The 244,667-nt window shown below is 35.5% G+C and overlaps 8 protein-coding genes across 10 annotated transcripts; 4 read left to right on the plus strand and 4 right to left on the minus strand.

Annotated features, from left to right (window-relative positions):
- Positions 1-80,851: 80,851 nt before the first annotated feature.
- LOC131848720 (bromodomain-containing protein 4) lies at positions 80,852-153,926 on the minus strand. The gene is made up of 14 exons (XM_059198660.1): positions 153,679-153,926; positions 96,450-96,543; positions 94,510-94,653; positions 93,359-93,438; positions 92,679-92,769; positions 92,061-92,167; positions 89,105-89,731; positions 85,961-86,042; positions 85,331-85,437; positions 84,626-84,685; positions 83,771-83,871; positions 83,260-83,383; positions 82,258-82,321; positions 80,852-80,862 (listed from the first exon to the last, which is right to left on the minus strand). The coding sequence occupies exons 2-14, from the start codon at positions 96,538-96,540 to the stop codon at positions 80,852-80,854; spliced, it is 1,689 nt and encodes a 562-aa protein (XP_059054643.1). The 5' UTR covers positions 96,541-96,543; positions 153,679-153,926.
- A 1,696-nt stretch (positions 153,927-155,622) lies between these two features.
- LOC131848761 (zinc finger protein 180-like) lies at positions 155,623-157,557 on the minus strand. 2 transcript variants are annotated; one of them, XM_059198701.1, is made up of 2 exons: positions 157,438-157,557; positions 155,623-156,914 (listed from the first exon to the last, which is right to left on the minus strand). In XM_059198701.1, the coding sequence occupies exons 1-2, from the start codon at positions 157,540-157,542 to the stop codon at positions 155,676-155,678; spliced, it is 1,344 nt and encodes a 447-aa protein (XP_059054684.1). In that variant the 5' UTR covers positions 157,543-157,557; the 3' UTR covers positions 155,623-155,675. The 2 variants fall into 2 exon arrangements, with proteins under 2 accessions (XP_059054684.1, XP_059054679.1); XM_059198696.1 differs by having other exon boundaries at positions 157,174-157,526.
- Positions 157,558-157,958: 401 nt separating this feature from the next.
- Positions 157,959-159,957, plus strand: LOC131848776 (gastrula zinc finger protein XlCGF57.1-like). Of its 2 annotated transcripts, none has more exons than XM_059198712.1 (2): positions 157,959-158,336; positions 158,421-159,957. In XM_059198712.1, exons 1-2 carry the CDS (start codon positions 158,115-158,117, stop codon positions 159,600-159,602), a joined length of 1,404 nt encoding a protein of 467 aa, XP_059054695.1. In that variant the 5' UTR covers positions 157,959-158,114; the 3' UTR covers positions 159,603-159,957. The 2 variants fall into 2 exon arrangements, with proteins under 2 accessions (XP_059054695.1, XP_059054703.1); XM_059198720.1 differs by having other exon boundaries at positions 158,427-159,957.
- A 333-nt stretch (positions 159,958-160,290) lies between these two features.
- LOC131848749 (zinc finger protein 26-like) lies at positions 160,291-162,372 on the minus strand. Its single transcript, XM_059198687.1, has 2 exons — positions 162,082-162,372; positions 160,291-161,604 (listed from the first exon to the last, which is right to left on the minus strand). The coding sequence occupies exons 1-2, from the start codon at positions 162,265-162,267 to the stop codon at positions 160,375-160,377; spliced, it is 1,416 nt and encodes a 471-aa protein (XP_059054670.1). The 5' UTR covers positions 162,268-162,372; the 3' UTR covers positions 160,291-160,374.
- Positions 162,373-164,410: 2,038 nt separating this feature from the next.
- LOC131848607 (uncharacterized) lies at positions 164,411-168,048 on the plus strand. Its single transcript, XM_059198528.1, has one exon. The coding sequence runs from the start codon at positions 164,411-164,413 to the stop codon at positions 167,936-167,938; it is 3,528 nt and encodes a 1,175-aa protein (XP_059054511.1). The 3' UTR covers positions 167,939-168,048.
- A 2,281-nt stretch (positions 168,049-170,329) lies between these two features.
- Positions 170,330-173,860, plus strand: LOC131848625 (uncharacterized). Its single transcript, XM_059198550.1, has one exon. The coding sequence runs from the start codon at positions 170,330-170,332 to the stop codon at positions 173,837-173,839; it is 3,510 nt and encodes a 1,169-aa protein (XP_059054533.1). The 3' UTR covers positions 173,840-173,860.
- Positions 173,861-177,981: 4,121 nt separating this feature from the next.
- Positions 177,982-199,235, minus strand: LOC131848539 (dynamin-like 120 kDa protein, mitochondrial). The gene is made up of 22 exons (XM_059198441.1): positions 198,943-199,235; positions 198,157-198,370; positions 197,424-197,559; positions 191,280-191,417; positions 190,069-190,155; positions 189,833-189,984; positions 189,275-189,456; positions 189,073-189,183; positions 188,776-188,905; positions 188,102-188,200; positions 187,842-187,973; positions 186,994-187,139; positions 186,633-186,794; positions 186,124-186,175; positions 185,749-185,890; positions 183,654-183,868; positions 182,546-182,687; positions 181,701-181,914; positions 180,616-180,697; positions 179,918-180,052; positions 179,278-179,347; positions 177,982-178,410 (listed from the first exon to the last, which is right to left on the minus strand). Exons 1-22 carry the CDS (start codon positions 198,969-198,971, stop codon positions 178,346-178,348), a joined length of 2,835 nt encoding a protein of 944 aa, XP_059054424.1. The 5' UTR covers positions 198,972-199,235; the 3' UTR covers positions 177,982-178,345.
- Positions 199,236-199,600: 365 nt separating this feature from the next.
- Positions 199,601-240,309, plus strand: LOC131848529 (EH domain-binding protein 1). The gene is made up of 24 exons (XM_059198430.1): positions 199,601-199,761; positions 205,252-205,300; positions 209,001-209,112; positions 209,681-209,776; positions 211,006-211,117; positions 211,663-211,844; positions 212,599-212,716; positions 213,496-214,029; positions 214,452-214,585; positions 216,742-216,877; positions 224,023-224,089; positions 224,595-224,724; positions 225,340-225,541; positions 225,962-226,195; positions 229,392-229,565; positions 230,459-230,541; positions 232,216-232,304; positions 232,874-232,969; positions 233,700-233,827; positions 235,017-235,148; positions 237,519-237,604; positions 237,960-238,083; positions 238,753-238,817; positions 239,223-240,309. The coding sequence occupies exons 3-24, from the start codon at positions 209,009-209,011 to the stop codon at positions 239,299-239,301; spliced, it is 3,105 nt and encodes a 1,034-aa protein (XP_059054413.1). The 5' UTR covers positions 199,601-199,761; positions 205,252-205,300; positions 209,001-209,008; the 3' UTR covers positions 239,302-240,309.
- The last annotated feature ends 4,358 nt before the right edge of the window (positions 240,310-244,667 follow it).

Raw genomic sequence — 244,667 nt, forward strand, 5'->3', positions numbered from 1 at the left:
AATGAATCTAAAACAAAACTCAAAAAGAGCATAGACTTAATGGTCTATGGAAAGCAAAAGCGTAATGTTATAAAAAAAAATTGCCCTTCCGTATATCAAATGGCTGAAGTATAAAAATCTATTAATATTATTTATTAATAATGAGAAATTAAACACAACAGAAGAGAAACAAATAAGATAATAAAAAAAAACTCCTTTTATATTATTAACATACTTAAATCGGTCCTTATGATATTATACAAATTACCCCCTCCGATCGAATCCCCGGCCAATTCAAAGGGGGGGTGTCGAAATAACGACCTGAGCCGAGGACCTAACCTCTAGCAGCCCTCAGGCTAAAGCCGTATTCGTCAGACAGGAGTTTGCCTCCGTAAGTTCTACCAAAGGTTTTGGAGTGCCATTTGCACTCACCCTCTATCTTTAGGTGAAGCTGTAACAGCATTAAAATGTTTCGAGAAAAAACCAATTTATCTTCATGTCAAATTCAATTAAGATACCTTCAGCCGTTAAAAGAGACAATCAAACAGACATACATTTGCATTTATACTATTAATACGGATTAATCACCTTCCCACGCCAAAGACTCTCACAAAACATAATTCCGAGAACAAACCCCCACATCCTCAGATTGTGAGATCAAACCGATTTCACTGGTGCAAATTCTTCGGAGGAAACGGCGGGTTCACGTGAAGACAATGTTTATACTATAGGAACACTGCTTTGCATCATTGAGGCGCCGCGGCGCCGGCCATGTATTGCGGTAAAAAAAATAACCATTCATGAGATGAGTAAACAAACAAATCGGCCAACAGATCGACATTATGTACACAGGTAGTAATATTAATTTATTAAAAAAAAACCTTTAAACTATTTTTATTTATTTCATTTTCTATTATAAGTTTAAGTCAAGCGCCATCTATTATAATTTTAGTTTATATGTCACATATACATATGTATGTACTGAAATACATATATGTAACATTTGTGTTTTTCTTATCTAAAATTCGCTTACAGATAAAAACCGCTTTTGTGTTATCTCTTTTTTCATTTCAAGTTTTAAGTTCATTTGCTATAGCACATTAAGGAAAAGGTTGGAGTCGTGTCGTATTAACAAGTAAAGAGATTGGAAAATCGTGGAAAATGACAAGATCTCCACCGACAAGAGAGTGGCTCTTAAATTATGAAAGAATTAACAAATAAAGATTATTTATATTCCACTTTTCAAAAACGGGCAATTCGTTTGAAAAATAAAAGTTAAAACTCGTATCCGCCATCAAATAAATCACTTCGCATGAAAGCAAGCTCATGCTATATTTGTTTACTATACAATTAATACATCTTTTACCTGTTGTTTTGAGAATACATTATTAGATTTATAAATATTACCTTAACATTTCCAAGTAAGACTGAGGCAAAACCCTAGACCGACCTAGAAATAAATCTACAGTTTTTTTTGTGTAACTGGAATAATAAACAAGCTGATGATAGGCGGAAAGAGGATTCTTAGTAATGAGAACTGATGACGACAGGTCAGGATCATCCCCACGCGGTTAGCTCTGGAAATCATCGTGATAAACTCAAGGTGAATTTGTCAAGATCGGCTAACCTCATGTTCATGTTATCATCCTCAACTGGTATCCCGCCAGAATATACCATTAGCGTGGGCGCACCATTGATCGACTATTTTTGGGATGATAATAGTGCATCATTCAATTATCATCCTTGAAAAAAACCGGCGCCTATATAGATGAAAAGCGTTACAGATATCACGTCAACATATGACGGTCGTGACACCATGCGTTGCCATTCCAGAGGTCATGTCTCTGATTCTGTAATTGCACTACCGCATCAGTACTCTACAAACGTTGATGAAGGTCAGATTAAGATATTATGTCAGATTACTAAATTCCTGGCATTAGAAACAAGTAGAACTTAGCTTTGTATAAATACTCCATTCCTCCACTCCTGATATTTAACTAGTAAACATAATAAATTATTCTTAAACATGCCATCCATGACCGATCCCCCGTCCAATACAAACGGGGATCTAAATTAACAGGGCCTGAGTCAAGATTCGAACCCCTAGCGGTGCCCTCAGATTAAAGTCGTATCCATCAGACAGGAGTTGGCCTTAAGCCGCTCCATAAGTCTTTCCGCAGGTTTGGAGTGCCATTTGCATTCGTCCCCTATCGTCCGTTGAAACTGTAAAGGCCAACTGCGGCCAACAGCATTAGAGTCGTTCGAAAAAATATCTTAAACATTCATAATACTGTAAACACTGACGAATGAGTTCAGGTATAACAGCTGATAAGGATCAATGCAAAAGATAAACACGCCGCCAATCCCAAATCAAAACAAAGGCAAGGTAAGGAGAGAGAACATTGTATTTATGTCTTTAGACAAACTTTACCTCAATACTTCCAAGGAATTAAGTCTACAATAGCCAATAGGTACAACAAACTGTGGGTGTGACGTAATGGACAGATTTACAACTTCCCCGAGGCCTGCACCAACCAGTGATACCATTGGCGATTTAGCCCCCAAATTAAAGGGACATTTTTGGCGATGGCAGTGATAAGGGAGGACGAATGTGTGAGAGGTTTCGTATAAAGAAAAAAACAAATTGGAGGGTCTTGCATGTGATTTCTTGCGGAATGTATACCTAAAAAAAGAGACTAAACAAGTTCTGGCTAAAGCAATAGCTTTCCAAAAAGTCGTCATAGTACAGACTTCATAATTGAGGAATTTTTCTTCAAAACCTACATTTTGGGGAGACTGATTCGATGGGAACTAGACGATTATTTGGCAACACTAAAACAAACTATCAATTACTTCGTTTCTATATTAATATCATTTCCTCGCAATCCATTAAGATCTATGAATTCTTAGAAAGCATAGATCTAACGGACGGATAATTTTCATATCATATAATCATCATGAGATGTTTTATTAGCTGATAGATGACTCGTTTCTATGGAGATACATTTAATAATAATAACCCTGGACACAAAGCGTCCTCCAGTCCTAAGTTAAGCGGAGGTTGTCTTATGGGTACTAGACAACTGATATAAATACATAAATATTTCTTTATAAATACATTTCTGGCGGCCTCTTAAATAGGTTAATCAGTAACCTGTATTTAAGAGTCTCAGCTCCATATATAATAACAATATTTTATTTACGCAATCTTTGTAGGAAATACAAAACCATAGTAAGTTCATTAAATTCCCGTGCACAATTATATTATTAAACTTACAATTTAAAATTACTTTAGATTTTAAATTGAATACACATATAGTCCTAATTAAACATATTTCTTTTGACAACTGGTTAAAAACAATGAGTGAGCAAGTCTTTGATCTCAAAATGACGGGATAATCTGCGCTGCAAAATTTCACAAAACCGAACGAAACAATAATGAAAGAAACCCCAAGTTTCACAACCGTCTGTTTACAGTAATTAAGAAATAATTTCTATAATGCGTTCAACTCACTGTGAAATTATGGATTTGTTTCAAAAAGTTTATCAGTATCATGCCATCTATTACTAAATTTCAAAGCAATTTCAAAAGAAACTATAATTTCGTGGTTTCCATTGTAAAAGAAGATATATAATAACGTTTAATCTATATACTTATACATAATATTTATTTATATAAATGATTTTATGTGTAATCTGTTGAGAAGTAGAAAACTTGGTGTAAACCTTTAAGTTTAAAGAAAAGGAGGTTTTCTTAACGCACTAAATATAAGAAAATTCGTGTACGATATAGGTATTTTAATAAAATTTTATATAAAAATCGTGTCGATATATTTTGCTAATATGCACGTTCTTTTTTTATCAATATCCCTATTTAATTAATAGAATAAATAAATTATTATTAAATAATCTATTTGGAAAACAACTAATTAATATTTTTTCCTCAGACACTTTGAACATTTTTTACAATTTTTGTCTGTCTGTTTGTTCCGCCTAATCTCGGAAATGGCTGGACCGATTTTGACGGGACTTTTATTGGCAGGTAGCTGATGTAATAAGGAGTAACTTTGACAACTTTTATTTTAGAAAAAATCTTTTATTTTTGAAAAACAAAGTTAAATTCCACGCGGACAAAGTCGCGGGAACAGCTAGTCTACAATATAAATGCAACAATTGTTTATGATAATTATTGATAAGAATGACGTAATCAGTACATTGTGATGACAATTCGTCATAAACAGAATCTATTCACGATATGAATAATATCATTGGATGATTTAGTTTTATGTTTGTGTTATTAATTTATAAACATTGGATGTCATTCAAGCTACTTAATTCTTATACTCGTATCCGCCAGTCAAGAATTAGCCTTCAGCCGCTCCATAAGTCCTTCCGCGGGTTTGGAGTGCCATCTGAACCCGCCGTCTACCGTCCGGTGAAGCTGTAAAGGCCAGCTGCAGTCAACAGATCTCTTTTAACAACGACATTGCCTTTAGCATATGACTCGACTGACGGTAGTACTTACTTGTTTAATAATTTGGTAAACAAGACCATTTAGACAGTTTCTGTTTTAATAAATTATACTACTTAATTAAAATATTTTCAGTGTTAAATAGCCCATTTCTCGAGGAAGATTATATGCTACATGGATTTCGCCAAGCAGAAGAGGAAACGCCACTACACATCCTATGTGGTTGTAGCCCTCTCATTCATAAACGAAAAATCTCCTTTGGAAAGTTTACACTATATTCTGAGGAGATAAAAAATATCGCTCCTAAGAATATCCTTCAATTCTTGTACCTGACGGGCCTAAGTAGCGAACCTTGAAAAAGGACGAGCACAATAATCTACGTAGGTCACAGTGCAGGTCTTAACACATCACAATAGCCCAAAACCCTCAGCAAATAATACTCATTTTTAACGCAATACCGACTTGAGAAATGATTGATTCCCCTTACCAACATTTATTTTGTTTCACTCACTTCAATGTTAATTGTATTTTCCTTCCTGTCCGTCCTAAAACCTGGTATATATAATATTAAATGCAAACATAATCTATTCTCCTCGACGACCTCGGTGGTCTAGCGGTCTAGCACAACGCTTTACGACTGATGGTCGCGGATTCGATTCCTCGCACGGCACAAACATTTGTATTCATGAGTATCGATTGTTTGTATCGGTCTGGGTGTTTTATATATATATTATGTATGTATTTACAAAAAAAAATCTATGTATATGTATCAGATATCTAGTATCCATTACACAAGCTTTAGCCAGCGTAACTTGGGTCTAGATGGCGCTGTGTGAATTGTCCTGAGATTATTATTATTCTCAATTTGACCATAGACTTTAATCCAAACCCCTCAATAAAAAAAATTGGCTACATACCATGACGTTACAGCCAAAAGGAGCGGAGCTGCACTGAAAATAGTTGCTGAACAGGGAAAACGTAATGCAGACGTAAAAATCAAACCAAACAATTCTAAATTTCCAGCACAGCTCACAATACAATGATGTCACCGGTAGATACCAAAATGATGATAAACGTGGGCGTAGACACGTCTAGGTCATTGGTATCACCTATGTCAACCTCGTGATGATAACCAGACGTTATATTAAATGGTTTAGTTGTTCAGCACACTGCTTTGCTTTCCCTCGTCGCGGGTTCCGTTCCTCGCACGGCACAAACATTTGTATTAATGCTATAATGTTATGCATGTACTTACAAAAAATATATCTTAAGTATTTATATCAATTGTCGATTACCCATAACCCATAATTCAAAGCCTGGTACTAGATAGCGCTGTGTGAATTATCTTGAGATATTATTATTATTATAACACCTTTACAATTCCAATTTCATACAAAAAAACTGTCCAATCATTAAATTAACACTTAACAATAATAAAAAAATACATAAGTAGTAGTCTTAACGACACAACTTACATCAGAATGTCCTGATGTGTTTTTCAATGAACCTTAAGGTTTAAATAATAATCTATACTCATATTATAAAGCTGAAGAGTTTATTTGTTTGAACGCGTTAATCTCAGGAACTACAGGTTCGAATTGTTTTTTTTTTGTGTTGGATAGTCCATTTGTCGAGGAAGGCTTTAAGCTATACAACATTACGCTAAGACAAATAGAAACAAAGCAAGTGAAAAATTTTGAAACAATAGAGATAATTGTTTTAATTTGTCGAGAAAGGCTTTACCCTATATAAACGAAGCATCAGTGAATATTTAAAAAAGTAAAAGAATTAATTCATATTTGATTGCTTCCATTGCGTAGACTGAGTAAACGGTCCAAGTTACCCCACGCGAACGAAGTCGCGGACACCGCTAGTATTGAATAAATAAACACTTGTAAAATTAAATTAAAATACAATCAATCAGTAGGTATTAATGTATTTATTATACTTATTCAACCCATTACGTACCTCTTAGCGTCACTTAAAAAGCGCAAACATGATGTCATGCAATATAGCAAAGAATTAAAACTTCGAATACACGATTGGCTCATCTGTTTGTTTTTGTAACGAGACATTATAAGAAATTGTATTATTCACTATTGCCATCCCACACTATTGGGAACGAATAGAATTTTATAAATATAACATCATCACGAACAGCACAGTCAGAAGTGTCCCATTTTAGTGACGTGTCCGGTCCTAGAATCCGGACTTATGGATATACTACACCGCCCGAGCACTTTTTTATACAATTAGGATGTCAAAAAGCTGGCAGCTGATGGTCCTGATGAAATGTGATAACTGATAACACCATCGGCGTTACAAAATGCATTATGACCCCATAGTGACTCCTATTCCTGAAGACTTAGGAGTTATCTCAAATAACCTGTAATTTACTTAATTATAATATTACGGACCAAACTACGACCCTCTACCAAATACCACACAGTCAACTTGGAAGTCTCCAACCTATATTCGAACTCTAATCATTGCCTGAAGATGACTCGTTTAGAGATCAAATACGTGTCGCAATATGTGTGTAGATTCAATAACAGTGCGAATTTTATTTCTAATAGAGAATGTCATAACGCTTCCAGTAGCAATGGTCAGGTTTCCGCACGGAATGTTTGTGATCTCACACATGCTAATGGTAACAAAATTAAACAAAATGATATAAATGTATTAAATAATGAAATCTGACTTCCGCTAAAGAACACCTAATTCAAAACTTCCGCTAAAGAACACCTAATTCAAAATATAACCTGTAATTTTTAATTTTAACTACTAAATTTATAGTTTTGAACCTGACATGGTACATTGCTAGCAATAAGATCATCAGTCCACATTACTAACAATCCCCTTCTCCCCGCAGATGGCATTATCACATCAGCTAGCAACTGTTGACATAAATGATTAAATCTTTACGATGACAACATATAAAAATTAAGATAAAAACTCGGCATTATCGAATTTTAACAAGCACATTTTATTGGATGACTTTATTTACCCATTAATAACGTCTTATCTGGTATTTAAATCAGAGGTCATAATATAACGATTTAACAAGATTCTTACTTGAGTAATAAAACAGGGAAACAAAAAACAAGCTTTTCATAATTCTTACTTATAAAAAAAGAACATTACTATTGCTATATCAGACGGCGTAGTCATGGACTTAACTGACGATATTATGGTGAATACAATACTTGACATGCCCACATTTCATTGGGTACATTTGAAGTCAATGTGGCAGGGGGGGCGAGAATATCGCCATATATGATTCTTGATTTTAATAACGGTGTTTTCAAACAAAAAAATATAACACAAAAAAATATTTTTAGTATCAGCCAAATTTTAACTCGCAAAGTTATTGATTTTTTTTTTAATTATTGTCATACTGTTGGCCGCAACTGGCCTTTGCAGCTTCACCGAACGATAATCTAACGACGAGTGCAGGTGGCACTCCAAACCCGCGAAAGAACTTATGCAGAGGCTGAAGGCCAACTCCTGCCAGACGGATACGACTTTATTCTGAGGGCCCCCAGGTAGGCTGGAACTTCGACCCAAGCCGTAATTACTTGGACGGGCGCGGGGACAGGAAGAATTTTCAGTATTGGTCTAAGTCTATTACTGAGAGCATCGTGCGCTCTCTGCAATATGAGATAGCTATGTTAATTAACTGTATTAATTACCGTTAATTCTAATGGACCGCTGCCAAAACAAAGATCACGTAACCAATACTTCCTAGATGACTATAAATAATTCTGTAAATATTTATATAACGCATATCAAATTCTGACATAATTCTACACCGTAATATAACTCACGACCTTCGTGACCTCGCGATCAGGTCGACCTTATCGTAGCTCCACTAAGATTGGTTTTTATAAACGACTTCCTAGATGTAGGATTTTTTTAATACGTGATAATTGAGTGGTGCATGTGGAAGGGGATTGTTAGTGATGCGGACTGTTGACCCAATTGCTAGCCATGTGCTATATCAGGTTGATCTCCACGCAGTTCCCTGTGGAAACCATCATGATAAATTGCTTGTGAATTTGGCACGATGAGCTAACTGAACTGACCTCATGATCATACTATCATCCTCCACTGGTGCCCCGCCAGTGTAAATCATTAGCGCAAACGAGTGCACCACGCTATTTTTTTAATGGTTGATAATGGAATGCTGCACCCGTCTACGTTAACGGTTTACGCTTCACCAAGAATAAACAACGATGGTTTAATGGGAACCTCCGTAGAATTGGAGTTCACATGGTATGTTGGTAGCAATGGTCTCTTCCCATTATGGTCTCTCTCCTGGTACTACTCCCCATTACTAAGAATACCTGATATAGGATATTGTTCTTGGTGTGGAAGGGAACGCACGCTAACGACGCTTCCTATTGTAAACACTTTAAGTTGATGACTAATGCGCCATGTAGGTCAGCGAGCCCGCATCGCATCGTTCTTGTACTGCTTGGGATAAATAATACACTTGAAAGCACAAAGCCAAACCTTTGAAGCAAAATTTTTAACTCAAGAGCATCAACCCGGGAATAAATTTTCATATTTGCCATTATTCATAAAAATGATGACTTCGGTGGTAATTCCATTATAGTACATCGTACTGATCTGCATATTTTATATATATATATATATATATATATATTACGTACGTATTTACAAAAATGAAATCTATTTCAGTATTTCTAATCAGTTAAGTTTCTATAATACAAAGCAGACGATGAATATATTGCCGTTAAACTTGACAAATTAAATAATTAAGACGAAAGAAGCCGCAAACTACTTTGGACAGAATCTCCCACTGGTAAATACCGAATTGTCATCAGCAATTTAATCACGAACAAACATTACTAACAAATAAAGTTGTTCCGCGTTAATCTTGTATTTACGGCTGCATCAGGTGAAGGTCAGGGTCCAGCATTGAGAGTTCACAAAATAAAATAAGGTGCTACCAAATTATTTGCATTCCCTTTTACAATACACAGATTTTTTATACTACTATGGTGGCAAATAAGCTTACGGCCCATCTGATGTTAAACAGTTACCATAGCCTATGGACGCCAGAGACACCAGAGGTCTCACGTGCGCATTGGCAACCCTTAAGAAACATTAAAATACCCTTCTTAAAAAATCCTATGCTGTAGTTTTGCGAGAAAACCTTAGTTACATGTTTGTTACCATAGTAAAGGAATTTCTGGTCATGCCACCATTAAACTATTTAAACAAAATAAAGTCAATTCTTACCAATTTGTTCACTGCATGTATGCATTTATTTAGGTAATAAGGCAGACCACTGATCCTTTGGTCTCTACCAAATCATGTGGCCCAAGGAGCAACAGTTTTAAGCTTTACACCAAGCGGGTATTTTGATTTTTTTAAATGCATACTATATGAAAAATTTAATGAAATTAGTATCACTAGATTCCATCATTATCATATCATCACTATTATGCCCTGTAGTTAGTAATGTATTCTAGACAATTTTGGAGCATCCTATATAAATGGCGACAATGTATTCACACTTCGAAACATCCATGAGGACGTTATCGTGTCTTTAAATAATCTTCAGCGTAAACAGAGTTCAAGTCGAATGTTTTTGCGGAAGCGATGTTTATCAGACGTGTTCTTGTGTTCCTTTATATTTCACGATCTGTATCAGAGATCGCAAAACTATTTATTTCCGGCATGGCGCTTGCGTTTTTCGTTCAGGTTACAACTATTCTGTCTATTTTAATCGCAAGTGAACAGATATCTAAAATGGTAAGTTTTTTAATATGATTTACTACCGACAACCTTGAAACTGTCTCAGCTATTTCAATCGCCTAATTCTTTTTCAATACTTTGTAAATTATGTTTTAGCTTGAAGATTTAAATATGCTGTGAAATTACAGGCTACATGTCACTTGTTGTGAGAATCTGGTTTTGTGGTTTGCTCTTCTACCACAAATATTATCTATAGGCTTATCTGATTAATTATTGAACAATTCAATATTAATTATTGAATTAATCTACATCTCCTTCCTCAAAAGCTTGTACTTATAGATATCTGAATATATTGATATTATCGTTATTAATTTAAAAAACAGTAAAATTACGGAGTACGTGTCACTTGTTATGTAGAATCTGGTTTTCAAGTTTGCTCTTCTATCACAAATATTATCTACAGGGGTTATCTGATTAATTAATCTAGATCTCCTTCCTCCAAAGCTTGTACTTATAGATAACTAAGTATATTGATATTATCATTATTAATCTAAAGAAATCTGGAAGAGTTCTATGGGGTTGATAATTATTCTATTAGATTAGATTCCTTCAAATACTTTTAGGATTAAAATATTTAAAAAATCACATACAAATTAATGGTCATTATATACATCAATTTCCGTGTGAACGTGAATTATTCACGATGATTTGTTGATGTTCAAACGTCAGCATGTCGTTGGCTTTACAGGATTCAAAAACGATGTACATTTTCACATTCCTTTCTTTATGTCGATGTACTGAAGGTATTTTTGTATTTTCGAAATCGGTCCTGTTTTGGAAGTTTATATACCCACAAAGAATAATTTCATAGCATCTAGGTGCTTCTAAATATATTATGTACTAGCTTTTACCAGCGGCTTCGCATCGAATGGTTTCACCATTAAATAAAAAATATTTGACTTTTTAAATAAAAAATCCTATGTTCATTCTAATACCTCCAAGAACATGTGTACAAAATTTTATAATGGTTCAGTAGTTTTTGAAAGCGTAACAAAGATCCCTATTTTGTGTATATATTACTAGAATATATATTTATAATATTAATAAGGATATATTTACAAAAAATCGTGAAAAGATTTTTTAAATTCGTGAGTCTACTCATGAGTGATTGAGGAACCCACGCGGACAGCTGCATTTAAAAATGTATACCTCAGTATAAAACATAGATATTGTTATCATTAAACAGATAAAGCAGTTGTTTACCTTGAACATGTAATGGTTTCATATAATTACCATAGTAAAATCTGGAATGCATGACTTACAATTTAATGACTACATTTTTCTTGTGACTAATGGGTAAAGAAACATGCAACTGAACTGAACTGACCGTCAGTTCAGGCGTCACAGAATATCCTGTGACGCTCTCACACATTGACATATCTGAAGAGTAAATAGATAATACAAATAGAAGTCAATTAATTAAAATAAGTTAATATAAAATATTTGTACGTATGGTAATTAATATTGTGACACAAGAATTTTTCTCAAAAATGTTCCTACGGTCCTCATATATAGTTTGTTTTTTAATCCTGGAAGCTAAAGTGACAAGTGTAAATGTCAAATTTTCAAGTAATATTACCAGCTATAGCGGGGTAATACTGTACCTGCGATACCAATTTGTTTAATCGGAAAAAAAATATTTTAACGTATTACATTTAAAGTGTTACATGTCGTTTCGAGAACAGGTTTTCAAAATTTACGTACATATACTAGTGTTTCTATTACTGTGGTTGTATTATACAATCCAAAAATAAATATTTTGTCGCTTCCGTACATCTTTCAAACAGCTAAATATTTAAATATGTATGTTTTATAATATATGACACCATAAGATCATTGGCTTTATAAAAATGCAATAGATTTTTTATTTTTCACTAAAACAAAGACTTGTGAAAAATAAAAAATCTATTTTTATATAACAATCATATATTTATTAATACCTATACTTCTTTCATTTTGTGTTATAAATAAACACCCACACATTATTTCTGAGTAACCTATAAAAATATGTAATTAATATTAATATCCGATATTGCCATAGCCCTATTTAAATATTTCAAAAACCTGGCAACATTGGTAATGTCAAGTATGTGTCCGGGATAAAAAACAGAGTATAGGTAGTAATTAGTAACAGAATATAGGTAGTATATTATTGAAATCTGTTACAAGAACATATTCGCATCGTTCTCACAAATATAGCAAATGCAGGCCGCTACGGAAGCAGGTGTCGGTGTGTATTTAAATTTAGCAGCAGACAGATGGAACTTTTGTGGGCCCATGGGCAGCTGCGCGCCATGTTACAAATCTGAGATAAGTTTCCGTTTTATTTTAACGTACAACACTTATCAATACTAATACTTATAGTGGTGGATTTAGTACAAATAATAATAATAAATAACCCTGAATAATTATCACAGCGTCATCTAGTCCCGCGGTAAGCAGAGCTTGTGTTATGGACAGTAGAGAACTGATATAAATAGACAGATTACATTTTTTTTTAAATATATACATAATATAGATAGAAAACACCTAGACCAATTCAAAGTCAATTTAATTCAATACTTAGGTACAAACAATGATAATAATAATCTCAGGACAATTCACACAGCGCCATCTACTTCTAAGTTAAGCTAGGTAAAGCTTGTGTTATGGGTACTAGATAACTGATATAAATATATAGTCATTTTTTTCGTAAATAAATACATACTATACATAGAATACACCCAGACCGATACAATCTTACTTATGAATACAAATGATAGTGCCGTGTGAGGAATCGAACCCGCGACCATCGGAAGTAAGGCGGTGCCGAAAATGGCACTGCACATTGACGCTACATGTGCTGCCACTGGTAACCGCGACGATGATGGCTTCGTCGTGGTACAACAGAAGAGGCGCACAAACAGGGTCAATACGAACAATACCGGCTCGGCGAGCGACATAATGATTCCTGCCACACAACGCCCACAGGCGGCTGCTGAGAAGCAGCCGCCCTCCGGCCGGCCGGCAGGTCGGCCGGTAAAAGAACGACGCTGGGGTGGTTCACCCCAGCAGAATGCCCGGGCAAGGAGCGCAAGCTCGGGGCCCGTACCCAGCGGTCCAGTTAGGACCAGCGGACGACCCAATAATAAGAACCATTGCGGCACTGCACTCACTGGGCCCAACTTCCTGCTGCGTGCTGCTACACCGACCATGTACCTGTCACGTCTACATTACGACACTAAGTAACAAGACATTGTCGATTATATCCGTACCAAGAGTAACCTGACATTAAGGGTGCAGCTGGAGTCGAGCCACAACGCGACTTTCAAGGCGTTTTTGGCCCGGGTCCCGACCAACATGCTGCCCACCTTCATGAAAGACGACTACTGGCCGAAGGGTGTGGTGTACCGGCGCTACCGTGGCAGATTGCCGTCGTCAGTGCCGTGATCACACAGACAATTTCAATATCTTAATTTTATACTATTTCATATGTATGTTAGTCTATAATATAGGTCTAGTAGCCGGAAATAAATAAATAAAAGAAAAATGGCAGATATTGAATACTATAGAAAACAGGCGAGGGAAAATGTTAGGGCACTTGATGCGGCACGAAGAATTTACGAAAATTATTATTGAGGGAAAAAAAGAAGGAAAAAAGGGGAGGAGAAGACCAAGACACAGCTACATCAAGCATATTAAAGACAAAGTTGAATTCGTGGCGTCAACATTTAAAGAGGATGATGGAAGATCGTGGAATAAATAATAGCATAAATGAATTTCTGTATGATGAAGATTTGTACGCGCAATTGCAGAAGACAGTGAAACTTCTATCTATTTCTTAAGACCTTTGTAACATGTACTTCACAAATAAAGAATTTGAATTTGAAAGTGGCAAGAGCTCCACCAACAATAGTGGCTCTTAAATTATGAAGAAAGTAAGGAAGTAAGGAAGCATCATTAAAAGAAAAATAATTTTAAAAATATTCGTGTATATGTTTCGGTTGAAGGGTATATAAATAAAATGAATGAATGAATGATATCGACTGAATGAATGAATGGTGTATGTGAATAAAATGAATGACTGAATGAATGATATCGACTCAAGTACCTGATCATCAGACGGACCGACTGCTTTTTTTCCATCCATGAGTAACATAGGCTATATTTATCAACAGAAAAAATTAGGGAATCTACAAAAACTTCAACACTGCAACCCAGGTGTACAAAAAATGTCCACACGTGCGAAGCCGTGACGGAGCGCTAGTATCATAATCTTAACAATATTATAAACGCGAAAGTTTGTTAATATGGATGTTTGTTACTCTTTCACGCAAAAACTACTGTACTAATTTCGATGAAACTTTACAGTAATATAGCTTTATACATCAGAATAACATATAGGCTATATTTTTAATTGAAATTTAACGCGGGTAAAACCGCAGGCACAGTTAGTACATTTATAAATTAAATTAGATCATTAGCTAATAATAACAAGAATATATACAAACAGAAAAACAGAAAGGTCAATAGTTTCCCGTGCGCACGTTGGCTCGCATAAAGTGCAACGGTCCCGGGTTCACATCTGGACAAACAAACATGCAGGTTTATGTATGCATTGTTTGTTACGGTGCATAATTACTTCCGAGTACTATATATTTAATTAACCGACTTCTAATATGTGTCTCTAAAAACAACGGTGTTATGATTTTTACACTAGATTACACTACCTTTATCTATACAGCTATATATATATATAAATAAATAAAAATCTATACATTAAAATTTGAATCTAATAAATTAGTGCTGGTTGGTAGTTTGTATTCACACGTTTCGACTTGTAAAATGTGAACTTACAACGATTATTTAAAAGAGCAAGACACAAGTTTCTTGCTCTTTCTTCTTGTGATGGGACAACTTTCCGAATGAGCGGTAGATTAAAAAAAAATGTTATGACTATTCAAAAGCGCGTAAATTAAGTTTATTTGAATAAATGATTTTCTATTCTATTCTAAAATTGGAGTGTCTGTTTGTAATATTGAAATAACTGTTTTTTACTTCATGCATATGAATATCAATACGGTACATACACCATAATTACATTTTTTACAATTTTTGTCTGTCTGTCTGTTTGTTCTGGCAAATCTCTGAAATGGCTGGACCGATTATGACGGGACTTTTTTTGGCAGGTAGCTAATGTGATAAAGAGTAACTTAGTTAGAAAAATAAAGCTGAATTCCATGCGGACGAAGTCGCTGGTACAGCTAGTAAAATATAAGAGTTATGATTAAATTACCTAATATTCGTGATTTATAATAAGGGTCTCCCCATGCATTGCAGGCACGAAATGTGACGTACTAATGTGATTGTCACACAAAAAAACCGACCGCAACCGTGACCATTCGTGGCAAGATTTCTATAACATCCAATGCCATAAACGGTTGTACCATATAAAATTGTTAATATAGTAATATGTTTTATTTAATGAGTATTAAATGTGTTTTTTATATAACACAGGGGAGAAACAAGCATGCGGCTCACCTGATGGTAAGTGATTACCGCCGCTCATGAGCACCCGCAACACCAGGGGAATTGCAAGTACGTTGTCGGCCTTTTAAAAAGGAATAAGCTCTTTTCTTGAAGGTTTCAATATCGTATCGGTTCGGAAATACCATTGCTGGAAGGTGATTCCACAATGTGGTTGTGCGTGGCAAAAAGTTTCTAGAAAACCGCACTGTGGAAGACCGCCATTCATCTAGATGATCAGGATGGTATTTCAGTTTCTGGCGGGTGGTACGGTGGTGAAACTCAGCAGCTGGTATTAATCCGAACAATTCCTCAGAACACTCCCCGTGGTATATGCGGTAGAAAATGCACAGAGATGCAATATCTCGCCGCAAAGCCAATGGGTCGAGTCTGTCACATAGACGTTGATTACCAATGATTCTGGCTGCTCGGTTCTGAATGCGGTCAAATGGAAGTAGCTGGTATTGTGGTGCTCCCGCCCAGAGGTGAGAACAGTATTCCATATATATATGCGGCCGGATCTGCCTTGTATAATTGCAAGCGATGGGCCGCTGTGAAATACCGTCTCACTCTACTGAGCACACCAAGCTTTTTTGAGGCAATTTTTTGCCATGTCCTCCAAATGACCGCAAAACTGAACGTCACTGGATATATCAACGCCAAGGACCTCGAGATTTGGCTTCACATCAAGGAGAGTGTCTTGAAACTGAGGAGATACGATAAATGGATTATTATGTATCGGTCTGGGTGTTTTCTATGTATATTATGTACTACCTGCGCCCGCGACTTCGTCCGCTAAAATGACGATACTTCCATATAATCTTTCATCTCCCTTTTAACACCTTGCAACCCTTTTTTCGCATTAAACAGCCTATGTCCTTTGTCAGGGTCTAGACTATCTGGGTACCAAATTTCATTTAAATCGGTTCAGTGGTTTCGGCGTGAAAGCCAGCCAGACAGACAGAGTTACCTTCACACTTATAATATTAGTAAGGATGTATTTACATCAAATGGTATTATCGAAATCTGTATAGATACAGATAATAATAATAATAGCAAAGCTTCTGTTATGAGTTCAAGACATACGTTAAAAGAACATATAAATACGTTATTCTTTTTATGTAAATACATGCATAATATACATAGAAAAGACTCCTACCAATATAATGATTGTCCAAACTCATGAATACAAATGTTTGTACCGTGAGAGCAATCGAACCCGCGACCATCGGAAGTAAGGCAATGTGCTGAACCGCTATACCACCAGGGCCGTCAAGATTATCATAAATATAAAAAAAAAAGCAACATATAGTACCGAGTCACCAATTATGTTCGATGCCACTTAAATGACTTAAAAAAAAATCGACTGGTGAAACCGTACTTATTTCATAAAATAAATTGCGGTTATATTTTATCGTAGTGACGCAAACGTGTGTATATATGTCATACAAAAAGGCAGGAACAGTCACAGTGCCAAGTGGAACGAAACAGACGTTAGTTACTGAAATTGTATCTGTCAATGAACAAATTAAACGGACAGTAAATAGTTACATATATATGCGACACTATTTGGACCCGTGACTTTGTTCGTATTCGGAATAGTAACACTTTGTAAACATTTCTGCTTGTAAATTTAATCAATTTAACTCAAATTAAAAATCATTTATTCATTTAGGACATTTTAGCCGCTTATGAACGTCAAGTTTTTTATATTAATCTCTCTCTGTAATCTCTCTCACACCAAATGTTAGGTGAACCTTGCTGTAATACAAAAGTAAAAACCGCATTCAAATCGATTAAGCCAATTATGAGATCAGCGGACACAGACAAACATTTCTTAACACATTTTTATGGTATATCGGTAACGTGGTTAATGATGGAGAGACTATATAGCATAAACAGCAAGCAAAGTATGGAGTGTACTTCATACTTTACTCCATACGTTCGTTCGAGTCTCTCTCTTACTACTGTAAGTGAGTAGCAAGAGAGAGGGATCATCTTGGAAACGTATCATATCATTAGTATATTTTATGGTTCAAGAGTCTCTACTAAAAGTTCCTCTACCAAGAATTTATACCTCTAAATAGCAAGAGAGATAAACTGTTGGAAACGTTCGGAAGTAACAGGACTCCCTCTCTCTCTCTCTCGGAAATGTATGATTTATATTGTGGTTCATGAATCTCTACTACTATAAGTAACAAGAGAGAGAGAGAGACTCTTGAAAACGTATGGAGAAGGCTTTTGCTAATTTCTAGTGTTTAAAATTTATTTATTAGATTATTTCAAGAAATAGAGAAGAAAATATATTTTTTAAGTTAGAATTATGATTTGTAACATTTTTTGTTTTGTTGACGAAATAAAACAAAAGTATAAATAAATAATATGGATAATTAAAAAACATGACATAAGTTAAAGGGAAAATAAACGTCTACATATATCACTAATTTAAATATCACTTTCTATGTATTTGTAAATAACATTTCCAAATAATTAAAATGCCTAAATTCGCACAATTAACGCCATCTAGTGGCAGATTACAGTACTACTTGCAAATAGCAAAGCAGAACTTTATAATACAGTTTGATTAGTCATAATGCTTGTCAATTATTGTAGATGGCGTTGATCATAAAAATAAATATAAAGTTAAAAACAGCAAATGAGTTACCTCTTTATTTGCCAATCAGCAACTTTTATAGACCTTATAAAAAACATATTTAAAATAACTGAAGATATAATACTTAAATTTAAATTCTCGATTGACAACAAATATTAATATATCTAAATGAAAAATAACCAAATATATGAAACGTAATTCATATACGTAACAACTATTAAATTACAAATATTATACATTTATATTAGAAAAAGTATTTATCAAAACACCGCCATCTAGCGGCAAGAAGTATTAACAATAAATTACTATTGAGAAGCAAATCAAAACTTCACGTAGTACGAAGTTGCTATAAAATTTCTCTTAAAGATAAGAGATGGAAAATGAACATTAATCTTTTTTCTCTTTCTTAATAATATGATAACGTATAAACAAGTCTTTAATAAAGGACGGAAGCTTAAAAATAAAGTACCCAGTAACAGGTACGAACATCAGCCTCTGTAACTAAAAGAGAGTTACAGAGATATTCGATAATACAGACAATCGGACAGACATTAGAGGCGCTACGCTTTTAGACTTACCAAGCTGCAGCCGACTTACCAAAATATATGGTAACCGATTTCGTATAACTGAATCAACATACCTGCAACAAAAGAATAAACTTTATATAAAAACACATCTATACTAATATTATAAAACTGAAGAGTTTGTTTGTATGTTTGAACGCGCTAATCTAAGGAATTACTTGTTCGAATGAAAAAAATATTGTGTTGGATAGTCTTTTGTCAAGGAAGGCTTGAAGATATAACATTACGCTACGGCCAAAAGAAGCGAAGCATCAGTGAAAAATGTTGTAAAAACGGGGGAAAAAAATCGTCATAGTGTATTTGATAACCATGCGAACGAAGTCGCGAGCACAGCTAGTATAGCCATACAAATTACATAGACTTATTTGCATACGTCTAAGGGGTGCTGCATGTCATGTACTTTTATTAGTTAATAAGATCCGAAACTACCATGTAGCAAGCAAATAAATAAATCTTTTCTTTTCTCTCAGCTTTTGCTTTTTTTTATTATTATTATTATCAGTTATATTCAGAGACCTTACGTCTCGCCTCAACCAATTTCTATATTGTTTTGTATCGTTTATGCAAATGAGCTAAACATACGCCCTTTTAGTTAGTTACGTATGATTCTAAAAAAGTATTTAATGAAACTCTGACTAGTCTTTTTTTTTTTATTGGATTGTTTGGGCTATTGTCAGATGTGTAGCACCTGTAGCACTGCGACCTATATAGATCTATTGTGCTCGCCCTTTTCAGAGTTCGCTACCTAGACCGAAAAATATTTTAACGTCAGGGACAAGAATAAAAATATAGGATATTCTTAGGAGCGATCGTTTTTATCTCCTCGGGAAAATTTAAAACTTTCCAAAGGAGATATATTATATATTAATGCATGAGTGGGCTACAATAAAAATATAAATTGGATGTTATTTTTAGTTTATACATTTTTATTTGGTAATATTATTTTTCCTCTTCAGTTTGGCAGAATCTACAGATACTTGTCGTGCATAGGCCGTCGTGACTAGTCATATAAATAAAATTGGAGTGTTTGTTAATGTAATATTTTGCTAGTAATATTTTACGAAAGTTTGTAAGTATGGATGTTTGTTACATGCAAACTTTGATATTAGATGCGTTATCCTATTGACAAAATCTTAGTGAGTTTAATTAGATTAAGTAGTTATTGCAGAGCAATTTCGTAGGAGCATGTTTTGTACAGAGAGGGTTAATGGGCATGCCTTAAACCCTTAAAACCCGGTATCAACAAACTGCAAATTAATTCACTACCACCATTATTGAATAACAAAAAACATACAAATACGGAAATAGTCAAAACTATTGCAAACAACAGCCGAATCGCTCGGGAATCGAATCTGCAATCCATCAATAACACTCCATATCCCATAAACAGAGCAAGGTTTACGACATTATAACATCGTCTATTTACGGCGAAATCTGTTCGAAACTTCGCACTGTTTACATACAAATACACTCTTTTGTGTACAGCATTCAGGGATGTCGAACATACGAGGATTCAGGGATAGATACGAGAATTTTATACATATAAATAAAATTGGAGTGTTTGTTTGTAATATCGAAATAACCGTTTTTTCCAGATCTGTGAGTAAAATAATACCGCTATTTAAATCTGGTGACGACAATATATCAAATTTTAGACTACATGCATATGAATATAAATACGGCACATACACCAAACTATCATTTTTTTACACTTTTTGTATGTCTGTCTGTCTGTTTGTTTGTTCCGGCTAATCTCTAAAATGGCTGGACCGACTTTGACGGCACTTTTTTGGAAGGTAGCTGATGTAATAAGGAGTAACTTAGGTTACTTTTATTTTAGAAAAATAAAGTTAAATTCCACGCGGACGAAGTCGCGGGAGCAACTAGTAATATTGTAAATGCGAAAGTTTGTAAGTATGGATGTTTGTTATTCTTTCACGCAAAAACTACTGAACGGATTTTGATGACACTTTACAGTAATATAGTTTATGCATCAGAATAACACAACGGCTATACATTATATTTAAATTTTAACACGGGTGAACCCGCGGGTTCACCATGCCATAAAAAAAATCGACCACTGGACTACCACTAGTTATATAAATTTCATTGAAATGAAATGAAATGTATTTATTTGCATGAAATATGGTATAAATATTAAAAGAATGTCAGTATTAATAAAATTGTCCACATATTTCGCCATTGTTTTGGCATGCAAACATTTTAGTAATATACAAATTATACAATAGAATTAATGAATTAACATATAAAAATTGTATTATATGTCAAATATAGATAGATACGTGACATTTATTTTATATATTTTTTATTACATTATAAAAAAACAGAATATCGTAGAGGTATATTTATCTATTTCATACATACTATTGGTACACCGCCACTCAATCGAGTACTGCCGCGGAGTTACGGAAATCAAAACAATTTTCATGGACTAATAACGAAAACTTTGGACATCGGCCAATTATTAACAAAATTGCGGATCGACACAGCGAAAACAAGCAAAGTGTCAAGGCCGTTCTGATATCGTTATGTGCGAATCGAAATGTGTATGTACCCTTATGATAAATATTTATTCAGATTGTTTGGATTCACTCCGTCGAATTATTCTAAAATATTATTATATTAATAATATTAGCTGTGACCACGACTTTGTCCGCGTGGAATAGTGAGCTTGACTAATAAAGAAAAGATAATTTAATAAACTAACTCAAAACTCGCGATTGTGAAAAAGATTTATCGTTCTAGCTTCAAAAACGACGAATTTCCATATACAAAATTCTATAAACTTTTATTTCCTAATTAAAGGTAACAATTTGTTCTAACTTTGGATGTCATATTTAACCAATTACGTCTTAAATGATCAGTATTTGGCATTCAAGCGAGAACTGTCGCCGTAGAATGAGTGCAGCCAGAAAAAAATCTGGCCATAGTCCTTTATGTTTTCGACGGTGCTCTTTCGAATGGTGAATTGTCTAAAATGTATTTAATCCTGAAACTCTTATGATTCAAAATCTTATGAAGAATAAAATCAGTTTGAATAAAGCTAGAAATTTATGCACAAAAATCTCATCTAAATATATATAACTCAAAGGTATAGACATAGTGATCTATCAACGCACAGTCAAAACCACTGGACAGATCGGGCTGAAATTTAGCATGCAGGTAGATGTTATGACGTAGGCATCCGCTAAGAAAGGATTTTGATTAATTCTACCGCCAAGGGGATAAAATAGGGGATGAAAGTTTGAATGAAACTTTGTCAATTTTAAACCGATCGGGCTGAGACTTTGCATGCACAAAGCTACTATGACGTTAGGCACCTAAGAAAGCATTTTCATAAATTCCACCCCTAAGCAGATAAATTAACGCAAAGTCGCGGGCAAAAGCTAGTGAAGAATAAAATCAGTTTGAATAAAGCTGGAACTTTATACATAAAAATCTCACCAAGTCCGAGTCTTTTTTTATTACCTCTCTAAGAATGAAATTCGTTCGAAAACCGTTTGATGCATAAAAATGTTACCAAGTCTAAACTTACAGTGGCCATTCGTTCAGCTGTCGTAATTTTCCGTAGATAATTCGAAACAGTAGATACTCCTACTTGTAGATTTCAAATAGACCAAGTCTTACGTATTCAATTGGATTTAAAAGCGATCAAGGTTATTAGGAAATACATCTAAAAATAACGTAATATTCCCACAGAAGGCAATGTGCTATGCCAAATACATCTAAGCCTCGGTAGTCTAGCGGTTTAGCGCACCGTTTTACAACCGATGGTCGTGGGTTCAATTCATCGCACGGTACAAATATTTGTATTAACGAGTATGATTGTTCGTATCGGTTGGGTTTGAAAATACCAAATTAGCTGAACAATTTACACAGCGTCATCTACTCCGAAGCTAAGCTGGGGTTTGATTATAATTAATAGACAACAGATGGGTACTAAACAAACTATGTACTAAAAGTGTTTTTTTTTTTTTTTGTAAATACACACAATAGAAAACACCCAGATCAATACAATCATACCGAATACAAATGTTTTCATTGTTTAATGTGTTTCTCTGGATGAATACTATGTTTGTACCATGCGAGGAATGAACCCGCGACCATCGGAAGCAAATTGGAAGAATGTAGGTCTCGAACATAGGGGGTCGTACCATTACAGTTCGCACCTGTCTGCAACTTGTCCGCTGTGAGGCTGCGCAGGAGTCGCTTGATACTTCGACGCCGGCGTACGCCGCCCGACTCATCTGTTGTTGCACTCATAGCACACACATTGCTGTCTCTTTCTCACTGATTTCCACTGTTCTCTATCGTTGCACACATAGCGCACACATTGCTATCTCTTTCTCACTGATTTCCACTATCCTTATCGTTCACAGTCATAGTATTTATCACTAGTGTCATTTGTAAAAAAAAGCCGTATATAGTCATTTCTTATACATATTAATTATATTGATTTATTGATGAACAGTTTGTTAAAAGTACGAAATCTAATGGAAATTAAAACACTGCTTATTACAGTTTTAAAAATAATTTAATAAGAGTAATAAGTCGTACATAACTGATCTAGTTGGTTGGTACTTTGTCATATCTGATTTTCTTTTCTTAATGATTTTTTATTTGATTTGATATCATTGCCTTATCGCGCTGGTTCGGTTTGAAGAGCGCGATAAGGTATATAGAATAATAGAAGCAATATTAGTTTTAGAAATAATTTTTATTACCTATTCGTAGTGGTAGTATTGAATGGTATTTAAATTTCTATTTACATATATTACATGCCTAAACACGTAATATGAATTCACGTCTAAAATAAGTAAAACGGTGGTATTTATGCAGTTAAGTCTTTTATATTCGAAATATTCTAATGCTATATACTGTGTTAAACTTGACGCGGTCATTATTTATACGTATAATTAGTAAAAATCACGGGATCTTACCACGTTTTATATTTATTTGCTGAGTTCCCGATATTTCGGCAGTGTTTCAACCACCATGATCACGGGTAAACTGTCACCATGGTCAGTTTACCCGTGATCATGGTGGTTGAAACAGCAAACAGCAAATAAATATAAAACGTGGTAAGATCCCGTGATTTTTACTAATTATACGTATATTCTAATGCTATTGACCGCAGCTGGCCTCTACAGCGTGCTCGAATGATGACGAGTGCAGATGGCACTCCAAACCGTGGAAGGACTTACAGAGTGGCTGAATACAAACTCCTGCCTGACGGTTACAGCTTTAACTTGAGAGCAGCGCTAGAGGATCGAACTAAGGCTCAGGCAGTGGTAATTTCGATCCCCGCTAAAACCGAAAGGGGATCAGATGCCGGGTTAGTTAATTACATATATTACTAGCTGATCCCGCAAACGTTGTTACTATTATAAAAAAACAACATTTTTATCCAAAAAATAATGTTAGGGGTCCACAACCTCTTAGGGGTATGAAAAATATATAATAGCCAATTCTTAAACCTACTAAATATGCTTATAAAAATTGGTCAAGCCCCTTCGGAGGAGTATGGTAACTAACATTGTGACACGAGAATTTTATATATATATAAGCTGTCTATTAAGCATGAAAGTTTAAAAATGAGTATCTATACTAATAAAAAATAACTACAATTGCTGTTTCTTTCTGTAATAATTAGATTTTGTTTGGTCCCATAAAAATTATTTCGTTGTGAAACAAAATATACTTGCAATCTGGTAGAAGGAAAATGAACACTAAGTACGTCAACTGAAATAACAAAATAGATATATCCCTACTGCCACAGTTCCATCATAAATGTACAGATTGATGGTAATAGGGTTACCAACCTTAATACACTTAGTGTAAGGGGCGATTCGATTCACAAATTACCTCACACCAACTTGTCATTTTGACCCCCCCTACCTCTATCACAGCTGGTCACATTCTAATAGTTAAAATTCTGTGTTACAAAACTTAAATTGAAATGTGATGCAACAAAAAACTTGATTTTCTTACATGAAGTTTTTGACTCATCTACCACATTGTTATACAATATCGCAGTTTATCGCCTAAGTCCCCATTCTCCCCACACTAAAGTGTCACGTAATTTATAGTTCGCTACCTAGACCCGACAGGGACAAGAATTGAAGAATTATTAGGAGCGATGGTTTTATCTCCTCAGGATATAGTATAAACTTTCCAAAGGAGATATTACGTTTACGCATGGGCTAAAACGACATAGGATGTGTAGTGGCGTTTCCTCTTCAGTTTAGTAAAATCTGCAGATTTTTGTTGTGCACTGGCCCAGGTTTGCATATGTTCGTTCTACTGATTGTCGTAAGTCGGCGTCTCGTACAGGAGGGTGAAAATATTTTCCCTCGTACACATGATCAAAAATCTCGTATCTGTACTAGGACCGTATTGTAAACAAGTACAACATTTATTTGAAAAGAATACGAACTGAGTTTCTTGTCCGTTATATTCATATAGAAATCATTCCGAACTGATGGTAGATTTGACATATCATAAGAGTCTGTTCATTCATTCATAATTTAAGAGCTACGCTCTAGTCGGTGGAGCTCTGTAATAGGCCTAAATGAATAAAAATATTTTGAATTTGTATTTTTGAAATTGACCCTGGTACGGTAGACATCCCTGCCTGGTAATTAAGTCACCGTCGACCCGTATATCAATCACTGCGGATTAGAGTTCGGTCGGGCTGTCATGGACACGCTACCACCACGTAAATAGCTAGCTTAGAGTCTGCACCATTTGAAACGATGGTGGATTCCTCAGAGAATATAGAAATATCTTATTACTTAATAATAATAATATCTGAAGACAGATACAGAAATTTATACTAGAAAAGCCGCTAAATTGTGGACCGTTGTGGATAAATAAATAAAAACGGGATGTCATATTACTAACAGCAATAAGAGCGCCTTTTATTATAATACCTTCTAAAATACTGTTCTTTCTAATCGCAATTAATCAGTTATTATTAAAATAACAATAATATTAGAGGAAAAAAAATTAGGAATACTTGTTATGAAACCTTGTCCAGATCACATGAATAAATATAATAATACAATTGGCACAAACATAATGTGGCCTAACAAAACATTCAAAATCCAAAACAATCGTGGACCAGACTGAACTGAATAATTTTGTAGGTAAATAACAAAGATATCACAGTACCGACCCGTTCCAACCACATCATCATCATCATCAACAGCCCACTGCAGTCCACTGCTGGACATAAGCCTCTCCCATAACACGCTACTGCTGTCGACTACATATGAGCACAATTATAACAGGAATCTGTTTTGTACTCATAGAAACAATTTTTTTGTACTCATTTTACGATAATTACGCGGATGGTGGAGTATAAAATTTAGCAAATTTATAGTTGATATAGAGAAGTGTAAAATTCTTATATTCTTTTTTAAATTAAGATTTATATAAAGACCCGAAGACGAAGACGAACTCGTCAGTGGAACAATATTAAGAAACAAATGGACCAGGATAACCCAGAACAGACTTCTCTGGCGCAGATGTACATAGAGACCCGACCCCTGATAAACTGGGAACACGGATTGGACAGAGAGAGAAATCATGATTAAAAAAAAACATTACACACACTACCATGTATATGACACACGCACGCATATATACTCTTTGGTTCATTGTTAAACCCACGTTCAACTCTTTGGTTCATTGTTAAATCAACGTTTGAGTGTAGATTAGCATTGCTTGTCCTTAATATAATTTTTCTACAGTCCAAATAAACTAAATGTTAAATTAATTATGATCGAATTTCGACCGCTAGGAGACCATTCTTTCGAAATGTGGGTTTACAGGAGATTGGTAAAGATATCGTGGAGGGATAAAGTGCGAAACGAGACTGTTCTCCAAAGAGTACAAAAAAATACAGAAGTACCAAACATCACCAAACGCCGTAAACTGCTGTACCTGGCTCACATAATGCGTAATGAAAAATACAGTCTTCTGCAACTAATAATACAAGAAAAATCCACGGTTGCCGAAGACCAGGCAGACGCCGTACTTCCTGGTTAAAAAACCTTAGGCAGTGGTTTGGGTTGAGCACCAGGTCCCTTTTCAGGACCGCCGCGGACAAAGTAAAGATCGCCGTAATGATCGCCAACCTCCGATAGGAAGAAGAACTTCCACGTAAAGAAGCAGAAGGCGAACATTAGTAAAATAAAATATTCATTCAAAAGATTGAAACAACATTTCTAAATTATTAATCTCGTTCATTTCCACAATTTCTCCAATGTAGAAACAATTGAGAAAATTGTTACAATGATTAAGAAAATTGGTATAGAATAAAGTTTAAAGTTTAAATTGCCCGAAGTAGACTGGGTACAAGTTGTTTACTTAAAGAAATCGAGATTAATTATTCAACATCAATTTGAACATTAAATATATAATAGGGCAAAGAACAATCCAATAGGTCATCTAAAATTAACAATGAAATCACTCTAAAATGTCAGGATCTATTATTATTACCTGAAATAATACTAATAATAACCCTGTGTCGGGTACAAGCAGCAACAAAACGCAACACAAAAGGAGCGTTCTGATTGGAGCGCACACCCATCCAATTTAAATACGCAACGTAACGTACAGACTTCAATATTTAATTCGATCGACGTAACGTACAATTTGTTCACTCATCCATAATTTGTAATTAATAGTATATTTTCAATTAAATTTAAGATAGCAACACAAAATCATAAGTTGTTATTATTATTGAATTTATGTGTCTATTACCGTTTTACATCTGACCAATTTTGACCAAACCAAGTTTAGGCAGATTTTAGGAAGAACAATTTTCAGTAATGAGAATATAATTAACTTTGAATGTAGTTAAATAGAGTAACAAAAATTGGTCCGGGGAATCAATTATTTCTCAGGTAAGTAAGTTAGCGCTAAAAATAGTTCTTTTTTACTGAGGGTTTTGGCTATAGTCTAGTGCTAAGACTTGTAGCACTACGACCTGCATAGATCTATTGTGCTTGCTCTTTTTCAAAGTCCGCTACCTAGACCCGTAAGGGACAAGAATTGATGAATATTCTTAGGAGCGATGATTTTTGTCTCCTCAGGATAGAGGGTATACTTTCCAAAGGAGATATTACGTTTATGCCTTTGAGTGCGCCCAAAAATGTGTATCAGAGAAGTCGCAATTAGCAGTAGAAATCGTACACAAACTAGTTTAATATAATTGGGTCGAAAGTCTGGCCGAAGCTCGAATTGGGAAACGATATAATTCATCATTATCCCTGATGAATTTTGGAGTTGGAGCATGAATATTCTAACAAAGTGGACTTTAACGCTTCCTGACACTTCAACATTTTCGGGGAATTAATGAATGCAATACTCCAATAAAGGGAAGGGAAGTTCTGAAGATTAATTTTAACAGATAAGCGGAGAAATCATCGACGCAGTGCCTATTATCCCTTGGAAATTTATAATGGAAGCGGAATTGAAAATAATATAACTGATGGACCGAAACTCAAACTTAGTATAATTTATTCATATAGGACCTTTCAGAGTCTTCACGTCTGCACGTCATATTTTTTATCAATATCCCTTCAGTATAGTTCGGCTAGCTATATCAGCTGAGCAGAAGTGGCAAAAAATCAACTGGTTATTTTTTTTATGTTATTAATAATGACAATAATTGTAACGCTAAGCAGAGAGCTTGTGATATGACTACTAAAAAACTGATTTTAATACTATATTATACATACATTTTTAGGTAAATATACATAATATAAAAAAAAGTCGCCGCCGCTGTCTGTTTATATATTTTAAATTATGCAGAGGATTTTAATGCAGTTTACAGCAATAAATAGAGTGATTCAAGAGGATGATTTATATATATATAATACATGCGTGTTATAGTATAGAACAAGCCGATAAATTCAAAGATTCTTTGAAAGATATGTAATGCATCTGTGCCAAACTGGAACGGGCATCGCTAGTAATCACATAACAATAATAATAATAATCAGAGGACAATTCACACAGCGCCATCTAGACCCAAGTTAAGCTAGTTAAAGCTTGTGTTACGGGTACTAAGTACGGGTATTGTTAGATTATTATTATATTAATTCTTCTTTTAACCATAGATTAAATAGGCACTAGAACGGGCACCAACAATACATATGTATAACATATAATCACCTCACAAGTTATATCACATTCTGTAAATACATAGTAGCCACGATATATAGAGAATACTATTGTAATAACATTTCTAACTGACATTTCCAGACTGTCATAGTGGTTAACACAATAGTAGCGTTGCCTACACTATATTGTGCGAATGCCACGTTGGAAATGATAATAATCTTACACCTTCCATAACACTGTTCTATGTATTGAATCAATAAGTTGCAAGTAACTATGACATTGTTTTCGTTCTTCATTTGCAATATTGACAGTGGTATATTATATTACTATTGTGACAAACAAGCATACGGCCCATCTGATGGTAAATGGTTACCGTAGCCTGTCTATGCACGAGACACCAGGGGTGTTACGTGACCCTTGCCGACCTTTAAGAAACCTTACTATATCCTTTCGGAAAAAGCACATCCTGTAGTCTCATGAGAAAACAAAAAAAAAAGAAATATATATATATATATATATATGAGTTCGTTATGACGGTTTTAACACACCAGGGTTTCAGTCCGAGCGGAAGAGAGAGCGTACTAGAGCCGAGTGTGTTATATACGTACGGTCGTTTCAACACATTTGAAATAAAAAATTATGATATAACATTTACAAAACAACATTTTGTTCATTTTGACCCTTTCCCGTCGTTTTACTTTTTTAAATCAATGTGCTGCCTACTGGATAGCGCCGTACAGCGGTCATATCTCATAATTAATTGTTAATTATGATCGAATCGATCGAAATTCGATCATAATTAATAGTTATTATAATTCAGAAAGAAAGAATTTCAAACAACAATATTCCTCCACCGAACACAATTACTGATCTTTTACAATATAATGTACATTTATCGTTATACGAAGCCCTATTACGATAATTGTTACTTCCCACACAGACCCAATAAATTTATATTGACAGCAAATTTCGGAACACAAAAGCTGGAAGAACACACTTCCAGCTTTTGTGTTCCCGGAGAAATACAACCCCAGATTCTTCAAGTCTATGGTGAATAGATATCTTCTGGGTAAGCGCGCTACATCCTAGATCTTGCCATTATTTACCATCAGATGAGGTAAGACCAAGCGCAATCCCATTATAAATAAGAAAAAAAAATAATTAAAAGACGAATCATGGAAAAACACAATTTATTTTAGTCGCTTTATTTTTAGATAGTCTAGTTCATATTTTAAATTACTCCATCATGATATAATTAAAATAACCCACCGGAAGATAATAAAATCTAGGCAACACTTTAATCGGCACACGTTGGGCGCCAAAATAAACTATCGGTTCCTGCCATATGTTCATGATTGAAACAATGATAATAGTAATCTCAGGACAATTCACACAGCGCCATCTAGTCCCAAGTTAAGCTAGCTAAAGCTTGTGTTATGGGTACTATGGTACCACACACCATTAGCACTAGATTGATCATCAGCTTATTTGCCATTTCAATTAAGTAATAAAAAAAAGTCAGTCATTTCTTATTCCATCTTATTCAAATCTTATTCCGAACGCTAAATCATGAACTAGATTCAAAGAGTCACTCGAGTCTCATTTCCTTTCTCTTTTCTCTACATACCTTTCCGTTTCTCATAGCTCCTTTCTTTCCTTAATTCTCTCTTTCCATATAGTTTATATGTGTTACATAGACATAGGTTTATACATATATACTATTATTTTTATTAATGTATTATCTGTATTGATATATACACCACCTATTCTTCTTCTCATATCTTTATCTTCTACACAAAAGTTGTGTGGTAGGAATTACTATATTTTACATTAGTATATATATATTTTTATATAAATAAAATGTACAAATAAAAATAAAATAAAACATTAACAGATATAATTTACATTTAAGATTTAACCGTGTAGGTCAAATCTTAAATCTTCCCAGATATTCCGCTTCGGTGTTTCGTAAAGCTTTGCAAAAAAAACATGAAATATTACATAGAGACATAACCCGTTAGTGGGGGGTCAAAGGACACTGTACGCTGTGGGAGGGGTCACAAGCGCAGCATCCCGTGAGATCAAAGAGTTACTTGTAGCGTGCAACCGATGAGTGTAAACATACTCCCTCATATTGGGGATGCCATCAATACACTTTATTTAATCTCATTGAAATATGGAAGACAGACTTTTACCAGCGACTTCCTTCGCTCCATTTCAACGTAAATTAAAAAAAAATATTTTATGTGACTGGAAGGGTTATCCAATTAGTTGCAAAATGAAACCAAGCTTAAGTTTTAGTTTGTTCTTGCTAATCTGTGAAACGGCTGGACCAATTTCCGTCAGAAAGACCCGTCAAGGACTTTCGTTAACAACAAAACAACAAGTAACTTAGGTTAGGCTTTCATTTTAGAAATTTTATTTATATTAATAAAAGAAGTCACCACTTGGACGAAAGGGTGGCTGTTCTATATATGTATATATAAAACAATATGACAAGTAGAGCATATATAAATTTATTAAAATTAATGTACTTTTACCAGTATTAACCTCAAAATATTAAATACTGAAACGTAAGTGACTTTTTAAACCCACATTTACGTTAAGTGGTTTTCTGTACGGACTTTCAAGATTTACGTTTATTTAAAGCAAATATACAAAAAGGTAGGTAAGGCAGTATTTAGAATATAATGTATTTAACACACATTAGAATCACCATGTATAACATAATTGAAACATACAGAAAAATCATCGTTGCCGTGCCTTTACTGACGGCCTCGGTGATCTAGCGGTTTCACACCTCTTTACTTCCGACGCTCGCGGGTTCGGTACCTTGCATGTTACAAACATTTGTATTCATAAATATGATTGTTTGTATCGGTCTGGGTGTTTTCTATACATATATTGTATGTATTAAAAAAAATATGCATATAAATTATGTAGTCATACATGTGCAAAATATCTATTACCATACTTGTAATATTTCCTATCTAATCACTTTTTGTTTCTTATATTTTTGAGGGTACAATCGTTTATATATTGAAATCGTTAAATAGTATTGCATTCTACTATTAAGAATAAAGTAACATGTACGGGACCAACATCGGGGTAAATTCTAACGATTAAAAAAAATTAAATTAAAAAAAGAATCTACTCATGGAATAAATTAAAAAAATAATAAAAAATCAATTTTATCTACAGTTTTCACAAAAGTATCGCAGAAAATACGAATAAAAAAATTATACACTACTGTTTTTAATAGTCAGTTAAAATTTGAATTTGTAAGTATAAAATACATTATGAACCCAAACAACTTGAGTAACGCTTGTGTACTCTACCAAATGTAGGTAAGTCCTGAAGGCCTGCGCACACGAGACAAAATGGACCGCGTACTTTTTTGTCACTTAAAATATAATTTATAGTACCCAAAACTATACAACAGAATAAACAAATATTTCATTTGTAAAAGTCCTTCCTTAAAGTTCATAACCCTTCCGATCGATCCTCCGTCCAATTCAAACAGGGAAAAAGTATTAAAGGAATTTGGCGACGTGATTCTCTCTAAAAATCATTGTGATTTCGCGAAGATGAGATGACCTTACTTCGTACTCATTCATCGTCCTTTACCGGTGCCCAGTCAACGTACTTGATTTCTTACTTATTTCCATCCTCCAATTTACCCCGCCAACATGATATATGTTTAACACAGGCGGGTGTACCATTACATATAAAAAATACAGTTACTTACTATAATAACACAAACACAAACACAAATTTTTGAATATCAGCCGTGGAAAAAAAAAGAAAAAAAAAAAAATTCTGTTACGTTTAACAGCCATGAAAAAGACTTATTTCTTTTCACGGCTGTTTACACGTTTGTTTGGTGGAAATATCAGGGGCTCACAAAATGTTAAATATCCTGTTTATAGTGTACAATGGGAAATTTGGTCATTCGCGGACAAACGCGTTCCCAAATTCCATCGTCTGTGCGACCCTTTATTCTGCTGGTAGGTTCGCTACCAACAAACTATTTTTGCGAATCACCAGCGGTCGTACGCCACTGTCAAAGTCCAACATCTTTTGAGCTTTGAACGTTCATAACCCCTTCCGATCGATCCTCCGTCCAATTCAAACGGGGATCGATGTTACGACGACCTGAGCCGAGGTTCGAACCCCTAGCTGTGACCTCAGACTAAAGTCGTATCCGTCAGGCGGGAGTTGGCCTTCAGCCGCTCCATTAGTCGTTCCGCGGGTTTGGAGTGCCATCTGCACTCACCCCGTCCGGTGAAGCTGTAAAGACCAGCTGCGGCCAACAGAATTAGAGTAGTCCGAAAAAAAACAAGCATCGTCTGTGCGACCCTTTATTCTGCTGGTAGGTTCGCTACCAACAAACTATTTTTGCGAATCACCGGCGGCCGTACGCCACTGTCAAAGTCAAACATCTTTTGAGCTTTGAACGTTTATAAAATATTTACACACCGAACACGAGTTGTGAGTCGTAAAGCCGTACGATTATACGATTTTATGCTCTTGAATAATATTAACGAACCGTCGTTTCGGGGAAAAAATATAATAGGATATAAATAATCTTTATTCTATATACTCTAATATTAGAAATACAAAAGGTCTGAATGTTTATTAGTTTACATTAAATAGGCTCCGAAACTATATGACTGATTTGAAAAAAATCTTTTACAATTAGAATCCGGGACGGGCCGTAGTGCAATATAATTTTACTGTAGAATTAAATTAATTTAATTAGAAACATAGTGATATCTTATTCATCGTTTCATTTTGAAAAGAGATTTTTTTATTATAGAATGTAGGTTCAGCCAAGAATCTGCAAAAACCTAGGCCGGTGCATTTTCTAAACAAATCAAACTCATTCATTTCATTTCAGTAAATATAGCATGCGTACTTTGTACTTTAAAACTTAACTTGCAATAATTACAAAATGGGAATTCAACTTTAAAGAGCAATTATTAAAGTTGATTTTACAATACTTTTTTTTTAATCCTATACACGTACCAAATGTAAAATTTAAAGATTTTGTATGAATACAATAGACCAAATAACCCTAATTAGACTAACTAAATATTTCTTTTGCCCAGAGTAGACCAGTCTCTACCAGACAAACAGCACGCGTCCACGAGTATTACGAACGACTGTGACTCATTTAACAAGCTTAGTTATAGGTTTGGCAGTTGTTCTCAAACTTTTAATTTAACCCCATAACCGTGAGTACGAACAATAACAATTTTGCGAGTAGGTATCACCATTATCTTCCCGTGGTCCAATTTGTACCGAAAAGATTTGACCTATTTAAATTTTATAAAAAATTCAATATCTGAAAATGTTTTTTTATTTAATTAATAATAATTAAACAAACACATTTGTAGATACATGGATTTTTTTTTAGTGTTAGGTATCTGCAATCAGTACTGGTACTATAAGCAGGTTAGTTGTTGGTAGTAGGCGTGAGGGGAACTCTATCCTTTGACAAGGTCCCCATGTTTCAGCTAGCTAGAAATCTTTCATCCAGCACAAAGATATTTGGTCTTTTTAATCTTTTTGCTGGGTTGTTGACTAGAAGCTTCTGAGCTAATTCGTTTGGGTGAATAGCAAGGCGGGCCTTATATTCACCCAATGCTTGGGTGAATATATGGTGCTTGATTTCCCAATTTCTTCCCTGATTGTGGTGATGTTGGCAAAGTGGTGAACCTCAGAGTTGGTGATGAACCATGGAGCTTTTAAGATGCACTTTAGGATGCAGTTTTGACATCTTTGGAGAATTTCGATATTCGAGTGACAGGCGCTTCCCCATTACTGAATGCCGTATGTCCGTCCGTACGTCGTGGTTTGAGTGCAACTTTGTATATAAGAAGTTTGTTCTCCATGGAAAATGTATCTATAATTCTGTCTGTTGTCATTTATAATGTTAGTAGGGATTAAGAAGTTCTAGAAAAATGAATTACAATTTTGATAGTGTGTTAGTGTCACGGGTACGATTTCTTGCTCGGTACAAACATTTGTATTCAAGATAAGTATGATTGTTTGTGTCGGTCTGGATGTTTTCTATGTATAACATGTATATATTTAGGAAAAAAATCTATGTATTTGTACCAGTTATCTAGTACCCATAATACAAGCTTTAGCTTAACTTGGCACTAAATGGCGCTGTGTGAATCGCCCTGATATCACTATTATTATTAATTCTAATATCTTTAATTAATCTATACATATAGTTTTTTACTACATGTATATGAACTAAACAACTAAACACATACACAAAAATATTTTTTTTACAATTCCTGTCCATCTGTCTGTTTGTTCCGGCTAATCTCTGAAATGGCTGGACCGATTTTGACGGGATTTATTTTGGCAGGTAGCTGATGTAATAAGGAGTAACTTAGGCTACTTTTATTTTAGAAATATAAAGTTAAATTCCACGCGGACAGCTAGTTATTAATTATAATTCAATTTCGGTACTAAAATTATATTTCGGTCGGACACAATTTTTTTCCCCGAGCATCCATGTATGTGTATGGTACAACAGCAGTATCTACCTCTGGCTGGGCGCCAGGCAATCAAATCGTTTCCACCGTGCTATTATATTGTACTATGCTGAAAATTGCTAACTAGACGACTGTATAGGTACATGAAATATAGGACTGTTGCGACCAAACCATAATAACACAGAGTATTAAATATACAGAGTGAAAGCTTTATAGCTAGTGCTCATTCTGGAAGTTTTTTTTTTTGTGGATGATAATGGAATGGTGAACCCGCCTGCGCTAACGTTTTACGCTGGCGGGGCACCAGTGGAGGATGATAAGATGAGAATGAGGTCAGGTCAGTTAGCCCATCGTGACAAATTCACTAGGAATTCAACACGATGGTGTGGACGGTGGGACGGCGTGGAGGTCGACCTGACATGGTACATTTCTAGCAATGGGGTTATCAATCCACATTACTAACAATCCCCATCCACCTCATTATGGAAGTTATGGAAGAGGAAATGCTCATTATGGAAGAATGAGTAGTGACGTCGATAATTAATACATTCAGGGAAGACACTGTAATTTGGGGTTATAGTTTTTATTTTGAGGAATTGAACCACTGTATTGTTCATAATAGTTTTGTTTCACTGAAACCTCTAATTACAGTACACAATGTTTTTTTTTGATGACTGGGTGTTAGCCACAACTTCCTCTGCTTTTTCTTTTGTTTTTTGACAACTAATGTCATGTTTTTCATAAAACTCCGTTTAATCATTTACTATCGTGAAATTATAACAGGCTGACATACACATATTTCTATAATATTGGTATAGATGATGGAATTGTAGTCCCTTTACTCACGCTGGCTGGCAGCACTGAAAAATGACGGCGAAACTGAGGATGCCTATATGTTATTCTGATGAATAAGCTATATTACTGTAGTTTCATTCAAAATCCGTTCAGTAGTTTTTGCGTGAAAGAGTAATATACATGCATCCACACTTACAAACTTTCGGGTTTATAATATTAACTAGCTTTTGCCCACGGCTTCGCTCGCGTTAATTTATCCCCGTAGGGGTAGAATTAATCAAAATCCTTTCTTAGGGGATGCCAACGTCATAGTAGCTTTATGCATGCAAAATCTCTTCCCGATTGGTTTAAAATTGACAAAGTTTCATACAAACTTTCATCCCCTATTATATCCCCTTGGGGGTATAATTAATCAAAATCCTTTCTTAGCGGATGCCTACGTCATAACATCTACCTGCATGCCAAATTTCAGCCCGATCCGTCCAGTGGTTTGGGCTGTGCGTTGATAGACTCTATGTCAGTCAGTTACCTTTGAGTTATATATATTTAGATAAGATATTCCTCACGCTCCCAAAGAAATTTCACATCAAAGATGAAAATATTAACTATGCCATTTCAAAGAGCCTTTATAACACCGTCTAGACATGTAACGCTTCACAAAGTTGCGTTCTAACAACATAATGATGTTGTAATACTCATCTAAATGTCATATTCACAAAATATCACTCTCACTGAATTTCTCTTTGACAACAAAAATTCGAAATATCTTTCAACTTTTTCACATATACTTTTATGTAATATTATCTGTGCCTGCAACTCCGTGCGCGTGGAATAACCTTGACCAAATAAAGAAAAAATATTGTATAAATTAGCCCAAAAAACAAAAAAAAAAACAGATTCATTGTTCTAGATCCAAAAATACTGCCGTACAACGTTCCATTTCGGTAAAAATGTATGTATGTATGTATTTTTAATGACACTTCACAGTAAATTTAAATTACGAGGAATTGAATCCGCGCCGCTATGTTAGGCGGTAGTCAAATTATATGAAAATAAATTAATAATGCAATCCAGAATGCATGTTATCAATGCATTCATCAGCATTTGAAGGAGCTGGCGCATCGCCAAGTGGTCAAGGTCTCATTCCCCTCAATACCTTTGTTTGAACATAACTGAAGTTTCAAGTCGTATTGGACCTTCGTAAACGTGTAATAATATTGCCAGATTGCGCAATTCCAGTGTTCTGTATTGCGAGTGTTTGTTTATATGTCACTTCAAAACTCACATTAAAATTTATTTTAGCTTAGGTACAATTGTATCGTGGAGATCTTTGGGGGAATCTTTGGGCCTATGTCCAGTAGTGGACGTCTTCCGGGCTGCGATGATGATGATGATGATGATGACGATTGAATACGCCTCGTGAATAGAATTGTATCAAATCTATCATTTATTCATGTAGGATATTTTAGCCGCTAATGAACGTCAAATTTTTTATTATTAATATATTTTCCCTACCGTCCAGTTCAATACCATATCAGCTAAAATATTGATAGAAGATCGTGGAACGTAGTGGGAGCTCCACCGACTATAGAACAGCTCTTAAATAATGAATGAAAAACAGAACAGTTCAGTATTCAGATTCAATTGACTGAACTGAACTTTTTTTAAAGTCAGTTTATTTACTATTTTAAAAGGTTTACTCAGTGCTTTGCATATGCACTTTAAATAGCCTCCGTAATGGAACACTTGTAATTCTAATCCAAAGGCCAGTTTAAAATGTAACTAACTATTCACAATGTTAGTCTGCAAATAATTCATTCATTCAAATACAACACAATTACTATATCTGACGCAATTAGATATTTTAGATGTATGCTTACATCAACTTCGAACCTTTGGTAACTTGTGAAACTTTTCAAACGCCTACAAAACATAACGGGGCGCGTCAATCTGACAGTGGTGTCAAAGCACTCCCAACTTGTCGCTACAGTGTACAGTGTGAGACAGTTGTAAAGATACCCTTGTGTTTGCATTTGTGTCACGCCTGCCAAACTTCCCCGTCACTTTCTCTGACGAATTGTCAAGTAATTTCCTCAAGTTATCTTTACTTTACGTATAAGTACTTTTAAAGGTTACACTCGGCTTTATAAGATACTAGCTACGCGGCCGGGTGTGCCTGTATTATATATATAAACCTTCCTCTAAAATCACTCTATCTATTTAAAAAAAATCGCTTCAAAATCCGTTGCGTAGTTTTAAAGATGTCTGTCCATCCCTATGTATGCTAATTTAAGCATACATAAGGACAGACAGCGGCAGCGACTTTGTTTTATACTATGTAATGCTATATGTATGGTCTAGTCTAATTTCCCAACATGGGGTTCACGCCCCTTATGTGGGTGCAAATTGATTGCTAATGGGACAATTCGAAAATAGATGTTTATTAAAAAGAAGAAATTATAGGATATATAGATAGAAATTATAGGGCATGTGAATTTCCTAGCGGGCATAAGAATTTTAGAAAGATTAAGGTGGGCATGGAATTATTAATTTTGAATTAGCAGGTAACAATTAGCATAATATAATATTAGTATGGTACCTAACTATAGCCCAGGCTACATACATACATCTAAATTCATCATTAGCACTGCTTAAATATACCATTTGCTATCAACAGCGACTCTAGAATCTGTAGCTTTGGGCTAATCATCAGCATATAGTATAAAACAAAGTCGCTGCCGCTGTCTGTCCTTATGTATGCTTAAATCTTTAAAACTACGCAACAGATTTTGAAGCTGTTTTTTTACTAGGTAGAGTGATTCAAGAGGAATGTTTATATATATAATACACACATATAACAAGTAAGACATAGACAAAATCTGTAGTAACATCGTGTTGCCGCCAAAAGCTACTTCATAACTTGTAACGGCATAACAACGTTGCTTCACATATTGTCTATGTCTTGTACGTAAATACATGTTTATGGAGGGACCAGCTTCGGTCTAGACGGGGGTGAACATTTATACAATAACAACAGCCCTTGTACATATCCTTGCGAAAAGCTGTCTTTACACGTATAGTCTATCACGCGGGAAGCGGTTTTGACGCGGGATACAAAGAGAACGAGAAAGGCCGCGCGCGCCGCCAGTGAGCCCATTCCCGCGTACAACAATCGGGAGTGTATAATTAATTATATCATTGCAAAAGACAAAACAAAGGCATAATTATAGACTTACTAACCGTAGCCGGTTTCACCCGCATGAAATTTATAGCCTATATGTTATTGTGATGGATAAGCTATGTTACTGTAAAGTTTCATCAAAATCCGTTGAGTAGATTTGCGTGAAAGAGTAACAAACATCAATCTACACTCAGAAACTTACACATTTATAGTATTAACTAGCTGTCAAAAAATAAAAAATAATAATTTGGGGTGGACTAACATTTAGGGGGATGAAAAATAGATGTTGGCCGATTCTCAGACCTACTCCATACGCTCACAAAATTCCATGAGAATCGGTCAAGCCGTTTTGGAGGAGTATGGGAACGAAAACTGTGACACGAGAATTTGATATATAAGATAATCTAGAAACCGTTAACCGTGTATTAAGAAAATAATGTCTGTGAAATAAACGATGGAATTTTAAAACAAAGTGAAATGACTTTAGCAATACGCGCTATTGCGCGGGTAAGAGAAATGTGCGCTTTTTCACGCGCTAAAACGCGCGCGTTCCTGATCGCTCATAAAAGTACGTGTCGTGTAAAGACAGAGCTTGATAGATAGTCCTTAGTGAAAACATTCTTAATTTAAAAATAATATCTGTGTAATAAAAGATGAAATCTTAAAACAAATTGAAATGACTTTACAGATACGCGCTATTACGCGCGAAAATATGTACGCTCTTTTCCGCGCTAAATCGCGCGCGTTCCTGATCGCTCGTAAAAGAACGTGTCGTGTAAAGACAGCTTAATAGATGATAGTCCTCAGTGAAAACATTCTTAATTTAAAAATAATATCTGTGGTATAAAAGATTAAATTTTAAAACAAATTGAAATGACTTTACAGATACGCGCTATTACACGCGAAAATATGTACGCTCTTTCCCGCGCTAAATCGCGCGCGTTCCTGATCGCTCGTAAAAGAACGTGTCGTGTAAAGACAGCTTAATAGATGATAGATCTCAGTGAAAACATTCTTAATTTAAAAATAATATCTGTGTAATAAAAGATTAAATTTTAAAACAAATTGAAATGACTTTACAGATACGCGCTATTACGCGCGAAAATATGTACGCTCTTTCCCGCGCTAAATCGCGCGCGTTCCTGATCGCTCGTAAAATAATGTGTCGTGTAAAGACAGCTTAATAGATGATAGTCCTCAGTGAAAACATTCTTAATTTAAAAATAATATCTGTGGTATAAAAGATGAAATTTTAAAACAAAGTGAAATGACTTTACAGATACGCGCTATTACGCGCGAAAATGTGTACGCTCTTTCCCGCGCTAAATCGCGCGCTTTCCTGATCGCTCGTAAAAGAACGTGTCGTGTAAAGACAGCTTAATAGATGATAGATCTCAGTGAAAACATTCTTAATTTAAAAATAATATCTGTGTAATAAAAGATGAAATCTTAAAACAAATTGAAATGACTTTACAAATACGCGCTATTACGCGCGAAAATGTGTACGCTCTTTCCCGCGCTAAATCGCGCGCGTTCCTGATCGCTCGTAAAATAACGTGTCGTGTAAAGACAGCTTAATAGATGATAGTCCTCAGTGAAAACATTCTTAATTTAAAAATAATATCTGTGTAATAAAAGATAAAATGTTAAAACAAATTGAAATGACTTTACAGATACGCGCTATTACGCGCGAAAATGTGTACGCTCTTTCCTGTGCTAAATCGCGCGCGTTCCTGATCGCTCGTAAAATAATGTGTCGTGTAAATGTAGCTCATACGATACACTCATAGGCTTCAGTGCAAAACATACTTAATTGAAAGAACCAGCCGAGTGGCGATGTAGGACAACGTATCGACCACTTATTTTGTTTAGCACCGAACGCAAAAAGAAGGGTGTTATAATTATGACGTGTCTCTGTGGCATACTAACTCCTGAACGAATGAATCGTTTATGAAGCGGCTTATTTTATTCGGGACTAACTTAAGGTTTTTAATTTTGTATTTATTTGCTCAAGTGACGAAACGTGTATGTAATGTACATATATATATATATATATATATATATATATATATATATATATATTTCTATTGGAACAAAATCTTATAAATTCAAACTGTAACAACATTTGTTTTACTTAATGGATTTATATTCCTTTGTTTAATTCCGCTACTATTAGCACGTGTGAGACCACAAACATTCAGTGCGGATACCTGACCACTACCGGAAGCATGAAATGACTCCGCAAAATAACACCTAACTCGATAAATAAATCATTATTCTTAAGAGCAACTCGGCGGTTTCTCACCCCTACGTTTTGCCTGAAACTGTATTCCGAGTGAGCCGTATAGAAAATTATAATTCAAAAGTGTTTATATTAAGTTTCTGACATGTACAAACAAAGCTATGCTGGGCGGTATTTGGGAAACTTCGTCAAGTCTTCTCGTCGTCGCTACCACAAAGTCTTAAGACCAAGGTTTATAACCAGTGCGTCCTACCCGTTATGACTTACGGTGCCGAAACGTGGACACTGACGATACGACTGGTCCACTAAGTCTCTCAACGAGCTATGGTAAGAGCTATGCTTGGAGTTTCTCTGAGGAATCAAATCCGAAACGAAGTAATTCGCCACAAAACTAAGGTCACTGACAGACGGTAGATTTGACATATCATAAGAGTCTGTAATAGACCTACATGAATAAAGATATTTTTGAATTTGAATTTGACATAACTCTTCGCATCTGTAAGTTGAAGTGGCGGTGGGCTGGTCATATCTGTCGCAGATCCAATGCTAGCTGGAGTAGGCGTGTTCTAGAATGGAGACCGCAAATTGGCAAACGTAGTGTAGGACGCCCCGCAGCTAGGTGGAGCGACGACATACGTAGGATTGCGGGTAGTAACTGGATGAGAAGGGCTGAAGATCGTGCCAAGTACCTACCTCCCAGGCGTGCCTTGGGAGAGGCCTATGTCCAGAAGTGGACTGCAGTGGGCTGATGATTATGATGATGATGACGAACAAAGACAACGTAAAATGTTGTCTATTGTATGTCCGAAAAGACTACTGTGTTAAACAAATATATGTTAATTATGTTAAACCATCACTGCAAAATCACATTTAAAAAATAAATTTCATTTCATTTCCAAAGACTATAAAAAAACGTCTCCTCTAAACACTTCAAATTTCCTTCGCTGCAAAACAATAACGCTGTTGAGATTTTCTCGTCGTTCCAAACAATTCTAATGTCACAAACAGAATAAATTAAACAAAGAATTCTTTTCAGAGCGGGCATTCGTTTCGCGTCCATACAGCTTCTGATTACATTCATTCACATTCTTCTTCAATATTATTTTTTAATTTAATATTTCGTCGGTTAAATAGAAAAATGCCAGTATTCAAAATGTACTTTTTTTTACAAGACAAGCATTTAAAGTTTTTGTTTTTTTTTTTAATTTATGTACATTATTTTTCCTTTAAAGTTTTAAATTTACACAGAAGTATCATATATCATTTTAAAAGTTTTTAGATAGTGATTAAGACGGCGTAGTTAATTTAATTGACTTATATAAAAGTAGGCAATTCTAGCTTCTAATTTTGAAAAATGTCATTTCTCTATTTAATCAACGATTTATTCTTATAATCGGAACGGTAAATATACTGACAGTCCACCTGTGGTATACAGTGGGATGTGGACACTAACTTAAAAACAAAGTGGAAGCTTTTGAAATATGGTGTTGGAGAAGAATGGAGAGAATTATCGACGGCCTCTACTTTAATTTTTTTTTTAAATAACATAATAATAATCTCAAGACAATTCACACAGCGCCATCTAGACCTAAGTTAAGTTAGCTTGTGTTATGGGTATTAGACAACTGATACAAATACTTATATATATATTTTGTTGTAAATACATACATAATATACACATCAAACACCCAAACCGATACAAACAATCATATTCATGAGTATAAAAGTTTGTAGCGTGCGAAGAAACGAACCCGCGACCAGCAAAAGTAGTGCTATGCTTAAACACTAGACTATCAAAACCGTTTAATTATATAAAAGTGTACAAATATCGGATACAATATATGTAGATTGTATTATACAAACAATAATATACTATTAGACCTGATTGGATTGAACCCACCGGAAAATTCAATACTTCATTATTAGATCACGAAAGTAGCTCATTCATTCATAATTTAAGAGCTACGCTCTTGTCGATGAAACTCATACCACTTTCCACGATCTTCCACCATGCTCTTTAAATGTTGATAGGATATGACTCCAATTTAGTCTTTAATCTGCTTGATGTAGCTGTGCCTTGGTCTTCCCCTTCATTCATTCTATTTTCCCCTTAATAATAATATAATTTGCTGATGACCTTCAAATGGCCTGAATCAATCAAATTGGCTAATTTAAATGCGGCTCAAAGTCAATAAGATTTATTGACGTCATATATATGACGTATACGTTACAATTAGTGTGGAAGTCATAAACTAGCAAGGTCCACTTGTTACTATATATATGAAGACTATTCAGAATGTATTTATACAAATTAACTAGTTTCTACCTCAGCTGTACTGCGAAACATTACTATAAAATAACTTTCAAGCTTCTAATATTAAAAAGGACTATACTTCCACATAGTACTTTCTTCTCTTCCAACCCTTTCCAACTTTCTTAGTCCTTAGGGTTTAAACTATCAGTGTACCAAATTTCATTTAAATCGATACAGTAATTTTGGTGAAAGCGAGACAGACAGACAGAGATACTTTCGCATTTATAATGTTGGTAAGGATTTCTAAGCACAATACATTTAATAACAATATACAAGCACATTTTTTGCTATAAATATTTATTTTTCTCTCTCTCTTTCAAATCTATCTATCTATGGCCAGGAATCCGTCACTATTTCCTGTCACCATACACTTGCAGAGACAGGACACAATTATATCACGTGAGTCACCCGCGGGGAAGCCGGCGGCCACTGACTCAGTTGGCACCCATCCATTATTGTATGTAGTTCAAGTTTGAGCTGCATGTACGCTTCAGAAATATACATATTTTCATGGAATGGCAATAATCTGACGGCCCACCTGGTGGTATGTTCCATCCGACTATGAACTTTATTAATGTAGTTAAACGGGTTTTAACACTATGAATTTTATAATAAACCTGTTCCCGCGACTACGTCCGCGTGAAATTTAACTTTATTTTTCTAAAAAAAAGCCTAAGTTACTCCTAATTACATCAGATACCTGCCAAAAAATGTCCAGTCAAAATCGGTGCAGCCATTTCAGAGATTAGCCGGAACAAACAGACAGACAGACAAAAGTAGTAAAAAATATTATTCTGGTGTATGTACCGTATTTATATTCATATGCATGTTGTAAAAAATGTTTATTTCAATATTATAAACAGTCACTCCAATTATTAATTTGAATTTGAATTTTTTCAGAAAAGGATATCAGTTTGGGACTTGATGGAGCTCTTTATAATAATAACAATAAACCAGTGAAAATGTGAGAATAATAATAATAAAAAGCTGTAATACTAAACACATGTTCTCATAAACTTCGTTTCTTTTATAGTTAGCATTGACTTATTATTACTTGAATGACGAGTGTGCATGGCAATAGTTGTTCATGCACTGAATTTTCATTTAATGTTAGACATAGACACCTATATAAAAATACATTGTAAATAAACTGGCTTTAAAAAAAAAAGTTATTCAATTGAGTTTCTTGCCAGTTCTTCTCAATTGGATCTATATACCGAACTGGACGGTAGGGAAAAAATAAAATTATAATGTAAAAATTTGACGTTCATAAGCGGCTAAAATGTCCTACATGAATAAATGATTTTTGAATTTTGAATTTTTGAATTGTGTGTGGTGATTTGCAGCTGCAAATGTCGAACACACCACATCAAAGGGAGATATATAAAATATATATAAAGAATAATAAGAATAGAATAGAACAGAGAATCATTTAGTCAAACACACTTATATAGAAGCACTTTTGAATAGTCATCACATTTTTTTCAATCTACCGCTCATTCGGAAAGCTGTCTCATCACAAGAAGAACGAGCAAGAAACTTGCGTGTTGCTCTTTTAAATAATTTTATTGTTACTTTACATTTTTAAGTTGAAGTGTGTGAATACAATCTACCAACTAGCCCTAATTTATTAAGATCAAATATAAAAACACAATAAGATTAAAGTCGTAATAAGAGTAAATAAGTCGTAGTGATAAGAGCAGACCAGTGATGGATAGTAATTATTAGAGCAGAGGAAGGCCGAAAGAGGGATAAACTGAAAAAATTAAATTTCAAAATTCTACAACTAAATTTATTTATTTGTCAGAATATGATATTTATTATTAATATGTAATTTAACTACGGTTATCATAGCAGGAGACTTATCAAATCTGTTTATAGCCAAACAAAGTTTATTGAAGCCTGACAATTTCACAGGTCGGCGAATTTTTGGCTTATGCTTGGATACGTACCAAACGGTCACTTTACAAAGCGCAGCATTCGATCCACAATTTTTTTATCGTATAAATATTATGAACTAACTTCTACCCACGACATCGTCTGCAACCAGTATAAAAAATTAAGCATAAAAGTTAGTACAAAAAATTCTGTATATTAAAAATAATTACTTGTATGTTATCAAAATGACAAACAGACTTACGGCCTACCTTATAGTAAATAGTAACAGTTGGCTATATACAAAACAGCTTATAAACAGCATGTTAGTTCTGAATAAACATGGGTAGATTGTTTTTTGTCGTAACAATCAAACAATAATTTTAAGTTAAAAAAAAATCAAAATTTGGCAATTTAAATAAATATTGGGAACCATAAAAAAATATGAACAATAACAATGAAATGGTAACTGCCGCCTATATACCGAACAAGCCTATGGAAAACACCAATCAGTTATGTTAATCCAAAGTTAATAAACCAAATATTAATAAAAATATTGGAACCCACAACAAAAATACTCAATGAAAACATTGAAATAGTAACTCTCGCGTATATACAGAACAAGCCTACGGAAAAACCTTTAAAGGTCTCTAAAAAATCATTTAAGTTAATCCAAAGTTAATAGATAAAAATCATTGGTTTCCACAAATCCGACGGACAAATGCACTCTTAATTGATCAATTCTTTTAAACAAGATAAAAGAAAAGAAAAGATAAAAATAATAATAATAAATGGACAGACAGAGATATAAGTATACAATGTAAAAAACTGGCTTTTAAAAAACAATTCTTACAATTTTTTCTCAATTGAATCTATACATTAAACTGGACGGCAGAGAAAAAAAGCTACTGATGTTAATAAGCTGCTAAAATGTCCTACATAAATAATTTTTTGATTAGATTTCATTTGTAACACTTTGGGTGTTACTAATCAAAAATTTACTCCAATCTACTTCGTAAACCCGCTTCAATATTCACAATATCACGGTCCAACGTTCGAAACAAAAAGTGAAACTGGCATTCTGATTAAACACAGAGGCATACCCGTGTATAGATACGATAGTCTTGAAATAGTCATGTTTGTGGATCGATGTCCGTCCACAGCTAGCAGCTTCTATTCCCGGGACGGTTGTTTCACAACATTCAATGATCCCTCGGTAAAGTACGAACGACATAAAAGTGTATTATTTATACATTTAAAAGTTCAATATAATTAAACCTTTAGAATAGAAAATGATTTATTCAAATAAACTTATATTGAAGCACTTTTGAACAATCATCACATTTTATGATACTAATATTATAAACACGTTGTTGGTTACTCTTTCACGCTATAACTACTGAATGGATTTTAATTAAACTTTTCAGTAATATAGCTTATTCATCAGAATAATAACACATAGGTTATAAATTTCAGGCAGGTGAAATCGTGGACACAGGTAGTGTTTGTAGATTTATAACTATACAACGGATTTTAATGTAATATATAGAGGAATTAAAGAGTTCCATTTATATGTATATTACATGTATACCCGTGCGAGCCGGGCCGGTAGTAACATATATAAATATATTTACTAACCAAAATATATCTATTAAAAAAATGTAACTAACTAACGAGCACCTACCATCTTTTTTTATTATGTATTTAACATACATAATATAAATATAAAACACCCAGACCTATTCAAACAACGTGCGAGGAATCGAACCTGCGAATGGGCGGTGTGCTAAACCGCTAGACCACCGAGGCCGTCGAGTTTGTGTGCAGACTGTACCGATATGCACACCGGACAACGAGCGCCACGTGTCGTTATTTATTTTCAATATAATAGCCCCATTTATATTAATATACATGAGTGTTATTACCCACATTACAAAATATAATAGGTTAATATATATAATATTACACAAATACACACATACACAATACATAAATTTATTACCTTCTACACCCTTGTGACTGGAGCGGGATCACTACAGAATTATTTAAAACTAGATGAAAACCCGGCTTCGCTCGGATGAAATGTGGATAGATATTTCTGTAATCATCGGTTCTCATGGAATATCAAAAGTAAGCAAGGTATAGATTTGAAAATCTTCGTTCATTGTGTTTAATAAATATAATAAATAAAAAGTGCAAAAGTTTTTATACAAATAATTTTTATTTTTTTGTAAAACTTTAAGTTGGGCTAAAAAGAACTTGTATCCAGAGCCGTAAAACAAATTAATAAAAAAAAATTGCCAAATTTGTATCGCAATCGGCCAATTTCAGGTTTAAAGAAAAAACACATACTCTTTTACCATAAAAAAGTGTCAAAAACAATATTTTCGCGAAACGTCAACGACCTAAGAAAATGCTAGTGAAATTAAAAGATGGCGACTGCAGTTTGTTTGTCAGTGTCATTAGAATTTAACGAAATACTTCATAATCCGAATTTTGCGGATATATTATGTTGTCGATTCGAAATCAATATTTTTTTATGTTTTGTTATTCACATAAGATTTCGTTCGAGTCTACCGTACCAGATTAGCTGTGCCCACAGTTTCATCCGCGTAAAAGTTATATATAGTATTATAGCCAAAAGTGATATATACCTAAGTGATATAGCTTATACCTAAGTGATATAGCTTAGAAAATCGTTTATTCAAAAACTTAATTTCAGAATAGATATATCTATTATACCTCAGAATGACTCATCATTCTGAGGTATAAGCTATATCACTGTAAACTTTCAACAAAAATAAAGTGACGACGGATCGGTAGCTTTCCCTGTAAATTTAAGGGAATTTTACGGGGATATGGGGAAATTTAAAGAGAACTAATATTCCAGTGGAATTTGTGTTATGATGTGTTTTATACGTAGCAAGTTACTACATTAACTTGCTAGGTATAACTTATAAAAACACTAAAGTGAGCAAAAAAAAACAATAAGCTCAAGTGTTCTAACAAACGTCATCAGTCAAAGGCCCTAAAAACCGTCAGGAGTTAGTCAAACAATCGGAATATAAAATACAAAAAAAAAACAAGAACTATGGTAGATACGTTGCTTAAAATAAAGCTAATCGGGTTTCATAAAAAAATAGTATTAATGGCTATGTTTTATAAAGACTGGTTTATAGAAACTTGTATATTGTAGGAGTTCACTTCAAATTCTTAACTTTTGGGTGATTTTGGACACAATTTGAGAGGAAGTCATAATTTGGAAACACTAATCTACATCGTAGAACTTTACTTCAAACTTTCAATATTTGGGCTAAATTTCCACAAGAATTGGTAAAAACGCCAAACAATCGTATGGCAACACTGACCAACATTTGCCACGTGAAATATAGTAGGATGTAAACGTAACGTGACAAGGCCCATCCAATAACGGACCTTAATTCGCGGACAAATTTCATTTTGCGTAATTCGGGTCAAATAGGACTCCGTACTATGGAAGTGTTGTGAAATCCAGGATGTTTAGCGTTAGTAATGTAACTATTTTATTAATACAGCTATCTCTAAAGGAATACGAATGGCATGACAAATATACTTAAGTAGTTTTAAAATTCAGAAACATACTTCGATTGTTATGTCGATATATGTCAATAAATGTTTTTCTTTCTGGTGACACTTATGGTGTAGAGTTGTTTCGCCATTATTGTTACTGTTTACTTATTCTATTGTATTATACGTTTTACTAGCTGTTCCCGCGACTTCGTTCGCGTGGAATAAATAAAAGATTTTTCTGAAATTAAAGTAGTTACTCCTTATTACATCAGCTACCTGCCAAAAAGAGTCTCGTCAAAATCGGTCCACCAATTTCAGAGATTAGCCGGAACAAATAGACAGACAGACGAAAATTTAAAATATGTTATTTTGGTGTATGTACCGTATTTATATTCATACCGTATTCATATGGAAACGAAATAAATATAATAAACAGTTTTATTAAATAATATCGGGAACTCAGTAAATAAATATAAAACGTGGTAAGATCCCGTGACTTTTACTAATTATACGTATAAATAATGACCGCGTCAAGTTTAAAACAGTTTTATTAAAGTTCAAATTACCAGATTTATCTATACTAGTGGTCGCCCAGGGGTCGAAATCAGACCATAATTAATTTAACATTCAGTAAAACTACATTCAAATAATATTAAATACCAACAATATCATTCTAATCTCAATTTGACCACAGAATTGAAGAATACACAAAAAATATTTATGCATGTGTGTGTCAAATACACGGTAGTGTGTGTTATGGATTTTATTTTATTATACACTAGCGACTCGCCCCGCCTTCGCCCGGGTGTACATGTATTATCCGCCCGCATGTATCTCGTAAAAAAGGGTACAAAGTTTTTGATTTACGCATTAATATATACATATATACATAAATATATATATTTACATATATAATACATATATCACCGGTACAATGATTAATAATCCAGTCTAGTTAGAAGCTGAGTAACGGAATACATTTCACAAATGAATTTTCGTCGCCGCACACGGCTTTTCAATGAGCGACAAACATGAATAATGCACCAGTATTGGCATATCCCTCTTGTATAAAAAGATAAATGTATTTAAATATACATAAATACAATACATACGGCCGCGGTAGTCTAGCGGTTAACTACACCGTCTTACTACCTGTGGGCGCGGGTTCGATTCCTCGGACGGTGCAAAGATTTGTATTCATGAGTATGATTGTGTGGTCTGGGTGTTTTTCTATTATATATTTACAAAAAAAATCTAGGTATTTATATATTACAATATGTAGGTATTTATGAAAAAATATTTATGTATTTGTATCAGTTGTCTAGTAACCATAACACCAGCTTTTGGCTAGCTTAACTCGGGTCTAGTTGGCGCTGTGTCAATTGTCCTGAGATTAATAATACCAGTCAACTGTAGCTCAGGCCAGAGACAATAAGGTAATGCATTTCAATAGATATTAAGATATAAATACAAACAAATAAAGATTATATATGCTCATAGATTATATATCATGTCCTTTTATATTTCTCAGTCAGATGTGCTAAATTTCATCTTAATGAGCCTCATTTAACCATGAAAATCTAAATATATATAACTCAAAGGTGACTGACATAGTGATCTATCAACGCACAGCCCAAACCAAAGGACGGATCGGGCTGAAATTTGGCATGCAGGTAGATGTTATGACGTAGGCAACCACTAAGAAAGGATTTTGATTAATTCTACCCCCAAAGGGATAAAATAGGGGATGAAAGTTTGTATGAAACTTTGTCAATTTTAAACCGATCGGGCTGAGACTTTGCATGCATAAAGCTACTATGACGTAGGCATCCCCTAAGAAAGGATTTTGATAAATTCCTCCCCTAAGGGGATAAATTAACGCGAGCGAAGGTGCGGGCAAAAGATAGTTTAAATAAAATTCATTACCGTCTATATTATTAGTCAACATATAATATCACTGAAGCTCATGGGAACTGGCATAAATATACAAGAATATGACATGAAAAAGGAAGAATAAGTAAGAAAAATCCGTTCCATCTTTGTATTAGGTAAAATATATTTTCTTCTCATCAAATATCTGGGGTTCATATCACTGGGTAGTATTATATGTTATTACGTTTTATCTATACATATCAATAAAATTGGACTGTCTGTTTGTAATATTGAAATAACCGTTTTTTACTACGTGCACATGAATACAAATACGATACAAACACCAAAATAACATTTCTTACAATTTTTGACTGTCTGTCTGTTTGTTCCGGTTAATCTCTGAAATGGCAGGACCGATTTTGACGGGACTTTTTTTGGCAGGTACCTGATGTAAAAAAGAGTAACTTAGGCAACTTTAATTTTCGAAAAAATATTTTATTTTAAAAACTTATAAATTCCACGCGGACGAAGTCGCGTCTGCAGCTAGTCTCATATAAGATTAGTTTTAACGCATGAAGAATTGTATGTATATTACATGTATAGTAATAAGAATGAAGATAATATTCTAAGGAAGATGTTATATATTAATGTGGATATATATGAATGACTGTGTGAAAGATGATATGGTAAGAAAGGGAGTCAATAACGAAATGACTATAGCGATTACAATAGCGTACAGCTATATTACAATACGTCAATAGCGAACACGGATGAATGGAAGAGAAAGACATATTACGCCGACCACAAATAAATGGAATAAGAGAAGAAGCAGATGATGATAAATATTCCCGGGTCATTGTACAATGTGATCGAGTGCAGTGATGGCTGGCTCATACGTCATACTCGTGAACGAGTGCTACTTGTAGTGACTGGTCTGCTCTAATCACTAGGACTGATTTAATCTTATTGTGTATTTAATATTTGATTCTAATAAATTAGTTCTAGTTGGTAGTTGAATGGAAGGGAAAGATATATTACGCCGATCCCAAATAAATGGGATATCCTCATCAGCAGATCATGTACATCTGTAGTATATAATGGTCGCATACACTTCAACTTAACAATGTAACAACAAAATTATTTAAAAGAGCAACACGCAAGTGTCTTTTTCATTCTTCTTGTGGTGAGACAGTTTTCCGAATGAGCAAGAGATTGAAAAAAAATTTTTGATGACTTTTCGAAACTGCTTCAATGTCATTTGAATGACGGCCTCGGTGGTCTAGTGGTTTAGCACACCGACTTACTTCCGATGCGGGTTCGATTCCTCGCACGGCACAAACATTTGTATTTATGACTATGATTGTTTGTGTCGGTTTTCTATGCATAATATGTATGTATTTACGAAAAAAAAATCTATGTATTTGAATCAGTTACTAGATAACGCTGTGTGAATTGTTCTAATATTATTATTATTATTTGAATAAAATGATTTTCTATTCTATGCATGAGTAAGCTACAACCATGTACTGTGGGCCCAACTGAAAATCAGCGCTGGAAACTATTTCCAGCATTATGCTGAGTTGTGGTCCACATTGACTCCGTTTTTTAATGTGTAAATTATTCTTGTACTTCTATGTTATTACTGTAAAAACGAGTTAATAAAATCCTATTCATATTCACATAGGATGTGTAGTGAAGTTACGTCTTCTGCTTGACAAAACTGCAGATTGATTAAGGTAAACCGATATTACCTTGACAACTCTTCAAACTGAGAGACATCTGTCAAAGCATTGTTAGAATTACGTGAACAAAGATACCGGCCAAACTTTGCACAAAGTTTCTGTCGTAAATAAGCCAGTGATAAGATAAGCCTACGGATTACAAATTGTACATCGAGACGACAGCGCCCGTACCTTAGGGATAATGAAATTGATACGTGCTATTAATCTTTCCTGTCTCCAGGACCTTTCTGTACCCTAAAGAATTTAATTTCGATATGACGATGGAATGGGCTTTTCCAATAATTAAACCAATGGTCCAATTAGGGTTCCCAGTTCGTAGGGCGTCCTGGATTTGTTAGGGAGAGGTTTTAAAAACAAAATAATGTTCTAAGTTATTCAACCCTATTATAAATTGGTTTTTTAATATATTTAACTAGCTACCCACCCTGGCTTCCCACAGGTGTACAAGTATTATACATATAACCCTTCCTCTTGAATCACTCTATCTATTAAAAAAATCGCTTCAAAATCCGTTGCGTAGTTTTAAAGATTTAAGAATACATAGGGACGGACTGACAGCGACAGCGACTTTGTTTTATACTATGTAATGTTAATGATATAAAAAATATCCTTTAAAATCAACCATCAAACTCAAAAATAATTCATCGCTATGGGATACTTTCGGCCCATTATGTACGCCTCATTTTTTATTTTTATACTATAGTCCATTTGGGCTATACAGCCAAGAAAATACATATTAATTATAATTATAAAAAGGAAAATTATATTAAAAATATTAAAAACCAATTGAATAACTGTTTTTTAATCTTTGTAATTTTTTTAATGACTTTCAATCTTTATAAAAACATAAGTGTTCAAAGACTGTACATGTTAAATATACATACTTAAAACATCGAAAAACCCTTATCTGAACAAATTAACGCTAGACAAGGTCTCTCATATAATTATTTACAGAGCTTAGTTAATAGACATTATTCATTATTTTTAGTATAAAAACTCAACTGTTTGTTTTATTTTTAATTCCATATTTCGTCGGAAATTTATATTCTGACAACCCTAGACGGTTAGAGATATCGTACATGAATAGGGCGGTAGGGACGGTTAATTACCAGGGGTTGTTCTATCAATACGTCCATAAAATTCAATATGATTTCACTCACGAGTACTTATTACATCCCCTATTTAAAAAAAAATATTGCTAAACCATAATCGAATACTAATTTGAAATTCATGTTATTTTCAATAACGAAAGACAAACAGCCGGCTCACCTGATTGAAAGTGGTAACCCTGGCTCATAGAAATATACAATGTATAGCACTATTGACATCACGTCATCATGCGATACCCGTGATGAGTTCGCATCCTTGAGGACTGTGAAGTCATAATAATAATAATAATAATAATAATCTCAGGACAATTCACACAGCGCCATTTAGACCCAAGTTAAGCTAACTAAAGCTTGTGTTAGAGGTACTATATGTACATATTATACACAGAAAACATCCAGATCGATACAAACAATCATACTCACGAATACAAATGTTTGTGCTGTGCGAGGAATCGAACCCGCGACCATCGGAAGTAAGGCGGTGCTAAACATGTCATGCCATGTACCCTGTAATTTCACTGTCATACCTCATACTTCAAACAAAACTGCCTACAAAGCAAGGTGATAAATGGCAGGAATAGGCGTGGCACAGATACCCACACAGACTACTTCGTACAAAGTCTATTTAAATAATAATAATAATAATCTCAGGAAAATTCACACAGCGCCATCTAGTCCCAAGCTAAGCTACCTAAAGCTTGTGTTATAGATACCAGACAGCTGATAAATACATAGTTTTTTTTTTGTTAATAAATACATAATATGTATAGAAAACACCCAGACCGACACAAACAATCATACTCACGAATACAAATGTTTGTGCTGTGCGAGGAATCGAACCCGCGACCATCGGAAGTAAGGCGGTGCTAAACATGTCATGCCATGTACCCTGTAATTTCACTGCCATACCATACTTCAAACAAAACTGCCTACAAAGCAAGGCGATAAATGGCAGGAATAGGCGAGGCACAAACTACTTTGTACAAAGTCTCTATAAACGAACAAACACACAGGTTGACAATAATAATGACGATAGTGTTGTAAGAGTAAAGACAGAACGAATTATAGTAATACCGGTCGTTTAGTCTAAATCCACCTTTATGAGGCAATTTCAGAAAGAAACGATATCACGTCGTTGCGTCATTGGAATTGCGAATCACATCCCTCTGTAGGGTTGTCGACGCTCAGTAATTATATAACCTACAAAAACCTTACAAGTACTTATTTCTATCTCTTTCCATTTTTAGAGAAGTAAGGTAACATGCCACTTAATCACATGTAATTTAATGAAATTATGCCTTATTTCATCTGTAATACGATACACATTACAATGCAAGTTGCTTGGCGGCTGAAATAGTTGGTATCGGGAATCACATGATAACGTGATGTACGTGGGGGGAAAGGTGATTGTTAGTAGCATAAACTGATGACCCCATTGCCAGCAATATAAGGTTGACCATGTAAGGTTGACCTCCATACGATATGGTAGTCAACCTAACATGACATGAGATTTCCCGCTGGAAACCATCATAATATATTTCTGGTGAATTTGTCATGATGGGCTAACTGACCTGGCTTCATATTCATCTTATCATGCTCTACTGGCATCCTCCGCCAGCGAAAACCGTTAGCACAGGCACCATTCCACTGTCATCCATAAAAATAACGAGATATATGTGGTATACATATATATAGACTAACTTTTGCTCGCTGCTTCGCTCGCGTTAATTTAATCCTTTAGGGGTGGAATTTATCAAAATCTTTTCAAAGTTTCATACAAACTTTCATCCCCTATTTTTATAGAAAATCCTTTCTTAAGGGATGCCTACGTCATAACATCTACCTGCATGCCAACTTTCGGCCCGATCCGTCCAGTGGTTTGTGCTGTGCGTTGATAGATCACTATGTCAGTCGGTCAGTCACCTTTGAGTTATATATATTTAGATGACGGTCATCACTTATGATTAATAGGGCTGTATATTTATTTGTCAATTTAATAATATAAAAGAACAACCACAACAACAAGTTAGCGACAACCCTACACTTCCATTTACAGACAGCCAATTAAATTCGTCCTTGACCACAGATGCATCTCGAATCACAATAGCGGGGCACGCTCCGTTGACGTACACATAACACATTACCCCACATTTCTTCCGCAGTCAAGTAGAAATAACAAGACCATTGTCAATTTCTCATTACCTATTCTTGCCTAATATTGCTTACTGAGGAGCTTATTTATACTAATATTATGAAGCTGAAGAGTTTATTTGTTTGTTTGTTTGAATGCGCTAATCTCAGGAATTACTAGTTCGAATTGAAAAAATCTTATTCTTTTGGATAGTCCATTTGTCGAGGAAGGCTTTAAGTTATATAATATTACGCTACGATTAATAGAATATATATAGATAGTAATAATATTAATAGCTAATGAACCAGAAAAAGCTGTGAAAATGTATCAAATAATACACCCTCTCATTCCGCAAACTCTCCTACACCTGGCTACGGCCCCTGTGGATGAGTATTATCTTCTTTAAGACCAAAAAAAGAAGATAAAAAGAGAATGAATAATAATAATATTTTTACACACAAAATTTACATTTTACATTGTTCCCTGGCACCCAAAACTAAGTAGGAACATTATAGTCCTTCACTGACAACTTTTTTTTAATGGCAGTCGATCCAGATAGCCGATATAAATTCCGAGGTAATACCAAGGTAAATTCGTGAATTTACGACATTTTGAAGTTTGTAAAAAATGTATTCGCTGAAAAAGAAATGCCTAAGAAAGATCCATCATAAAGTAACTCTGCAGATGAAAAGCGTACTTGGCTCGGGGTAAAGTTACCAATTACAATGGCTTACACCGCCAGATGTGCGCTGTAACAATGATAAATGAAGAACTTGGAACAATTACTAGATATCTTTGCTTCAGTCTCAAATTTTTTGCAGCAAATTACATCATTCATGTTCTTTTGGAAGATTTACCGGTGAAAACCTAAAGGTTCATTCATATACCGGTGAAAAACCAAAAAGGTTCATTGATTTGTTCGAAAATTGGAATGGATGTCAATTTTCCAATTTTCGCCAAGCAGTTTTTTGGTTTTAAGGCTAGGCGACCGACCGCAGTAAAAACTCTTTTGACATTTTTATGATTTTCAAATTTATATTTCTAGAACTATTCTTTTTTATATGTCATATTCTTTGATATTTGTCTTTTGTGTTAGCGTAATTCGCAGTTGAATTGTAATATATGCAAATCTACGTATTTTCAGCATTTAAAAACCAATACAGTTCACCAATACGATTTTATTTGTATATATTTTGTATGTACCTTTTAGAACTGTTGCCGGTAGTTTGTCTACTATTCTTTTTATGAACTTTGTATTTTTAATATCTGTTTTTTATGTGTCATTTTTGACTTCATTATATGTTGTTACTTTTCGCTGTGAACCCTCTTGGGAAATATACACATTTCTTACTACTATACTGTTTATCATTAACATAGTCGTTGTGTTCCCGCTCGTCGCAATGACATTTGTGATTATTAGTATTTATTAGGAAATCAATAGCTTCGTTAATTAATCTTTAATTTATCTAAATTCTAGGATAAGAGGGTGTCAATTCTGGCCTCCGTTTTGGCGATGCATGAGTGGTATAACGGGCGTCATTTTATAACGTGATGTACATGTATATAGGCGGTAGCTACCTTTTACCATTCCGTGGGCCAGTGTTTGTCATTGGAATTACCTAAAAATATTACATTGTAATATAAACACTCGTAACAAGCTGTTGGTGCATTTGTAAATATATTCATTAGAACAGGATGCTGGGTTTGTCGACTTCGATAATATTTCATTGATTAAATAACTAGGTATACAGTAATGAAATGTGTTTGCCCAGAACTGTTATTTTTGATTGAAGAAACACAACTAAATAACAATTTTATATAGCCCTGCTATTTTAAACTTATACGTTTATCGTATATTTTATTAACGGTTGTTAATTAAGTTATTTTTAAAATTTCGTGTTTAATATACATTATTTATATTATTAATTGGGTCTTAACACAAATAATTTTATGGTAATGAAATAATAAAGATTTACCTCTCTCGACGTTTCGACTAGTATGCACTCGCCGTGCTCACGTGACTAGGTAAACTTTTATTTACCATAAATTGTTTATGGTAAGACCAGTTAATAATATAAATAAGGTTGTTAATGAAATGTTTACGTGATTAGATAAATACCTTTATTTAGCATAAATTGTTTGTGTTAAGACCCAGTTAATAATATAAAAAAGGTTGTTAAAGAAATTTGTTACGTTGTGCATCTTTTATCTCAAAAAGTAATATGCATGAGGGTGAATAAAGTCTGTATGTTTGTGCAAACGTATTTGCAGTTAGCAGTAAATAAATACCAGCAAGTTTCGTAAACGAAATGAAATCCGAACAATTGTTTTTATTAATAAGATACTTCTAAATATGTATAACACAAAGGTGACTGACTGACATAGTGATCTATCAACGCACAGCCCAAACCACTGGACGGATCGGGCTGAAATTTGGCATGCAGGTAGATGTTATGACGTAGGCATCCGCTATGAAAGGATTTTGATTAAATCTACCCCCAAGGGGATAAAATAGGGGATGAAAGTTTGTATGAAACTTTGTCAATTTTAAACCGATCGGGCTGAGACTTTGCATGCATAAAGCTACTATGATGTAGGCATCCCCTAAGAAAGGATTTTGATATATTCCACCCCTAAGGAGATAAATTAACGCGAGCGAAGCCGCGGGCTAAAGCTAGTGTTTCATAAGGGGCCTTTTCATAGGGGCCCGTGGTTTAAAAAGATTATAAGACGCTATTATACAGGATCGGGAAACTAGTTTTAAAATTGGTAATCGTATTGGACGGTCACTATATGATATCAATGGCTTGTTTGATAAAGTAGTTTTTTAATGGATAGCTGATCGACTTTTAAGTACATTAGCACTACATCATGTGAAATTGATAAATATATGGGAATTTTGCTATATTTTTTTACATATCGCTCTACTCAGCTTAATCTATTATTACAGTAGAAAAAGTATATTTTACATTATTCCAAAACATCATTATAATTCCAATATCTTGCAGATTTTTTCAAATTCTTATACTGTCTTGGATAGTTCATACAAATAGCGTTAAGATTGGTGTTTTTTTTTTATTCAATTTTTTCCAGTGACTTGTAATTTTACAACAAACTTGTTTAAAGAAAATTCGTTAATCAGAAAATAAATAAGTAACTCTGGACAATTACCACAGCGTCATCTAGTCCCGGTAAGCAGAGCTTGTGTTATGGGTACTAGACAACTGATATAAATACTTATGACTTTTTTTTGTAAATACATAACATACATAGAAAACACCCAGATCCATACAAACAATCATATTCACGAATACAAATGTTTGTACCGTGCGAAGAATCGAACCCGCGACCATCGGAAGTAAAGCGGTGTGCTAAACCCCTAGACCACCGAGGCCGTCGTTAAAATACATTTTTTCTTTGTAAACATCTACAGAATATATATAGAAAACACCCAGACAAGTATAAACAATCATACTCATCAATGAAAAACAAACGTTACTATCAAGCGAGGAATCAAACGTGCGACTATCGAAGGTAGAGCAGTGAAAAAAAATATTATGGGCAAAATTATAGTAAGATATATCGCGTTCTTAATACACTACTGCATAAATCAAAAATGTTTTTTAAAGAATCCCTTAAAATTAAAACAAAGTGAATTTTTTCTGAAAATATATAGAAAACAACAGTCATTCAAAGGTTGACTGGAAGAAATCCCTCATTTGGGATAAGTCCGCCTTTGTACATCTTATATATATATATATTTTTTAAGATCGTGTATCTTTAGTCAATTTAAACGTATTTATTGTGCAATAAAGTGTTACAAACAAAACAACCAACAATTATTTTAACTAGATTGAATTAAAACATAATTTTTTTGAAACTAGACGTTAGGGTTAAAACATTAAAGTAAATTTTTCTATAATTATAATTTTTGTTTATTGTGTTAAGGATAGGAACCCTAGTCACATATGCTAACTATCGTACATACCTGCAGGGGCATGGATTACAGAGAACTATAATAAATTCGCCCTCATGTCGTAGGTAGTACGGTGTTGTTTTATCACGCCCTGCGACCTTGATGCCTTCAAAAATCCGAGACACCATCGCCCTCACAACGTAAACAGTTTCGTGTAGTGGGTGTAAACAGATCAACGAAAAAGCCTGTGCTACTGCGTTGTAAAATAAATTGCGAAGTTTCTAATGTAATTGTTAAAACCACAAGGTCCTAAGGGTACTATAAACCAAAACACTCGTGTATATAAGGTTTATTGGTCGGTTTCAAACACAGGTACAAAAAATGTTTTTTTTTTTTTCGGACTACTCTAAGGCCGTAGCCGGCCTTTACAGCTTCACCGGACGTTATGGGGCGAGTGTGGCATAAGGACTTATTGAAGGCTAACGGATACGACTTTAGTCTGAGGGCACCACTAGGGGTTTGAACCTCGGCTCAGGCCGTCGTAATATCGATCTCCGTTTGAATTGGACGGGGGATCGATCGGAGGGGACAAAAAAAATGCTATAAAGTAAAATACATATGGATTTTCTACAAAACGAAAAGTTAGCGAGTTTCAATTATGTTACAGCGCCATCTATTGGCGCAGCATGCAAACAATACTATTTTATGGATTATAATCTACTTTAACAGTAATGAAAGTTTTATTTTTAACATTCGACGCAAAATAACGGTGTTATATCTCTGACAGGGGTAGTTTAGTGTTAGGGACTGATTTCACATTGCTAGCAATGTATCATTTCAAGACTTCCACGCGATTCCCTCTGGAAACCATGGTGATAAATTCCTGGTAAATTTACCAGGATGGGCATGCTCTAACCGACCTGACCTCATGCTCATCTTATCATCCACGGGCGCGCCGCCAGCGTAAACAGTTATCGCAAGTGGGTGAACCATACCATTATCATCTATTTTACTTTTGACATCATCTCTATATCCATCTGTTGCAATGTAACATCAAAACGGATGGACCAATTTTAATAGATTTTTTGCTGACGTGATCGATATTAACTTAACGATTTCATACTAGAATACATCTTGCAACGCTAGTGGCTTATTGGCAGAAATAAATGAAATAGCAGTACTAATGCAGACGACTTTGTGGAAAGTATACCTTCGAAAATATATCAATAGCTATATTTGTTAGACTGAGTACATATACGTACATACGTATAGAATGTGTAGGAATAAAGATAATATATTTAACGCATGAATAATTGTAGGTACTATGTATATCTATAGTAATAGGAATGAAAATGAAGGTGTTACATATGAATGTAGATGGTTATAAGGGCAGAGGAAGGCCGAAAAAATGAATGAAAAAATGAGATGACTGCGAACAGGGACGAATGGCAGAGAAAACATATTACGATCCCAAATAAATGGGACAAGGAAGAAGCAAATGATGAAGACTCGTTAGACTCATTTCGATTAGCGGTATAAATTATACCTTTGAAGTTGGTTACGAATGAAATAAAAATTACTACAAGTACTATCTATTAAAAGATTTGTAAATAGCATCAGCCTTGAAATAGTCAGTCAATTGACATGTTTTAGTTCCTGAAATAAGTCTGTAATAGACAGACACTATTGTTTATGTAATTTTCCATCGATCATAAGAATGAGCTGTAACTATGAATAATACAATATGACTACAATCCATGACGCCAAAATCCTGTCTAATCAACCTTTTTTTTATAGTAAGTGACGATAAGTGGTAGCCATCGCCTATAGCCGTGACCGTAGGCCATCATCCTGTGATACCACTCATGCGTTACCGTTTCAAACGACCAATGATTACGTTTATACTCATGCTTTTTGTCCTGTAATTTTATTGTCTAATCTGCACCCTACGAGTGCAATCGAAACACCGCTAACAAATCAAGCTGCAGAAATACGTAAGAATGATGTACCTACAGGAGAAGTAATGTGGACTGTTGACCACATTGCTAGCAATATACAATGTACCATGTCAGGTTGACCACTTAGTGGTTCTACCTGAAATCTGTCATGATAAATTCCTGGTGAATTAGTCACCATGGGCTAACTGACCTGACCTCATGTTCATCTTATAATCCTTCACTGGAGCCCCACCAGCGAAGACGTGCACCCGTCTTTACCAACGGTATTCGCAGGCGGTATTCCACTATCAACCATTAAAAAAGTGAAGTACCTAAGTAGACGACACTTTTACAATCTACCACGGTGTAAAAAAATATCTTTCTTCATTGGTGACCCACCAGCATATACCGTTACCGCACTTGCAGAGTTCCATCATCATCCAAAAAAAACTAAACAGTAGCTACATTATAGATTGCCACTTGTTGAATCATTGACAATCAGATCGTAAATACTAAGTAATAATATACGCATATACATATATTCCTATTAAGAAGTTCAACGGTATTGAATAGATCAATTGTCTATTTAGAGCTAGTATTCGTCTAACAACGAATCCAAAACCTTCGGAATATAGTCAAAGGAAGGAATGCTTTTTTAGTGAGGGTTTTGGGCTATTGTCAGGTGTAACACTGCGACCTGTATAGAACTATTGTGCTCGCCTTTATCAAAGATCGCTACCTAGACCCGTGAGGAACAAGAATTGAAGGATATTCTTAGGAGCGATGCTTTTTATCTCCTCAGGATAGTGTATACTTTCTAAAGGAGATATTTCGTTTATGCATGGGTGGGCTACAACCACATAAGATGTGTAGTGGCGTTTCCTCTTCTGCAGGAATATACAGAGAAGGAAGGAATGAAGGAACGAATATACAGGGAGATATTGTTAGAAATGGGGAGCAGAGACCATAGGAATGTACCCTATCAGGTTTACCATGACTCCTCTTGATAAACCTGATCGTGTACATTCCTACGGAGAAGCGTCCTGAAAACCATTATGGTTAATTCCTGGCGAACTTATCAGGATATACTAACGGAATTGACTTCATGGTTATTTTATTATCCTCCACGAGTCCACTGGTGATTTGCAAGCGAACATCGCTGGTACAAACGGATATACCCATATATATCACGTGGGGGATGGGGATGATAGTAACGAAAATTAATTACTATCTCGGATTGATCTCCACGCGGTTCCCCCTCTGGATAACATTCTTATAAATTCCTAGTGAATTTGCCACAGACAGACATAGACAACGGAAGTGGCTATTTGTTTATGGATTATATATGGATATAAGATGAACATGAGGTCAGATCAGTTATGGGCTAACTGGTCTGACCTCATGTTCATCCTATCATCCTCCACTGGTGCCCCGCCAGAGTAAACCGTTAGCGCAAGAGCACTATTCCATTATCTTCCATAAAAAATAGCCACTTGTTGTCTATGTCTGTCTGTGAAACGCATGTCTAATAAACAATTGATCAACTGAAATGTTTTGCTACTATTTCAATCGCTTCTTTTAGTACGTCTGAGGTGCATTACGAATTTCTAAATTCTGCTCATGAAATATGTAAGTACATTATTGTTTTCGCGAGTCGATATTCATTCTATACGAGAATTGGATGTTTTTTACAACTGATGTTATTTTGAACTCATTACAAAAAAAGAATAGAATAGAATTCATTTATTCAAATAAACTTACATTGCAGCACTTTTGAATGGTCATCATATACTTTTTTACCGCTCATTCGGAAAGTTGTGTCATCATAAGAACGAGCAAGAAACTTGCGAATGAGAACGAAAATAATAATAACAATAATATTTTACAACATATCACACAGCGTCATCTAGTCCCAAAGTAAGCAGAGCTTGTGTTATGGGTAACTGATATAAATACTTAGTCATTTTTTTGTAAATACATACATAATATACATAGAAAACATCCATACTGATATAAACAATCATACTCATGAATACAAATGTTTGTACCGTGCTTTTGTAATTTTTAAACCCCACAAATAGTCACTCTATTTCGTGAAGGTTAAAAACAGCATCACAACACAGCATATTAGAAGTTTGACATGTCTGTGTGACTATCTGCGGCATTGTAGCTCGTAAACAAATTAATTGTTAATTGTTATTTTTCTTTTTGTTTGCAAGGAGACATGATTGAGTTGTTAGCAACAAGAGTTTTTTTTTATTGTGTGTTACTTAATATTTTTATGCTACGGCATATACATATAGGTACGTCACTCTAAACTGTGTATATCCGTTTGTTCATATTCTGGACATGTATGGTTGATAGAGTTTACGTAATAGTATATATATATAACTAGTTGACCGCCCCGGATTTGAACGGGTGTACTAATTAATCAATGAACTGGTAACAATAAATATATATATTTATTATATAACAACTAAAATGATGCATAATACATTCCTATACATATATAAACCACCGTTTTACTATATTATTACTTTATACTATAAAAAATAATTTTGTATTTATGACGCGAAATTCAGAATCGAATCCGTTAACGGTACGTTTATTAATATACTGAACCACAGTGACACGATTAAAATATTTTTAATTTATATACTTCCTTAGTTATGTCATACATATATTAAGGATTCGTTCATACAATTAAGAACTTTATAACTCAGGAAATAAAATTCAAAATAGAATCCAAATATATTAAATAGGACTTGGTCATCCAATTAAGAATTTTATACCTCAGTAATTAATATTCAAAAGCGAATTCCAAAACGACGTTACCTCGAAATACCTTACTAAGATCGAAAAATTATAATTAATCGCTTATTGAACTCAATCTATATAACTTAATAACACAAAAAGTTAATATTCATATAAAAGAAATAACAACAAACTTTCACAAAACCAATCCACTGTATATATAACACTAAAACAAAAAAAAATACAATCTCAATTTACGATTAGCAATATTTTCGTAACTATTCGTTTACTCGATTGTCCGATTAATATTCGATATCCACTCGATATCCGCATTTAATCGAGTGCGGACGCGAGTGACGAGCGCGCGGTGCGGACCGGCGCGTCCAACTGAAAGCTGAAAGCTGAAATCGGGGTTTGCTGTTTGTTTTGAAACGATTGGAGTTTTGTAAGGGCGAGTTTTGCTAGCTTTATATATATAGTTTAGTGTAGTTAGTTATCTTAATAAATTGATGAATCGCGTGATGGATGCGTTTAAGAAGATATTCTTTTTGTTATATATAGTAGTAATAATATTGTATTCATAATATTTGGTTCTATGTATTGATCAATGTTCCCTACATTGAAGTTAAGGAAATAAATATTATCTACGACATATAAATAAAATTGGAGTGTCTGTTTGTAATACTGAAATAACCGTTTTTTACTACATGCATATGAATATAGATACGGTACATACACCAAAATTATTTTTTTCTAATTTTTGTCTGTCTGTCTGTTTGATCTTTTATTGGCAAGTAGCTGATGTAATAAGGAGTAACTTAGGCTACTTTTATTTTAGAAAAATGAAGTTAAATTCCACGCGAAGTCGCGAGTGCAGCTAGTAAAAAATAAATTTGCTGTTCATAAACGGCTAAAATGTTCTAAATGAATAAAAGATTCTTGAATTTGATAAAATTGTGTGAGTAATATTTATATATTAACTAGATGTCCCGGCAAACATTGTTTTGCCTTAAAATAAAAAAAAATTAGACTACCCCTAACATATAGGGGGATGAAAAATAGATGTTGGCTGATTGCCAGACCTACTCAATACGCTCACAAAATTTCATGAGAATCGGTCAAGCCGTTTCGGAGGAGTATGGGAACGAAAACTGTGACACGAGAATTTTATATATAAGATAGATGAAGGAAATACTTTGTCCGTCTGTTACGAAAATTGCGCGGACGGTGGGGTATGAATTTTTTTACTTTCGGACTACTCTAATGCTGTTGGAGTGTAGATGTCACTCCGAACCAAAGGAAGGAGGCAGGAGGCGGCTGAAGGCCAACTCCCGCCTTACGGATACGACTTTAGTCTGAGGGCACCGTTAGAGGTTCGAACCTAGGCTCAGGCCGTCGTAACATCGGTCCCCGTTTGAATTGGACGGGGGATCGATCGGAGGAGTATGAAATTTCAAACACTTATAGTTTATATGTTATATAGAGGAGTGCAGGAAGTTAATATTTTTTTTAGATTATGCATTAAAAATACATCTTTTGTTTATAAAGAGATAAAAATATATATATATATATATATATATATATACTACTCTGTTTTATAAGATTGGTAGATTCTTCTATAAATTGACTCACAGAAGGTAGAATAATTTTTCTTACAAATTCAGAAATATATTAAGGAAATAAAATAGATGTTTCAGTGAGGTATATAAAAAAAGGGTTCCTGAAAACTTGTTAGTTCTTAAAATTCAAATAATACTAAATCGAATTAAATAATACACAGAAAAAATAATGTATTTATCATAAATATACGAAAATATACTTCCTTATGAATAATCAAATTTAAACACTGCTTCTTTAAAAGGCATATAAACATTATTAATAAAAACTCCGGTGACTTATTTAAAACTAAAATAATACGGCGTCGCATAAAATAATCTAAGTAAAAATGAACTAAAAACATAAAATTATCCAAGGAAAAATGAGCTATAAATATTCGATAAATTGCAGTCTACAATTGATTGACGCGGAATTCCACGCTGCATCTAATGGTTGTGCTCGTTGAAACGCAATTGTACGCTATTTATAAATGCTAGCATTGTACATGACGTCAGTGATAACCATTATATTTAGAACTACGATATACTCTGCAATACCACCGGTGATAAGCTCACTTTATACTGGCATAATCAGTGAGGTATTAAAAACTAAATAAAGAATAAGAAAAATATAATGGTTATTACATTTAGAACTACGATATGCTCTGTATGGGACACAGTTACCTACACACATCAAAATAATAATTACATTTAATAATGTCTATTAAGACAAATTCAATATTGTCTTCTAAGAACTGCTGTGTCTAAACAGTGTCACCCCACCTTACATTTTCCTATTGTTATTTAGTATATAAAATCCTTATTTCTATGTACATATTGTCAGTTTATTACCATCTGTAATATACATCGTCTCGACCAACAACATCGTATCATTCACCCGCAACACTCTGCAAAACTACCCGTGATAAGCTCACTTTATACGGGCGTAATCAATAAGAAATTAAAAACAAAATAAAGAATTATTAAATTTCAGTTGTAATTACTAAGGAATTAACTTTCTTTTCGGATGTACTTTTTAACGAGTTTAAAGAAAATGCGACTATAGTATTTATTAATAAGAGCATAAAATGACACACTTGTGGAAATTATAAAAAAAAAATAAGCTAATGGAAAGCTAAATTTTGACGAATGTTACCTATAGTTTATTAGTTTATATATTGGTATATTTATAATGATTTACCTTGTGCGTTCTTTGTATTAAATGCCGATATCGAATATTAATCAGACAATTGTAGTTACGAAAAAATATTAACTGTATTTTTTTGTGTTAGTGTTAAAAGTTACACTGGACTGTGAAAGTTTGTTGTTTCTTTAATTTCTTTTATATGAATATTATTTTTTTGTTTTATCCAGTTTTTAAATAGTTTAAAGAAAATGCGACTATAGTATTTATTACACACAGCATAAAATGACCAATGATTTATTCTTTGTATTATTTGGACGCTTGTGAAAATTATAAAAAAAAAATAAACTAATAGAAAGCTAAATTTTGACGAGAGTTGGTAGCTACTTCTATAGTTTATTAGTTTATATATTGGTTTATTTATATTACAATGTGTTCTATAACTTATAACTACACGTACCTTGTGCGTTCGTAGGTGTCAGCGTCTGGTCCCAATTCGATTAAATGCCGATATCGAATATTAATCGGACAATCGAGTAGCCGAGTAGTTACGAAAAAATATTACGATTCGTAAATTAAAATTTTTTTGTGTTGTACTGGATTTTTTTGAAAATTTGTTAGTGAAAATCATTTATTCAAATAAACTTAATTTAAGCACTTTTGAATAGTCATAACAATTTGTTTTTTATCTACCACTCGTTCGGAAAGCTGTCTCATCACAAGAAGAACGAGCAAGAAACTTGTGTTTTGCTCTTTTAAATAATCCTTGTAAGTTTACATTTACAAGTCGAAACGTGTGAATACAAACTACCAACAAGCACTAATTTTTTTGGTCAAATATAACCTTGCAATAAGATTAAATCAGTCGTAGTGATAAGAGCAGACCAGTCCCTACGACCTGTTGTTTCTTTCATTTCTTTTATATGAATATTATTTTTTTGTTTTATCAAGTTTTTAAATAGTTTAAAGCAAATGCGACTATAGTATTTATTCAACACAATAACCAACGATTTATTCTTTGTCTTTTTCGGAAGCTTGTGGAAATTATGAAAAAAAATATATTTTAAAAAACAATAGGGTAATGTTAAGCTAAATGTTGATCCGAGAGCTGGTAGCTACTTCTATACGTTTATTAGTTTATATATTGGTTTATTTATATTATAATGTATTCTATAACTTATAACTACACGTACCTTGTGCATTCGTAGGTGTCAGCGTCTGGTCCCAGTTCGGTTCGTCTTCCATCTTGCGAAAACTCCTCTCCACTGTACAAGAAATAATAATAATATAGTTTTTATTTTTTTCGGACTACTCTAATGCTGTTGGCCGTAGCTGGCCTTTACAGCTTCACCGGACGTTAGCGGCGAGTGCAGATGGCACTCCAAACCAGCGGAAGGACTTATAGAGCGGCTGAAGGCCAACTCCTGCCTGACGGATACGACTTTAGTCTGAGGGCACCACTAGGGGATCGAACCTCGGTTGAGGCCGTCGTAATTTCGATCGCCGTTTGAATTGGATGGGGGATAGATCGGGGGGGGCGCCCGGGGGCGCCGGTGTGGAGCGCCCGGGCGCGCGCATGCGCCCGTTTGAATGCGCGATATTGCGTGTTTGAGGTCGTCGTCTTCGCCGACGAGGACGGTGTCGTGTGTGTGTGTAAAAGTGTGGTCGGGGTGGAACGCGTGGGCCCGTGGAGAGGTTACCTGTCGTCGGGGTCAATGAGAACGTGCCTCGGGCGACGGTGTCGCGTATGTCGAATAATAATATAGTATAATAATAATAATCATCTCAGGACAATTCACACAGCGTCATCTATACCTAAGTTAGGCTAGCTAAAGCTTGTGTTATGTGTACTAGACAAATACATAGTTTTTTCATAAGTATATAAATATTATACACAGAAAACACACAAACCGATACAAACAATCAAGTGCGTTATGATGGATATAACACACTAGGCATAATTTTAGCACGAGAAGAAGAAGAAGTCGTAATAGAGCCGAGTGTGTTTAATACGCACGTATACGTATAACGTTTTTTAACACACTTGCGAGCAAACAGGAAAAAAAATCTTTATTATCATTGTTAATTTTTAATCATTGAAACAATTGGTGAAAGTACTAAAAATGGCATACGTGAATAAATTATTTTTGATTTGATTGGATTTGTCTTAAGAAGGTTGTACTGGTATTATACTTTTTATATTATGATGAAATTGTTGTTGGCCAATAACCGCGTTCTGAGCAAGAGATGATTTAATTAATACAATTTCAGACAGAGTTACGTTAAAAAAGTAAAAGACTGTAACGTCTTACTATTACTTTTTTTAAACTACAAATTACTATAAACAAATGATATACAAATATATTTATAGAAAACTAGCTGTGTGTAAAATGACATTATTTCCATATAATCTTTCATCTCCCCTTTCAACCCCCTACAACCCTTTTTTCGCATTCAAAAGTACTCTATGGCCTTTCTGAGGATCTAGACTATCTGTGTACCAAATTTCATTTAAATCGGTTTAGTAGTTTTGAACTGACAGTGAGACAGACAGACAGACAGAGTTACTTTCACATTTATAATATTATTAAGGATTAGACTCACTGTTGATGAAGTGCGCAGCGCCCGACGCCTTCCGAAATTTCTTCTCGTTCGAGTCTTGATCTGTGGAAGAAATAATAATTATTATAGCAAATCCTTTCAATTTTTTTTTATACCACTTAGGTAGCAAACAAGCATACGGTCCATCTGATGGTAAACGGTTACCGTAGCCTATGGACGCCTGAAACACCAGGGGTGTCACATACGCGTTGCCGACCCTTAAGAAACCTTAATATACCCTTCTTGAAAAACCCCATGCTGTAGTCTCTCTAGAAAACCTCGGCAGGTAGTTCATTCCACAATCTAAGTGTACGCGGGAGGAAGCTCCTCAGAAACTGCACTGTCCGAGACCACTTAGGTTCCAGCGTGTGGGGATGAATTCCCTGTCGATGGCGAGCGGTGCGATGGTAAAAGGTAGCCGTAGGCATCATGTCAAACAATTCATCAGAACACAGTCCGTTGTATATTCGGTTCAAATACCTCCGATACTACAAGACACCAATTCTATTTTAATGATGTAAACAACGCTATATTTATTTCTTACTAGCTGTGGCCGCAGCTTCACCCGTGTGAAAATTATACACCGTATGTTAATCTGATATATAAATTATATTAGTGTATGGTTTAATAAAAATCCGTTCAATAGTTTTTGCGTGAAAAAGTAACAAACATCCTTACAAACCTTCGCGTTTATAATATTAATAAGATTGAGATTTAATAAAAATACTACTACTTACTAGCGTAGGATTATAAAAAACTTACTACTTATATATTTCATTGTTAGGGAGTAGTATCATGAAAAAACATCATGGGGCCAATTGCTAGGGAGTATGATCATAAAAACTTACTATTAGTCTAATTGTTATGGAGAAGGATCATAAAAACTTACTATTAGGCTAATTGTTATGGAGAAGGATCATAAAAAACTTACTATTAGTCTAATTGTTATGGAGAAGGATCATAAAAACTTACTATTAGGCTAATTGTTATGGAGAAGGATCATAAAAAACTTACTATTGGGCTAATTGTTATGGAGAAGGATCGTAAAAGACTTACTATTGGGCTAATTGTTAGGGAGTACGATCATAAACAACTTACTATTGGGTTGATTGTTAGGGTGTATCCGCTCCATGAACCGTGAGATCCTGTTATTGTGATGCTCCCCGTCCAGACAGCAGCCTTCCTCCACAGACTTCGCGCATGCGCGGTGAACACGCAGCTCGCAGTCTTCATGTAACAAAAACATTGTTATCAAAAAAAATATATGCAAGAATTACTACTGTATCCGTCATGAAGGTGGAATTGGAACAATTGGTCCAATAATTCCAATTTCTGAAACACAATCATGTCACATCTACGGTTCCCACGTACCACTAGATTGACCGTCAATTCGTTTGTCATTCAAGTTACACAAAAAGCTGCTACACAGGCCACGGCAATGTACCTGCCTCGTCTACATTATGCCACTAAGGAGCAGGACATTGTCGATTATATACGAACCAAGAGTAACCTGACATTGAGGGTGACGCAGCTGGAGTCGAGTCACAACGCGAGTTGCAAGGCGTTTGTGGCCCGGGTACAACAACATACTGACCACCTTCATGAAGGAGGACTACTGGCGGAAGGGTGTGGTGTATCGGCGCTACCGTGGTAGATTGCCGTCATCAGTGTCGTGACCACACAGACAAATTTTATAATATTAATACATATACTGTTTTAAATTTGACGCGATCAATATTTATTCGTATAATTAGTAAAAATCACGAGATCTTACTACGTTGTATATTTATTTGCTGAGTTCCCGATATTTCGGCAGAGTTTCAGAAATATAAAAATTTAAATCGAGTAGACGGTTATAGGCCTAATGCCTGGAATCCAGTGACTGGCTTAATTAAACAAAAACAAAAAATGCGATCGAAAAGTGTATTAAATGTATGTAAGATACTGTGAGTACAGATTGCCAAGATGAATATCCAGCGAGTTCTAGTAGTAGCAACAAACGAAGACATGTGAAGGTAGACGCATATATCTGCCCATAAAAAGATTTCAATTTCCATCTACCCGTTGCTCTTCAGTTTACCCGTGATCATGGTAGTTGAAACACTGCCGAAATATCGGGAACTCAGCAAATAAATATAAAACGTGGTAAGATCCCGTGATTTTTACTAATCATACGTATTAATACATATGTATAGACTATAAGGTATTTATATATGGACATAGTTGCCTGAAATAAATAAAAAAAAGAGTTACATACAAGTGCAAACGTATGCCTGCGGCGCCAGTCCCCAGATGACGTTGTCGCAGTGGTGGCAGTGCGCCACAGACGTCAACGCGTGCAGCTGCAGGTGGTGACCGCGGACGACCAGCTGGAACAACACAACGCATTCAGTACAGGCTGGTGGCTGGTGGTGGAGTGGAGAGGATGATAATGGAATGGTGATGGAATATGACATAGTACTTTGCGAGAAATTGGTTCACAAGTACTAATTAATTATTCTTCTTCTTTATTTATTTAGGAGCTTCGGGTCTTATGGATGATATTGGAATGGTGCACCTGCCTGCGCTAACGGTTTACGCTGACAAATTGGTACTCCACTAATGGAGGATGATATAAGGTGAGCATGTGATCAGGTCAGCACGCCCATTGTGGCAAATTGTCGAGGATTTTATAATGATGCTTACCAGGGGGAACCGCGTGGACATCAATCTGATATGGTACATTGCTAGCAATGGGGTTTGGTTGGTGAGGGTATTGGCAATAAGGAACTGTCGCCCCATTGCTATCTGATAGAATTATCAGAGTGATGTTCACATGGGCGCCAGGAAACCATCGTGGATACATCCAAGTGAATGTCACAACAACAGACTATATGCTCGTCCTATTGAACTGGTAGATCATGTATACTCCGATCTAATAGAACTTAAACAATCTGTGAGTGACAGTCCGGTCAAAATCGATTCAACCGATTCAAAGATTAGCAAGGACCAAATTTTTATTTTTAAAGTGCCATATAAGCCTTCATGCATTTATTGAAAAACTGTTTAATTTGAAATTACAGACAGACACTACAGATTTTATTTACTTGCACATTTTTTTTTTATTGGGTTTATTGGGTTATTGTCAGGTGCATGGACCTGTAGCACTGCGACCTACATAGATCTATTGTGCTCGCCCTTTTCAAAGTTCGCTACCTAGACCCGTCAGGGACAAGAATTGAAGGATATTCTTAGGAGCGATGGTTTTTATCTCCTCAGGAAAGGGTGTAAACTTTCCAAGCGAGATATTTCGTTTATGCATGAGGCTACAACCACATAGGATGTGTAGTGGCGTTTTCTGTTTAGTTTGGCAAAATCTGCAGATCAGGTAAAATTAATAGGGGAATGTACATTTAGTTGCCATTGAAACGTAAGAAGAAAACAGTATGCATTTATATAAAAACTTACAGGGTTGAGGTGTTGTTTGGACAGCTGCTTCACTTTCTGCTTATACACCTTGTCCCGCTGGAGGAAGGAAGACCTTGACCCGCCGACTGCTGCAGCAACGGCTGTGGGACTGAAGAAAAAAAAAATTAATATTATGGTAGAAAATAAATTTTATTTATGTACTTTTGATACCTTCTGGTCATTTAATCGGTGTTCTAGCTGTTTTGCACATCGCCTTACTTGTGATATTGGTATTAGATAGCGTTGCATATTATTAATAATAACATATTAATTATTGGGCATAGACACACATGCAACTGTTTGTACCAAGCTAGGAATCGAACCCGCGAACACCGGAAGTAAGGGGGTATGTTAAACTGCTAGAGCACTGAGGCCATCACCAGCAGATGAGTAAACAAATGACGTTGTAAAGTCAACCTCTTTAACGCAGCTTGTGATTCAACAACTCACTTGGTCGATTTAACTTTTGGGGTCTTGACTTTTGGTTTCTTTTTACTCTTCGGCGACTGCCACCATTTCAGTCTGACTTCCCTCGCTTCGTCTTCTGTTATTGTCACTATTTTCTCAGTTTTCATCATCAAATATTATTCGCACATGTAGAATTTAACATACGTATACACCTATATATACACTGCTACAAAGTTATATGACAAATTGTTATATATATATATACATTTATTTAATTATTTAATATAATAAATAAATGTTATAGTAGGTATATAAATACAATAGAATGACAAAACATATCATGATTAGTTGTAGTTACTTATATTCCACCAAAAATTTTTTATTTTTTTATATGGAATGAAATAATTTATCATTTATTCATTTAGGACATTTTAGTCGCTTATGAACGTTAAATTATTATATATAAAACTTGTATTAATATTTTTTCTTTTTTACTTTTTATAAGAAACGGTTTAACTCAAAAAATGCTTGATCCAATTATAAAATTCACCTATAGATTACGACTTGAATATGGTAGTGACTAGGCAATATTTTTTTTATGTAGAGATTCCTTGCATTCAGTTTCATAACTCATCTCATTCAATGTACATACATACATGTAGGTTGTATTAAATTTTCATACAACAAATCCCATTTACAAAACAAATTTACACTCATTCTGGCATTTACGAATGAAAGAATATTAAACATCACAACACCTACAGGTGCTGTGATGTTTAATATTCTTCTTCTATCCAATATATATAAAAAAAATCAATACTTAGATCCAAGAGAAACATTAACGTTAAATCATCAAAAGAACATATCAATCGATCGACTTATATAATCGATAACTTTACTAAAATTAAAACAAGCCAATTACGACACTACACCAACGCGTTAAAGATAACAATTGCATGTCAATAACAAGGTCATTTCCTTGTAACACTCAGAAACATTAGCACGGCGTCAATTCAATATGAATACGATAAGAATTTCAATATATTGTTTTTTAAATTAATTGAACACTTTTTTAGGTAATTGGAATCAGACACAAACGGCCCATATTATAATAATTTGTAACAGTAGACAATACATGAACAAGGTTAACATGTGACGCCCGTGATATCAAATAAATGTTGCCATTTTGAAGGTCTAAGATTGGACAAATATTGTTCGCGCCATCATTAAGACATCCATCATGTTGCATATCTACTCCTTGTAATAGACAATGATAGACATATCACGATCAACGGCCGAACGAAGCCGAATAGACACGAATCGAAGCTAGGAAGAAATATGCTGAAAAATTACTAACAATTCTCACTACTACTATTACTAATATACAGTGATTTCACAAGTTTCTTGCTCGTTCTTCTGGTGATGAGACAGCTTTCGGAATAAGTGGTAGATTAAAAAAAATGTGATGACTATTCAAAAGTGCTTCAATGTAAGTTTATTTGAATAAATCATTCTCTATTCTATTCTATTCTATTCTATTGATTTAATTATTATCAGTATTCTCCGATCGATCCAGTACCATTCAAAAGCAAATCAAAGTTACGACAACGTCAGCTAAAATCGAAACCCTAATGGTGCCTTCAAATTTGTATATATCACACGACGAGTATAGTATACCATTTATTTCAAATATAACAAAAATATATATATATAACAATAAAAAAGTGAAATAGATAAAAAAGTTTGTATGCTAAATTAATAATTTCTCAATTGAGAGATATAATACCGATCTGGCATGAAAATTAAGCTGAATGATGAAGCTGATATTAGCTAAAAAATCAGTTCAGTTCACGTAGCGCCATCTAGTTCTAAACTAAGCAAGGCTTCTGATGTAAGCACTAAACTACAGACATAAATACTTAACAAAGTTTTCTATAAATACATACATAATGTACATAGCAAATACAAGCAATCATACTCATGAGGAATACATTGAGATAATCGAACCTGCGACCATCGGAAGTTAGACTGTGTGATAAACCGCTAGACCAGCGAGGTATGTAACGATCAGAACTATTTTTGACATTCACTATGTACCTACAATGTGTATAACCACAAAATAACTACACTTTTGTATTTATATGAAATACTATCTTCAAGAAATCACAAACATTGTCACAAACTAACAAAATTTTACGTGGATTATAAAATAACAAATATATAATTTTTTTTTAGTCTAGACAATATTAATACCATATAATAAACATATAATTAGCACAAAACGATTAACACACTGCAATCCAATGTTAAATAACAGTACATTACTGACAAACAGCAATGAACATCGCTCTTTAGTTTTCCTCCAATGAGTTAGTCATTTCCTTTCCAACCGTTTTGATAAGCGCTGTAAATGTATTTTTTTAAATATATTACTACATTTCGGCAATGAAACATATGTTTATCTGTGTTTTATTATGTAGAGAAATTTATTTTAGTACCGTCCCGCCGCGGTACTCCCCGGTTACAAAGAAAGAATTTTAATCGAACTAGGTGTTATGTTGCAGAAGTCCATTGCGCTATTTATGGATTTATATTTTTTTTATATCCGCTACTGTAATGTAATGTACGTGGACCGACGATCTGGTTAAGATCGCTGGAAGGCATTGGATGCGAGCAGCGCAGGACCGATCGTCTTGGAGATCTTTGGGGTGACCTGTGTCCAGCAGTGGACGTCTTCCGGGCTGCGATGATGAATGTAATGTAATATAAACGTAAACTGCAACTGGGGCGGGGAGGGGGCTGCACGTACCTACACAGCAGCGCGGAGGGGGCGGGGAGGGGTCTGCACGTACCTGCACAGCAGCGCGGAGGGAGGCGGGGGCGGGGAGGGGGGCTGCACGGACCTACACAGCAGCGCGGAGGGGGGCGGAGAGGGGTCTGCACGTACCTGCACAGCAGCGCGGAGGGGGCACAGCAGCGCGGAGGGGGGGCGGGGGGCGGGGGCTCTGCACGTACCTGCACAGCAGCGCGGAGGGGGGCGGGGGGCGGGGGGCTGCACGGCACAGCAGCGCGGAGGGGGCGGGGGGGGGGGGTCTGCACGTATCTGCACAGCGCGGAGGGGGGCGGGGGGCGCTGCACGGGCACAGCAGCGCGGGGGCGGGGGGCGGGGGCTGCACGGACCTGCACAGCAGCGGAGGGGGGCGGGGGGGGGGCGGACCTGCACAGGCGGAGGGGTCTTCACGTACCTGCACAGCAGCGCGGAGGGGGGCGGGGGGCGGGGGGCTGCACGTACCTGCACAGCGGAGGGGGGCGGGGGGCGGGGGCTGGCGCACAGCAGCGCGGAGGGGGGCGGGGGGGTCTGCACGCCTGGCAGCGCGGCGGGAGGGGTCTGCCGGCACAGCAGCGCGGCGGCGGCGGCGGCGGCGGCGAGAAGCGCGGCGGGGGCGCCGGGCGCGGCGGGGGGGGAGGCGAGGCTGCGCAGGCGGGGACACAGTAGCCTCTCCACCACCACGGCTTCCTGCACGACCGACACCCAATATAATATATACAATAATTTCAAGGAGGGGGAAATGTAAAGTCATTTTCCTGAATATACAAAACACGTGAACGCTGTGTATAAAATAAGCGTTTTATAAAGAGCATGTTGCATAAGCATGCTTTAAGCAAGAAGTCTAATCATTAATGTTATTTATTTATTTAAACTGTACAAATACACGTGGTTCTCTTTTCTTTTTAATACAGAATAATATAATCTTACAAGCACGCCTATATATAACCGTATAATATAAGCGTGCTTTATTCTCACTAGCTTCTAGGTTATATTAACTAGTATCGTTATTTAATAGGAAACTTTTGGTTAGAAATCTTAAGATATACTTTTTGTAATTTAACGTCGAAAAGCAGTTATTTTCATTTAAAGCATTTAAAAAAAAACAGTCGTAATGACTAGATTCGATGATTAGATTTTTGTAAAATTTACATATTATAACATATTTTTAAATAGTGTATCGATAACTACAATATCATATTATACAATAGTGATTAATATAAGAATCATAAATATCACGTATTAATTTTTTCAACGTCACATTTACAATTTAAGTTTACCGAAATGTTATATACGCAATTGATTACAAAACACTATTAAAATAAATAAGCATTATGTAAGCATGCTTTTTATAATAAATTGACGTTCTTATATACCAATATTTACTTAAGGCGATTTTCTCTCGCTAATCTCTAAACGACAGGAAGCCTGATTTTACTAAATTACACTAAACTCTATACTCACTTGCGCCTTATCCACGTCGCACTTCTCTATGACCGAGTCTTCGGGCCCGTACAGAGTTCCGAGTCCAACCTGCCGCTTCACCTGGAACTCCGTGAGCTGTTGAGTCATTTCTTCTTTCGCCTTCTGGCGCGCCTTGCGGAACACGTTACGTAGAATCTCGTCCTTGTCGTATTCTATAGGCAATTAAATTAAAACAAATCAAGATTAAACCAGAATTTGTTACTTTACTTTTACTAGCTAACTCGCGCAACTTCGCCTTAATCACACTTACTTACCGTTTATTTATATTGTCAATGACGTTACATATTGTTATTTATAACTGTATGCAATCTCTTTGCTACATTGTATATTATTACTTTTAAGAAGAGATCATAGAACTCTCGAATTTTAAATATGTCATTCAATTCTTAAGTGAATCATTGGAGGGAAAATACAAATCCATTACAATAGTAGAAAGTCGTTTTATTCTCATAAGAACAAAAGGATAGTACAAACATTTATATTTCATCCAATTTATATATATTTTTTTAATTATAGCCTGTGTTATTCTGATGTATAAGCTATATTATTGAAGTTTCATCAAAATCCGTTCAGTAATTTTATGCGTGAAAGAGTAACAATCCATACTCACAAACTTTCGCGTTTATATTACTAGTCAGATTTTTTTTTTCAGGACAATTCAAACAGCGCCATAAAATCCCAAAGTAGAGCTTGTGTTATGGGTACTAATAATTGTAATAATGGCCTATAGATACGTCTGTTTAAACGATTTATGGTGTGATGATCCGTATCAAGAATTAAAGAGCATGATGGAAGATCGCGGAAAGTGGCAAGAGCTCCACCGACAAGAGCGTAGCTCTTAAATTATGAATGAATGCGATCCGTGAACAACTCTTTTCGTGGCTGTATAAACCGATACGAGAGCGGCATGGCCTACCACAGGCTCGAAGAGAGAAATTATTGTAAGTAGTCGGTACAGAGCCGCTTAGATGACGTTTCCATCTCTTGTTACTAGACAAGTAGTTAGCAAGTCTTTGAAGCCAGGCATCATAGCTCCATTACACGTTTGCGCCTATATATACATATAAATACATAGAAACATTTTTTTTTGTAAATACATTAGTATGGGTGTTATTTACGTATATTTAGTAATATACGTAAATAACACCCAGACAAACAGGCAACAAACAATCATAGACATGTATAAAAATGTTTGAACCGACAACCGGAATTGAAGTGGTGTACTAAGGTCGGTATGCTAAACCGGTAGACTACCAGGGCCGTTAAATGCATATCAAATCAAAATATCTTTATACATGTAGGTCTAAAACAGACTTATGATATTACTACTTGATAGATTTCTATTATTTTGTTTAATTCCGCTACAATTAACATGTGTGAGACTACGAATATTGGGTGTGGAAACCTGACCAGCGCTACGACCTTCTCCAGTGGCGATCAAATTCCGACCGTTATTGAGTCTACACCCATATCGCGACACGTGTTTCGCTTCTGAACGAGGCATCATCAGGCGTTAATTAAGAGTTCGGGTACAGCTCGGAATCCTAGTGTTGACTCATCGGCGACCAAACCGCGATCTATCTTATGATATATCAAATCTACTGTCAGTTCGGAGTGCTTTCGAGCTAAGAACTGACAGGTAACTCATTTCTTATTCTTTTAAAATCAACTTGTACATGATTACAATAATACAGATTCACTTCCAAACTCAATTCATAGAAATTCTAATGTATAAGCTATATTATTGTAAAGTTGCATTAAAATTCGTCCGTCCTACTCTGCTGCTTGTAGGGACTGGTCTGCTCTTATCACTACGACTGATTTAATCTTATTGTGTATTTATATTTGACCCTAATAAATTAGTGCTGGTTGGTAGTTTGTATTCACACGTTTCGACTTGTAAAATGTGAACTTACAAGGATTATTTAAAAGTGCAACACACGAGTTTCTTGCTCGTTCTTCTTGTGATGAGACAGCTTTCCGAACGAGCGGTAGATTAAAAAAAACTGTTATGACTATTGAAAAGTGCTTAAATTAAGTTTATTCGAATAAATGATTTTCTGTTCTATTCTATTCTATTCTATTCTATTCAATCAGTAGTTTTTACGCGACAGAGTAACAAATATTCATCCATCCATCCAGACTGACAAACCTCCACGTATATAAGTGACATTTTCCTTTAACATTCGTAATTCTTAACTTTATATACATTTATTAGTTATTTAAATAATATATATCATAATTATTTGAATAAATAACAACCGACCCCACAAGAATACACCTATATTTTAGGCATAACAGTTATTTATGGAATGTATCACACTTTTCCTTAAACATAGGACAACAATATCAATAAATATTGTCACAGTTTCAGGACAATTCATTCTCAGCTTCATTATATAGTATAAAACAAAGTCGCTGTCGCTGTCTGTCCGTCCCAATGTATGCTTAAATCTTTAAAAGTACGCAACGGAGTTTGACGCGGTTTTTTTTTTTATTCAAGAGACAGGTTTATATATATAATACATGTACAACCGTGCGAAGCCCGCGCGAGTAGCTAGTATAAGTATAAAGTTGCAATATTTATTTAAACATGTCAGGGTCACCCTGACATGTTGTACAACACTAAAACAATCCCTTATTTTACTGATAAGAGATTGTTTATTTTCGTATCTTTTGTTTTTCATATAATGGATTTATATTTAGATTGTAAATAAAACCCTGGAAGAAAAATTAAAAATCGATTCCTTAAGCCTCAATTATATGTGAATCAATTCATTAGGTTACAATTCAAATCAATTTGAAAGAAAGAAAGAAAGAAAGAAAGAAAATATTTTATTCAGTGCAATGTAAAAAATTTAAAATAAATCTTTCTCGGAAAGAATCGCCATCACTGCCATCACTATTTAAGACTCAAGACTGAACTCTACTAAACCTAGCGACATCACTATTTAGGATCTGAACTGTACTATATCTAGATATATCCTATAGGTAAGTAAAACTCAAGGATATTATTACTGGTAGAATAGAATAGAAAATCATTTATTCAAATAAACTTAATTTAAGCACTGGTATATGCATGTTTCCGTAATAAGAATAAGCTCACATGTCTGTCAAACTTTACCGGAAGATAGGGACGAGTTGTAGATGGCACTCCAAACCAAAGGAAGGACTTATGTTGCGGCTGAGGCCCAAATCCTGCCTGACGATTACGACTTTAGTCTGAAGGTACCGCTAGAGGTTCGAACCTCAGCTCAGACCGTCGTAATTTTGATCCCTATTTGAATTGGACGGGGGATCGATCGGAGGAAATATATGACAAAATGTTCTATGTGATATGATGTAATGCAAAAACATATTGCCATCGTGTTTTAGAATTTAGACACAAATGAAGCAACGCCATCTAGTTTCATTTGTGGAAGTATTAAATGCTACAATGATGACCTCGATGCACGAGCCATTTAGCACACCGCTTTACTTCCGATGGTCGCGGGTTTGATTCCTCGTACGGCACAAACATTTGTATTGATGAGTGTGATTGTTTGTATCGGTCTGAATGTTTTCTATGTATAATATGCATATTTACGAAAAATATGTATTTGTATCAGTTATCTAGTATACATAACACAGGCTCTCTCTTACCGTGGTACTATATGACGCCGTAGTAATTGTCCAGGGCTATTTATTTATTTATTATAATGAAACATGAACGTAAACACTTACCGTTAACTAAAACCTGTTCTATTTCATTAGCCATGTTCTCGTCCACGCCATTTAGTTGTAACACCTGCAATAAAATGTATAAATTTTGGGTAATCCAAATCTCTATATAAATGATTTCTACTAAATTAGTTAATAAATACAGATAACTTTGATGATACTGTGTATCACAGTGGTGGGAGCCCAGTTTCAATGAAGTTCTCATATTTTATAACCAAGCATAGCGCGCCGCCAGTGAGCGTACTCCCGCGTCCTTCTATCGAGCCGTGATTTAGCGCCATTTTATAATAACTATCACTGCAAAATGGCAACCATCAGACTATGCAAAGACATAATTAGATAGATAAATAGATAAATGATTCATCATTTACAATATATAATAGTTCTTAGTGCATTTTGGTATTGGTAAATTGGCAGTTTTTCTCACGAGGCTACAGCCTGGAGATTTTCAAGATGTGTATATTAAAGTTTCTTAAAGGTCGGCAATGCGCAGTAACACCCCTCGTGTCTGCGTCCATAGGCTACGGTAACTATTTACCATCAGATAGACCGTATGCTTGTTTACCACAATAGTAGTATAAAATACATAGCATACATTTTTTAATTTGTAAAATTTTTATTTTTGTATAATATAAATATCACAAATTAAAAAATGGAGGTGGCTTCACGTGTCGCAATATGAAGAGGCAACAAACTCAGCATGAAGCTACAGATAAATCTGCAGCGCTGATATTCTGTTAACTCCTATAATCCAATATATACACATATTATAAAGCTGAAGAGTTTGTTTGTTTAAATGGTAATAATAATCTCAGGAACTACTGGCTCGAATTGGAAAATTCTTATCCAACGATAGTCCATTTGTCGAGGAAGGCTTTAAGTTATATAACATCACGCTACGACCAATAGGAGCGGAGCTGCAATGAAAAATGTTACTCAAGAAGGAAACTCAAAAGGAACTCAGGCGAAGTTTTATGGTTCTAGAAGTATATAAGGAACACTTACCGCATTGGGCATGATGAAAGTGGAGTGTATCTCGTATGCCCAGCGTCTTAGTGTAGCATTGTTAACTGCGGTGGCGGCTCGGAACCCATCGGTTAGGACCAGAACTAGCGCCGCGTGTGCACTCCTGGAAACATATACCAATTTTAAATATCACTACTTGAATACTACTAACATCTATTGGGTTTATATATTACGTTTATTCATCCGTCATACTAATGAACAGGTGGCATTACATGCAACATATGCTGGTGGTCATATGCGCTGGATTCTACCTATTTGAATTTAAAAATAAATTAATTTATATTTTTGTAATCATGTAAACCTTATTTAAAAAAAAATAAGAGCTGAATTTCTTATCTGCCCTTCTTAGCTCGAAAGCACTCTGAATATATCATAAGAGTCTGTAATAGACCTACATAAATAAAATATTCGTAAGGACTCGTAATCGAAATACTTTAACTATTAAACAAAAAAAAAACATTAGAATTGTAATAAATACAGTAGAACTTGCCTCCTCTCTCCTAATAGCCAGTTGAGCAAAACAGCTGTTCTAGCTTTGGATTCTCGCACGGAGCGAAGATTCGAGAACAGCCCGGAGTATGTCGAATTATCCTGGACACAAAACAACAATAAGCTTACACTGACTATGTAGAATTGTCATATTACATACTAGTACTGTTCAGCAGGTACGCAAGTCGTTTAATTTAAAAGAAATGGCGGCCACCTCATCCCCATTAATCGGATTACACGACCCGCCTGTACCAATGCTTTGTTTTCATCCAGCTTTGATTCTGACCTTTTCTTTTTGTCGCTCTTAAGGGTCGTGAATTGCCTAAAAGCGGTGGGGAAGGGTATTGTTAGTAATGTGATAATCCTATTGCTATACCCCATTGCTAGCAATGTACCTGACACGAGTTTCCTCTAGAAACCATCGTGCTAAATTACCATTTTCCAAGTTGGCTAAGTGACCTGACTTCATTCTCAGTTTATCATCCTCCACTGGTGCCTTGCCAACGTAAACCGTTAGCGCAGGCGGATGCACCATACCATTATCATCCGTAAAAAATAGGCTAGAAGCTTCTTTAAAAATTGTGCAGAACAGAAGAATTTGTTCCTTTCATTTGAACTTCCAAATGAAACAAACAAATTCTATTCTATATATTAGTATACAGAATTCTAAATACATGGAATAATATGATTTATCTAGAGAGCAATTACTAGCAATGGCGACTATAGGCTATTATTATTATTAACATGCAATCAGGTGAGATTGCGGTCAAACGCGCTCAAATTATGATATAAAAAAAAATTCCGCAGGTATCCCACGTAGCTTAAATATAAGATGAAAAATATAGGTGATACTCACAGAAGCTGGCGAGTCATCTTCTTCCATCGAGATGATTGCCCTCTGAGGATCGGCGCAAGGCTGCGTGAAACATGATATGAATACGATGTAACTTAATATATGCATGAGATGACTTCTATAAATTATGCATAATACTTGTACTATGTATGAACAGACCCTTATATGACATGACTTCTATTACGTATGCATAAGATAACTTCCTTAACTTACGCATCATATGAGTTCTATAGTTTAAGCATAATATGAGTTCTATAATTTAAGAATAATATGAGTTTTACAATTTAAGCATCATATGAGTTCTATAATTTAAGTATCATATGAGTTCCATAATTTAAGCATAATATGAGTTCTATAATTTAAGCATCATATGAGTTCCATAATTTAAGCATCATATGAGTTCCATAATTTAAGCATAATATTACTTCTATAATTTACGCATAATAAGACTCCTATACTTTTAGATAAGCATCATATATTAAATAGTATCGTACTAATAATTATACGTCGGGATTTAATAATAATCTATTACCTAAACTGACATTCTTTGTAACGTATGTTTTAGACACATATTAATTTTAAAACAGCTATAATTATTGTTGTATATTTATGATCTTTTCCTGTTAATTATGGTCTGTAGTATAACAAATCGATAAAAACATAATGCGTGGTAATACCGAGGTATACAAGGCATGCATGTAGGCGTACCTGCGTGTTGGTGGCGTAGGGCGGCGGCGGCGTCCCGGGCGGCGGCGGGGCCGGCGCGGCGGGCGCTCCGCCCCACGACACCGCCTCCGCCGGCAGCGGAGCCGCCGCTGCGGGACCACACATCATACATTTAACTACTATTCTAAGTATATAATCACTTGTATTCACAGAAATCCTATACCATCTTATTACTGTTTCTTTTTTAATTTTATTTATGAAAAGCTTAATCTATTTATCCAATATATAAAATTCTCGTGTCACAGTGTTTGTAACAAAACTCCGCCAGGTCAACCATTTTCTTGATCGACTTTTATAATTTTTTTATGAGTATATTCAGTAGGTAGGAGAATAGGATGTTAACTATATGTCATACCCCTAAGTGATATATGTATTTATATCAGTTGTCTAGTACACAAGGTTTCCTTAGCTTAACACTAGATGGTGCTGTATGAATTATACTGGGTTAGTATTATTATTATTATTATAATACTGAATTAACTTAACAAAAGTACATATTTATGAAAATCCACCTTACAGTTTTAACTTTAAAATATAATTTCTTTTTTTTTTATGCTTTGTTTATACCCATTATTGTACTAGGTGTGCTATATATTCAATTTATACACTTACGTCGTTGTAATTCATGATCCAACTGTTCAGGAGACGACCTACTTCTCACGTGCAACACTGGCACGCCGGTCCTGTTATCCGTCTGTATATAAACACACATTTTATGAGCACATTCCTATATATATTGTAAAGTAAAATATACAACAAAAACGAAATCCAGCAGTATACAATGAAATTGTTACAACTAAAAAAAAGACATGGAAATAACATTTTTTTTTTGTAATCACAAATTTGATTACGTCATTGGATCGTTGTTAATTGGCCCACCAATGATGAATGATCAACTTTCTGCGTCTGAATGTTTCTTGATGGATTTCGAAATGTTATATACGTTCTGTTAAAACATCTAAGAAAATAAAGTCATCCGCACATTGCATGATATTATAAAAAATAATTGTTGTATTGTATTAATTTTTACTATACATCGTTTATTATTTTTAATGTACTATGCGAAACAATCACATTAATTTTATTATACCATTTATCTACACGTATGTTACCTTTTCACGACTAAATGTCCGTGCGGATCCTATTAAAATTTTCATGAAGATAACTATAAATCACTAGAACGGACATAGGCATCTTTCGTCTCAAAATAAACAGACGAAATCACGGGTAACTACTAGTATCGTTCTGTTACAATACAAGTTAAATGTTGACTTGTCGCTACTAAATCGCATAACATGCGGATGACCTATACAGAAATGTTAGTCACATATTGAAATGTTAACACATTTATGTTCAATTTTGAAACATATAAATAAATGTATGCAAGATTAGTTGTACTGGGTATACCAAACTAGAAGCTACTAAACTATTGGTAACTTATTATTAATACTAAATATTTGTTGGCAGTTTATAATCATATAAAATCTTAAATACGCTGAACAGCATTTATTTAAAAGGGTAACACGCAAGTTTCTTGCATGTTCCTCTTTGCTCTCCGAACGAGAGATAGCCTCGAAACATATTTATATGACTATATACACATTACATAACTATAACATATAACAGATTATATGACTATTCAAAAATGCTAATATTAAGTTTACTGGAATTATTTCTATTTCAAATGACACTTGAGAACTTCCTCTTTAAGCACTGATTATGAAGAATCTTACAGATAGGTTTTTTAGTCTAACAGAAGGTTACTAATCAGAACTAGACTTGGAGAATTAAAAAAATTCGTGCACCCAACAATAACCCGTGGTAAGCCGGGGCGTATGTCTAGTCCGACAATAATTTCAAAAACATACTAACTAGATCACGTAAGAGATTAAAAAAAAACATGAATTCAAATTACGTATTTGTTTTTAGGAGGGGGGAGTTGTAACATCAACTTTAAATTATAACTTTCACTGGCTTAGTACACCCACTACAACTAAACGTACTTATATGCGTATGAAATGGTAAATGTAAGATTTATTGTAACAATTGTATATATACTGGATGAAATTTTAGTAATTTAGTAAATTTAACTCACTGTTAACGCCTAATTAGGACTACTAAAGTAATTATCTAGTAATAGATAATTGTTAGACATTCTTAAATCAAGAAATATTCTGCTGTTTGTATTTATTCAGCTTCATAGTTAGTCTGTAACATAACAACTCAATTTAATCCCATTAAGACACAAGTCAGTCACGTATAATCCTCTTAGACCACTGACATATGATCAATCCGGCCTCAGAAGGACCAAATTCGATCAATGTTCCAACTTGGCTCTAATTGGCGGATTCAGTTGCTACGCCCCGCCCTCCCCAGAGACCAACCAATTGGAACGTTAGTCGCACTTGAGCAATCTGACGACAGATCGACTTTATATTGAGAGAATCTGTATAGCTAATAAGCCAATATATTCGTTTAACTTGAGGTAATTATACGCTACATATAGGACCAGCTTACAAAATCTCATCAAGGAAAAATTGCCCGTCCCGACAACCTAGGATATATTGTACTGACGTCGCATATTTAGAGAGCAGACCTCATACAAAGTAGGATCCAAAAAAGAAGAAGAAGATACGCAACATACCTATACAAGAATACAGTAAAATCATTACAGTTGTCAAGCCATTCGACATATAGAAAGAAAGAAAGAAAGAAAGAAAGAAAGAAAGAAAGAAAAAAATATATATATATATATAAACATACTTTCCAAACTTATCTATACTAAATGAAATTACTTGGTAGTCTGAAGTAGGCGTTATGAATATTTATATAGAGTAGTATCGTTTTGAAGAATCTTAAACACAAATCAATCTATACTGAAATGTTGATAATAAAAATCTTTTCAACAAGCCATCTTTTAGAAGACAAGTTTCAATTATGATAAAAGAAATTTCTGTCTTTGTTACATACAAAAAAAAAAACATCATCTAAATGTAGCCCTTTATTGATTAAAATTGAACAGTAGAAGCGAAGCTATTTGAGTGTTTTGTCCCTTTCTTTCCTGAAAGAAAAGGGCAAAACAATTCATTAAATAAAAATAGATTCCTTATACGTTTTGTGCTTTTATAAATAAAGGAATTGCTCCATAATAGTAGTGTGGTTTATGGGAGTACCATGGATTAAGTGTTTTGTTGAAGGAATGGCATTAGTTGTTTCCGAAGTTAAGTCAAGTAATGTGTATGTAATAGAATAAATTACTGTGTAAATGAAAGCTGTAACTTAGTTAAGTTATGACGGTAGCGTGAATTGAGATTTGCATAAAAATATTTGGTAACTTTACAGTTCTAGAATTATTGTGTTAACGTGCTTAGTAAGTTGTGTGAATGTGTTCATTTATACATGTAGTAAAATATAACTTATACAATACAGCATAAAGTCCAAATTAAATGTATATATGTAAATGTATTGAAGTAAATATACTGGTATATTTACTTCAATACATTTATACAATTGTACATATTGAATAAAAAAGAAGCTCGGGTCTAACAAAAGATAATTAACCCAAATAACATAACAGACAAAAGCGTAATTAAACAAACGAACCACCACCAAATAATATAGAATTTAGAATTCTATTTACGTCTTTGTCTTATAAATATCTAATTATAAAAAAACGACAGAGACAACAACATTACTCATCTCTTTCTATCTGCGTGTAAGAGTAAGGGACAGCGCTATATATTGAAACAACTTTACCTGTAACGGCGGCGGCGGGACATTCACCAACGGATAACTCATTTGCAATGCGATCGAATTAGGTTGGGGCCCATCCAAGTCGCCGTCTAAGGAATGTGACGACCTCCTGAATTGTTTCTGGTGTTCATCATTGTACGCAGGCATGGACTGGTGCATTGGGTACTGCGGTTTCTCTGGATAATACCGTCCTTTGTAATACTGTTTGTGCATTGGAGATATCGAACTGGAAGGCTTTGGTTTCGCTAACGGGTTTATTGGGGGACTTAACGGGGTTCTTTTGGGTCGTTCGATGGATCTTGGGGGTAGAGGTGGGGGCGTGACGTTATCTAAACACGTCGTCGGCACCATCGGTACGGTATTGTTGTGTACATGCCTCCGTTTGTTATTTGACTCGTCCGAGTTCTGCCTCACAAGTGGCGGTTGATTTTCTTGCTGTATCTTGTTATTCTGCTTCGCTTGCCGCAGATTGCGTAAGCTCTGGCCCGTCAAATTGCTGAGTGAGCGTGGTAGGCCGCTTAGGAAGCCGGTGTTTTGTACTGGAGATGTTTTATCGTTGTTCTTGATGCGCGTGGCTAGGCGGGGTGTTGCTGGCATGAACGCCGGATGTGACGTAGTCGTCTCCATAGGCTACCGGTAGAGGTTATTTGTAAGCGGTGACGTCATTGCAGTATTATGCGTGCGTTCATTGTGGAGGTTTGCATGTGTTGAAAGTGTGCGTGTGAAGTATATACAAAGATTTTTTTTAAGTAAACAGTAAATTACATTTATTCACATAGGACCTTATAGCCACTTAAGCTCGTAATATTTTTTACTAACATTAACTTTGTTACCTTTTAAGAAACTCAATGGTACATTATTATTGTACATGTTTTTCATCAGGCTCTTTTAAATCATTGTACATCATTAATACCTACAGATTGTGAAGTGAGATGCCCATATATTCGTTTATAGTAAAATTTTACGAAGGTATTAGGGACTTGTAATAGGTCATTATTGTCCCTATACATACAATAATAAAGCACTAACCTGTCAAATACATTATAGGTTTTAGGACCTTGTCCCGAACCTTAAACCCAGTAAGTTAATATATTTGTATATTATAACTATTGAAAATCTCTATTCCACATGGTATCCAAGATTTATGGTCCTTCGAGTCGGATTCTTCTATGACTCGTGCAGAACTATAGCTTATATGTACTTTATAATTTTGTGCACACATTTACTTTCACAAATTTTATGGTCGAACCGGATAATCACATGTATTATGTTTGTTTGAATGTTCAAACCCCCACAACCTACATTGTACTGTGTGAGACTGTAATATTGCAATGTTTTGTACATAGTTACAACCACACCCATGGTGAGGCGAAAGTTCATTACTGAATGTTGGACTGTTTCCTTGCATGTTGTCTCTCTGTTCCGTTGAATTTTCAGCTTATAATTTTTATTACCCAATTAAAAATAAAACAAATTTTCGACTCCATTGCTTTAGAACGCCGATATAAATATCTTTAGTCGCTTGTTTAATTTCCGGCACTAGTTTATTACTATAATATTTGGAAATATTTGGAATTTAATCATCCAATGTATTTCTTTATGCACTAAAACACAAACCTTACTGTGTTTCTTCCGTATTGTGTAGGTAGTAGTTTTGCTCTGCCTACCCGGTAAAGGGCCTGGCATGAAGATAGACTAGAAACCTTCAAATGTCCATTATATACTTAACATGCTAATATAAAAAGGTACATATTATAAAAAAAATGAGACAAAACCAAAATGTACTGAATAATTAACGTCACAGATAAAACAAACAAGCGTAGAAGCAGACACGTTAAGAAACATGTATGTTGAGGTTATTGACCCGTGATCAGCCCCGTTAGGGTTGTTAGTTTCAAATTATCACCATGAACTTATGGAATGTAACAAAATTCACTTTCGCCTCTTTACACTTGTGGCACAAAAAACTACACTATTTTTATTTTAATAATAAATTAATAATAAAACCAATCAATTACTGTCTCGACAATTAATTATAAACTATTAAGGTTTATTTATTATTTAAATTTACATATACATACATATTATTATTTTAACGAAATAGAATACATATTATATTAACAATATTTTACAAAGTAAACATGTATTATTAAAAAAATATAAATGAAAATGTTGCAAAAAGAATATATTTTATTTTTGAACTTTCAAATAGTAAAACATCATTTATCAGTGCTGTAAGATATTCAGGTAGGAGTTTCTATAACCTTATTTTATTTTATTTATGTACTTATTAGTACAGTAAACTACATATTTTATTCCAGTCCTCTTTTTATGAGATTCATAATCACGAATTGTCAAAACATAACCTACAATATAATAATTAAACACAGACAATTATTGAACAGTTTTTGTGCCGCAGATGTAAATATATGATATTAAATAAATAGTGAGATAGACAAGAAATAAAAAAAACTGCAAAATATTAATAACTGCAGTTGCAAAATATAACGACGTGAAATAATTCAAAATAAAAATGTATTCACTATTGTTGCAATTAAGTGTAATCGACTTTGAGTTCTATCTACGTATGAATTTCACTGGCTACTGTTTTTAGACATTTTATATTACACTTAAGCATATTGAAATTGTAATTAATTTAAGTGTAATAAAAAAAAGACAATAAGCCAGTGTATTTTTGCTACTTTTAAATGTAATATCAGATTTATACTTTTTGCACCTCAAGTGTATGAAAAATGGATAGAAAATGACAAGTTCCAAATTTAAATTTATTATACATACAAAGGTATAGATCTAATATCCACACAACCAATTCGAAATGGACTTTATAAATATGACGTTAAGATGCAATTTTCACCTGTCCACAAATGTATAAATCTAATATCCACACAATTAATTTTATATGGACCTTATACATATGAGAATAAGATGCAATTTTCACCTGTCCAGCTTTGATGACGTCGATTTCATGTTTCACCTTGATGCACCTCTGCTCAGCCAAATCCAACTGTGCTTGTTTTCTTACATCTGGCACTTTTGATAGTTCTACTGAAATGTGAGATAAAAAACAATTTATACTAATATTATAAAGCTAAAAATAATGGTTGTCTGTAAGAGATTGCTTTCAGCGATAAGGCCGCCTTCTGTTTAACATAATAAAGCACAACAAAGAGTTATATAATTATTATGAAGTTTGTCAGTTTGAATGCACTACACACATACACACACAATATTATGAACTCACTGGTAGTAATGGAAAAATTATTAGACTGTTGGATTGCCCAAAAATTTAGAGAGGCTATATAACATTACGCTACGACCAATAGGAGAGAAGCATCAATGAAAAATGTTAAAAAATTGAGAAAATTAAATTATTATTTCTAATAAGATTCTCTCTCTTCTCTCTCTATCTACATACAAAAAGTATCATATTTAATTAATTATGAAAACATATTATATAGTAGCATAATTATATCCGAGAAATCGAACCCTCGTCCGTCGGAAGCAAGGCGATGTGCTAAATCACAAGACCATGGGAGAAAATTAAGTGAGTACTTACGCCGCAACTGCTTTATGTACACTTGATCCTCATCAAGCATCCGCTGCATGGTCTCCACTTTAGACACCTCCAGTTCGCGTTGCTTTTCAGGCTGAAATTCGAGATAATCAGAAATTATTATTTTTATAATTAAACAACCGCTCAAATACGTGAGATAGAGTACCCATCCAATTTATACAGTATCACTCTGGTAAATACATACATATATAAAGAATTTGTATCTTTTTATATGCTACAACGGCCCATCTGATGGTAAACATTACAGTTACCGTAGCCTATGAACGCCTGAAACACCAGAGATGTCACTTGCACTTTGGTGATACCAACCCTTAAGAAACCTTAATATACCCTTCTCGATAACCCGATGCTATAATCACTAGAAACCTCGACAAAACATCACCTTTTTTGTCGTTACATTAATAAAAAATAAACTATAACGCCAGAGAACTAAGATGTCATACCTTTGTACCCTTTAATTCCACTGCCACAACTCATAATTCATCACGTGGATCCCCTAGAAACCATCCTGATGAATTCCTGGTGAATTCGTCACTATGAACCAACTTACCCGACCTCATACTCATTTTGCAGACGGGTACACCATTCCTTTATCATACATAAAAAAATATATATTTTAATGAATTTGTGCCTTAAATATAGATAATGAAGATTAAACTTACATTGACAGGAAACGGTGCGGTAATAGGTCTTTTATGGCGGGACGTATTCTGTTGAACAGTTAGGACGGTTTTCTTATTAGCTGAAAGAAGAAACAGATCTATTAAAATTATTCAAATCATGTTTTGATGTAATAAAAAAATATATATTTTAATAATAATAATAATAATCTAGTGAAGATTCAAACAGACATCTAGACAAGGAAACGCTAGCTAGAGCTTGTGTTATGGACGTATAGATAACTGATATATATACATAGACGGTTTTTTTTTTTTTTGTAAATACATACACATTATACATAGAATTAAAATTATATACAGATCAAGTACATTTTTTTAAGTAACTGGAAAGCTCCAGTAGTAACAATGGTAGATGAACAGTCCATATAATCTGTGTAACAAACAAAGATTTCTTTTTTATTATTTTATATACCTTTAATATGTAAAATCATAAAAAAGAAATCTTCAAAATCACACTACAAATAATAATTATTTTAAAGTTTTTTTAAATTTACTACAACAACTAATTAAACTCGATAAAATTTTGTCTATAGGATAAGACAACTAATATCAACATTTCTCACTAATCAAATTTTTTTAACAAATTTCTTTATTTATGATATATATCTTATATATAGATGGCCTTGAATAGCTAACATTGTCAATTATATATAACAATCTTAATTTAGTATTATAACTGAAAAACACGATATTCAACAAAAATGACCTATCTTTAGCTCATTCGCCTTAAGAATCCAAAACAATAGTCGACGGCCTCGGTGGTCTAGCGGTCTAGCACACCGCTTTACGTCCGATCGTCGCGGGTTCGATTCCTCGCACGACACAAATTCTGTATTCATGAGTATGGTTGTTTGTATCGGTCTAGGTATTTTCTATGTATAATATATATATACGAAAAAAAATTATCTATGTATTTGTATCAGTTATGTAGTACCCATAACACAAGCTTTAGTTAGCTTAACTTGAGTCTAGATGGCGCTGTGTGAATTGTCAAAAAAAAAATATAAGAATTAAAAAAAATGCGCTAGGCTTTGGAATGTAAACATGGCGAATACTAAAGAATACGTACACCGTAATTTCATAGCGCACACACTCTCCCCTAAACATTGGTTTTCCATCTGCAGTATACTAACCTCGTATCATCTGCACGACTTGCTGGTGTGTGTGATTGTGGACGGCCACCGTGTCAACACAGAGGATGCGGTCGCCGGCTCGCAGACCAGCTCGCCAGGCCGCGCCATTCTCCTTCACCGACTGGACATACACGGGGTTGTCACCTGGAATTTAAATAGACAATACATCAATCAACAAGCGTGAACAACTCACTCCTTCTCCTCAAGTCATTTTCCTCATTCCTGTCCCGAAGAACACGTGGTGAGCGAATTTTGTCCATCCATCTTTTGACATCAGGGGCTAGTCAATAAAACAACCAACAAACCTGAACAACACACTCCTCCTCAAGTCGTTACCCTCATTCCTGAGGATCGTGACAGCCGGGCAGAATTACTTTTTCTCTGATAAGTCCATTCTCCCCTCCATCTGTGTCGGTCTTTTGCATAATGGAGAAGATCATGGAACGTGGTGTCCATTGATGAGCGAATTTTGTCCGACTGTCTTCCGATAGAAATAGAAAATCATTTATTCAAATAAACTTACATTGAAGCACTTTTGAATAGTCATTACATTTTTTTTATCTACCGCTCGTTCGGAAAGCTGTCTCATCACAAGAAGAACGAGCAAGAAACTTGCGTGTTGATATCATGGGCTACGGTCCTCTTCCTGCTTCTCAAGTTGTTTTCCTCATTCTTGAAGCCGTGACAACCCCCGCAGAAGTGTTATTTTACGGAAGTCTATTTCATTATTTAAATGCATTATATTATTTTGTTAATCCCACTACCGTTACCCTTTTTGAGATAACAAATATTCAGTGTGAAAACCTGACCATCGCTACAGGGAGAGTTGCCTTCTACATTGGTGATCAAATTCCGACCGTTCTTGAGTTTACGTCCATATTACGATACGTGTTTCGTCTCTGAATAAAACATCATCAGACATTGGTATGTGATCGGATATAGATTGGAAATCTATTGTTGACTGTTCGTCGACCAAACTGCGACTCTTGTGTTTAATGTTGTAGTTTGGTCAATTCGCAATAATAATATAATCCCATTAATTAAAATATCAATCGTCTCAAAATGTATTAAAATACTAACATATCCTTTCTTAGAAATGAACGTGAGAATATGTCTGTATATCTACACCTACCACCGTTACTACGAAACTGGCCAAATGTACTGAGGAATTCCGCACATCTAAATTTAAATGTAACTATGTATTAAACTATTTTCACTATATTGTATTGAAATGTATGTGTACAAACTACTGTATGTGTACAAAATAGTACTTTATCATATTCGTTAGTGTATTTTGAGGACATTTCTCCATTACCAACGAGTTCATCCGCGTGGAATTAAAACAAATAAAATTTCTAAAATAAAAGTAGCTTAAGTTACTCTTTATAATATTAGCTATCTGCGAGTGAAAGTCCTATCAAAATAGATTTTGGCCGTTTCAGAGAGATTAGCGGAACAAACAGACAGACAATTTTTTTTTTTATAAACTTTATATTGATGTAAGAACCGTATTTACGTTCATATGCATTTAGTTAAAAACTATTAATTTTAAATTAGATATATTATATATTATATTTATAAATTAGACATCGTGTCATGTCATCATCTGGTCAGCTGGTCATGCTGGTATCATTGAATTCTCCTCACTGTCCTCCTTGGTGACAAAACTCCTCTCAATTTGTCTCTATCTGGTACGGTTTTTGGCTGTACAAGAACATTGCACAATGAACTAGACAATGGAGTATTACCCAAACAAACTCATCTTTACTTTGCATAGACGCAAATGAGTTTACTGGTCACCTGATGGTAAGTGTTTATCACCATAAACACCCGCAACACCAGCAGAATTGCAAGTGCGTTACCGGCCTTTTAAGAAGGAATACGCTCTTTTCTTGAAGATTTCAATATCTTATAATAAGATTATGACATTCAAATCTTACCGGACACTTTCATTCCGTAGCCATGTTCGTCGGCCACTACGGTCACGCAGAGAACATCGTCGCCACCAGGCGACGTCGCCCCGCTCAACATCACCTGCAACAACAGAAACCAGAGGTCAGAGCTTTATTCTCATCTATCTATCATCCGTCATACTCGTGAACGGGTGCTGCTTGTGGAGACTGGTTTGTTTGGGTTACGAATACTCATTAGACTATTTGCTTTTGTTTTTGCATACGCTGATGGTTACTCTATTCTCCCAAATTTGAATTAAAAAAAAAATTGTATTATTGTAAAAATTTCAAACATTTATTTGAAAAGGATACGAGCTGAATTTCTTGGCAGTTCTTCTCATCTCGAAATAATTCCGAAATAACGGTAGATTTGACATATCATAAGAGTCTGTAATAGACGTACATGAATAAAGATATTTTGAATTTGAATTTATTGAGGTACTGTTTAAAAGGGCATCTTCAATTGAAACTATAAAATGTATAATATATAAAAAATATTATACATTTGCTGATGATATGCGGTTTCACCCGCGTTAAATTTCAATATAAAATATAGCATGTGTTATTCTGATGCATGAACTATATTACTGTAAAGATTCATCAAAATCCGTTAAGTCGTTTTTGCATGAACGAGTAACAAACATCCATCCATACTCACAAACATTCGCGTTTATAATATTAGGAACATATTTGACGACCTCGGTGGTCTAGCGGTCAAGCACACCGCTTTAGACCGATGGAAGCGGGTTCGATTCCTCGCACGGCACAAACATTTGTATTGATGAGTATTATTGTTTGTATCGGTCTGGGTGTTTTCTATGTATAATATGTATGTATTTACAAAAAAAAATCTATGTATATGTATCAGTTATCTAGTACCCATAACAAGCTTTAGCTAGCTTAACTTGGGTCTAGATGGCGCTGTGTGAATTGTCCTGAGATTATTATTATTATTTATTATACTTGTTATACGGTATTATGTTTTAGTATTGGTAATGAACAATATTCTATGATCGAAGGCACAGCCTGTTTATAATCAGTTACCAGAACTTACGTGACATACATACACTTGCCAAATTTTATACATATAATTGTTCTTGCATTAAAGACATGTGCAATTAATTATCGCGCATCAGTTTCACGTATTTCGATGTTATCGTAGCCTCAAACAAAATTAAGTACTTGATGATTTATTAAATCTATGCTAGGTATTAGAGATTTGTCTGTTATTATACAAGCCCGAGGATTTTCTTGGTAGAAACATTTTCGATTCAGGTATATTTATATATGTTCACTATGATGTAAGTATGAACTATAATACACAAATTTCTTTTAACCTATAAGGCACCGCGTTCTAATGGTTCAATAGCAACCATTAGAAGTAAGGCGGTGCCTTATTGATTGATGACGGTATACCAAACCGAAAGACCATGCAGTCCGTCAAAAAATCCCATAATATAATATAAACCTATACACCGTCTAAGTTTATATTTAAAGCTTACAAAATAGCAAACAGTGTCATCTCACACAGCTCCCGCATTACATACATATATATAATAATATACATAGAAAACACCCAGACTAATACAAATAATTGTGTATATTCGACCTGAACCCGCGACCATCGGAAGAAAGACTGTGTGCCAAATCGCTAGACCACCAAGGGCGCCAAAATACGTTTTTTTTTAAACACTGGACAATTAACACAGCCCCATCTAGTCCCACATATATTTTTTTTAAATACATACATAATATAAATTTAAAACACCCAGACCAATATAAACAATCATAATCATTAATACCAATGTTTGCACCATTCGAGCAATCGAATCCGCGAACAGAAGTAAAGCGGTGTAAATCCGCTACACCACCGAGGCCGTCTTCATTATCATTACCACAGATAACATAATATTACATACAGATACCCCATCCCATACAAGAAAATGGTTCCTTCCTAACTCGGGCTATTCTTCGGGCTATTTTATTTCGCCACCGTAGCCGCTAGATGTCGCTAGATCTGAAGCAGTTCGGATTACTAGTGGGTGCTTAGTAACAAAGCATGAAAATAGATGGCAGTCAATTCAGTCTACATGACATCTGTTTTGCAAAGATATTTATATAATAGATATGTAGGTAACTGTATCGTGTACCTCATTAGGGACGATTCAAGATTCAATGTAAATGTGTAGGTATAATATCGTTAGCCGACACTCTGCAGATATGGCTTATGTGCCAATGTTTTGTGTTATGGTTTATTTTACATTCCATGCCTATTTTTTTTGATATGTTGTAACGCGTCTGCGCTATACGTATAGCCTGATTTTGATACGTTTATACTCGTACGTATCAAAATCGGGCTATACGATTTTTTTATTTCAATCGTTATATGTATGAGACTGATTTTAGCTACAATTAATTTACTGGTATATACCTCATGTATTCTACGATGTACCCCTCTTTTACCTAATGAGAATTCCGCTATATCTTATATATAAATTTTGTATCACAGTGTTAGTTGCCATATTTCTCCCACATTTTGATGAAATTTGATATGTATACTTCCCAGGTCTGAGGTAGGGTTGTTATCTATTTTTTATACCCCTAAGTCATAGGGGTGGCCTACCCCGAAAAAATATTTTTTTGTATTATGGACAATTTTTTATGTATTTTCAATGTAACATTATTGTTACATTGAAAATACATACACGCCTAAATTTTCACCCGTCTTTCACCAACCCCTATTTTTAATAGCGATATTCTTACAAATATTATAAATGCTAAAGTAACTCAGTCTGTCTGTTTGTCTCGCTTTCACGCCAAAACTACTGAACTGATTTAAATGAAATTTGGTAGACAGATAATGTAGACCCTGAGAAAGGCTACTTTTTAATGCGAAAAAGTATTGAAAGGGGAAATGAAAGGCTATATGAGGATATCGTAATTTTTAAAGTCAGATCTTGTAAGATTAAGTGAACAGGGTCGGTCTAGGTTTTTCATTATTAGAAATGTGTAACGGGGTAACACGTTATTTAGTGCGAAATTGTGTATATTACAATAAAATTTAACGAGAAAATATTATAATGATATCACTGGGACACTCATTGCCTTACTACTATATCGTCCGTTAGTCGCGAACTTTCGTGTTTCCAACACGAGAGGCGCTATCCTATTGGTCGGTCGGCGCGGTTACCGCGCGTAGATGAGTAGATGAAGTCTCACGGCGCCGCAGCGTAAGTACTTACTATACATACATACGTAGTATACATATGGGTATTACAAATGTTTTTATTACTAGTAATATTACTCTGTTATCTAAGCAAGTAATGTGTGCTTATTTTGAACTTGATAACATTCTGAATTACTCGTATATCTTTCAATATCTTTAGCGGTATAAACCAGGTTATGTACTACTACTAGTATTGTTAGTGAGGGATAAAGTTGATGAACAAAAATAAAACAATATTCGTATTAAAAATATATTCATCTAATATTTTTGGCATTATTTTTAAGTTTCTTCCAAATATAAGGGGTCTGACATGGGGTGTTATGTACCTACATTAAAAAATACTTTTTGAAATGTATGAAAGAAACGTATTGTATGAAATTTTTGAAATGTGTGAAATGTATGCACCTACATTAAAAGATAATTTTTGAAATGTATGAAAGAAATGTATTGTATGAAATTTTTGAAATGTATGAAATGTAAGGACCTACATTAAAAGATAATTTTTGACATGTATGAAATGTATGAAAGAAATGTATGTACCTACATAAAAAGTTCATTTTTGAAATGTATGAAATGTATGAAAGAAATGTATGTACCTACATTAAAATATAATTTTTGAAATGTATGAGATGTATGAAAACAATGTATGTACCTACATAAAAAGTTCATTTTTGAAATGTATGAAATGTATGAAAGAAATGTATGTACCTACATTAAAAGATAATTTTTGACATGTATGAAATGTATGAAAGAAATGTATGTACCTACATTAAAAGATAATTTTTGACATGTATGAAATGTATGAAAGAAATGTATGTACCTACATTAAAATATAATTTTTGAAATGTATGAGATGTATGAAAGAAATGTATGTACCTACATAAAAAGTTCATTTTTGAAATGTATGAAATGTATGAAAGAAATGTATGTACATTAAAATATAATTTTTGAAATGTATGAGATGTATGAAATACAATGTATGTACCTACATTAAAAGATATTTTTGACATGTATGAAATGTATGAAAGAAATGTATGTACCTACATTAAAAGATAATTTTTGACATGTATGAAATGTATGAAAGAAATGTTTGTACCTACATTAAAATATAGTTTTTGAAATGTATGCACCGTACAATAACAATACACGTTAAACATCATACCACAGAGTCATACGCAAGTTAAAAACAAACTGCTATGATATTAATGAGAAAGGAAAATAAACTTTATGGTATTCGAGTTAGGGTCGATTTCTCTCTTTTTTTAAAACTATTTTAATCTTACCAGTTGCCAGTATTCGAAGACAGCTACGATTCGTACTCGATATTTTAAATTATTATGTAATCGATTTTTCAGTACAAATGTAAATAACCAACGACACTAATAATGTACTACTATATTCCGTTCTTTGAAACGGAATACTGCTATACTTAATACAAAATAATGAAAATTTACTGTTCACAACGACTCATTAAAAGCATCATCGAATAATGCGCTGTAATAAAATCCTGTTATCGATTATTAAAAAAAATCGATAATACATGTATTTATTTTTAATATGACAACACTTCATACATAAGTATTATTGGAAATAGTATTATTTGCTTGTTCGGCTATTTTTAATTTACTTAAACTTTTTTTATATGTTTAATTTACAATAATAATATATTAAGTGCTTATTATTGGAAAATATAAAAAAGACATTTAATTAGGCCGATACAAATGACAACAATGCCATCTATGAAAGCATTTTGAAAACATTGAGCCCCGTATTAGCACTGATTAAAGTGTAATTAAGTACTGGAAAATAACAAAATGAGTAAATATATGAAAATTACTTTTCTAAACGCATTATTTCATTTTAACATGTATATATATTTTTTATAAATGGATTAAACTATTTTGAAAACACAGTTTTGTTTTTTAAAACGTTTGCAAAACTATGAAGAATTCCATCGATACCAATCACGCCATCTATATGCAACTTTTAGCAATAATAATGGCTATTTCCTCATTGAGTGCCACTGTCATTACATAGTATAAAACAAAGTCACTGACCTCCCTATGTATGCTTAAATCTTTAAAACTACGCAACGGATTTTGAAGGGGTTTTTTCAATAAATAGAGTGATTCAAGAGGTAGTTTTATATATATGTCGTAGCAGATGTAGTTTACGTAGGATTTTAGATATGGTTATGTTAGGTACTCTAACGTCACTTTCGTTATTCTCGACCAACATGGTCAAGAATATCTCCATTGTTTAACTCGTAGGTTATTATAATGAAACAAACTTAATGTAAGCACGTTTGAATAGTAACTGTATTTGTGATTCTACCACTCATTCGGAATTCAGATACATCACAAGAAGAATGAGCAAGAAACTTGTATGTTGCTCTTTTAATTAACTATTATTATTATTTCTAAGCAGAAATGACTTACAAAGTCATGTGAGCCAGGTACAAACCTGACTCCACGGTAACTCAGTAACTCCGTAACTGTGTAACTCTGCAAGATGGTAACTCAGTAGCTGACCACCTCAACCTTGTTCTAGTACAAGAAGACTTTGCTTATCCCCTCCTAGAGGGCGCTAGTGTGCTGACCAATCAGAGCGAATGCTCATGTACTCGCTCACAGTTTAACAACTCTTTATGATTATAGATTTCGTAGTTACCTAATTGCTTGAGAATTATAACAAGCTGAGCTTGTTATAATTCTCTAAAATACTATTAAGAATGATAGTTATAAAATTGCATGTTTTTGTTACAATAATTAGCATTTATTGTAACATTGTTGTCAGTCAATTGACTGCCCTAATTTCTGTAATAAATTATGGCAGACAATTGAGTGCTTTATTATTCGATCTAAAATTATTAATTCAAGTTAATCATAATGGTTTCTATAAATATTAATTCCACAATTACATCTCACAGTAATAGCAAATATTACAATTATAATTAAAACTATAAACTTATTTTCAAAGATTTTGTGACAGTACAATCCCCGAATCATGTCAGCGCCGATATATATAATACATGTACACCCGTGTGAAGCCGGGGCATAATATAAACCTGTTTAGACTCCCTAAGATTATATTTAAAGTTTACAACATTGAGGACAGTGTCATCTCAAACAGTTGCCGCATTCTTACCTGTCTCGCCTACGTCTCTGCTGTAACGTATTATAATATAATATGTACCATAAATCCATTATACGCTGTCGCTTGCGGACGACGGAAATTATATAAATACGCGAACATCAACGCGCATAAAGATTTGGCTTCCGTATTCTTAATATTAAAATTTGCGTGAATAATATTATATACTAGCTTTTGCCCGCGGCTTCGCTCGCGTTAATTTTTCGCCTTAGGGGTGGAATTTATCAAAATACTTTCTTAAGGGATGCCTACGTCATAGTAGCTTTATGCATGCAAAGTCTCAGCCCGATCGGTTTAAAATTGACAAAGTTTCTATTATTCCCTTGGAGGTAGAATTAATCTAAATCCTTTCTTAGCCCATGCCTACGTCATAACATTTACCTGCATGCCAAATTTCAGCCCGATCCGTCTAGTGGTTTGGGCTATGCGTCGATAGATCACTATGTCAGTCACCTTTGAGTTATATATATTTAGATGTGAACAATACTGTAACACAATAATAATTGATTTATTTGTGAACGATTTTGGGTACCACACAAGATGTTAATGAAGATCTGGCCATTGTAAAATCTGCTTATATGGCGAAGGCTAGTCGGTAACTTAAACCTACTATAATTAAGTAGGAATATAAATAAGTTATAACACCTATATATAATCTAATTAATAAATTGATGAACTGTGGGAAGCCACAAAACATATCGTGAAGCAAGAAAAGCGAGGTACAAAAGAAACCAATGGACAAAATAAATAACGCAAAAAAGGGCATGGACCTTCGGTGTATGGACAAAAACTGCGTAACTTTAAACAAAAATACAATGTACTCGCACAAAATAATCGTTAGAATACTCCTGAATACTTAAGAGAAAATAGTAGAAAGGTACAATATAAAAATATGTGTCCTTTTTTTAAGGGGAATATTTACATTTCCGAAGTTAGCAATACTTAAGTTACTCAAACGAGGAAAACCAAAGATTGAATGTATTGTGTTAATTATCTAGTTATATTTTAAATTATAACTATCATGCGTAATAATATAATTAATTGTAATATACAATAAAATGAACGGTATAAGAATTACTAATAATTAATAAGAATAATAATAATAGAATAATTAATAATAAAATAATTAATAAGAATTACATCCTCTCGTAATTCTTTGACGAAACTGAATACATTCAGTTCCATCTTCTTAGTGATCCGTGTAGGTACAATAGCAGACAGACAATAATTCTAAAAACTTATATTAGCTTCTGATGCACTAACAAAGCCTGTTTTTATATTTATAACTAACTACCTGCCCAAGCTCCGCATACTAGAGCACACTTGTATTGCTAAAAACTGCATTAAAAAGCGTTGCGTGGTTTAGAAGACCTAAGCGAACAGACAGGGCAAGCGAATTCATTTTATACTATGTACATATGTACTAATACCAGCCTATTGCAGTTTTTTTACATGTATTTTATTAGGTACGGCATAATATAGAGCGAGAGAGCAACCATCGTTAGTGGAAACTATCAATAGATTCGAATGCTCAGTCTAGGGCATCCAATCATGAAGATATATGGGACTGTTGACGACAGGACAAGGAGAAAAACAACCCTGAACTACTCCAAATATTACATAATAATAAACCGTTCCAGTGGAGCGAATTTGGCACGAATTTTGCGGTGACGCGTTAGCCGTTTCGTCCCCAATGACAGTGTGTGTGGGCATGTGATAGGGTTGACATCTGTTTACATTTTTAGATCTACAAAAGTCAAATCAAATCAAATCAAAATATCTTTATTCATGTAGCTCTATTATAGACCCTTATCTTCTTTATCATCGCCTCTTCCCATTACGCGGGGTCGGCTTTCCTAATCTTGAGGCGCCATACATTTCGCTGGAAAGCATCGTCATTTTACAGGCCTAACTCCTTCATGTCCCTATGGTTAGTCAACCTGGTAGTGGGTGGCCTGCCTCGTCCTCTTTTTATTGCTATATATTTTATACAACGTGGTTTTCAGTTTTACGCAGAATAGGCCCATACCAACTAAGTCTATATTCTTTAAGCTTTTTGGTAATAGGTATCACTCCGAAGCTGCCGCTTACATGCTCGTTTCGGAGTTTATCCTTAAGCGTAACTCCACCTGCCTAACGAAGCATAAGCAATTCAGTAGCGTGTAGTGGTTGCTCATGCCTTTGCTCACATTTCACTATTACAGACTCTTATGATAAGTAGTTTTTGACATAAAAACCGTCAGTCCGGAGAGCATTCGAGGTAAGGACTGGTAAGTAACTCAGCTCTTATTCTTTTCAAATGTTCCTGTGCGTGTTTATAAAAATATAGATTCATTTAAAATTTATGTTATATATACAATTCTCGTGTCACAGTTTTCGTTCCCGTACTCCTCCGAAACGGCTTGACCGATTCTCATGAATTTTTGTGAGCGTATTGAGTAGGTCTGATAATCGGCCAACATCTATTTTTCATCCCCCTAAATATTAGGGGTAGTTAATATTTTTTTTTATTTTAAGACAAAACAACGTTTGCGTGAAGCTAGTAAATATATAAAAATTTGGCAGGATAGAGTGAGATTTTATCAAAAGGATTTTATTTATTGCGTCGTTTGGGCTATCGACAGGTGCCTGTAGCACCTATACCACTGCGACCTATAGAGATCTATTGCGCTCAGCCTTTTTCAGAGTTCGCTACCTAGACCCGTCAGGGACAAGAATTGAAAGATCTTCTTAGGAGCGATGGTTTTGATCTCCACGGGAAAGAGTGTAAACTTTCCAAAGGAGATATTTCGTTTATGCATGAGTGGGCTACAACCACATAGGATGTGTCAAAAGGAAATAGTCTAATCTGTGGCCGTAACCAGAATAGACCAGTCAAAATATAAACCATGATATAGATATATATATATATATAGAACAATTTATAACATATAGAAAATTTTTTGCTACTAAAAATATATGAAATGAAATATGTGAAATTGAAAATATATGAAACTGTTTGAAAAATATATGAAACTAACACTCATATCACAAAAAAAATTGCGACTCTCTCACTTTGATTTTATTTGACCTCACCTCAACTAAAAGTCGCTATAAATTCTAATATTTTTTTTATTAAAATATTAGGCAGTCTCATTCAATAAAAAAAAAACGTTTTTAATACTGTACTCTGTACAATTAAGTTTATTTTAAATATAGAACATTTTTAAAATACACATTTTTCTAGAGACTATGGAGAAAAATTCAAGTTTTTGATCAATTAAAAATGTTTATAATGGCAACCCTATAATGAGGCACTAACGACGCCACATTTCAGACATATTGAAATCTAAAATCTGTTTTCAGTCACTGTTGTTTGTCATTTTATTACGGATGCAAAGACGTCATAGTCGGCGAGTACTAAATGGATTGCGGTTATATCCAAATACGCATTTATTGCGTATAATAACAATATCAGAACAATTCACACAGCGACCTAGACCTAAGTTAAGCTAGCTAAAGCCTGTGTTATGGGTACTAGATAACTAATATTTAGATATACATTTTTTTCGTAAACACATATTATACATCATAAACACCCAGACCGATACAATCAATCATACTCATGAATTCAAAAGTTTGTGCCGTGCGAGGAATTGAAGCCGTGACCATCAGAAGTAAGGCGGTGTGCTAAACCGCTAAACCACAGAGACCGTCAATATTTACATAAATATATACACATATATCATTACATAGTATAAAACAAAGTGGCAGTCGCTGTCTGTCCCCTATGTATGCTTAAATCTTTAAAACTACGCACCGAATCTTGAAGCGGTTTTTTTTAATAGATAGAGTGATTCAAGAGGAATGTTTATATGTATAATACATATATACCAGTGCGAAGCCGGGGTGTGTAGCTAGTTATATATATAATATACCTATATGTACACGACACGATATCTATGCTTCTTTGTTGACTCCATCGTCCACGATCTCGGTGGTCCAGCGATTTAGCACATCGCTTTACTTCTAATGGCGGTACGATCGATTACATGAGCGTGATGGAAGATCGTAGAAAGTGGCATGAGCTCCACCGACAAGAGCGTGGCTGTTAAATTAGGAATCACTCAATGCTCACACTCGTCTTAATCTTTTTTCCAGACAAATCTAATTCTGTTGGCCTTTACAGCTTAACCGGACGATAGACGGCGAGTGCAGATGGCATTCCAAACCCGCGGAAGGACTTACAGAGCGGCTGAAGGCCAACTTGACAGATACGACTTTAGTCTGAGGGCACCGCTAGGGTTTCGAACCTTATCTCAGTCCGTCGTAATTTCGATCCCCATTTGAATTGAACGACGGATCGAATGGACTCGTCTTAATAGACTTTTTACAATGACACTATTCTGTTAATTTCTATCCTTACGCTTCACCGGACGATAGGGGGCGAGTGCAGACGGCATTCCAAACCCGCGGAAGGACTTCTGGATCGGCTGAAGGCCAACTCCCGCCTGACAGATACGGCGGATGGAAGGGACTCGTCTTAATAGACTTTTTACAATGTAATGTAATACAACAATACAACTTCTATCCTTACACATAGTCATTTATTTTCATAAAACCACTTCTAAGTACCTATACATTACTTATGATAACAATACGATATTAACATTCTACCAACGAATATGATTGACTGAGTTGACTGACACAGTGGCACCAATTGTGTCGAGGAATTTGGGACAATACAATATCTAGTACTGATATATATTGCAAGTCGCAATTTTACTACAACAGTAATTACTGATAAATGTTAGATACGTATTACATGGTCAATTATGGTACAGAGGAAAAGTACTTAAGTAATAGTATAGAATAATGAATAATTCCGAGGTTGATGGGAATAAAAATACTTTAATTTAACAATAAAATTTCTGTGTATTTTCCACTATATTTAAATCTGGAATAAACATATTTTCTTTTTATAACTACATGGCAACAGAATAATCATATACAGCCTAAACAAATAGAATAAAAAGAAAATTATTTATTCAAACTTTAATTTATTTGGAGACGGTTCAAAATATTCAACGTACAAACGGTGCTACAAAACAGCATTGATTCACAGCACAGCAGACGCCGCGACGCCGCCGTCCACTGCCATAAATAAAGATTTTATCTTACACGCGAACCGAATGAAACACTTTAGTAATGTTATATAGATGCAAGTTTGCAAGCAACAACAATAGTATACATTTTTAACCAAAAAAGAATAATCACAAAATAAAAAAATCTAATAGATTAAAAGTCTTGACGGCCTCGGTGGTCTAGCGACTAGCGACTAGATGACGCTGTATTAATTGTCTAGGGTTATTTATTTATTATTATACATTTTTAATCTAAGATGAATAATCACAAAATTAAAAAAAAAGCAGTCCCAAATAAAAAAAAAATGTAGTCTCGAACCTTTCGAATACGTTAGCTTTCAAACAAAACAAAATATAATATTTTTTTCTGTTAACGTAACTTTCATGAAACAATGTAGGTACTCTAATAATGTCTTTATTATTATTATTATTACTCCCCTCCGATTGATCTCCCGTCCAATTCAAACGGTTACGACGGCCTGAACCGAGGTTCGAACCTCTAGAAGGTGCCCTCAGACTAAACTCGTATCCGTCAGGCGGGAGTTGGCCTTCAGCCGATCCAGAAGTCCTTCCGCGGGTTTGGAATGCCATACGCACTCGCTATCATACGGTGAAGCTGTAAAGGCCAGCTGCGGCCAACAGTATTTGAGTAGCCCGAAAATAAAAGAGATGAAATAATAAAATAACCAGCTCTACACCATATCTTCATGTCCGTCCGTTCAAATACTACGTTCCTTCAATCACAACTAGGCTGAACGGATCGTCGTTCAGCATAGTTGTGATGTATCTAATAGTCAGTTAGACAGACTTTTCATTTATAATATTAGTACCAGTAATCATAATAATAAACTTACAAACATACTGCACTGCACCGCGAACATCTCAATGTACCGGGATCTTCATTAATGTATGGTCATCGACCCCACAAGATGATGGCCAATGCATCGTTCGTGGTCATTAACACCACCAAAACATGGTCGATCAGTATGGGACTTGTACTGTCCTTACTTGTAATTAACAGAATACGCTGTCGATTTTATTTTTAAGTAACTATCCGCCTCGGATCTTTAAAACTAGCCAATCTTTAAAACTACATAACGGATTTTGAAGCTGTTTTTTTTTAATATATAGAGTGATTCAAGAGGAAGGTTTATATGTATAATACATGTACAGTGTATTATACATATAAACCTTCCTCTTATTGCTAAAAACTGCTTTAAATTCCGTTGCATAGCTTAAAATATCTAATCGAACAGACTGCGGAAGCGACATTTTAAACTATATAAAGATATTTTACGTCCAAATGGCTAGACAAATTGCGGTGAATTTTCAATAGAATATATTATTAGATATGGTTCACCATATAGCATACAGAAAGCAAAAGAAAAAATATACACAGTGTAAACAAACTAGCATTTAGTTAACATAAATGCAGTTGAGTATTAAGCTAGTTCTAAAGTTGTTCTTATTTTTCCCCTATCGTCCCATATCTGAATCCGAAATTCAGTATACAATTTCAGTTATGGATATGGTATGGATGAAACGGTAAGGAAAAAAAATATTAATATAAAAAACAAATGTTCATAAACGGCTAAAATAGCCTACATGATTAAATGATTTGTAATTTGATTTACATCTAATCATCATTATCATCATCATCATCATCTCAGTCCGGAAGACGTCCACTGCTGAACAAAGGCCTCCCCCCCAAAGATCTCCACGACGCCTTCTGATACGCTACCTATAATTTTATTAATCCATTAAGTAATAAAATAATAAAATGTATAGACTATCTATTTATTAAATACATGAAGTTATATTAATGCTTTATTTAGACCGCGGTTTCACCCGCATTGATTTTTAATATATAAATTTCAATCAAAATATAGACGTTATTCTGATGCATAAGATATATTACTGTAAAGTTACATTAAAATTCGTTCAGTAGTTTTTACGTGAAATAGTAACAAACATCCATCCATAGTCTTAAACTTTCGCGTTTATGTTATTAATGAGATTTTCGTTTGATTTTTTATTTATTAGGTCTACAAAACTGGATGTCTTACATACCTAGTACATAACTTAATACACATAAAACAAACTTTAAGTAACACATCCTTCTAGATGTAGATACAGCATGCATAACTTAATTTTTACACACACAAAATTACACTATACAATAATAATTTGCATTAATAGAGAATTATGTTATAAAGCTTCTTGTATTTCAAGAAAATTAGATTGGTTATTATTAATAGATGGCGCTTTACTTTAACTGCGTACGAATCTTTAATAAGAGCAACAAATTCAATATATAAATCCAAGATTGAACCCAATGACCGCCACAAATTAGTAATCAAGACAGCATTCCAGTTGGCTGCGTAACACGCTTCACCCGTCACAATATTTTCGCCACTGGGTCATGCAAATAGTATAAATACTAGGATTATGAAGTCGTGGGTACAGCTAGTTAGTAGCTGTACCCGCGACTTCATCCGCGTGGAAATTAACTTTAATTTTCTAATATAAAAGTAGCCTAAGTTACTCCTTATTACATCTGTCAAAATAGTCCCGTCAACATCGGTACAGCCATTTCAGAGGTTAGCCGGAATAAACTGACAGACAGACAGATAAAAATTCTAAAAAATGTTATTTTCGTGTATGTACCTTATTATATATGTTACTTCTTATTATATCAGCTACTTGCCAATAAAAATTCCATCAAAATTGGTCCAACCATTTCAGAGATTAGCCGGAACAAACAAACAGACAGACAAAAATTGTAAAAAAAAGTTATTTTGGTGTATTTATATTCATATGCATGTAGTAAAAAACGGTTATTTCAATATTACAAACAGACACTCAAATTTTATTTATATGTACAGATAATGAATGGTACAGTTAAGTTTTCGTTCCATTTCCTTGCTAAGTGACACACTATTCAATCACTTATAAGAGCTTATTATTGTAAACGCTATACAATTTACATAGAGTCATCTAGTGCCAACCAAAGTATTGCTGACGTACTTTTTTTTTTTTTTTATTTCGGAATAACAACAGTTTATATTACTAACTAGCTTTTGCCCGCGGCTTCTCTCGCGTTAATTTATCCCCTTAGGGGTGGAATTTATCAAAATCCTTTAGTAGGGGATGCCTACGTCATAATAGCTTTATGCACGCAAAGTCTCAGCCCGATCGGTTTAAAATTACAAAGTTTCATACAAACTTTCATCCCCTATTTTATCCCTTGGGAGGTTGAATGAATCAAAATCCTTTCTTAGCGGATGCCTACGTCGTAACATCTACCTGCATGCCAAATTTCAGTTCGATCCGTCTAGTGGTTTGGGCTGTGCGTTGATAGATCACTATGTCAGTCACCTTTGAGTTATATATATTTAGAAATATTTTTTGGACTTGACGGCCTCGGTCTAGCGGTTTAGCTCACCGCCTTACTTCTGATAGTTGCGAGTTCGATTCCTCACAGTTGGAAATATTTGTGTTCATAAGTATGATTGTTTATCTCTCTCTCTATTTGTCTTCGGTCTCGGTGTTCTCTACATTGTGTATGTATTTACAAAAAAAATTACAATTTTTGTCTGACTGTTTGTCTGTTTTTACCGGCTAATCTCTGAAATGGCTGGACCGATTTTGACGCGACTTTTTTTGGCAGGTAGCTGATGTAATAAGGTCGCGAGTACAGAGTAAAATATCCATCCATACATCCAAACTCACAAACTTCCGCGTTTATAATATTACTAACATTGCCCGAGTAACGGAAAATCCGAATTGAATCGGCGAACACACTGTCTGAATGATAACATTCTCTTTCAAAGTCGGTACAAAATAGGGCGCATAAGACGTTAACTGCATTAAGTAATTATGATAATTAAGATTCATCAATGCCATTGTTAATTTGAGACAGTTAGATTACACCGTTGTGTTGTACGCTACTATGCGTATACTACTGGCCTACAAACAAAATTTTAATACACGACAATCCTCTATTGTCGTGTATTAAAATATTGTTTGTAGGAAGTTTAGTAAGGAATTAAAATTTTGGAAGTAGTGGGAGGGAGAAGAGGGGGGGGGGCGGGAGGGGGCGGGATGAAGAGGGGGAGGATGGGGTGGAGGGAGTACGGGGTAGGCTATTGTCAGGTGCTAAGATTATTTGCAGATTTTGCCAAGCCCAAGAGGAAACGCCACTACACATCCTATGTGGTTGTAGCCCTCTCATGCATAAACGAAATATCTCCTTTGGAAAGTAGACACTATACCCTGAGAATATACAAACCATCGGTGCTCTTAAGAATATCCTTCAATTCTTGTCCCTGACGATTCTAGGTAGCGAACTTTGAATATGGGCGAGCATAATAGATCTATACAGGTTGCAGTGTTACAGGTCTTAGCACCCGATATTAGCCTAAACTTCCCCTTTAAAAAAAATGTGTATACGACTGGCCTACAAAGAAAATTTTAATTCACAATGGAATGGAGACCGATCAATAAGTAGAATCACCTAGTGGTCGAAATTCGCAATTAATTTAAATTATAATTTGAACATTATTCACGTTCTATTGTTAACGACAATATTTCTATGAACGTGTGTCAAATACATAGTATATTATATAGTGTTTTTTATCGACTTAATTTAAATGCATAATTAAAAAAAAAGCATTCTGCACTACTCTACTATAAGTATGCAAAAAATCATACTCCTTGGTCCAATTTTCGAAAAAAAGGGTACAAAGTTTTAGCTTCACGTATTAATTTCATTATACGTCAAGCAAAAACTTTGTATATATAATATAATGATAAATAAAACTCACGTATTAAATAAAACCGATTCAATTTGTATATTAAATTCAATCGGTTGAGGTTGAAGAAAAAAAAAACAAAAAAATGGCACGCTTTTTGTTAAGTTTCTTGCCAATTCGTCTGAAATTAAGTAGCTAACCGAATAGCCTATAGTCCAGCTGTAGAAAAAAATATAACGTCTATAAGAAGCCAAAATGTTCCATATGAATAAATGATTATGAGTTTACTAAAAGTAGGTTCTTTTGTGAATAACACTTATAAAATAAATCCCTCCATCTCTTTGTAGGAATCAGAATATTCTGTTCAAAAAACGGTCTAAAACAGCTTCGCTTGAAGAGTATTCGTCAGCAGGAACATTCCAGAAAACAGAACCCCAGAAAAACAGAATCAGCAATACCTTCCGTATACCCCGCTGATCTAACTGTACTAGTCTGCCAATATTACACCCATAGCGCAAGAAGCCTTTTAAACCGGCGAATTGTATAAAAAACAGCTACGATTCGTGTACAGCGGCCTTTAATTATACAGTGAAAACGGATTTAATTGACCATCAAAAGAAATCACATATAAAACAAAATTCAAGAAGAATTACAATACATGAACACGTGTGTGAGTCACGAAATGCACTTCTAAAACTAAAACTAGAACATTATAACAACACGTTCCCACGGCTTATGTAGGGTTGTCAATTTTGCATAAAACTGCACAAACTTGAACTCTATTCCGTCACAATAAGGGGCCGATATGACATAACAAATCCATTACTGACTGTACTATAAAGTATTGGAGGTTATTCACTCGCTGTGATATTTGCAACTTATTAAACATACATACCAATATGTACCGTTCGAATAACGAATACAAATACGTGCCCCTGTCAAGCAATACGGCAAACATACATAATTGATTATTAAAGAAAATCTTATACATATAAAAATATAATACGTTTATATATCACTAACTGATCCTGCAAAGGTTGTTTTGGAAAATAAATTAAAATCGCTATTAAAATATAGAGAAAATTTAGATTTATATGTATTTTTTAATGCTACATTACTTACTTATAATAAAATTAACAATATTGTCCAAAAAAAAATGCCAGGGGTAGACATCATTGTCATTTAGGAGTATGAAAAATAGACAGCCGATTCTCAGACCTACTGAATACGCATATAAAATTGCATAAAAATCGGTCAAATCCTTTAGGAGGATAATGGCAACTTCGTAGCGGTGACAACTACATATAAGACATCAAATCTTTATCAATACCTTTAATTACCTCTAGTTCCAATAAAATATCATCATCGTCTGCTTCTTCCTTATCTCATTTATTTGTGGTCGACGTAATATGTTTTTCTCTTCCATTCATCCCTGTTCGCAGTCATCGCGTTATTTACTTCCTTTCTTACCATATCATCTTTCACACAGTCCATCCATCTCTTTTTCGGCCTTCCTCTGCCCTTATAACCATCCACATTCATATGTAACACCTTCCTTAAAATATTATCTTCATTCCTACGCATTACACGTCAATACGATGATAGACGATTACTCTTCAACCTCTCCGACACCGGCGTCACTTTAAAGTTGCAATAAAATATATTACAATAAAATTAACTCTACGATGTCGCATGCAAGTGACAACCCTAAAGCAAACCTGTTACAAGACAGACCCTACGCACCGCGTCGTAATAAAATTAACATTGAGTCAGCCCTTTTCTCAAATCTCAATCTGTGATATCATCTCGGGATAACTTACGGATGCGTCACTGTTAATTGAAATGGTGGACAGAAATTGATTATTTATAAAATTTATAAATAAAGTAAAAAGTATGTACTTGACCTTTTTACAAAAATTACGTATACGCAGGAAATAAACTTATGTCGCACTTATATCAAAGGAATACATATTTGGGCGATAGCATATACTGGTGATCACTCTATTCTCCCAAATTTGAATTTAAAAATGAATCTGTATTATTGCAAACATATACAACATTTATTTGAAAAGAATACGAGCTGAGTTTCTTATAAGTTCTTCTCATCTCGAATCTTTCCGAAATGACGGTAGATTTGACATATCATAAGAGTCTATAATAGACTTACATGAATAAAGATATTTTGAATTTGAATTTCTCTTATTTTGTTTAATTCCTCTACTATTAGCATGTGTAAGATCACAAATATTCAGTGCGTAAACCGGACCACAGCTAGTGGAAGCGTTACGATCTTATCTATTGGTGATCAAATTCCAAGTATATTTATTCATGTACATCTATTACAGACTATCAATTTTACCGTCAGCTCTTCTTTTCAAACAAGCTTGTACATGATTAGAGAAATACAGATTCATAAAACAAACAACAAAACTACTCGTGTGAAAAGTAGTCAGCAATTCTGAGTCCATCCATTATTATGAACATAATGAGCTTGAAAAAACATATTGTTTGGCAAACTCTCAAACATAATATTTGGATACTACTCGAAGTAACACACGACATATTTATACACTATATTTCAACTGGTCTGCAGTAATTGTCGGAACTTACATATAATAAAATCGTAAACGAGTCACGTCAGTTATCTAAATATATATAGGTAACTCAAAGGTGACTGACGTAGTGATCTATCAACGCACAGCCCAAACCACTGGACGGATCGGACTGAAATTTGGCATACAGGTTTATGTTACGACGTAGGCGTCCGCTAAGAAAAGATTTTGATTAATTCTACCCCCAAAGGGATGAAACTTTGTATGAAACTTTGTCAATTTTAAACCGATCGGACTGAGACTGTGCATGCATAAAGCTACTATGACGTAGTTTTTCCCTAAAAAGGATTTTGATAAATTCTACCCCCAAAGGGATAAAATAGGGGATGAAAGTTTGTATGAAACTTTGTCTGAGAAAATAACGCGAGCGAAGCCGCGAGCAAAAGCTAGTTTAAGTAAAAAAATATTTCGTATGCCTTTCTATAGTATGCTGAATATGAAGCATACAAATTCACGGGCATAGATATAGATTTTTTTCTCGACAATTTACACAGCGCCTTCTAGTTCCAAGCTTGTATTCTGAGTACTAGAGGATTGGTATACAGATACTTTTTAGGATTTGTATACCAGTCCTTTAGTACTTTAGTACAGATACTTTTTATTTGAAAATACATGTATATACTTAAATAGAATGGGGGAAGGGAATAATTAGTATTGTGGAATAATAAACACATTGCATAATGTACCATGTCAGGTAGACCTCCACACAGATCATGTTAAATTCCTGGTGAATCTCCTAATTTGGCTAACTGACCAGACATACTCATCTTATCCTCTACTGGTGCCCCGCCCGCGTAAACCGTTAGCGCAGATGGGTGCACTACTCCATTATCATCCATAAATAATACATAGAAACACCCAGACCGGGGGGGAAAGGGATTGTTAGTAATGTGGATTGATAACCCCATTGCTAGCAATGTACCTTGTCAGGTCGACCTCCACGCGGTTCCCCCTGGAAACCATCGTGTTAAATTCCTGGTGAATTTGTCACGACGGGCTAACTGACCTGACCTCATGCTCATCTTATCATCCTCCACTGGTGCCCCACCAGCGTAAACCGTTAGCGCAGGCGGGTGCACCATTCCATTATCATCCACAAAAAAAAAACACCCAGACCGATATAAACAATCATACTCATGAATACAAATGATTGTATGCGCGGAATCAAACACGCGACCATCGAATGTAAAGCGGTGTGCTAAATATGATTGTGTTTACAAAAATAAACTATTTATATTAGTTATATGTTATAGTTTATCATTATAGTTACCCATAACACAATTTTTGATTAGCTTGAAACTAGATGACGCTGTGTGAATTGTCCTGGATTATTGTTATTACGTCAGTTTTGTTATTGTAAACAAACATATAGGTATCCATGCTGCAGATAACATCTGTGATCTATGTATTACAATCATTTAATTAGTCCAAACAACTAGGAAGATGCCGACCATAAAATTTAATAACTATAATTAATTATAATTGTCACTAAAATACAATACAATGCGCTAAACAAACAAATTATAGTGATAACCTGATTACATATTTCGGCCTCGATGGTCTAACGGTTTAGCACACCGCTTTATTTCTGATGGTCGCAGGTTCGATTCTTAGCACGGCACAAACATTTGTATTCATGAATATGATTGTGACGGTCTGGGTATTTTCTATCTATAATATGTATGTAAAATAATGTATCTATGTATTTGTACCAGTTATTTAGTACCTACAAGTCAAGTTTTAGCTAGCTTACCTAGATGGGTCTAGATGGCGCTGTGTGAATTGTTCTGACATTATTATTATTACATTAGAACGGGGCAGAAGTACGGAAACTCTGACTGACCGCAAAAATGCCTTTTTTTCTTAAATTCGAATAGTAAACAGACTTAAGTCTTGTTTGTTTGTTTGATTCATTGTATGTTTTGGCTGAGGTAGACTTTTGATAAAATCTTCAGTCTCGCATATTTCGACCAAGCAGCTGGCTTTTTGGCATATATTTTGAGTGAAGGAGATAAGGCAGTTATGTACATACAGGATAAGAGGTATAACATCTTAGTTCTCTGGAATGGAGAGAAGTGGATTGTTAGTAATATGGATACAAATCAAATCAAATCAAAACAAAAATTATTTATTCATGTGTCCTACATGAATAAATGATTTCAGTCGATTATGAACGTCAAATTCCATATTCAATCACCCCATTGCTAGCAATGTACCATGTCAGATTGTGCTCCACGCGAATCATCCTTGAAACCATAGCGATAAAATACTGGTAAATTTGCTACGTTGGGCCAACTGATCTGACGTCATTCTGTCATCCTCTGGTGCCCCGCCAGTGTAAACTGTTAACGCAGGCGAGTGCACCATTTATTATAATACATAAAAAATGTCTTCTAGAATGACAACATGGATGTCTCATGATAACGAAATGTCCCTAGTTGTGTTCATGTATATAGGCGACGGTTACCGCTTACAATCCGATGGGCCGTCAGCTTGTTTACCATTACAATTAAAAAAATATTGATAACCTGATAATGTATCTAGAACGGGGCAGACGTCCGCGAACTCTGACTCACCGCGCAAGAATGACACCGCGATGAGTTTTTGTTTATTTTTTTCGCCGCCGGGTGGCTTCGACAACAAGGCCATACAGCCAACACAATTTTGACGTAACACCTCATAAAGGGAACTGTGTAATCTACGTAACCCCAACAAGGTTACTGGTTGATAATGTTTGTTTATATAAATTGCGTTTTAATTAATATTACGATAAGGTTGAGGAGTTGTGACTAAGTTGTTTTCTATCCCGTCTTAAACTCCAAACATTGGGATTACAAAAAGATAAATCTGGTTTAGCACTAGTAATAAACCATTCACTAATGTATTCCTTATTACAAAATGAAGTTTATCTCTAAATCGTGATCGTCTATATCTAAAGTTAGACTTGCGATGCCCCTAGTTTAACAGTGGTCTAAATGCAAAAAGTCAAACTCCATTTTAAAAATTCTATTGTAAGTTGTAGTTTTTGGAAAAATATTTTAACTAAAATTAAAAATATATTAAATAAAATTTTTTAAAGCAAATTTTACGACAATAAAAATATATCGTTATTTGTTATTTTTTCACTCATTTGTTGTTCTTGTGATAATGATCAATAAAAATATCTCGCCGTTCCTTTACTCCGTCCGGACTCCTACTTGTAATTTAAAACTGATTTTCTAATAGTACATTAACAACTATTATATATTAATGAAATAGTTATAATGAAGACCTAGATAAATAGAAATAAATTTATTTTTAGACTTTTCTTTGAACTAATATTATTTTTATATAAACGTAATTTATCATGAGTGATTGTTTTATAATGAGATTTAAAAAAGGACTGTGTATTAACTTTAGGAATGGTTTAAACCACGACCATTTAGACCACGTTTCGTCCGAGTTTTAACAGATTTTTTGTAATAAGACCGTGTGAGTTCGAATCTAGGTTCAAAAAATATATGTATTCACAAAAATAAAGTTTCTTCCTCGTTGTTCTTGTGATAAGTCTGGGTTCCGAATGAGTGGTAGAACAAAAAAATATGACTATTCAAAAGTTCTTATATAAAGTTTATCTGTTTTATTGAGAAAAAGGACTGTGTGTTATAAAAAAACAGTATTAATCTGAGAGAATACTTTATAATTAAAATATATATATACTGAAACATGGGTATATCAAGTGGCAAAGCCTATGACGTCGTCAACAGTCTACTATACATACGTACTTGTCTATTGTACAATAGTCGTTTTATTCTATTTTACGGTCGTCGACAGTAAAACAGAATAAAATAGAAGAATAGAATATAAATAATCTATATTCAAATAAATTAAAATAAGCACTTTCGTTCAAAAGTCATATTCTTTTTATTCTACCACTCATTCAGAACGCAAACTTCACAAGAAGAATGAGCAAACTTGCGTGTTGCTTTTTTAAATAAATGTTGATAGTGCGTCTGTCTTCTCCCTCTGGTATTATAGCCGTGAAGGTATATTATAATATTATCACCCTAAGGTCAAAAGGGGTACTACGTCTTATATATTAAATATAGGAAAGTGCACGCTTGAGTTGTGATTTGCATAAACTACCTCAACGCATTTGATCTTTAACATTAATGTTGCAATTTTGTATGAGTGTTCGAATATTAAACCTTCTAGAAACAAAGTCCTCGGTGGTATAGATGTTTAGCATACCGTTCCACTACTGATGGTCGTGGATTCAATTTTCTTACATTTTTATATAATACATATCGGATTCAATTTGTATTCATAAAACATACAATCATACACTTTATTAACTGCGGCCTCGGTGGTCACACAGTCCTATTTCTAATGGTCGCGGATTCGATTCTCGCACAATATTAATATTTGTATTCATTAATGATTGTTTGAATTTTTTATGTGTATATTATGTATATATTCACAAAAAAACATGTATTTAAATGTATACTAGTGTACCCATTATACAAAATCTACTTTTTGACTATATATAATACTAGTTGTAACCGAGACTTCGTCTGCGTGAAACTTAAATATATTTTACTAAAATAAAAGATTTTTCTAAAATGAAAGCAGCCTAAGTTATACCTTATTACATCAGCTACCTGCCAATAAAAGAAATGGCTGAAACAAACAGACAGACCAATTATAAAAAATGTTATTTTAGTGTATATAATATATATATATATTCATATGCATGTAGTAAAATACGGTTATTTCAATATTACAAACAGACACCAATTTATATCTATATGTATACAGCGGCGTATGCGTTGTTTTCTGTCATTATTATTATTACATTATAATTTAAATATATTGCAATAAGTGATTATATATTGATTATGTTTAACATTCAGTAGGACTATAGACAAATAATATAAAAGACAAACAATATTAATCTATTCTCAATTTAACCACAGACTTTAACAATAACCAAAAAAGTATGCCTGTGGTAGTATGTGTAATGTTTTTTTTATTAATTTAATGTATTTTAACATAAAAAATATTAGCATTTGGCACTCTTCTCTATATCTTAATAATATTACAAACGCGAAACTTTGTAAGTATGGATGTTTGTTACTAAACCGAAAAGCTACGCAACGGATTTTGATGCAACTTTACTTTAGTAATAGCTTATGCATCAGAATAACATATAGGCTATAAATTTCATGCGGGTATCACTCGGGCACAGCTAGCAATAAATAAACCTGGACAATTTTACATGCCATTACAGTCATCTAGGCATATTTTTTATTGATATTTTCTTAAAAAGGAGTACAAAGTTTTTGCTTCGCGTATTAATAATATATAAATAGATATTATCCTCTACTTACAATAACTTTAACAAAGTATAATATATTCATAAAAACCTAATTCATTAATACAATAAACTTAGATAATTCAATTACGCAACCGCATATGACTCACTTTTCTAATAAAGTAGTAAATAAAATATTGTCATTGTTCATATTATTAAATAATAATATGAACAATGACAATATAGAATGCACCACCAGCGTAAATCGTTAACGCAGTCGGGTGCACCATTTCTTATTCATCCCAAAAAAAAAACAATCAATAAAAGAAAATAAGTTAATGCGCAGTAACGACTCTTACTAATATTATAAACGCGAAAGTTTGTGAGTATGGATGGTTGGATGTTTGTTACTCTTTCACACAAAACCTACGGAACGGATTTTGATGAAACTTTGCAGTAATGTAGCTTATACATTTAAATGACATAAAGGCTACAAATAACACGGTGCAACCGCGGGGACAGCTAGTAAATAATAAAATTAAATTAAAAAATGTAAATCGGATGGACCGAGAATAATAAAATTATGTATGTATCAGGATTTAAAACATAAACAAGTCCCACCGGATAAAAAATGGCAATCTATATTACAAAGTCTTCCATGCATTATCGCATGCCTCTTACTTGTTATACTGCAATTATTTATATCAAAAAAACAAGTATTCAAAAGAGCAACACACAAGTTTCTTGCTCGTTCTTCTTGTGAAGAATATGCATTCCGAATGAGTGGTAGAATCAAAATATGACTTTGAATAGTCATATTTTGATTCTACCACTGTTGCTCTTTGGAATACATTATTTTTTGTGTTTGTAATGAGTTTATTTGAATGAAAATTATTTCTATTTCTAATAAGGCAACTAATAAGTTTTAATTGTATATCATACACATAACTGTAAATAAACTTATATAGAAACATTACATGTTGGCAATATAAACTGAACTAGCCAGAAACTAGGTTACAACGTCAATTAATACTGCAAATTCCATTACACTGGGACACTATCGATCCGGCTGCAAATAAAGAAACACACAACGGCATTTAATGCATGCAATATGCACTAGAAACACAAATTGCGTGTTGTTTATATGGCCAGCCGTATCAAATATAAGTACATCGTTTTATATATAGTTAGTTTGCCATATAAATAAAAGTATAGAAAAATAGGGGTTGATGGTAAAAGATTGAAAATTTAGGGTTGCATGTATTATTAATGCAACATTATAAAAAAAATAGGAATAATTGTCCATAAAATAAAAAAAAATTAGGGACAACCCTAACCCTAATCACTTAGGGGTATGAAAACTAAATAATACCCAATTCTCAGACCTACTGAATATGCATATAAAATTTCATAGAAATCGGTTCAATTTTATTTATTCTTAGAGATAAACGCCTCCAGGTGTTAAGTCCACCAGTGCATATATATTTGTGTATTGAAGTTTTAATAAATAAACAACACATTCATAAGATAAGAACATTAGCAATGGGAAAGAGGCAGACATGCTTTCTGAATAAACGTAGTAATTTCTCCTATAATAATAATAATAATGCTTCTGCCGGGGGTATGTTGCCATCTCCTCTCCTTAAGAGGGGAGATGAGAAATTTGGTAAAAAAAAAATAATAGGTATGGAGAAAAGTAGAAAAAGCAGAGAAAAAAAAAAGAATAATAATAATAATAAAAAGCTAAGAACGCACTCATACACACACGCACGTACACACACACACTGCAGTTATTTGGTTTTGGCCGGTAAATATATACCCGCCGCATATATTTACGGGCCATAATAATAATAAGTGTGGAGAAAACCAGCAAAAGCTAAAAAAAAAAGAATAATAAGAATAATAAAGAGCTGAGAACGCACTCATACACACACGCACGTACAGACACACTGCAGTTATTTGGTTTTGGCCGGTAAGTGTGGTAAATATATACGCCGCAAAACGTAAAAACTCCGCAAAATAAAGCTGAGAAAAAACATAATAATATATTATAACGACTATAATATTAGATAGGGTACTCACTTAGATTATTTGCTCTGAAGCCTTCAAAGCACAACACTTGGCATATCAACACATCGCTTAGTATATAGAAATATCGTGAACGCAATGTGCCAAAAACTATAATGTCCTTTCTCAGAAGTCTTTATATTGTTATCGGTGTTTACCATCACTAAAAATTTACAGTGACCCACAAAGTTTTTAGGCCAGATTTGATCGCACTACCTCTCGTATGAGTCAGAGTAGTAATCCACTAGTCTACTACACAATACCCCCAAATATATCACTTTCTATATATATATATAGTCATAATTATGAGACTGGTGCTCTACGGTCACATGTTCTTTTTCTTAATAAGATCTATCATGGTACATGATAGATACCATGTCGATAACAAATAAATATAAAATTAACATCTTTAGATTTTTCTGAAAAAAAAAAGAACCTAACTAATCTCCTTATTATTATAAAGTAAAAAAATACAACTTATTAATATTCTGATGCGATAGTTCTCAGATCGATCCCCCGTCCTATTCAAAGGGAAATTGTAATTACGACGATCAGAGCGAGGTTCGAACCCCTAGCGGTGCCCTCAGACTAAAGTCGTATCCGTCAGTCGGGAGTTGGCTTTCAGCCGCTCCATTAGTCCTTCCGCAGATTTGGAGTGTCATCTGCACTCGCCGCTATCGTCCGGTGAAGGTGTAAAGGCCAGCTGCGACCGACCAGCATTAGAATAGTCCGAAAACGAAATCAACCTTCAAATGAAACATCTATGAAGTTATTTATATTATTAACCGGGTCTTAACATGAACTAATTTTATGTCAAACTAAGTGGTGGAATTTATCAAAATACTTTTTGGCCGTCGGCTTGCAAAGTCTCGCGTTAATTTATCTTTCCTCAATTTTAGTGGTGGAATTGATCAAAATCCTTTCTTAGCGGATGCCTACGTCATAACATCTACCTGCATGCCAAATTTCAGCCCGATCCATCCAGTGGTGTGGGCTGTGCGTTGATAGATCACTATGTCGGTCACCTTTCATATTATGTCAATTAAGGTATTTACCTCTCTCTAAATAAAAAAATAAGTATTTATAAAGTTGCTCAGTGACAAAAATAGGTGAGATCGAGGTGCCCACGCAGACATCTTCGTATGAACTCTACTGCCGTAGACCATGACCACGTCACACAGTCATCACTGTTTGTTTCTTTTGTCTGCGTATCTGTTAGTCTGTCTACATGTAATACCGTCTGCGCGATACTCCTACTCAAGTTCTCTAACACAGTACAGTCATTACATAATATAAAACAAAGTCGCTATCGCTTTCTGTCCCTAAGTATGCCTAAATCTTTAAAACTACGCAACGGATTTTAAAGCGGTTTTTTTTAATAGATAGAGTGATTCAAGAGGAAGGTTTATATATATAATACATGTACACCCGGGCGAAGCCGGGGCGAGTAGCTAGTTACGTATAAACCATCTTATTAATATTATAAACGCGAAAGTTTGTAAGTAATGGAAGGATGTTTGTTACTCTTTCACGCAAAAACTACTAAACGGATTTTGGTGAAACTTACAGTAATATAGCTTATGCAACAGAATAACATATAGGCTATATTTTTTATTGAACCGCCTTATTCCGATAACGCGGGTTGAAACCGCAGGCACAAACACTTGTATTCATATATGATTTTTCGTATCGATCTAAGTCTTTTCTATATATAATATGATTATCTTATATTATTAGTTAGTTTAACTTGGGTCTAGATGGCGCTGTGTGAATTGTCCATTATATACGCCCTTTCGATGGAAGCATCATTCCATCATCACCAATTAAAAAAGTCTACCTGTCGGCAGGTTTATTGTCCTGTTAAGTAATCACACTGCATGTTTTTTTTTAATAATAGCAAGATCAAAGTGTGCCACGCTCGCATCCGGCTATTTCGAGCGGCATATAAAAATAGAATTTTCGAAAAATATCTTTGGCGCACTACTTTCATATGCATGAAATGTTTTCATTTGCTTCTGTGCTGTAGGGTTGCCAGACTCACTGTTTGATTAACACGTGACCTGAACTTGTTTTTTAAAGTTTTTTGTAACGGGATTGGCAAACATGATAAAGGCCCACCAGATCAAAAATTCCATATCTATATTGGAATATATCATAAAAATCCAAAAGATATATGAATAGCACCCGTTTTTTTTTTTAACTGGAATGGCAAGCATTCTATCGGCGCAGGTACATCACATCATCATGTAACAATCGAAGTACTCCTCGACCGTTGCCATTACAGGACAATCACGTTAAGTCTTCGTAACATGGAATTTCACTACCTTATCTCACCCTTACTGAAATAGGCGATACAGAAGTACCTACGCAGAGGACTTTGTGTCTTGAAAGACGATCTTGATGGTCTAGCGGTTTAGCAAGTAAAGTACCGCGACCATCAAAAGTAAACTTACTTCCAATGGTCGCGGGATCAATTGCTTACACACACTTGTATTTATGAGTATGACTTTCTGTACCGTTCTGTGTCTTTTTTATGTATATTACGCATGAAATTCCAAATAAATAATTAAGTATATCAGTTGTCTAGTAGGTACCCATAACACAAGCTCTACTTCCCTTGGAACTAGAAGGCGTTGTGTGGATAGGGATATTATTTTATTATCATTGTTTGTTTATTAAAATTGATTGTGGCAACCCTATCGTTCCGAGAATTGTACAAATAAACGTGCATTCGTGGACGTCAATTAGCCGCCTAGTCGGATACCTATTTCTGTTTCCACTATCTTACTTCAATACTTTCGAAAAATACTTTGGCGCTGTTTAGTACTTGCAATAACTTTTCAAGTCCTCGAGTGGTGACCACTTGGGAAGGCCTGTAGGTGGCCGATGATCTGGTCAAGATCGTTTGATTAACACAGTGAGGACCGATCGTCTGGAGATGTTTTTTGGGGAGTTTTATGTCCAGCGGTGGACGTCTTCCGGGCTGCGATGATGATGAAACAATGCTACTAAGCAGATGATAAAAATACTTAATGGGTGGTAAATTAAAAAATGATATACAAAAGTAGTCAAAATTGAGGTTTACTTGAACTAAAATTCTATTATATTCTACACCCCGCTTCCCACATGCATTACAAATCTTTGAATGTGTTTACATAATTCCCAAATTGGTAGATTGGACGGTAATCAGAAACTAAATCGTCTGGAATGAATATACCTAGCTATGGTTGACTGGTAGAAAATACCGCATGGTGTTAAGTCTGTCAAATGTACTGTTACTTTTTCTACTGTGTGCATTAAAGTTGAATAAATAAATAAATATGGGCTGGAAACTTACTATTGAAATTTGTCCCAACCTATTTTTCAACAAAATTAAAAATATAATATGTTAAATCGATAGATAGTCATAATATAAATGATGAACATTAAACCTTGTAATTTTCTTATTTTTCGAATTATAGGCAACTTTGTAAAAAAATGCGGCAGAGGACTGTTTTGCCACCCAGAGTACTGTTTTTTCCATCGACAGTTTATATCAATGTTTATTTGAATGAAAAACACAATATTAATTATTAATTGCAATCACACACATTTGTATTTATAATACTGTATCACATATAGAAATTTTCGTTGTCATCGCCTCTGAATGTGTGTCCTTTAGCATTTCAGTAACAATTTTTATGTATATTATGTATGAAATTCTTCAAATAAATAATTAAGCATATTCAGTGTTTCTTACTAGAAATTTAACCACGATGTAATCACCAAATGCAATCTAATTCTGTTGGTTGATTGAACTAGTCCAAGTACAACGTCGTTGTGTGGTCTCCATTGTGGAATCCTGTGAATTGTCCATGTTTTCACTTTCAGAGTCTGTGTAAATATCATCATTGTTTTGTCTTGTTTTTGTTTATTAAAATTGAAATCACTCGTCTTCACAAGTGCAACTTAAACTTTTCATTATGAGTTTCGCGGTACTTGGAACTAATTCCAAACTTCTTAATATTTGTTAACTTGATGTATTTTTATAGAGCCATTAAAGTTTTTTAAATTAACGGTTTCATTTTGAATGTCGTCTGTCAATTCTTGGATGGCTTTATCGTCGATCGTGAACAAGTTAATTGCGGAACATCTTCGTTGAATAGCCTCTATACTAACAATAACTGTAGTGACGACGACATCAAGTTCTCTTGCAGGTCTCCCCAATGCCAAGTTTTTGACTTCTATGCGACTTCTGGCGAATCACGCATATGGGTAAGTTTAGTGTTAGGTGTGTCTACATTTTCCTTTGTCTTAGCTTTTTCCAAACGTTCTAATCTCTTCCTATACTGACGGATTTTTTTTGTAATACTCAACTTTTTGTCTTTATCCTTTACAATTTTGTCACGTTTCTTTCTAAAGATACACTTTCTCGCATTACTTGCATCAAATAATAATAATTTTATCAACAAAATATTTTGTTTCTTTCAAAGCCTTTTTTTGCCTGCGCGATAGATAGCACAGTGCTTTCACTATTCTTTAGTCACAGCTATGTGTTTACGTCGACTCATATCATGAACTGACTTTCTTGTACCTTTTTCCCTCTTTCATTGGTAGTTTCGACGTACTTTTTCCTTCAATGGCTCTCTTTTTACTGGGTCATTTTTTAGCCGTTGATGTCTTAATATATGCAATTCGTTTCTGCTCTTCTATTTCTTCTTTGGTTTTAGGTTTCTTCTTTGGTGACATTGCGGCAATTCTTAAACAATAAAACATACTTTCAATATATAAAAAAACCGTAATGGTTTTGTTACTAGGTACATATTTCATTTTGTATTCTAAAATCCATAATAATAGAAAAAAAAGACCTGAATTAGCGGAACAGGCTAATGTAACAAAGAAAGACGCTATTGGCAAGCAGTAGTTTAGTGCAGACTATAAAGACTATTAATAAATTACACGGACGTCAAATAAAACAGTCCTCTGTCCCATTAAACATCTGTATTATAAACAGAGGACTGTTGTACAGAGGACTGTTATTTTTACGTAAAAATGTCATACCACGTATCAGTTTAAATATTACTTCACAACACAGAAACAGGTCTAAATTATCGTTGAGCAATTTTTTTATTAAATAAATATAATTATAACACATACAACACTGTAAAATAGACTTACGAGAGGACTGTTCACTCAACATTACAGAGAGGTGGCTCCCACACAGACGCGAAGTTGTCACTGCGCAAAATCTTGGAGACTTGTTCAGCATGACGATGAAACACACTGTTAACGTTCCATTTCACGCGAAATATACCCATAATAGTGTTTAATATTTTTGTGGCGCGATATTCAAATTGTGACAGTGGACTGTTCACAAATGTATCGGACAAAATTCGAACACTACCTTTTAGTAAAAAAAAAATCTCTAAAATTATAATTGTTTTTTGTTCACATGCATTCAATATTCTTTATGTTCATAGACTTATAAGATTTTACATTTTTAATAACAACTAATAAAAACCGAACCCAATCATACTCGATAGAATTAGGACATAACAGAGGACTGTTTTTAGTGACTTTCAGACCAATTTTATGAAATAATTATGATTCTAAATATTGATTATGCTATGGTCCTTAAATAACAGGTTATATATTATGTGCTTTAATAAATATAACTATGCATTAATATGTAAAAAAAAATGCTTGGACCATGATTTTCCTGTTAGTGAGTGCATATATATTGAATAAATACCTAACCGTAAATATATATTCCCTTATTTAAAACTAGCGACCATTCTTGGCTTTACTCTTATGCATGAGTATGATTGTTCGTATCGATTTAGGTCTTTTCTATGTATAATATGATTAGCTTAGCTTATTAGTTAGCTTAACTTGGGTCTAGATGGCGCTGTGTGAATTGTCCAGAGATTATTATTAATATTATATACGGCTATAATAGATGGAAGCATCATTCCATCGTCACCAATTAAAAAAGTCATTACAAATATTTGTATTTCTCGACTTGTTTAATATTAAAACTCGTATATATTATACATATAAACCTTCCTCTTGAATCACTCTATTGCTGCGAGTACGAGTAAGGTTGGCCTCCACGCGGATCTCCTTGATAAATTCCTAGTAATTGTGTCATGATGGGCTAACTGACCTGATCTACTGTTCATGATGATCTACTGGTGCCCCGCCAGCGTAAACCGTTAGCGCAGGCGGGGGCACCATTTCAGTATCAGTAATAACAAAAAATTGTCCTAAGTTATTTTTCTATTCTATTCTATTCTATTCTATTATTTCTATAACTTAACTTTATCTTGTTTAACAAGTTTTTAAACAAACAAACATACTTAAGGTCAACGCCCGAGCTTGTAGCTATCTAATACCTATTGATGATATTTTTAGCAGCACTGACGCGAAGTTATGAACTCGTAAAAATCACACTCCACTAACATAAGTTCACACCCAAATAGCCATTTAGCACACGGCTTCACCTAGCCATAGTCTCAAGTTCGAGCCTCGCACAGTCGAGGAGAGTATTGTGAATAATGTGGACTAGTAGATCATTATTAGCAATGTACTATGTCAAATCTACAGCCACATCCTTCCTTGAGACCTTGGTGAATTCGCCATGGGCTGAATAAACCCTGACTTTCTCGCCCTATCATCCTCTATACGTTGGTGGGGCACCAACGTATATTTATTTTATTAAGTAATATTATCCGTCTGAGTGTCAAGGGTATTTGATTTTGATGTCATATACCCTTTCCTGCAAAAGAAAATATGTATCTCTTCATAAATTGTCCAATTATAATCATATCTTCCCTGCGGAACGCTAGACGGTAACTGATTTTGGACGCGCTATAGCACTACTGGCAGTTTTGGGACGCACAGGAGCTCCTCAGTATTCTAATAGTTATAATCCCAAAATGTGTGTGTTTTTATTAACAATTATAATATAAAAAAAAGAACTAAACCTCTAACGCATTTCAATATATCACATGCCATAAAGATAACATTGTATTAAGAGTACGAAAAAAGAATAGCTTTCATCGCGTTTTATCTCAAAGAAAGCAGACGAAATCTCGGCTAACGTATATGTATAAATACTACTCGACTTCACAATCCATATACAATCACGGGCGATTTGTTGAAAAACTCACGAAACTCGTGTACAAACAAGGTTGTAAGATCAATCAGCTGACCGCATTACCGTATAAACAACACGACATACAGTATCGGTGGACCGAAAACATACCTACAAGTATATAAACGCGAAAATTTGTGAGTTGTTACTCTTTCACGCAACCAATCGAATCGAACCCGCGACCACGGAAAGTAAAGCGGTGTACCACCGAGGCCGTCACATATTATATCATCATTTCAACCGCAAAGACGTCCACTGCTGAACAAAGGTCTCCCCCAAACATCTCCACGACGATCAGTCCTGCGCTGCTTGCATCCATCGCTTCCAGCGATCTTGACCAGATCGACGGTCCACCTTTGCTGGTGGCCTTCCCATTCGTATTCTTCCGCGTTTTTGCCATTTGCCGCGGAGACGTTGGGCCAATGGCACATCGAAGTTAAGTATGGCCATGTCTATCTGGAACCTTTTCACGACTAAATGGCTGAACAAATCTCAATGAAATTTGACATAAAAGATATATTGCAGATTATGCCAAACTGAAGAGGAAACGCCACTATACATCCTATGTAGTTGTAGTTCACTCATATATAAACGATTCTAGAGGAGATAAAAACCCTCGCTCTAAGAATGTCCTTCAATTCTTGTTAATGACGGTTCTAGGTAACAAACTCTGGAAAAGGGCGAGCACACTAGATTGCAGCACCTGACAATAGCCCAAACAAACCAATAAACAAAATATATTGTTGATATTATTATTATTATTTATGTATATTCAAATTCAAATATCTTTATTCATGTAGGTCATTTACAGACTCTTATAATGTGTCAAATCTACCATCAGTTCGGAATGATTTCGAGATGAGAAGAACTGACAAGAAACTCAGCTCGTGTCCTTTTCAAATAAAATTCATGTAGGTCTATTACAAATATTATGGTATGTCAAATCTACCGTCAGTCCGGAATAATTTCGATATGAGAAGAACTGACAAGAAACTCAGCTCGTATCCTTTTCAAATCAATGCTGTACATGTTTACAATATTACAGATTCACTTAATTTCAAATTTGGGAGAAATTTGGGTTCCAAATTTGGGTGACCCCCAGCAAATGGTATTGCAAAAGCAAAAAGTCTAATCAGCGTTCGTAACCTGATATAAGTGATTCTGCGCGGTAATCGTGACAAACTATACATCTAACTGAATCTATCATCGGCCTTGGTTGTCTGTCGCAACTGGCGCAACCACTTAGAATGGAATTCGACGGTTTTCTAACATTCTTGGTGAATACCAATGACAACTTTAATATCTTGAGATATGTATCCAGATTTTTAAGTTGCATTCTATACAGTTTTATCGAAATTCTTTGAATTTTTTCTCATAATTAATTAAAAACTTGTGTTTGCTATTATTAATAATTATAACACCGGCCTCGGTGGTCCAGCGGTTTAGCACACCTTCTTACTTCCGATAGTCGTGGGTTCGATTCCTCGCACGGCACAAACATTTGTATTCAGGAGTATGATTGTTTGTATCGGTCTAGGTGTTTTCTATGTATTTATGAAAATCTATTTATATTTATGTACTTGTTATCAGTTATCTAGTACCCATAACACAAGCTTTAGCTAACTTAACTTGGATCTAGATGGCGCTATGTGAATAGTTCTGAGATGATTTATTTATTTATTTATAATTATTTTTTGTGCATAGTACATCGTGGAAAATATAAAAGAACTTATAAACTAATATTGCGCTGTAAGCTGAAAGATCCTTCGTTCAGCTGATTATCCGCTTAACTAAATTATTATTTATTATTATATATTACATAGTATAAAACAAAGTTGCGGTCGCTGTCTGTCCGTCCCTCTGTATGCCTAAATCTTTAAAACTACGCAACTATTGAATCCCTTATAGATAGATATCGTATTAATAGATAGAGTGATTCTAGAGGAAGGTTTATAAGTATAATACATATACACCCGGCCGAAGCCGGGGCAAGTGGCTAGTAACCTAATATATAATGCGTAAATTACATACATATTAATTAATATTTATGCGCCAAGTAGGCGCAGCACGGAACTGAATTTTGTTTACATTACCCCGTTATCAGGATCTGTGTCAAGGGCCAATCTCTTAATCATACTACTTAGTAATGGATACAAAATAAGTTTTATATAACTAAAGCAACTAATTAAAGATTTCCATTATCCAGGCGTCCAAACGTTTAATATATTAAGTAGTTACATCTATTTCATTTACATAAGCGTATGTATGACAATATTAATTTTATATTATATTATATTACTTTCCCCAAGTATCATTTAGAAATAGTCAATAAGTCTTTTATGGGAAGAGGTATAAGAATTTACAACGAGTAAATTTATTGCAAGTACTTCTCATTTGGATCTATATAAGTACTGAATTTTTTATATAATATAAAAAAAAATTACGTTCATACATGACTGAAATGTCCTACATAAATAAATGATTTGTTAATTAGAATTAGAATTTCTTTACTGAGTGGTATAGACATATTCTGCGTAAACCAGAAAACCACGTTGTGAAAAAGTGCCTTTCGATGGCTATAATAAAAAGAGGACGAGACAGGCCGTCTCGTCAACTACCTGGTTGACTAATGTCTATAGGGATATCCCTATGGATATCCCTATGGACATGCTTATGGATGTCATAATAATTGTTGACTAATATTAGTCAACAATTATATTTAGTCAACAATTATTATGCTCATATACCACTGGGCATATTTGTAACCAAAGCGTTGATGGCCATCATGTACCATTAGGCGGAGTTATATATTTTTATTCTAAATGTTTTAGTACAAAAACTTAAAATTCATAGCGCTGACAATATTATCTGATCGCACAAGAATGAGTGCGTAACGTTTCTATGTTGATTATCGTATGCTTTTTACTTGTTATTGTTTAATTATTTATATATAAAAAAACATCTATTCACAAGAGCAACACAAAAAATATAACTTTTCACAAGTGCTTGTATTGAGTTTATTTGAATAAAGATTATGTCTATTTCTATTTCATATATAAAAAACATGATATGGTATAAATATAAATAAAAAATAAAAAAAAATCCTTAAGATCATTAAGAAGACAGACGACGGAGTTGCAGACGAGAGAGATCTTATATTACTAGAGCAACATACGTAATGACTCGTGTCAATGAATATGACCTTACTTGGAACCGCGGCTGTCCTCACTAGCGTGGCAATTGCGTCCAACTATACTAAATAGGAAACCGTGAATACTAATTAATGGTTTGTTTTGGGAAATTGCTAATTTTAAAACACCGTTTGTATATCTGGATAACGTGGAATGTAGAACAACGTTAGTCTTCACTATTCAACTGTCACGGGATTGATTCCCTACAGTACAAATATTTGTCGTCTATTAGTTATTTATATCAAATCAAATTAAAATACCTGTACTCAGGTAGGTCTATTATAATAATAATAATCTCAGCACAATTCACACAGCGCCATCTAGATCCAAGTTAGGCTAGTTAAAGCTTGTATTATGGGTACTAGACAACAGATACAAATACTTTTTTTCGTAAATACATACATAATATACATAGTAAACACCCAGACCGATACAAACAATCATACTCATGAATACAAATGTTTGTTCTGTGCAAGGAATCGAACCCGCGACCATTGGAAGTAAGGCGGTGTGCTAAACTGCTAGACCACACGAGGCCATTTATCAACTTGGGTCTTGATGACGCTGTTCGAATTGTGCTGGGATTATTATTGTCCATTTGCTGGATGGTCTAAAAATATAAAGATATTTTTAAACCATCCAGCAATTGGACAATCCAAGCTCTGTTTTGACTGCAGGCTCTGCAGAGTGCATATTATTGACCAGCCATTCTACTAAGGTTATATTTTTTCGGACTACTCTAATGTTTTTAGCCGCAGCTGGCCATTACAGCTTCACCGGACGATAGAGGGCGAGTGCAGATGGCACTCCAAACCCGCGGAAGCGGACTCATGGAGCGGCTGAAGGCCAACTCCCGCCTGACGGATACGACTTTAGTCTGAGGACACCGCTAGGGGTTCGAACCTCGACTCAGGCCGTCGTAATTTCGATTTCCGTTTGAATTGAACGGAGGATCAATCGGAGGGCACATAGTCCATTAGATTACACGCGCTGTAGCACTGGACCCAAGGATATACAAACATATTGATGTTGATAAATTATAATGTCAATAATTGATACATCTAAAGATAATTCATTCTTTGAAAACTCATAACAGTGTGAGAACTGCGGACGAAGTCCATTTTGTATGACGAAACCTTCATAACGATTGAAGCTTAGACATCTGATGTACCTGATGAATGAGAGGCATCAATTTTTTAATGGATGATACTAGACTGTTGCACACGCCTGCGCTAATGGTTTACGCTAGCGGGGACCGGTGGAGGATGATAACATGAACATAAGGCCAGGTAAGTTACCTCATCGTGACTTCATGGTGAATTTACCACGATTGGCTAACTGACCTGACCTCATGCTCATCTTATCATCCTCCACTGGTGCCCTGCAAGTTAAACCGTTAGCGCAGGCGGGTGAACTATTCCAATATCATCCAAATAAACAAAATAGCTTATAACCAATCTCAAATATAAGAAATGACAAATTATTAAATGCAAAATCATTTGCGACGAAACTTTTCATCTTTGTATGTTAGTCATTTTACTAGCAGTGCCCGGTTTTAATCTGCATGAAATTTATAGCCTACATGTTATTCTGATGTATAAGCTATACTACTGCACGGTTTCATCAAAATCCCTTCAGTCGTTTTTGCGTGAAATAGTAACAAACATCCATCCATACTGACAAACTTTCGTTTATAATATTAATAACATATATACACTAACATATAAATATACTCTCATATAATCCCTTTATATTATAGTATATATATGTATATATATACTAAACATACAAATACGAAGGGTTTATTGTGTTTACCAATGGAATATCTATTCCATTGGTAAACACAACAAGCTCCTTGTGTTATTACTCGGAAATCTATATTCAATCCATATATGATAATGTTTACGATCATTTCATATTCTCTACTTGGAACACAATCATAAATACATGTCTGGTATATATGTACACACAATGTTTCACAGTTTACAGGAAACTGATAGGATTTCTTGGCTCATGATGACGAAATGATTTTTCGCCTACGCTGTTAGTGTAATTTAAATTAAAAAATCATTTGGTGAATGACATTTTAGCTTAATGTAATAATATTAATAAACCTGAACAATTCACACAGCGCCAACTAGTCCTAAGATGCTTATCTTAGGAATTATGGACTAGAGCTTGTGTTATGAGTACTATACAACTGATAAAATACATACAAAGCACCCAGACCAATAAAAACACTAGGGGGAAGGGGCATTGTTAGTAATGTGGACTCTTGACCCCATTGCTAGCAATCTACTATGTCAGGTTCACCTCCACGCGTTTCCCCCTGGAAACCATCGTGATAAATTACAGGTGAATTTATCACGAGGTCAGTTAACCTGACCTCATGCTCGTCTTATCATCCTCCACTGGTGACCCGCCAGCGCAAACCGTTAGCGCAGAAGGGTGCACCATTTCATTATCAAATAAAAAAAAAATTACAAACACAAAAAGAAAATTCAGTAAATTTTGCGTGAGAGTAACAAACATCCATACAAACTTTCGCGTTTATAATATTAATAAGATAGATATAAGCGACAGATAGGGTTACTACTCTATTTTATACTATGCAAAGATACTTACTAATATCTATAAGAAATCAGGTGGCAATAATAAAAACAGTGAATCGATACGCAAGCCGTTTATTCAAAGTTCCTCCTTGTTCTAACTCCAGCGCGTAACTAACTAACTTTCTGAACCGATTACCCCTTTTTAAGAAAAAGGGTAGTCGTTTCATTCCTTTCCTCTATCTATCATTACACTACAATTATACAAAATAGTGGAACATATAATACTTAAAATGGTTTTAGAAAATACCATAATTAATTAGCATTTCCTTGTAGATATTGTATCATTATTACATTTTTATAATATAAATAAGTTATGAAATAAACACGAATGTCTCTAATCTAACTAATTGTAAGATGGCGCTGTATAGTCAGTACAATACTTGATAGTTTCCTATTTAATCATTTCATAAAGATATTATACGGACACATAAATTATGTCTTACATATCGAAATAACAAACCTGTAGCCCATATATTATTCACAGATTAACCAAGACTTATTACAGTTTTAGAATAACCTACATGTTGCTACAATTAACGTAAAACTAGATATAATTATAATAAAAAAAGAAAACTATACATATTATAATAATAAGGAAAATAGAATATGGTACTAATTAAAAAACTAGTTTTAAAGCTTGAAAAACGTGTTTTTTTAATTAAGGTGCCGTCATGCTAAAAACCTATCTAAGTAATATAAAAAATATATCTAACTTAATAAAATTAGACTATATTTAGCATGAGAGGGCGGAGAAAGCTAATTGTTAGTAAAACTGGCTAGTAATGTACTAGATCAAGTTGACCCCCTACTCGTTCCTTAAAATAGAATAGAATAGAAAATCATTTATTCAAATACATTTATTTTTATTATTCAATCTTACATTGAAGTACTTTTGAATAATCATCACATTTTTTTAATCTACCGCTCATTCGGAAAGCTCCCTCATCACAAGAAGAACGAGCAAGAAACTTGTGTGTTGCTCTTTTAAATAATTTTATTCTTACTTTACAATTTAAGTTTAAGTGTGTGAATACAAACTACCGATTAGCACTAATTCAATTAAATAATCAAACAGAAAAAATATTGAATACACAACAACTGGTTAAACAATTAATAAGAAATCAGTCATAGTAATTAGAGCAGTCCAGTCCCTGCAAGCAGTACCCGTTCACGAGTATGACGGATGAGCCAGCCATCACTGAGCTCGACCATATTTTAGGGAGCCCAATGACCCGGCCCACCACGCCGCCACAAGTCAGACATTTTAGTGAGCATGACTACTCAAAACACCAGACCACGTCACAGCTACCTACTCACAATTGCCATCTGATAGTTATAGTATTCACATTTTACATAAGAATGCATGCGGCAATCAATAAAAAACCGTTACGCTTTCATATTTCTAAAATAATTAAATCAAGAAAGCAATTCTTCCTCCTGGAAACCATCTTCATAAATTCCTGGTGATTTGGCCACGATGGCGTAACTGACCTTATTCTTCTTTCCATCACCTTCTGTTGCCGTGCCACCATATACCGTTATCGTATGTGGTACACATCTTCATTAAAAAAAAACAGTCACGGATAAAAATAAATTGTTATTTTCGGGGACTGATCTACTCTAATTATTACAACGGATTTATTTTTATATAGTTACTCAACCGATTAGTTGTGTATTTAATATTTTGACTTTAATTAATATTATGTTATTCAGCTTGTATTCAGACATTTTGACTTAAAATGTAAAGTTACAAGTATTTTATATATATGCAACACGCAAGTTTCTTGTTGATTCTCCTTGTGATGAGACAGCTTCCTTGGCGAGCCTACCTTTCCTCTAAATAAATAGGCCTAGTCAAAAATGCTTAAATTGAAGTTTATTTAAAAAAATATTTTTCATTTCCATTCTTTTTGTGAATAACGAGGATAATCAGTTAATATTCAATTCTAAGTAATAATTTAAAGACTTGTAAAAAAATATCATATTCAGATAAACCTGAACTTGCTTATTTTACTAATGCTATGTTTACATTCAGCCGCTTCCCCTGGCACTCGCGCTGCCGGAAATATTGCCGGGCGACAACTGAGCGAGAGGGCTGAATGTGAAAACAAGCTGCCACTCGCTGCCAGTTCTTTGACTCGCGCACGAAAAACCGACAATCGAGGGAGCGCCAGGCAGCGCGAGTGGCAGCGCCAATGGTATGAGAAGTGTTTCCACTCTCGCGCTGCTCACTTCCCTGCCCACTCGGGCTGAGTGTAAATTGGGCATAATATTACAAACGCAAAAGATTGTGAGTATGGATCTATGCAAGATGGATGGATGTATATTTGTTACTCTTTCACGCAAAAACTACTCAATAGATTTTATTGATCCTTCACAGTAATATACCATATACATCATAATAACACACAGACTATAAACACGCGACTGAAACCGCGGGCACAGCTAGTATGTGTATATTTATAAACTCCAGCCAAATCATAATATCACCTGCTAACTCGAGCGTGACAAAACTAATGTCAAAGCCGCTGTAGACCGGTGCCGGCGATGAGCTCAGTCGAATATACGAGTATGACGCAATGTTATGACGCTGCCGTTGTAATGCATTGATACGTTTAACAACTATTAACAAATCCTTGTATTTTCAAATATGTTTTACTAGCTGAACCGCACTACTTCGTCTGTATCACACTTACTTGACATTTCTCATTGTATTTCGTCCATATTACATAATCCTTACTAATGTTATAAATGTAAAAGCGTAAAAAATACTGAACCGATCATCATGAAATTTTATACACATGTGCTTGGAGGTATTAGAATGAACATGACTCTTTTTATTAAAAAAATATATATATTAATAAAAAAATCAACACTTAATTAGGCTTTTTGCCACTTAATTAGACGCCATCTAGAAGCCAGTAATGAAGTTATAAATCCTATATTTATTGTTATTTTTTTCTGTCACTCAGAGAATACGATGCAATGCGAGCGAAGCCGCGGTTAAAAGCTAATAACAAATAAACTTTCGGGTTCATCTTACATTAGTAAGATAAACGCGAGTTTGTGAGTATAGATGGATGTTTGCTACTTTTTCACGCAAAAACTACTGAATTAATTTTGATGAAACTTTACAGTAATGTAGCTTATATATAAGAATAACGAATAAGCTATAATCTAAAAAGTTACTATGTAAATAGGGCGAAATATAATGCAAAAGGCTAAAACACTTTGTATGTTACCAACATCGAATATATTCATTTTATACTCTGACGTTATATGCTCTTGTTTCTAAAGATTTATGACTAACAAAGCCCGCGGTTTCACCCGCGTTAAATGTCTATAAAGAATATAGCCTATATGTTATTCTGATGCATAAGCTATATTACTGTAAAGGTTCATCACAATCCGTTCAGAAGTTTTTATGTGAAACAGTAACAAACATCCATACTTATAAATTTTATTTTATTTAATAATATTATTACTTAAAACCCGCCGCACGCTACTATATCAGAATCATAACTCAGTCTATGTACTTGAACAGAGCGTTGTAGTGTTGAAAAACAAATTTTAAAGCCGTGGTTTGTGATGCAAGTTGTAATGTGTTGGCAACACCGATAGATCGCTAATGTTGATGGCAACTATTAATAAGTGTAATACGGACTATTGTTACACCGTTTTGTAACTTTTTATTGCGTACGTTAGAGTATTATAGTTATACAATACAAAATAATAGCCTAATTATCCTATATGTTACCAGCTGTCACTGTCACATTTAGGGGGATGAAAATTAGATGTTGGCCGATTCTCAGACCTACTCATACGCTCACAAAATTTCATGAGAATCAGTCAAGCCGTTTCGGGGGAGTATGGGAATGAAAACTGTGACAAGAGAATTTTATATATAAGATATGTATCTTATCAGTATTAACGATATATTAAGATTACATAAGGGTCGGCAACGCGCACGTAACAACCCTAGGTGTTTCAGGCGTCTTTCGTTTCAGTTAGGCCGTATGCTTATTTGGCACCTACGTACTATAATTGGCTTTTTTTTCGGACTACTCTAATGCTGTTGGCCGCAGCTGGCCTTTACAGCTTCACCGGTCGATAGGGAGATGGCACTCCAAACCCGCGGAAGGACTTATGGAGCGGCCAACTCCCGCCTGACGGATACGACTTTAGTTTGAGGGCACCGCTAGGGGTTCGGACCTCGGCTCAGGCCGTCGTAACATCGCTCCCCGTTTGAATTGGACGGGGGATCGATCGGAGGGGACTATAATTAGCATTGGTGTTTTAATGTATAATATGTGAGCATTTTGAAAAAAAAAACATTGAAGTATCTCTATCAGTTATCTAGTACCCATAACAAAAACTCTGCTTAGCTCAGCATATTGCTGCAGCCGCGTTACAGCGCTGATTTTCAGAGACCTTACCCACAAAACAAATTGTACAAAAAAAATATTATAGGTACTTACTATTTCGTAAATACCACACTAATTACGATTCTTTTATAATTTCAAATAGATAACGATGTTTTGTCAATATTAACAATAATCTGTGGATTGCGTCACTGCAATCAGTTTTATTGAATACAATTTGATACGATGTAAGCAAATATTCTTACTTACTATGCTTGTTATCTGTGCATTTCACGTGACAGATAAATGTCCGATTAATGTCCACTATGGAATATTGCAACGTCAAAATTATCTGACAATCCTCTAAGACAATTACTATGCAATATTTCGTACACAATCAGTTCTCCAAATGAAATTCCTAACATTTTGCGCCAAGACCACATCTCGAAAGCATCAAAATTCGGAATGATTTCGAGATGAGAAGGACTGACAAAATACTCAGCTCAGCTTCTTTCCAAATAAATGTTGTACATGTTTACAGATTCAGTTTTAAATTCAATTTTGGGAGAATAGAGTGACCACCAGCTGATACTATTGCAAAAGCAAATAGTCTAATCAGTGTTCGTAACCCAAACAGACCAGCCCCCACAAGCAGCACCCGTAGATGAGTATGACGGATGAAACAGCCATCATTGCACTCAACCATATTAGAGGGAGCACATTGTTGCGGCCCACCACGCCGCCACAAGTTTGAAATTATAGCATGTTTTGGATTTTACGTGAGATTTCCAGGTACATACAAAAGAAGTCTCAGACTCGTAGAAAAATATGGAGAAGGATCCCAGTCAGCATTAGCTGATAAATTATGACCGCATCAAATTCAAAACCCGTTGCAATGTTCATGTATATAGGCGTACAAACATTCGTTACCGTGTGACCATCAGCCAACTAACAGAGGTAAACCGGGCTGCTAAAAAGCAGTAAACCAGATTGGTCCCGGCAGTTAATCGACGTGTGCAATGCTTTATCGCCAACCACAAAGGCACCGTTTGCGTAGGAACATCAAATTTAACAATCGATGTCTATTGAAATGCCGTGTTTTGCAGTGAAACCATTATTACGTACAACTGTTTTGTTTGTACATATGGATTGGTACGTAATATCCGAAAGTATGCGATCTAAAGAATTATTCGGATTAATACCAGCTGACAAATTTCACCATCGTACTACTCTGTAGAAACTAAAATACCATCCTGATCATCTGGATGAATGGGGGCCTTCCACTGTGCGTTTTTCCAGAAACTTTTTACCACATTGTGGAATCACCTTCCAGGAATCCAATTTCCGAACCGTTATTGAAACCTACAAAAAAGAACTTATTCCTTCCTATAAAGCCGGCAACGCACTTGCAATTTCATGGGAGACAGTAGTCACTTACCATCAGGCGAGCGGTAACCCCGTTGCCACCTATGTTATAAAAATTTGAGAAAATTACGTTTATTGTCCGACTGCCATGCAAAGGATTTTATTTCGCAGACGACTATCGCCATAATCCTCTACTGTATTAATAATTTATTTCATTTATTCACGTAGGACATTTTACATATATACAAGTAAAGTTTTTTATATTAATATATTTTCTCCCTACCATACAGTTCCATATCATAATAATGACATCACCTATTCACCATCATCACCTAAATACAACGGGTATATAGTCAAAAACGTGTTTCTGAATTTTGTAGCATCAAGTTTTAAAATTTATTATCTTTGCATAGTAAATATAAAACAAAGTCACAGCCGTTGTCTGTTCGCTTATATATTTCAAATTACGCAACGGATGTTAATGCACTTTTCAGAAATGGAAAAGAGTAATTCAAGAGAAAGGGTTATATGTGTAATAAATGCCTGTTATAGTAAGGAACAAGTCGATAAATTGAAAGATTTGTAATGATGCATTGTAGTTTAATATAAAATGAACTTTGGGAACAGCGAAGCAAAAATTGTTGTAGGCGTCATCGAATGTAGGTGGCACGAACCAGTTCGTTTGTTGTTAGGACGTTCTACTTCATATTTATTTTTATAAATAGATAGATAGATAGATAGACGTACTACATTTTAATCCTTACTAATATTATAAATACATGCGAAAGTAACACTGTCTGTCTCGACTTTGCGCAGAAAACTACTGAACCGATTTAAATGATATTTGGTGTACGGATAGTCTATACCCCCAGAAAGGACATATGTTTTTTAATGCGAAAAATATAAAAAAATTGTATGGAAGTATAGTCATTTTTAAAGCTAGAAAGAAGCTTGAAACTTTTTCTTTTTGGGTTAGATTATGAATATTTTTTCTTCATTTAGTCAAGGCCATTATAAGACGTGGACGATAAGACTAGATGATAAGATAAACATGGGGTCAGGTCAGTTAGCCCATCTTGGTAAATTCACCTTGAATTTATAACGGTTTCCAGGGGGGACCACATAGAGGGCAACCTGACATTGTACATTGCTAATAATGGGGTTATTAGTCCACATTACTAACAACACCCTCCCCCTCGCCAGTCTAAAAGTCCTACAGAGGGTTTGAAGTACAGAGAGCACTTCGTACTCACATCTGTTTCTTTCGATGAAACTTTTGTGCCCACACTTGTAATATTTCTGTCAACACTTCAGAACCTTTCTTCTTCCCTTACTTTACGTCTCCACTCACATAGATTCAAGTTCAATAACGGTCTCGGTGACCTAGTGGTTTAACACATCGCCTTATTTTCGATGGTCGATTGAGTACACGATTCGATTCCTCGCATTGCACAAATATTTGTATTCATGAATATGATTGTTTACATCTGTCTGGGTGTTTTCTATGTATAATATGTATGTATTTACGAAAAAAAATTATCTATGTATTTGTATCAATTATCTAGCACCCATAACACAAGCTTTAGCTAGGTTAACTTGATCTAGATGGCGCTGTGTGAATTATTCTGAGATTATTATATTATTTCTAATGTAAAACAGTCCACGCTAAGACCGCGCGTCGAATGTACGCGTTACTAATAAGCCATGTAGCACACTATCAAATAAACTCAGTAATGTACAACATACAGTACAATTATTTCACTTATATACTCACTACCTATAAACTACACTAAACAAATATATTATGCAGCGACACCTGATCACATCATATATAATGCTACAGAGGTAAGGTGATACCACCGCGCTGTACTTTTAAGGCCAACAGCATTAGAAAAGCTAGTTAATCCCAAAAAATAGATTATCAGAATTGTACAGTTAAATATTCAATTACTCGTGAGTAGTCGAAGTCAGTTATTGATTAACAGTGGGCATCCAAAAGCCCGTAGGGTAAATAAATAATACTTCGTAAACACAATGTCATACGGCATAACAATGTGTATTCAAAGCCCTTGTTATGCGTGAATCGTATCCTGTTACTGCGTCGCTTTACTATCGACTAGTACCCCGGGACCTCTCTTATAGAATCTCTATTTTTTTTTAATTAGTTTCAGAGGCACAAGTCCTCTCTTATTTAACGATTTCTATTTATTTTTTAATTAAGTACAGACGGTGTTAGTCGTTTACACTGTAGTTGTAGGTGATTAAATATTATTATTTTTAGTTTTATATAGTAGAACCAATTCGTGACGTTTTATAAAATATCTAGTTTAAATTTAATATTATTGCCTACTAGCTATGACCGCGGTTTCACCTGCATGAAATGTATAGCCTATGTGTTATTTTGGAGTATAAGCTATATTACTGTAAAGTTCCATCAAATTCTGTTCAGTAGTTTTTGGGTGGAAGAGTAACAAACAACCATCTAACCATCCATACTTTTAACTTTCGCGTTTTTAATATATTAGTAAGATTAAGTGAATAGAATAGAATAGAATAGAAAATCATTTATTCAAACAAACTTACATTGAAGCACTTTTGAATAGTAATTACATTTTTTTTTATGAATTTCTTACACAATTGTAAAATTGTTAGTATAAATATTATATTAGAATAGAAATATAATAATGTATATTATAGGATATGGAAGTGTATTTGAAAAAATCTTAAAAGCATAATCCACAGTTGAACAAAAAAATCTACAGTCCAATTGAAGAACATCTCTTTTGAAGTTAATTAAGAAGAAATACAAGACCTACTTGTTTATAGAGTATGGTAAGCTACGTACATTTTATTGAACAAGTGGCTCATACAGATCACAATGTGTTCAGGGCCCTTTATTCCGTCCACACGAGTGCGGGTGTCAGATTTCATTCACCGCTCGACAGACTTACGTACACACAATGTATAAATATGTATGTATATATCATTTCACTTTGTAAGCTGTGTTTTGATCAATGAGAAGGATACAGGTACAGACTTAAGGGTTACTCTTAATAGAACTGCAATAATCGGCAAAGTGCTGACACCACTAGTGTTTCTGACGTGCACAGGTTACAGTAATGTTTCCATCATTTGATCAGAATGCTTGTTTTTCACCAAGATATTTCCTTTCAGACTACTCTAATGCTGTTGGCCGCAACTGGCATTTACAGCTTCACCGGACGATAGGGGGCGAGTGCAGATGGCACTCCAAACCCGTGGAAGGACTAATGGAGCGGCTGAAGACCAACTCCTGCCTGACGGATGCGGCTTTAGTCTGAGGAGTCTCGTAATTTCGATCCCCGTTTAAATTCGTCCAATTTAGGATTTATTTAGGAGATCGAACAGAGGGGCTTAAAAAATATAAAAAGACCTATAGGACACATCTCCGTCCTTCGGAACAATTCACAGTACAAAAACCTGATTAAAGTGTGTAGTTTGGTACAAAACTGGATGGTAATCCAGCACTATATATGCCTTAAAAGCTAAATTATATAGACGCATGCAATATAAGCTAGATAAGGCTATATAAAGCTATGTAAATATCTCAATTATGATTCGTTCGTCATTCCACTTATCTGCGCAAACTCGTGCAGCTCATGTAGGTAAATCCCCGAATGAAATGGAGGTTTTATATACTTCGAATGGCAAACAAGCTCACTGATCGCCTGATAGTAAATGGTAGCCGTCACCTCGATAAATATACATGTATATGTATATTTATCGAAGGGTTAGTAATATTCATCTATACATATAAATAAAATTGCGAGTGTCTGTTTGTAATAACCGTTTTTTACTACATGCATATGAATATAAATACGGTACTTACACCAAAATATCATCTTTTATTATTTTTGTCTGTCAGTCTGTCTATCTGTTTGTTCCAGCTAATCTTTGAAATAGCTGGACCGATTTGACGGGACTTTTATTGGCAGGTAGCTGATGGAATGAGGAGTAACTTAGGCTACTTTTATTTTAGTAAGTTAAATTCCATGCTCAAATAAAATTCCATTTCAGTCTTAAATAAAATACTGAAATGAAAATAAACCTATGAATTTTCATCACAAATGCTAGATTTATTCGAAATTGATTGGTCAAGTAGTTCATGAAGCAGAATTTTATGTATTTTTTTATTTGTTTCCCTTCTGTTGTGTTTAATTTCCCACTACAGATATATTTATAGTTTTTTATACTTCCGCCGCGATTAGATACGGCATAACTTTTGATTGTTTAAACTTTTATATGTTTCTCTGGAAAAAATGTTAGTCATTCCATTCCTCCTATAATGATTTATTAAATTAATGATCAACGATAGCAATAGGGATTGTTTTCCCATATTTCCCAAAGTAAATTCAATTCAAATTCAAATTAAAAAATCATTTATTCATGTAGGACATTTTAGCCGTTTATGAACGTCAAGTTTTACATTATAATTTTTTTCCCTACCGTCCAGTTCGGTATATAGATCCAATTGAGAGGAACTGGCAAGAAATTCAATTGAATTAAAACAAGAGTTTATTTTTAATGGATAATAATGGAATTGTCTCCCGCCTGCGCTAACAGTTTTGGCAGAGCACACGTGGAGGATCATAAGAGGAGCATGAATAGAATAGAATAGAATAGAAAATCATTTATTCAAATAAACTTACATTGAAGCACTTTTGAATAGTCATAACATTTTTTTTAATCTACCGCTCATTCGGAATGCTGTCTCATCACAAGAAGAACAAGCAAGAAACTTGTGTATTGAATGTTTTTTCTATTTTATTATTTCATTGAATTAGTGCTAATCGGTGGTTTGTATTCACACACTTAAACTTAAATTGTAAGTAAGAATAAAATAGAAAAAACATTCAATATACAACAACTGGTTAAACAATTAATAAGAGAAAATAAGTCATAGTGATTAGAGGTCAGGTCAGCTAGCCCACTGTGACAAATTCACTAGGAATATATCGCGATGGTTTCTAGGGGAAACTGCGCGGCCGTCAACCTGACATGGTACATTCCCCCTGTAAATAAGAGTAGTAAATACCACACTGGTAAAGTATAATACAGTATGTCCATCATACTAAACAAGTACCGTTTAATATTAACTCTTTATTATTACGTATGTAAATACACTTTCAAATAGAAAGTGTTTAATTTGCATTTCTTTTTATTAATGTTTATTACAATAGAATTTAGTGATGGGTCATGTTTTGAATACTACTCACGTTTGAATGTCGGCGTAAATTGTAAACAAGGTACATTTAGAACACCCTATACGTAAAAACAAAAAATGACACAAATTATAAAAAAAATACAATATACAATATTGACCTGTACTAATCACTTATTCTTGGGGGATTGGGATTTTTAGTAACCCCTTTACTAAAAATCCCAACCCCCCCAAGGTACATTTAGATCAGCCTATACGTAAAAACAAAAAATGATACAAATTATAAAAAAAAATACAATATAAAATATTGACTTGTACTAATCACTTATTCTTGGGGGGGTTGGGATTTTGAGTAAAGGGGAATTGTAATCCCATTTCTAACAATTTACCATGTTAGGTGGATCTCGACAGAAACCATAGTGATTTTTTTTAAGAGATGATAATGGAATGGTGCACCCGCTTGCGTTAACGAACGGTTTACACTGGCGGGGAACCAGAGGATGATACGATGAACATGAGGTCAAGTCAGTCAGCCCATTGTGATAAATTCACCAGGAATTTATTACGATGGTTTCCAGGGGGAACCGCGTGGAGGTCAACCTGACATGGTACATTGCTAGTAATGGGGTCGTGGATAATTGGAGTGTCTGTTTGTAATATTCAAATAACCGTTTTTCGCTACGTGCATATGAATATAAACACGGTATCAAAATAACATTTTTGCTAATTTTTGTCTATCTGTCTGTTTGTTCCGGCTAATATCTGAAATGGCTAGCCCAATTTTGATGGGACTTTTATTGGCAGTTTGCTGATGTAATAACGAAAAACTTAGGCTAATTTAATTTTAGAAAAATAAAGGTAAATTCCACTCGGACGAGGCCGCGTGCGCAGTTAGTACAAAATAAAAGCTCAATGTAGGTACTAGTTGTGTTACGAGATACTTCCACTGCGAATAATAACAAACACACCGGATTGTGCCCAAACCTTTTTCTCTGTTTGTTTAATTTTTGATCTGGGGCAACCATATGTTGGATATAATGTGAGATGAACCAAGTCTGTGAAAACAAAGTCATTATATGATTGATTAGCGCTCGCAGTTTCCCCCCTACTAAAATTTATAGCCCATGCTTTATTCTGACGTATCTTATTTAATACTAACTGTAGCCGCGACTTCATCCGCGTGGAATTTAAATTTATTTTTCTAAAATAAAAGTAGCCTAAGTTACACACCTTACTTTTTGAAAAGATTGGTCCAGCCATTTCAGAGATTAGCCGGAACAAATAGACAGTCAGACAAAATTGTAAAAAATGTTATTTTGGTATATGTACCGTATTTATATTCATATGCATGTAGTAAAAAACGTTTATTTCAATAAAACAAACAGATACTCCAACTTTATTCATATGTATAGATTATAAACGCGAAAGTTTGCGTGAAAGAGTAACAAACATACATCCATCCATCCATCCATCCATACTCGCAAACTAACATGATTTACAATCAAGCCATACATATACGGAGATATTCTATTACTAAATTAACCAAACTAAATAAAAAAAAGTCTTATTCCGTATCAGTATAAACGGCCCAGTCTACAGTACCGTTTTACTTTTGATAACCACGGGTTCGATTCCCCGCATAATGTAAACATTCGTGTTTATGAGTATGATTGTTTGTATTGGTCTGGGTGCTTTCTATTTATGTATTTTTAATGGATGTTAATGGAATAGTGCCCCTTCAGCATAAACCATTAGCGAGGGGGGCTCGCTAATGGTTTATGCTGAAGGGGCACCAGTGGATAAGATAAGCATGAGGTCAGGTCAGTTAGCCTATCGTGGCAAATTCACTAGGATTTGTTTTTATGGATGATAATGGCATGGTGCACCCGTCTGCGCTATCCGTTTACGCTGACGGGGCACCAGTGGGTAAGATGAGCATGACCTTAGGTTAGTGAGCCCATCGTGGTAAATTCACCATGAATTTATCACGATAGTTTCCAGGGGGAATGGCGTGGGTGTTAATCTGATATGGTACATTTATAGCAGTTAGTACACCTTACTAACAATCCCCCTCCCCCCTCACTGGTAATTTATCACGATAATTTGTATGTATATTATTATTATTATTCCATTTATTTCGGATATATATCCATCCATATTATGTTAGTAAACAAGTTATAAACTATGTTAGTAAATTACAATTTTATACATTTAATTCATATAGTTATATTTATGTCTTTGTCCACGTCCAGAAGCCCTCGGTCCGCAGCAATGCAGCGATATCCAGTGCCCCTGAAGTGGACAATCCGACATATTAGATATGGTGTTTAGGAGGCTGTTTGCGCTCCCCGAATTCTACACATCAGTGATGCAGTTCTATTTCGCATTATGGCTTCAAAGCCATCTATACGCGTTGCTGCAAACATCTCTAAAAAGCATCTAAATATATCTAAGTATTTATATCAGATGTCTAGCACCCATAACACAAGCTCTGCTTTGCTTAGGACTAGATGACGCTGTGTGAATTGTCTTAGGTTATTCATGGTATCTTTGTACATGCAATGAGCTGTCACCTTCATTACCACTCCAATTATTTACCATTTAAAGTACTTACGCTAACATTACACAGATTTCTTAGCTCATTCCCATCGCAGATCATTGTTCAGACAATTAACTATTACTGGTATTTAATTACACAAATGTAAGTAACACCACAATAAACAAAGACTATATTTTTTGCAGTTCAATAAATCGAGAGTTATGACAATTATGGGGAGGGGATTATTAGTAATGTGAAGTAATGACCCCATTGCTAGATATGACATGATTGACCTCCACGCGATACCCTTAGAAAACATCATGATATTTTTCCCGACCTACGTTGACGTTTTTTTTGGCACGTAGGGAAATCATCCTCCACTGGTGCCCCGCCAGCGTAAATGCGGGTATACAATTTCATAATCTTATTAATATCTGACGACCTCGGTGGTATAGTCGTTTAGCACACCGCTTTACGTCCAATGGTCGCGGGTTCGATTCCTCGCACGGCATAAACATTTGTATTCATGAGTATGATTGTTTGTATTGGTCTGGGTGTTTTGAAAAAAATATATATGTATGTATTTGTATCAGTTGTTTAGTACCCATAACACAAGCTTTAGCTACCTTAACTTGGGACTAGATGGCGCTGTGTAAGGAAAGAAAAATGAATAAAAAAAATGTATATTATAAACGCGAAGATTTGTGATTATGGATGTAAATTTGTTATTCTTTCACGCAAAAACTACTGAACGGATGATGAAACTTAACCTAACCTAAACTACAGTAATATAGTTTATACATCAGAACAACATATAGGCTATAAATTTCACGCGATTGAAACCGCATACACGACTAGTATGGATTAATTAATATAACAAAATATTGAAGTGTTTACAAGTTTACATAGAATACTAATGCAATACCATGTAGTCTTGTAACTAACTACACAATAGTAATGTTAACATTATAGCATGTAATTGTTGCGAATTACGTAAGCGATCCGCCTTATGCCTATGTCTAATTGGCCTCATCAGTTTTCACATCCTTAACTACTCACTAACCAGACATTCACAGCACATAGAAATCATTGTAACAAAGAACGTACTCCGTACTACGTATTGTACTGTATCCAAAGTGGAAGATTATTAATAATATTAGTCTTGGTGGTCTAGCGGTTTAGCACACCGCTTTACTTCTGTTGGGCGTGGGTTCAAATTCAAATTCAAAAATCATTTATTCATGTAGGACATTTTAGCCGCTTATGAACGTCAAATTTTTACATTCTAATTTCATTTTTTTTCCCTACCGTCCAGTTCGGTATATAGATCCAATTGAGAAGAACTGGTAAGAAATTCAAAACTTTTTTTTTAAAGTCAGTTTATTTAGAATGTACTATATATTTATATAGGTGTCTATGTCATATGGTTAATTTCCTCACACGGTACAAACATTTGTATTCATGAGTATGATTGTTTGTATTGGGTGTTTTCTATGTATATTTTATAGCATGTTAAAGTTTATACCAGTTGTCTTGTACCCATAACACAAGCTCTGCTTATATCGGGACAAGATGACGCTGAGTTATTTGTCTTGAGATATTATTTACCCGTACTAATGTACGGGTAAAAACATTGCTATCAATATAACATTAGGTTTATAACATATTAGGTCGAGTTCCAGAAAATCCTCTTGGTCCGCTAGCTAGTAACAGGTTGAGATGACCAATTCCGCCCGATCCAAAACCTTAGAAAGTTGTGTTAAGCTTATAACCATTTTGGAAATTACGACTGGCAGTAAATAATAGATGAAAAATCCCTTGGCAGAGAAATATCCTATGAAAGTGTCATGGTTAATTCAACAAAGTTTCAACTTTCTATAGATGGTGGTAGAATTTAAAATCCGTCATGCAATTTCTAATTTATTCATTACAAACCAAAGAATCAGATCTTTCCTCTTTGTAATATAAATTTAGATAGACAAGCTCATAAGACAATAGAAATCTTCATCAAATAGACTTAATACAAACACTTGAATAATCATTTTTGTGATTGTAGGTCTTCATTCAGTATGCAAATTTAGCTCTAAAGAATGGATTAGAAACTCTGCTAGTGCAGTCAAACAAACATTAGATGATATAGATGTGTCTGAGAATACAATGCATGATAAAAACTTCAAACTATTAAAGGTCAAGAGTTTAAATAGACAAAAAATAGAGGTTTTCTATAATTTTACTAACATTATAAAAATGAAAAATTTTTGAGTATAGAAGAATAGATAATTGATGATTTACTCTTTCATGCAAAAACTAATGAATAGATTTTGATGAAACTTTACAGTAATATAGTTCATATATTAGAATAACACATCTTAATATTAAAAACGTGAAAGTTTGTTAGTATGGATGGATGTTTGTTGCTCTTTCACACAAAACATATTGAACGGATTTTGATGAAACTTTACAGTTATATAGCTTATACATTAGAATAACACATACGCTAAAAATTTTTATGACGGTGGAACCACAGGCACAGCTAGTAATTTGATATCTAAGCGAAAACTTAACTAATGTTTATTTTACTACAATCAGTGGATTCACACATTCTTCTACCTTCATACTATCTCTTAAATGATTTAATAATACATACATACACACATACCCCGCAATTTAGATAAGATATGTACTAATCACAACTTGCTAGTATTATTTATAAGAACACTATGATTCATGAAATAAAGTATGTCAGGAAGTGTCATATGATAATATTTTAGTTAAAACACTGATTAAACAATTATAACCGTACCATACAAAAATGTTCCAGTTGATTTTCTTGCCAGAAGACTGGCAGTAGCTTTAGAATGCACAGTGATACTAGACAGCCTCAATGGTGTAGTGGTTTAGCAGACAACCTTACTTCCAATGGTCGCGGGTTTGATACATTGCACAGCACAAACATTTATATTCATGATTGTTTGTATTGGTCTAGGTGTTTTCTACGTATTTACGAAAAAAATATATCTATGTACTTGTATCAGTTATCTAGTACTTATAACACAAGCTTTAAGCTACCTAGCTTAAATAACTCTGTATATTGTCTCGAGATAAAAAAAAGCACATGAGTAGACATTTTAGATGGGAAGCCACTCTACATGACTGCATCACAGAATGGATTTCCTTATAATATTGGAACTGCTTACAAATATCCTTGAAAAAATTTACTTCTTCTCAACTAACTGGATATTCAGCTAGCAACAACAGTGGTATAATAATAAAGCCTTTTTCCCCAAGGTAGAAGAACATTCAATGGTTTACATAATCGCCTGCAATTCTGAGTCTTGGCATATGCTTCCTCTAGCTCTCTCCATTCAGCTCTGTCTTCCGCAATCCTATTCCAATCATAGAAGACTTCTAGGTCATCAATAGAATTACTAGAAATTATTAATATAGTTAATCAGGTTTGAATAAGGCTACTAAATAAGATATTTAGATCTCTTTGAACTAAACTTGTGTAAAGTTTAAAAGTATCTAGAACTATTAATTGTTACACAACAACAGATAGATAGATAGAAGATAACAGAATGTATAAGAAACAACTTCAACAATGTCAGAAATTGTAAAATTATTACACACCAACAGCCAATTCTATATAATCATGTCTGATAATAATTACAGAATAATATACAATAAAACTCATTCTATAACCCTTATCTAATTTAATTTGTAACATGTTCATGTTAAGTTGTAGCAATGAATTAAAGATTTCATTTAATTACTTTTATTACAAAAAAAATCTAATTCCATATGGACTAAGTTAGGGGCAACAGCTACTAACTAATAAAACTAATCAATTACTAGGAAATTGATAAACAAAAACATAAACGATTGGTAAAATGATAAAAAAATGTTGATGTTTCTAAGTGTTCTAAAATAAATTATGTATTTAAAACTTTGAAATAAAATTCAACCAACCTATTTAACTTGGCAAATATGACTGTACCAGGACATCATAGTCAGAATAACAGTCGTGGATTCATACAAGATTTATCGTAATCCAGCATGTAGAAAAAGACTGGATTAAAGTGCTAAAAGTTGACGCAAGACGTTACCTCTCCGTACGCATGATTCTCGTTCTATTTACAAATCACACAAGACACCTAGAAAACGTATAATCGTGAATATATTGTACAAATTTATTCTTAAAATAAGCAAAAATGATGTCACTATAGCAGCTGTGGTTGTGAGCGGCCTACACTTCTTATGTCACGCTTAATCTTATAGGGTCAACTTTAATTGCTTCCAGTGATCAGCCGAACTCAGACTAAACGGCTGCCGCATGAATCTAACATTTCGTAATAGGTCGCGGCCAAAACAATAATACACGGCACACTTTCCATTATGCATAGGGAGCGACAACTTTGCCATACCGTTCGCAATCTCTCTCTATCGTTCTTGCAACTAACCCTCTGATTAGAACGAGATACAAAATTGTCAAAACTTTATGAAATAAAAAGTATTTACACGCAACACAAAACTAATTAAAAGTAAATATTTTGTAATGAATGTATAAAAACTTAACTAGCCCTTACCGTGATTAGGTAAACATAAATCCAAAATAAATGTCACGACGAGATATGGACAAAAACAAGGCACAAAACACTCACTAACACCTTTCTAGTTAAAACTTGTGGTTAACACGTGGATATATGCAAAAACACAGGCAGAATAATCACAAACACTAAAAACGAAACAGCAACTTCACTAAAATGTTTATTTACAAAGACTGGAACACGACATCACGGATAGTAAACTGAGACGTCTGTAGCACTGGCATAAACTTCGGCCATTTTGCTTGCTGTCGTAAAAGAAAGAGATACCTTGTTTTTATCAGCCAATGACCGACGAGCAACAATAAACCATAAGTCGTCATAAACAAACAACTGTCAAAAGTGTTCATTGACAAAAATAATTGTTTTTATTCTTTATGGAGTTTTATAAAATACGTAACTGGAAGATCGTCATTGTACTCACTTATAAAAGAAATATAATATGACACAAGTTCAATATTGAACCAAAACTTATCTATAAAGAGACATGCCACTAACACTATTTTCTCTTTGCGTACTTAGTATATATTTGAGAAAATAATCCTCACCTTTTAATTACTCTATGGTGTAGGTAGACATTTTTTTTATTCGGTTTATTATGAACTCTCTAATCTATTGCCAATGGCGCCAAATTTGATTAGTTTTAAATCTTTATTTTATAGTTTGCATCCGTTTTTATGAAAATCATAAATATTTATATTGTCTCATTTCTTCAGTAAAGTTGTACACATAAAATGATATTTTCTTATTGTGGAACTTGTGTGATTTTCTTGGTACATTCTATTTCGCATAAAATCAATGTATGAACCACATTGATATATAATAAACATAATACAGCATTTAAATGAAATATGACTTTTCAGATGTTAATAGCAAGTAGTAGTGGCAAAAATGTTACCACTCGAGTAACCAATGATGTGAAAAGTGCGTATTTTATTTTATTTGATAAAATTATAGTTTTAATTTAAACATGATTTCCCAAGAAAAGAATATTAATTCGAGTGTCACGAGTAGTACTCCTTATGTATTCCAATACAGAAGGGCAATTTTTTGTATATTGTTACGGTTTACGCTGGCGGGCCACCAGTGGAGTACAATAAAATGAACATGAGGTCAGGTCAGTTAGACAAATTCACTAGTAGGGCAAATATTATGCCACACTGCACTGCCCTTTAATTACACTGATATATCTGACTTTCCAATTAAAACATAACTTAGACACCGCTTTGCGGCTGGCATATAAATGGAACAAAAAAAAGTTAAAATATTATCATAATAATGATATGTTTTAACTCATACAGAATAAAGATATTAAGTTCCATTGTAACATGATGTATATGAAAACTGTTTAAAACAGTACCACAAAAGGTACATAAATAAAGGTATTTATATATGGTTATTTTATTATATTTATAATATAATATTTATTTATTATATGTATTGTATTTTATATATTTAGTGTGTGTATGCTTTTTTTTTTTTGTTTGTTCTTTAAGTATACATTGGAATATCTATGGTTATGTATTACAACCACTTAAAAACTCAAGCACTATCGTTGCCCGCTAATTACCACCTCTGTCACAGCGTTAGGTTGGCTGAAAGAAATCTCTTGCAGAGATAAGCCCGCCCTTGCTCACAATTTAGTATAAATGTCTTTGTCTATTAATGTAATAAGTGCAATAAAGTATATATATAAATATGTTTTACTTATTTCTCAGTTTTAGAAGAATTTCCATTGGATATCAGACAAATTTTCAGTGAAGCCAGTGATATTTTTCGAAAGGTGGTTGGAAAAATGATTAACAAGAAAAAAATATTAGGTATTCACAGAATGGTATTGGTAAAGGGAACATTGTAATTGATTGTTATGATTAAACTTATTACAACATGTAAAAATAAAACAGACATGTTTAATGAACATAATCCTTGTGTATACCAGTTGTACTTAATGTATCCATGATTTATTCTTAGTTGCACTCTCAATTATGTAATTTCAAATAGAACCTACTATTTGGGTTAATATGCCTCTTTCTATGCTGTAAGAGGCAAGCCCGTGTCTTAAATTTACTATTGCAAATATCACACTCCTGCATTGATTCCGTGTGTTCCCTTCTTACATGTTCTGCTCTTCTAGATGATGTTATAAACCTTTGCTTACATTTCTCACATTCATATGGTTTCTCCCCAGTATGTGTTCTTGTGTGAATTAATAAAGATTCTTTTGTTACAAACCTTCTGTGACATAAATCACAACTGTAATTTTTCTCTCCAGTATGTGTTACAGTATGGGCCTTCAATCTACTTTCTGCAGAAAATCTTTTATCACACCAGGAGCACACATGTGCCTTTCCTTTTTCATGTTCAATTTTTATATGAACCACCAATGTCTGTTTGTTACTATATTTTTTACTGCAAAAGTCACATATTAGTTTTGGTTCTGTTAGTTTCCTGTTTAGCTTTTTGCACACTTTTAATTTCATGTGATTTTTAAAAGTATGCATACTCTTATAGCATTTGCCACAATTATGACATTCAAACTTTAATGTGTGGCTCACTTCATGAACTTTTAATGAGGTTATATTATTAAATGTTTTACCACATTGAGTACATATTCTATTATAGTGACTTTCATTCATATGCTGATTTAAAATTGTTACTGAACCAAAATATTTGTGGCAGTTGTTACATTTGTATGTTTTAGGGGCATGTGCCCTCATATAATGTTGCTTCAAATTATGAGACCTTAAAAAAGTTTTGGAACATTCTTTACATTTATATATTGATGCATTATTTTCACACATCATGCCTTTTATTGATATAGGATGACTTTTATTACTTCCCTCGCTTTTACTTGTATAATTTATATCTTCAATTATGTTTTCTACATAATTCTCTATTTCGGTTTCATTATTAGAAAAACATTTTAATTTACTACTGGTATGGTTGGAAACAGTCTGCATATGTTGGAATACTAACAATTTATCTTTAATCTCCCGATCATAATACTGCTTTGTTGTAAAATCATTCAAATTCAAAACTGCAATCATGTCTTTATCCATCTGTAATACTGTTTTTACCGCAAAACACTCATTCAGGCTGTTTATGGCACTTTCAATATGGTGTATGTTATTTTGGCAGGTTTTTATGAATTTATAACAGATAATTGCCGATTCTGTGCATTTTTCACAAATAAAATCTGATGCTATGCTTTCCACAAACTGAAACAAACACAAACAAATATTGATGAGGTACTGCCTATCTAAATCTCTATACAACAAAACTATTTAAAAAAAGAATGTTTTCTAGAGAAATAGGTATATACTATAGACTGTATTGGTACAGTGTCACCTTTTTACAAAGTCTATCTAGAATATACGGGAAAATGTATACAGGATCAATATAATGAGTATTGATAATAGTTTTATATATTAGATTTTATTGGAGTGTTCAATGTTTCTAGTTGTATCAATAACTTACCCTATCACCCACAACATCATTTAGTATTTGTAATACATCTGTTACATTGTCACTCAAATATACTTGATCGCTAATAAAATAGACTTGTGTTATGTCTACAGTGTTAGTACATAAACAACAATAGTTGTTTTCATTTGATATTAATTTAAATAAAACACTTTTTACACTATTCATGATGATTTACAATTTGTATTTCCTTAGTGTACTTATTGCAGCTATTAGCTGCTCGCTTCTGCTGCTAATAAATGCTTAAAATGTTGATACCTTAAACAAGCAGAAATCATATATTGTTTTGATGAATATTGTGATTTTCAAATATTTATTTACAATATTATCAAATCTTTTATCTGTACAATGAGATAAACACATCTGTAGTCTTTTTGATCTATGGATGTGGACAGAATTCACGTTTTTTTCCTATTACGTAAGGCAAAGGCATACAGATACAAAACCGAAATGCGTAGTTGTACATTATTTATAAAATAATGTAATATATTGACTACAATGCTTAACATAATTAATAGCAAAGCAACATCATAATAAATAGTACCTAGGTAGGTACTATTTATTTCTTGTTTAAGCATCAATTGCCATTTATAAGTTTATTATGATAGAATCTCTATAATTATGTATTAAATTAAATTATTTCCATATAAATGTAACCGCACTTTATTTTAGATATATAAAATTTATTTACGCTTTAAGGTACGGTGTCATTATACCTAATATTAGTTTTAAAACCATTTAGATTCAGAAGCCGCCATTTTGTTTCATGGCGGCTCTGCGGTATAGTAGAATTGCGGTTCTTGAACGTATAATTTACAAAGCGCGCGCTTAATCTGACGTATTTTGATTGTATGGAACAAAATACTCGAGAAACTTGAAGAATTCACTATTTAATTTAAAATATATTATTAATTACTTGAACAGTGGCAATCAATATGGATTCTAAAAACCAGTGCGAAAACTTAGAACCAGACTTCAATATGAACCTTCTATTGTCTAATATAGTTAGTCAGAAACCCTTCAGTAATTGCAGACTATGTCTAAAGGAAATTCGTGAAGAGTATGTACGTTTCCATGATAGTGTTAGTGTACTACAAAACGGTGAATTCCAGCCTTTATCTGAGGTACTGGATATATTATTAAAAGACGATGAAAAGGTGAGTAAAGTGCAATATTTAAAATGTCTTACAAAGAGGTGGCGATTTCTATAATAGAAATTTATTAATGAAATATTTATAAAGTTACAGGTTACTGAAGAAATACCAGGAATAGATGCCATCTGCACAAATTGTATGACCAAAACAGTTGATGCAGTTAAATTTATTTTAAAATGTAAGCAGTCTACAGAATTGCTTAACAGAATATTCGACAACATTATAGAAGCATTACAAGATGATTCTGAATTAACCAATAATAGAAGTTTGTACATTGCTTTAAATGACAGCGACATTAGTACTATATTGATTTTAAGAAATGAGAATGATGATGAAAAACTTGAAGCATGGAATGATAACGGTAATAAAAAACAAAGGCAGTTCCAGTGCTTACACTGCAATATAATATTAGATAATATTGATAATCTTAAAGATCATAATGAAACATGCCATGATATTTTAACATGTACACTATGTTATGAAACATTTTTTGATCACAGTGAATTAGAAATCCATGTAAGCACGACCCACAGATTCCAATGCTCCAAATGCAAAATGTATAAAAATAGCGAAGAGGATCTTGTAAAACATATGGATAGGATGCATAAAAAATATTTATGCAAGGAGTGTGGTAAATGCTGCCAAGGTTTAGATAAATTACGCAGTCACGAACAGAAACATGTGACAAGAAATGAATGCCCCAAATGTGGCAAATCATATGCAACTAAAGACTTCTTTATTAAACATGTCAAATTGTGCCTAGAAGACCTTATAGATCCACATCCCATTAGGAGCAATATAAAGAAAACTTTCATTTGTAGTACTTGTAATAAAGGTTACAGCACAGTAGGTGGGCTACGAGTCCATATGAGATTTGTGCACGGCAATGCTAAGCCACATATATGCAATTACTGTGGGAAAAAGTTTACTGCACCAAGCTATTTGAAAACACACTTAATAAAACATACTGGGGAAAAGAACTTCAAATGTGATATTTGTTCCAACAGATTCGTTTCTAAAGAAGCCTTACTATACCATACAAGAAGACATACTGGAGAGAAGCCTTACTCTTGTACAATGTGTAATGAGAGATTTGTAAACGCGTCAGCTAGAGCTGATCATATTAGATTTAGGCATGTGGGTCCTACATTAAGCTGTCACATTTGCTCACGTAAATTTGTAACGTCTCATTTCTTGAAGCAGCATTTGAGCAGGCATCATGATCCTGCAAGTAGATTGTATAAAGTGCAACAGGATTATTGCAACTAATATAAAGTCCAAACTTTGACAAATTATTCATAAATTCCTAGCAAAAATTACATTAAACAGTTCAAAAGAGTTTATGTAACTTTATCTTCAAATTTTTCTCTACAAGTCAAATATCTATTTAAAAGTCTAGTAATTCAAATAACATCATAATTAAAGTAATCCTGGATCACTTTGTGAATACCCACAAATATACTAGAGTAACTAGAGGAAACAAATAAGAGCAGAGTTGAAGAGGATGGGGAATTTATTTAAGTATGAATTGATAAGTAAAATGTATATTGTATATACATAATGATTGAAATGTAAAATAGAATCCTTATATTTATATAGTATATAGCAATAAATCAATAAAATAAACTAGAGATGATCTCAAAAGTAATAGGTTTTTTATTACGTAGACTAGATGACATAAGTATTTGTATTTGTACAGAGTAAATTACAGTGTATAAGATATAATATATATATATAAGTTATAAATTAGACATACATAAACTAGATCAATTTAGCATTTTGGATTTTTCCTGAAAAAAAAAGTAAGAAGACCATGAATGTGTTCCATATTAAGAAGCAATGTTTATAAAGTGGTGTAACTATGCCACTTTATAAACATTGCTTCAGTGTTTTATTATTGCTAGCAGAGAGACTAATTTTTTTTAAAGATGATCTACATATAGATTACAATGCAAGCCTATAAAGCTTGTACTGTAAAGCATAGGCATCTTGGGTGACTTCCCCCTTATATATCATAATTTGTGCAATCTGGATTGCACATCTATTGTTCATAATTACAGTTTTCTTTCTGTTCTTTGTTAACATCAAAAACATAAAGTTTACTATGTGGATTATAATGTTTTTGGACATGTTTTCTCAATCTACTCCCAGTAACAAACATCACATGACAGACTGGGCACTCCTTTGTTGGACCAAAATGTACTCGGCGCTTGTGGTCCATTCTTCTGGAAGCTGACAAAAAGCGTTCATCACATAAGTTGCAAGGAAATGGTCTTTCCCCTGTATGAAGCCTTATATGATACACCAAAGCAGCTTGTGTTACAAATTTCCCACCACACTGATCACAATGGAAGTTTTTCTCTTTGGTATGTTTTACAATATGATTCCTCAATCGACTTACAGCATCATATTTCTTACCACACCAATTGCATGATAGCACATTCCCAAATCCATGGTCGGTCTTCAAATGAGTTTTTAAACCATTTTTACGAACATATCCCTTCTTACAAATGTCACAGAAGAAACTGGGTTGCTTCTCTTCAGTGTTGCCACATATTTTCAGATGAAATCTAAATGTATATTTATTTAGAAATGTCTTACTGCACTTTGGGCATTTATTCACATCATGCTTGTATAAATGAGCTCTTAAATCCTTTTTAGAGGGAAACTGAACAAAACATAATTTACAAATAGCAGCTATGTGATGTAGTTTGTCATGATATTTTAACATCCTTTCTGTGCTGAACATTTTATTACATTTTGAACATTGTATTTTCTTTGGATAATGAACTCTTTCCGCATGCTCCTCTAATTGGAGTGGTGTTGCAAAAACTTTTGAGCATTGGAGACAAAGATTCTTATTTTTGTGATGTACTTTCATGTTATGTTTTGATAGAAGACAGTTTGATGCAAATGTCTCACCACAATCTTCACATATTATAGCATTATTTACCTTTTTTTTACCTTTAACATAGGACTGCCTGCTTTTTAATATATTTTTTATTTTTGTTAACACTGTTTTTCTGTTTCTTGTTAAGTGATTTTTTCTGCTTGTAAGTATCATATTGTCATCTTGATTTACAAGAATGTAGACAGTCATAACATTCTGCCCAACAATATCAGCTTTATTTAAACTCTCTTCAAGTCTACCTATGACTTCATTCCACTTATTGTTGGAGTATTCACAAAGCTTCTTAAATAAATATGAATTGATAACTATCTTTGCACAATCACTACAAAGTACATTTGGCAATTCTGATTCTCTGGAGCCCTAAAATAGATTATAATAATTTCATTACAATACATTTGATCTTTATTTACCAAAAGTTACTCTGGCATGGGCACCTCCGACCCACCTATTTACACCTGTCATGAAACTTGTTTTATAAGTTGTATTTCAGTGACAGAATGAGATATGGCAGTGAAATTACAGGATATTCAGGTATAACATGTTAGCTCTGAATCGTAATTCATGATCAACTCAGGGTAATTCACACAATAACATGATACTGTTCATGTATAATACAAATATATAAATAAATTATGTTATAATGTACTACTTGTATAGGCTATGGTTTGCCACGTATTATCAGGTGACCCGTTAAGCTGTTTGCTATTCTAAGTTCTTAATAATTCACATGTACTGACACAAGTCTGTAATAGATGGTTAAAATCTTATAAGATCGTTGCCAGTACTTGGGACGAAAGTTGGACATAATGATATCTAATTTTCGTGATGAATACTTACACCAAGGCTATCAAATATTTCTCCTAATGTCACGGTTTCGTCGATATAACTCTTTTGTAGCCTCACAGCGTCTTCGAACGACATTTCTTGGCGTTTTGTTGTACCTAAACATAACCTACAAAGCTGTTCATTGTCACCAGTCAAATACTTGAATCCTGATAAAATTGTACGTGTTTCTGAAGTCATTTTACTGTAAAATATTGCTTAGTTTTTTCTTATTTAACTATATTCTTTAAGCTAATAATAAAAAAGATTACAGCTAAAAAGCTGTAATGTTTTCAATTTTCTACAATAAATTTGGCAATTGACAAATAATGACAACCAATTCACAAGACAGTGACATCTCTTTTTTCATATTTTGTTGTTGTTTTTAATATTCGGTATCTACGCAGGCAAAGTTTTCTAAAACGTACAGCCAGTTCTTTAGTGTATTTGAAAATCCTTAATATTTTTTTTTAATAAGGCCTTAATTATGTTAGGATTTATATGTTTTCCATTCTAAATATATACATTTAAGATTATTTTGTCGGGACGACACTCAGATCGGCATGCTGATTAAAATAAGTAATTATTAATCAACTATATATAAATGCATATGAACACCATATTTTCTCTTTTTTTTTATATCATTATTATTTAGATACAAGCCTATTGCCATTTACCTACTTGTCAACCTAGTGTGGACGACACTATAATTTCTTGTCTTATGTGTTATCATTCCGGACAACTAAAATACCTGCGGACAATGACGGTAATAATGGGACTAGAGTTTGATTACTTTTTGCTATAAGGTTTCTCCCACGCGATCATCTCTAGTCCATTCAATGTACCAGTACCAGTCATCAACAATCAACTATTGTGGTGTCAGATCTATTGACTATTAAGATCTACGATAATCATTCTAACATAATCATTTTTCACTGGTGCGCCATAAGGTAGTACCGTTAATTTTTTTTATTTAAGCTTCATTTTTCATACATGTAATTATATATTTTTTTAATTACAATCCTTACCAATATTATAAATGTAAAAATAGGGATGTTAGTTACGCTTTCACGCAAAAACTACTGAACCGATCATCATGAAATTTTGTACACATGTTCTTGAAGGTATTAGATTGAACGTAGGATATATTTTATTAAAAAGAACAGATATTTTTTATTAAATAAACTCAATGCTTTGCGAAGCTGCGGTAGTAAAAGCTTAAATGGCGTAAATTTATATTTCAAGTTTAATTAATTTAGTTTCTTTATATTTGGTTTATTATTATAGTTATTATATACTTATAGTTCCCACATGAGACTCCACCGAAAAAGCCGGCTCCAACTTGTACCATGATCTTCTGTTTGTTTCAAACAAATAGCAGGAAAAACTGGGTGAAGAACTTCATACAGTTTTTCCTGCTATTTGTTTGATGTAGTACGGTTACCGTAGACGAAGGCGGCATTCCATCACCGTTTCATAGATAAAAACATGTCCGTAGACATTTGCATGTAGTGTGTAGATACATACCTAGGTACATTATATGTGGTCACGAATGTCTATTTTGAATGCTTAGCGGAACCAAGGCCGCTGTTATTTTAGCAAACTGCAGTGTCTCATTTTTTTATATAGTGAAATTGTGAAGGTAACATGCGGTTCGTATTTGCTAAATACAATTAATAAAGTTATTATTTACATGAGTGAAGTTAATATTTACATAAATATTGATAAAGGTGAGTATATACGTTAATAGGTACTTTCTGCGTATTGCCTAGGTACGATATAAATGTATACTGTATTAAAATTGTATGACTATGAAAGTTAAAATAATGTATCTTCACGGTTCTTACCCCAGATGGAGTAGTAGAGTTAACTATGGACTATACATCACTAGGTAGGTCTATTTGAATCAAGTGTCAATGTCTCTCGTGTTTAATTTGTTTTGTATTTGGCGTTTATATCATTGGAGAGTCAGTCAGATCAGACACTTTTGTGATTTTTGTTGCGTTCACTACAACATCGTTAGTTGACAAAATTGGGTTAATCATTGTCCATTATTTTGTAAGATTTTTGGGGTCATTCAGAATAAAATGTATGTAAGCCTTGAGTACCTAACTAGGGGGACTAAAACACAATGGTTACGTTTTAGTCTTACTTATTTTTGTAGACGAGGGAGTAAATAGGGATAGTTACTCCCTCGTCTACAAAAATAAATGAAACGAAAGTACCGGCATAAATGACTTTTTCATGCGTAATATATGTTATTTCATTTATTTACGCATTATCTGGTACAAAGTTTAAATAACACTAGTCGGTATTATTAAGCAAATGTGTTTATTTATTCCAGATGGCGACTCCAATCCCAATTACTTTATGCGGCAATAATTTGGGTGAACGTCATCATCACCTTAACAGTTTGGTGAACGATTCTTACCAGCAGGGGCTACCGTTCGAATCTGTAGAGAATCTTCCAGAACATACAGTTATAGATCGCCTTTATAAGATAGACCTTGCATCCAAGTATCGTCATGTACAATACATTGTAAACAATTTAAAAGATGACAACATTTTGTACGTGAGCAGAGCTCTTAGATGTACCTGGTTGTTGGAGTCTCAATATCGGAATATCATAAATCCAGGATATTTAGAGGACAGACTGTACCCAGACATGTTAACAACTGCTGTTAACAAAATGAAACATTGGATTTATATAAAATTGCGTGACGTTGAGAGATGTCAAGAGATTTACCTTTATTACTCATCTAATATCGATGTAGCTGTTAAATTTCTTTGGAACTGTAGCACTGACTTCATCTCCAAAGCAGCTGTGAACATTTTAGATAAGATAACTCCTCACCATATGAAACTACTTTGTGAAAACTGTCCACAAGTCATCAGGATATACTTTGAAATATTACCAACGAATCAAAAATTGTTGTCTATTTACTTATCCCATGAATATAAATATTACCATAGTCTCAGGTCTTTGTTAAAAGCAGAAGCAGAATTATTTTTAGATATAACAGAAAAATATTATAATAATAACAAATTTAAAAGATTCAGTCCTACAGCAACGCTATATATCATGAATAATCACAGATGTAGATTCTATGATAAACCAGAACTTTATACAGCTATGTTACTGGATATGAAAACGTTAGCTAAATGCTTGTCCGTCCCAGAAGTGAAAAACATAGTGCTTAAACTTGCTCGAGCGAAATACCTTGATTCGTGGTTTTCATATAAAAATTTAGAACCATTAATTATTCGTTTGCCGAAAGATGAGAGAAGTTCCTTCAAAAATCTGGTGTTTGTAGACAAATCTGTTGGCCAATTAATAAATGAGTGGCCGTATTCACCTCCTTACCCACCTAAAGTGCAAATTTCTCAAAACGATGATCATATATTCGAAGACGTAGGTAGCTATGAATATTTGGAAAAAATATGCTTTAAATCACTTTTAAAGAAAAGAAAATTAATAAAGTGGGAAGATAAACATCGAATGACTACTTTAGATGAACTATTCGATGTCTATCGATTTTCTTCTTTTAAGAAAACTTTTATAAAGCTTAGCAAAAAAATGCAAGCAGAAAGTTCTTCACAGATTCGCGAGTACATGATGTTAGTCTTAGTTAGCAAAAGTGGTGGTCACACAGAAAATATTGGAGAGTTACTTGAACTACTATTAAGATGCCATGCAAACGAACCCCCGCATGTTCGTTCCGCTGTAGTGCGTAGCATGGTGAAACGTGCAAACGTTTGGCAAATGCCAATAACTATATGGCAAATGTTCCTCAAATTTGCACAAGGCCTTGGCTTAGATGGTACAAAGTCTGACGTAAACTGTGACGAGGGTTTACACGCTGTTGTACTGCGCCATATTTTGTCGAGTAGCAACTGTCCTCCTGAAGTTTTTACTAAGTTTCTAGAAAAATTCTCGACTTTCACTGAGTACAAACTAAATTCAACAGAGAAAAAATGTCTCGCAGAAATATTACCAGAAATGCTACTACCCTCTTCAGATGTGGAACCCACGCAGGCAGTTACACAATTGCAAAAGTTACTCGATGTATTGAACGACTATCATATACGTCCTGATAAATATCCTGGTGTATTACCAATGATTGTTTCACTTGCACATCAAAATCTTCCAATTTGCCGTGAGCTCTTAAACCGTTTATTTCTTTCACGTATAGCTCGTAAGGAACTATTTCAGGAAAATTTCAGTTACATTAAAAATAATGCATCATACCTAAATGCTTTACGCCATGACACTTCAATATTAATCAATAATAATATTTTTTGTGACTTAGTAAAAAGTAAAATTCATCATGATGGCTTCCTACGTAAGTTGAGTGTTTACTTCTCAGAACAGGGAGGCATAGCAGAAAATTATTTAGCAGTAATTGAGAGTCAATGTGCTACTAGATTTCGTGCAGATCTAGCTCGCTCTGTAGCACTATTAGCAGGACCTTCGATATACACACGACTAAAGAAATTGGAACGTAACACAATTATTCAAAAGCAATATGCAACTGCGTTATGGGCCAATGTTCATTTAGCAATTCCAAAATTTAATTTAGACGATATTGCTTGGAATGAAGCCGATGCCAAAGCCATTGCTAATAGAATATTAATTTGTAGAACTAATAAGATTGGTGAATACATAGATAAACTAATGATGGAAGGTCGCACGGTTAAATTAGGGCTTATGCTTGCTTCTAGAAGTGGTCAGGAGGGAGTAATATTTTCTAAAGCAATAACTATTAGACCCATACTTTCAATAAAATATGCGTTGAAATATATGCGACATCAGGGTAATGTTTTTGACCAACGTGTTTGGGAGATTGTTAAACCAGTCATAACGGAACTTGATTTACAAAAACATAAAAAACTACAAGATACACTCCTTAAAGTACAAATGATACCACTCATAATAAGAGTTGAATACTGCGCTATATTGTATAGGGTTATACGAAAGGTCCATAAAAATACAGCAATAAGAGTAATTCGAGGTCTCAAGTCACTATTAGGTGAAATACATGAAGAAATTATAATAGAAATCGTTGAAGATTTCATCAACAACCAATTGGCGATAGATAATATTTCGAATGAAGAAATATTTGATATGATGATAATCGAAATATATCTATGGGTAATTGTAAAATATTTGCTCCTTTGTCGCAATGAAGAATTGCAGAAACGACGAATGACTTTGATTGGGGAACCGCTTTTAAACAAATTAAAACATCTTTGGCAATCGCCAGAGAGCGTCAACCGACATACCATTTTGAGAGTGTTGGATTATATTTTGCTTTCATTGAAATATAGTAAAGTATTTTTAGACAGTGCTTATGTTACGAGTTTACCTGTCTTTAAGAGAGTTGCAGAATGGATGCAAGAAATGTTACCAACGATGAAGTACTTCAACAAATATGTGAAGTTGCATCTAACGATGTTGTATTGTAAATCTATAAGACAGTGTATTAAACATAAGCCTGATATATTCTCAGATCCGGAACGAACGTTAAATGAGGGAGTTGTTATAGTGGGGTCAACATTCGGTAAATATTTGGCTTATGAAATCAAAGATCTTACGAAACGGTATTTCGATTCCATTGTAGAAATCTATTCTAGTTTAATGTCAGATTATTTTAGGCAATATTTCAACTACGACGAAAGTAGAGATGTTTTCATTTGGTCATTATTAAAAGGATTTTTAAGTGAATGTAGACACAACGAAAGTAAATTATTAGCTCTATATATTTATGAAGAATTTAAAACTAATAAAGAATCAGGACGAAACGAACTTTATAAAATATTGAAGGAAACTGATGACATAGAAATGAGGTGTTTTTTTAATGCAATACTATGAAATGATGCAATGACACGTAATCATAGAGTTTCGAAACAAATGTTTGAAGAAACTAATAATAAACTTAACACAATTACAGAAGTAATATCTCAATGAAATATAGTCCGATATGATATTAATGTTATACTTACTAGAGCTTCTACTATCAGTAGTAAATAACTGATTTATATTGTATGAGAACCGGACCCACGACCATCAGAAGTAAGGCAGTGTTTCACACACTTAGAATAAATAGACATTGTAGCTATTCTTAATAAGAGTACTCTCATAAGCAAAAATTATCTTACAAATATTACAATTTATACAAAGTTTTAGTTACGAATAAAGCATATAATCACGTTGATTCAATATACCATTTACATACTTAAAGGATTTGTATTTTTTTGTTTAATTCCGTTACCATTATCAAATTATTTTTGCCGCCAAAAACAACAATTTTATGGTTATTCCGTTTTAAACCTCACTAGTTAACTAATTTTACACCAAACATTTATGTTTTATATTTTACAGCAATTATACTAAGTAAATAGGTTAGGATTTTAATAAAAACAAATCGAATAGTAACAAAATTTGCACACAATTATAAAATTGGACCAGATATGGTGGACATATACACATATATATAAATACTTAAGTCAAATACTTGAATCCTGATAAATTTTTAAGTTTTTCTGAAGTAATTTTACACTGTATATATTCTTTAGTTTTTTTTTTCTTATTTATTTATATTCTTTAATCCAATAATACATAAGAATTTTTGGTTGTAATGCTTTAGTTTTCTGTAATAAATTTGACAATCTACAAATATTGACAACAAACTCACATGACAGTGATAGATTTTTTTTAATGTTTTTTTTATATTTCAAGTTTAATTAATTTTGTTTCTTTATATATGGTTCCCCACATGAGACTCCACGAAAAAGCCTGCTCCAACTCGTTCCATGATCTTCTATTTGTAGCTACCCTTCATCCAGTTTTCCCCTGCTATTTCTTTGATGCAGTACCGTTACCGTAGGCGAAGGCTGTATTCTATCATCATCTATATGTACATATAAACAAAATTGGAGTGTCTGTTTGTTATATTGAAATAACCGTTTTTTACTACATGCATACGTACATGAATACAGATACGGTATATACACCAAAATGTCATTTTTTACTATTTTTGTCTGTCTGTTTGTTCCGGTTAATCTGAAATGGCTAGACCGATTTTGACGAGACTTTTATTGGCAGATAGCTGATGAAATAAGAAGTAGCTTAGGCTTCTTTTATTTAGAAAAATAAAGTTAAATTCCACACGGACGAAGTCGCAGGTACAGCTAGGTTCATAAATAAAAACGTGTCCGTAGATCCATGTAGTGTGTAGACATACATATATCTAGATACAAATTTGTATGTGTTTACGAATGTCTATTTTGAATGCTTAGCGGAACCAAGGCCGCTGTTATTTTAGCAAATTGCAGTGTCTCATTTTTTTAAATAGTGGAATTGTGAATGTAACATGCGGTTCGTGTTTGCTAAATACAATTAATAAAGCTATTGCATTGAGTGAAGTTAATATTTACGTAACTATTGAATAAGGTAAGCACATATCCTGATACTTTAGACTATTTGGTAGTTATGTATTATATTTTTTTTTTTCTATTAAAATTTGTGACTATGAATGTTATAATAATATATCTTCTCGATTCTTACCCCAGATGGAGTAGTAGAGTCAACTCTGGTCACTAGGTAGGTATATTTGAATCCAGTGTCAATTTTTTTTTGGATGATAATGGAATGTTGCAACCGCCTGCGCTAACCATTTACCCTGGCGGGGCACCAGTGGGGGACGATAAGATGAACATGAGGTCAGGTCAGTTTCCCCATCGTGACAAATTCACCAGGAATTTATCACGATGGTTTCCAGGGGGAACCAAGGGAAGGTCGACCTGACATGGTACATTGCTAGCAATGGGAGTTACTAGTTCCCATTACTAACAATCCCCTTTCCCCCCCCTCAGTGTCAATTACATTTGTCGTTTTCATCTATTATTGTATGTGATGTTTGTTGCATATACTAACTACGACATCGACAGTTGACAAAATTGGGTTAATCATTGTATATTATTTTGTAAGATTTTTGGGGTCATTCAGATTAAAATGTATGTATGTATGTGTATAATGTATTGAGGCTTGAGTATTTAAGTAAGGGCACTAAAACACAACGGTTGCGCTCAGCGTGTTGTAGTCTTCCTACTTAGTCGCTCGTCGACTTTTTTCATGCGTAATATATGTTATTTAATTTATTTATTGTATATTTATATCATTTAATTTTTTAATTTATATACTGGTACAAACGTTATTTGACACTAGTCGGTATTATTAAGCAAATGTGTTTATTTATTCCAGATGGCGACTCCAATCCCAATTACTTTATGCGGCAATAATTTGGGTGAACGTCATCATCACCTTAACAGTTTGGTGAACGATTCTTACCAGCAGGGGCTACCGTTCGAATCTGTAGAGAATCTTCCAGAACATACAGTTATAGATCGCCTTTATAAGATAGACCTTGCATCCAAGTATCGTCATGTACAATACATTGTAAACAATTTAAAAGATGACAACATTTTGTACGTGAGCAGAGCTCTTAGATGTACCTGGTTGTTGGAGTCTCAATATCGGAATATCATAAATCCAGGATATTTAGAGGACAGACTGTACCCAGACATGTTAACAACTGCTGTCAACAAAATGAAACATTGGATTTATATAAAATTGCGTGACGTTGAGAGATGTCACGAGTTTTACCTTTATTACTCTTCTAATATCGATGTGGCTCTTAAATTTCTTTGGAACTGTAGCACTGACTTTATCTCCAAAGCGGCTGTGAACATTTTAGATAAGATAACTCCTCACCATATGAAACTGCTTTGTGAAAAGTGTCCACAAGTCATCAGGATATACTTTGAAATGTTGCCAACGAATCAAAAATTGTTGTCTATTTACTTATCCAATGAACATAAATATTACCATAGTCTCAAATCTTTGTTAAAAGCAGAGGCAGAGTTATTTTTAGATATAACAGAAAAATATTATAATAATAACAAATTTAAAAGATTCAGTCCTACAGCAACGCTATATATCATGAATAATCACAGATGTAGATTCTATGATAAACCAGAACTTTATACAGCTATGTTACTGGATATGAAAACGTTAGCTAAATGCTTGTCCGCCCCAGAAGTGAAAAACATAGTGCTTAAACTTGCTCGAGCGAAATACCTTGATTCGTGGTTTTCATATAAAAATCTAGAACCATTAATTACTCGTTTGCCGCAAGACGAGAGAAGTTCCTTCAAAAATCTAGTGTTTGTGGACAAATCTGTTGGCGAATTAATAAATGAGTGGCCGTATTCACCTCCTTGCCCACCTGAAATGCAAATTTCTCAAAACCATAATCATATGTTCATAGATAACGATGAAGAACGTTCCTTAAAATCAGTAAAGAAAAGAAAACTTATAAAGAGGAAAGGTAAACATCAAATGATTACTTTAGATGAACTATTCGATGTCTATCGATTTTCTTCTTTTAAGAAAACTTTTATAAAGCTTAGCAAAAAAATGCAAGCAGAAAGTTCTTCACAGATTCGCGAGTACATGATGTTAGTCTTAGTTAGCAAAAGTGGTGGTAACCCAGAAAATATTGGAGAGTTACTTGAACTACTGTTAAAATGCCATGCAAACGAACCCCCGCATGTTCGTTCCGCTGTAGTGCGTAGCATGGTGAAACGTGCAAACGTTTGGCAAATGCCAATAACTATATGGCAAATGTTCCTCAAATTTGCACAAGGCCTTGGCTTAGATGGTACAAAGTCTGACGTAAACTGTGACGAGGGTTTACACGCTGTTGTACTGCGCCATATATTGTCGAGTAGCAACTGTCCTCCTGAAGTTTTTACTAAGTTTCTAGAAAAATTCTCGACTTTCACTGAGTATAAACTGAATTCAACAGAGAAAAAATGTGTCGCAGAAAAATTACCAGAAATGCTACTACCCTCTTCGGATGTGGAACCTACGCAGGCAGTTACACAATTGCAAAAGTTGCTCGATGTGTTGAACGACTATCATATACGTCCTGATAAATATCCTGGTGTATTACCAATGATTGTTTCACTTACACATCAAAATCTTCCAATTTGCCGTGAGCTCTTAAACCGTTTATTTCTTTCACGTATAGCTCGTAAGGAACTATTTCAGGAAAATTTTAGTTACATTAAAAATAATGCATCATACCTAAATGCTTTACGCCATGACACTTCAATATTAATGAAAAATAATATTTTTTGTGAATTAGTAAAAAGTAAAATTCATCATGATAGCTTCCTACGTAAGTTGAGTGTTTACTTCTCAGAACAGGGAGGCATAGCAGAAAATTATTTAGCAGTCATTGAGAGTCAATGTGCTACTAGATTTCATGCAGATCTAGCTCGCTCTGTAGCACTATTAGCAGGACCTTCGATATACACACGACTAAAGAAATTGGAACGTAACACAATTATTCAAAAGCAATATGCAACTGCGTTATGGACCAATGTTCATTTAGCAATTCCAAAATTTAATTTAGACGATATTGCTTGGAATGAAGCCGATGTCAAAGCCATTGCTAATAAAATATTAATTTGTAGAACTAATAAGATTGGTGAATACATAGATAAACTAATGATGGAAGGTCGCACGGTTAAATTAGGGCTTATGCTTGCTTCTAGAAGTGGTCAGGAGGGAGTAATATTTTCTAAAGCAATAACTATGAGACCCATACTTTCAATCAAATATGCGTTGAAATATATGCGACATCAGGGGGATGTTTTTGACCGACGTATTTGGGAGACTGTTAAACCAGTCATAGCAGAACTTGATCTACAAAAACATAAAAAACTACAAGATTCACTTCTTCAAGTACAAATGATACCACTCATAATAAGAGTTGAATACTGCGCTATACTGTATAGAGTTGTTCGAAAGGTTGGAAAAAATACAGCAATAAGAGTAATTCGTAGTCTCAAATCACTATTGGGTGATGTAGATGAAGAAATTATAATAGAAATTGTTGAAGATTTCATCAACAATGAATTGGCGATAGATAATATTTCGAATGAAGAAACATTTGATATGACGATAACTAAAATATATCTATGGGTAATTGTAAAGTATTTGCTCCTTTGTCGCAATGAAGAATTGCAGAAACGACGAATGACTTTGATTGGGGAACCGCTTTTAAACAAATTAAAACATCTTTGGCAATCGCCAGAGAGCGTCAACCGACATACCATTTTGAGAGTGTTGGATTATATTTTGCTTTCATTGAAATATAGTAAAGTATTTTTAGACAGAGCTTATGTTACGAGTTTACCTGTCTTTAAGAGAGTTGCAGAATGGATGCAAGAAATGTTACCAACGATGAAGTACTTTAACAAATATACGAAGTTGCATCTAACAATGTTGTATTGTAAATCTATAAGACAGTGTATTAAACATAAGCCTGATATATTCTCAGATCCGGAACGAACGTTAAATGAGGGTGTTGTTATAGTGGGGTCAACATTCGGTAAATATTTGGCTTATGAAATCAAAGATCTTACGAAACGGTATTTCGATTCCATTGTAGAAATCTATTCTCATTTAATGTCAGATTATTTTAGGCAATATTTCAACTACCACAAAAGTAGAGATGTTTTCATTTGGTCATTATTAAAAGGATTTTTAAGTGAATGTAGACACAACGAAAGTAAATTATTAGCTCTCTATATTTATGAAGAATTTAAAACTAATAAAGATTCAGGAGAAAGCAAGGTTTACGACATGTTGAAACAAATCGATGACATTGAAATGAGGTATTGTTTGAATGCAATACTATGAATTGAATTAATGTGACATAAGTTATGGGGTGGAGTCCGCGTATAGGTTAAGGGAGAGTAAAGTACCGACGATATCATTAAAGTGGAAGTTCGCACATGGTGGAAAGTAATGGGAAAGGCCTATATCCAACAGTGAATAGATATAGGCTGAATTGAATGAAATAGTAAACCTAATACGATTACAAACGCAAGATCTCAAAACGGCCCGAACATCAAACCGCTAGACCACCAAGGCATGTGTGTACCCGGCTTCCAGTTCAGAGGAGGTGGGAGAGAGATTAGTATTTTTTAGTTTGGGACGCGGTGTTATTTATTTATTTATAAACTCTTTATTGCACGAATCATTTTACATAAGAATTATATAGAAAAGAGATATAGATGTACAAAAGGCGGTCTTATCACAAGAAGCAATCCTTTCCAGACAACCTTTGTAGGTAGAGAAAATACTACAATAGTAGTAGGTAGCGCATCAGTAGAATGGAAGAATATATATATAAAGGTAATAATAGGGATAGGATAATAATACATATAAATGTTAGAAAATAACACACATTATACTATAAATAAAATATATACATACATATATAAATACACAAAAATGCAAGTACAAAACAATAATATATGCAAAGGAACAAGAAACAAAGCAAGAGGAGACAGGAAAATTAAAGTGGAGAGATAATGGGATTTAACAGAATTCTTAAAAATAGTGAATGGAGTAAGGTAGAGAATTCCAAAGGCGAACAGCATGGTGATAGTTAATGCATGTTTAATTAAAAGGCAAAAAAATCCTCAGCTGTCCTTCTCTTTTCGAGTACAGACCAAATATTGTATAACACACTCGTTGTCATTATAAATGTCGTTTGGCTAAACTGTATGTTTTAGTTCTTATATTAGATCACATATATTTTAAAAAGAAAACAACACAATTTTCTGCAACATTTTATTACAAGATAACTTATATCAAGCAGTTAAAGTAATAACAAAATAATACAACATAAGTACGGGCACACAGCCATACCAATATTAAATCGTGATCTTTAACAATGTACATACATCATAGTTTGAGATTTAATAACATATTTTAGAGATTTCCTTACAGAATACACTACCCAATTTACTATTTTCAAATATGGAAGAAAATATTGGATAATAAATTTTTATATTTAAGTTAAAGGGCTGCCTGATAGAAGTATCATCAAGTATCTACATGAACGGGTCTAGGTAGCGAACTTTTAAAAAGGGCGAGCAAAATAGATCTATATAGGCGAGCTACATTGTATGCTGTAGTTAAAGATGTGCGCAGTGCTACAGGTCTAATGCAGCTGGCAAGGACTCGAAAAGCCTCAATAAAAAAATTACATGAACAGGCTACGGACCTTACACCATCATGTGACCACCCATTGTACCATGTGTTGCTATTTTAATTTAAATTGCATATCTACTAGCCGCCATAGATAAAGAATGTGTATAGCATTATGTTTAATTTTGTACCATATTTCATGGGCAATCTTAGAAAAGCAAAGCTTAGAATAAATAGGCATTGTAGATATTCTCAACAAGAGTCTCTCATAAGCAAAAATTATCCTAAAATTAGGTACAATTTATATAAAATTGTAGTTACAAGAATAGTATATAATCACGTTGATTCAAATAATATACCATTCACATACTTAATGGATTTGTATTATTTTGTTTAATTCTATTACCATTAGCATGTGTGAGACCACAAATATTCAGTGTGGAAACCTGACCACAGCTACTGGAAGCGTTACGATTCTATCTCTATTGATGATCAATTTCCGACTGTTATTGGATCTACACCAGTGGCGTAGCTACCTATGGGCTAGTGCCCCGGGGCCCTTAATCCCTCGAACCCTTACTAGAAAATCTCGATCTAAATGAACTTTAATCGTGGCAACTGAGTTGAGAGTAATTCGAAAGTTATACCTTCGGAATTCCCCTAAATTCTTTCCTAATTGTCAATTTGACGGATAGCGATATGTGCGTTTTAATAAAATTGTAATGTAGGGCCCCACTGCTCAGCAGTGGCCCTATTTTTGATTTGCCCCAGGGCCCTTGGTTACCTAACTACGCCACTGATCTACACCCATATTCCGATATGTGTTTCGCCTCTGAACGAGGCATCATCAGGCAATGAATAGAGTTTGGATATAGTGTGGAAAACTCATGTTGGCGACCAAACCAATTAAGAAGAGAATGAGATGGACTTCCGCAAAATACATAATTCGATAAAATACATACACATGTTCATATGTTAGTTTTTAACAATACTTTTATAATTAAAGGGAATTTAATGGACTTACTTCTTAATGATTTCAATACATCCGAAATTCACAAAACTTGTCGAAGAGGCGAGTAACATAGCTCTCTGAATTCCCATTATATAATAATTAATATAAAATACAGACAAACAAATAGAGAGCAATAATTTATCAATAACTGATGCAGTATTAAGGCCATCTATTAGGAAATTATGTGTCCGTATTGTTATGAAACAAAAACTTTACAATATTTATAAATCGGTTTCAATAACACCAAGTTTCCCAGATCGCGAATAATATATATACATATTATTAATATAGCATTTTATATATCGTAACTAAGTCAATATGTAAATAAAAAAAAAAGGTAAGATGTAGGGTTCTATGTATTTAACTTTAATTGAAGATTATAATGATAAATCTTTAGTTTCACATAAATATATGTATGCATTATGGTTGTTTGTTTTTTTTAATTTCATTAACAATACACTTCTTGCCAGAATAAAAAAATAAAAAGAAATACATAACGCCATCTATCTCGACTTGTGTGCCAACTATAATTTACAATATATTTAAAGTAACAATCCATAAAAATATATAAAAATTGTTTTCAACTGAAATTTAAATGATAATTACAAGTATATTATTAAATGCATTGATATTGTTTGTTTTCTATATCGAAATATGTCGCAAATATAATCTAGACCCCATTATATACGTAGATACCTAATTTAATGACCATTAATTTAAAATAGTTCATAACAACCAACAAGTTAGTGTATTTCAGTTTTTGTACATATGTAAAAACAATTTTATAAATGCATATTGTTATTAATAAAATAAAATACTAAAAAAAAGAGTCAATTTTTGTTTTATTTTAATCAATGAACCATTCCTAAACTTCGTAGTGAGTATTAGAAAAATGGCGCGCAAAAACCTAACCTAACATTAAATTACTTATTTGCCGCCAAAATTGGCTGCACTATGATTATTCCGGTGTTTGAAACCTAAGTAACAACAATTTTATAGTTATTCCGTTTTAAACCTCACTGGTTAACTAGTTTTACACAAAACATTTACGTTTTATGTTTTACAGCATTCAGACTAAGTAAATAGGTTAAGATTTTAATAAAAACAAATCCAATAGTGACAAAATTTGCAAAATTGTCAGAATCGGACCAGATTTGGTGGACATATACACATATATATAAATATATAGTACAAATACATAGTTTAAATTACTTTTATGAAAAAATTCACTTCACAAAATATCTCATAAATTTTAATCTTTCATTCCTACATTTCGCTACAATTAAAAAGTCTAACTTTAAAATGTAACTATATTTGGTATGACTGTCGTGCTGTACATTGTCTATCTATACACAGCGTGTTTATTGTATAGTTATATATATAAATAGTTCCGTACATGAGATATCTATATGGCAATTCATTTACAACTATTATATATAATCAAAAACCAACCAATATGCATATAATAACAGTAGAGGTCGAATAATAATAGAACATAGGAAAAACGCCAAAAACCGAGTCAGAGGATGTTAGAAATAAAATAGAAATCACTTAGACTTCTTTCAAATTTATAATAAATAAATAACTATGAATAATTAACGCAGCACCATCAAGTCCCATGATAACCGGGTCTGAACACAAGTAATTTAATTGTAAAAAGGCTCTCTCCTGCTGTTTTTACACTTAATGGAAACGTCAAAACAGGTATGGGCAAGAGAATTGTTAGTAATGTGACGACCTCATTGCTAGCACTGTACCATGTCAGGGTGACTCCACGCGGTTCTCCCTGGAAACCATCATTATAAATTCTTAGTGAATTAGTCACGATGGGCTAACTGACCTGACCTCATGCTCATCTTATCATCCTTTACTGGTGCCCCGCCAGCGTAATCCGTTAGCGCAGGATGAGAACCATACCATTATCATCCATTAAAAAAAAGTCAACAGAGGTAAATACCTTCATAAACAAAATAGGGGATGAAAGTTTCTATAAATAAATTTGTAATTTTTGAAAGTAGTGCGATGAAAAATTTTTCTTTAGATTTTTGGACTAGATTTTTTTTTTTTTATAGTTGGTAAAGATCAAGCGAAGTCGCGGATACAGTTATTCAATAAATAAAAATAAAATATAGTTGACATTATACCTCACGTACGGAACTCGTTTGACTCTTGTTACACTACAATATACAATAAAACTATTTCTCTTTGTTGAGTGCATCTATAAACTCCTCCAGCTTCTCTTGCACTTGTCGTACTCGTTCTAGAAAAAAAAAAACATTTGTGAGAACTGTACTGTTCGGGTTGTACCGAAACTATAAAGATTCTGATAGTTAAAACTGATAAATGATACTGATAGAAACTTGATTAAAACTGTGTATTGAAACTTAAAGTATAACTGATTAATGATTGAAATGAGTACGCGGCGTCCTTGATGACCGAATGCGAACTGATTTTAATTCATAATTTGTTTATAAAGTAAACAATATATAATAATAACTATCATACTAATATTATAAACGCGAAAGTTTGTGAGTATGGATGTTTGTTACCATTTTATGCAAAAATTGTGAAGGAATTTTGATAAAACTTTACAGTAATATAGCTCATACATCAGGATAGGCTATAATTATAATAATAATAATATTTCAGGACAATTCACACAGCGCCATCTAGTCCCAAGCTAAGCAGAACTTGTGTTATGGGTACTAGATAACTGATATAAATACATGGATACATTTTTTTTTTTTAAATAAATACATATGATACATAGAAAATACCCAGACCGATACAAACAATCATGCTCATGAATACAAATGTTTGTACCGTGCGAGGAATCGAACCCACGACCATCGGACAGTGCCACAGCGCCATCTAGACCTAAGTTAAGCTAGTTAAAGCTTGTGTTATGGGTACTATACAACTGATATAAATACTTAGATACTTTTTTTTTGTAAATACATACATAACATACGTAAAAAACAGCCAGACCGATACAAACAATCATACTCATGAATACAAATTATGGTACCGTGCGAGGAATCGAATCCACTACCATTGTAAGTAAAGCTGTGTGCTAAACCGAAAGATCACAGAGGCTATCAAAGATAAAAATATGTTGTTAACTTACTTAATTCCTCGGCGAGTTCAACTCGTCTTCCAGATAATAATTTCTTTTTAATTTCCGGGTCGGATGCCATCTTTTAAAAAAAACATTAAACATTTATATTAATACATAAAAATATTTTTTATGTGGTACACAATATCTTATAAATATTATAAACGCGAAAGTTTATGAGTATGGATGGAGGTTACTCTTTCACGGAAAAGCTACTGAACGGATTTTGATGAAACTTTACAGTAATATACCTAATCAGGATAACACATATTATTATTATTCATTCCCACACGCTGGAAACTAAGTAGTTTCGGACAGTGCGGTTTCAGAGGAGCTTCCTCCCGCGTACACTTAGATTGTGGAATGAACTACCTGCCGAGGTTTTCTCACGAGAATACAGGATGGGGTTTTTCAAGAAGGGTATATTAAGGTTTCTTATGGGTCGGCAACGCGCATGTAACACCACTAGTGTTTCAGGCGTCCATGCTCTACGGTAACCGTTTATCATCAGGTAGGCCGTATGCATGATTGCTACCTACATAGTATATAGAGAAAAATGGTACATGTTGCTTATTGTATGTCAGAAATGACTAATATAATTATGTAAAATCACATCTAAGTAATTTAATTTCATGACATATATTAAACATACCTCGTCTAAGACCTCCCTGAGTTCTCTATCTAGCCTTGCAGCCTCCCTGTTGCCGATCTGCTGCCGTAGCGCAGCCGCTGTGGTCCTCAGGGTCTGCTGTACTCTCCAGAACATCACAACTTCGCAACACTCTTTCTACAAAAAAAAAACACACACACTTTTAGACAGACGAGGAAAGTAATGCATTCCGGGAGTAACAATCATACTTAGGAATATAAATGTTTTGCATCATACGTGGAATCTAACCCGAGACCATCTGCAATAAGGTGGTGTGCTAAACCACTATACTACCGAGGTTATGTGAAGAGTTTGAGGTTGAATTTTTTTTTTATTGAGGCGTTAGTGCTATTGTCAGGTGTTTTAGACCTGTAGCAATGCGATCTACATAGATCTATTATGTTCGTCCTTTTTCAGAGTTCACTACGTAGACCTGTCAGGGACAAGAATTGAAGGATATTCTTAAGAGCGATGATTTTTATCTCCTCAGGATAGAGTGTAAACTTTCTAAAGGCGATATTTCGTTTGCACATAAGGTTTCCTTTAACGCTAATAGTTAACAATGGCTCTGCCTATCCTATTTGAGATTCTAGTCGTGGAGTTTATATACACGATAAGTTATCGTCATATACATCTTTCTCTTCTTTATATAGAAGAGATATGAGTGGGGAATCAGAGATAGAGAAATGTAATCGACTCACTTCCTCTCCATTCTGTTGACTGTACAAATAGAAACTCTTCTTGCAATCACGTGCTCTCGTCTGTGCTTGCTGAAGGAAATTTCTGGAACACAAAATTAATAAATAATATTATTAATTCATCATCATCTGCTTTTTCCTTATCCCATTTATTTGTGGTCGACGTAATATATTTTTTGTTGTTGTTGATGTGTAGCTACCTACCTACCACTATTATTATAACTACCTCCTGGGGGAAAGGGATTGTTAGTAATGTGGACTCATGACCCCGTTGAACAATGTACCATGTCAGGTTGACCTCCACGCGGTTCCCCCTAGAAACCATCGTGATAAATTCCTGGCGAATTTGTCACGATGGGCTAACTGACCTGACCTCATGCTCATTTCATCATCCTCCACCGCTGCCTTACCAGCGCAAACCGTTAGGGCAGGCAGGAACACCATCCCATTATCACCCATAAAAAAACTACCTCCTAATAATGTAAGAGAGCCTGTAACTCAATGACAGCCAGTAATAAACCAGTACTTGTGCATAACAGTTGTTTCCATTACTAGCCTGTTACTTTATATATATCACTCTTCCATTCATCCCAGATCACAGTCATCTCGTTATTTACTTCCTTTCTCACCATATCATCTTTTACACAGTCCATCCATCTCTTTTTCGGCCTTCCTCTGCCCTTATAACCATCCACATTCATATGTAACACCTTCCTTAAAATATTATCTTCATTTATTAATTATGTTCATAAAATAATTTATTCAGCAGATACTAAATTAGTTTCCAGAAGTACAGTATTAAAAGTAATCTTTATGAAGATTACTTTAGTCTCGTTCATTTTGTTTAAGCCAAATTAAAATTTAATACAAATAAAAGGCATGACGTCTTAGACGAAAAGAAACTTCACAAAATGAATAAGCTGTTTTTTTTTTCTTGTTATTTAGTATTGTTACGATGGGATCATCGTCATATGGTGTATTTTAGTTTTGTAATTTTATTTACAAAAAAAAAATTACGAAACGAAAAGTCCATTTGCGAGGAATGTGATTTGAACAGTGATTCAGAACCTGTAGACTGGTAGACTTACTTCAAGTACACCGGCTTCCATATGTCCCGCACGAGGTCGTTGTCGACCTCGATGCCCTTCCTGCGGAGGTTGTCCCTGACGGCCGCGACCTGGTCGTAGGTGAGTGCGGGGCGGTCGCAGCCGAGCCTCTCCAGCTCGCGGCGGACCTCCCCGTGCCGGACCTGCTCCTCCGAGCTGGAGCGCCAGTACAGCCAGCGCTCCTTGAACCCTGGACCTGGACGCAGTATCATTCGAAATATTTGTTTTATAATGAAGTAGCATACGAGTACTTTGTACGAGAGTGTGCAAGCGATTGCAAATCAAATGGAGAATAATCTTTATTTAAATAAACTTAACATATTGACAGCTTCGGTGGTCTAGGGGTTTATCACGCCGCTTTACTATTCGATGGTCGTGGGTTCGATTCCTCGGACGGTGCAAACATTTGTATTTATGAGTATGTACCGGTCTGGGTGTTTTCTATGTATGTTTTACTAAAAATAATCTATGTATTTATATCAGTTGCCATAACATAAGCTCTGCTTAGCTTGGGCCTAGATGGCGCTGTGTGAATTGTCCTAAAATATTATTATTATATAAGCACTTTTGAAGAGTCATACTGATTTAATTCTACCATACATTCGGAAGGCAAGCCAATCACAAGAAATTTTGCTCGCCGCTCATTAAATGCCGTAATAATATAAATAGCGATCGCCGTAGATCAATACAAAGAATTATACTCATGAATACAAATGTTTGTAGCGTGCGAGAAATCGACAATCGACATCGGAAGTGAGGTGACGTGCTAAACCTTCAGATGATCGAGACCTCGTCATTAAGATACAGTTATGGGGCCACAGCGGTACCAGTGAGTTGGTTGAGCTGTTTGTCCGTGTCCGCGAGCCGGTCCCGCAGCGCGGAGTCCATGAGTGCGACGGCGTCGTCCCAGTCGGCCCGCGAGCCCACGCACCGGTCCTGCAGCGCGTTCAGCTGCAGCACGCGCAGCACCTGCCGGACAACGGCACCGTCACACCACCGCACCGCGGGACGAAACCACACCACGGGTCGAAAGTACACTATGCAATTAAACTACACCGTGGAAAGAAAGTACACTGTGGGGTGAAACTACACTGTGGGACCAAACTACACTGTGGGACCAAACTACACCGTGGGATGATAGTACCCTGTTGGGACGAAACTACACCGTGGGACCAAACTACACCTAGGGCTCAAAGTACCCAAATTGTGGGACCAAACTACACCGTGGGATGATAGTACCCTGTTGGGACGAAACTACACCGTGGGACCAAACTACACCTAGGGCTCAAAGTACCCCATTGGGATGAATATATACTATGGGACCAACCTACACGGTAGCACAAAAATACACCATGGGCCGAAAGTACACCATAGTAGGACAGGCAAACGACCTGACGACACACGTCTATAGTTATAAAAATGCCGTTAGCTACCATTATGCGTAAGGAAATTTATGGTTAACTACTAATAAAATCCAGTTATTAACGGTTAGTTATTCGACTACGATAAAAAACTACACAATAAAAAGACAAATGAAAAATCTGTTTTATTTTTTCTAATAAAGGAAGTTATCTGGCAAGGATAATTAAACACCTACATCCTCTGGGATTTTATAATAATTTTTATACGTATCTATTAAAATAGTCCACTATGCTGTAATATCCAGAACAGACATGAGCTTGTTTTTGAAGTATCTAGTTGAGCATTTTATAAAACTAATTTGTGTTTTGCTCATGGTCAATCCTTTTTGGGCTTTAGCTACTGAAACTGAACTTACAATGCAGTTAATTAACCGTTAACCGAAAATAGGCTAAAGAACGGACGATAGAAAAAAGCGGAACTTCACGACACACGTCTTTCTTGTTTTCTTTCTCAACATTTACGTGCACATTTCTTCTGAGCTCATTCACACGTGAAAGAGCAGCTAATACTAACATCTTGTGCTCTTTCTTCCCACTGATGCCTCCGCAGCGCCTCCTCGACCGCTTCCCTCTTGACGGGCTCGTAGATGGGGTCCGAGTCTGTGGTGCTGGCCATCAGCTCTGTGAACTCCACCTTGAGGGCTTCCCTGCCGGCCATGATGGACTGCAGCGGCAGCTCACCCTCGGCCCACTCGCGTAGTTTTATGTCCACGGATGTGTTGAATTTCTCTGTTTATACATAATAATAATATATAAATAAACAACTCTGAACAATTAACGTAATTAAAGTAAGCAGAGCTTGTGTTATGGGTACTAGACAACGAATATAAATACATAGATTTTTTTTATAAATACATACATAATATACATAGAAAACACTCAGACTGATACATACAATCTTACTCATGAATACAAATGTTTGCACCGTGCGAGGATTCGAACCCGCGACCATCGGAAGTAAAGCGGCGTGCTAAACCGCTAGATCACCGAGGCCGTCAATAAATTGTTTTTAAAACCAATATTCGGATGGAAAATTGTGTTTTTCAATTAAAATATTTAACTGTAATTAAATAAGAAATACTAATTATACCTATAACATAATATACAGCCTTTTTAATCTCGAGACTAAAATGACAGATGTCAATGTCAAGAAATTGACAGGTTTAAATGTCAAAATTTCAAATATTGTTACCAGCTGTAGCGGAGAAGTGCTGTACCTACGATACTGATTTCTTGAATCGCATTTTTAGACGATTAGATTTAAGCTTTCTAAGAAGTTTCCACAACATATTTTCAATATTTAAGTAACACATACAGTTATGTGGTTTCCGTACATATAGTAATGTTTAGAGTATTACAAACTATAGACTGACTATTTTGTTCTTTTATATAGCTAAATAATTTTAAGTAGTTGTATGTTTTAAGAAATATGAAATCATAGAAAGGTCATTTGTTTTATAAAAAAGCAGTTAGTCTTCATTCTAGTGAAATATATTAATAAAACAAATTATAAACGTGAAAGTTTGTAAGGATGGATGTTCATTACTTTTTTATGTAAAAACTACTGAATTAAACTTACAATAATATAGCTTACTATGGGACACAGTCACCTAGATACAAAATAATAATTGCATTTAATAATGTCTAGTAAGACAAATTCAATTGTCTACTAGGCACTGCTGTGTCTAAATTGTGTCACACCTTACATTTTCCTATTGTTATTTAGTATATAAGATCATTATTTTTATGTACACATTGTCAGTCTATTATCATCTGTAATATACATCGTCTCGACCAACAACATCGTATCATTCAATATATACACTTACAAATCAGAATAACACTAACAGAATAGGTTTTTATAGCCTACGAGCTGTTCTGTTTGACTGATGGGCTAATTTTACGCGAGTGAAATCGCGGACGCAGGTAGTACTACATATAAATGTATATCTCACTAAAGTCTAAATCCATGGAATCCAGTAATATCGTGGTACTCTTCGTAGGATGTTGATACTTGATCTGACGAGGAACATTGGCTGGTGAAGAGAGGAGATAGATTAGGATAGGAGTTATAGGATCAGATGGGATACAAGGGCTAATTTACAGTAGCACTACAAAGTGGAAATAATTTAGTTATGAAATCAAATATATATATTCAATCAAAATTGAAATCTGCTCACTTTTGTTGGCTGGTTGCTTTTTTAAGGTGGATTGTCAGCTTATAATGAAATGTATGTACGTGTTGTCGTGCTTTACCCGATAGCTTGGCAGACGGGTCCGGCGGCCGGTCGTTTGTATGTATCGACATGGTGGGCGACAGCTTAGCCGACAGTTCGGCTTACTGGTCGGCCGACCGGTTGTATGTACATAATGACTCGGTGGGCAGCGCCGACAGCTCGGCCGACCGGTCCGGCGGCCGGTCGTCCGTACGTACCGACGTGGTGGTGGGCGGCGGCGGCGGCCGGCAGGTACACGGCGTGGAGGACCCGGTCGGCGGCGGCGGCCCACAGCGCGCGCTGCAGCCGCAGCTGCCAGGCGGCGGGCGGGAGGGCCGACAGCTCGGCCGACCGGTCCGCCGACCGGTCCGGCGGCCGGTCGTCCGTACGTACCGACGTGGTGGTGGGCGGCGGCGGCGGCCGGCAGGTACACGGCGTGGAGGACCCGGTCGGCGGCGGCGGCCCACAGCGCGCGCTGCAGCCGCAGCTGCCAGGCGGCGGGCGGGAGGGCCGACAGCTCGGCCGACCGGTCCGCCGACCGGTCCGGCGGCCGGTCGTCCGTACGTACCGACGTGGTGGTGGGCGGCGGCGGCGGCCGGCAGGTACACGGCGTGGAGGACCCGGTCGGCGGCGGCGGCCCACAGCGCGCGCTGCAGCCGCAGCTGCCAGGCGGCGGGCGACAGCTCGGCCGACCGGTCCGCCGACCGGTCCCGACAGCTCGGCCGACTGGTCCAACGGCGTGGAGGACCCGGTCGGCGGCGGCGGCCCACAGCGCGCGCGCGCGCGCTCGAACAGCTCGTCGCGGTCCAGCTCGCGCTGTCTGCGGACGCGACGCGTTCATATCAATTTTATTAACTAGTGTTTTTTTTTGTAATGGTGCTCCCGATTGACCGACTCTGACTGGTTACGCTGACGGAGCACCAGAGAAGAATGGTAAGATGAGCGTGAACTTAAATCAGCCCGTCTTAGCGAATGGCAATTTACCACAATGGTGGAAACCGTAGAGGTTCTCTAATGACCTCTCTCTCACGTGTAAATCAACCTCATATAGGGATGACAAGGGAGTTAGTCTATATTACTAACAATCCTCTTACCACCCATCACTACTCAATATTATGCGAGTATAATAGGTCTATGTAGATCCTACAGGTCTAAAGCACCTGAAAATAGCCCAAACCCCGACAAAAAAAAACAAAAGCGAAATTTAAAAAAATAATAATCCATTGAATAAATCTATGAAATTAAATGTTAACAAGAAAATCCGACGTGTTGCTTACCTTGGGAAGGTGTTCTTCCACTCTGTCTCCAGGTTAAACCTCATGGCCTTGAAGGAGTCTGCCTGCTGCTCCACAGAGGCTCTTACCATCCGCCAGAAGCAGTCCGCCACCGCCAGCGATAGGTTGCGTGTGGTCACCTGCGATGGGGTCACCAGCCCGTCTCTGAAGACAGGACAACAAAAAACATGAAAATCTGACCTAAACACTTGTGCCTGTGCTAAAAATTTGTTTGATTCCAAGGTACCAAGACCAACACAAAGAATCAAAAGTTTGTATCCTGCGAAAATCGAACCAGCAAACAAGTTAACCGGTGCGCTAACCCGCTACACCGCTAAGTCCATCTATACATATGACTACTTACTTGAACAGCTTTGAGGATCGGAAGAACCTCTCCTCGTATTCTCGAATGCTCTGTATGGAGTCGTCCTTTCGACTTCGGCCAGTCACCACCGCGTAGTAACCCAGGGCCTTCATGGGGAACAGCTTGCCTTCTAGGATTCGGCGAATCTGGTAAACAAATACATAATAGTATATATATAACCCTGGACAATTCACACAGCTCTATCTAGTACCAAGCTAAGCAGAGCTTGTGTTATGGGTACTAGACAACTGATAGAAAAAGTGAAATATATTTTTTTTCCGTAAATTTATAACATGTTTAATAAATATACTGTTGGACCAACTCAAAATCAGCGCTTAAAACTATATTTTCCACGCTCTCTCTGTCCAACCCATGTTCCTAGTTTATCTTGGGTCGGATTTCCCCCATCTGCGCCAGAGAAATCTGTTCTGGGATGTCTATATAGTAAGGTTGTCCTGGTCCATCTGCTTCTTAATATTGTTCCACTAAGTGGCGCCTGGCCTACCTCTAACTCTGGTCGGGTCTGGTTAAAAAAGTGCTCAAGATGAGCACTTTTTTAACCACGTAGTCGTTTTCGCGTTTTTGGATATAGCCATACCAGCGTAAGCGACTTTCTTTCGCTTTTTCAACGATAGGAACCTCTAATGTGAAACTATAGTTTTCACCAATAGTTCAAATTTTGTTTTTCTTATTAGATATTGAAATCGACGTCATGAAATTTGAGACTGAGTTTGACTGGAGCCTGTATAAATTTTCTGTACTAAAAGATTTCTGATGATTTTTATGATTGTTAAAACATTTTATGTACATTCATTGAGGTATCTAAAAAGTTCAAACATTTTTTTTACCCTGTTTGGGTTGGCGAGATTCTCTTCAGCGAGGTCGACCTTCGTCAGCACGAAGATGGTCCTCTTACCCTGAGGGTCGCACGAGGACACCAGATCGGTCACGTTGCTGCGTTCTGCGTCCACTGAACCATCCTGTATCCGAATAAAAATGGTATATTTAATGGAATTAGGTATTATTTTGCGGAAATCTATTTCACTACTGCTACAAAATGTTTCATTCCGATATTTTGTTTTGTTTAAAAGACCTCTATGATCCGTACCTGTATACATAGAATAATGGCATTCGGATTCTCCATGTACTGCCTGCTCATCTGCTTGATAGAGTCGCGCGTGTCGCTCGCCATATCCACAGTTTGTGTCTGAAATATTCAGATAAATTCATACACTGATTTATTAATAAGGATTTAGAATAGATCATTATCATAATCATTTATTATAATGCATATACATTAATTATCTTTGATAATGAATTATAACCAAAAGACGTTAAAACACGCATGACTGATGAACGCGCGTATGCGTTCACGGTCCGGCTCGTTCTCTTTGTCACATTTACATGTATATTCATTACTGCCTGACGTGCGTACGTGTACGGGTAGCTACTTCGTTTTTTATGAACCAGAGACTTGTTAGTTTTTGTATATATTTTATAGATATAAATACTTCTTTATGAATCACGGAGATGACGCCGGGCAGGTCGACGAGCACCATGCGGTGCAGGCCGGGGTTTGACGGACAATGTTAAAGGGTGCGTATTGGAGATTATAGATACGAACCATGCGGTGCAGGCCGGGGACGCGCAATGTATGAGTAACGGAGGGTGCGGAGGGTACTCACGGAGATGACGCCGGGCAGGTCGACGAGCACCATGCGGTGCAGGCCGGGGCCCTTGACGGACAATGTATGAGTAACGGAGGGAGCGGAGGGTACTCACGGAGATGACGCCGGGCAGGTCGACGAGCACCATGCGGTGCAGGCCGGGGCCCTTGACGGACATCGAGATCACATCCGCCGACACCGTGCGTCCACCGCGCACGCTGCTGCGCATGCGCATTTCCACCTCCCTGAGGACGAAACACGAACGAGTGAAGTTCATTATTATTCTGTGTACGATATCTAGTGTTATTCAAAATATGGGATACCAGTACGGGCTCTGCCTTCGCGCGGGTGCAAAATAAAAATCAACAAATGTTCCTCGCACATAATAATGTAGCTTTCAACCGATACTCACTTGCGCAGATCCGCGAGATCCGACTCCTTGTTGAGGTCAAACTCCCGGGCGGAGTCCCTGAACTGTGCCACGTGGTACGGACCCTCCGATAGCGTCACCTTGACCGGAGCCCTGCGTCACATCCACACATGAATTTTCCTATCAGTTATTAATAATATCTATCAAATGTCAAGTGCATAATGAGTGGATATGGGCATCGTACCTGGTGCACATCTCTCCGGCGCCGCGCGGGAAGATGCGCGCCTGCGCGATCATCTCCAGCACGGAGGTCTTCCCGGCGGACTGGTCGCCCACCACCACCACGCGCGGCAGGCGGTCGGCGTCGCCCGCCTCCCACCCCGACAGCTCGTCCAGCACCGACGAGTACATGTCGATCAGCGACCGCTGCCACAATCGTGCACTTTTACCACTCGAACACTTCAGAAATGGTGGTGGTGTTAATACACCATCATCGCCGGTCATCTCGCGGTGTGAGACTTTTATACATGATGTAAAATTTATTCAAAAGTTGATATGTACTTATTTCTCTTACACGGAAGTATCTTTTCTCAGAAAACGTCCACAAGTCGAGTGCGCCCGACTGCATTCCTGCTATTGTGCTTAGGACGTGTACACCTGAATTGTCTTTGGTACTAACGCGCCTTTTCCTATACAGCTATTCTACAGGTATAGTCCCAAAACTTTTAAAGAAAGCTTTGCTTCATCCGATCCCTAAATAAACAGATTTTCTGTGAACCATAAAATAAAAGTAAAAATCTACCTTCATTTTCCTTGCCGAAGGTTGACGACCCTGTCTCAGCAGCATATTCTGCTGTCTCAGCTCTCTGTTCTCCTGCTCGAGACGCTGCAACTCCCTCTGGTAGCGAGCTTGTAAGGACAACACTTCTTCTTGTAAAGCGTGTACACGTTTCTCTGTTAAGAACGAAATATTATCGATTATTACCGTAGACTTTGTTACAAAGTAATAGTTTCTTAAACATCTGTATTCATACTAACCATATGTGCTGGCATCCTCGCTTGATGAACGACTAGGCGTCGGCTGCGGCTTGCTCTGTAAGTTGTTCACAATCTTTGGTGATGATTCTGTAAAAAATAATGTTTGTTTCAAATAGCAACTTCAATAATAAAACTACACTAACCAGAGGTTGGTCCGTATACCGTGACCAACTAGGTGTAAAAATACATAAAACTGCCAAAAAAATATAGAAAGTTTCTGGAGAAAATCTTTGTTTTTAGATTAGAGAGCGCCCCACGATGCTTCATCCTATCGTTCAATTAGCCTTACTTCTGTTCTGTCGAAAATCTGGAAGAGGATGTTTGTTCTTCGGTTAAGAGCTTATGGAACATGATAACAATGATATTATTTCTAAACATCAGTTCGGTTTTCGAAATTCACACTCTACAATTGAACTATGTATATAGGGACATTAGAAATTACTTTGAAGAAAAGAAAGCTCAACCATTTGACTGAGGAAAAGATGGCACAAAGGTCATTTGTGTAAGGTAAAAGAGTCCCGCACTTACAGTACTGCATCACTGACTGTCAGATAGATTCTTTAAGGCTAAATACGATAAAGCAAGATCTACACAACACGAAATTAAAACAGGGGTACCACAGGGTTCGGCACTGGGTCCATTTCTATACGATCTATTTACGTCAGACCCATCTCAAAAAAAAAAATTGTCTCAATGGTTATTTACAATGATTAAAAAAAAACTGCTTCCGGTTCTAAATTGCATAAGGTTGCTAGTATATTTACTGCAGAGGCATATGCAGTTTTATTGGATCTGGAATATATTGAAACAAATAATCCCCACAAATATTATAAAAGCGAAATTAACTGTTTTTGTCGCACTGTTATGACAAAACTACTTAAACCGATTTAAATGAAATTTGGTACACTGATAGTCTAGACCCTAAGTAAGGATAGACTACGTTTTAACGCAAAAAAGAGTTGTAAGGGATTAAAAGGGGAATTGGAAGGTTGTACATGTAGAAACATAAAACTTATTTTTTAGGCTGTTGATTAAATATAAATAAATATGACATTAAATGTTTGTAAAATTTTACCCTCAAGGGGGTAAAATAAAATTGGTGATAAAAGTTTATATAGAAATTAGTCATTCGTCATACTATCTCCACACGGATGAAGTGGCGGGCACAGCTAGTATTAACATATAGTAGTTCCTCCTATACTGTTACGTACCGACGGCGCTGTTAGCTGCGGCTGCAGCCACGGCGTCCTCGTAGCGCTGCGCGAGCCATTCCCGGAGCTCGGCCGCTCGAATCGCGCCAGCTTCTCGCAGACGAGGATCTGCGGGCACCAGCAGCATCAGTCTCGAGCCTAGCGGGACACCTCATGTTACCGCTACCACTTATTAATAGTAACAATAATAATCCTGGACTATCAACATAGCACCATCTACTTTTTTTTTTCTCATTATTTTATTTTTGGGATAATTGTGCACAAAATGTGACGATCACAATCCTATCGTACCTATACTAAATAACAAAAATACACTAAAAAACAACTAAAAAACTTAAACTAATGTGATACCATCCAGAACAATAACTTGGCTGCATCGGAAGCACAGCACCATCTAGTCCCATGGTAAGCAGAGCTTGTTATAGGTACTAGACAAGTGACATGAATACTTAGATATATTTAAGTAAAAATACTGTAAAGATAAAAATAAATTACCCATCTATAATTATAGTAGATTAAATTCAAACCGAGTATTGTAACTAATTGGTACTGACTTCAACCCCAAAGGTTGAAGTCTATTGAATTGCGTGTGATTAGTAACAATCAAATAAATGATATATCTATCTATCTAAGTTGGGAGTTGAAATTTAACAGACACCAAATTGACTTTGCATGTATCTTTATATTTCTGTCAATATTCACCATGATAACAGCCAGAAAATCCCCGATGCAAAAAAAACTTTTGTCGCATTTAAAAAAATAATTCTTTATCTGTGTCCATCTTTCTGGGAACAGATATGGTAAAAATAATGTCACAGATAGTGTGATTCTCAATAGAACCATCGTCTTTTTTTATGGTCTTGATTAGTAAATCATCCCCGACTAGTAAGTGTATTGTATTTGGAACAGAAATGTTTTTTCTTTTCGGCTACTGTGTTAGTATTGAGATACTCATCAAGATATTATTTTGAGTTCATCTTATGTTGGAGTTTGCAGTTAAACCCCATAATTGAATAGCATAGGTTCAAATTGGATTAAAATATATACATAGACATTGTGATGTCAAACATTGAATTCACCATGATAAATAAGATGTATATATATGGCAACACCAACCAAAGTAGTAATTGTGATGTCGTGTTTATTCAATAAATAAAATAGATTTATAAGTATTAATGCCAATAAGTGATGATCAACATATGATACTTGCAGTGAATTATCATTTGAAGATAAAGAATTCAGCTAAAATTGGACTCTGTATGGAGTCGCCTTTCGACTTTGCTGCATAGTAGCAGATGCTTCTTTGTCCACAATCTACGCATTTTCACTAAGTGTGTTGCATCGAAGTCTTTGTGTGTAGTATAACTGGAATATATTTGGATTGCACAGTGCTCCATCTAGAAAGTGATAGCTTGTGTTATATATAACCTACAAAAGTGGCAATTATTTTTTAATGAATTTATCATTATTGATTGATATACATGTTGGACCATCTAGCTAAAATTTGAACTATATTTTCAACGCTTAGCTCTCTCTGCATAACATCAACATGTTCCTATAGTTACGCGCATTGTTGGATATCTGCGGCGTTATAAACATAAAAGCACATATTTGTCTTGTAAATACAAGATAAATATAATATAATAAACCAACTTTAAAAACTAATTGTTCCAAAGAAGTGGCACCAAACCTCCTACTTCTGGTCATATCTTGAGTACCTAATCTAAAAGACATGTCTGACTGTCGTTAGTGATGTTAGTCATGGATTACATAAACATCCAAAGATCAAACGTCCAAGAACTGATGACTCTAATGTGGAAACCAATTTATTATATTTCAAGAGTCTATTATTTCGATGTTGAATATTGAAATCGACGATCGGAAGTTCAAGACTGAGGCTGACTGGATCGCAAACTGATAAAAACTGATAATATTACACAGGTTATGTCACAAAATGTTAAAAATTTATGACTATCATGAAATAGAAAAATCAATCGATTTTTTGTCAAAAAAATATGATGATGTTGAGTTCTAGAATGTCTTCACATATGAGCACAGAAAAAGAGGTCGCAGTTGTTAGGTCACGGAAAACCAATGTAATAACGTTCTGCAACACAGAATTGATGATATACGAATGAAAAATGGAAAGAACAGTTAGGTATTTTGCGAATTGAATTTACCAAAAAATGAAAAATCTTCCGACATTTTGTTTTGAAAGAAAATAAATTGATCCTACTATACGAACAACCAGCTGACTTTGTAACTAGAGTACAGACCAGAGAGCAAAATCAACCTAAACCAATTATTGCTTGTTTTACTAATAAATATTGAAGGAAAATTCATAGCTGCTGCAAGATTGTTTATAAAGACTAGTCCAATATTACCAATTATCATTGTAATAATCATCATAGAATATTTATTAATGTATATCACCAACACCAACAATAATGTTATTACAAGAAAGTAGCTAAAGATGATTGGGGTTGCAATTTGTATGGGCTCGTTCTCTTTGTGTATTAACATGCAAAAATATTACTTTACCCGTGATACAAATAACCTATTTGCAGAAAAGACATATCAAAAATAGTTATGAATCATGTAAATAAAGTGTGATGATCCTAGTTTTTATATTGTTGATTATGTTGTTGTTATCTGTTTTGTTTTATAGGGTATAGATGTGTGGGCTGGTACTTATGTGTGGTGGTATGATTGCCCAAAATTCATTTTTCAATAATTTTAATTACTGTACGTGCTGGGGGAACACTGCTGCGTATATTTTAAACGTTAAGGTCATAAATACTAAAATGAGTTCATTAAAAATATTATATAAACATTCAAAATATTGGAACCAGTACGGCTCTCCGTTGATGGTAAATATCAACAAATGTTCTCCACATTGTGGGATTGTTTCCCGTTGAGACTTTATAATTATAATCAGCGTATTAAAGTAAAAACATTACACATTGCGATATATTTAAAATTACATTATAAAAATGGCTTCTCTTAACCTATACTATCAAAACCACACATGGTTTGCGTTCAAAAATGATGATCTATACAAATGGTTAGTCTATAATGAGTATGACGTCATAGCATTGACCGAAACCTGGCTCCTTGCAGTATATCTGATGCGGAACTTTTTGATCACCGCTACTTGGTTTGGAGGACGTGATCGAGACTACCACCACGCGCGAGTATGGGTGGTGGGGTTCGCCCGCAGTTAAACGAAATCTCACTGTTACTAATAGAATTAATTGGATTAGTTCAGCTGAAGATTTGTGGGTTACCATTACTTTAGTAATAAGCGCCCATCGGGCTCATGTAATATACATATTTCTGTACTGTTTATATTAAGTGAAGAGCAAGGCAACAGCTACAAAATGCAGTTGGACAACTTTATGGGCCGCCCGACCTTAACTTGGTCTTATCGCATACCCTTGACAAATTCATCGGTGTCAATCTCCCAAATACAATTAGATGGGCAGAAAATGATGAATTTGATTTAAAAGTTGATATATCAACATCTAATCAAGGTCATTTAGTAAATTTTATTGATATTCTAACCATGTGCAATCTCACACACAATATATTAACAACTATAATCATAATGATCGATTGCTACGACCTGGTATTGTCCAATGACAGACGGTTGTACAGGCATCTGATAATCCCAATTTTTGGAAGATAGCTTCATAAGTCCTTAAATAAACAGTTAATTTTCAAGTTCACATGCTTGTACAAGAACGTAGAACTAAGTACATGTACCGTTGACGACCCTATATCAACTGCACTTGACTGCGTTGACTCTCTGTTCTCTGTATAGCATTCCATTTCAAGATGCTGTGGATCTGTTTTATAGTCATCTTTTGAATCTCGTGATAAATTTTCTCTGTCAAAAAACCATTACATCTAGACCTACCCGACCATGGTACAACAACGCACTTAAAAAATCTTAAAAGAGAAATCTAAATTTCATAAAAAATATCGTACATATGGTAATTTATCTGACTATAACTCTTTTGCACTTTTACGTCTTTGGGCTATACAAATTGAAAGAGACTGTTTCAACTCATACATGAGAAGAATAGAAGACTATAACAAAGGATCCCAAGTGTTTCTGGTCCAACCTAAAAATAATAATAACTGGAACCAACCCCAACATAATGTCGTATAAGAATGTTTTAGATTAGAGAGCTGGCCAGAGTGTAAGCGATTTGTTTTAGCCTTAAATATTTCCAGTCAACGTTTAATAGGTATGTTTGTTCTTCAGGCAACGTGGATGTGATGGATGGACCATACCCCAAATTATCTCTAATATCTCATCGATTATCGAGACCCAAAAAATTGAAGTATATACAGACATTGAAGTCTCTTGACTCCTCCAAATCGAAAGCCTGACCATATACCTCCAAATATCATTATCAACTGTGCAGAGAGCCTTTAAGTACCACTTTGTATTCTGTATAATCGTTCTCTCCGAGGGTATAATTCCAATAGCAAGATGCTACACAACGCCCATTTTTAAAAAGGGAGATAACAGTGATATCGAGTGTTATAGACCTATCTCAATACTGATTTATTTGCTAAGATATCTCTAAAAAAAATAGTCTATGGCCAGGTATATGACACATTGAAAAGCTCTTTTGGTGAGGAAATTGCATAAGGTTGCTCAACGGTATCGAATCTCTCAGTCGCTAATGATTTTATAACTTCGGGTATGGAACAGCGAATTCAGGTGATGTGATATATAATGACTACAGTATGTTTTGATCTTTTCGACCATTCATTACTTCTGAATAAGCTAACCTGTGCAGGAATCATGGGGACTTACATAGGTGGTTCAAGTCGTACATTGACAATCGCAGTCAGGCAGTGTGAGTGGATTATCGACCTGGGCACCAAGTTTACTCCGGAGTACCGCATGGTTCCATTTTTTAGGGCCATTGCTTTTTATAAATCCGATATCAATAAATATTCAAAATTCAAAAATAATTCTATTTGCTGACGATATGAAAATTCTAAAAGTAATTCGCAGTAGTCAAGATATAAAAGATCTACAATCAGACCTTGTTAACTTCGAGTCTTATTGCAATAGTAACAAATTAGATCTCAACTATCGAAATGTTTTTACATGTCATTTACTCGATGTCATAAAACATTAAACATGGCTATACTTTAAAAAATCAGAATCTAGCACAAATATCGGAATTTAGAGACCTCGGTGTAATTCACGACAGCAAGCTCTTATTTGATAAACATGTAAATTATATTGTTAGCAGGGCCTCTAAGGCTCTTGGGTTTATCATTCGTAGATCAATAAACTTTAGCAACATTAAAACCTTAAAAGTATTGTATTGCGCATATGTTCGAAGTCACTTAGAGTACGCATCCCAAATATGGAACCCGCACTACGAGGTTTATAAACGTATAGAAGCCATCCAGAAAAGATTTTGGATTTTAAATGTAAACGACGCTCTGTAGATTACTACGATAGATGTAGAAAGTATCACTTTCTACCCCTGTATATGAGACGCAATATTAACGATATCTGTTATCTTATGGATATAGCGAACGGAAGAATTGATTGCTCGGAGCTGCTATCAAAAATAAACTTGAGAACTAATACCCTAAGACTTAGACAAAGAGCCATATTAAGTGTGTACAGTCAGGACCAGATACAGAGAGAACACTTTCGTTTTACGAGCATGTAAATCTTTAACCATGTACCACATGATATTGACCTGTTTTGTTCCAGCACAGCCTCAGTTAGGAAACTCAAGAGATATGTAACCAATTCAATTTAACGGTACATATACTTTATTTGTGTATTCTGTGGATACATCGCTACTTGTGGGTATGTTGATCTATTTACTTGTACTGTATAACTACAACTGAAACACTGTCACGTGATTACTTCAATATGTTAAATTTGGCTAATGAAAAATTTAATCTGGTAATACTATTGGCGAAGATTATTAATTGGCATAGGACAACTTGATATGATAAGTAACATGTAAAATTATACCGTTAATCTTCCTAAATAAATAAATAAATAAATAAATAAATAAATAAATTATATCTCTGAATACCCTACTACTGATTACAATCCTGAAATTTAAAATATCTGAGTTCTCAATATCTTACCAATTTGAAATTGATCTCCAATTTTGTCCTTAGCACTAATGAGTGTAGTGGTAAATCTATCCCATTGTTCATTATCAGGGAGTAAGTCATTCAGCCAGCCCATATCTGGCAGGCCATCTTTCCATTCTGCATATTTCTAGAAATGATATCCTTTCAATTATATTTTAACATATTACATACAATGTTAGATGACAAACTTTGGCAGTCAGTGATGAGTCGATATCAAATCTATTTCGATTTTCAATATTTAGTTTAATTTCACAAACAATGAGAGATTACTTTTTAACGTTACATGTTGACATGGTAGAAGAATAATTGAATATGATAGAATAATATATGAATGAAACAAGGCAAGAAACCATTCTAAACTGGTTGTTTGAATAAAATTTCTTTATATTTTAAAAGGCAAAATTAGCATTCATAATTTGAAATGTAGTAGACTAAAATATTGTATGAATGTAACCATAGAGCATCTTTATATAGTTAAGAATTATAAAAAAAAATTTAAGCTCTTTGAGATTGTTTGGAGAAATTCATCTGGATTCTATAACCAATAGTGCCAATACTTTTGATATCTCTATTATTACAACATTTTGAGAGATAATGTTACACAATTTAAAAAACACCGAATATAAATTAATAATTTTATACAATTTAAAAGATACTAAACAAAAATATATATGAATAAATTACAGTAGAAACTGTACAAAAATTTTGCAGTAATAAAATTCACCTTATTCAAAGTCATGCCTCCTCCAACGGCCCCTCCCAGTAACAAGTATCTGATTTTCAGCATGCCCCGCACAGCTCGTGCGACAAGCATGCCATATCTCCGTCTGTGTATATGACTTGTGTCGATCGGTCTCTGCAGTAGCATGCTGCGGCCTGTCCATACAGAGAATGCTACAGCTCGTTTGTCTACACAAGCCCATGATGTTGATTTCGATCTAAAAAAATATTGTTTTTTTTAAGTATTATTTTGCTGCGAAAGGCTAAAGAATTCTGCCCATACAGACATTGTTTGAGTAATATATTCATATTCTTAAGATTAATATTAAATATATATTAATATGTTAATTTAAACAAAAATTGTATACAAACATTACTGAAGAAATACAGTTGCATTTATAAGGTCTATTTTAATTTAGTTGAAAATGATATTATTATTATTATTATTTCAACTAGTGATAGATAGAGGATGTATTATACTAAAATGTAAGTATACACTGTCAATAATATCTTGTGTCTACATTTACAAAAAAAAATGTATTTAAGTATTATTATTTTAATGTTGAGTATCACTCACAGTACATAATTTGCATAGTTTGGGAGTTGATGGTGTGTGAGTTGTAATGGGTTATTATTATTATTACATTGCCTGAAATCTCGGAAAATAAGGAAATAAAAAAATAAAAAATATATTAATTTTTAAACATTTTCAAGGGTATATTGGAAATGGTGAGTAGTGAATAAAATCATAAATCGTCATCGAAATATAAATAAAAATATACTTAATCACCTCAAACGATTGTGCAGTATTCTTGACATTGTTTACGTAATTTTTGTAGTTCCTCCGCAAAGACTATTTTACAAACATAACCAATAGGTCTCTGGAGATCCTTATTTCATAACCTCTACCGGTGCAACCAGCAGAATAACCAGGTTCAGACAATCTCCTGATGTACACAAATTTATATTAGTATGTAAACATTACGCAATGAATGTGTAAATCATTATAAATCAGTATATTTTCAAATTATTCCAAGAAAATATTAAAAACTAAAAAAGATTTCCAATTTCATTTGACATTGACATTTGAATATGATCGAACGAAAGACAGTATTCGACATTTTCAACGTTTTTGACAAGGAGAATTACTAGACAGCTGTTTTTTGTGCTGGTTCTGGGTACGGTAAATTGTGCCTAAAAGATCGTTTTCTAAAAAGTAAGGATGTGTAATATATAAAAGGAGGCATAATTATTTAATTTCGCATAATGATGATTTGACAATGTGTTTTAAATTTCTGTCACGTTTTACGTTTACTGGCATTAAGAACATCATCAATAATAAACACCGCGGCAAAATAACTTTTCTCCAAAGTCATAAAAACAGGGCAATAAAAAAGTAAATGTCAAGTCATAGAAATGTATTGAAATTTTCTGCTTAGTATACCGATTTTACGTAAAAAATTAAACAGTCATAAAAAATATCTGAACGCTTCGTTAGTCAGAACCTTTTGTGTTAAGAAAGAAAATTGTGTTCAGTGATAAATAGTGAAAGAAAACAGTTCAAGTGACTATGTTTCGTTGATGTCCTAGTCGTCTGTATTAGTCCTACGTAAGTGTTCATTTAATTTTTCGGACTTCTACCAAGGCTAACTCGATGTTTACAGTGCGTTAATTAATTCATGAACGAGGCTTTTGAGGAGGAAGCGATGATATCAGAGCCAGTTAAAGTTCCTTACAACAATCTTGCATTCTTTAAATGTAGTTTGATGTCTTAAATAGGGTTTCTTTTGGATTGGTTTGTGTTATTTTTAGACATCAAGTACTACGACGCTCACTGCAGCTGGGAATGTATATTTAATTTGTTCATTTTTATATTTGTACACATGTAGCCTGGTGATACAGTAAATTTGTAGAGACTGGCTTGAATTACTGTAGAAATAGTTCAAATTGTGTTATAACTTTGTTTATAAAACAATCACATAGAAATATAAGACAATTTTATTAATGAATAACTTACATTTATTTGATAACATACTTTTTTCTCTATACTGTATATATATACACAGTATTACTTTATTTTAGAATTCATGATTAAAAATTAATTTTCAAGAACATTCAGCTTTATTAATAATTAAATATTTAATTAATTGTAGTCTACATCCTAATGAATTTTATGTGTTTAATATTAATTGAAAGGAGGGGATTATTAGTTATGATAATTATTGACCCCATTGCTGGCAATGTATGTTTGTAATAATGTACATGGCAAGTTGACCTTGTTGCAAGTCCCACTGGGAACCATTGTGGTTAATTGCTTTAAATATTCAATGATGGGCTAATAGCAATATCATTCATTTTAAAAACAGGTTTACTGCTATTTTTAATACTCCCAACTTAATATCAAGACTATAAAACATAATTGCCTTAAAAATATATGTATTTTTTCTGAAATAGTAATAATAATCTCAGGACACTTCACACAGTGTTGTGCAGTTCCAAGTTAAGCTAGTTAAAGGTTGTGTTATAGGTACTAGATAACTGATAGAAATACATAGTTATTTTTTCATAGTTACATACATATTATAACCCATAAAAAAACACCCATATAGATATAAACAATCAAACTCATGAATACAAATGTTTCTGTGAGGAATCTAAACAATATCAATACAAATTATCATAATCATGAATACAAATGTTTGTGCCATGTGTGGAATTGAACCCATAACCATCAGAAGTAAGGTGGTGTTCTAAACCACTAGACTACTGAGCTGTCAAAATAAGTAATCACTGTATACAATTTAGTAGTAGTATTCTGTACTATGTGATATTTAAATTTAAAATATCATACTTACTTAGTAACTGTACTTCATTATGCAATAATATTAATTTGTTATCTATTATATTTAACTTATTAATAAGATAGTGTCGTCCAGATTATTTGTTATGGTTATCAGATCTCAATTGATTACAGGTTCTATATTATTAATAATGAAAACCAGCTGTTTACTCTATAAAGTTATAAATTTATGAATAAAGAGAAACCTAGATATCTTACACAACCCACACTAGTTCTAATTCAGATAAAAAAAATAGTTAAATGACTGGGGATGTTAGATAGTTGAGAAATATACTCAAATAAGTTTTTTATAATTATTTTATTGACTGATTTACTTATGTAATTACTTGACTAGTTGGTTGTGTAATTAATATTTTGACCCTAGTTAATTAGTGCTAGTTGGTAGATTGTATTCACACATTTGAACTTAAAAATGTAAAGTTACAACAAAATTATTTACTACAGCAACACAAAAGTTTCCTGCTAGTTTTTCTTGTGATGAACAGCTTTCCAAATGAACAGTACTTATATACAAAAAAAAGTGATAACTATCTAAAAAACTTCAATGTGAATTTTTACTTAATAATGAATTTTATATTCTATTCTACAACAAGACTAAAGCTAAAGTAAAAAAATAACAAAAATGACTGAGACACCTCCTACTAGACTGAGACGTCTTTGCCAAAACCACTCCAAAATGTTAAAACTTCCACTTCAATTGCAAGTCTCAATTCTTAGGAAATTTCTTTTCACACTATTTATCGACCTTAGTATGATTAGTTTCATCATGTATTTTATTATTTGTATTTTGTGTAATATATGTTATCTACATATATTACACAAAATACTATAGTATTTTTATGTCTATAGTAATTGTATATGTATGTATATAAGTAACTTTTATTAATGTTTATTTTATTTATTATTGTATATTTTATTATAATTATAATATAATTAGAACTTTATTTAATTTGTTGAATTTTAAATGTTTTATTTTTCTCAACTTTTGGACATTTCAACATAATAGTGTTAATTGCACAGGTGTTACCTACTCACTGCTAGCTATGCCACATTGTTGGGTTGACTGGTAGAGATCTCTCTTAGAGATAAGTCCACCTTTGCTCACTTTGTATATGTTTAAGTTTAGAACTGTATTTAAAAGTGCAATACAGAATATATATAATATGTGGTCTTAATATTCTACCAATATGATGATTTTGTAGTCACTCAGCTATGATATACGAATAATTTATATAGCCCAATTAATTATAGAAGATAACAGTCATAAAACCATGATATGAAATACTAGCTGTTCCCGCGACTTCATCCGCATGGAATTTAACTTTACTGTTTTAAAATAAAAGTAGCCTTAGTTACTCTTTATTACATCAGCTACCTGTCAAAAAAGTCCCGTCAAAATCGGTCCAGGCATTTCAGAGATTAGCCGGAGCAAACAGACAGACTGACAGACAAAAATTGTAAAAACTGTTATTTTGGTGTACCATATTTATATTCATATGCATGTAGTAAAAAACAGTTTTTTCAATATCACAAACAGACACTCCAATTTTATTTATATGTATAGATGTATAGATTACCTAAAGATCTAAGTTCATATTATTATTTTTTATTAGAGGATGATAAGATGAGCATGAGGTCAGGTTAGTTACACTGTCATGACAAATTCAACAGGAATTTATAACAGCGATTTTCAGGGGAACCATATTGAGGTCAACCTGACTTGTTGCATGGCTAGCAATTGGTTGGGGTCATTAGTCCACATTACTAACAATCCACATTTAAGTTTATGCTATACATTTACACTGATAAAGTTAATATCTACATCATTTTTACACATTTCAGTTGGTTGAAACTCTTGTATTGAATACCATTGTAATACTAAGATAAATATTATATTTTGTTCATCCTACTATCCTATTAACATTATAAATGTTAGTTTGTGATAATAAATGGATGTTTGTTACTCTTTCATACAAAGACGGATTCAAATTAAATTTGGTATGTAGATAAGTCAAATTATATATATGAATGTAACTGAAAAAGACGGAGGGAGTGGATAACGAGATGACTAAATACAGAAAAACCAGAAGAGAAAAACATATTACACCAACGACACATCTATGGGATAAGGAAGAAGCAGATGATGATAATGTACATGTTAAAATGATTAAGAACTGTTTACCCTGAATTACGCCCAAAAGGTAGTGATGTTAAATCTCAGAGACACCAAAAAAATGTGTGTCAACTAATATTAATGACTCACCAAGATGAGTAGGCTCGCCTCTCTACATCCTATGTTGAATTCAAAATATATCGAGCGAAATGTGGTCAAGTGTTGCATTCACCACGAAGTCAACACAACGACAGTAGCTCTGACTATATAGTGTAGTTTGACCTGATGAGGTCATCAAGGTTAACAGTCATGATGGCAAGTTTTGTTTATAAAATGCAGCATCTATTATACAAAAAACAAGTCTGCATAGCTTCTACACACAATGAACATTTCAATAAAGAAACCAGATGTTTAAGTGAATAGAGGAGCCACTTATGCAAGTATGAAACATTTCAAATACTATTGTTTGCACAATATTACTCATAGTAGTTAATATATAAGCAGAAGAATAAAATAATTCTGAGAAAGTGAAAAGGAGATAAAAATGAATGTAGAGAAAATCTGTTGGGAACATATCTGTTTGTGACTATGATTGTTTGTACCGATCTGGGTGTTTCCTATGTACATATATGTATTGACATCAGTTGTCTAGTATCCATAACATACGCTCTGCTTACTCTGGGACTAGATGACATTATGTGAATTAAACAAGGGTATTATTATTATTATTTTGATTTGATTTTCTTGGGACATAATCTCATACAAAATTGTACAAGGATGTAAATGTCCACATACCGGCCCAAAGTGCTGTTTTTGTATGAAGTTCCTGGTATTCGTCGGCATCCCCGCTGGAGAGTTAGTCATTTATGACCATCCACAGAAAATAAACTATGTGTGGGTGATGTAAATTCTATATTTAAAGAGATGATGTCATTGATGCATATTCAATGTGGGCGATCAGATGTTTGGAGACAATGCTATTATCACTGATCTCTGAATTGTATAATATGCAAAATTAATACGTATCTCGAATCCATTCTTATAATGTTATAAGCGGAGTCAGTGGTTCAGCAGTTTAGCACTCCGTTTAATTTCCGATGGACACGTGCTCGATTCCTCGCACGGTACAGACATTTGTATTCATGAGTATGATTGTTTTGAGTGTGTTCTATGTCTATTATATATGTATTTACAAAAAAATATATCTAAGTATTTGTACCCATAACACAAGCTCTACATAGCTTGGGACTAGAGGTGTTTTATGTGTATATTTTTTTACAATAGATGATAATGATACGGTGCACTCGTCTGCGCGTTGTAGTGTAAATCGTTATTACACTGGCGAAGCACCAGTGGAGGATGATAAGATGATAATGAAGTCAGATAAGTTAGCTCATCATGACACCAGGAATTTATCATGATGATTTCCAGGGGAACCGCGTGGAGGTCAATCTGCCATGGTACATTTCTAGTAATGACGTGATTAGCCCACGTTGTTAGTAACAACTCCTTTCCCCTATCTGTGTATATTATGTATACGTATTTCTATCAGTTGTCTAGTACTCATAAAAACCATCACTGCTAAGAATATCCTTCAATTCTTATTCCTCACGGGTCTAGTTAGCGAACTTTGAATAAGGGCAAGCACTATAGATCTATACAGGTCTTAGTACCTGACAATAGCCCAAAACCTCCGAATGCAGGCGGATCTACCTAAGAGCTTTTTGGGCTGCCCAGTCCCCACTGAAACGATATTTAGAATATAAAAATATCTAGAATGTTAAAAACCTATCATAAGGTTGGCAACCCTGAGAGCAATCAACCCATGTAAGTGCGCGTCTATCGAAAGGAATGGAGAATTTTTGGTCGCTTGTTTTTTGATGGTCTATTTTTTTAGTTGAGTAATATAATTAGGTAAGGTAGGTAGGCCCCTAAGTAGATTTAGCCCAGGGCCCCACAAATTCACGATCCGCCCCTGCTCCAATAAAACAAAATACCCATATATACAAGCTCTACTTACGTTATGGCTAGATAGAGCTGTGTAAGTTGTAAAGAAAATAATGCTACTGATCATAGCATCGAGAATAGTAACAATATTTTTATTATCATGTTTGCTTCCGTTACAGGAGCTGTACGATACAAGTATGGTGTAGATAAATCGGCGCCTGCGCATTGGTAAGTCTATTCCAGTATTAATATCCGTTTTGCGATAACTGACGTATAGTATATCGATTGTAAACAATTAAAATTAATTTAATTAGTACTTAACGGTTTATTATAAATTGTTATTTGTAATTAATTGTAATAATAATAGTGTTTTGATGTCGTCTCGCCATGGGGAAATGTTTGTATACAAAATATACCTATTTGTTATTTGCATGCAACTCAGTTATGCGGTTATAAGGATAAATTTATTGTTTTCATGCTCTTTTGTTAATGTTTATTTTTGCAAATCAATAATAACGTTATAACTGGCTTCTAATTGCAACTTTCTTCATTCCAAATGATACCTATATGTCGTTGTAATTAGGTAATAAATTTATAAGCACATTTAAATGCATTTTCCATTATATTTCTGTCTATGTTGTAATTAAGTTACTGATATTTTTTTTTACGTTTAAATTCTTATTTCTATTCTATCTCTCTGTTTTATATCTTTTTTTATTAAATATATTAAACGCCTGAACGGATCACAATGAAGTTTTATATGACGATGGATTGATGTGATTGATTGATAAATATTGTGTTTATTAAATAACTAAATAAAAATAAAAAAAATAGATTGGGTACATGAAATGTAAAAGGAAAGCAGATAAAATCACCGTAAATAGCTAGTATCAGTTCATATATACTTTCATACTATGTTATATATGTTTCTCTGTTTATTACCTCTTTACTACCAAACGATTATACGGATCTAAATGAAATTTGATATTATTATTCAAATTCAAATTCAAAATATCTTTATTCATGTAGGTCTATTACAGACTCTTATGATATGTCAAATCTACCGTCAGTTCGGAATGATATCGAGATGAGAAGAACTGACAAGAAACTCAGCTCGTATTTTTTTCAAATAATAGTGGAACATGTTTATAATAAATATAGTTTTTAAAATTCAAATTTGGGAGAATAGAGTGACCACCAGCATATGCTATCGCAAAGAACAAAAAATTTAATCAGTGTTCACAACCTAAACAGACCAGTCCCCACAAGTAGCACCCGTTCACGAGTATGACGTATGAGCCAGCCATCATTGTACTCAACCATATTTGAGGGAGCACATCGACCCGGCCCACCACGCCGCCACAAGTTTGAACTTTATAGCGAGCATGACTGTTTCAGGTTACTCCACTACGTCAATTATATTATTTACAGCATAGGCTGTACCGATCACAGTTTTCACCCATTACAATATTAAATTTACATTATTTAATTTACAATATGTCATTACAAATTATAAAAAATCATTTATAATAAGTTTCTTTAATGTTATTACATTATCCATGTCAATGGGAAAAATTATATGGCTCATAACAAAAGTTAAAATTGTAATTAAGTCCACACATTGTAGTCATTTAAGTAGTCGTTTATTTTATAATAAGCTTTAGAGCAAAGTGTTTTTTTTACATGTATCTTAAATTTGCCTTCACTTAAATTTAAAACACTATCTGGCAATTTATTATAAAAACGTATACAATGTCCCATGAAAGATGTACTTACTTTTTTGAGACGATAACTAGGCATATTTAATTTATTTTTATTCCTTGTATTATAAGCGTGTAAGTGACTATTTTTTGGAAATAAATTTAAGTTTTTGCGTACGTACATAATATTTTCATATATATATTGAGAGGGAACAGTAAGGATACCTGTTTCTTTGAAGCGTTCTCTAAGAGATTCGCGACACGGTAAATTATATATTGAACGAATTGCTCTTTTTTGTAATATAAAAATTGATTCTACATCAGCCGCTCTTCCCCACAATATAATACCATACGACATTATACTATGGAAGTAACTAAAATACACTAGTTTCGCTGTTGCAGTATCAGTCAACTGTCTAATTTTTCTGATAGCAAAAGCAGCCGAGCTTAGTCTTTTGGCTAATGTGAATATATGTGGACCCCACTGCAATTTATTATCTATTACAATACCAAGAAACAAAGTCTCATCAACAAAGTCCAAAACATGATGATTCAGACTAACAGTTGTCGTTACTTGTTTTACATTTGGTAAAGAGAATTTAACACATTTTGTTTTCATTGAATTAAGCGCTAGATTATTTGATGTAAACCAGTTTAGAACATCCTCAAGAGCAATATTTATATTATTAAAATCCTTTGTATTTCTTTTCACTTTGAAAATAAGTGATGTGTCATCAGCAAACAATACTATGTCAAGTATGTTTTGAAACTGGTATGGTAAGTCGTTTATGTAAACAAGAAAAAGAAATGGGCCAAGTATAGAACCCTGGGGTACACCCATTTTTATAAATGACCCCTTGGACTTACTTCCTTTAATGTCTACCACTTGAATTCTATCGCGCAAATATGATCCAATGAGTTCTGAGGACTTTTCTCTAATTCCATAATGTTCTAGTTTGCGTAATAATATCCTATGGTCAACGCAATCAAACGCTTTAGAGAGATCACAGAAGACACCAATGGCATCCTGTGAATCTTCCCAGGCACCGAAAATACTTTGTATTAAGTTAATGCCTGCATCAGTAGTAGACCGTCCACTCATAAATCCGAATTGCTGTTTATGAAATAAATCATGTGTATTAAAATGAGCTAACATTTGTGTAAGTAGTATCTTTTCAAAAATCTTACTAAATACTGGTAAAATTGAGATAGGTCTAAAATTTGATATATTGTCTTTGTCACCGGATTTAAATAGCGGTATTATTTTACTCACTTTCATTAGATCTGGAAAAATACCTTGATCAATGCTCATATTAAATATTTCAGTCAAATGTGAAGCAACTTCAATAAGATAGATTATATCACTAGGTATACACACGCATTGGGGATTTTTTTACAACAAAAATCATCAGATGAGTCGTATGGTGACAAACAAGCATACGACTCATCTGATGGTAGACAGTTACGTTTTATTGTGGTATTTTATATGTCAAAACGAGATGACTGCGAACAGAGATGAATGGAAGAGAAAAACATAGGAATAGGACAAGGAAGAAGCAGATGATAATTTTATATGTCAGAAAAAACAGACTTAGCCGCGCGTATACATCACAATCATCATCATCATCATCGTCATCATCGTCATCATTACTGCCAGTACGGTATACATATCATAATTCCTTATCCCATTTATTTGGGGTCGGTGTAGTATGTTTTTCTCTTCACGGTACACATATATAGTAACATACATATATATATATATATATATAGGGGCCGTTCAAGTATTGCTCCGTAAGCACTATGAGGGGGGTTATTTTGGATGACATGGGGGGTGGGGAAGTCTAGATGATGATTACGTCATCAGAAGTTATTTACTTTTTTATACGAATGGCAACCCTCACATTGTCTTTGCTAAAAAACAATATATTAATTGAAAAATATTTCCGTAAGCATGGGGGGGGGGGGGTAAGAGTTTTGCTTACTTTTGCTGACAACGAGGATGGGGGGGGGGTAAATAATTGTAATAAATCTGCTTACATAATACTTGAACGGCCCCATATACCTATATAATCTGAGATGTAGTATAATCTATACTAGTTCAGATGGCACAATTACACTTGTATGTTCAAATTGTATTGACTCTTATGTACAACTTAATTATGTAACACGACCTATAACTGCAATATTGTTATTATTATTATTTTAAATACATTTTTTTTATATTCCAGTGAAGATTATGGCGTCCGTATGGAAGCGACTGCAGCGCGTCAACAAGCGTGCCGCAAAATTTCAGTATACGGCCTCATATCACAGAGTGGACTTGGACACGTCGCCTAAATGGTAAACATTTATATATATATAAAATGGTTGTGTCTGTTTGTAATTTAAAATTAACAGTTTTTCAGTCAATGTTGCGGAATCTCTGCATTGATTTGATATACAGTATTATAAGATCAAACAAATAATATAATAATACTCATAAATAATAGTAATGTATATTAGCATTAATATTAACAGTTTATCTATACAAATAAATAAAACTTAAGTGCCTGTTTTTAACTTCAAATAGATAGCTTTTTACTAAGTGCATATGAAACTATGTACGGTACTTACATCAATAAATTTATTTTATAACTGGAATGGGTGGACCGATGTTAACGGGACTTTCATTACATGAAAAAAAATGTAATATTAAAATTTATATGAACCTATACTGTACTGGTGAATATTTTTTACAAGCGACATGTCCTGGCTTCATACGGGAATTCCGCCATAGAAATTACTCTGTTGATGAATCAAAACCGCATTATAATCCGTTCAGTACTTTGTGAGATTGTCGTCAACATACAGACAGACACGGCGGGCGACGTTTATAATCTTATACACAATTTATTAATGTATTTTGCAGGAAACCCAACAAGCTGAGTTTGGTGTGGACGCGGCGATCTCGTCGGGTCATCACAGAACCAAGGGAATGGGAACCGTCGTTAAAAGATCCCCTAAAGTGAGTAGATTTGTACCTCATTATGTTTAATGTTGATTAGTCATAACATTTTTGTTTTTTAAATCTACCGCTCATTCAGAAATCTGTCTCACCACAAGAAGAATGAGCAAGAAACCTGTGTGTTGCTCTTTTAAATAATATTGGAAGATTGATTGTTTGATGAGACTTTCACTCACTGAAAGCTAATGCTAGAAGGAGTGACTTAGGCTATTTTTATTTTAAAAATATTATTTATTTTGTTAAAAGCTATTTTATTACAATTTTTCATATATCCACATAAGTTATCTTTACTCTTTAGTCATCACTTCCCTATCATCCTTACTAATACTAATATTATAAATGTGAAAGTAGGGATGTAGGGATATTTGTTACGTTTTCACGCAAAAACTACTAAACCGATCATAATGAAATTTTGTACACATATTCTTGGAGAATGAACATAGAATACTTTTTATTGAAAAAAAAAAATGTTTTTTATACGAAATAAAAAAATAAAATATCAACATTATGCTACTTCAGCGCCATCTAGCAGCCAGTAAAAAGTTATGCGAGCGAAGCCACGGGTAAAAGCTCTATCTATATAAAGATAATACAATAAATATTACTAGATTGAATGTGTAACCTTTTTAATTAAAATATCGACATATTTGTCCTTACACGGTTACTCATCACTTAACCACTAGATAATAATAAAATTATATTTGCCTAACTCTCCGTTACGGTTATTAGTACGGGTTATTGACATGAACTTTGTATGTTTGTATGTATGTATGTATGTATGTTACAGATATATTCTGATTAATGGGTTAATTGTGGTTATCAATTTCGTTTTTTTGAGTTATTTTTTAACCTTAGCTACTGATATTATAAATGCTAAAGTAAATCTGTCTGTCTGTCTGTCGTGCATTCACGCGAAAACCACGGAATTGATTTAAATGAAATTTGGTACATTATTTGAGTAGACCATAAAAATGGGTATAGACTACATTTTAATGCGAAAAAAGGGTTGTAAGAGGTTGACATTAAAAGTTTGTAAAAAATACCCTTAAAAAAATAAAATGGAATGGAATGGAAATTTGCATTTTTGAAGCTAGAATGATGAAACTTTTTTATGTGTATTTCTTGGGTTCAACGCGGACGAAGTCGCGGGTATAGTTTATATATACATATTTATACATACATACATACATGTACATTCATATATAACATGATATGTCACTGTGTTCCAGAGGGTCTGTAATCTACACGATGCCTGAGAATCACACGGTTGCAGTGACCTTGTTCAAGGACTCCCGCACCAACGAGCTGGAAGATAAAGACTGGACCTTCGTATTAGAAGATGTAAGCATAAATCTATTTAGTAGTTATATCTTATTTATTGAGCAAAACCTATTACACACAAAACGATTAATTATTTATTAAATAGCAAACGTACATGGCAATAGTAGTTTATGCACGGGATTTTCACTTAATGTTAGACATACACACATACATAAGGACACAATGTAAATAAACTGGCTTTTTTTTTAAATAAAGAATTTCAATTGGGTTTCTCACCAGTTCTTCTCAATTGAATCTGTATACTGAACTGGACAGTAGTAAAAAAAAATTAACGTTCATAAGCGGTTAAAATGTCCGAAAAGTTTTAACAAATATTTTGAATTTATTTAAAGGTAATTCTAGCATATGCTTCTGTATTGTATTGTAAATTGTAGGCATGTATTTAAGGTATGTATTTTTATACCCATTCCCATAAAAGACCCATTGACTTTTTCTAAACAAATCTTAGTAACAGCAAGTTTGTCTATAAATCTATATATATATATATATATATTATATATTTTTTTTAAATAAATGAATATATAATTATTCTTACTATTCTACAGGTTTCAGCAACAGGCAAACGTAGAAGACTGGCCGTATGCGCAATCAACATGCGTAAATATGCAAGTTTGGAACCGTCACAGCGGCCTCTGGTGCTGACTTTAGACCCAACCACGCAGAAGATCACCGCAGCATCTATTCATCTCACGTTACATTGTGTATTGTTGAGAGAGGGACAGGCTACGTAAGTTATATTATTATTTGTTTAGTTTTTCTTTTGAAGATCTTGGCCTGCTTAAGAATTTTGTATTATTTTATTTCATTCCGCAGGAATTAGCATGTGTGAGACCACAAATATTTAGTGTGGAAATTTGCAATATAGGTGTCAAACATGATAATTGTAGCGGAATTAAATAAAATAATATTATCATTAAGTAGTGAAATGGACGTCCGCAAATTAACATTCGAGTTCTGTAAAATGTCCGTACTAATATTATAAATACGAAAGTAAGTGTCTGTCTCGCTTTTACGCCAAAATTACTGAACCTATTTGAATGAAAATTGGTACATAGATAGTCTAGACCCTGAAAGGATATAGGCTATTTTTTAATGCGTAAAATGGTTGTAAGGGGTTGAAAGGGTAGATGGAAGTTTGTATGGAAGAATTGTCATTTTTAAAGCGAGAAGCTTGAAACTTATTTTTTAAGCTGTTAATTAAATATAAATAAATATGTCATACAAAGTTTGTAAAAATGTTACCCTTAAGGATGTAAAATAAAATAGGGAATGAAAGTTTGTATGTATAATCGTCGTCATTTTAGAAGCTAGAACGATGAAACTTCTATTTATTTGGTCAAGGTCACTATAACACGCAGATTAAGTCGCGTGCACAGCTAATATAATATATATTTATTTTTCTCCACAAAAGCATATACATAATATAAAACAGAGCCTTTGAAGAAGAAACAGTTTTGTAAAAAAGACGTTGTTGTTTCTAGGGATGAGGATATGCAGTCATTGGCATCACTATTATCAGTTAACAATAACTCGGACATTGCAGTGTTGGAAGATCTCGACGAAGATGACTACACGTTATCAGATAACTCTACAAGACAGGTTTGTACACGATTAAATATACAGAATAATAAATATATTTGATCTCGTATTGAATACTAGTTTTATGAGATAAACTAACTGTCGCGGCAAACGTTGTTATGCCATGTAAATTTAAGTTCTAATATCGCTATTAAAAATAGGGCAACTGGACATCTTACAAGGAACATAAATTTACACAGATAAAATAAACTATTTAAGTAATACATCCTACATTAAGTAAGTAGTAATTGCATGCTGTGTGTACATCTAGTACACATAGCATGCAATTACCTGCAATGCCCTTCAGGGCAGGTATATTAGTCAGGTATATTATTTCTAGAATATCATTATAGAAATAATATATATAGTGTGATGACAGGACCGGTGGTGAGAGTAAACACACACAGTAGGGTGTAACTTGTATATTAACTGTTACATCTTGAATTACTCTAGCTTACACTAATTACATAAACTATATATATGATCAACTGCGTGACATACGTGTCGTTATATAAAACGTACAATGGCACAATCTACTATCGAACGTGCTGATTTGCATCACTATATCACAATAGCAATATACTAAGTACTATTTCTAAAATATCAGGGCAATCGACTATCCTCTTTAGTTGTTGTACATATAATGATTTCCTTTCTAATTTCTTTATTGAAAATATATAAAATATTAATAAAATGTCCCTGTTTTAGTTTCCGTGAATTGATGCTTATTAAGGCTTCATTTATACTAATATAGTTATTAAGGTATAGATTTATAGTAACTAAATTATTATTGTCCACAGATGTTTGATCTTCGACAACAAATGGAAGAAATGACGCAGAGTCTAACCAATAGCGATATAGCGGCCACACCCAACAGCGTTCAAAGCCTAAACTTTGACAACTCCCGAACCCCAACTGCACCCATCACCCCCGAGACAGACGACCCTATCACCCCCGTGCCTAGAGACATGACTCCCCTCGAAACGGAACTAAACTTCGAATCGCATACATCTAAATCCAGACCTGAATTCCTTAGTAATTTAACGAAATTGGCGATGAAAACCGAACAGCCTAAATTTACATCGACTCCCAATAAAAATACTAATCATATAGTGACAGATAGTAAAATAGATAATATGAAAGGTCCGCCAGTGTTTAAAGCTAAAACGATAGCAAAAACCAGCCTTAAGCCGTTGGAGTTTAAGACTAATTTGAATAATATAACTTTGGACAAGAACGACAATGAGAATGAAGATAGCGATAAAACGCCGACTGCAGAGGTTGAAAATGTAGATAAAGCTTTCCCGGAGAAGTTAGATAAGGACAAAACCCCAGTAAGTAGTAATATGGTTTTTGTGATATGCTAATAACATCCGATGTAGACTAAAAATTATCTGCTTGGGTACCTCAATGTCATTGTATTTTGATTGTCAAGCAGCTTGCTTTTTTGGTTGTACGATCAGATAAGACAGAAAAATTATAGGACAAGGGCTATGACGTCTTTATTACGTCCTCCGGAAGACTACAGATAAGCGGTTGTTACCTGATAACGTGATGTCCTACGGACATACTGTTCCTGTCTTAAGACAATAGTTATCATTTACCATCAGGTGAGCCATCACTTAAGAAAAATCTGTTTCTAATGCCACATCTTTCAAGTCAACAAAGAGAACTGAGTGTGAAAGGTTTTTCAGATCGCATTTGTTGCTTTGACCACTGTTTCTCAGTCATTTTAGAACCTTAAATGTTTGTCAAGGTACAAGATCTGCTGGAGTGGTGCCAGAGTGTGACGCGGGAATACAAATCGTGTCGGATCACCAATCTGACCACCAGTTTTCGATCAGGACTTGCATTCTGCGCAATCATACATCGATTCCGGCCTGACCTTATGTAAGTTGCATTATTCAATGTTCTGTAATTAGTATACACATCGAGACCTTACTAAGTGCTGTATGAAACAGGAGAGGACCTAATACTTTGCCTTGTGAAACTCCGGAAAGAAACTAGTTTGAGGATGTTGCGGGTGAATATTACGATGTTGCTGGTCGAGACGATGTGTATTACATATGATGATAAACTGACAATGTGTACATAAAAATAATGATCTTATATACTAAATAAAAGTAGGAAAATGTAAGGTGGGGTGACACAGTTTAGATACAGCAGTGCCTAGTAGACAATATTGAATTTGTCTTACTAGACATTATTAAATGCAATTATTATTTTATATATCTAGGTGACTGTGTCCCATAGAAATTCCCCCTTGAGAGAAAAAAAAAAAATATATATATTAAACAAAAAAATTATAAAAGTTAACTGTAAAATTTAAGATATTATGCACTTTAGTAACAATAAAAATTCATTATACTCAAATAACGACGTAAATCTTCGACTGTCGTGGGTTTAGGGTACACGTCGATTGCTTGCCATTTTTCTTGCGTTGGTTTCATCCCTTGGCTCGTTATATGATAACCAAGAAAATCTAACCTTTGTGAAGAACTCGCATTTGCTCATTTTAATTGTTTGCGGCGAATAATTTGATTTCGCTAGCGCTCTTTGGTCTGTGCTTGTTTTTTATTCACCGAGATTTTTGCTCCGGTGTCCACCAACATTCTATAGCCACTGTTAGAGTCGGTTATAGCTAGGCGGTTAGACGGATGAACAGCACAGCGTTCCGTCTTATTCTGCATCGAATCTAGTTTTCCGACGGTTGTCTATAGGAGCGCGGCATGTCACATTTGTATGCCTTTTCTTTATATTTGCGATGATATAATATAAATAATAGTCATTTTTCTGACTATGCAATGACCGTAGGTGCGAATTTGACCTAGATCGGTAGTTGCTGCGTCTGTTTGTGTGTGGCGAGCGCTTTTCGCGTATATCAGCAATTTCTGATCGCAGTGTTGCAATTAGTGACGACAGGTGTGCAATGACGTCGGCGGTGACTGTTGGCTGTACTTTTGTAGACAGCATTTTTGCTTTATTTTTCCTGTTTCAATTTTTCGTCCAGTGATTATATCCAGCAGGCAGTTGTGTTTACTGGGGGTCAGTAGCACGGCAGGATCCTTGTTGCGCAGTATTGCCAACGACTTTTATGCCTCTTGAATTTCCGAGCCGGTGAGACCCGCTTCTGGGAAGCCGGTGGAAATGTGCAATCGTTGGTGGTGCGCAGGATGCCGTCAGACAGAGATCTCTTGTTTGATCTCGTCGTTTTCCCAGGTATCGTCTCGACCACGTCGGCCAGATCACGTCGGGGTCACCACTGTTGCGGGTGAATATTACGATGTTGCTGGTCGAGACGATGTATATTACTGATGATGATAAACTGACAATGTGTACATAAAAATAATGATCTTATATACTAAATAAAAGTAGGAAAATGTAAGGTGGGGTGACACAGTTTAGATACAGCAGTGCCTAGTAGACAATATTGAATTTGTCTTACTAGACATTATTAAATGCAATTATTATTTTATATATCTAGGTGACTGTGTCCCATAGAGGATACTTAGGCGATCGTTTCTTTCTATACATTATTGTATCAGTTACAAAAAATTTACTTGAATAAATAAAGAAACGATATTTTTACTGAGAATATGGACGCTGTCAAATTTTAAAATTATTGGACGCTTTTGATAGATTAAGGAAGTCAAAAGCAAACGCGCAATTGTGATTGGTTGAATTAGTCTATTTTTTGTACATTCTATTTCAGAGACCACGCGCGCCTCTAGTTCGCGCTTTCACGCGTCTTTTAATCGTGTGTGCTTTAAAAATCAACCACTACATTTTCTGGTCCCTCCAGCTGGATAACTAATGAATACAAAAGGACACTTTAGTTATCCGGCTCGAGGGACCAAAAATGTAGTGGTTGATTTTTAAAGCACACACGATTAAAAGACGCGTGAAAGCGCGAACTAGAGGCGCGCGTGGTCTTCCTCGTTCTCATTTTTTATCTGTTCTATCTTTTTCTTTAATTCCTTCACAATCTTTTCTGTGGAAACCGAATCGCGTGCACGCTCCTTTACTATGTGTACGTCTGTCTGCAGCGACTTCTCGGGTCTGCAGCCGGACGACGCGGAGCAGTGCGTGCGAGCGGCGCTGGAGGCCGGCGCGAGGCTCGGGGTGCCGCAGGTGTTGTGTGCGGCAGACGTGCTCGCGCGGCCCGCGCCCGACAGACTCGCGGTCAGTACACTCGCGGCCGACACACTCGCGGTCAGTACACTCGCGGCCGACACACTCGCGGTCAGTACACTCGCGGCCGACAGACTCGCGGTCAGTACACTCGCGGCCGACACACTCGCGGTCAGTACACTCGCGGCCGACAGACTCGCGGTCAGTACACTCGCGGCCGACAGACTCGCGGTCAGTACACTCGCGGCCGACAGACTCGCGGTCAGTACACTCGCGGCCGACAGACTCGCGGTCAGTACACTCGCGGCCGACAGACTCGCGGTCAGTACACTCGCGGCCGACACACTCGCGGTCAGTACACTCGCGGCCGACAGACTCGCGGTCAGTACACTCGCGCCCGACAGACTCGCGGTCAGTACACTCGCGGCCGACACACTCGCGGTCAGTACACTCGCGGCCGACAGACTCGCGGTCAGTACACTCGCGCCCGACAGACTCGCGGTCAGTACACTCGCGGCCGACACACTCGCGGTCAGTACACTCGCGGCCGACAGACTCGCGGTCAGTACACTCGCGGCCGACAGACTCGCGGTCAGTACACTCGCGGCCGACACACTCGCGGTCAGTACACTCGCGGCCGACAGACTCGCGGTCAGTACACTCGCGCCCGACAGACTCGCGGTCAGTACACTCGCGGCCGACAGACTCGCGGTCAGTACACTCGCGGCCGACAGACTCGCGGTCAGTACACTCGCGGCCGACAGACTCGCGGTCAGTACACTCGCGGCCGACAGACTCGCGGTCAGTACACTCGCGCCCGACAGACTCGCGGTCAGTACACTCGCGCCCGACAGACTCGCGGTCAGTACACTCGCGGCCGACACACTCGCGGTCAGTACACTCGCGGCCGACAGACTCGCGGTCAGTACACTCGCGGCCGACAGACTCGCGGTCAGTACACTCGCGGCCGACACACTCGCGGTCAGTACACTCGCGCCCGACACACTCGCGGTCAGTACACTCGCGGCCGACAGACTCGCGGTCAGTACACTCGCGGCCGACACACTCGCGGTCAGTACACTCGCGCCCGACACACTCGCGGTCAGTACACTCGCGGCCGACAGACTCGCGGTCAGTACACTCGCGCCCGACAGACTCGCGGTCAGTACACTCGCGGCCGACAGACTCGCGGTCAGTACACTCGCGGCCGACAGACTCGCGGTCAGTACACTCGCGGCCGACACACTCGCGGTCAGTACACTCGCGGCCGACAGACTCGCGGTCAGTACACTCGCGGCCGACAGACTCGCGGTCAGTACACTCGCGGCCGACACACTCGCGGTCAGTACACTCGCGGCCGACAGACTCGCGGTCAGTACACTCGCGCCCGACAGACTCGCGGTCAGTACACTCGCGGCCGACACACTCGCGGTCAGTACACTCGCGGCCGACAGACTCGCGGTCAGTACACTCGCGGCCGACAGACTCGCGGTCAGTACACTCGCGCCCGACAGACTCGCGGTCAGTACACTCGCGGCCGACACACTCGCGGTCAGTACACTCGCGGCCGACAGACTCGCGGTCAGTACACTCGCGGCCGACAGACTCGCGGTCAGTACACTCGCGGCCGACAGACTCGCGGTCAGTACACTCGCGGCCGACAGACTCGCGGTCAGTACACTCGCGGCCGACACACTCGCGGTCAGTACACTCGCGGCCGACAGACTCGCGGTCAGTACACTCGCGGCCGACAGACTCGCGGTCAGTACACTCGCGGCCGACACACTCGCGGTCAGTACACTCGCGGCCCGACAGACTCGCGGTCAGTACACTCGCGCCCGACAGACTCGCGGTCAGTACACTCGCGGCCGACACACTCGCGGTCAGTACACTCGCGGCCGACAGACTCGCGGTCAGTACACTCGCGGCCGACAGACTCGCGGTCAGTACACTCGCGCCCGACAGACTCGCGGTCAGTACACTCGCGGCCGACACACTCGCGGTCAGTACACTCGCGGCCGACAGACTCGCGGTCAGTACACTCGCGGCCGACAGACTCGCGGTCAGTACACTCGCGGCCGACACACTCGCGGTCAGTACACTCGCGGCCGACAGACTCGCGGTCAGTACACTCGCGCCCGACAGACTCGCGGTCAGTACACTCGCGGCCGACAGACTCGCGGTCAGTACACTCGCGGCCGACAGACTCGCGGTCAGTACACTCGCGGCCGACACACTCGCGGTCAGTACACTCGCGGCCGACAGACTCGCGGTCAGTACACTCGCGCCCGACAGACTCGCGGTCAGTACACTCGCGCCCGACAGACTCGCGGTCAGTACACTCGCGGCCGACACACTCGCGGTCAGTACACTCGCGGCCGACAGACTCGCGGTCAGTACACTCGCGGCCGACAGACTCGCGGTCAGTACACTCGCGGCCGACACACTCGCGGTCAGTACACTCGCGCCCGACACACTCGCGGTCAGTACACTCGCGGCCGACAGACTCGCGGTCAGTACACTCGCGGCCGACAGACTCGCGGTCAGTACACTCGCGCCCGACACACTCGCGGTCAGTACACTCGCGCCCGACACACTCGCGGTCAGTACACTCGCGGCCGACAGACTCGCGGTCAGTACACTCGCGGCCGACAGACTCGCGGTCAGTACACTCGCGGCCGACAGACTCGCGGTCAGTACACTCGCGGCCGACAGACTCGCGGTCAGTACACTCGCGGCCGACAGACTCGCGGTCAGTACACTCGCGGCCGACACACTCGCGGTCAGTACACTCGCGGCCGACAGACTCGCGGTCAGTACACTCGCGGCCGACAGACTCGCGGTCAGTACACTCGCGGCCGACACACTCGCGGTCAGTACACTCGCGGCCGACACACTCGCGGTCAGTACACTCGCGGCCGACACACTCGCGGTCAGTACACTCGCGCCCGACAGACTCGCGGTCAGTACACTCGCGGCCGACAGACTCGCGGTCGGTACACTCGCACTCGACCGACTCGCGGTCGGTACACTCGCACTCGACCGACTCGCGGTCGGTACACTCGCACCCGACCGACTCGCGGTCGGTACACTCGCACTCGACCGACTCGCGGTGGGTACACTCGCACTCGACCGACTCGCGGTCGGTACACTCGCGGCCGACAGACTCGCGGCCGACAGACTCGCGGCCGACAGACTCGCGGCCGACAGACTTGCGGCCGACAGACTCGCGGTCGGTACACTCGCACTCGACCAACTCGCGGTCGGTACACTCGCACCCGACCGACTCGCGGTGGGTACACTCGCACTCGACCGACTCGCGGTCGGTACACTCGCGGCCGACACACTCGCGGTCAGTACACTCGCGCCCGACACACTCGCGGTCAGTACACTCGCGGCCGACAGACTCGCGGTCAGTACACTCGCGCCCGACAGACTCGCGGTCAGTACACTCGCGGCCGACAGACTCGCGGTCAGTACACTCGCGGCCGACAGACTCGCGGTCAGTACACTCGCGGCCGACAGACTCGCGGTCAGTACACTCGCGGCCGACACACTCGCGGTCAGTACACTCGCGGCCGACAGACTCGCGGTCAGTACACTCGCGGCCGACACACTCGCGGTCAGTACACTCGCGGCCGACAGACTCGCGGTCAGTACACTCGCGGCCGACAGACTCGCGGTCAGTACACTCGCGGCCGACAGACTCGCGGTCAGTACACTCGCGGCCGACAGACTCGCGGTCAGTACACTCGCGGCCGACAGACTCGCGGTCAGTACACTCGCGGCCGACAGACTCGCGGTCAGTACACTCGCGGCCGACAGACTCGCGGTCAGTACACTCGCGGCCGACAGACTCGCGGTCAGTACACTCGCGGCCGACAGACTCGCGGTCAGTACACTCGCGGCCGACAGACTCGCGGTCAGTACACTCGCGGCCGACAGACTCGCGGTCAGTACACTCGCGGCCGACAGACTCGCGGTCAGTACACTCGCGGCCGACAGACTCGCGGTCAGTACACTCGCGGCCGACAGACTCGCGGTCAGTACACTCGCGGCCGACAGACTCGCGGTCAGTACACTCGCGGCCGACACACTCGCGGTCAGTACACTCGCGGCCGACACACTCGCGGTCAGTACACTCGCGGCCGACACACTCGCGGTCAGTACACTCGCGCCCGACAGACTCGCGGTCAGTACACTCGCGGCCGACAGACTCGCGGTCGGTACACTCGCACTCGACCGACTCGCGGTCGGTACACTCGCACTCGACCGACTCGCGGTCGGTACACTCGCACTCGACCGACTCGCGGTCGGTACACTCGCACTCGACCGACTCGCGGTGGGTACACTCGCACTCGACCGACTCGCGGTCGGTACACTCGCGGCCGACAGACTCGCGGCCGACAGACTCGCGGCCGACAGACTTGCGGCCGACAGACTCGCGGTCGGTACACTCGCACACGACCGACTCGCGGTCTGTACACTCGCTCTCGACCGACTCGCGGTCGGTACACTCGCGGCCGACAGACTCGCGGCCGACAGACTCGCGGCCGACAGACTCGCGGCCGACAGACTCGCGGCCGACAGACTCGCGGTCGGTACACTCGCACTCGACCGACTCGCGGTCGGTACACTCGCACTCGACCGACTCGCGGTGGGTACACTCGCACTCGACCGACTCGCGGTCGGTACACTCGCGGCCGACAGACTCGCGGCCGACAGACTCGCGGTCAGTACACACGCGGCCTACACACACGCGGGCAGTACACACCCGCCCGACAGACTCGCGGTCGGTACACTCGCGGCCGACAGACTCGCGGTCGGTACACTCGCACTCGACCGACTCGCGGTCGGTACACTCGCACTCGACCGACTCGCGGTCGGTACACTCGCACACGACCGACTCGCGGTCGGTACACTCGCACTCGACCGACTCGCGGTCGGTACACTCGCGGCCGACAGACTCGCGGCCGACAGACTCGCGGCCGACAGACTCGCGGTCGGTACACTCGCACTCGACCGACTCGCGGTCGGTACACTCGCACTCGACCGACTCGCGGTCGGTACACTCGCACTCGACCGACTCGCGGTGGGTACACTCGCACTCGACCGACTCGCGGTCAGTACACTCGCGGCCGACAGACTCGCGGTCAGTACACTCGCGGCCGACAGACTCGCGGTCAGTACACTCGCGGCCGACAGACTCGCGGTCAGTACACTCGCGGCCGACAGACTCGCGGTCAGTACACTCGCGGCCGACAGACTCGCGGTCAGTACACTCGCGGCCGACACACTCGCGGTCAGTTCTCTCGCGGCCGACACACTCGCGGTCAGTACACTCGCGCCCGACAGACTCGCGGTCAGTACACTCGCGGCCGACAGACTCGCGGTCGGTACACTCGCACTCGACCGACTCGCGGTCGGTACACTCGCACTCGACCGACTCGCGGTCGGTACACTCGCACCCGACCGACTCGCGGTCGGTACACTCGCACTCGACCGACTCGCGGTGGGTACACTCGCACTCGACCGACTCGCGGTCGGTACACTCGCGGCCGACAGACTCGCGGCCGACAGACTCGCGGCCGACAGACTCGCGGCCGACAGACTCGCGGCCGACAGACTCGCGGCCGACAGACTCGTGGTCGGTACACTCGCACTCGACCGACTCGCGGTCGGTACACTCGCGGCCGACAGACTCGCGGCCGACAGACTCGCGGCCGACAGACTCGCGGCCGACAGACTCGCGGCCGACAGACTCGCGGTCGGTACACTCGCACTCGACCGACTCGCGGTCGGTACACTCGCACCCGACCGACTCGCGGTGGGTACACTCGCACTCGACCGACTCGCGGTCGGTACACTCGCACTCGACCGACTCGCGGTCGGTACACTCGCACTCGACCGACTCGCGGTCGGTACACTCGCACTCGACCGACTCGCGGTCGGTACACTCGCGGCCGACAGACTCGCGGCCGACAGACTCGCGGCCGACAGACTCGCGGTCGGTACACTCGCACTCGACCGACTCGCGGTCGGTACACTCGCACTCGACCGACTCGCGGTGGGTACACTTGCACTCGACCGACTCGCGGTCGGTACACTCGCGGCCGACAGACTCGCGGCCGACAGACTCGCGGTCGGTACACTCGCACTCGACCGACTCGCGGTCGGTACACTCGCACTCGACCGACTCGCGGTCGGTACCCTCGCACTCGACCGACTCGCGGTCGGTACACTCGCGGCCGACAGACTCGCGGTCGGTACACTCGCACTCGACCGACTCGCGGTCGGTACACTCGCACTCGACCGACTCGCGGTGGGTACACTTGCACTCGACCGACTCGCGGTCGGTACACTCGCGGCCGACAGACTCGCGGCCGACAGACTCGCGGTCGGTACACTCGCACTCGACCGACTCGCGGTCGGTACACTCGCGGCCGACAGACTCGCGGTCGGTACACTCGCACTCGACCGACTCGCGGTCGGTACACTCGCGGCCGACAGACTCGCGGTCGGTACACTCGCACTCGACCGACTCGCGGTCGGTACACTCGCACTCGACCGACTCGCGGTCGGTACACTCGCACTCGACCGACTCGCGGTCGGTACACTCGCGGCCGACAGACTCGCGGCCGACAGACTCGCGGCCGACAGACTCGCGGCCGACGAACTCGCGGCCGACAGACTCGCGGTCAGTACACAAGCGGCCGACACACTCGCGCGGCCGACAGACTCGCGGTCAGTACACGCGCGGCCGACACACTCGCGGTCGGTACACTCGCGGCCGACAGACTCGCGGCCGACAGACTCGCGGCCGACAGACTCGCGGCCGACAGACTCGCGGCCGACAGACTCGCGGTCGGTACACTCGCACTCGACCGACTCGCGGTCGGTACACTCGCACTCGACAGACTCGCGGTCAGTACACTCGCGGCCGACAGACTCGCGGTCGGTACACTCGCACTCGACCGACTCGCGGTCGGTACACTCGCACTCGACCGACTCGCGGTCGGTACACTCGCACCAAGGCAAGGAGGAAAATAAGCATACGGCGTACCTGATAGTAATCGGTTACCATACCCTATGAACGCCTAAAACACCAGGGCTGTCACGTGCGTATTGTCAACTTTTAAGAAACACAATTTATCGCATTTAATTTCTTTTTCTCATATATTTTCGTTTACTTCCAGATAATGACGTATCTATTCCAACTGCGTACGCACTTCACTGGGAAAGAATTGCAAGTAGAACAATTAGGTGAGTGTGTGGTCTTTATGGAAATATGTCGATATATGAATATCGTATTAGGATGTATGCAATAAACACTTATGTTACTTCTTTCTTGGCATTACACAAGCATCGTGTCAGTTTTGGAAACAATTTATTTATTGCGAGAGTTGGAGCTTACCTAAATTTATGAACTAATATAAATTTAGCAAACCATTATATGTATGACTTGGAAATGCATTCAATTCATATATGTAATGGTTTGCTAAATTCATACAATAAAGAAATTCATACATATAATTCCAATATTTGGTGGAATTTAGGAGTATGCTATCAAATCTATTATTATTATTTATATGTTATATTATTATTAATATCTATAATTCGTCATCTTTCCGAGTTTACAACAATCCTAACTTAGCTTTTAATCAATGACCGAATTCATTAAGTTGAATTCACAATATAAACATAATATAAATCCATGAAGTAGTAGTTGGATAGCGAGTGGTAGAGTGTAATAATATGTGGGTGGTAGGTAACGAGGAGACGGAGTCGTCGTACCTGGTGGGTCGTCACGACACGGACGGGTCGGTGCCGGCCGAGCTGTTCACCCGGGAGGTGGCCGCGCGCCGCTCCAGGACCCTCCTCGCCCGGCCCCGCCCCCAGTGAGTCGCCGCCTCACATATTTCACTGACTCCGTTGACGGCCTCGCTGGCCCGGCGGTTTCGCACACGCTCGGCTGATTGCGGGTTCGATTTTCAGCCGGTGCGAATATTTGAATTCATGAACAGGATTGATCTGGGCGTTTTCGATATGCATGAAATTCTCGTGGCACAGTGTCGGTTGTTATACATCTCCGAAACAACTTAACCGCCATTGATGAAATTTTTATGTATACTCGGTAGGTTTGAGATTAGGTTGTTATATAATTTTATATCCCTAATAATAAAGGTCACCCGCCTCTTTTTTTTTTGTTTTTCCTATATTTATCATCTTCGGACTAGATGGTTTTGTGTGTATTTTCCAGGGACATTATTATTTATTATTATTAATCTGCAGAAAATTTCTAGAGAGAACAGCATGATGTTTTCAAGAATGATATATGAAGGTTTCTTAAGGATCGACAACGCCCACGTAACACCCTTGGTATTTCAGGCGTCCATAGGCTACGATAACCATTTACCATCAGATAGACCGTATGCTTATTTGCGACCATGATAATATAAAAAAAATAAGTCATTTCTAATTCTCAATATTAATGACAATTTCTCATATAACAGTTCACAAGAGTCGCAAGAGTCGAAACATTCACAAGAGCGGTCCACCCCCGACAAGCCAAGTTCTCCGACCGCCATCAAGGACGTGAGGGACCTGTTCTTGCAACAGTCCAAGACGATACTCGGCAAGATGCTGTCACCTGCACGCGATCAGAGGGAGAAACCTTCGGCCAAGTGGTTCGCGGATCCTTTGAAAGTTACCGAGGTTAGAAACATGTGTCTTTTATGGACTCATTTATTTTTTAATATTACAGGATAAACGAGCTTGCAGATTACCTGATGGTAAGTGATTACCGCCGCTTATGAGAACCCTCAATACCAGACGAATTGCAAGTGCGTTGCCGGCCTTTTAAAGAGGAATAAAATATTTTTTTGAACGCTTCAACATCCTATCGGTTAGGAATTACCAATCACTGGAAGGTGATTCTACAATGTGGTTGAGCAAACCTAGATAATAAGCAAGCTATATCTGTGGCCATAGTTGTCTATATATATAATATGTCTTTTGTTTGCATATTTTTATATTAAGTTCTTTTTTGTAAATATTGTTTGATGCACAATAACGAGTATTATTATTATCTGGTACTATTCCCTTTTCATATATCTGTACTTGATCATATTTCAGCCATTACCAGCGAGGCCGGAGAAGTTGATGACACGCAAGGAACTAACGGACCCATTCGGATCTGACGATGAAGAGGAACAACCCCAGCAGACCATCAGTAATAGCAGTCCACCGCAGCTGGAGAACAATGCTAAAATTGAATCTAGTACAGATCACACCCCGAGTGTGGAGGCTACGTCTATCTCAGCCCCTGCAGGGGTTGCTTCACCCCCGGAATTGCCGCGTCCCACGCCGGTGAGTTCACCCCTTAAACCTACAGTTTGGCTTCTGTATCGTTACATCCTGCTAGGGGAAATAGACCAGTAATTGCGACCGCACTGTCTAAACCACAGCGTTTTTTTTATATGATAATGGAATGGTGCACCTGCCTGTGCTAACGGTATACGCTGGCGGGGTACCAGTGGAGGATGATAAGTTGAACATGATGTTAGGTCAGTTAGCCCATCGTGACAAATTCACAAGAAATTTATCACGATGGTTTCCAGGAAGCGAGTGGAGGTCAACCTGACACATTGCTAGTAATGGGGTCGTGAGTCCACATTACTAATAATCCCCTTCTCCCCTAAATACGACTATTGATACTCTGTACATTACTGTCTATACTGAACTAAAGATTGTCGATGTTGACGCGTCACTTACCCATCAGAAATTACAGGATAAGATGAATATCCTAAGATGGCAGATTTGACTCAGAGGGTTTTCATTGTTAGCAATATATTGTACACCAAAACATACCTACATTTATTTCGAGCTTTTCTTCCCTATGTAGGTACTCAAATCTTACTCTAGATAAATATTTATTTAACTAATACAGTAATAAATGGCGTGTTACATAGATTTATATGCATGATAAAATGACAATGATTTCCTCTGTTAGGCTACTAAGGTTAGTAAGGTTCTGATTGGCGCATCTACTAAGAGGGCGGGGCTTAGCATCCAAATGCGCCAATCTGAGTCCATCTAAGCGTGTCACGGACCACTCGCTGTACCAGTCAGTGCGGTCGCATCAGTTGCGCTTATTCACGATATTGTTACGATTTAGTTTACTATAATTAGTCTGTTGCTTTTTTATTTTACCTGAAAGTAATTTTCATTTCATCTCGTGACCTTATCGTATGTGAAAGAGAATCGTAACCAGAACGCTTTTATGATATACTGAACGATATTAACACTTTAGCTGCTGTGCTAACCGTAGAGAAGCTGGCTGTGCTGCCTCGTACAATAATAATATCCCTGGACAATTCACATGACGCCATCCAGTCCAAGCTAAGCAGAGTTTGTGTTATGGGTACTAGACAACTGATGGATATACCTAGATAGGTTTTCTTTGAAAGTATATACATGATAATACATAGTAAACACCTAGACCGATACAAACAATCGTACTCAAAAATACAAATGTTTGCGCTGTACGAGGAATCGAACCTGCGACCATTGGAAGGAAAGCGCTGTGCTACACCGCTAGACCACATAGGTCGTATCGTATATATGGACTCAACTGTACTAGCACTTAAGCGGTGAGTACTAGCTTGTTAACTCGCCTAGCTGCTTGGCGCGCTCTCTCCATACGTAAATACTAGTCGCTTCGAGTTAGGTACGATCCCCTCGGATTGACGACGACGGCTTGAGCCGAAGTGGTGCACTGCCCTCAGCCAAATTGGTTATCGTCAGGCAGTGCTGCTTATGGGGTCTGGTCTCTTCGTGTGACGTACACTGATTAGACTATTTCCTTTTGGCAAAATTGCAATAGCATATCCTGGTGGTCAATCTATTCTCCCAAATTTAAATTTAAAAATGAATCTGTACTTTTTTAATATTGTACAAACTCGTTTGAAAAGAATAAGAGATGAGTTTCTTGTCAGTTGTACTCATAAGAGTCTGTAATAGATTTACACGAATAAAGATATTTTGATTTTGATTTGAAGTAGTTATCCTTCAGCTTCTCCATAAGTCCTTCCTTTGGTTTGGAGTGCCATCTGCACTCGCCCCCTATCGTCCGCTGAATCTGTAAAGGCCAGCTGCAGCCAACAGCATTAAAAGTTACTCTCGATGTAGACACCGAAACGTGAGTTTCAGTCTCAGCAGTTAAAGTGTTAACGTCATTACGGGTCCAACAATAGTCGTGGGTAGCCTGACATTCACGTGCATGACGTTAAGAAACCTTTTTTATATATATTTTGTATTCGTACTGTATAGTGACGACAAAATCGTACCATATCGTGTTGTGTGGTAAATTGTATAAGGGAGTCCGCAATTAGACGGTTTTTGTTTATTTGTGTAGTCAAATGTCAGTACTTTTGTTTTTTTTTTATAATAGTTGAGTGACTGATAAACTAGATGGAATTTGAATTTTGAAAATCTGTATATCACTATCATTTGAATTTGGCATTAAAAAACAGTAGTTTATAGTTTTTTTAAAGACCTGTAATGCGGAGTGTAAGTTTAATCTATGCATTTTTTTTAATATCTAATTATGATACTCACCGGCGTTTAAATTGCTCATTTTTTAATTTACTTATGTTATGTTATGTAATATATAAAAATACTTTCATATACCCTATTAAATATTTTAAATTGTAAATACAAAAATTTAAATTCCATCATGTTTTCAATGCATTGTAATTTCAACTTTAAAAGAAGTTTCCGTAAATACATTTTTAATTAATACCTAATATTCAAAATTAATGTACTTATATTTCCTTGTGTTATTTTTTTAATAATAGATATAAATAACCAATTTAATAATTAGTACATTTTTTAAATCAGATCTTGTATGATAGTTGTTTCGTGTCACTAGAAATGGTTTTGGCAAGTCCATATTAATATTAATCAGTTTCGTACATAACATATAACAGCGCCATCTAGTCTCAAACCAAACCAATTTATTAATATAGGAAGTGAATGACGGACGTACTCAAATATGACACGTAAGGCAAATGTTTTAGATTTCCAAATAAATACATAGTTTTACAGGTACAAAATTATTAATGATTCTACAGAAAATAGTTGTCAATTTATTGGGTTAATGTGGTTTGTTTGAGCTACAAGAGGCATTGTATCGTTTCTGCATATCCCCTTCATTATAATACAGTTGTCCAGTATTCTATTTATTTTTACGTAATTATTACATAATTATAATAGAAATCCAGATTATATTAATCGCTAATAGAATATTTGGCTACTGTGTTTCAAGCTTCCAATCATTATGTATTCAATTACTATGGAATACAATTATATTTCATTTCATTCTCATCCACATGGCTTTCGAATTGTGTGTGCGTGTGCCGCCAACAACGCTTCATTGGAAAATATGATGAACGCTTGTGATTGGACGAAATCAACGCTTCTAATTGGTCGACGTTGCCGCGCTTTGGAATGCTTCAATCTCATTGGCCGATGGATACTGCCTTTATGTAATTGGCTGATGTAGCAATTATTGTCTCGCCACGATGAGTTGAAAGAGCGAGCGAGACAGTTGCTCGAAGCTACAAAAAAAGAGGCTAGAGAAAAAGAGAGAAATAGAAGGCAAAATTCCAAAGAAAACGAAGAAGCAAAGAGTGAGATTGTGAACGGACTTAGAAACGGAGAGATGAGTCCTAAAAAGGTATGTAACGGAGTAATTTAGATTCATAGCTTCTTATAAATAGAGTTTAGTTCACAGTAAGCATATTTGAGTAAAGTTATTAGGTAAAACTTATGTTGGATAATAGATGATTAGAGTAGAGTAAGAGTTAGACTAGATTTATTCATTTTTAATTTAGATTATAAAAGTACGTATATATCTAAATATAACTCAAAGGTGACTGACGTAGTGATCTAACAACGCACAGCCCAAAGCGCTGGACGGATCGGGCTGAAATTTGGCATGCAGATAGATGTTATGATGTAGGCATCCATTACGAAAGGATTTTGATTAATTCTACCCCCAAAGGGGATAAAATTGGGGATGAAAGTTTGTATGAAACTTTGTCAATATTAAACCGATCGGGCTGATACTTTGCATGCATAAAGCTACCATGACGTAGGCATACCCTAAAAAAGGATTTTGATAAATTCCAATCCTAAGAGTATAAATTAACGCGAGCGAAGCCGCGGGCAAAAGCTAGTAATTTTATAAATTGTCCATTTTTGATGACATGCCTTTTGCATGACATAACCACAGACTTCAATTGTGTATATTATGTATTTATTATTACCCGAAGAGTGTTGTAGCTTAGTGGTATATAGCCCCGTCTTAGACCGAAAGGTTCTAAGTTCGAATTTGGCCAAGACAAAAAAAGTGATATTCATTATTTCTGATCAACTCTCTGCGTATGGAAATACCTGCATCAAGCATACATTAGACTAGCTATTAATGCGTAAGACCACCTAGGTCGGTAAAAGTTAAAACCACCCTGTAAAAGTTAAAGAATAGTATATTGAAGTTAAAAAAGCACAATTTTTTCTTTGATAATTTTGTATATTATGTTCATTATAACGAATTTTTATGCTTCACAGCCAATGACAGAGGAAGAGAGACAAGTGATGCTACGCGAGAGAGCGAGAAAGCTAATAGCCGATGCGAGAGCTGGCATTGTTAGGTATGTTAATATTTTTTATTTAAAAATACATTAACAATTATTTTATGTATACTACATTATTATATATTCATATGTATGTATTCATATGTATGTATTCATATGTATGTATATATATGTAAATTTGTGTATGTACTATATTTTGTTTACATAAGTGTATATAATTTTTCTGTTTCCACTAATGCGCCATCTACTCTATTTTTTTCTAAATACTCTCTTTCCAAGGTTGTCTGTAAGAGATTGCATTAGCGATAAGACCGCCTTTTGTACTTAGTTTTTTTTTATGTTTTTAATTTTGTTCATATCCTTTATATGTTGGTGCAATAAAATGTTATAATAATAATAATAACATTAACTATGACCGCGGTTTCACCCGTGTGAAATTTATAGCCTATGTGTTATTCTAATGTATAAGCTATATTATTGTAAAGATTCATCAAAATTATTCATCCAGCTATACTACTAAATTTACGCATTATAATACTCGTAAGATTTATTTCGTAATCATTCAAGGCTGAAATAGTGATACTAAGGTACCCACGCATACTACTGTCGCTCTCCGATCGATCCACCGCTCAATTCAAACGGGGATCGAAATTACGACGATCTGAGCCGAGGTTCGAACCCTTAGCGATGCCCTCAGACTAAAGTCGTATCCGTCAGGCGGGAGTTGGCCTTCAGCCGCTCTATAAGTCCTTCCTTCCTTCCGCTCCCTATCGTCCGGTGAAGCTGTAAACGCCAGCTGCGTCCAACAGCATTAGAGTAGTAAAAAAAATCTACCCTACTTATGTTACGGCGGGCGATATTTGCGTTTTTAAAAATATATTCTATTTAATTAAAACAATAGAATTATCAAAGTATAAATGTATAATGATCGAACAAGACTGTCCTAAATGCAACAATCAATTATATAAGTTAGATGTATTGACATCTAACTTATATAATTGATTGTTTATTATGTATATATATATATAATGATTGTTTATTTGTTGTTTTTATAATTGATTCTTGGTATTTGGCTGTTCCCGGTAGCGGTGTCAGCTTATTAGAATAGAATAGAAAATCATTTATTCAAATAAACTTAATTTAAGCACTTTTGAATAGTCATAACAATTTGTTTTTTATCTACCACTCGTTTGGAAAGCTGTCTCATCACAAGAAGAACGAGCAATAAACTTGTATGTTGCTCTTTTAAATAATCCTTGTAAGTCTACATTTACGAGTCGAAACGTGAGAATATAAACTACCAACAAGCACTAATTTTTGGGTCAAATATAAATATGCAATAAGATAATCAGTCGTAGTGATAAGAGCAGACCAGTCCCTACAAGCAGCACTCGCTTCACGAGTATGACGGATGAGTGATGGCTGGCACTGCGCTCGACCATATTTTAGGGAGCCCATTGACCCGGCCCACCACGCCGCCACATGTCTGGACATTTTAGTGAGCATGAATACTCATTCCACTCGACCACGTCACAGCTACAAAAATTACTATATGGTAGTTACAGTATTCGCACTTTACATAAGGATGCATGCGGCAATCAATACAAAAGCCGCTACGCTATCATATATCAAGAAAGCAGTATGAAAATTAATATTGTGCCACACACAACACTTTACCAGGCGTTACGCCATGGTAACTCCCTCAGTATTTATTTAAGTTATTGTCGACAGCCCTACGTCCCCGTTATCGCCGGGGCGAGTCCGCTCCGGCACGGTCGAGATCATCAGCAAGCAATCCGTCATGGATGAACTTGCGGCCGGTATGTATTATTTTTATACCATATCTTTGTTTTGTTATTTTGTACTTTATTTAGATAGATAAGTTCTTTATTCACTAATTAAAGACATATAGCATACATGAGGTGTAGAAAAATGTAATGTACGTAAAAGTTTAATATACATTCCTAAGAATATCCTTAATTCTTGTCCCTAACGGGTCTAGGCAGCGAACTTTGAAAAAGGGCGAGCACAATAGATCTATGTATGGTCGCAGTGCTACAGGTTTACGTACCTAACAAGCCTATACCCTCTCCCCCTTCCCCCCTCCCCCAAATATCAACTATTATTGACAGCCTCGGTGGTTTAGCGGTTTAGCACACCGCTTCACTTTCGATGGTCGCGGGTTCGATTCCTCGCACTGTACCAACATTTGTATTCGTGAGTGTGATAGTTTGTTTCAGTCTGAGTGTTTTCTATATATTTACAAAAAAAAACTGTATGTGTATATTAGTTGTCTAGTACTCATAACATGAGTTCTGCTTAGTTTGGGACTTATAGTGAAATGTCCTGTAATAAAAAAAAATTAAATAATATTGTAATTAATTAGCAGCTGGCGGCATGGAGCAGTTGGACGCGTTACTAGGTCGTCAGGATTCAGTGCACTCCAGCCCTTCCAGGAACAGTTCCATCAGTCCAGACAGATCTGGTGAGTTATAAAATATTCACTACAGATATACTGGAGGACTAAGATGACATGCTTCGTAATTTCACTTTTTCTCGATCCTCCGATCGAAACACATCTTACAAAGCAAACTATTTGGGGAGTGCGTATCGTCGCAGATGACTTAGAGAGTCTACCTACCAGACATCTCACCATATCGTACTCATCCAGGGAGTCTCGGTACAAGGAATCAAGAAAACTCTCCTTCTTGAAAAATGTTCGGAGTGGTAAAAAAATTCTATATAATAAATACACTATATTTTATTAAGTAATAATTATACTACTGGCTACTCGTCCCGACTTCGCACGGGTGTACACGTATTATATATATATAAATATTCCTCTTGAATCACTCTATCTATTAAAAAAAAAACCGCTACAAAATCTGTTGCGTAGTTTTAAAGATGTAAGCATTCATAGGGACGTACAGAAAGTAAGAGCTAGAGCGACTTTGTTTTATACTATATAATAATAATAATAATTAATCATTTTTGTTATCATATTACATTGTAATAGGCGAAATTGAGTCAACATTTTAGTTCTTCACTATCGAAAGCAGATAGTTCCTGGACAGGTTTACATTATTGTGTCACAACAATGTAGACCCCGTCGAGTCTCCGTGGACTCCTGTGAGTACATCTGGACCACTTTGGCAACTAAGGACTTAGATATATATAAATTTTATTTACATCAAGATGTTGTTTTCATTCTGCAGAAGATCATCACAGTGAGGACAGCCGCAGCATCAAGAGTGGTTCTCAGGGCTCGGGGCGGCGATCTCCGCTGCATTCGTTCTCCGCACTTGTTGACAGACTCACGCCGGATAAAGAACTACCTGACGAGGTACTACACCCTTTATATATATTTTTTTATACTACGATGGTGGCAATCAAGCATACGGCCTGATGGTAAATGGTTACCGTAGCCTATGAACGCCTGAAACACCAGAGTTATCACTTGCGCGTTGCCGACCCTTAAGAAACCTTAATATACCCTTCTTGAAAAACCCCATGCTGTCGTCTCGTGGAAAAACCTCGGCAGGAAGTTCATTCCACAATCTAAGTGTACGCGGGAGGAAACTCCTCTGAAACCGCACTGTTCGGGACCACTTAGGTTCCAGTGTGTGGGGATGAATTCCCTGTCGATGGCGAGCGGTGCGGTGGTAAAAGGTGGCTGTCGGCATCATATCGAACAATTCCTCAGAACACAGTCCGTTGTATAACCGGTAGAACACACAAAGCGAGGCGAAGTCTCGCCTCAAGCTAAGTGGCTCGATACCGCCAGAGAGATTGGGATCATCGACAATTCTCATAGCACGTCTCTGAACCGAGCTGGTATCCAGGTGCGCTGGTCCGCAGTGAAATACCGCCTCGCTCTATTGAGCACACCGGTTATAGGCCCATGAAATATTTTTATTGAATTTATTACTTTCATTTTTAATTATTTTAACTTATGTGTTCATATTACACAATATTTATAATAATAATAATCTCAGGACAATTCACACAGCGCCATCTAGACCCCAGTTAAGCTAGTTAAAGCGTTATGTTAGGGGTACTAGATAACTGATATAAATACTTAGTTTTTTTTGTAAATACATTCATAATAAACATAGAAAACACCCAGACCGATACAAACAATCGTAATGATAAGTGCAAATATTTGCACCGTGCGAGGAAGCGAACCCGCGACCATTGGAAGTAAAGCGGTGTGCTAAACCGCTAGACCACCGAGGCCGTCAAATATTTATATAATTAACCATTATACATAATTAACAAACTGATTATTAGAAGACAGATTTTGGTCGGGGGTTCGATTCCTCGCACGGTGCAAAGATTTGTATTCCTGAGTATGGTTATTTGTATCAGTCTGGATGTTTTCTATGTATATTATGTATGCATTTACAAATAAAAATCTATGTATTTGTATCAGTTGTGTAGTACTCATAACACAAGCTCTGCTTACCGTAGGACTAGATGGCGTTGTGTTAATAGTCCAGGGTCATTTATTTATTATTTATTTTATATTACAGGGTCGAGAATCCGGTTCCTATATACAAAGCGAGTTAGAAGCCCTGGAGAAAGAACAAAAGTCTATAGACGAACGAGCGGCCGCGCTGGAGAAGCAACTACGACGGGTCATGGACGCGGCTGATAATACCGAGGTATGGAAATAACGGGTCAGAGGAGCTTCGTCCTATGTACTCGTGAAATAATAATAATAACCCTTGAACCAATCACATAGCGCCATCTAGTCCCAAGTTAAGCAGAGCTTGTTTTATGGGTACTAGACAATGGATAAGTAAATTTAATGAATATATAGATATATATATATATATATATATACATAACTAGCTGTCCCGGCAAACGTTGTTTTGCCTTAAAATAAAAAAAAAATTAGGGGTGGACTACCTCTAACATTTAGGGGGATGAAAAATAGATGTTGGCCGATTCTTAGACCTACTCAATACGCTCACAAAATTTCATGAGAATCGGTCAATCCGTTTCGGAGGAGTATGGGAACGAAAACTGTGACACGAGAATTTTATATATAAGACATACATAGAAAAGACAGTTGAATATAAATAAGCATATTCGTAAATACAAAAGTTTGTACTGTGCGAGGTATAGAACGTATGACCATCGGACGTAAGGCGATACGTTAAACTGCTAGGCTGTGAAACCTAGTAATTAATAGATTAACACATATCCTCACTTCCAGGGAGCGTGGCGCAGACTGTTGCTAATGTGTGCGAAAACTCCCCAAAATCCGGTACCTTCCTTACTAATTCCCATCCCGACCAATACCTGCCTTTATACGACTCGTTCTTTTACGCGCCATATAACGTGAGAAAGTCGCACGCGCAAATTTGAATGATTTTTTTATATCTATTTTTAGGTTCACGCTATCGCGCGTTTTTGTACATCATTATATTTTCTTTTAAATTCTTAAGTATGTAATATGTTATTCTATAATTAACAGACTTTATTATCTGAAAAGACGTTCAAGATATATAAATCTAAATATATATAACTCAAAGGTGACTGACATAGTGATCTATCAATGCACAGCCCAAACCACTGGACGGATCGGGCTGAAATTTGGCATGCAGGTAGATGTTATGACGTAGGCATCCGCTAAGAAAGGATTTTGATTAATTCTACCCACAAGGGGATAAAAGTTTGTATGAAACTGTCAATTCTAAACCGATCGGACTGAGACTTTGCATGCATAAAGCTACTATGACGTAGGCAGGGATGCCTAAGACAGGATTTTGATAAATTACAACCCTAAGCGGATAAATTAACGCGTGCGAAGTCGCAGGCAAAAGCTAGTAACACTACTATTATGTCGTTGCTCCATAGCCACATGTTCGCCATTTTGCAATGACAACTACTATACAAATAACTCTATATCTATGTATATGTCTCCATAGCCACATGTTCGCCATTTTGCAATGACAATTAATTATTACAAAAAGGCGCTAAACCAATCGTGTGTATTGATGGACGCGAGTACGCGCTCACTGTTTGCGCGCGCGGTCTTTCTGCTTCTCTTTCTGTACATTTACATGCATATTCTTTAACTTATGAAAGCCAATTCGCTCGTAAATGAGCGTACGTGTAAAGCAGCTTATATATTGTACATATGAACAACACTTGTGAGACTCGTAGTCTCTAAACCAGTGTTTCCCAAATTTTTATTGCCATGCCCCACCTAAGCCTTTCTAAAATTCTTATGCTCCCCCCCTCGTATGTGACATACATAGTTTATAACAATTAATTAATCCCCCTTAATCAAATTGCCCCCCTGGGGGCGTGGCTCCGCGTTACGAAACACTGATCTAAATGGTTCAAGGCTACATAAAGATGTATGGCTGTATACATATATAGACGTTGTTACGTGCCGCAACACCGACCACGGCAATGTACCTATCCCGCCTACACTACGCTACCAAGGAACAGGACATTGTTGACTACATCCGGACTAAAAGCAACCTGACATTGAGGGTGACGCAGTTGGAATCGAGCCACAACGCGAGCTTCAAAGCGTTCGTGGCCCTGGTCCCCACCAATATGCTGCCCACCTTCATGAAGGAGGACTACTGGCCGAAGGGGGTGGTGGTCTATCGGCGCTACCGTGGCAGATTGCCGTCGTCAGTGCCGTGACCATAGAGACAATTTTATTTTTCATATTTTATTATTATTTCTTATGTATGTTAGTCTATAAGGTATTTATAGTATGGGCCATGTAGCCTGAATTAAATAAATAAATAAATAAATAGGCATATTGTATAAGCGCGCGCAACTTAAATGTCACTTTGTTGTTTCATATAAAATTAAATTAGATAAATGTCTGCTTTGTAATTTTATTTAAATATACATAAATATAATCCAGATAAAGCTCATAACTGGTGACTCCGCACTTGGACAGTATTTAAAGGTTATGAATTTATTTTCTAGTGCATTAAGAAGTTAAAAATATCTCATGGTTTATTTTTTATTTAATTGTACTTGTGTTTGTGTACGTACAGGAGGAAGGACGTCTGATGTCGCAGTGGTTCAACTTGGTGAATAAGAAGAACGCGCTACTCAGGCGGCAGATGCAGCTCAACATACTGTTAGTATATATATATAGTATCATTACAATATATCATATATATATATAGATACTACCTGTGCTCTCGGTTTCAATCGCGTTAAATTTCAATAAAAAATATAGCCTATGTGTTATCTGTATACATAAGCTATATTAGTGTAAAGTTTCATCAAAATCCGTTCAGTAGTTTTTACGTGAAAAGAGTAAGTAACATCCATACTTACAAATTCACCGGAATTTATCATAATGGTTTCTAGGGGACCGCGTGGAGGTACACTGCTAGTAGTGGGATCATGAATACACATGGTTCATGGCTACATATTACTAACAATCCCATTCTCCCTAATGATTTATATTAAGTTAATATTTTTATCAGCGAGCGAGAGGAAGACCTCAGTCGCCGCTGCGAACTGCTGGCGCAGGAGTTGAGACTCTCTCTAGGAGTGGACGAGTGGAGGAAGACCCCGGGACAGAAGAGGCGGGAGAGACTGTTGCTTCAGGTAAAACCTCCATTATACATACTGTTGTGTATGTTTCTATGTACATAATGGATAGTAAGGGTAGGCTATAAAGAGGATGTGAATCAAAGACCAGTTGTTAGTTGAGACTGTCTGTATTGTTCATTAATCCTATCCGACATTTATTTAATGTATAATTAACGTATAATTACCTACATATACTATTATAAATTTGAAACAAATGTCTGAAAGGATCTTAATGGAATTATTATATTTGTTACTAGCTGTATCCCGCGGTTTCACCTCCGTGAAATATATAGCCTATGTGTTATTCTGATGTATAAGCTATATTACTGTAAAGTTTCATCAAAATCCGTTCAGTATTTTCTGTGTGAAAGACTAACAAACATCCACCTATACTCACAAACTTTAGCGTTTATAATATTTCTGTCAGTTATTTAGTACTTATTTCAAGTTCTATTTAGTTTACGACTAGATAGCTAATTATCCTGCTTTATTAAAAAAGACAGTTTTACAAAAATATAGCTAAACATCAGAAATTGGGCAGACAAAAGTATCCGAAGCCAAGAACTTTGTACAAAGTTTTCTGAATGGGTACCTTTGTATAACCATGGAGTTAAAGGATATATATATAACTACAATAATTTATTTATTTTGTATTTGTTTCTTTGTATATAATTATTTTTACAGGAACTATTGTCAGCTGTCAACGAACGTGATAGATTAGTGCAAGAAATGGATGAACAGGAGAAAGCGTAAGTTTAACTTATTTTCGTGTAAATAAACTGCTCGGAAAATCGATCTGAAAAAATAAATAGGTGAAGTAGTTTCGCAGCCTATTCAATGCAAACGGACTAACAATGAAATCTTTCCTCATTGTAATTTGAGTATAGACTAGCTGACCTGCGAAACAAAATATGGAAAATTTTACATTATAGCTCCACTACTATGATCGTAGCATGTTATATAGCCTCGATAAATGGGCTATCCAACGCTAAGAGAACTTTCAAAATCGGTTGAGTATTTATAGATTACCACCAATATCCAAACTCATAAACTTCACCTCTTTATAATCATTGCCTTGCATGTATCCCATTATTTACATTTTAGTTGCTTATAAACGTAAATTTTTTGTATTAAATATTAATTTATACTTACAGAATAGCAGACGACGATGCAATCGAACGAAACCTCTCACAGGTGGAAATACAAAGGAAGAACAATTGCATACTGCAGTGAACTGGCAGTCTGCACGATGGTCGAGGCACTATTATTAATAAATAAAAAAACTTTGTCTATGGTACACACTAGCGTTTTAAGGCGGTACGTTTACTGTGCGTTTTTTTCGCATATACAATTTTTATATACTTTTTCGTGACGTCATTCAATTTTATATATCTACATGTGAATGATAAAATAGTTGTTTTTGAACTTGATTAATAATAATGTATTTAATTGTGTTATGACTGCGAACAGAGATTAATAGAAAAGAGAAACATATTACGCCGACGTGTTTAATATACATTATTTAAATTATTAACCGGGTCTTAAGCAAAGTTCAGTAGCATTAATAGTCAATAAGTGTACGGATACCGTGAGTGCTGTGTGTCGCGAACTTTCGTTAAACAATCTTGTGACGGTAGATGAAAAAACTGCTGTCACCTATCTACATTGACATCGCTGTAACTCCAGTCAGCTCGTGACCACGGCTAGTGCAACCTAGTCGAAACATCGAGAGAGGTAAATACCTTTATTTGCCATAAAATTATTCGTGTTAAGACCCGGTTAATAATTTAAATAATATATTACGCCGACCACAAATAAATGGGATAAGGAAGAAGCTGATGATGAGGATGTGTTATAACTTCAAAAATATTACGGTACTTGGAGTATGTATTTGCGTTTGACGATCAGACTAGTTTGCTAGTGCTCTAGTCAGTACAATTTATTTTGCTTTATATTACACATTGAGTAGTCTTTGTGTTGTGTTGAATAACTATATTAGTATTATGAAAGTTAAAATAATAAAATAAATGTTGCAATTAAATTTACAGCAGTTATATCTATAATTTAGATTGTCTTTGGTTTTGATTTAAATTTCAAAGTTCGAAAAATATAAATACTACCAAATAATCTTTCTTCGCTTCTATAGATCAGTCTCAGTTATTATATATTAATGTAATTTCAAATCCTGGGAGAAAAAAACCAAATATATATTTTTTACATATTGGTTATACGTAAAAACTAATAACAAACAGTCATGTTTAAAAAAAAAAAAATCATAGGGCTCTGTCTTCACTGTACGTAAATTATCAATATATTGACTATATACATTTTTGTATGTGAAAACAATATTTTGACATATAATATATATTTTCAATGTAATTTAAAACGCCTAAAAACGCCTGGTGTGTATTGGACACAAGTGTAATATTATTTTTAATACGTTTCGGGTTCTAATTCAAGACCTGTCGTTACTATATTACGGACAGTCCACTAGTTTATAAATAACGTTTTATTTTTAAATGATATATCAATTGAGATGCGAATGACGATTATTCAATGTCGTATATGAAGTGAAGAGGATATACATGTGGAATTGTATTTTCCAAATTAAATATTAAGAAATTGTGCGTGCTTGGAGGTAACAATAGTTAAACGGTGACGGAAATAAGCGAATCAAATTAAAAGTCATTTATTCATGAAGAGATTATAGGCAAGAGCGGATCGTGAATTTGTGGGGCCCTGGGCTAAGTCTACTTAGTATAATTAGGTAGGCCCTACCTAATTATATTACTCAACTAAAAAAATACACCCACCAAAGACAAGCGACCAGAAATTGCTCGTTCCTTTCAATAGACGCGCACGTGTATGGGTTGATTGATCTCAGTGTTGCCAACCTTATGATAGACTTTTTAACATTCTAGATATTTATTTATATTATAAATATCGTTTCAGTGGGGACTGGGGGCTCTTTGTATCCTCGGGGCCCAGGGCTGTAGCCCAAAAAGCCCTTAGGTAGATCCGCCCTTGATTATAGGAAATTACCAAATGAAGAAATCATATCTAATCTTTACCTTAACTTAAGAACTAGTGCCATACTTGGGGACTAAGTTTATAAGACTAAATAAATATATTGTTTTTAATGAAACTGTACAAACTTTTATTTTTTTAATAGGCACAGGAGTCAATTTCTATTTTTTTATGAAACTGCAAGCCATATCTGTTCAATTCTCGGAAAAGCCAAGTGTCAAAAAGGCAATAGCAGTGTTAATTGCTCTGTGCTCGAAACTACAATGTTCTGAGTATAAAGGCCCGTTTATATATTTTTACCTCCACAGACTATCAAGACCTAAGAGGGAGTGCGTGCTTTAAATTTTTGCTAATTTTTCGGCCTGCTGCTAGGCGCGTAATACTCATATTGATTCCTATATTTTTATTTAATTTTCGCGTATTTTTTTAGCATTTTTTGCTATATTTAGGATAAAATGTACGGCTTAAATGTTTTTTTTGGTGTAATACCAAAGAGTCAATTTGAATGTTCTTTTATTTCTGCGCCTTTTAATTCAACAGTGATAAATAAGTACAATATGCCATAGATATTTTTTTTATACGCGATGCTGCCATAGTGTAGCGTTTATTTTTTTAAGTAGGCTATTTGACCATTTTTTTTAATGTAAATATTAGGGTTAGTTTTAAAATATTATTTATTTTGTGGCTTCGTAATTTTATTGTCTTGCCTTCAAATGATGCTGGAGTTACTTAGTTGAGAAACAAGAGGCCAGTAATTTTAAATTAATTATAATTATAGCATGTAATAATAATAATTCATATACATTTTATTCTTAATTGATAAATTCAGACGAGACCCAGTTGAAGGGAATTGGAGGAAATATGAAAGTCCATCAGAATATTACAAAATTAATTATTTATTATTAAAAAACTAGTTGTCAATAATAATGAACAAAGTGACAGACACCAGTTCTGCGATTCTTAAGTGTATTTTCTGAAACATCAAAAACTGTCTTCATATTTCCCCCATGTTTATTAGAAAAGCTGATCAAATAATATGTATGTTATATATTAACTATATATAAATATTATACAATGATTTCTTATTATTTGTCATGATAGGCCCTTCTCACATTATGATGCTTTTAGTAAAGATATATATTTTCATTTATTAATATATTTTATATTCCAATATTACTTATTAAATTACACTGCCTTACTATATCTGCGATCAGTGCGACTGTTGACTGGTAGAAAATGCCCTCAGGCATTAAGTCCGCCATGTCTACAATTTTGTCTGCAAAAGAATAAATAAATGATAAGGTAATGGTCGTGGTGCTTTTAATGGCATAGGCGACGGTAGCTAATTGCCATCAGGAGCCGTCAGATTGTTTACCATTATAATTCAAATTCAAATTCAAAATATCTTTATTCATGTAGGTCTATTACAGACATAAATGTCAAATCTACCGTCAGTTCGGAGTTGAGAAAGTCTGACAAGATATTCAGCTCTTGTTCGTTCAAATGAGCTTGTACATGATTACAAAAATGCAGATTCATCTTTAAATTAATCAATAATAACGTGGTGACCAGCATATATAAAAAAGTTTGGATGTACATGATGTAGCCTGAAGCGATTGAATGTCGCCTCATAGCATTGTAATGTAAGAAGAGCTTTATGTGTAATTATATTTTTTTTTATCAAATCGCATACTAAGGTTGTTGTTACATTTCAAAGAACTTGCCATTTCATTAATTGTATACTTATATATACGATTCCGCGAATAGCTCTGAATATATACTAGCTGTGCTCGCGGTTTCACCTGTGTGCAATTCATAAGCTATATTACTGTAAAGTGTCATCAAAATCCGTTCAGTAGTTTTTGCGTGAAAGACTAACAAACATCCATACTCACAAACTTTTGCGTTTAAAATATTATTAGTGAGTGAGTAATGAGTGGCCCATATTAATTAAAATAGAGTTTTGGTTAAAACAATGCGTATGCGTATTGCGTATTCATTATTCAAGTGCTTTAAAGTAGGTTTATTTGAATAAATAATATTCTATTCTATTCTACGTATCATAAAAATAGCGTACACACGGAATGTACTGTCAGTATCCTGCATACATCATGCAGTCTTAATAGAATATATATTTATTTCTATTTTTCATAAAAATCATAATATCTTTATTCATGTAGGTCTATTACAGACTCTTATGATATGTCAAATCTACCGTCAGTTCGGAATGATTGCGAGATGAGAAGAACTGACAAGAAACTCAGCTCGTATTCTTTTCAAATAAATGTTGTACATGTTTACAATAATACACAATAATTTTTAAATTCAAATTTGGGAGAATAGAGTGACCACCAGCGTATTGATCATAAAGTTCAAAATTGAAGAACAAAAATTGGTGCAATAAGACGTTTTAGTAATTAAATTAATAACATAGATAATCATTTTATTTTAAGCGTTTCGAACAAATTATATCTAAACATTTATGTACCTTGTCGTATTTACATTTTATGGGTATTCTATAAAAATGTTTGAATTTGTCGATAATATTACTGTACTAAAGTGCTTATATGTTTGGTTTTTGACATTTTAAAAAACCATGTAAAATAGTTATTGTACTAGAGAGTAAGACCTCAAGCATGATATTGGGAGGTGCTACGTTGATCCATCTTTTAAAATAATATAAAATAAAAAATATCTAATAGCTAAATTTAAATAACTTAGCCACTTTAAAAATTTCTAGAAAGCTCGACTTAACTACATCTTATGACATTCGATTTTCGATTCAATAGTAAAATAATCAGAGTGATTGTCTCATATTTTTTTTATTCTAATTTTCACATTTTTTTTTGTATAGAAAAGAGTACTGTTGTAAAAGTACTTCTTAAGTTATCCTAGATTGTATACTCCAAAAAATACCATAATAAACCCAGTACTTTTTGATACATAAAAAAAAATAGGATAATTTCAATGTAGAATACTTTTTTAAAATTTGTCACGGTTATTATTTACATAGAAATTAGTAAAAATCATTATTTTTAATGGGATCTTACCATGTTTATTTATTGCTTACATCGTAATCGAAATATAGGAAACTCAATAAAATAATAAATAAAACGTGGTTAATTTTCGTGATTTTTCTTAACTTCGCTGACCTCCCAGTAATAAAGTTGGTGATAAACCAATTAGTAATTAACATTGGACATATGATTAATAAAATATAGGATCTCAGTACTTGGTATGTTTTACATTAATATATTTTGATAAACCTCTATCGAAAGAAGCTATTGAGAAGTCAGTTTGGAAGGAATACTATTTATTTATAATACTATATATTTACCGGTTTTCAATACACAAAGCAGTTCATTAAACAAGTGTACTTTATAGACGCAAATAGTGTATAATATTCCATAACCGCACTATTTGCTATTTTTTTTAAGTAAATTTCGAACTGCGCAGCGCCAGTCAATAAGCATCGAGCTGATTAAGAAAGTAAAACAGCTGGAAATTAACAGTGTGCATCACAGTTTTATGGTTGAGTTTATTTAAAATAAAGTGTGATGAAAAACGTCGTA

This window comes from Achroia grisella, unplaced genomic scaffold (assembly GCF_030625045.1).
Source record: "Achroia grisella isolate CSIRO2021 unplaced genomic scaffold, CSIRO_AGI_Agris_v1 utg1090, whole genome shotgun sequence".
In the NCBI taxonomy this organism is placed as follows: Eukaryota; Metazoa; Arthropoda; class Insecta; order Lepidoptera; family Pyralidae; genus Achroia; species Achroia grisella.

Excerpts from the sequence above, each read along its gene's own strand:
- LOC131848720 (XM_059198660.1), bottom strand. The coding sequence starts at position 96,540 with ATGTTGAGCGGGGCGACGTCGCCTGGTGGCGACGATGTTCTCTGCGTG. Across the intron at positions 86,043-89,104 it reads TCCCGCCGCCGCCGTTACAG|ACGGATAACAGGACCGGCGT; the intron begins GTAAAGTTGTTT and ends GTTTATATACAG. Across the intron at positions 83,872-84,625 it reads AAGATGACTCGCCAGCTTCT|GATAATTCGACATACTCCGG; the intron begins GTGAGTATCACC and ends TTTTGTGTCCAG.
- LOC131848761 (XM_059198696.1), bottom strand. The coding sequence starts at position 157,347 with ATGAATAGTGTAAAAAGTGTTTTATTTAAATTAATATCAAATGAAAAC. Across the intron at positions 156,915-157,173 it reads ATGATGTTGTGGGTGATAGG|TTTGTGGAAAGCATAGCATC; the intron begins GTAAGTTATTGA and ends TGTTTGTTTCAG.
- LOC131848776 (XM_059198712.1), top strand. The coding sequence starts at position 158,115 with ATGGATTCTAAAAACCAGTGCGAAAACTTAGAACCAGACTTCAATATG. Across the intron at positions 158,337-158,420 it reads TATTAAAAGACGATGAAAAG|TTACAGGTTACTGAAGAAAT; the intron begins GTGAGTAAAGTG and ends ATATTTATAAAG.
- LOC131848749 (XM_059198687.1), bottom strand. The coding sequence starts at position 162,267 with ATGACTTCAGAAACACGTACAATTTTATCAGGATTCAAGTATTTGACT. Across the intron at positions 161,605-162,081 it reads AAATATTTGATAGCCTTGGT|GGCTCCAGAGAATCAGAATT; the intron begins GTAAGTATTCAT and ends AATCTATTTTAG.
- LOC131848607 (XM_059198528.1), top strand. The coding sequence starts at position 164,411 with ATGGCGACTCCAATCCCAATTACTTTATGCGGCAATAATTTGGGTGAA.
- LOC131848625 (XM_059198550.1), top strand. The coding sequence starts at position 170,330 with ATGGCGACTCCAATCCCAATTACTTTATGCGGCAATAATTTGGGTGAA.
- LOC131848539 (XM_059198441.1), bottom strand. The coding sequence starts at position 198,971 with ATGTCAAGAATACTGCACAATCGTTTGAG. Across the intron at positions 185,891-186,123 it reads AGCGCGCGCGCGCGCGCTGT|GCGGACCGGTCGGCCGAGCT; the intron begins GGGCCGCCGCCG and ends CCGGACCGGTCG. Across the intron at positions 183,869-185,748 it reads CGCCGCCCACCACCACGTCG|AGAAATTCAACACATCCGTG; the intron begins GTACGTACGGAC and ends ATGTATAAACAG.
- LOC131848529 (XM_059198430.1), top strand. The coding sequence starts at position 209,009 with ATGGCGTCCGTATGGAAGCGACTGCAGCGCGTCAACAAGCGTGCCGCA. Across the intron at positions 224,725-225,339 it reads CTCGCCCGGCCCCGCCCCCA|TTCACAAGAGTCGCAAGAGT; the intron begins GTGAGTCGCCGC and ends CTCATATAACAG. Across the intron at positions 226,196-229,391 it reads AATTGCCGCGTCCCACGCCG|CAATTATTGTCTCGCCACGA; the intron begins GTGAGTTCACCC and ends TGGCTGATGTAG.